Here is a 283,735-nt window from a genome sequence, read left to right on the forward strand (position 1 = left end):
ATTTACCTACAGGTACCCAAAGTTTAACTCGTTTCGTCAATGCTGATTTGTGTACACGTAAATCAACTACTAATCTCTCTCATCCAGTAATTACATAAGTAAAATGAATGTCAAATGTACAAACAACTATTACAATCTGTAAGAGAAAACCTTTTTTGTTCCAGAATCTTTAGCCAAATTTACATGACCTTCAAGATAAGCGGTATCCGGCTGGTTTGTACTGATATCTGATGTGAATCAAGCTATTATTCTTTCTCAGAACAGATGTTATTTGAGTCCCTCAATGAATTTATTATGGAAGAGCCACAAATGACTCAGTGCACAACCACCTCTGCCCCTTCCGGCCCTCAATCAGGTCACAGACAGTAATGAATCTACTGACTGATATAGTGATGCATCTACTGTGTACTGAGGCCCCGAGTCAGTACACTGCAGTGAATCTATTACATGCATTTAGCTTCGGTCTTATCGCAACGAAAACAAGACAAGCAAGGAATCCGAGTCCTACCATTCCTGATTCAGCAAGAGATCACTACATAGTTGCGGAGATGTTAATGAATTTTCCCTTGGAGAGATCATTGTTCCTCTTGCTGACACGTAATAAGAGATCAGCATTTCGGTTGCTTTGCCATGATCCATCTCAATGTGGAGAAGGGATTACGGCCGTCCACTCCATTAAGCTCCCTTTTGATGGGTTAATGAGTTTTCTAATCCAAAACATAGGAAAGGACAAAGAGGGTCTTCCAGTGTGTTGCGTAGTGTGTTGATGGCTGCTTCAGTAGCCATTTGGAATACTACCATTCGACCTAGTCATCCCAGTTTTGTCCATTGTTACCTCTTCGAAGTTCCCAATGCTTCGCCAGCCAGCAGGAATCAGAAATAGATAGCCCTTGAGGTAGATGGAGCTTCGTCTTTTCCTTTTAAATAAGCTACTTCTTCTCAACTTCATTTAATTTGCTTCCTATCAGTCACCGTTTCTGGGTTCTTCACACCTTCTTCAGTTCCAAATTCTCAGTAAATATGAAGCTGCTTCTTCCTGATCCGATGAAGACTCTCTTACTTACTGTGTTGTTGTTCATTCTCTCAGGTCACTGACTACACTCTCTCTTCTCTCTCTCTGCCCTTTTTTTTTTTTTTTTTTTTCTACTGCAGTTGGATGAAAACGAAACAGGTTATATTACTTCTTTTCTTGGTGCAGACTGTTACGACCCTTTGGATCCCAACGGGAATATCACAGTGACATGGGACATCCATGAATGGCGGACCGACGGCTATGTGGTAGGTATCTGTTGTTTTACTGATCCTCAGGAATGTTCATCTAATCTTTGTCAACTGTGAGGAATGATTTGATGTAGTGATGTTACAATCGGCTGTTAGATGATTACAGGCGAAGGTGACGATCCAAAACTTCTACCAGTACCGGCATGTCGAGAAACCGGGATGGATGCTGGGATGGAGGTGGAGTCGCAAAGAGGTGATCTGGTCCATGAGAGGCGCCATTGCCACCCAACAGGGGAATTGCTCCGATTTCAAGTTTCAGACCCCGCATTCATGCAAGGAGGACCCCGTCATCGTTGATCTAACGCCGGACGTGGGGCCGGAGAACCGGTCGGAGAGCTGCTGTCACGGAGGTTTGCTACAAGCTTGGGCCATTGATCCTACCGAGTCATTTTCGTCGTTTGAGATCGTCGTCGGAAACTTGGGGGACAATTCGACGATATATCCTCCGGCAAATCTCACATTGATGACGGCGCGACCTGGTTACACTTGTGCCCAGTTTGAAGATGTTCCACCGACGGTGACTCCGGTCGTCAATGGCATGAGACAGGAGCAAGTTTTCAGTAAGCCACTAAATCCCTGAGCTACCTCCTTTTAATGGCTTCCACACTAGAGTACTGCACGCGGGGCACCCTTGAAAGAGGGGAGCCACCCCCAACCCCTTCCTTCTTTGTCCACATAAGGCATCTGTCTATGGTAGCTCTCATCAAAGAAGAAAGGAGAGGAGGGGGGAGGGGGCACTCTTCTCCTTCCCTTTCCCCTGCTGGATGGAGGGGAAAACAAAAGAATGAGAAAGGCCCTCTCCCCCTTCTTTCTTGCTACAAAAAAAAAAAAAAAATGTTTTCCATCTCCTCCTCTTTTAGTCTATTTTAGTCTATGAATTCATGTGTATTAAGCAAATTTGAGTCTCATTTAGACTGAATTATGAATCCTTGTAGAAATATATTTCGAATGATCATTAATGCCTCATAGTTCCTAGAACTAGAAATTCTTACGAGGAAACATATAACTTTCCTAGTAAGATTTTCCAGCCAAGATGGGCACGAAAACCTTCTGGAAAACTTTTTTAATAAGTATTTAATAATTGATGCTATAATACTTTGCAATTTTTCATGACAATTTGTATTTGATATTTTTTATTAAAAATTTATTTGATAAGTATAATAATGTATGAGATTGATTATTAATTTTCATTTATTTTGCTTGTAAAAGGCACTAACTAGTCCATTTAATTTTCCTTAGAAATTTTAAAACTTTTTATGTAATTTCCTTGTAAGAAACTAATAGGATTTCATCTAAAGGTTTATTAGAAATATGTATACTAGAAAAAATATTTCTAACTTTTTCTGGGATATAAATTTCCAACTAAGGGCACTAACAGGGCCTTAGTGTTATGACTTCAGTGTTATTTTTCCAAATATTGAGAATCTCCTTCCTATCAAGATAATGAAAGTTTAATAGCCTATCTCACACTTGACATTAGACATGATCTTATAAACAAAATTCAAATGGCCAAAATGGACTTAGTGAGATTGATTTAAGCCAAATCTTTATAAAATATGACGTCAAATCGACTCAATGAACATAATAATTTTCTATCATTTTCGAGAAATTATAATTATACTTGCTATGGAAATCTTTCTTAAGCAATTTTCTAGTATGATATATAGAAGATCTCAACTTAAAGATTAGTTAGAAACCTATATTCCCTAATCTACCTGTCTTGATGGGATAAATATATATTTCTAGCCATGCACTAACATGGCTTTACAATTTGCAGGGACTTGGCAAGCTGCATGCACTTACTCAAGTTATGTTGCCAACAAGAATCCCATCTGTTGTGTTTCACTATCCACATTCTACAATAGCCATGTCACCCCATGCCCGCAGTGCAGTTGTGGCTGCAGACCCACGTCTGATCAAACCATGGAGATCTGTGTCAGGTATCTGTGCTTACTTCCTCCATTATCATGGACTGGTTCCATCTTTCCCAGTTGTGCTCATTCCAGTTCATTACTCTCAGCGATGATTATGCAATCTCATCATCTTCAAGTCTTGATCGTCGCCAACTGATCCGGTGCACCGATCATATGTGCCCAGTTCAAGTGCATTGGCACATCAAAGCCAACTACAGAGATCACTGGAGAGTTAAGTTAACCGTGTCTAACTATCATTATGGGGCCAATTACTCAGACTGGAGTGTGATGGTTCAGCATCCTGGTTTCAGCCAACGTATTTGGAGTTATAGCTTCAACCATTCAAAGTTGAACACTCTGGTCCATTCTGGTGAGTTCATAATGAACTAATTTGTTCAGATTGAGAGAAACCAATTTGAACTGTAAGGATTGTTGAATCAGGTAGAAGATTGGCAGGTGATGCAGCCCTTTTCTGGGGGTTGGAGTTCTACAACGATGATCTCTTAAATGCCATTGACAAGGATCCAGGTTCAGTCACTACAGAAATAATACTCAGCAAAGATCTGGATTCATTTACGTTAAGAAATGGTTGGGCATTCCCTCGGAAAATCTACTTCAATGGCGAAAACTGTGAAATGCCGCTGCCACAGGATTTCCCAGGACTCCCGAATGCTTGCGCTGGTAAAGCCAAAGGATACATGACTCTTGTTCTTCTTTTGTGTTTCAGCTTGAAGATGATACTCATACGGTAGAAAGACGAGACAAAGAGCATTTACATGAGTTCAAAATTTTGTGATTTCTGACTACTGATCGCATAGAAATGTCTGTAAATGAATGCAAGTCATCTCTTTTCCTTTTTAGTTGTAAAGATGCAACGGTTTGAAATGTCTGGTGCTGTTTTCACTGTGTAAAAGTGGTAGCTGAGAAAGAAAACTAGAAATGAGATAGCTTAAGGTCTTATGATGAAAATGTTTTCAAGGTTTTTCAATAGTCGCTAGGAAGATGGCCCTCCCAATACAGTTCAAGATGCTTGTTAGTACAAAGATAAAGCTTTTTGGTTCCCTCCCTGAAACAATGAGGAAGATGTATGATCAAAGGGTCACAACTGCAGCCCTAGCCAACTATATCCAAAATGACACCAAAGAAGAGGCAATATGTCCTGTGCACTATAAGAAATGGACTTATGCCAATGATTTTTTCACTCGCAAAAGTCCAAAATTAGTTGGGAGAAGTTCTCTCCATGAAAAATTCGATTCGCTAAAGCTTTCGAGTGGTAGAACTTGTGCCAACAAATTTAGAAATTCATTGGCATTGAGTATTTTATTAATGTTTACATAGTAATGTTGTTTTCCTAGCCAAAATTTAAATTTCGCTGGAAAAGCATAAAAAATATAATTTTAATTTTTTTGTTAAATGTGATATTTTCATATTCTATATAAATATAAAAATATAAAATTAAAATAATAAATTTAATTAAAAATAATATTATATATATAACAAGAAAAATATTTACAATAAAATCCCAAATGATTTTATAAGTTATACAAAAAATAAGAAAAAACTATTCATCATCTATGAGAGGATCTGGAGGAGGATGTCTTTGAGTTTGCATATGGTGTAAGAACAATTGCATCTTATCCTCGATGGCCTTCATCATATTTTCGTAGTCATTTAATAGATTATTCAGATGCTCTTCAGCATAATGCTCAAACTTAACAAGACACTCTGACTCCTCCTCCATATTGGCAATCAATTGAGATAAAGATGAATGAAACATCCTAAATACATGAGGTTAAACAAAATGTTGTCCCTTAATTACCCAAAACTAGCTTCACAAACTCTACACACAATGGCGCACTCATCAACCTGCGAACAAGCCTCTTGTGCCCCTCATACCAACCACTTCATCTCCTCTTGTGAAAATAAATATAAGACAAATATAATTATGTTTACTTAAAATAGAATGTACTATTTATAAGAAAAGTTATAATTGTGCTTACATATTATTGTTCAAATCCCTCAATCCACATGTACTTCAATCGATGAGTAAAACAAAAAATACTCTGTAATACAACAATTTGTACCTTACACATTCTAAAGGACACAACATGTAAATATATTACATTAGTAGTATAATATAAAGAAAATATGCTCCAAGTTATATACATATCATCTCCTATTTGATACACATAAAAGTCTTCAATCTCATAGTATGTCAAACCATTTGTTTGCTAACGTTTTCAACATTTACTTAGGAATGTCTCCCCTTGAAACACGTTCACACATAACCACTACTAGTCCTTGAGGGAAACCCCTCTATAAGGAATGGAAATGTCGTGGGGTAACCTCTACGCTCTCTATACTAGGCATGCATGGTAATCTAGTACTGTCAAACTGCAACATCTCATATAGAATATACGATAGCTCATGATGCCGATACACTGCATATCAGTATCAAACTTCTCCTTGAAAAAGGGAATAACACAACATTATCAACTTAACATTGTAAGCTAGTGAAAATAAAAGAAAAAATCTAATTGAGTAATTTGTAATATTTCCTCAATATAGGGATACTCAAAAGCCAACTGATCATTGGTATATGCCAGGAACTTGTCCACCTTCACCTCCATGTGATTCTTAAGGATATATCTCACTCAATGAGTGAAAAGTGGACTATAGGGTCCGTATGTCCTCCTAAGCGAATCTCTAAACTCTACTAGGATCTTCCTACCATGCTCTCTCATAATATCATCCACTCTAGAGCCCTTAGTTGGGCCATGATGCAAGGCTTGATATCAGACGAACCTGCATAGTATGTTTACAACATCAATAATGTTATTTAAAAAAAATAACACTAACGAATTTTGAAATAAATAATTTTATAGAAACTAATGTTGTTTATCATGGAAATTATTTAGATTTATTATCAATTAATAATATTATATATCTTCATCGCTTTCTTCCCCTTCTTTTTATTCTTTTGCCCCCTATTCTTCATCATACCTATCTTTTACCTCAACTTCATCTTCTTCCTTTATATCATTTTCCTTATCTTCATCCTCTACCACCTATACACTTATATGATCTAGAGGAATATTTGACATTATCTATGGCCCAACATCATCGTCCACTTGGATAACATTGAGATTAACATTTGACAACTGCAATTGGTATGCAGTTGTTCAATACAAAAAAAAATCTGGCACTGCTAACGAAATAAAGTGACATTGAATTTAATTTTACTAAAAAAAGACCTTTCCTAATGAATATTAAAATTCTCTAGGAGAGATAAAATTTCACCCAACGAATTACAATTTCGCTGGTAGAAATCACATTTTGTCTAAAGAATTCAAGAATATTGCCATGAGATCGAATAATACATCTTGTAAGTACTTTCTAATTTCATCTTGTAGATTTAGTTAACAAACACAATTTTGAATTTTTTAGTATTTATGTTACACAGAGAATACAAATAAGTTTTTTCCCAAAATGAGGGTACAAACTAACCTAGACCAACGTCATGAAGAAGAGTTTGTTATTTGATTTAAACAAAAGGTTAGTTGTGTTTGTCAAGTGTATATGGCTCTTGATTGTAGATTTTATTGCATGTTAATATTTATGATGTCATCTAATTTATCACATATTTAAATTCTAGTGGGCTTATAGCCAATTTATAATAAATAGTGACATCTGCCATCTTGGAATGGATCTTATATCAAGTAACAAGTACTCATTTTGTATTATTAATGGTATACACATCCACCCCGAGCAACTTGAGGCAAATCGAAGGACTCAAAAACAAAGATGTCGTTATAAAGGGGTATTATGAAGATAATTAACATGCCTATTATAGGGTTGTAATCAATATAATCGAAATATGGTGCTTGGGTAATAATTTCATTTATGTATTCAAGTACAAGTGGTTCGATATAAGCAATAGTAAGCAAGATATTAAGACGAATGATTGATTTACCATTGTTAATATCTCATGAACATGGTGCAATGATAACCCTTCTACTTTAGTGTTTCAAACTCAATAGGTTTATTACTTGAAAAACCAAAAAATGGTGGTTTGTGTTGCATAGTTCAGAATGTGGTTATGAGAAGTGTAATTTATGTGTTAGAGTAACAATTATCCACATGTTTTAAAATGACTGTCTATAAATAGGAGTTGTCAAATACTAGTCTCCATGTTATCCAAGTGACGATGCAGTTGGGCCCTTCAAATCACATACGTGTATAAGTGGTAGAAGATGAAGACAATTAAGAGAATGAAAACTAAAAAAGATGAGTTTAAGGTAGAAGATAAGTATGATAAAGAATTGGAAGAAGCAAAAGAAGAAAAAAAGAGGTTGAAGAAGAGGGAAGAAGGCAATGAAGAAATATAATGTAGTTAGATAATAATGAATCAAAACAATTTTTCCAAGGGAAATAAAGTTAGTTTCTATACAAATGTTTATTTTAAACATTGTTAGTGTTATATTTTTTTTTTCAAAAATAACATTATTCATGTTATTGACATACTATGTAGGTTGCATGTTCATATGATATCATGTTTCCTCGTCCCCGTAGGCTACCACCAATCTCACGCCTTGCATCATCCTAGGACGTGGATTAGATGGAGCCACCATCATAGGTGCATGGCAGTAAACTACTTGGAGGGACGATTGTGTCTTAGACACAGTGTATAAAAATCAATTATTATTTCTCCTTTTGTCAATATTTTATTTACATTGTGTACATAGATCCATCTATACCATCTCCTCCCACATCATCTCCATCCATATCCTTGTTAACGAGGTGAGCATGTAACCTCACCAAGTGCTCTAGAGTGGATGATGTTATGAGAAGGCTCGATGTGGATTATGGGATTTGAAGAATAACATGCAAGTACAATTATAACTTTAGTTGTCTTTAAAATAACATATTTTTATTTTAAACAAAAATAATTATAACTTTCTTATGTTATTCTTCACAAAAGGAGATGCAATAGTTGGTACAAGAGGCATAGGAGGTTGGTGAACAGGTTGATTAGTGTGCCATTGTGAATAACGTTCGTAGAGCTAGGTCTAGGTACGTTAAGGGGTTGGGTTTAGTTCAATTGCATGTACTCAAGATGGCTTAATCATCTTAGTCTCAATCAACTGCACATATGGAGGAGGGGCTACAACAGACTAAAGAGGCATTTACACAACTCAAAAGTAGTTGAGAGATGCACAATGTCGAATTTGATGTGTTTGAGCATCATTCTAATGAATCTTGAGGGTCGTGTTGAAGAGTGGTTGAATCATGTCGACTAGGGGTGGCTTCGAACCGAGCCGGCTCGAGTTCGGCTCGGTTCGATTCATTATCTATCAAACTCGAGCTGAGGTCGAGCACCGAAATCAGCTCGTTAAGATAAACGAGCCGAGCTCAATCGAAGCCAGGTTCGATTCATTGGCTCGCGAGCCGAGCTCGATCGAAGCTAGGTTTGGTTCATTGGCTCGCGAGGCGGCTCAAGGTGAGTCGGATTGGTATTGGGATCGCGAGCGAGCGGGGGCGAGAGCGAGGGGGGGGGGGGGATTTTTCCTCCCCTCGTCACCGTCGAGCCCCTCCCGTCGGCTGTTTTCGCCGCCTCTACCACCGTCGCAGCTGTTCGCCGGCCGTCTCTACCATCGTCGCAGCTGCTCGCCGGCCGCCTCTATGGCATTCTGTTTGATTTCTTCCTCTCCTCGCTGTCGCCTCTGTTTTCGTCGCCGCCGCTTCCGTCGCAGTCGTCATCCCTCTCCGGCGCAGTAACCCCCTTCCCTCCGCGTCATCTCGGCGGAAAACCAGAACCTAAGTTCAGGGGAGAAATATTCTCCCCCTTCCCATGCGTGAAGATGATCTCGCATGTTTTTTTAAACATCTTTCTAATTAAATTTTTTTATTAAAAATCATAAAATTTTCTAAGTAAGATTTTCGTACCAAGATGGGGTAGAAAATTGTATAAAATTTTTTTGAATAAGTATTTAACAGTTGATGCTGTAATACTTTTAGCATGAAGCAATTTTCATTACAATTTTGTGTTTAAGATTTTATTTAATTAAAAATTTATTGATAAGTATAATAATATATTAGATTGATTATTAATTTTTATTTATTTTCCTTAGTAATAAGATTTTATTTAAAGGTTTTTTTTGGAATACGTATCATAGGAAAAATATTTTTAGTTTTCCTAGAATATAAATTTTCATCTAGGGGCACTAAGGAGGCCATAATAAATTATGGCCAGATTAAAAAATTACAAAATATGCTAGACAACAATTGGAGTAAAAAAGATTAATATTGGTGTATTGTAATCTATTATTGAAATTCAATACTGAACATCCCCTATCATTAAATTTTTTTAAAATGTATGCATAATTTTATATATAATTTATTCAAAGCCACCCCTACGTGCAAGATCATAAACAAGGAAAAAAAAACTCTTTGTCCCTTCCTCATGGCTCTTAAAGAAATTGAAAAGATATTTTAGTAGAAATACATTTCTAGAGACTATTAGTGGTTTTTTCAATAAATGTTGAAAAGACATTTTTAGTAGAAATATAGGGACCATTAGTGCCTCATGTTTTTTCAAAATATTTTTTTAATTATAAATTCTTTTTGAAAAATCATATAATTTTCCAAGTAAGATTTTCTTGCCAAGATGGGTTAGAAAACCATATAGAAAAATTTTGAATAAGTATTTGATAGTTGATGATATAATACTTTGAGCATGAGGCAATTTTCATAGCAATTTTGTGTTTGACATTTTATGTGATTAAAAATTTATCGATAAGTATAATAACATATTAGATTAATTATTAATTTTTATTTATTTCCTTAGAAAAGGCAATAAGAGGTCCATTTAACTTTCCTAAGAAAAATTTAAAATATTTCTTGTAATTTTCTAATAAGTCTCTAATAGTAATAGGATTTTATTTAAAGGATTTATAGTTTTTATTTGGGTGATTGTAAATCGATAGTGATATTTCATTTAATTTTGTTGTGTTTGATTATTGTATGGAGTTTATTTATAATGTTATGCAGTGCATGGAGTGTTTAGACTATTTTATGGAGTGTATAAACAATTTCATGGAGTGTTTATGGAATGTATAGACAATTTTATGGAGTGTTTATGCAAGTATTATGTATATTGATTATGCCCAATTTTAAGTAGAGGTCATGCCGAAATTTATACAAGTATTATATATATAGATTATGCTCAATTTTAAGTAGAGGTTATGCCCAATCTTATATCACGTATTATATATATAGGTCATGCCCAATTTTATGTAAAATGTATGCATAATTTTATATACATTTTATTCGATATATATTTTTTGAAAAGTTTTAAATGTATGTTGAGGCTCGAGCTCGGCTCGAAGCTCGGCTCGAACTCGATAACAATTTTAGGCTCGAGGCGAGGTTCGGCTCGAAGCTCAGCTCAAAATATTTAAATCAAGCTCAGCTCGAACATAAGCAGGTTCGGGCTCGACTCGGCTCGATGCCACCCCTAATGTCGACGAGCAACTGAATAATCAACAAAATTAGTACATAAATAAGATGAAGGATAAAATGTATTGGTTATTTCAATAGATGCAGACTTAGAGTCATCCTTCTCTAGATCCTCTTGTAGATGGTGTATAATTTTTTTTATTTTGTATAATTTATAAATTTTATATAATTTTTTAAAAAATATATTTTAAAATTTTAATATAAAATTATTTTGGGACTCTATTGTATATTTTTTCTTATTATATACATTTTATTTTATAACTTATTCTTTATTTATTTATATTAAATAGGAAAAATATCAATTCTGACAAAAATTTAAAATTTTTAATTTCTTATGCTTTCCCAAGGAAACTCTTTTTTTTTACTTAAAAGGCTATAAACAATATTAACATTATTAAAATACCCATTGCTAGTGAATTTATAAATTCATTGGGAGAAAGTGACCTCTCTACAAACGAATTTACAAATTCGTTAGTAGAAGTTCTAGTAGCGTGTTAAATTTCTAGAGAAGAAAATAACTAATTAACTTAATGTATTAACCGAGTACAATCAATCTCTATTTATAGAAAAGAAATAAGTATAATCAAAATACAATCACACTACCCATGTCCCAATCATACCCAAAATATAACTCTTAAAGATAAGTCCTAAAATTATTAAGCAACTCTATCATAAATAGAAGACTAAAATAGCTAAAACTCCTTTAAACATAAACACCTTTGTTAGACATCCTCCCATAAGACTCTTGTTAGATTCTATTATATTAATTATTTCTCTGTGAGACTTCTTTCAGTGAGAGTCATGTAAGACTCTTCTGTACATGATCTTCTACAATTCTCCTTAACCTGGAGTTTTTAACTTTAACTTGTAAAGATAAATATAAATATTCTAGGTTTTTTATCTTATTTTTGGTGAAAATTTTTCTTCATAGATGTAAAATCTTCATCTTTTGTTCTCCCCTTTACTTTATTATTTTGGTCATATTAGGAGACACCCACAAGTGTAGGGGTGACATGGCTAGTAAATAAGGAAAATTTTTACACAGACAACTTAAAATTGTAATTATGCAAACTGGTGTATGTCCTCTTATGTATTTTTTTTCTATCATATAGCCCAAAGGGCATTGTAGTGATTGTAAATATTTTCCCACAAATATAGATACAACACCAAGGCATAGAGTAGAGCATTTAGTCCCCTTCTTCTTGGCTCAAATCCATCTTTATACCTCTCTCCCTTGGTTTCTTCTCCTTTCTTCTAAGAGCTAGAGTTCCTCTCTTTTCTCCTTCCCTTAAGATCTCTTGTGTTTATGTGATGGCCATAGAAATCAACATGATATCAGAGTAGGCAAATATCTTAGATGGAAAATGAGAAGAAGATGGAGAAGAAGAAGAAAATAAAAGAAAAAAGGGGAGTTTCTCATTTTCCCCTTTAGTCTTCTTTCCCAATTCTTATTTTTGATTGGAATTTTCACTCTTACCATACGTTAAATATATAAAAGTATGTACTATTGGAAAATATTTGAATCGAGTTCCAAATCAAAAATAATTTTTGCAATCAAATTTTCTAAAGAATGAAATTGACATCTGAAGCAGCAAAAAAGTTTCGAGTAGCAACAGAAAGCCTCAATTTTTTGAACGGTTTGTACCAACATGAATGAGAATTTATATAGGGAATTATATCTCAAAAGAAATCAATGTGAGTCTAATTTCTATCCTAATAAACCGTTTCTCAATCTGATATTACTAGAGAGAGATATTCACAAGTATCCTATTGCATGTGAAAATCTAAAATTAAGCCGAATTTTTTGCTTCACTTTTTAAGTTGCTAATGTTGGTTAATTTCCTACTTATTTTCAAAATCTAGTCAAGAATTTACCAAATTTAGTTTCTTTCCTTCATTAAATTTTTTTTATCTCACATCACATTAATTTCCTTAAGAGAAGTCTTTCCCCATATGAGTTTAGTTTCCTTTTCTGACTAAGTCTAAATATTTTGAATTAGAAAGTCTTGTTTGCTAGTTCTAAATTCTAAATATTAGTGTCCTAAATCTCCTTATTCCAAAAATGATCTTTTGAATATTTTCTTCACAAATTGGTCAAGTTGTGTTAAAAAGGTAATTGTCTTATGTGAGAAGTCTATTTTTAGAAAGTTTCCATTATTATGTTCCATCTCAAAGCTTTCTAATTGAGATTTTTTAAGTTTTCTTAATCATCCTGTTCATTGATGAATTGTTTTTTTACCTCCCTATTGAGTAAAACCTAGTCACTTTGCATCCATCTATTGGTCTAAAAGCATGTCCTTTTGTTTTGAAAGTATGAAGAGTTGCATTGTGCACCTCCTTCCTATTGAAGTATGACAGTTGCTATTTTTTATTCACACCCTTAATTCTTCAAAGTACTTTCTTCAATTTTTTTTTTAAATTACTTTAAAGCAATGCCTATAGACCCACTACATAAAAAACATAGGAGTGTGCGCAATATCCAGCTTGAGTCAAGTTTTTTTATTTTTCACCCAAGAAGTGTTTTTTATTTGAGCTACCCTTAAAAAGTGAGTAGTTTATTTGTTGTGCCCTAAGTGGGGCTATTTTTCCATCTTTGAAATTGAGCGGAATGTATTTCAGATTATGACTATTTTAACTAGTGAATGGATCTTTTTCGTATGACTAGGAGTGATTTTTCTTCTCTCACCATTATGTTGTGCAAGTTGGGTCTCTTGGTAAAGAACAAAGAGATCCCCAACTTGAGAGGGTGAAGTAAAAGAAGAAATACAAAACAATGGTAATCCACAATAAAGAATTCTACGTGCTATGATAATAATATTTTATGTGACTAGAATATCCAAGTAGGGGGGGGGGGGGAGCAGTGTAGGGGTAGGGACTAGATGAGAACAAGATGAAGATTGCAAGCAATATGTGAACAAGAAAAAAATGAGTCATAACAAGGCAATCAAAATTTATTTTTCAAACACATAAGTTTTCTGACCAAGATTATTTGCAAGTGAAGTTACAAACACCAACTTGAGGGGGAGTGTTACGAGACACCCACGTGTGTAGGGGTGGTGGCTAGTAAATAAGGAGAACTTTCATAAAGATGACATAGACTTGTAATTATGCAAGTTGGTGTATTTCCTCTTATATTTTTTTCCTTTTGAACTATTTAGCACTAAGGGCTTTGTGGTCATTGTAAACACATTCCCACAACTATATATATAACATCAAGGTATGGGGTAGAGCATTCAAGCATTTTCTTCTTGTCTCAAATTCATCTTTACACCTCTCTCTCTTTTCCTCTTCTTTATCTCGCTTGGTTTCATCTTTCCTCTCTTCCAAGAGCTAGAGTTCATCTCTGCTCTCCTTCCTTTGATATCTCTTGTGTTTAAGTGTTGGCCTTAGAATCAATAGGTCATATAAAATAAAGTACCTCTTTCTTTGCACTTCTTCCTCTACTTCTCCCCTCAAGTTAGGGATAAAAGGGACACGAAGACCCAACTTGAAAAAAAAAAATATAGGAGGAGAAAATCACTCCTAATCGTATGAAAAAAAAACTCCATACACAGTCAAAATGGTCATACTTGGAAAAAACTTTACCCAATTTTAAAGGCAAAAAAGGGCCTAATTTTATGCATGGAAAAAAGAGTTTACTTGTAATTTAAGGGTAGTTAAAACAAAAATCACCTCTTGGGTAAAGAATAAAATACTTGATTCAAGCTAGATGTTGGCACACTCGTATATTTTTTAGGTAGTGGGTCTAGGCACTGCTCTGAAGATATGAAAAGTTGATAACTTGAAGAAATACTAGAGGAAAACAATAATAGTAGCACATCATAATTCGAACGGAAGGAAACGATAACACAATACTCTACTTCTAAAGCTAACTCTTGAAACTTTGGATAGAAAGAGGCGACAATACTATACTTCAAACTGAGTTTCTAAAGAAAATACTAAGGACTTCCTTACAAAATTTATAATGAGCTGACCTACTTTTTAAAATAAAAAAACAAGGGAGACTCTAATAGTACAATTGTAAAATTAACAAAAAGTTGGACAAAGTATGACCTCAAAGGAATTTTTGGAGATGACGATGCAGAGAATACATAACCAATGCAAAAAAAGAAGCCAATACTAAAGTGGAGATGAGCCTCATGCCAAGGCAAAATAATACTGATTAGGAGAGATAAACAATGTCAATTTACAAACCCTACTTTGATAACGTGTTGAATTTATGGAGAAGAAAATAATTTACTAAATTATTAATTGAATATAATGAGCCTCTATTTATAATAGAGGAAATAAGTAGAATCAAATTATAATTAAACCAACCATGTCCTAGTTACAACTAATGTTTAACTCCTAAAGATAAGTCCTACACCAATTAAACAACAGTAACATAAATAGAAGACAAAATAACTTAAAATTTCTCTAAACATAAACACTTCAATGAGACTTCCTTCCATGAGACTCATATTAGTTTCTATTATATTAATTATTACTCGATGAGACTTCCTTCTATATACACTCTTCAATACAACGAACACATGCAAGCGAGTTCTACCATGAGAACTTCTATAAACAAATTTTGGACTTTTCGCCAACGAAAACTTTGCTAGAGGTAGTCCATTTTCTTGTAATGGGATGTTGAGAGTACATGTTAATGATCAAGGTGTATCCTTTGTGGATTGTAGTTTTTTATCATGCTGATTCAAGAGTGGAATTACTACTATTAGAGACATATTTCTAGCGCCCGATTATCATCTACCAAGTGCCTTCATAGGCCTATATTCAGTACGTGTATTACACATAGGCTACTGATACCTCTAATAGATACAAAATGGATGATTTATCACCTAAGGGTGATTCAAAAGTAAGTGGTGATAAGTTTTTATTTTTATTTTTATTACATATACCTAGTTTTAATTGTTTTATTTTTACTATATGAAAGCTAGGACCTATTTGACATTTCATCACAAATGTACTTTAATGTGTAACAATTGGGTTACATATATATGGGATACAAACATACCGTGAGTTGTGCTTGTCAATTATGTTATAAAGTCTACTACTCTCGAGTTATGTTAGAAGTTCTGACATATATTGACATCCATAAGCACATGGTGAGTCACATAATGCAGGACCTAGATGACAAGGTGGCCGACAACATACTCTTCAAATGTCAACTGGACCTTCTAAGGATGTGCCCTAGACAACACATGAGGCAGATACACCACATCTAAATTTAACTTTGTCATCAAGTGATTTAATTACTCTATTTGTTGTTAAGGTGTCACAACAGTCACGTGAAGTAGATCATTTGGTTAATGAGTTATATTAGTCAACATATAATATCTCTCAACCTTGTCACTTAGATACCTATATGTCCACAAAGAACTTGTTGAGTGAATGATTATATGATGCACCATTTTCATGTCCATCATTTCCGTCATCTCCATCATTTTCACGACTCGTATACAAACACTTGTAGTTTTTTATTCTTACTTCATTTGAAGGCTGAATGGTTGAATTTATATGTCTATCATAGTGTATTTTAATACATAAAGTTAATGGAATGATTCTTATTGGGTGTACATAAATCTCATTTGATCTTTAGAGGTGGAGTACTAAATAGCATTTGATCTTTCATGATTCTTGATATCATTACATAAAATTCCTTTATTGTCTCTTATGTGATTTAGGAGTATACATGATATTAAAACAGGTATATAGGTATTAAGCTAGGAACTTACAAATATTCTTCGTTGGCAATATGATCTTAGTGGACAAGGATTGAGCACGTGAAAAATAAAAGATGCAAAGTTTGCTAATAAAGTGCTCATAAATTGATTAATTTTTCATGCAAAGAGGAAGTTGATACTCATAGAATTGCCAAAAAAATCAATATTAACAAAACCAACTTCAAAGCGTTACTCATGAAATTGACTTCCAGATCGATATTTATGGTACCGACTTTAAATTTAATACTCCGAAAGCCGACTTTCATGTAGGTATTCTAAAAACCAGCCTTAAAGTTGGTATCCAAAAATTGACTGTAACATAAGTACATTTTTTTTTGGCTTCTTCCACTAAAATTCTTCCTTTATACATTTAAGCAGTAAAGCGATATATGTAGCATTGATATATGTACAAAAAAAAAAAAAAAACTAAAAAAACAATGTGCAATCTGCGATGCCATCGCTTTGTTGCTGAGGTAGTTGTTGATCGATGATGTGTTTCATTAACATGTTAGTTTCATGAACATTTTTGTTGCTCCATTAGTCAATGAATTTAAAAATGGTTAATTGTAAAATATGATTATTTTATAATTATATTAATAAATATTTTTAAAAAAGAAAGACAAGTTGTGTATTTGTTGCCCTCCCTCTGTCCTTATGTCATAAGGAAGGGAAGATGAACAAGGTTGGGGGGAGGGGGGGAGGCCCCCTTCTCATTCTTTTTTACATTTATATTTATATTTATTATTATTATTATTATTATTATTATTATTGCCATTTTAGAATTTTATTTCAGCTATTGGAGAATTAAATTAAAATTCTACACTAAATAAAAAATGGGTTTCTAAAAAATAGCTATTTTCAGAACTAATTATAGACAAAGTACTCTTGGGTCACTCTTGATATGAAATTTCAATTCTAGAGCAATACAAGTATTTTAAGGTATTTATGTACGAATAATGTAAAATGTAAGGGTAAAAATGTAACTAATGAAAGAAACTTTGTAGCGAGTGTGCGTGATAGATATCCCTAGGATGGGGCCGATGGGCGATGTTCAGACATCCACATCAACGGAGTCTGCGTGGTACGCCTATTAAAGTCCAATTTGCCGCGTTTCCCTGCGACAGCGGGACAGCGGGACTGCGGGAGAGCGGAAGAGTCGAAACTCCCCAGCTCTCAACTTGTCTGTGTTCTTCTTCCTGTCTCTCTGATAACTAGCAGCAGAAAAGCACAGTAGTCTATTCGATCTTATATCTGCTGTTATTCTCTTCTCCTTTTCGTTTTTCTTCTTTTCCTCTCGAAAAACCCTAAATCCGCAGGTAGTAGTAGAAGGTTAACTCGTCTTTTGAGAAAATGAGTCCTATTCAGAACTTCGAGCAGCACGCGAGGCGTCTTGTCGCTCCTGACCTATGTAATATTCTATTTCTCTGCAATTTTTGTGTTTTTACTGTTTCTGAATTTTTTCTGATATGTTCTAGCCATTTTGGCGTGTTATCAGCCATGCAGGACAGGCTTCAATTGGCAATGGAAGTTAGGGACAGCCTCGAGATTGCTCACACTTCCGAGTACCTCAATTTCCTGAAATGCTATTTCCGAGCGTTCTCCTTGATTTTAACTCAAATGACGACTCCGCAGCTATCGGACACCAAAGAGCACAAGCTTCGTAACCTTGTTGTTGAGATTTTGAATCGTCTTCCTCATAGTGAAGTTCTTCGTCCCTTTGTTCAGGACCTTCTCAAAGTCGCAATGCAAGTGCTTACCCTTGATAATGAAGAAAACGGTCTGATTTGTATTCGTATAATCTTCGACCTGTTGAGAAACTTCCGCCCCAGTCTTGAGAACGAGGTCCAACCGTTTCTGGACTTCGTCTGCAAGATATATCGGAATTTTAGAGCGACTGTCGCTTACTTTTTCGATGATGCATCCGGTGGAGCTGGGGGTGGAGGGGAGGATATCAAGCCGCTGGACAGTTCCGGTCTTGGCCCTGGCCCTGGTCTGGGTGTTGGCCCAGGGATGGCGGGGGCTTCCAGCAAGAGTTGTGCGCAGCTTAATCCTAGTACTCGATCGTTTAAGATAGTGACAGAGAGTCCGTTGGTGGTGATGTTTTTGTTTCAATTATACAGTCGTCTTGTACAGACAAATATTCCTCAATTATTGCCGCTTATGGTGGCCGCCATCTCAGTGCCTGGGCCTGAAAAGGTCCTTCCTCACGCCAAGAATCACTTCATCGAGTTGAAGGGTGCTCAGGTTAAGGTATGCATTTAATGACGATTGTAAATTTTAATCCTATTCGTTGTGGTACCAAAACTGAAACAAGTGGTATAAATTATAAAGTCACAGCGTACATAGAAGTGCGGTCTAAGCTTGGTCTTTTGCCATTTAAAGTATTGTCATCTGTTGATCCCTCTCGGACACCATTTTCTTCCTGTAATGTCTGTTCATCTTCTGCAGACAGTTTCGTTTTTAACTTATCTTCTAAAAAGTTTTGCTGACCATATACGGCCCCATGAAGTAAGCATATGTAAAAGCATTGTCAACTTGCTGGTTACTTGCCCTGATTCCGTGTCCATACGCAAGGTGAGAAATTCAACTCATTAAACTTTATTAGTGTTTAGTTTTTCTTTCTTTTGCGCTAGAATGTTATTTTTGTGGCTGCAGGAATTGTTGATAGCATTGAAGCATGTTCTTGGGACGGATTTCAAGCGGGGTTTATTTCCATTGATAGACACATTGCTGGAGGAGAGGTACTGTAGATCTTTAATTTATTAGGTCTTCCCTCCAACACCCTAGAAAAGTGGGATTTATTTTCATTAATCGTCAGACTGCTGGAGGAAAGGAACTGTATATCTTTAATTTATTAGGTCTTCCCTCCATCAACACCCTATAACACAGGGAATGTGGGAATTCGACTCACTTTCCTTTCATGAATCTTCTTTTGTGCTATTGAATGACGATATTGAGGTGGGTAATTCCACCTTTAATGCCAAATGTGAAAGAAAGTAACTTCTCATTAAATTGGAGTTCGCTTTCAATAGGAATGCTCCGAATATGACGGTATGACGTTATTATCAGATGCTAGAATTATTTTTGACTATTTCTGGCCTAGGTGTTTGACTTTCGCTGTGCTTGTGCACTAATTGTACTGGTTAAAGTATTGGATTTCGAAAATAAATGAAATGGGATATTTATTTATTTATTTTTTTTTGTTACTCTTTTCCCCCTTTGACCTATAAGTGGAAAATGTAGACCGGGAGAATAGCAAATGATACCCAGTTGCATCAATATTTGTACGGAAAAACATCTATTTCTTTTGAAGACAATATTCACTTGTAAAAGTTGTGATATTTATATTTTATAATCCATGTAAGGGTAGTTTGGTCATTTTGGGGTATTCTTGTAACTTTGCTGAACTTTTGACTTAAGTGATTTTTAATAGAAAGGGGACTTGAGTTTTTGCCCTATCAAGTGCAGCTTCACACACTCTTCTCTTCTCCTTTTATTTCTATTTTCTTCTTTTTCTCTTATAGTCCACCTTTTTAAAATGGTATGATAGCAGTAAGATCTTGCCGCAGAGCCTTCCAGGTGTTCTTCATTCTCTTTGAGTTTTTCACCTATTCTAGGAAAGGGGATCTTTAGGATTTTGTCTGATTGAAGTTAATGGTAAGGTTGTTTCTTCTCCGTGTGACCTAACCTTAGGGTTGATGGTTTGTACTGCTTATTGGAGTAGTTCTATGTGAAGTTTTTGTCCCTAGAGGGTTGTACTATTGGCATTGTCCTGAGTATTGCCTGTGCAGGTCACCAAACCTGTGCTTACTACTTATGTCACCTATTTGGAAGGTAATGCCATCCTTCTCTTGACAAATCTTGGGTGTTTTGATTGAATTTGGATCTGCTGCTTATCACATTGAATAGTTGTACTTCCTTGGCTGATAAATTGGCGAAGTTCGGAACCTCCCAGCAATCTCTCATTGTTTGGGAAGGCTTCCCCCCTGTAATCTTGCTCTTCTGAGCTTTTGATTTAATAAACTTCTGCATCATTTAAAAAAAAATTGAATAGTTGTTCTTAGGTTGAACTCTTACATTGCCCTAATTGATCTGGTGTGGGGCCCACACTACTTGCATAGACCTTGTTTTGGGGGTTTGATATCTTTTTGATCGAATGGTTATGTTTTATATAGTTGGCTCTAGTGAAATGTTTACACCAACTAGAGAGAGGAAATTCAGATGGGAAGGATATTCTTGCAATCACTACTGACAATTTGAATGGCTAGAATTACTTAAGTTGGTCAAAATCCCTTTGGATCTATTTGAAAGCCAAGACAAAGACTAAATACCTAAGAGATGATCTTTTTGTTCCAGTAACTAATGATTGGGAAGCAGAACACAACTAGGTAATGATAGGCTACTCAATAGCGTGCAATTCAAACTTAGAAGTTAGATTGAGAATTGTGAACAATTAAGGAGATTTGAATTTCCCTTGAATCAATGTATGCCTGGGAGAGTAACTTGTCAAGTATTTATGAGTTATATGCCAAGTTTTTTAGTCTAAAAAAGGGTGACAGAAAAGTCATTCAGTGAATTGCAAAGTGTACTACAAGAGATTAGCATATATCCCTTTACCACTGATTAGAAAGAGCTTTGAAAGCAGCAAGGACATGTTTACTTGACCAAATTTTTAAATGGTATGGGATCTGAATATGATGCAGTTTGAGCTTCATAATGTGCCTTCACTTCCAAATGCTGTGTCGAATTTGCTATGGCATCTTGGTAGTAAAGAAACAACAAATGTTAAGGCTATTACCCTTAATATTCAGCATGCATGGGCATGGTGGAGGGGGTAGGGGCAATAGAGGACGAAAACGAGATAGTTCAGGGCATGGTGGAGGCCAAGGTGAAGGTAGAGGTGAAAGAAGGTGAGTACATTGTGGATGTACTAACCACTTTTTTAGATAAATGTTGGGAGAAGTTTGGTCAACCTGCATGGCAAATTCTAGTGTTCTTGAAAATAGTGAGACCTCTACAACTTGTGTAGTTGACATTATGCATGGTGCTCTAGATGAAATTCAATAATTAAATTTCTCTTCTCCAAACTTTCTCCTTCTTATTCTCTCTCTTTAACCTTTCTTCTTCTTACTTTTTACACCCTTTCTCCGAAAAGATGCTGCATTCAAAGGAGGAAGAAGAAGTGCTACACAGGCTTGAAATCAAGACCCTATTTCCTTGATACTATGTGAAGTAATGAGAAATAGAAGAGTGAGAAAAGAGAAGAAGAAAGTGGTTGAAAGAGAGCGTTGGAGAGAGCTCTCGTTAGGGTAAAAAATTAACCTCTTCCTTCTCATTAACTTAAGTGATTTTGAGAGACAACTACATATTTACCCCTCTTACACATAACTCCTTATAACTTCTTCCCTCCAAATAGCATAAAATCTGGACTATAATGCACTTTAACATCCTCAACATAACAATGCTCTCACCAAAGATTAAAGACAATGTAAAATAACCAAACTACCCCTTACAACACTACATTTAATAGAAACTGTAAATGACCTTTACATGTGTAATGTTAATTAAGCAATGGATATAGGTGGTCAACAAACTCATCCTTGTTATTGAAATAACAGGTATAATTTTCATTTTTGTTTCCCCTTTGTTGAGCTAAGCAATGTTGAATCCTAAATTTTGTCGCACTAGAATGAAATGTTTAGGCTTTGGGCCTTGGTCATAGCCAAGTAAGAAGGTATATTGGGTGGTGACTTTAAATGACAAGGAAAAACTTCTCTTGTAGACCTTATGGTGTTTCCCTGCTAAAGCCCACCTCAAATTGGCTGGGCCTTTCGCTCATGATCACATGGGGAGTTTCTAGTGTGAGGTCTTGGGTTCAAGTCTCACCAAGGAAAGGAGAAGGAGATAAAAAAGTACACCTCAAATTTAGATTTCAAGATAGATGGTTATGAGCACTAAAAGTTGAAGATTAAACTGAAATTTCAGTGTCTTTCATGATTCTAAATTGTTTTTATTTTTTATTTTTTGACTTACAAATATTTCTTAAATATTGGGGAAAAAGTTAACTTTTAAAATTTTGTACAGTTACAAGAAAGGGGTATTTTACTATAAAAACGTTCGAACACAACACATACTTCAGATTTCTCCTATAGAAGATATACCCAACTACATTGATTGTAATCATCTATAAAAGAAACAAACTATTAAAACCAAAAATACTAAGCACTAGGCAAGGTTCCTAAACATCAAAATGAACAATATCAAACAAACAACTGCTTCGAGGTTGACTTGAAGGGAAGGATGTTCGGCAATGCTTGTCCAACTAACACGAGTCACATCGGAAGGATAGACTTGATGGAAATGCAGGAAAATAATTGAATCAACTTTGAAGGAGACAAATGACCTAAGTTTAGAGGAGAAACCGTAATGTGTAATGCTTGTGGAGAGTTTTGTGAATCGCCCTCCACATAGTATAGTCCTCCTCTCTTCTGCGCCGAACCAATCATCCTCCTTGTCTTAAGATCCTGAAAAACACAGTGTATAGGATAAAAGGTTACAAAACAAGTCATGGATTTAGTGAGTTGACTTGCTAACAACAAGTTGAGAGGAAATTTAGGGACAAACAGAATTGATTGTGGTGACATAAAAGTCAATGGGGTTAATGTACCCATTCCTCGTACTGGGGAAATGGATCCGTCAACTAAGGTGACTTGTTTAATTGAAGTGGACTCCTTACTGTTATTCTGTCATTAATTTTTTTTTTTATCTGATCAATCCAGCATCAATTAATATGAGTAATACCAAAATATGTTCAAATTGTTTTTTATGCAAACGTTTTATAATCAACTTATTCTATTTGTGTTTGTACTTGGAATGGTTATTTAAGAGCTCATCCGATGCAGTTCTTGATGGAATGGTGTTTATCACTCTTCTCATGTACGCTCTAAGTGCTCTTTTTCATAAATGGTCATACTGACAGAGATATTATTTACACATTCATCAGGACCTGTTTGCTAGGTATACATGTGCTCTATTATGATACACTGGTTTGGATAAACTGGACAGTTTGTGTTTTACCCTTGTTCGAAGTGAGGAATTGTGTCCGAGAGTTAGGCTATGGTATTTTATTCTGATATTTGCCATTTACCCTCATCTGCTATGTTTAGCACTGGGGGGGGGGTGGCATACTTGTAATAGAGATTAGCAGATCAATGATAAATAACAAGGCAGTGGGTTGAGTTCTGCATCTTGATGACCTCTGCCTGCCTTTCTTCTCTTGTTTTCTAAGGGCCCACCAGTTCACTATGTAGCATATGATCACCTTGTGCTCGTTTCTTTGTTTGCACTTTATTGAAGAGGCAATGATTGAGATTGAGGGGTTGGGATGCCTATTGGTTACATATGATGTCTTTGACTCGACCGAGTCCAATGCGTGGGTACATGTAAAGGATCTTGAGTGGCCTAATGTTTACCATTTTTTTTGTCTCCTAACATTTCCTAGAGTACATATTGTTATACTTTATCAACTGTATGGTAATCTTTCTTTGCTTTTCTGGTGGATTTGAACATGTTCGAATACTAGTTGAGGTCATACAATTCCATGGATTAATGTCAGGAAGTGAAGAAAACAAAGTTGTTTTTTCTTCTTTCTCGGTTTTTCTTTTTTGTAGCACAGGAAACAACTTTGTTCTCAAGTAATAAGTTTACTGACATCCCTTTCCAATGTCCATTAAACTGTGATTTTTTCATGTTTCTCAGGGTTCTGGTGGGAACTGGCCGCGCATGTTTTGATTCATTGAGACCATTGGCTTACAGCCTTCTTGCAGAGATTGTTCATCATGTTCGAGGGGACCTTTCCCTCTCACAGGTTTTTATTCCATTTCACTTTTGGGGACATTTTGTGGCATTTTCAGCTATCTCTCATTTGATATTTCTCTCCAATTTAGATTTTTTTATGAATGGGTTGATGGTATGAGAATCGTCTTTGTCATGAGATATACTAGAAGCTTTCTTCATTTGTATATTTTGTTACTTTAATGTTCTTTTGCTTGATTTAAGAATATTTTTTCTCTGAGATATTGTTAGGGTTAAGTTGATTCTAACATCTTTTTGCTTGCTGCAGTTGTCTAGGATTATTTATTTGTTCTCAAGAAACATGCATGATTCATCACTTTGTCTGAGCATCCACACTACTTGTGCTCGCCTCATGTTGAATCTGGTTTGGAACATATCCTCTGTTGCTCCAGAGAGTGCTAAAAACCTTTTAGTACTTCTGTTGGCGTTTAATGTTTTTGTTTCCCCTTAAGTATGTCCTATATCTTATACTTGATTATTTTTCTTTCTCCTTAGGTGGAGCCTATTTTTGAGAAAGGTGTTGATCAAGAAGCTATGGATGAAGCAAGGATTTTACTGGTATTGGTCTTACGTGACTAATTTTGTGTTTTATTTTGGTCATGATTTTCTGATCAACTATGCTAGTACTTGGGCTGCTATATGTTGTTTGTTTACTGCTTGGTCATGATTTTGGTCATGAAGCATTGCTGCTTTATTTCTTTCATATGTTAATATTGAGTCAGATGTTGTTCTTTATGGTTTTCGGTAGGGAAGGATTTTGGATGCCTTTGTTGGGAAGTTTGGAACCTTCAAGCGTACCATTCCTCAGGTACCTTCTCAATCAGAATTTTTATTTGCAACTATGAGATTTATTCTATATCATAAATAGTCCTAATGAGCCATACTATCATAAATATTCTTAATGAGGGATTGGAATAAATTTTATGCTTACAGTCATCTAATGCGCTTGTATTTAGGTACTTGGTGTGGTTTTGGTTAAATGTTATCCTTCAAATGTATCTTGTCACTGTTTCTCATTCTGTCACGAAATCCAATAGGGAAAAACTATTTCTCTTTCTCTTCATAATAAAAAAATAATAATAAATAATAAAAAACATTTACCTCCTAAATAGATGGGAAAATGTCTAAAAGGGCTGCTTTACAAATTTGTATAACAGGAAACCAATTCTGATTGGAGAGATAAAAGGTTGTATAGGTAACTACCTCATTGTTTCTCATATGATGCTTGAAACAGATTTTAAAAAGAGTACTGTCACTTGGCTATAACTTGTTTTATAATTGTTTATCTTTGTAGTTTGTTTTTCAACTGTGACAAGCTTTATTGTTCTAGGGATCAAACGATGACAAATTTAATAAAATAGGAAGATACCAAAAAATATGGACTATTAATTCTGATTGTAATCCTTAGCATATTCTGTTTTTCCTTGTTCAGCCTCTTTGGGGGTTGCCATGTGGCCTTCTTGGCTGCTCCTTGTATGCTGGTTTTTTGTTTCTATATAAAATTGCACATTCTCAAAAAAAAGAAAAAGAAAATGTAATGTAGGTTTAAACTGCAAAACTGTACATGGCAACTAGCATTAATGGTGGAATTATGTTGAGAATTGGTTTGCTATTGTGCTTCCAGATAGATTTTTGGGCTTGATTTTCTGAAAAAATGATATTTGCAAATACAATTTTTTCACTTTTTCCTCTGCTAAAAATCTAATTTTTAAAGTGAATTTTGGCACCAAAGTACTGAAGCACATTCACTTGTTTGATAGAAGTTCATTGTATCCAAGTGGTATACATTTTTAACGCTGTTGCTATTGTTGCTGCATGCAAAATAGCTACTGGAAGAAGGAGAGGATGGAAAAGATCGTTCTACACTTCGAGCTAAACTTGAGCTACCTGTCCAGGTTCTGCAATAAGCTTAAGTGCTTAAGTAATTTGTTGGTTTTTCTCTTTTTCCATTTTGAAGTTAAAAGTGTGTGCTGTATATACATTTCATAAAGTTTTTAACTTGTACATGCTTGTGGATACAAGTGGGAAGGGAGAGCTAGTGGTTGGAGAGAATTGGCATGATTTGAGGCACTTAATATAAGTATTAAGCATAATATTATATTCTAACATCGTAATGTAAGCCTTTTTTGCATGAAAAGTCATAATCTGAGTCATTCATGAATGAGTATTACCCTTTGTAGGTCCACCAAATGGATGGACAGGAAAGCTTAAAAACGTCTATCCTTTGATGTGGGTCTCTTTTAGAAAGTTTTGACTGCTGTCAACATCAGATAAATCATAATATATATTTATTGTCATCCATATATACACAAGCTATTTGTGGGTTCGGTTTTGTTCCATGTTAATCATTAAAAACATGAAAAGAGTGTCATTTGTAGTGTTCTGAACTTGCAAATTTTATTGCAGGCAGTTCTCAATTTGCAGGTTCCAGTAGAGCACTCCAAGGAAGTCAATGATTGTAAACATCTGATTAAGACTTTGGTCATGGGTAATTCATAATTCCATTAGTTCTTAATTGTTCCACATTTATGCATTGAATTTTTCGTTACGTTTGGAGCATTTATAATTGGACGTTAAGAATGCCGAATTTCTCCTTCAAGTTGTGGCCCATGTTGTTCGACCAGGTTTGTTACGTCTTTTATGTTTAAAGGGGTGTTGGCTTCTAATCTTTATGAGATTGATGGCACTTTTTTTTTTGTTGAAAATCAGTGATGTTGTTGTCTTAAATAAGTTAACGTCTTGTTTTGGTGTCTTCCTTTTTTTTTTAATGTAGATCATGGAGTATAAATTGGATTTTAAGTAATGATGCAAAGTTGCCTTGCGTGTGAACTCTTCTCTGAATGGCAAGGAGAACTGAAAAGATTTATGGGCATGACAGCTTTTTACGCCTAAACATATTTGTCAACTTTCTAGTAAACATACCATCATCCTTCTGAAAGTTATAATGTCTCTGTTGTGATCTGTGCATGGACTCCTCGTCTTGGCTGGTTGCATGAGTCTGTGAAGTGTATTTCTGAGGGAATAGTCCAACATCTGTTTGGAATTTCAAGATCTCAACCTTATTGGTTGAATAAATGCCTCTTACTTTCTGGTAGTCCTTTTGGAGAACTAGTCCCAACTTCAGCTTGGTACCTAAAAATGTGTATGTTCTCTGTGGGTCCTATGTATGATGTCCATGTCTTGCATAGGTCATATGTTTAGGCTTGGACATGGGCTTTGTTGGTGAGTAGAAGTCTGTTACCTTGCATGAATAAATGCCTCTTACTTTCTGGTAATCCTTTTGGAGGAATAGTCCCAACTTCAGCTTGGTACCTAAATATGTGTATGTTCTCTGTGGGTCCTATGTATGACGTCCATGTCTTGCATTGGTCATATGTTTGGGGCTTTGTTGGTGAATGCAAGTCTGTGACCTTGCAAGTGCCTCATGTCTGAATCTGGATGTCTAGGTGTGTGAATCTTGTTGATGAAACAGTTTCATATTGGCTTGTGCTTGGTAGATCCTTAGTTTTCTAATTATTTTGAATGTCAAGCAAGCTCATCTAAAACTGTCATCTTAGTTCACCTCGCCATGTTACATGTCTTATCTGTAGCTTACAACTAGCTCTTGTCTTCTGCGCATGTGAGATGACGGTATAGAACTGTTTTTTCTGCAGGAATGAAGACAATAATCTGGAGCATTACTCATGCGCATTTACCACGAGCACAGGTCCCACAATCTTCTAGTTCAGCACTTACACAGATGCAAGTGTCACCTTCTCCTTCTCATGGGCCACTTCCTCTGGTTCAGGTTTCACCTTCATCACATGGGGCCCATCCACAAGTTCCTGTTAATACATCATCTAATGCACAATCTCCACAAGTATTCAAAGGAATGCGAGAGGATGAGGTACCATTCATTTGTGTGGATGTAATTTTTGTTGTTGTAATGGTGAACTTCTCAGCTTGGTTCATTTTCTGTTAGGTGCGGAAAGCCTCTGGCATCCTTAAAAGTGGAGTTCACTGCTTGGCACTTTTTAAAGAAAAAGATGAAGAGAGGGAAATGCTGCACCTTTTCTCTCAGATTCTTGCCATAATGGAGCCTCGAGATCTTATGGACATGTTCTCCATGTGTATGCCAGAACTCTTTGAGTGCATGATTAATAACACTCAGTTGCTTCATATATTCTCTACACTTCTCCAGTCTCCTAAGGTACTTCGGCCTTTTGCTGATGTGTTGGTCAATTTCTTGGTCGGCAGCAAGCTTGATCTCTTGAAGAATCCAGATACCCCAGCAGCCAAGCTTGTGTTGCAGCTTTTCCGGTTCTTATTTGTAGCAGTTGCCAAGGCACCCGCAGATTGTGAACGAATTTTGCAGCCTCATGTGCCTGTTATCATGGAAATTTGTATGAAAAATGCTACTGAACTTGAGAAACCACTTGGGTATATGCAGCTTCTTCGTACCATGTTCCGATCTCTTAATGGGGGTAAATTTGAAATTCTCTTGCGGGATTTGATCCCAACATTGCAGCCTTGTCTTAATATGTTATTGGCTATGGTAGAGGGGCCAACTGGTGAAGATATGCGGGACCTTGTTCTTGAACTTTGCCTGACCTTACCTGCTCGCCTAAGCTCTTTGCTACCTCACCTGCCTCGCCTTATGAAACCTTTGGTTTTGGCCCTGAAGGGAAGTGATGACCTTGTGAGCTTGGGTTTAAGGACCCTTGAATTTTGGATTGACAGTCTGAATCCTGATTTCTTGGAACCTAGTATGGCAAATGTTATGTCAGAGGTGATTTTGGCTTTGTGGTCTCACCTGAGGCCAGCTCCTTATACTTGGGGTGGAAGAGCTTTGCAGTTGCTAGGTAAGTTGGGTGGTCGAAATAGAAGGTTTCTCAAGGAGCCTCTTGCACTTGAGTGCAAAGAAAACCCTGAACATGGGCTCCGTTTGATTCTTACTTTTGAGCCATCAACTCCGTTTTTGGTACCACTGGATCGTTCTATTCATCTTGCTGTAGCTGCCGTTAGGCATAACAATGGCAGCATGGACCCCTTCTACAGAAAGCAGGCTCTAAAATTTCTACGAGTCTGTTTATCATCTCTTCTAAATTTGCGAGGAAATGTAACAGGTGATGGTGTGTCACCTGGTCTTTTAGGCAGTTTGTTGGTTTCTTCTGTGGATCCTTCCAGACGTCGGACAGAGTCATCTGATATGAAGGTTGGTTTGGAGCTTTTTTCTCCATTATCTTCATCATTGTCTTTTATACTTGTTGTAATTAATTTTGGGTTTGATTAATGCATTTAGTATTGTCAGGTTGACTTGGGAGTAAAGACAAAGACTCAACTCATGGCTGAGAAATCTGTTTTCAAAGTCCTATTGATGACCATAATTGCTGCTAATGCAGAACCGGATTTCCAGGACCCGAATGATGAATTTGTTGTCAATGTCTGTCGTCATTTTGCAATGATTTTCCATGTAGATTACTCTTCTGGCAATCCGTCCACTGCAAGTGTATCTCAGGTTGGATCCATGCTTGCATCGGCCAATACTGTCAGCTCCAGACCTAGAACTAATACATGTTCTAATCTGAAGGAATTGGATCCGCTGATATTTCTAGACGCATTGGTGGATGTGCTTGCTGATGAAAACCGTTTTCATGCCAAAGCTGCGCACAATGCTTTAAATATGTTTGCTGAAGCGCTTCTGTTCCTCGCTCGTGCAAAACACACTGGTACTCTAACATCAAGAAGTGGTCCCAATACTCCAATGATGGTTTCTAGTCCATCCATCAATCCTGTCTATTCACCACCACCTGGAGTTCGAATCCCTATATTTGAACAGCTTTTGCCTCGTCTTCTTCATTGCTGCTATGGAAGTACATGGCAGGCTCAAATGGGGGGTGTCATGGGACTTAGTGCATTGGTTGGTAAGGTCACTGTGGAAACATTATGCATTTTTCAGGTCAGAATTGTTCGTGGATTAATTTATGTTCTGAAGAGGCTCCCCTTGCATGCAAATAAAGAACAAGAAGAAACAAATCAAGTGCTTACTCAAGTCCTTCGTGTTGTTAATAACGTTGATGAAGCAAATAGTGAACCACGCAGGCAAAGCTTTCAGGGAGTGGTGGATTTTCTTGCGTCAGAGTTGTTCAATCCCAATGCTTCCATCATTGTCAGAAAAAATGTTCAGTCCTGTCTAGCACTTTTGGCTAGTAGGACTGGGAGTGAGGTTTCTGAGTTGCTTGAGCCTTTGTATCAGCCTTTGCTTCAACCGCTTATTATGAGACCGCTTAGGGCCAAAAATGTTGAACAACAGGTAAGATTTCCATTTATGTGTCTGTATGCATGTTGATTAGAATTTTCAGTGTTTTCAGTGCTGGAAACTTTTTCCTTGGAAAGAAAATCTGAAAGTTGTCAAATAGTGGCACAAATGGGTGTGTATCACTTGCAACACCATTTTGCTGGTCAATGTAGTGATTTACTGTTCATTGCAAGCTCAGGTTCTCTGTCAATGATTACAGGACATTTTTAGCCCTCTTTCTCTCTCTCTCTCTCTCTCTCTCATTTTCTGACTGAGATGCCTGTGGGTTATTTCATTAGTATTTTATACGTGATGCAAGAACTTAAAAATATATAGCTGAGTATATCAGACTTTTTGAGCAGACCCTTTATTATATGATAAATTGGATATAATAATCATGTTGTGTCATATTCAGGTTGGGACTGTGACAGCCTTGAACTACTGTTTGGCTTTGCGACCACCTCTTCTTAGGCTAACACAAGAGTTAGTTAATTTCTTGCAAGAGGCACTTCAGATTGCTGAGGCTGATGAGACTGTGTGGGTCGTGAAGTTTATGAATCCCAAAGTGGCCACGACTCTTAATAAGCTTCGGACTGCCTGTATTGAATTACTCTGTACAGCAATGGCTTGGCAAGATTTGAAAACACCAAATCATTCTGAACTTCGTGCAAAGATAATATCTATGTTTTTCAAATCTTTGACTTGTCGAACTCCTGAAATTGTTGCAGTTGCAAAGGAGGGACTCCGACAGGTTTGAAATTATTACTTCTTCTGGTTTCTGTGGTTTCTTTGTCAAGTTATTGTTCTTTTCATGCTTATGCTTCAGAGGCAGTTGGATGAACTTGATAATAACTGTTTTCAGGTTATACAGCAACAGAGGTTGCCCAAGGATCTTCTTCAGACCAGTTTGAGACCTATTTTAGTCAATTTGGCTCATACTAAAAGCCTCACCATGCCTCTTCTCCAAGGTCTAGCTCGGTTGCTTGAACTTCTCTCCAACTGGTTTAATGTTACCCTGGGGACAAAGTTATTGGAACACCTCAAGAAATGGTTAGAGCCTGAAAAGCTTGCACAATGCCAAAAGTCTTGGAAGCCTGGTGAAGAGCCAAAAATTGCCGCTGGTACATTGGTTTATTTGCTTCTTTTGGCTGTTGATATTTTCTCAAAATTATGTATTCATTCAAGTATTTTCTCCTGTGCAGCCATTATTGAACTTTTCCATTTGCTTCCTCCAGCAGCTGGGAGGTTTTTAGATGATCTTGTGACACTAACGATGGATTTGGAGGGGGCTCTACCCTCAGGACAGTTTTATAGTGAAATTAACAGCCCTTATCGTCTTCCATTAACAAAGTTCTTGAATAAGTATGCAGCTGATGCAGTAGACTATTTTCTGGCTCGGTTGAACCAACCTAGATATTTCAGGCGGTAAGCTTACACTAATGTTGATTCCTTGTTAGAGAATGCATTTATAATCTTATTTTCTGGTTTAATCCAGTCAAAGTGAGTTTTCTTTGATTAAGAGCAATTTTTTTGTTCTAAGATTATTTTTAGATCCATATAAATAAAGGGAGCAAACAGATTAAAATTTTTGACAACCTTCTTACTCTTTCTTTCCATCTTTCTTGGTCCATTTTTCCTCTTTATTCTCTTTCTTTTTCTTCTTAGTCTTTTTTTTTAATCTACTTTTCTCTCTTTTAGTGACGAAGGAATATATCTTTGTTTCAGGTTTATGTACATAATTTGCTCTGATGCTGGTCAACCCTTGAGAGATGAACTTGCAAAATCACCTCAAAAGATACTCTCTAGTGCTTTCCCCCAATTCTCTTCCCATTCAGAAGGGCCTGTAAACCCACCTGTTCCTTCTTCAATGGGTGATGAAGGGGCTGCAGCAGCTCGAACTGACAATTTGCATGGGACAGCTTCTAGTAATTCCAGCACACACTCAGATGCATATTTCCAGGGCCTTGCGCTTATTTCTAGACTGGTTAAATTGATACCTGATTGGCTGCAGCAGAACCGTGTTGTCTTTGATACATTGGTAATGGTTTGGAAATTACCAGCAAGACTTGCTCGATTACAAAATGAACAGGAGTTGAGCTTGGTGCAGGTAAGTTTCACTTGCTTATGGGGGCTTCACTAGATTAGCCTACTGCTTACATTTTTTCTGTAGGTGACAAAATGTGAAAGACTAGGATGGATGAATCATTCTTCTATCATGTAGGAAGATCTTTTGGCATCTCATATCGTGACCTGTAAATTAAGACAGGTTTTTTATTTTAAATTGGATTTGATGTTTTTATTTTCTCAAAGCGCAACAATTTTAGGGTCTTGGATTGGGTGTTTTATCTACAATAGAGGAAGAAGAAAGGACTGGTTGGTTATTTACAGAGTAGTACAGAGGAGAGGATGAAATCTGAAAGAGAGGAGAAGGTAGAAAGGATGGAGAGATAAAGGGATTTTGAGTATAACCTCTACTGCTCAATTCCTAATCTTTATAATGAGTTAAAATTACACAATGACTAGAAAGCCCTTCAATAAATTAAATTGACGAACAGTTAGAAATAAAAGTATACAGCAACAAAACATAAAAGAAACAACACGTGTAAAATTAAGTAAGTCATGTCTTGAACAGAAAGGAATAAAAGCAGTTGATGGTTCATCTTCCTAATACCTTTTGATACAATAGTGTTGGTAGAGGTATGGGTCAAACACCTAGTGTTTGAGTAAACCAATGTTTGCTTCTCTATTTGGGCAATTGTGTGGTATGCTTGAAACATTGCTTTCATTTCTTTATGGGATATTATTACTTTTATATTTATTTCTCTTCTGCTTTTATGTTGGTAATCTCAACTATGAAAATGCAGGTAAAAGAAAGCAAATGGCTGGTCAAATGCTTCCTGAACTACTTAAGGCATGATAAATCTGAAGTCAGTGTTCTGTTTGATATGTTATCTATTTTCTTGGTCCACACTCGTATTGATTATACTTTCTTGAAGGAGTTTTATATCATTGAGGTATATTGAACTCCTTAAAACCTTTTTTCTTTGCCGATTCTTGTTTTGCTTTGTTTCATGATATTTCTTAAAAAAATTTCTTAGAGCAGTGCCTCTATTCTCTTGTTTGTTTGGTGGTATCTCCATCTTTCTATTTCAGGTTGCTGAAGGTTATGCTCCGGATATGAAGAAAACCCTTCTTATCCATTTTCTGCATCTTTTTCAAACAAAACAATTAGGACATGAACACCTGGTTGTTGCCATGCAAATGCTTATCCTTCCTATGCTAGCGCATGCTTTTCAGAATGCGCAAAGTTGGGAGGTGGTTGATCAAAGTATCGTAAAAACAATTGTGGACAAGCTTCTTGATCCTCCAGAAGAGGTGGTTCCTCTCCTTATTACTTCCTTTCATGTTTTTGTATTTATTTTTGGTAACTACTGCTTTCCATGTTTGCAAGTCAGTGAGTTGCATCACTTCATGAAAAAAATTGGTTGAATGAAAACCTGATATAGTTCTTTGTTTTTTAGGTTAGTGCAGAATATGATGAGCCTTTGAGGATCGAACTCCTGCAACTCGCTACTCTTCTTCTTAAATATTTACAGAATGACCTTGTTCACCACCGTAAGGAGCTTATAAAATTTGGTTGGAACCATCTCAAACGTGAAGATAGTGCTAGTAAACAGTGGGCATTTGTCAATGTTTGCCACTTTCTAGAGGCCTATCAAGCTCCTGAAAAAATTATACTTCAGGTATGCAGTCCCACAGTTTGCTTAGCTGGTTACGTTTTAAGCGTTTTTTTTTTTTTGTGTGGGGGATTAAATTCTTCATTTAGGTGCCATGCTTTTAAGTACTTTGTGAAAATGTGCTACAACTTTATTTTGTGCTTGCAGGTTTTTGTTGCTCTTCTGAGGACTTGCCAACCAGAAAATAAGATGCTGGTCAAACAGGCTCTTGATATATTAATGCCTGCACTACCACGGAGATTGCCTGTTGGAGACTTCCGTATGCCTATTTGGATACGTTACACCAAAAAGATTCTTGTTGAAGAGGGGCACTCAGTGCCTAATTTGATTCACATTTTTCAGCTTATTGTTAGGCATTCAGATCTTTTTTATAGTTGCAGGGCCCAGTTTGTTCCTCAAATGGTTAATTCTCTCAGTCGCTTAGGATTGCCTTTCAATACCACTGCAGAAAATAGGCGTCTTGCCATTGAACTTGCAGGCCTTGTGGTTGCTTGGGAGAGGCAAAGGCAGAATGAAATGAAAGTGGTCCCACCTGATAATGAGACTGGCCATAATCAGAGTGGTGATGGGCCTACCACAAGCTCTGCTGGTGGAGTTGATTCAAAGCGTCTACAAGATAGTTCTGCATTCTCTGAGGATCTAACTAAGCGGGTGAAAATGGAGCCTGGTCTCCAATCCCTTTGTGTCATGTCTCCTGGTGGGGCCTCAATTCCCAATATTGAAACTCCTGGATCAGTTGGACAACCACCTGATGAAGAGTACAAACCCAATGCTGCTATGGAGGAAATGATTATAAATTTTCTAATCAGAGTGAGGATCCTTACTTCTTTATCCTGGAATCATGCTGATTTAGATTTCTTTATTTTCCACTGATGACTTTTTTATTGTCAAAACTCAGGTTGCTCTGGTTTTAGAGCCAAAGGATAAAGAAGCCACCTCAATGTACAAGCAAGCATTGGAGTTACTATCTCAAGCTTTAGAGGCGTGGCCTAATGCCAATGTCAAGTTCAACTATTTGGAGAAATTGCTTAGCAGTCTTCAGCCTTCTCAATCAAAAGATCCTGCAACAGCTCTTGCGCAGGGTCTAGATGTCATGAACAAGGTCTTGGAGAAACAGCCACATTTATTTATACGGAACAACATTAGTCAGATTTCTCAAGTAAGTCCTTTCCCCTTCCTCAAAAAAATAGGTGACCTTCTCTAAAAAGCATATATACTCATTTGATTGAAATTGGCTGTTGACAGATACTCGAGCCCTGCTTCAACAGTAAAATATTGGATGCTGGGAAGTCACTTTGCTCATTATTAAAGATGGTTTTCACTGCTTATCCCTTAGAAGCTGCTAATACCCCCCAAGATGTGAAGATGCTATATCAGAGAGTTGAGGACCTAATACAGAAGCACTTGGCAGCAGTAACTGCACATCAGATATCACTTGAAGTTAGCTCTGCTAATTCGATGATCGGCTTTGCAGTCTTTATGGTGAAGACTTTAACTGAGGTGCAAAAGAACTTCATTGATCCTTTTATTCCTTCTCTGGTTCGTGTCCTTCAACGCCTCTCTCGGGATATGGGATCATCTGTCAGTTCTCAGATCAGACAAGTATGTCCTTGCTAATTCTCACTCATTGTTCTTTCACATCAAATTACACTCTTCATGACAGAAAATTTTAAACAGTAAAACCAGTACCAGTACCAGTACCAGTACTTTTTTTTTTTTTGAAAGGAGTACCAGTGCTTGTTGCTAAGGAGCACCAAATATATGCTTCTTTTTACCAGTAATGAAACTTAACACAATGAAAGGCCATAATCATAAATTATACTCCCTCTCTTGATGTTTAGGTATCCCACAATTCTGTTAAAGCACAAACTCAGACTCAGTGTTCATGACTTTTCTTCTTTCAGATATATATTTTTTTTTTTTTTGACTTTTCTTCTTTCAGATATTCTTTATGTATGGAATTATTTTGTAGTATCCTCACGTCTACATCTTGTAAAAACAACTAAAAGGCACAGATTGTAGTTCAGGGAAATCAGGGAGTTGACCTCATTAATTAATGAGAAAGAAGATAGCTACAGTGGAAATTTTCTGAGTCAGGGGAATTGATAGGCTTTGGTTGGACTGTGAACTGAGCCTCAATTCTTTACTTGCAGTTATTTTTTTTGCTTGTTTTGGCATTCTTTTTATTTTATCTTTGAAAAAGATGTATTAATAAAACAGGAGAAATTACAAAATTTGGGGGAGCATGTCCCTTACAACCAGTGATTGTAGGGTAGCTCCCTGCCTGGCAAGCACATCTGCCGCCGAATTTGCGGGTCTCGGAATGTGAGTCCAAATACAAGAAACAATTGAGGTAATTTCTAAATTTTTCCTAAAAGTATCCCAATGCCTCCACTGAGGAGAGGATGCGTTCTCACACCAGCCTATCACCACTTTTGAGACACCTTCAATATGAAGGGCCCCCTTGCATTTATCTTTGAAGACGCGAAGTCCGGAGAGGTGACCATGTAACTCAGCAGACGTAGAGTCAGATATACCAAGAGGGCCGGCATAAGTGAAGAGCTGATTACTAGAATGGTCTGAAATAACTCCTCTGAAACTAGAAATCCTAGGATTACTGAGAGGTGAGCCATCAAAATTTAATTTGAGATAACCAGGATTAGGAGGAGTCCATTCTTGCATGACCAGAAGCTTTTTCCCAATGTGCATCATAGCCAAGTTTTTCCAGTTTTCACCAATGGAGGAGCCCAGATAGGAAGATAATGCTTTCTTTGTTAAAAGCCAAGTTGATATATGACCTACCACTCGGTCCGCAACCTGGTCTGAAGATTCACTTTTTGTATCAAATCGTCTTCTATTGCGCTCATTCCAAAGCCCTCACGGTATGAAATTGGCACAGGCAGAGGGCATTAGCTTTCCAAGGCTCAGCAGAGAGGTACCAATGAGAAATTTACTGAACGAGAGTAGATCAGCCGCCATGCAGAATAGTAACCCAAACTTTCCAAGAATGCTGTGTTTTGGCTTTCTTTATTATTCTCAATAGAGTACTCATTTATTCGTTTTTGGTTGGAAACTTTTATTTGAAATTTGACTTGCATTTTTATATTTAATTTAATTTAATTTAATTTAATTTATATTTTGAGAAACTGACTTGCCATTGGATACCAATTCTCATATTCAGGGTCAGAGATCAGATCCAGATTCTGCAGTCAGCTCTTCACGTGCAGTGACTGACATTGGATTGGTAACGTCAAATTTGAAATCTGTTTTAAAGCTTATCAGTGAGAGGGTCATGCTTATTCCTGAATGCAAACGCATTCTGGGCCAAATTCTCCATGGACTGCTTTCTGAGAAGAGTACAGATCCAAGTGTGCTTTTATGCATCCTTGATGTAGTAAAGAGTTGGATTGAGGATGACTTTAGGCAAAATGCCTCAGGTGCATCAACTGTCATACTTAATCAGAAGGAGATAATTTCATATCTTCAGAAGCTCTCTCAGGTTGACAGGCAAAACTTCTCATTGAGTACTCTGGAAGAATGGGATGCAAAGTATCTTCAGCTTCTTTTTGGTATCTGTGCTGACTCAAGCAAGTATGTGGCCCTTTTCTTTCAATTATACTTTGTCCAATCTGATTCATCATCAGCTGTCCCAAGAAAATATTAATGTTGTTATATGTTCATTGCTCATCATTGTACTCACGCCTGATGGACTATTATATCTGAGCACTCAAATGTGTTTATCGTATGCTATTGTGAGTGGAGTCCACTATCAAAGGACTGGCCACTGAAAATGTTGCTTGCTGGATTATTCCCACTTTGAGATCAATTATAATAGAGCTTGTGACCAAATCCGTTAGCTTCATGCAAATACTTATAATTTTAGGCCATAGCATGCATTCAGTGGAGCCTTGCTGTGGTAGCTGTGGTTGCCAGCAGAAGTGGGAACTGTCGAAATATCATTATGACTTTGTGCTGTTAGGCTTTGCTATCATAATTATTTCTCACATTAATACTTTGTCTTTCTCATAGATATCCTCCATCAATACGACAAGAGGTGTTCCAGAAGGTAGAAAGGCAATTCATGCTTGGCCTAAGAGCAAAAGATCCTGAAATTAGACAGAAGTTTTTCTCATTGTATCATGAATCGCTGGGAAAGACTTTGTTTGCGAGGCTTCAGTATATCATTCAAATTCAGGACTGGGAAGCGCTCAGTGATGTCTTCTGGTTGAAACAAGGACTTGATCTTCTTTTGGCTATCTTGGTTGAGAATGAACCCATTACTCTGGCTCCAAATTCTGCACGAGTTCCACCACTTATGGCATCAGGATCTCTTCCTGAGTTTCCTGGGTTGCAGCAGCTGCAGCAGCAACAATCTTCTGATGGACCAGAAGATTTACAAGGGACCCCTCTAACTTTTGAGATGCTTGTCTCTAAACATGCACAGTTCTTAAATGAGATGAGCAAGCTTCAGGTTAGTATCTCTGAGTTGCTACTGAGTTTTTATCTCCTCCTGATGGTTATGGTTGCTTTAGCAACAACCTAGTTCAAGGAACTTTATGGGTGAGAATATTGGAACTGTTAATGTTATACAGAAGGTCTCTATTTTATCTTTTTGCTGGTCATCATATCATCTTGAAGGTGACTGGCAGCTTTACCTCAGATTATGGAGGCATCTGTTCTTCTGTTGAACACTGTTTTACCTTATAGTTTTTTGGTTCTTTCTAAATTGATGTTTGCCCTACTATAAGGGAAACAATTTTCCATGATTTTGGAAATGACAAATGAGGTTTTGTTGGAAAAAAATCTAACAGAGTCCCGAAGCTTGTAGGTAAAATTGCAGTAACAATTACCAAGCATGTTGGTAAAGCTGCATGTCAATATAAGATTTTATTCTTTTAAATTAATGATTTCAGCTGTAGATGAGAATACTGCTTTACTTTGCCCTATACCTATTAACCACATACTCCTTCAGAGTGCTTCCTAATAACTTGTAGCGTTCCACTGTGAATCTTGCACTGTTTCTCTTTTGTTGTCAGCCAGTATCTGTTTTTGCCATCCTAAGAAATATTATGCTTCCCTTGGGTCTGATTTTCCTAGATCTGCATAGTGTACTTCTGTTGCTTTGGAGAAGAAGGGGATAATCATGAGTCATCTGTTTATGATCATCCTCTTTCTCCTTGTCCTCTTTTAACTGTGAAGCTCTTGGTTAGTTGACTGAAGGGGTCACTTCTTTTTTTTTTTTTTTTTTTGCTCATATAATAATGTCAGCTACTAAAGAAAAGAATTACAAAAGAAAACAAAATTATCCTGTCTGGACAAATGTCATTTTGCATCACTGGAAAACTTAGACAGTGGCTTCATTAGGACACATAACAAGGAGTTCTCATTTGGTTTTCAGGGGTATGAAGCCTTTTGACTGTTGCAAATAATGCTGCAAATTGCACACTTATAAAAAATACGATTTTTTAAAAGGCTTTACACTGGAATGGTGCCATCTTTCATGTCTCATTTGTTGCAATTATTTCTAATGTTCTTTCACTTTAGTGGATAAAAGATGTTGTCTTTTTCTCTGTAGGTGGCTGATCTAGTGGTTCCTCTGAGGGAGTTGGCTCATATAGATGCTAATGTTGCATATCACATGTGGGTCTTAGTTTTTCCCATTGTCTGGGTCACTTTACAGAAGGAAGAACAGATAGCTCTTGCTAAGCCAATGATAGCACTCCTATCAGAAGATTATCATAAGAAACAGCAGGCAAGTAGGCCAAACGTTGTGCAAGCCCTCCTGGAAGGCCTGCATTTGAGCCATCCCCAACCTCGTATGCCTAGTGAGCTTATCAAGTATATTGGAAAGACCTATAATGCATGGCATATTGCCCTTGCTTTACTAGAGAGTCATGTTATGTTGTTTGTGAATGAGACGAAGTGTTCTGAGTCGTTGGCGGAGCTTTATCGTCTGCTTAATGAAGAGGACATGAGGTGTGGTTTGTGGAAGAAAAGATCAATTACTGCAGAGACACGGGCAGGGCTATCATTGGTTCAACATGGTTACTGGCAGCGAGCTCAGAGCCTCTTTTATCAGGCAATGATTAAGGCAACTCAAGGTACTTACAATAACACCGTCCCAAAAGCTGAAATGTGTCTGTGGGAGGAACAGTGGTTATATTGTGCAAATCAACTTAGTCAGTGGGATGTCTTGGTAGATTTTGGAAAAAGTGTTGAAAATTATGAGATACTACTTGATTGTCTTTGGAAGATACCTGATTGGGCTTATATGAAAGAGCATGTTGTCCCCAAGGCGCAGGTAGAGGAGACACCAAAGCTTCGGCTAGTACAGGCCTTTTTTGCTCTTCATGACAGGAATACCAATGGAGTTGCTGATGCTGAAAATATAGTGGGGAAAGGTGTTGAACTTGCTCTAGAGCAGTGGTGGCAATTACCCGAACTGTCTGTACAATCCCGATCACCTCTTCTGCAGCAATTTCAACAGCTAGTTGAAGTCCAGGAATCAGCAAGGGTTCTGGTGGATATTGTTAATGGAAACAAACAACATTCTGGGAACTCTGTTGGAGTTCATGGCAGTGGCTATATGGATCTCAAAGACATCCTGGAAACATGGAGACTTAGAGTCCCCAATGAGTGGGATAATATGTCTGTTTGGTATGATTTGTTACAGTGGAGAAATGAAATGTATAATGCTGTGATCGAGGCTTTCAAGGACTTTGGTTCCACAAATCCACAACTTCATCACCTTGGGATTCGTGACAAGGCATGGAACGTGAACAAGCTGGCCCACATTGCTCGAAAGCAAGGACTTTATGATGTTTGTGTCACTATACTTGAGAAAATGTATGGTCACTCAACCATGGAAGTGCAGGTAATTGATTGACTTTTGTTTGGGACATGATACATATGATTACAAGTTAATACTATTGTTTCAGCTGGAAAACATATCTTGAACCTTTAAACTATATCTTAAGAGTGTTTTTCACTTCTATTCCAGTACCAGAAACATGAAATGTATTGACTCTTCAAAATTTTTCCTGTTTTTGGGAATGTGTAGTAGGGGTCAGCTGGATCCAACTACAACAACATTAGTCAGGGTTACATGATATTTGACCAAAGAGTTGAGATTGCTGGGCTTGCTCAGCAGGTCAATCCGTGACTTAAACTTATTTGTTTACTGACCTGGAGTAGGAAGAAATCATTCCTGTAAAATCTTCACCCCTTATCATGGTCTCCATCATAACTGGAGCTTTGTCAAAATCAATTTAAACTCTCATGACCTGTGAAACAGTGCTATCTGTAATGGGTACAGCCACCATCTAGATTTTTCTATTTTCTTCTCTTCCAGATAGAAATTTGATAGAGATCTTTGATGCAGTTTGGTGTTGTTGACTCCAGAGCTGAGCATTTTCTCATGCTATATGTTTCAATGCATTAAATGTTTATACTGACAAACTAAAGGATCAAGATGGGTCTGCTTACATTCTTCACAACAAAATCTACATGTCTATGTTTCTCTTTGCAACAAGAGCTTAATAAATTGATTCCGTTTGTGGTAACATTGACAAGTAGGGTATTTCAGTGCTTGCTTTTGTCTTCATGCAGGAAGCGTTTGTGAAGATAAGAGAACAGGCAAAGGCTTATCTTGAAATGAAAGGAGAGGTAACCAGTGGTCTTAATTTGATCAACAGCACTAATCTGGACTATTTTTCTGTTAAGCACAAAGCGGAAATCTTTCGGCTCAAAGGAGATTTTCTGCTAAAGCTCAATGACTGCGAAAATGCTAATATTGCATATTCTAATGCCATAAACCTTTTTAAGCAATTGCCAAAAGGATGGATAAGCTGGGGGAATTATTGTGACCTGGTACATTCCCTACTGATTAATTTGTTCAACTGACTTGTGTCTTTTGTCTTATTATTGGTTGATATCATGAACCTTTTTCTCAGGTCTATAAAGAAACACATGACGAAATATGGTTGGAATATGCTGTGAGTTGTTTTCTTCAAGGCATCAAATTTGGTGTGTCCAATTCTAGAAGCCATTTAGCTCGAGTTCTCTACCTTTTGAGTTTTGACACACCAAGTGAACCCGTTGGAAGAGCATTTGATAAGTATGTGGACCAGATACCTCATTGGGTTTGGCTTTCTTGGATACCACAATTGCTACTTTCCTTGCAAAGAACAGAGGCACCTCATGCCAAACTTGTTCTGTTAAAGATTGCTGCCGTTTTTCCACAGGTAACAATCACTAGTATAGGTTGTTTAGTACAAGTAACCTTTTCTAGGATTGAATGATTTGCATTTGTCGTCCAAATTATCTTATGCTTGTGTATGACATGGTGAGCATTCTGTCCTTTTTTGGCCTAACCATCACTCAAATCATCAATTATTATTATTATTATTTTTTTTGAGAAAGAGCACAATTTAATTGCTTAGCTGACTTTTTTTTTTTGAGGAGGGGGCCTCCCTCTAATTTCTTATTCAAGAGACTCCCCTTCTTGATGTTTGTTCTGTTATTCATCAACCATATTGCTACTAGAGAAAAATTAAGAGTTACAGTGGGGTTGCCCTCTGATGCATATGATTGTTTGGTGGCTTGAGAGGTTTGCGATCTGCCTTATGGTGTTTTTTAACATGACAATTCCAATCCATTCCTGCAGGCCCTTTACTACTGGCTGCGGACATATTTACTGGAACGAAGAGATGTTGCTACTAAGTCTGAACTTGGAAGGAATCTAGTAATGGCCCAGCAACGGATGCAACAACAAAATATATCAGGTGCTTCAAGTAGTGGGCTTGGTATACCTGATTCAAATGCCAGGAGCGCCAATCATGGTGGCAGTACACTGCCATCTGAATCTCAAGTGCATCAGGGACCTCAAGGTGGTGTTGGTGGGTCTCATGATGGTGGAAACTCTCAAGGACAAGAGGCTGATAGGTCAATGGCTATAGATGGTAGCAATATGAGTGCTAGCAATGAGCAACCTCTTCAAGGTTCTTCAGCCATTGGTGAAAGCGGGTCAGCCCCATTACGGCGGACTGGTGGTACTGGTTTGGTAGCTTCTGCTGCAAGTGCATTCGAGTCTTCAAAGGATATAATGGAGACACTGAGAAGCAAACACACAAATTTGGCTAGTGAACTTGAGGTGAGTATTATGATAACTGGTTCTTTAGCCTGGACAAATATTCATCTAATTATTTCTTGTAACGTGTCCATTCCTTTTTCATAGGTTTTACTTACAGAAATTGGCCAAAGATTTGTTACTCTGCCAGAGGAGAGACTTCTGGCTGTAGTGAATGCTCTGCTTCATCGGTGTTACAAGTATCCAACTGCCACTACAGCCGAGGTTCCCCAGTCTCTGAAGAAAGAGCTGGCTGGTGTTTGTAGAGCTTGTTTTTCACCTGATGCTGTCAACAAGCATGTCGATTTTGTGAGAGAATATAAGCAAGATTTTGAACATGACCTGGACCCAGAAAGTGCAACCACTTTTCCTGGGACTCTTTCTGAACTGACGGAGCGATTGAAGCACTGGAAGAATGTCCTTCAAAGTAATGTTGAAGACAGATTTCCTGCAGTTTTAAAATTGGAAGAAGAAAGTAGGGTGCTACGAGATTTTCATGCTGTAGATGTGGAGGTTCCAGGGCAATATTTTATAGATCAGGTCAGGCTGGATAGAATATAATTTAATTTCTTAATGTATGGTTAATATAGGTAAAAAGAATAATAAACCTGTTCTCTTGTTTGCATTCAAGATCATCCAGTTACTGCATGTTTGCAATATGAATGATATGGGATTGTTAAAAAACCTACAGTTATGAATGCTTACAATTTTGACTGTGCAAATCACTGTTTGTATAACGCTTTCACTTGTATTTCTTCTCAGGAAGTTCCTCCTGATCACACGTTGAAGTTAGACAGGATTGGGGCTGATATTCCGATTGTGCGAAGGCATGGTAGTAGTTATCGTAGAATCACCCTCATTGGTTCTGATGGATCTCAACGCCATTTCATTGTTCAAACTTCATTAACTCCTAATGCTAGAAGTGACGAGCGTATTCTTCAGCTATTTCGCGTGATGAACAGGATTTTTGATAAACATAAGGAGTCCAGACGCCGCAATTTAAGTATACACACACCCATAATCATCCCTGTCTGGTCACAGGTGAGGATTTCTGTTGTTGCTTAGATAATTCACTTTTCGTTGATTCAAAAGATGATCATGTTGTGGATTCGTCTTCGGCTTTGTGGCAATGGGTTTTCAGTGTGAGGTCTTGGGTTCCAAGTCTCGCCTGATATAGTGTTCAACATTTAACAAAAGAAGATGATCACTTTAGATGAACTCCAGTAATTATTCAGTGTGGTATTTTTGGAAGAACTTTTTAACTCTTTGTTGGATAATTACTTTATTGTGGTTTTAAAAATGGTTGATTGTCTAGGTCCGGTTGGTGGAAGATGACTTGATGTATAGCACTTTTCTTGAAGTTTATGAAATCAACTGTGCAAGACACAATCGAGAAGCAGATCTTCCAATCACCCATTTCAAGGAACAACTAAATCAAGCAATCTCTGGTCAGATTTCACCTGAAGCAATAGTTGATCTTCGTCTGCAAGCTTATACCGAAATAACAAAAACCATTGTTAGTGACAACATTTTCTCCCAGTATATGTACAAGACTCTTCCAAGTGGCAACCATCTATGGGCATTTAAAAAACAGTTTGCCATCCAGCTAGCCCTTTCTAGCTTTATGTCATATATGCTACAAATTGGAGGAAGAACTCCTAATAAGATTCTATTTGCCAAAAACACCGGCAAAATATTCCAACTTGATTTCCATCCAGGTAATGTATGATTTGGTCGTAACTTAGATGTGGTTTTCTTGGTGCTTGTAGCTTATGTTTCTTATTATTTTGCAGCATATGATGCAAATGGGATGATCGAGTTTAATGAACCTGTGCCTTTCCGATTGACAAGAAATATGCAGGGTTTCTTTTCCCACTTTGGAGTGGAAGGTCTTATTGTGTCGGCTATGTGTGCTGCTGCACAGTCTGTAGTTTCCCCAAAAGTCAGTCTGTCTCTCTCTTCTCTCTGTCTGTCTCTGTCTCTCTCTCTCTCTCTGCTTGCATGTGTGTGTATTTCTTATGCGATGTCTTGATATTTTTTCAGCAAAGTCAGCACATATGGTATCAGTTGGCTATGTTTTTCCGTGATGAGCTGTTATCGTGGTCATGGAGAAGGCCACTAGGAATGCCTTCAGCACCAGTTCCATCAGGTGCTATCAATCCCTTGGATTTTGAGCAGAAGGTGACTACCAACGTGGACCATGTTATTGCACGAATCAAAAGCATTGCTCCTCAGTTCTTGTCTGAAGAGGTACTCCACTTGCCAACACCTGCACTTTTTGCTACTTTTTTATCTCTCACTGCGATTTGTGGAAGGTTGCCTCCAACGCTTTATAGATGGACTATTTTAGTTTAACGAGACCTCTGCTTCCCAGAAATTATTGTTTTCTAACGGTTGAACCTTGCGTTTCAGGAGGAGAATCCCACTGACCCACCTCATTCAGTTCAGAGGGGTGTGACTGATTTAGTGGACTCAGCTTTATCTCCCAGGAACTTATGTATGATGGATCCCACTTGGCATCCGTGGTTCTGATTCGGTTACCTGCGATCTTTTAACCTCAGCTAATGTTGCAGGAAGCATTTCATGCATACCTTAAAAATTGTTTTGTACATATCCTTGTGAATTATGTATATAGTAGCCTAAATGTGGCAGCATCTTCATCTCTGATTAAAAAGGTCTTAAGCTTATCTTCTTTTCATTCTTTTTCTGTCATTTTTTCCATACTGCTGTATGTGTCCATTGTGATTTTTTTTTCCTGATCAGTAACAGAAAAACCTTGCCCTCATGTATTTATTCTCAATATGCCTTCTCTTCAGTATCATAAAGGGCTATTGTGTTTTCTTCGTCTAGGAAATGATTCTTGCAACTAGTGTCTTCCTTTTTCTGGAAGAGTGAAACAGAGATCTTATTAAGTGGGGAATTTGCAAAACTACAACCCTGTCAAACCGATGGAGCAGCCTCGGAACTAACAAAAAGGCAGAAAGAAATACAACGAAGAAAAAGCAGACAAAACAGAACTAAGAAAAAGAAGACAACAAAGCTAAGGTCTGATTAGAAGACCATGGAAAACAGTCAAATTTCTGTTTTGTTGACTAAACCCAATCAGCCCCATTGCCTTGGACTTGCACTCCTCCATTGAGGACAGTCTCGTCACCTTCCCCTCGCCTCCTCTGGCGAAACTTGATATCAAATCCGATGGTGGAAGGTCTCTCATGCAGAAACAACAACAGCATAGCACGTATGCCACACCTGGTCCTCAAGGCGATCCCGACGACGGTTGGCAAAACGGTGGTCAGTCGAACCTCAAAAAGAAGATCCGGTTGGCCTCGATCGGCCAAAATCCTGCGTTCGAGTTGCGATATGGGAAGACGACTACAACAATAAGAAAGACCCACGATCGATCCGGTGACGTTGTTCGTATCCTCTCCAAGTCGAGGGCGAAGCGATCCTTTGTAACAATACCAATCATTGCCGCTAAAATCGTTCCTCCATTTGCTCAACAAGGTTCTAGGCAAATCTGGACGCAACAACGGCCGCACTCTGTGGACTGACAATTTCTCTTATCACCTCTTCACACCCTCCCGGCCAACAGAACTAGCCGCCTCTCCAACGCTGTAATGGCTACCGACCTCCTTGTTCTTCCGAGTCCCATATATCACAATGGCTTGCCAACCGACTTCTACTCACGGAAGCGCCGACTATCTTCCATATCATCGGTCTCCACTGGTTAATTTGTTAACCGTTTTATTCTGAGAAATGGTTTTCTCATAATCGTGGTTTCAACTTCTGACAGTTGCAACTCCCTCGGTAACATGAAGCCATGAACAACCTTGATGGGAGGTTGGCTTTAGATGGTTGTTTCGGTCCCCTGTCTCGTCACTCAAGCCCCTTCAGTTGAGCCATCGTTGAGAGTGTTCAGAGATCGGAAGCGTCGAACAAAGAAGCGAGAAAATGAATCTGAAGCATATGGAAGGAGATATGATTTTGCTTCCGTTTAAATTATATGATAAATTTCATGTTATTAGAAATTCATATTTAAGCTTACAGTTGGTATTAGAGCAGACCTCTAATCCAGCATTTCGGTTCCATTTGAGCTTAAGTTTAAAAGCTCTGTTTTCGGTCTCTGTTTTTTAAAAACAAATTATGTGCTCACTGCTTGCGGGAGCCGGGGCTCTGGCATTGGCGACAACTAACGTCGAGCATGACGCCGACGCCGGTGACCATTCCACATGGTTTGCTAGCGTCGACAACTTACAGAACGCCGACAGAGCCTGTCGTTGTACGCTCTCTGTGAGCTCATCGCGGCGACAATTCGCGGCTCTTTGGCATGGCCGTAACATGTCGTATCCGGCGCCGGCAATATTTCCGACAGGTTTGCCAGTGTCGACAACTTTAAGGAACACCGGCAAACCTTTGTCTCTGCGGACAATTGGAGGTTGAAGACGACCTCCAGCACGCATATATGAAATTAAATTCATAAGGTATTTATGTAAATACCATCGAGTTGGCTTAGGGTGAGTCTTTTGCGACTCAGGTCCGGGTGACAGGGCGTAAAAAAAAAAAAAAAAAAAAAACACGGGTCGTCTCGGACAAGTTTAGTTGGCTCGCCGTTCTAGGACCAAGCCGACTCGGTACTTATAATTGATTTTGCGCCAGCGGGATTCGAATCCGCGCACTGGCAAAATCAATTGTGCCAGTGACCATTAGGCCACTGGCTGTCGTCTGTTATGCATATTGGAATTTATAGGTTTATTTCCTGTTACAGTTTTTATGCATTTTTTGGCATATATTTAAATGCATGAAATTAAAGTTATGCATAATATTATAGTTTTTGATTATGCATATCTTATGAGAATATTTTGTGCATAATGATAACACGTTAGTGTAAGTTAAAATTATGCAATTCATGCTATTCTCATATATTTATGTGATTTAATGTCTATTGATCCATATAATTTTTATTAATTAGAGAGTAGCCACATCTTTAACTTAATAAAAATTATATATTATGATTAGGATCACATAAAGAATATTAGACATTAATTGTAACTAATTTTGCTTGATATAATAAATTTATCCCACAAGAATTTTTATTATATTTGAGTTTATTAGTTAGGATAAAATATCAAGTTATTCATAATTTACCCATAGGGATTATTAATTCATAAATAATTTGATAGTTTTATCATAAAGAAAAGTATATATTAATTACAATTAATTATACTTGATATAATAAATTTTATCCCACATGAATTTTTATTATATTTGAGTATATTAATTAGGATAAAATATCAAATTATTCATAATTTACCCACAGGAATTATGAGTTCATAAATAATTTGATAGTTTTATCATCAAGTTTAATCATAAAGAATATTGAATCTGCTTGAATTAAAAAACATTTAGCCCACAAGCAATGTTTTTTATGACAATTGATTTGATTTTTAAGCATGATTTACATTGGTAAAACATGATATTTTATTCAGGCCTCAGTTTTAACATCAACATGTAATTTGTAATTTTATGCAGTTGTACCACCTGCACGTTTCTTTGATATTCGTTGTGATATCCCTGATCTTAAGGGAGATAACTATAAGGTCTGGAAAGAGAGAATATTTCTTCAATTAGGGCGGATGGACATAGATTATGTTATTAGGATAGACGAACCACCAGTAATTATAGATACCAACACTGCAGCTGAAATTACACTTTATGAACGATGGGAGCGATCTAATCGCCTCAGTGTAATGTTCATTAAAAGTAAAATTGTTGCTGGTCTTCGTGGTTCTGTTGAGCAATATGAAAGTGTCCAAGACTTGCTGAAAGCCATTGATGCTCAATTTGTCACTTCAGATAAGGCATTAGCAAACACCCTAATCATGAAGTTCTCATCCCTAAAGCACACCAGTATGAGAGGTGTGTGTGAGCACATCATGCAAATGAGGGATATTGCGGCTCAATTAAAAAATCTCGAGGTTGATATGTCAGAATCTTTCATGGTGCATTACATCCTGAATTCCCTTCCGCACCAATATAGACCCTTCAAAATCTCGTACAACACACATAAAGATAAATGGTCAGTTAATGAACTTTTGACCATGTGTGTTCAAGAGGAAGGGAGACTGGTGATTGGACAAGGAGAAAATGTCATGCTGGCAACACATGGAAAGGGCAAGTATCAAGCCAAACAAAAAGGGAAGGGTAAAATACCCCCCCAAGCTGGTATTAAGAAAGATTCCAAGTGTTTCTTTTGTAAAAAGAAGGGACACATGAAGAAGGAATGCGCAAAGTTTCAGAAATGACTTGCTGACAAAGGTACACCAACCTCATTTGTTTGTTATGAATCTAATATGGTTAATGTTAATAATTACGCTTGGTGGATTGATTCTGGATCAACAATCCATATCTCGAATTCCTTGTAGGGTTTGCAAAACCTAAGGAAACCAGTGGGAAGTGAGCATCACGTTTTCTCAGGAGACCAGATGAGCTCACATGTGGAAGCTATATGAACTAGCTATTTAAATTTAAGTAGTGGCTTTGTTTAAAAATTAAAAAAGACCTTTTATGTTCTAAGTTTCTAGTACACTTTGAAATCAAGTTTCTCCAGAAACTTGATTTCAACTTGTACCTTATGGATATTTTTTTAACTTTTCAGACTCATCTTTCAGTTTATATTATAAGTCTGATTGTGTTGGGAATGGTACATTATCTGATGGTCTTTTTAGCATTAATTTACAAAACAATGCCACTTACGGTTCAATGCATGTTCACACTGGTAATAAAAGAGGTGTTATTAATGAGGATTCCTCTACATTATGGCACCGGAGATTAGGTCATATCTCCATAGATAGAATTAAAAGATTAGTGAATGAAGGGGTACTTAATACTTTGGATTTTACTAATTTTGAGACTTGTGCAAACTGCGTTAAGGGAAAGCAGACTAATAAGTCAAAGAAATGTACTAATAGGAGTTTAACCATATTAGAGATCATACACACTAATATATGTAGTCCAGACATGGACTCACATGGTCAGAAACACTTCATCTCTTTTATAGATGATTCCTCACGATACGTGTATCTCTACATGCTTTATAACAAGAATGAAGCATTAGATGCCTTTAAGATCTTTAAGGCTGAAGTAGAGACACAATGCGGTAAACAAATTAAGATCGTGAGATCAGATAGAGGTGGAGAATACTATGGTAGATACACATAAAATGGACAAGCACCTGGGCCATTTGTAAAGTTTCTTCATGAACATGGGATTTTTGCCCAATATACCATGCCTGGTTTTCCGAACCCAAATGGTGTAGCAGAAAGAGGAAACCAAACATTATTAGGCATGGTGCGTAGTATGCTTAGCAACTCCAACCTTCCTGGATCCTTGTGGCCTGAAGCACTTAAGACGGCAGTGTATATATTAAACCGAGTTCCAACCAAGGTTGTTCCAAAAACACCATTTGAATTATGGAAAGGTTGGAAACCGAGTTTACGACATATGCGTGTTTGGGGATGCCCGTCTGAAGTGAGAATTTATAATCTACAAGAGAAAAAGTTGGACCCAAGGACCATTAGTAGGTATTTCATTGGATATGCTGAAAGGTTTAAAGGTTACAGATTTTATTGTCCATCTCACAACACTAGGATTGTGGAATCAAGAAATGCAAAATTTCTTGAAAATGACTTGATCAATGGGAGGAATCCAACTCAGAACATAGTTTTTGAGAAGGATCATTCAGAATTTCAACCTTCCACCTCAAGTGATAGATTGACTATTGTTCACAACACCCCTCAAGTACAAACTGGAGTTGAACAACCAATCATTGAAGTTCCACAAAATGTTGACAACATTTCAGTAGATCAGGTACTTCAAGAGTTGCCAAGCACTTTTGAACAACTAGTTGAACCATATACTTCTCAGGAAAATGATGGTTCAACATTGTTAAGAAATAGTCCCACATGGATTAGTGGATACAAAGATCTTGAGTTTATTTGTTGGGAAAAAAATATCCTAAGTGGCTAGTCATTTTAGGATAAGGCCTTGGACCCAATTTAGCATGGTATCAGAGCAAGGTTGGTCCTATTTCCACGAGCCACAAATGGCAACGTGGGGGGGGGGGGGGGGGGGGGGGTGTTGAGAATTTAATATCGACCGGGCCGATCCCTCTTATATTCATGTTGCGCCTTCACTAATGCCTCGAGGTTTTAGCGCAACTAATTTCAATATGGTATCAGAGTGAGTCACTCAGTATGTGGGCCTCCACCTAAATTATCCACTTGTAGAGCCACAAACGAGAGCGCCTACACGTGAGGGGGAGTGTTAAGAAATAGTCCCACATGGATTAGTGGACACAATGATCTTGAGTTTATTTGTTGGGAAAAAGATTTCCTAAGTGGCTAGTCATTTTAGGATAAGGCCTTGGACCCAATTTAACAAACATTAAGAAGATCTACTTGACTCAGGAGATCAGCAATTCCTGATGATTATATTGTATATCTGCAAGAATCTGACATTGGAACCGCAAATGATCCCATGTATTTTTTAGAAGCCATGATTTGCAAAGAATCGGAATTATGGTACAATGCCATGAAGGAAGACATGAATTCTATGAAGAATAATGGAGTCTGGGATCTTGTTGAGTTGCCTAGTGGATTTAAAGTCATTGGACGTAAATGGGTCTTTAAAACAAAGAAAGACTCATTAGGCAACATTGAGCGATACAAGGAAAAACTCGTTGCTAAGGGATTCACTCAGAAAGAAGGAATCGATTACAAGGAAACTTTTTCTCCTGTATCTAAGAAAATTTCCTTGCGCATTATTTTGGCATTAGTAGCCCATTTTGACTTGAGTTGCAACAAAAAGATGTGAAAACGGTATTTCTCAATGGAGATTTAGAGGAGGAGGTTTACATGAAACAACCTGAAGGATTCCCCTCTAGTGATGGTGATCAATTGGTTTGCAAGCTAAAAAAGTCAATATATGGATTAAAACAAGCATCCTACCAATGGTATTTGAAATTTTATAATGTAATTTATTCATTCGGGTTTGTAGAAAACATTATGGATCAATGTATATACTAGAAGATCAGTGGGAGTAAAATTTGTTTTCTTGTTTTATATGTGGATGACATTTTGCTAGCAACCAATGATAAGGGTTTTCTACATGAGGTGAAACAATTTCGATATGAAAGATATGGGTGAGGCATCTTATGTCATTGGCATTAAGATTCATAGAGACAGATTTCAAGGTATCTTAGGTCTATCTCAGGAAACCTGTATTAATACAGTGTTAGAGAGATTTTAGATGAAGAGTTGTTCACCAAGTATAGCTCCCATTGTGAAGGGTGATAGGTTCAATTTGAACCAATGCCCGAAGAAGACCTTGATAGGGAACAAATGAAGGACATTCCATATGCTTATGCTGTCGGAAGCCTAATATATGTTCAAGTCTGCACAAGCTCTGATATTGCATTTGTTGTTAGAATGTTGGGGCGATATCAGAGTAATCTCGGGTTAGAGCACTGGAGAGCTGCAAAGAAAGTAATGAGGTACCTTCAAGGAACCAAAGACTACATGCTGATGTATAGGCGGACGGACAATCTAGAAGTCATTGGTTACTCATCTTTATGTGCACTTTAATTTTGAGAAAATTCATCTGTGTTGGACCAAGAGTAAACATAGGGTTTATTCATAAAGTATAAGAAATAAATACACAGTAATACATGGAAGATAATACTCATCATTAGAGGACCTATCGCCATGATTCATGTATTTATTACTTAAATTCAGATTATCGATGGGTTTAAGATTATATTAGAAGTTTGGACCAAGTGGGAGAATGTTAACCGTTTTATTATGAGAAACGATTTTCTCATAATCATGGTATCAATTTCTGGCAATTACAACTCCCTCGATAACACAAAGCCATGAACAACCTTGATGGGAGGATGGCTTCAGATAATTGTTTCGGTCCCCTGTCTCGTCACTCAAGCCCCTTCAGTTGAGTCATCGCCGAGTGTGTTCAGAGATCGAAAGCGCCGAACAGAGAACAGAGAGAAGGAATTTGAAGCATATGGAAGGAGGTATGATTTTGCTTCCATTTAAATTATATGATGAATTTCATGTTGTTAAAAATTTATGTTTAGGCTTACATAGGGGGGGGGGGGGGGGGGGGGGGGGACTCAGAACATGATCTTCATGTGCATTACTTAGTTCATGTCCTGAAGTCGTTAGGGAGCGCCAAACCTCATGTCATGCATATGATCATCCATGACTCAGGAGTTCATGTCCCAGGAGTAAACGACGAAAAGTGCTTTCCGCCCGATTTTGAGAATCATGTACATGACACTATCACAAGGCTCTCTCTCGGGGCTCTCTCTGCTGCACACCCTCTCTACCATTTCATTCCCGCAACCCTCTCTCGTTCTCTGCTCCCTCTCTCGTCTCCACCGTCCCTCTTCTGTCTCCCTCTCTACGGTGTCCATCTCGCTGCGAATGTCCTTTCGGCATCCTTCTTTCCATCTCGGACTCGCTCTCCCTCCGAACTTCCCGCTCGATTTTGACAGTTGGGCTTCGATTTTTTAATTTCTACTTCGATTCAGCATCGATTTCCCCATTCGGCTTTGATTTCAGCCATCGGCTTCGATTTAACAGCCATCCTCCCTCTCCTCTCCCTCTCGACCTCCATCGCAAAGCATGGGAGGTCAAGCATCTGTTGCAGAGCTTCTCGACCTCCCTCTCTTCTCCCTCTCGGCGTACCGTCGGAGCACCGCCTCTATCGGCGTTGCCCGTTGTCGTTGCCGTCACCGTTGCCCGTTGGCTCGCCGCTGAGGAAGATGACGATGATTTAATTTTTCCTAAGTTAGGAAAAATTAAACTATCATCATAAAAATCATTAATTTTTAAATTTTATTTTTAAATTATTTATTTTTATTTTTAAATTATTTTTATTTATTTATTTAATAGTCATAATTAAAATATTTTTAAAATAAATATTTGATAAATTATTTTGGCATAATTAACTGATTGCTATAGTTAATTAAACCAATGGTTTTAAATATTGTGATATTATATTATTAATTAATAATATATAAAATATATTATGTACAAATATATAGTGTGTTAAAGTTATGATTAGATCAATTTTTTCTCTTAAATTATTCAGTTTTAGGTTAAAGTATATCATATGTTATTAATAAATTAATAACTCAACGTATTACTTTTGTTTTTGTTATTTATAACGTTATTTATTTATTATTTGTAATTAATCATGTACGTATTTCATTGGCTCATGTAATTACCATATTAATGTATAATAAAATATCTAATTTAATTAATAAATATATTAATATATTGAATTATATATTAAATAACTTATTCGTATAGTAATAATGGTTGTTTTTCTTAATTTGGGGTTTAAGGATTATGTTATAATTAAGTGTGCTGTAAAGGTTTAGTGATTCTCTTGTTTTTTATGTTTTTTTCGTATTAGGACACTAACACCGGAAACTGTTTTCCTCGTCAACACTAACACCAAGTGTAAAGATGATCTTCATGTTGGACGTAATGTACATGATCTTCATGTTGGATGTGAACTTGAAATGGATACCTGCCGGGGGCATTCCTGTTGAGCTTCGTATTGGGGCATCGCCGATTGAAATGGATACCTGCCGGGGGCATTCCTGTTGAGCTTCGTATTGGGGCATCGCCGACATATATGGCGACCTTCTTCGGATCGACGGCTGCTATGACTCGCTAAAGGATCTATACCACGCGAAGTTTTTTATTCGACCAATGCTAAGTCCGAACATTTGTATGATTGTATGAAAGCCTCTATATGCGTTTTAAATAAAATGTTAAAATTAAAAAAAATATATTATCCTTTGATCATGTGTTAGACTGCTTTTGAGTGTGTTAGCCGGATGAGCGGGTGACAAATCTGGAAATAGATTGAAGAGTCTAGTCCAATCTCTGACCTTTTAGGCGTTTAAGACCGGCACACGGAATGGAAGATTGCAGAATTCGCGAGGCCCGCACTCTGATTCTCCATTGGCAGCTTAAACATCTTCTCTCTCTTCCCGTCTCTTCGTCTCGCACTCTCTCGTTTGATCGAGTCACCACATCAACTTCGACTGGCGTGCTTCTCATCTGCGGTTGATCGAACCTTGTTTATTATCGACCAGAGAGAGACGAGTCCTGAGATTGAAGAGAGATAGAGGATTGAAAGCCATGGCACCGCACGGCTTCGAAGTTGTGGAGGGGGCCATGGTTACTTTGCAGGAGAACAAGCCGATTTCGACGATAGTTATCATTATAGGTACTTTTGCTTTTCATCTCTGTCGTGTTGCTTTTTTTTTTTTTTGGTTATTTTGTTAATGGGCAAATCTGTTTTTGTTTTTTATGGGGCTTTGTTGATTGCAGCCATGCAAACTGAGGCGCTTCCCCTGATTAATAAGTTTCATCTGTCCGAGGACATCCTTTCGTGAGTCATTCTTTCTCCTTAGTGGTGTTTTTATCTATAAGTGGCGGTGGTGGTCGTCCTCGTCGTTGTTATTGATGTTGTCATCATCATCATCATCATCCTCATTTTGCGTTTCATATAATCCATACGATACTTCCTCTTCAGACTGAAATTACAATTCACTAAAAAGTTACCACTTCGCTTTTCAGCAATCAGTTACTTTGTCTGGAATGGTGCTGTTATCATCTAGTCCATATATGTCTGAAAGGAGAGACTTGGCGTCTCCCCAGACAGGGACGGGAACAGCCTTCAGGCTTACCTGTTACCACACACGGTTAAGGTTACCCACCTCACGGTGGATCTTACCAAAAATTTCATTTAAAAAAAAAAAATATATATATATATATATGCTCTCGCAGGGGATTGTACTTTTTTTTTTGTTGATTGTTGGTGTGAGACTTAAACCCAAAGTCTCACAGTAGAATGCCCCCCACATGACCATTGAGCCAAAGGCCCAAGTCACCTTTTTTTTAAAAAAAACCATTGAAAACTAGAAGTCTTGTTTTTGGTAATTATTCTCCTCCTTATGATTTTTTTCATATAATTTGAGAGAAGATGTGAGTAGATTTCGTCATTAGAAGATTTGTGAGTAGATTTTGACATTTCAATCTCTAGATAAAGAAGTTTCTAAAAGTAAGCTCATAACATCTTAAAGTAGAAGGAATTTTCTTGTAAACTGCAGTTTTGTTATATTACCACGTATATAGGATATGGCTCACCTTTTCTTCCTGATCTGGCTAGGCTTTTTGCTAGGTGATTATTTCATATGAATGGTGGGTAAAAACTCTATAGATGTATGTGCTCCACATCTTAATATCTTAAGCTAGTTGTCTGAAGTGAGAGTTGTGTGTGGGAAAATAATCCCACATTGGTTCTGGCTTCAAGAGATCCTTTGTTTAATAGTTGGAAAGAGGCCTTCTAATTTTTGGCTAGTCACTTTGGGAGTAAACAGTCTTGTAATTTTGCTAAGCATCATTGTTTTTGTTTACGTGGGAGGTAATGAATCTGGGGCTAGAATTTTAAGAACCAATGTGGGATTATATTCCTGCATGGAAATGGGTTTCATATTTCTGCATGAAAATTTGTAGTACTCACCAAATTATGGGTAAATATAGTGAATTTTAAGTACTATTTAGATGTTATTAACTAAATACTGTATAGTTTTAAGTTGTTTATGCAGAAAGTAGCAACCTATTGATTAACAAAAAAAACATGTAGTTTTAAGGTGTTTATGCAACTCTTTACTTGGTTAAATGAGCTATTGAACTACTAAATTTCTAGTGAATTGGAGCTATATGTGTACATAGTATTTCAACTCTTTACTTGGTTAAACGTGCTACTGAACTACTAAATTTCTAGTGAATTGGAGCTACATGTGTAGATGGTATTTCATCTGTTTTGACTATGACCTGTTTTGCTTCTTATTTTGGGTGCAAATCTGATAAGGCCCTCTGTTTGGGTTTATTGCAGGTTTCCTAAAGGGGTTCCATGGGTCAGATATCATGGTATGTACAAAGATCTACAGATTAATATTATCTGGCCAGGAAAAGATGCAGTTTTAGGTGAGTTCTTGAGCAAACTGCTGGTTTTATTAGGATGGAGATAATTCAGTTTTTTCCTCTGGTTCTTTGCTTGTGATTGTAAATCATTCTGCTCGACAATATTAATTTTTAGTTTTTTTCTATCAAGAACTCCAAAATTTTGTTAGACACCTGTTATTGACATGTAATGTTTGTCAACAGATTTATTCACAAAAGAGATAAGACAAAAGAGGAAAAGAAGGCTGACCTGAGTTCAGTCAACAGCACCCAACCTTTTCATTTTTTAAAAAGTAATGACTTATGATATTGAAAAGGTTACTGCCCACATTACATTACACCAATCATAGTTTATGTTATCATTTGAAAACAAAAATTTATGAGGATTGGGCCTTTGGCTTAATGATCACATAGGAGGGTTTCTCATGTGAGGTCTTGGTCAAGTCCCACCAAGGGCTATGGGATATAATATATGCTTGTAATCAATATTGAAAAGGTTACCGTCTACATTGCATTACACCAATCATAGTACATTTTATCATTTGTAAACAAAAATTTAAGAGGATTGGGCCTTTGGCTTAACGGTCACATAGGAGGATTTCTCGTGTGAGGTCTTGGTCAAGTCCCACCAAGGGCTATGGGGTATAATATGTGCTTGTAATCAATATTCGGAAAAAGGAAATAAAATTGAGGGAAAGTATGTATATTCAATAAAATAGAGAAAAATATACAACCTACTGGGGAAGGCCGACCTCCACAACAAGGTATTGGAGGGAAGATCACCGTTTAGTGTGTAAGTTGCCAAATGATTGGCAGATCTAGGGGTGTGAGTCCATATACAATTTAGATTACAAATTTCGAAATAAATGTCTCAATATCTCCAAGGAGGGTGAATTCCTTTTGCACACCAATCGATGACAACCTTTGAGTCCCCTTCAATGATGAGGGGCCCATCGAGGTGATCTTGGAAGACTATGAGTCCTTGAAGTAGTCCGTTGAGTTTTGCAGTAGTAGAATCAGAGATCCCCAGAGGTCCTGCAAAAGTGTAGAGAAGATGATTTTTATCTTCATGAATAACTCCTCTAAATCCAACTGGACTTGGGCAGCCAAAGGCACTACCACCAAAGTTCAACTTGTAGTGGCCCGGAGGTGGGGGGCCCAAATCTTCATTGTTGGGGGGTGGGGGGAAACAGTCATTTTGGCGATCGGCCTCCAATTACTTCTAAAGTCAGAATTACTGAGATAGGTAAATTCCTTCCCGGTCAATAGCCATGCAGAGACCTGTCCAATAATATTGTTGACAATTACCTCGATGGGGGAGGATTTGAATTGAAATTTACGATTGTTTTTTTCTTTCTAGAGGGTGTAAGGAATGTGGCCCGCACAACAGGAGATTAGCAATTTTCCAAAATTTGGGAGACAGGTGTTTGTGATGGAGAGGATCTTGAAGGTAAATTTTGGGGCACACGGTAATTAATTCTGATTTTGTTTAGAAGGTTGGACCAGACTGTTTGTGCATAATGGTAGTTTCTGGATTAGTTTGACAGAATGGGTAGGAAGGATCTTGAACGGGGGTGCCTCGTTTGATAAGGGAATTGAATGTGAGTATCTTACCTCCGCAAGCACACCAGATAAAGAATTTCGCGTGAGATGGGGCAAGCAAGGACCAGGCAATTGCCGTAGGGTGATGAGGTTGGGAGGGGTTGGGACTGTGAAGAAGGTTGTAGGCAGAGATCATAGTAAATGTTCCTTTTGGGCATAGGGAACGTATGAGGGTATTCGATATGTGCTCACGGATTTTGACTTTGGAAAGGCAAGAGAGAAGATTTGAAGCTAGAAGAGCTTCTGAGTCTGTGAAGGCTCTTCGGAGGTTAAGATTCCAATTGCTATGTTCAGACCATAAGTCCGAAATAGGAGCCTTTTTTTCTCTGGACTTGGGTAGCATTTGATTGACTTGTTGAAAGCAGGGAGCAATAACGAGATTTTCCTCCAAACAGGCAACATGCGGTACCGATAGACCCCTTCAGTCCACCAACCGTTCGATTTATTTGCTTTGGCAGCAATGATTGCCCTCCAAATCAAATTGAAGATATGTTGAATCTCCAAATCCATTTCAGAAGGTAAATAGAGTTGGTAGTTGCAATATCCCAGATTCCGAGACTGCCAAGGTGTAAGGGCTGACATAGATCATCCCAATTAACTAAGTGATATTTTTTTCTCCATTAGGACCACCCCACAAATCTTTTTTTGAGGCTTTCTAGCCCCTTTTTATTTACTACAAGCTAGTGGAATAGAGAGAGAAAGTAACTTGAAATTCCATGAAGGCACGATTTGATGAGAGTGAGCCTACCCGCCTTTGAGAGAAATTTTCTCCTCCAGGTCGCCAAGCGCCCTTCCATACGCTCAATAATTGGATGCCAATTGTTTTTGGACAACAAGTTAGGAGTCAGAGGTAGACCCAAATAAGTGCTTGGAGGATTTGTAGTTTTACTGCCCAAATAATTGGCCATTGAGAGCAGGAAATGGTTGGCCACATTGAAACCAGAGATGGAAGATTTTGTCCAGCTCACCTTTTGAACTAATGAGAGTTCAAACAGATTCAGAAGTGCTTTTATGTGGACGATTAGGTCCATTGTACCGATGCCAAAAAGGACAGTGTCATCAGCATATTGCAGGAGGGTGATGTCTTGCTCAGGATCAGAGGAGATTGTTATGCAGAACAACAATAAAGACTGGTAATCACACGGCACAAAATTTACGTGGTTCGGCAAATTGCCTACGTCCACGGGAGCTGCAGAGGATTTCATTTCAAATCAGAGGAATCACAATACAATAGAGAGGCTTATTTGTTACAGCAGCAGCATCGTCCCACTGTCTCTCACAGCAACGACTCCCAGCTGCCTCTACCAACAGCACCTATAACGCCTCCCTGCTGCATCTACCAGCAACATCTGAGACGGCTCCCTGCTGCCTCTACTAGTAACACCTAAGACGGCTCCCTGCTGCCTTTGCCAGCTGCACCTGAGACGGCTCCCTGCTGCCTCTGTCAGCAGCACCGGGCACGCCTCCCTGCTGCCTCTATCAGCAGCACCTCAGACGACTCCCTACTGCCTCTATCAGTAGCACCTGAGACGACTCCCTACTGCCTCTGCCAGCAGCACCTGAGACGGCTCCCTACTGCCTCTATCAGCAGCACCGGGCACGCCTCCCTGCTGCCTCTATCAGTAGCACCTGAGACGGCTCCCTGTTGCCTCTGCCAGCAGCACCTGAGACGGCTCCTTGCTGCCTCTGTCAGCAGCACCTGAGACACCGGGCACGCCTCCCTGCTGCCTCTATCAGCAGCACCTGAGACGGCTCCCTACTGCCTCTGTCAGCCGCACCTGAGACCGCTCCCTGCTGCCTCTGTCAGCAGCACCTGAGACTGCTCCCTGCTGCCTCTGTCAGCAGCATCGGGCATGCCTCCCTGCTGCCTCTATCAGCAACACCTGAGACGGCTCCCTACTGCCTCTGTCAACAGCACGGGCACGCCTCCCTGCTGCCTCTATCAGCAGCACCTGAGACGGCTCCCTGCTACCTCTGTCAGCAGCATCTGAGACGACTCCCTGCTGCCTCTGCTAGCAGCACCTGAGACGGCTCCCTGCTGCCTCTGTCAGCAGCACCTGAGACGCCTCCCTGCTGCCTCTATCAGCGGCACCTGAGACGGCTCCCTGCTGCCTCTGTCAGCAGCACCGGGCAGGCCTCCTTGCTGCCTCTGTCAGCAGTACCGGGCACGCCTCCCTGCTGCCTCTATCAGCAGCACCTGAGACGGCTCTCTGTCCCAGTGACAGTGCCGAAACCCAAGTCAGTCTCTTCCGCCGACAGCGCCGAAGACCCGAGCCAGTCTCTTCCGGCCACAGCGCCTTGGAATGCCTCCCTGTTCCGGCGACAGTGCCGAAACCCGCAACGGTGAGAAAGCTCCTCTATCTCTGAGTCCCGAACTTTCTCCCACTGGCCGCACACACCGACACAGAGATCCGATGTCCCGAGAGCTTCTCTACAACATCAGTGTCGGCGCTCTCTCTGCAAGGTCAACCGAAGAGTCCCACTCTGCTGCGTCGACTGGAGAGACACTGCAGCGTCTCTGTTTCTTCTCAATAGAACAGCGTTGTCCAGAAGCACCGGGAACGGTGACGGCAACGGCGTCGTCCTTCTTGAACCCTCTCTTCCGAATCCCGAACGCCTCTCTCTTCCGGCACTGTTGCCGAATCTCAGAGCATCCTTCCGGCAACAACGCCGGGTCTCAGAGCTCCCTCTTTCGGCAACAGCGCCGAGTGGCAGTGCTCAGACGCCGAGTCCGAGCTCCTCTTCCGGCAAGTCCCGAGTCTTTGTTTCTCGACGACTCTTTGTTTCTACACTTGCCCTCTATCAGTCCCGAAGGGGGATATCAACATACAGGGAACTTAATTTTCCCTTGAGTGCAGCACACACTAACACAATGAGAATGGTCCTCCGGGTCCCTTGGGCCCACCTACTCAAACGGTGTGGACCAGTCTCCACAATGCTCAACAGAGATAGCACTAAGCCAACCAAAACCTTTAGCATAGCGAACCATTGACTCCAGGTATTCCACAATCAAGAGTAAAAAGGAAGGAGATGGGGGGGGGTCCCCTTGGCAGACTCCCCTTGAACCTTTGAAGTATTTGCAAGCTTTGCCATTTACAAGGAGTGAGTAGTATGAATTTGAAATACAACTTCTCCTCCAGGACCTCCAACAGGTGCCAAATCCCATTTGGTCAAATAGATGATCAAGGAGTTTCTAGTTGACCTAATCAAATGCCTTCTCAAAATCAAGTTTGATAACGATTCTCGAGAGGGTAGATTTCTTGAAGGAGTCTAGTAACTCATGGGCTGCCATTGCAGAATCAAGAATAGTTCGATCTTTGATGAAGGCACTTTGACAAGGGTTGATTATTTAAGGGAGGGTGGAGCAGAGGCGGTTAGCAAGAATGTGAGCAATGATTTTGTATCAGAGCAGGTTGGTCTCAAGTTCGAGTCCCGCTCCCCCTGTTTGTTTCGTCCCCACATAAGTGGGACTTTGTCTTTGGCCGTCCCCGTATAGGTGGGATTGTGCATTTGCATTTGTACACGGGTGTTCCCCGTGCGGGGAGTGTTGGAATGGGTCTGTCTTTAATATGCAAGTTGCGCCTTCGCTAACAGGTCGATCTTTTGGCGCAATGGTTAGTAACAGATTTTATAGCAGCTGGCAGTGAGGCTAATAGGCCTGAAATCTTGGGTTTGGGCTGAGTTTATTTTTTTTGGATTAATGCAATAAAGGATGCACCAATGGCTTTGTGAGTGATACCACACTGATGGAAATTATTTGCAAATGCATGGACATCATTTTGAAATCCCAGAATTTAATGTGAACTCCCCGTTGAAGCCGTCTGGTCTAGGAGCCCGGTCTTTGGGCATACCGAGTGCAGCAAGATCAATTTCTTCAACAGTGAAGGGGTACTCCAGGCGGTCAGCATCCTCGGAGGTGATATGACAGAAATGGAGTTGGTGAAGTACATGCCAGTTGAAAGACTCCTCCGAGTAGAGATCTGAAAAATACTTGACAAGAGTGTGAGAAATGGATAGACTATCTATAATCACCTGGTCTCTATAGGAGACAGAGGTGATACGGTTAGCTCTCTGTCTAGCTGATGCGATGGTATGGAAAAACTTAGTATTCCCATCCCCTTCGGTCAACCAGCGGAATTTGGACCGCTGTTTCTAATAAATTGTTTTGTTTTTCACAATAAAGTAAATAGATCATTATGTTTTGTTTTTCACAATAAAGTAAATAGATCATTATTTAAATGATTTTGAAGAGTAAGCTCAGGGCTAGAGAGAAACCTTTGCTCCTCAGTGAGATCTAGATCAAAGATTCGACGACGAACAAATTCTTTTCAGTGAGCAGCAGCAACAGCACGGCAGATGATGGACTGGTTGCGAACTTTGGATTTTAAGGCTTTCAACTTTATTGGAAAGGACCAGCCTGCGTTTGGGTGATGTGGCATTTCTTGCCAACAGGAGACGAGGTTGATAGCAAAATTTTCTTCACGAAGCCAAGAGTTTTCGAAATAAAATGGTGATCGACCCCAGGCCGGGGGGTGAGTGTTGATTTCGATTGGCCAATGGTCAAAATAGGTTCAGATGAGAACTTGACCCCAAGATGTTACCATAGAGCTGAAGCCATTTTGGGTTGGCGAGGAATCGATCAAGCTTGGACAAGATCGGGGTGGATTGATAGTTTGACCAGGTGTATTCTTTCCCGGATAAAGGAATCTCAGAAAGTTCAAGGCTACCGATGAGATCAGAAAAAGGCACTCATAGTGGGGGTTATTTTTCTGGACGAGGGGATTTTTCTGAGTATGGACGAATGACATTAAAATCTCTTGCAATGATCCAGGGTAAGTCCCAGAGTTGGATGAGAATGACATCATCCCAGAATTGAGAACGATCGTGATAATCGGTCGAACCGTAAATCCCAGCGAGGGCCCACTAGCATCCCAAAGACAGATCGCGGAAGCGAATCCCAATCAAAAAAGTGGTAGGGTTAATTTGTGTGGCTTTAACAAAGTTTGGGCTCCAAATAACGAGAATGCCTTCAAAGTGGCCAATCGCATCAACAATGGCCATTCAGAATCAGAAGTGAACCAAAGATATTGAATGATAGAGACATCATGAGATTGGAGTTTAGTTGCTTGCAAAATTACAATAGTAGGCTTTAACTCAAAAAGAACAGCTTTGACAACAGAGCGCTTCAAGCGCGAACCAATTCCCCTGATATTCCAAGCAAGCACGATCATATCAGGGGAAGGGGTGAATTTATCTTCTGGGTAGCACAAACACCCGCCATACTATTTGCAGAAGTCCCAGGTGAGCTCCTTCATCATCTCCCACTCATGCGGTGGGTGTTTATGGCCCTTTGGTTCCATGGCCTTGATGAAGTTCTGGGTGTGTTCGTTGTGAGACAGCTTCGGCCGACCAGGGACCACGTAGAATCTAGGAGGGGAAGGAATCCTTCCCCTTGCGCTTGTTCCGACGACGGGAATAAGTGTACTGGAAGGGGGTGGTAGAAGGATTGTTGGAAGACTCAGCATCAACCTTGTGATTGTATTTGGGCTTCATGATGGCAAGTGGGGTTGGGCAGAAAATAGGAGAGGGATGGTTATTTATAGTAGAGGACGAATGGGAAGTTTGAGTGGTAATAGAGTTATGCCACTCAATTAGGCACGATTGTTGGGATTGGTCTGATGGTTCGAGCCCACCCCAGATCTGGGGGTCCTCTATGGCGTGAATGTCATGGGGATTAGGAAGCACATGATCGCGCACCATATTATTTGCTCCACGAAGGAGTAAGGCAGTGGATGGGAGGTGTTCATTTCTTGAGGTGATGAGTGGCAGGCCGTGGGATTGCCGGATGTCCTCTTAGGTGTAAGTTTTTTGGGGAGGAGTGGAGCGGACGGCGCATTGTGTCAGGGAAGGACGCGGAGGGGGGATGGATGATCGAGATAGCTGGGTCAAAGAAGGTGAGTTGATGGAAGGTGAAAGGAGGGTATTCAAGGCAGAGCCACCTAGCAGTAGATCCAGGCGGTATGAGTCATGGGGATTAGTGGGATTGAAAAAGAAGGGGGCATTAGGATTTTTTGAGGTAGCAGGTGCGGCATTCGAGGTGAGTGATGTGGCAGGTGAGGCCGAGAGGGTGAGTTGACTAAAGAAGGAAGGTGAGGTGTTCGAGGCAGGAAGGCAGCCACGTGGCGGCAAATCCAGGTGGAGCTTGTCTTGGGAGTCGGGTGATTTGAGAGGGGATTTGGCAAAAGGAATTTTCAAGAATTTTCCAAACAGCAACGGAGACATATAAAGAAACCGAGAAATCTGCTGCTAATCAAGGAGAGATACCAGGATACAATTTGATAAGTTGGATACGAATTACCCGGGCCACCTTTTTTTTTTTTTTTCTTTTTTGAGAGAGAGAGAGAGGGGCGTGGTGCGATTCGAACTCGCGACCTGACGCACCTAATGTAAACAGAGTACCACTAGACCAAACGGCCTTAGGTAAAACGACGGTGAATGCATCAATACCTGGGCCACCTTTGATAAAGGAAAAAAGAAACTTCCCAAAAATAAATTAAACTGGAGTGGAAATCTTCCTGAATAATCTCATAGACAGAGACGGCTGTGCTGGAAATTTTCTGGAGCATGGTATCAATCCTGGAGCGGAAATTTTCTGGAAGCTCTACCAATTAACAACAGTGTGATGAAGATAGACTTCTTCCAACACAGACATGAAGAAACAGAGAACAATGGCAGAGAACTTCCGACAGCAGCAATGACAGCGATCCTAACTGAATAAACAGCAGCAGAAGAGCTATCCAGCAATGTCGGAGCAGAGATACCAATGATCACCAGATGATCAAGAAGTCTTAGTGCAAGAAACTTGATCGCCGATGCTATTAGTTGGCTTGTGCATAGATGATTGGTTGTTTGTAAGTCTGAACTGCTCTAGACTGAGCTTAGTCCCCTGGATGACATGCAGATGCTTGGTCGTGCTGGAAGGCCTCAAAATGATACACAATGTGGTCATGCTGGAGGCCTCAATATGGTCGTGCTGGAAGGCCTCAATATGTTCCCTCTAGATGAAGTAGGGGCAAAAAATCAGATTGAGAGCTCTCAATATAAAAAAACAGGAGAAGACACGGAGGCATGCACCCGATATAAAAAACTGGGAATTCTAAAAACCATAGCTACAAGTCATGACAATCAATGCTTTAATACCATTTCTGGATTCCATGGATTTAGCTCATGGAAAAAAGGAAAAACGGCATATTGGGAGAAAATAGGAGGAAGAAAAGGGTTATGGACTTGTGTCCTAATCTTTCCTCTGAAACTCAATTTATAGATTAATAATTCCACATTATTACAATTATGCCCCTAAAACTTAAACTAATTACATTAGTGTCATCTTTATTAGATGGCTCTTTATTTACCATCATGCCATCACTCGTAGGTCTGTGGGCCTTGAGCCCCTCTTCCAACACACTTGGACGTGTAGGCCTTCCTTGGTCGTGTGGGCTTGGGCCCATCTTCCAACAATATGAAAGTTCAGAAAAAAAAATATATATATATACCCATGAAATCATCATAAAACAAACCTATTGCTGAATAGCTTACTTAATTAACATATTGTTGACTAAATTCATTGTACTTAGAATCTCATTCCTAGATCAGCCAATTCCTTGGCTGATAAATTAGCTAAATTCGGAATCTCCCAGCAATCTCTCACTGTTTGGAAAGGCTCCCCCCCCCCCCCTGTAATCTTGCTCTTCTGAGCTTTTGATTTAATAAAATTCAACATCATTAAAAAAATTAACATATTGAAAGAAAAAAAGCATGTCTTTGGGGCACTAATGGAAGAAAGGAGCCTAGTAAATTACCTTATTCTAAGGCAAAAAAAAAAGTTTTTCCTCCTCTTCCTGGTTCTCTTGGGTTCGTTCGTGAAAAAAAAAGGAACAAAAATTTTATTTGATGTGAATTAACTGAGAAGACCAAGTTCAGCTGATTAAGGGTGTCCTCCCGGTTCTTCTTTGTCTACTGAAGCTGAAGGTTTATCCCTATTAACAACGAGGGAGGCGTGTCTGTTTTTGGAGGTTGAATGTTCCATCAGAGACTGATCACAGGAAATAAAATGATGGGAGGCTAATGTTAAATTGGATGTCAGAATTGACATTTCAAAAAAAATAAAATATTTAAAATAATAATAATAAAAAAATTCCTTGGTTGTCTGGTGTTGGGTAAGATATTCTTGTCAAATTCCTTTAAAATTTTTGTTTTCTATTGTGAGTGTCTTGATTCAGGCTGCTGTGAGCTGCGTTGAGTTATTTGCTGCTGTGTCCCTGCCTTCATCCTTCTCTGCCGCTGCCGCTTGGAGTCCACTTTTTGAACTCTGCAACTGTTGTTTGCTGCGAAAGTCTGTGTCATAAGGCAATCCAGACCAGTCTTCCTTCAGCCTTAGTCAAGGAGACTGATCTGACAAAGCTGGAGTGATTCTGGAACAGTGACGTCAAAATTGGAGATTCCATATGTTATGTGATTAATTTGGACAGAAATAACAAGAAAAATCAACCATAGATGTTCCATGCATGTATATCTGATTTGTTTCTGTTACTGGCATTCACAGACAAGTAGACAACTGTATGATTGGACTAGGAGTGTTTTTTCTGTAAAGCATGTTCTTTCATTTGTTTGGTAAAAAAAAATTTCCTTATCAAATATTTGAATCACCACTTCTTAAGCAGTTAGGTCAAGATAAATTGCTTTTGAACTTGCACTTAAGATCATGTTTGGTGGCATTTTTTGTTTCTTTTAAGCTAAAACATTTTTACTCATTAGGTTAACATAAAATTTCCTTTTAGTTTTATATGGAAGTCTATGCAGCTTTATTGTTATTTTGTTGCTTAGTTCAACTATCTCTGTTTCCAGGGGTTGATAGTGTTGGAACTATCTCGGCGTCTCTTGTCACCTATGCTTCTATTCTAGAATTAAAACCAGACCTTATCATAAATGCAGGAACTGCTGGTGGCTTTAAGGTGGCTTATTTTAACTGCTCTATGGGTCTTTCTGTTGTTCAGTGTTCTTTACATATAACCCTGTACAGATCTGATTTTCTTTCTGAATGTTGATTGGTTTCTTGAGTATTTTTCAGGCAAAAGGAGCATGTATTGGTGATGTGTTTGTGGCCTCAGGTGTTGCTTTTCATGATAGAAGAATACCTATCCCTGTAAGAGTTCTTTCTTCTTTCTTTTTCCTTTTCTGTTTTAATTTTTTTTAACATATGATAGAGCAGATGGAGGAGGAGAATTCATGTAGTCGCTGCAGTACAGTCAGGGTCTGGTTCTAAAGATTAATCTTTTTTATAACACTTGTTCTAAAGAATTTACTTTTTTTTATGACAGTGGTTTAAGAATAATGTTGATGGTTTTTTTAGTAACATTGACTTTATTAAGAAAGGGAATAAGTAAAAAATTATAAAAGTATGGGGATGCTGTGTAAACAAATAATTTTAGACATGTCACATGTCAAATTGTTTGTCTTTCTTGGCTACTGCATTCCAACTTTGATTGCAATTAGCTCCTCACTTAACCATCTCTCGTACTCTCTCACTTACTCTCACACACTCTTAATAGGACAATCAATCTATGAGTTGCAGAAACTCTATCTATATTATTACCAGCTAATCTTAGACTATCTATTGTCTTGCTGGAACTTGAGAATCATCCAGTGTTCAAGATCATATGGTTAACAAGAGAAGATTGACACTTTAAAGAAAAAAGGAAGGTTAAACATTTTGGTTTACCTGGATAGTTCATTGGTGCTGTGGAAAGGAATTTTTATATTCTTCAAGCTGTTTAATCTGTCATGAACTTTGTTGTTGACTTTTCATATTCCACTGCTTCTGCAGGTTTTTGATCAATATGGAATTTGTTCTCGGAAAACTTTCCCTACTCCTAACCTTTTGAAGGAACACAATCTGAAGGTGATTCCAAAATAGTTTTATCTTGTTCGTGCAATTTTTCACCCCTTGTTGTTTTTTTGTAATGTGCTACTATGCTTTTCTGCATACTTCATGACAACAACTGTGCCTATTATCATGAATCCTTAGGATGGTCTCCCCACATGACATCAAACTAGGCTGCAATAGAAATTTGTCACAAGATTCTACCAATTCTAGGCATTGAAAAGGTTAGCGACAGACTTTGGGAGGTAACATCAAGTCCAAGTTTTGAGAAGATGGCCCTCCATATCCTGAAGGCAAAGAGGCGATGAATTAAGATGTGGTCAACCATCACCTTGGATGAAATTTCGTTTCCCATAAATAAATAAATAAATAAAGTGTTCAACCAATTCATCACTAGAGGAGCAGAACTTCACACAACCCACAATCCAACAACATCCCACTAATTACTAATTGATCCGAAGTTAATACTTTTCCTCTAATGCAAACCATGCAAAATGGATGAACTTTGGGGAACGAAAACACTCCAAGCATGGGAGAATGTGGGACAGGTGGTTCGTATTGCTCTGCTGTAAGAGTTGATTATATAATGGGCATTTTGCTCCAAACTTTGATTGGCCTAAGCTCCTCTAACTTCATATAGCTTTTGATGGAAAACTTTGAGATAACCAAGAAGAAGCTATTATTTTTGTTTCATGTTCTAAACTTCTTTTCTTTTCTTTTCTTTTTTTTAAATTTTAAGAAAACACTTATTCATTAAAAGCCTGAATGCAAATGGAACAGTCAACTTGAGGGGTCCCTTACAATGAGAGATTGGTAGTTAACCCCTTCTTTAGAAAGAGAGTCAACTAAACTATTAACCAATCTTGTGACATGACTACAGGAACTAACATTGTCCACTAAGTCAATATTTCAAGGGGAGGAGGGTCCTTTTTCCTTTCACACCAACTAATAACCACCATTAATGTCAACATGAAGCAGGCCCTGAAATTGCTTTTTTTTAGTGTTGAGCACAAATGCACACAGCCTCTTTGCCCATGGTGAGACCTGAACTCGAGAACTCACACTCAAACTCCCTGTATATGACCATCAAACCAAAGGCACAAGCCACCCTTGTAATTTTGAGCCACTGAAAGGCTTCAATTCTGGAAGATAGGCACTGTATAGTGCATTTGAGAGCTATGGTTTCTCTTTGTACTTCAACAATTAATTTTAGCATTTTCGGAAGAGAAATTGAGTCCAAACTAATGTTGTGTGTCCTTACTGCAAAACAATGCCACTGAAAAAAGTAGAATTTCCAGTATTATTAAAGCTGTCTAAAAATTGTTTAGATAATATCATGGTAGGATTCAAGATGCATATGGAATATTAGTGATAAACACTTGAGATACATAAATTTAAATATGCAGCAAAGCTATTCCTAGGGTTTTCTATCTGAGTGATGTCCGTGGTACAGTAGGATCAAGCAAAAACCTGCTCCACAATGAAATGTGCTGCTTGCTTGATTGCAATCCTCTAAACATGTAAACATCTGAATTTGAATTTGGGAGTTCAGACATTAGGATAACTTTGGAATATGGGAGTCAAGACATTAGTTTAACTTTTGAATATGGGGTCGAGACATTAGTATAACTTTTGAATATGGAAGTTAAGACATTAGGATAACTCCTGCATACCAGAGTCGAGACATTAGAATAACCTTTGAATATCAGAGTCGAGACATTATTATAACTTTTGAATATTGGAGTGGAGACATCAGGATGAACTTTGAATATTGATGTTGAGACAACAGGATAAACTTTGAATGTCGATGTTGAGACAACGGGATAACTGTGTAAAAGTATTTTTGGAATGCAACCTAGTCAGGAAATTGACCTTGGAATTTCTATTGTCATTCTCTATGAGAATCTGTTTGTCATTGACACTAACCAAAGGATTGTTTTTTATCAAGTCATTTGATGTTTACCAACACCGTCAAGATAGCTCAGAGCACACAACTGCCGTTGTGCGGTTGAATTACATGCTCCATACTATATTTGTGTAACAAGAAAAAAAAAGTTTCAATTCTTTTTTTCAGAATATTTTTTCTTGATTTACCACTTAGCTGTCTCTCATTTTCTCAGTGCCAAGTTACCATTTACTTCTGAATTTTTATATTTATTCATACTGGAGTCAGTGCCTTTCCTGAGAATCTTTGTTTGTCTCTGTAACTGGCTCTTGACTTGTGCATAAACCTTTGCATTCATGCTACAGGTAGGGAATTTATCTACTGGCGATTCTTTGGATATGTCTCCGCATGATGAAGCATCCATTGTAGCAAATGATGCTGCAGTTAAAGATATGGAGGTGGGTGTGTAATATATGATTTACACATGAACTATCCACACATTTGAACTCTGTTTCCTCCACATCTTTTTCCTTAACAGCATCTATGTCTTTCAAAGTTCATTTGTATCTCTTTTTTGAGGTATCCTCCAGTTCAAAAAACTGAGATGGTTGCCAGAAGGATAAGTGCCTCCACTCATATAACTGAAAAAAAAGGAAACAGGCAAAAGGAATTCCCTGTACTTTTTATTTCTTATTAGCATCTTTGTCCTCAAAATTTCCTTTTTATTTCTTCTTTGAGATATCCTTCCGTTCACAGAACTCAGAATGGTAATCAACATACAGTGCCATTGTGTCAAATACTGCAAGGCTGCTACACTCATATGAGTATAAGAAATTATAAGGAAGAGGATTGAGGAGTGCCTCCTTTCCCTCCCTCAAAACACCCTACATGCAAGCTAACAAAACTTTGAATATGAACTATTCTTGTTTGTTTAATATTCTTTTTGTTTGACACAGGGAGCAGCTGTGGCATATGTGACAGAACTCTTGTCTGTACCAACAATCTTCGTAAAAGCTGTCACCGATATAGTTGATGGTGATAAACCAACTGCAGAGGAATTCTTACAGAATTTAGTGGCAGTAACTGCAGCTCTCGATGAGAAAGTTACTCAGGTTATCGATTTCATTAGTGGTAAGTGCCTCTCTGACCTTTAAGAGGGAGATCCAGGAACCTAGAGGTTGTATTATTTATTCCTTTTAAAGACCGAAAGGTGATCTCGACATTTTTGGTGTGAGAATAAGAACTTTTTATCTACAGCTCTGAAATTATATACCAATGTCGAGAAAAGTGTGTATTGAGATTAAAACCTGTGTGTGATGCATTATTTTCTTCTAGTAGTCTGTCTTTTGTTCTTTGTTTATGTTAAATCCTGCAAGAAGGAAGTTGGAGAAAAGAGCAAGTAGAAGAGAAGAAGAATACGAAGAGATGAGAGAAAGTCACGTTAGACTTATCACTTAAAAAAGAAGTAAATAACTTGAAACGTCTTAAAGGTGCAAAAGATACAAAAATGAAAGCTCCATCGTTCCATCAGCATGTTTGCTTGATCGATGGCACAGGCTTTATTTTGCTTTTCGCAGAAATTTGTCGGTTCCTTTCATTTCCTCCCGCCCAACACTCTTCGTTGCCATTTGCCGGTGAAGCCATAGGCGTTCGCTCGCCTCACCACCCATCCCCTCTTCCTCGCCTTCGTCATTCCTTCCCATTCTCTTGTTTTGTCACTCTATCCGTGCGGAAGTTATTAGAATGAGGAACATTCTCTTTCCACATTTTGGCCTCAATGCCGACTCCCTTGCCCCAGGCCGCTCTCAACCCGCAAGCCATGGCCTCCTTCAAGCAAGCGTAGGTTAGTCTGCACAACTAGAATATATGAAACCAGAGATGCTACTCTCCTCTGGATAATTTTTTTGGGTTTAGAGATGCTAGGTCATGGTTATTCATTCAGCTTCTATTTTTTTTTTGGAAAGAAACAATCCGCTTCGCTTAAATTTGCTCTCTATTTTGAGTGTTTTTTTTTTTTTTTTTAAATCTTCTCTTTCCGCTGGAAACCGTAGATGCAACTTCATCTATTCAATCTACTAGATTGGGTAAGGAATTTATCTCCTTGTGTGCGCTAATTTTATTCCTGGTATTTTTCTTTGCCAAATCGTGGTTGGACCTCTTCGAGTCGTTGTATTATGTTGTGGGAAACGTCAGGTGGGGATGTTGAGACTGCCGGTTGCGGAGGAGATAACAGAATCCGGTCACTGGGTGAAGCATTGGGTGTTCATCATTTATTTGTTTATATTGTGGAGATGCTTTCAATCAGAGATGCTTTTAATCAAATGAATAATTTTTGTGTTCAGACAGGACCAACGGTCTTCGGTTTATGAGGATTTGATTTTAATTTTCACTGTTTAATTTTTTCTATTTTGGCCTTGCTGCAGGCATGGTAGACATGATGAACTCATACCTTACGGTTTCCCAGCTAATAGCATTAGAGAGAAATGTCTTCTCGGTTAGTTACAAGCATGTTGTTGGTCGAAGGCGCGCAATACAACATTTTTTTTAAAATGATGATAATTTTATTTTAAAGAAAGGGAAAATACATAAAAGGAGGCATCCCATAACAACAAGATATTGAAGGCAAGGGGGTGTGGGGGAGGATGAGGTTCCTAAATGCGCTACTATCAAAATTCAGCTTATAATGACTGGTGGGAGGAGGCTCCCAAACAACAACTCGGCAGGGGATAGAGGGAACAGACATCTCAACAATAATCTTCTAGTTGGTACGGACCGGGGAACAAGAGAGGCAGGCGAATTCTTTTCGTGTGCGGATCCATGTAGAGATGAGTCTTGTGGCGGTGTAGGAGACCTTAGCAGTAGAGAGGAAAGTACAGTCAAACCGTCTGGAGTTCTTCTCCTTCCAAAGGCACCAAGGGACGAAAGCAATACAAGTAGCCAACAGAAGCTTGCCTAGATTGGGAAGGCGGGTCCCACAAGAGAAACGACACATGGTGCTTAGGTCAAGTGGGATGCAGAAGCTGAGACCCATATTGTCAATCATGTAAGTCCACACCTTCCAGGCGAAGCCACAGTGGAGTAGAAGATGACTCACAATTTCAGCCTCCGTCAGAGGATCGGGAGTGGTGTTGTCGCGCCTGATAAGGTTGTCTGTAGTGAGAATCTTGTTGCGGCAAACACTCCAGAGAAAAAACTTCACCTTGGGTAGGGCTAAGAGGCGCCAAACAAAAGCTATCGGGTAGAGGCGAGCAACCAAGTCCGGTAGACCGAGGAGATCGAGAATCGCCCGTTATCGTCAGGGAGCCAAATCATCAGGTCAGTCGTCTGAAGCGGACTATAACACTGCCAAAACTATCAATCAAGCCACAAACATAAATGGCTTTCTCATTAGTAAAGGCGCGTCTAAGGCAAAGATTCCATGAGTCATTCTCCCAAGCATCAGAAACAATTTAGTCACGATTGGTGGTGAGCTGAAGCAGAGGTGGATAAGACGAGGTAAGAGAGTCATCGCCTGACCACCAATCCATCCAGAAACACAGACTGGAGCCATCCCCAACAAAGAACCGAATGGCAGTGCGAAAAGTGGAAAACAAATGAAACATGACCTTTCAGATGGGGGAGAGATGACGACAGTTGCCATCAATGATCCATCTACCGAAGCTTGAAGGCAACTATTGGTTTCTATGAAGCGTCCAATACAACATTGACAGATTAAGTTAGAAGGTATGCCAAATAAAGGTTACATTTTGCCCCCTAATTGTCAAATTTCTAAATATTTTTATTTGATGGATTGAGCAAATAAACTGTATTCACCAACGTTTTCTTGTGATTAGTGTTTGCAGTAAAGGATTGTAATTAAATTTTTATTGAACTAGATGTGATGGGGTTGAAAATATTATACTCTGTTGCAAAATAATGGTTTCCCTGCGTTTATAGAGTCTGATTAGAAGTAAAATGGGTTGATTAATGTTATTTGTTGAGATGTGGATGTGTTTAACATGGGGCTGACTAATGAAGTTTGTTTCACAGCCATGAATAGCTCTGTCTGGAATAGAGACTGGAGCACTAATGCCTGCTGAGAAATCTAAAATTTTTCTGTGCATGTATTTCTCTGATTTTATAACATCTTCTGGGTGGGTTTATATCATGTTGGAAAATTAGAAATGCTGTCTAGAAATGAAATTTCTCTCTTGCCAATTGCGAGTTGCCACAATTTAGTGTGTCATGTCACGTCTTCTTTCATTCTTCCACTATTTTAACGCTTTAACTCAAATCTATTTATGTCATTAGACGTGAAAGCTCAACTACTCCACAGATAAGAGGGTCAAATCTTTCTCCTCTTTTCTTCCTCTTCCCCCCTTCATTATCTGTCATTAATGGCCTACGGTAGAGGAGGAGAGCCCTCCATCTTCGACGCCTTCACCCTCTCTCCTCTCCCCTACCCTGTCCTTCTTATACTTGCCATCGTCCTTTTCCCTCTCTCCCTCTCCTGGTCCCACTCCTACGAGGAAACCATCGAAAGCGCCGAAGAAGGCTTCAACTGGTTACTCATAGCCACCCCCATCCTCATCCTCCTCGCTGTCCACTGGTTCTCTACCTTCGATTCCTCCCGATTGTTCGGCTCTTCTGCCACCGATAGACGTACCCACCTGGAAGGCCCTCCGCCGTGGGGGGCCGCGCTGCTCATCATTCTACTGCTCGTCATGATCTCCTACCAGTCTACCTTCCATGATAAGTTCTTCTTAATATAGTTGGTCTTCTCTCTCAATCTGCTTCTGCGTTTGTATGATATCTCGTTTGGCTTTAATCTTACATGCTATGAGTTTAATGGGTTCTTCTTAGTTGTCTTGTCTTGTCATGTAGAAGAAGAAATCTGCGTCTGTTGTCTGTGTTCCTCTACTGTAAAAAGAAATAAGGATCCTTGACAATCCCCTCTCTCTGATAAATACAAAATAGCAAGTTTTTTTCTCAATCTGATCTGATCATTCTCGAGTACAGAGCGACGATCGATTAAGGTTTGGACTGAAAGTACTGAGCAAGCATTTTTTTTTTTATTTCTGTTTTTTATGGTGAATACTGGAGAATGGCCACCTGCAACTAGTCATTCTGAAATATCTTTAAAAAATCTAGAAAGATCAGTGCCAAATCTTTAATTTAGAATTACAAGAGAGAACCAACTTTTTGACGACTGCCTACGCGTTCTCATATTTTGTGAGCCACGTTTCGGAAACTGACCACAAAAGGCGGCCAACCTTATTCATTTGGGTCAAAATTACTTAACGACAAGCTTGCAACTCAAGTCTCCTCCAAAAGCTAGTTGGGTTTATCCGGATAGCATGCGAAATGGTTGAAATTATTATTTTGCATGTTTCGCACCAAATAGCATGCGAAATTATTATCTCAGTTATCCTTGTTTCGCATATTTTGCACTAAATAGTTTTTAGTATTCGATCAATTTATGTGTAAATGATATATATAAATAAAGTTATTTTATATATTATTTATTTACTATTTATTGAATGATAGAACGGGTAACTGGGTAAATAAAAGCATTAGTAACAAAAATATTTATTTTTTAAAAATTATAAAATATTTAAGCAATCTTATGGTGATATGCTTAAAAGCCTAAGAACAATGTCATTTTGATGTCTAATTAATTCATTAAAAGAAATAAGGGCCAGTTCAATTCGATTTAAACGATCCTTCCAGTCTAGTAACATTGATCATATCATTAATCCATCAATCAAATAAAAATTAGAACATGTAAAGCTAAAGGGTGAGAAATCAAGACACAGGCATATAGAAAAGAAATATTTTATCCATTTGATCTAAAAATTACAAAATTGGTGCATTTAACTAACCATCTTTTTAGACTGATGCAAAAAAAAAAACCGATTGTTCTTAGGATTTCTCACCCTTATGGGTCTGTTTGGAACCCTAGAAAAAAAAAGAAAATGAGAATTTTACTATCATTATTCCTAAAAATAGTTAATAAAAATGAGATAATGATCAAATTTTCATTTTTTCTTGTCTTTTCTTTTTCATTGGGTTCCAAATAAACCCTATGTGTTCCTGGGACCAACCCTAAGATTAATCTTAGAAACAAATAAAAAAAAAAATCAGATTTTAACAGGACTTGAAAGCAGTATCTTTTATGTTTCAATGTTGGTAATTTTCAATCATCTAATACTGATCCAGATATGCAAGATTGAGGGTAACAAGTTAATTAAACTTTCACTAATATGAATAATGGAATACATATATGGACAAAAATTACAGGGATCAATCCATATGCTGATGCTCACTTGTTTATTTGCCCATCTGCAACCTTGAAAATCTTGTTTTTGGTAAGGAGATCTAATTGAGGCTAAAAGCAAGGGATAACTACTAACTACGAAGCATGATAATTCAGAGGAAAACCCTTACCTTTCATGGTGTATTGGTTTAAAATTTTGCCAACCGAACAACTTCTATAGACACGGGCAACGCAACCACCAAGCTAAGTCTATTATTTCGATTCACAAGCTACGGCAGTGATTGTGATCCTTCTTCTATTTTCAGACTTTGCCTTCGAATTGGAAGTTGAATTTGTAATCATGCTGCAAATTCGCTAGGGTGCTCCTACATGGACCTTCTGCAATAAAATCATAACAAAAGCAAGATAAGGTTCACTAACACTTTATTAGATTATGTCCTTGTTATGTAGATAAGCTCACCTCCCAGTACAGTGTGAAGTAGCTGAAGATCATCTGGTGAGCATACATCAATTAAAGCATATAAACCCGGTCTCAGGGCTTCATCTATTTCTCTGTAATGCAGAAAATGTTTGAATGTATTTGAGCCTACTCAGAGAGAAAGAGAGAGAGAGGGAGAGAGAGGGAGAGAGAGAGAGAGAGAGACCTTTTGATGCCTGATTTAAGAGGGCCAAATCCAGCATAAACCCAAATGTAATTGGATAGAAAATGAAATGCATACTGGCCCAGGATGTTTTTCTGCTGCCGTACCTGACGAAAGAACAAAACAAGAAGGAGAATAAGTAATGCTCAGATATATTGTACAATAAAGCTAAAGTATTAATGGAAATAGTAAAGTATTAAAAAGGACATTATACATTCGCAGAGAAACATGAGACTTGTTAACAACTGAGAAATGTGAACAATATGGCCTGGTACTACAGGAGACCCCCACCCAGTAAAAAAGGCAATATCTACATTATTTTCAACAGAACACATATATTTATATGTCCACAAACCTCCTCATAGACCCTCCTCAGAAAGCTGGCGCATTTTGTAGCCTCCTGCATTTCCAAAAAAAGACATTTTTTTTGGCTCACTAAATCAGCACCCACCGTCTCCAAGCAGTAAAGGAGATGGCAAACTGAATCCTCAAGCAAAGCAATGCACCTTCCATACTCTCTGTACATTATCAAACTCTATGTTATTGTTTAGAAGACAGGCAGAGAGGAAAAGCTTGTATTACTACAAGAATAAGATTATGATGCATCACCAATATCATAAAACCCAGAATGGACCAAGCAGTAGAACAGCGCCAGAACATTAACGAAAAAGGATCCAATAGGACCCCTATTGATCCAGCTCTCGATTCCATTTTTTTTTAAATTCATTTGCTTTTTCTTTTTTTTTTTTGGTAGGTGAGTTCCACTTTTATTTGCAATTGCAGGATCATAATTTGGACCCTCTTCATAAAAAGGAGTGTCTACGCCTGATTACAATGATCTAGGCAGATCCATCTTTTTCTTTTTATTTTTCTTCAAATATGGAAACCTCACGCTGCTGAGATTTGAATCTATGACCTCATACAGGAACTTGCCTATGTGGCCATTGAGAATAAGCCCAATTCTTCAAAGAATTTAAATTTGATGCCTTTGCAAGATTAAAAAACAGAAAAAGAATTTTCTCCATACCAATAACCTACAAGGAACCAATAGAATGTGCAAGAAAAATGGGAAAGACAAATAAAAAAAACTTTCAGAAATAGCATTTGATTATGGTTAGTGAGAATAATTAAACATAGGTTAATGTTAGGAAAAATTATCTAATTATTAGTTGGAAAAAAGACCTTATAACTTTGGGATGGACATGGACCCAGGTTTAACATGGTACTGGACTAGGACATCTACTCTATTGGGCCTAGTTCGTGGTTTATTATATTGTCCACATTTCAAGTCTGTTGATTGTTTGTTTAGCCTATACAAGAGTAGGAGTGTGAGTGGGAATAGGCACATTGAGATTGGCCTAGACCCAACTTTAAAAGAACAAACTTGGCTTAAATTTTAATTTAATCGTAGAAAATAGAAATTACAAGGTGGTAGACTAGTCCCACATTGACTCAAGATTAGCAAAATCCTGTGCTTATCACTTGGAAAGTTGTCTTTTAACTGCTGCTATTCATTTTGGGATAGATTTGGACCCAACTTTAATATGATATCAAAGCAGAAGTTTGTTCTAGTACTCTTAGTTCATGGCCACTTTAGTTTGTATCCAATTTGGGTTGTTCGCATCTCATGCGCATTATTTGTATATAGTCCACACATGAGGCGGAGTGTTGAGAATAGTCTCACATAGATCTAGACCCAAAATAGCGTTCACGCATTGTCTATGCTTATTGCTTGGGAAGATGTCTCTCAACCTCGGCTAGTCATTTTAAGAAGCCTGGAACTAGGGGTGGCATCGAATCAAGCCAGTTCGCGAGCGGCTCGGTTCCGGCTTGGTTTGATTATGTTTATCTGGATCTCGAACTGGCATCGAATCGAGCCAATTCACGAGCGGTTCGGTTCCGGCTTGGTTTGATTCTGTTTATCTAGATCTCAAACTCAGTTCGAGATCCAGATCGGCTTGTTTAAGTAACGAGTCGAGCTCAAGTGAACCATGGTTCGGTTCAAAAGGTCGCAAGCCGGCTCGTTAACTTAATGAAGCCCGAGCGACTTCATTGGGTTTAGGGTTTAGGGTTTAGGGATTCTGCAACAACGACTTCGCGAACGAGTGGAAATGGCCCATTTTCAATTTCTTCCTTTAAAATTTATTCCTCTTCGATTTCTTGCTCTCCAATCCTCAAGAATTCAAAGACACAAACGGTGTGGTCCTTGCAAAACTCACGGAGTGGTGACTCATAAGAGAAGCAGGAGATGCGGAAGGAGGCGAAGCAAGGTTCCTCGGTACAAACAAAGGAAACCGAACCCTAGCAGACACTCTTACGAGACATGCTAAAACCTCTCGATCTATGCTGACACCGAGTTACACACATCCAACACCTTCACTCTGTCGTCCAAATAGGCCACGCGGGACTTCTCTGATCCGACCGGCTTCAAATCGGAAAGCAGAAAGCTTCCACCAACGTCTTGGGTGGTGATTTCGTCGATAGGTGGGGGAGTTTGGATGGAAAGAGTAAGCAAGAGACTCTCTAGCTTTGGTTTCTGAGCAGATTTGTAGCTGAACGAAGAAGAGAAGCTGACAAAGTGAGAAAAATTATTAAAGTTGCCAGGGACGACGGGGGTTTCATCTTCAATGATGGAAAAAGAAGAAGAAGATAATGATGGAATATAAAATATTTGAAATGCTATATGCTTAAATTATAGTATAAAATCTTATCAAATATAAAAAATCTATAATATGAATTAAATACAACCAAATTATTTTAAGTAAATATTTTAATAAATTATTCTCCTTTAGAATATAAAGAAAGACCCTCTACTTACGCACGTAGTCTTAAAACTTACAAAAATTACCCCTCACTTTATCGAATTATCAAGTAACCGTATAATAAGATATAAAATAACATTTACTCATATTATTTGACTTAATAATTCATATGAAAATAATCGAGTAAATACTTATGGGTAAAATGTTTTATGTAGAGTGTATAGATAATCTTATGCAGGGTTAATATACAAAGGTTATGCCCAATTTTATGTAAAATATATGCATAATTTTATATACAGTTTATTTGACATGTATTTTATGCAAAGTTTTAAATATATGTTGGAGTTCGAACTCGGCTCGAGCTCGAACTCGATTAAAATTATTGGGCTCGAATTGGATTACAATTTTAGGCTCGAGGTCGAATTCAAAATATTTAAATCAAACCCATCTCAAACATAAGTAGGTTCGGGCTCAGCTCGATTCAATGTCATCCCTACCTGGAACCAACTTTAACATGATATCAAAACATGTGCTCGTACATGGGCCTCCATCCAAAAAATTTCATGTGTGAGCCATAAAGAGGTCCCAAATGTGAGGCAGAGTGCTAGAAACAGTCCCACATGTCTAGAATTAAAAAAAAAAAACTTGTAATTATTACTTATAAAGATTTCAAAAAATTGCATATATTACTTGGGGAGATGTCTTCTAACTCGGTTATACTTTTTGGCGTGAACCTAGACCAAATGTTAACACAAGGCACAACAATCTGATGGACCCTAGAATATTGAACAGGATTAAGATTGGACCTGTTTATAGGAATCTAGGCTGTGGATCCATAGAGACCTAACAAACCCAAAAGACACCAGATTTGGTTTTCCAATGGGGAGGCTGTTATTATATGGACAGATATGGGTGATTGGCAAGCTTATCACTGGCCTATCTTAACAAAATATAATATGCACTCACAGAACCCAGCAAATTTAAAGTTCATTGTTTCAGTTAAATAGTTGACTATCCAGGTTAATTGGATTTTTCAACTTCAAAAATTACATTTGACTTTTTGATCTTTTGAATCATTAAAGTAGAATCTGCTGATCAAGAGATTCAACCCTCTTCAACCAATTTAAACAGGACTTAACCACTCTCTGATTAGAGAACTGGGTCAGGTGTCAAACATTCACACACAGTGAAGATTCTTAAATAGTAACATTAGATGTCATTTAGACCAGAGGTTATGTTTCTTAGCTTCCTTTTTTATGAAATATTATTAAGCTTCAGTTAGTTACAAACTACAATATGCACTTATATATTAGAACAACCTTCAGAACTTCGCAAGCAAGTAAAACACAACAAAGGGAGGCTTACCTTTTCCGATGCTTCATGGTAGTACACAATAATCTGCAGATTGCAGCATATAAGGCCACAGAGAATTGACGATCTACAGAACAAGATTGCAGAACTTCCAAATATCTTGCTTCTTCGTTAGGTGAGAAAATAATTGTGCTGGATGTCCCTCTTAGCTGAAGGAAATACTTAAATAGTGTTGTTGGTAAATGCAATAACTGGGATACATGGGCAGAATCCATTGAAAAAAGAGTATGTTTTCCAGCAATCTTTGTCAACACCTCAACACACATAAGAATCACAGAGCCAGGATCAGGATTGATCAAACTTGTAACATGGTTTAGCTTCCCCTCATAGAAGATGAGTGGACTCTGGAGATGCACAATAATGTTGATTAAAGCATTAATGAAGTTGTGAAGGTGTCTTTTGATGACACTTAAACACTTCCTTCCTACAAAACACCAGTAGTGTCAAAAGGTCAGAATAAAGGCTTCCTGAAACGTACAAGTAAACACAACACAAAAACGTAGTGCAAGAACCACAGTGATGATGTCTAGATGCATTCAGAAGATCAGCATCCAGTTTGCAGTTTGACCAATAAGAAAACAAACTTAGAACATAACTTATCTAAGTTCTAATAGCAGAGAAGATTTTTACTTTGAGAAACATCAATCAAGCTCTGGAAGTATTTCTGACAACACTCTAACACTTGCTTCTCTGAAGCAAAAGTAGAGAAGAAGACGGTACAAGCAAGCTTCCTGAAAGTTCTGAAGCAACAAAGTGACCAAGTTTCCAAGGTACACATGTCTATGTGGGTTCAGAAGAAGCAGTTTTGAAGAGAAGCCAGATAACTACCAATAGTAAAGGCAGAGACTGACAAATGCATTTTTACTTTTTTAGGTGAAGCTGGGAAGAAGACTCCTCTAGGCCGCTTTCTGACATATTTTTAATGAGATTGAAGACATTTGTAAACTTTAACTATTACTAGGTTGTCTTCAAAAAACAAAGAACTACTACTTCGTTGGGGCACAGCTGATTATTGGATAGAGATGGGATTGCCAGACAACACCTCACTGTCAACACTTCCCTGCCTATTTGATTGTTTTTGTACTTTTCTGTTTGATTTTGGTTCTCTTTGAGGATTACCCCATTGAATCTCTATCCTTTTTAGCTTGAACTTTTCTCCTTTGGCAATTTTCTTATATAAAATCTCCTTTTTTATTGTTAAAACAATAATAATAGTAATAAGGGTTATTGAAAAACGTAGAGTAAGGAGTCGTTTGGTCATTTTACATTGTCTGTAATCTTCGGTGAGACTATTGTCATGTTTAGGATGTTAAGACTTGTCTATGGTCCAGACTTTATGCTGTTTAGAGGTGTGGTAAGGAAGTTATGAGTTATGAGTAAGAGGGGTAAATATATAATTGTCTTGGAAAATCACTTTAGTTAATAAGGAAGAGGGGTCGATTTTCTTACCCTAATGAGAGCTCTAATCAACTCTCTCTTTCAGCCACTTTTTTCTCTCTTTCTTCTTCTCTTACTCTTCTATTTCTCATTTCTTCACATGGTATCAGAGTGATCGGGTCCTGGTTTCAAGCCCATCAAGCACTTCTTCTTCCTCCTTTGAATGCAACAACTTTTAGGAGAAAGGGGATTTCAGGATTTTTTACTGATTGAGAGTCAAGGTTTGATTCTTATTGTTTTTTTCTTGTACCATAACCCTAGGGTTGATGGATCTTGCTACCAGTTGAGCAGTTCTATGTCCAATTAGTGCCCCGAGAGGTTTTTTGGCTTGGGATTGCCCCATTTACAATGTGCGTAGACACTAATCTTGTGTCTGGTGTCTGCATCACCTTCAGGGAGGCTGAAGTCAGCCTGTCTCTTGCAAATTTTTAATAGTTTCTAGCTGAGCTTATCCTCGTTCAAGGTTTTATGCATGTTGCTAGCACATACATTAATTTCTAATCAAACTATAATACTCAAAGTGGACATAGACTGCGCAGGTATCAAGTTGTGGTGAAGCAATTTTATAGTTGTATTGTCTGTTATTTGCTCCTTATGACTGACTCTGGCGAGATAATCACTCCCAAAGGGAATTTCGAAGTTCTCTTATTACTACAGAAAGGTGGAGTGGGCAGAATTATCTCAATTGGTGTAGTCAGTATGTATCTACCTAAAGGCCAAACAGAAGTCAAAATTCATTAAATGACTCACCAGTCCCTATAACAGATCATTGGGAAACTGAGGATAGCCTAGGTCATGACCTGCTTATTCGATAGTATGGATTCAAAATTGAGGAATCAAACTTTGACTATGAGACAACTAAGGAAATGTGGATGTCCTTGGAAGCTTTATATGCACAGGAAAGCAATTTCTCTCGTGTGTATGAGTTATATGATAAATTTTTCAGCCTTAAGCATGTGAAAGAATGGTTATTGACTATTACATCGAGTTGCAAAGCATCCTAAGGAAATTAGTATCTTCCACCCGTTCACTGCAAATTAAAGAAACTTTGGAAACAATAGGGGCAGATACACATTACTAAACTTTTAGATGGATTGGGACCAGAATTTGATGCAATTCAGGCTCAATTACTAGCCTTAGATGCCATCCCATCACTCTCTAAAGCCTTTAACAAAGTTTTTTTTTTAATGGAAGAATAAGTTACATCCAAGGACAATAAAGAAGCTAGATGTGTTGATGTAGCTGCACTTAACACTCAAGGTCGATCAAAATCTATTAGAGGTCGTCGTGGAAGTGGCAAAGGCAAAGACCGTGGTGGCTCAAGTAGAAAACTAGGTCGAAGTGGTGGTAAAGCTGACAGTAAGTGTGTTGATTGTGGATGTACAAATCATTTTTTCCGATAAGTGGAAGAACAAGTTTAGTAAGGCTGCATGGGCTAATTCTTTGATTCATGACAAGACTAATTCCTCCACTAGTACTGCAGTAGCTATACTACCAGATGCTCCTCATGAATTGCAACAGCTTGTCCAGTGCATTGCTCAGTTGACTTCAGCTTCCTCCTCAGCATCTGTAGCCCAGCCTACACTTCCTACAACTCCCTTACTAGTTCAGGTACATCAACCTTACACATGCATCCTACGTCCTCCTCGGTTCTTGACTCAAGAGCTTCATCTCATATGTCAAGTATGTCATCCTTACTTACTGATATGAGTGAGTCTTATGTTGTTAAACATGTTACACTTGTTGATGGGTCAGTTTCTTCCATTCATGGAGTAGGTACTATTAATACCCCATTCATGTCATTTAAGTCTGTATTATTTGTTCCTAAGTTTTCGCTTAATTTGTTGTCAGTTAGTCAGCTTACAAAGTCTATGAATTGTTCAGTAACCTTTTCCATTGACCTTTTGTCCTACTTATTGTGTGTTTTGGGGTCTCACGACAAGGAAGATGATTAATTCTACACATGAGAGAGGAGGACAATATCACTTGGAAGGCTCACCACAACAATCTTAACCTGCCTTACATGCTACAAGTTCACCCTTCCAGTGACATTTACAATTAGGACATCCTTCTCAACAAACTTGGTCTAGCTATTTCTTGATTTTCCTTCAAGTTTGTCGTTTCAATGTGAGTTGTGTCAATTGGGAAAACAGCATGGGACTACAATTCCTTTGAGTCAAACATAAAGTAGTAGTTTGTTCGAAATAGTTCATTATGATGTATCTCCTACAAGAGAAATCACAAGTGTTTATGTATTTTATAAATTTTATAGTGAAATCAGAACCCAGATTGATGCATCTCTTCGTATCTTTCGTAGTGAAAATGGATTGGAATTTATGAATCGAAAGTTTTAGAATCATGGAATATTTCATCAGTCTTCGTGAGTTTTCACTCCATAACAAAATAGAGTAGTCAAGCATAAAAATTGTCATAATCTAGAAGTTGACCGTACAATACTTATTCAATTGGGAAAACAGCATGGGACTACAATTCCTTTGAGTCAAACATAAAGTAGTAGTTTGTTCGAAATAGTTCATTATGATGTATCTCCTACAAGAGAAATCACAAGTGTTTATGTATTTTATAAATTTTATAGTGAAATCAGAACCCAGATTGATGCATCTCTTCATATCTTTCGTAGTGAAAATGGATTGGAATTTATGAATCGAAAGTTTTAGAATCATGGAATATTTCATCAGTCTTCGTGAGTTTTCACTCCATAACAAAATAGAGTAGTCAAGCATAAAAATTGTCATAATCTAGAAGTTGACCGTACAATACTTATTCATATGCATGTTCCCAAGTCATATTGGGATGATACAATGCTTACTACTTATTTTCCTATAACAGGATTTCTTTGGTACTTGGAGGTAAAATTCATCTCCAAATATTGACTCCATTGGCTATTGGATTTCCTCTATCACCTCGTATTTTTAGGTGTGTCTGTTTTGCACGTGTTTGGTTCCAATTAATAAATTGTCCTTTTGCGCAATCAAGTGTATTTTTCTTGGGTATTATTGTACACAAAAGGGATACAATGTTTTTGTCCATCCACTTGAAAGACAAATTATCCACTGATGTGACATTTTTTTAGATGATCCTTTCTTCTCTACCTCTCCATCTTTCATAGATATAGGTATATTTGCTCCTTCTCCTGTGGAAGATGTTCCTGGTCCACCACCATCAACTACTACACAAAAGCCCTTATAAGTGTATCAACGATGGCAAACCACTCAGAAACAGGCCAAGCTCTCTCTCACCTGTTACAAAATCCTCTTTACATGACATAGGAACATGGAATTTATGTGATCCGCCTTTGGGTGCTATAGTTGTGGGATATCGTTGGGTACATTAAGAAGTATAGATCGAATCATTCTATTGAACAATATACTGCTCATTTAGTTGCTAAGGGGTATACTCAAACCTACAACATCAATGTTTTTGAGACATTCTCAAATGTTGCCAAATTGACTTTTGTTAGTATTATTGTGCCTATAACAGTTAACCAGGGATGACGCGCTTATTTCAATTAGACATTAAAAATGGCTTCTTCTATGGAGATTTAAAAGAAGAGGTTTATATGAAGCAACCTCCTAGGTATGTTGCTTGGGGGGGAGACTGGAAAGGTGTGCAAAGTTTGAGAAGTACAGCCAGGTAATAATGTCTTTTGGGATCTCTAGGAGCCATTGTGATCACTCTCTTTTTATTATGAAGCAATCGTGTGGAATTGTAGTATTACTTGCTTATGTTGATGATATCATCTTATCAAGGATTGATAAGAAAGGCACTGAGGAAGAAAAGGAGCACCTTGATAAACATTTCCATACCAAAGATCTACGTTTTTAAAAATACCTTCTTGAGATAGAAGTTGCTAGAAGCAAGGCAAAAGTTGTATTAACACAAAGGAAGTATGTTACTAATATGTTACAGGAGTATGGTTTGTTAGGTGCAAAGGCTATCAAAAGTTTGTTAGGAAGTTGATTTATACCACAATCACTCGTTCTAATATATCTTTTCTGCAAATGTGGCAAACCAATTCATGGAACATCTAAACAAGGTTCATTTGGAGGCTGCTCAAAGGATATTGAGGTATTTAATAGGGTTACCTTGAAAAGGCTGTTTTTGAACCTCACAATCATTTGAAGATGGAAGTTCTTCATACGCTACAATGCTCGCTCCAACTTGATAAGAATTCCACTATTGGTTATTTAGAAGAGCAAAAAACAGAATGTGGTGGCCCGTTCTAGTGCAAAAGATGAGTATAGAGCTATAACTCATAATTTAAGAGAGTTGATGTGGGCGAGGTCTATTCTTTAGGAGTTAAACTTGCAGGTTGCAGAGCCTATGACCACTTATTATGATAACCAGGCAATCTAGAGTTTCATGAAAGACCAAACATATAGAAATTGACTGCCATTTATTCGAGATGCAACAATGTAAAAAGAAGTTGTTACCCCCTATGTTCGGTCTAGTGATCAAATTGGTGATATTTTTACCAAAGCCTTGGGTAGACGTAAATTTGAAACATTTTGTAACAAATTGGGACTTCTAGGCAATATGTTTCAGTTTGAGGGGGAGTATTAAATGTAGTGTAAGGACGGTTTGGTCATTTTTGTCTGTAATCTTCAGTGAGAGTATTGTCATCTTTAGGATGTTAAGGTGTGTCTATGGTCCAGATTTTATACTTCTTTAAAGGTGTGGTTAGGAAGATATAAGGAGTTATCTGTAGGAGGGGTAAATATGTAATTGTCTCTCAAATCACTTTAAGTTGATAAGAAGGAAGAGGAGTCGATCTTTTACCCTAACGAGAGCTCTCTCCAACCCTCACTTTCAGCCACTTTCTTCTCCTTTTCTTCTTCTTCTCTTCTCTCACTCTTCTATTTCTCATTTCTTGACAAGTATAGAATTTCATGGTGAAGCACGTCATCAACGAGTTAGATGTTTGCTTTTTATCAAAACTTGAAAATGTATCACTAGGAAAGGATTAAAAAAGAACATAATAGAAGTTCAAGAGTAGAAGTACCTTTAGTAGATTCAAGAATCAAATCCAAGCAATCAATCCCACCTGCTACAGTAACAGAAACCATCCCGCCATCTACTGTTCCAGTATTTATATCATAATAAGCATTACAGCCTTCCTGAACCCCAACTAGAGCTCTTTCTAAAGCTTGTACAGCTGACAGAAAATGTAGCTCCAATGGCTTCCTGACATATGTTTTGAAAGACTTCCTTAACAATGTTTTAATATCATTCAAGCTGTACAGCTCATGATCATTAATGGGTCCAGTGTCATCAGATGGCCCTCCTTGAGGCTCAAGTGTCTTGGTACTAGATTCCATCTCATGAGAAGCTAATCTTGCCGCCTTGCCTTGTAATGCAATGCATTTTCCTATAGCCTTCAAATGAATATCTATCATCTTAGCGTACAGATTCCTTGACAGGACAGGGTCCATTGAAGGAAAACAACTCCCTAAAACTTCCAAATATTTGATAGCTCCATTTAAACAGATTAAAGAAGATGGGAGGGAATTCCCAACTGTTTCTGCGAACTCTGACATCATAAAACACAAAATTCTCAAAAGAAAAACTGTAGTAATTGCTGCTGGTGGGTCAATATTTTTAAGTGGTTTTGAAAGATTGCCAAAAGGTAGCATATACTTTAGCTGCAGGATAGCTGCTGATGTAATAAAAAACTGCTGGAGAGAAAATGCCATTTCAGGATTTTCACCTTTCAAAAAGCTTTGCAGCAAAGATCTCTTTAATTGTTTAAGGCGGCATACTTCAATCAAATTGGACCCTTTCTTAAAGCCTGAACTTTTACTAAAGTCATCTCCTGTAATTCCAGGTACCATGTCCACCTGTTGCACCTTTTTGAGACAATTAAACTCACCTTCAAAAAAACTAAGGCCAATAATCAAAGCCATCTCCAAGCTTATTTCACCAATAGGGGAATCACATGAATTTCCAGGTACTTCAATGTTATCTAGAAGCAGTATGTCTAAACAGTAACTCACAAAGTCCTCAAATACATCCATGTGCCGATTGAGCTCAAAAATAAAGGTTGGATTAGTTCTTAACATGCTTGCTTTTGCCAAGCAGCAATTCTCTTCTTTTAGAGCAGATACTTGGCCCCACAAAAATCCATGCACACAAGATATCATAGAAGATACCTGACTCCAACTGAGTTCGCCTTTCTGAACACTATTGTTCAAGAGTAGCCTTTTTGTTTCTTCCTTCAAAGTCTCAGCAGTAAGTTCAAGACATCTCCAGTTCTTAGAAAATTCATTACACTTAGCAACTTCGCCAACTTTAGATTGATCATCTTTCTCATCATCCTCTTGAGCAATTTGCCCTTTTATTTGGTACCTACATGCAACCCTTATTTGGGACTCACCCAACACGAAAAAAATTTGTGATGTGTGATCCATCAATGAGAAAATCATAGCATTAACAGGTCTAGCAAGATCTGCTTCAGGAAATGCACTTGACAGTGCGACCACTGCAAATACAGACTTGAAGAGCCACATAATGGGCAATGAATTATTAAATATTGCACATAAAAGAGAGGGCTTTCCTACTTCCAACTTTTCCTCGGCAGATTCCACTATGATATATCTTAAGGCCCACCGACAACAAACCAACAATTTGAAGAGCTCATTAAAATTGTCAATATCCATATGACCTTGATATTCCAGTATACGGGGGACCACATGTCTGAAAACACAAAAAAGTGAACTCAGTAGCCAAAAATCAAACTGTTAGAAATCACAGAGAATTATCTATGCTCTTCACCACAGAAGGCAATATACACAAATCTTAATTGGATGAGTTCGAGAAAAAATACCATGCGCACATAACAACTACACAGGAACTCTTGCCTAATCAGCACAATATATTAATAAATTGCCAAGGGAAAATATGCAGTGAAAAATCATTATTTCTTCGGGGACTAGCACCACACTGATAATAAATAAATAAAAAAGATTCCTGGAAATGAGAAAGAAGTGACATCATAACAGCAGCAGGTATAAAATCTAATGACAGGATGAAGGATTATCTATTAAAGCAGGCCTTCAAATAAATATAAAAATTTGCAATGAAAAAAACTCATTAACTGCCAGGTAGACAACTTTTCTTTTTAAATGTTTTGTTGAATTTTTGGGTCGAGCCCAATTCCATCCCATAGGAAGCTTATTGCTCTACATTATAACTCATCAAATTTTCATCTCATTTTCAATGTGGGAATTTTCTCACTCAACTTTCCCCTTCACGTCCAGGCTAACACATAACGAGCCTGAGACGTGGGCACAAACCCACTAATGGGACACATAAAGTCCTTCATGGAGCCCACAACACATGGACTCCTACCTTATGAAGGCCATAATACAAAAAATAATTTGGAGTGCACAAACTGAGATTTTTTTGTAACTAACGGCATTTTATCTTTTCTGTAATTTTTCACTTGAACCCCTAATAAAAAAGGGAGGAGTTTGTGTTTTTCTGACATGAACTCCAATGCAGCCAAGGCTGCTCCTTCTCCCCTTCTTCTTTCACTTTTTCTTCTCTTTTTCTTCTTCAAACCCCTTCTCGACATGTTCATTGTGGTATTTCACAATCCATAAGAGGTTCCTCATGAAACTGAAATATCTGTTTAAAGAACATGTAAGACCAGCTCAAAAAGGCATTTCTAACTTATCCGTTTCTTTCAAAGCATTGTATAATCTAGGTTTCTTTGCCTGTTTTCTTTTTTTCCCTGTAGTACATTGATGAAAAGTACACAAATAATATAAATCACACTTATAAAGCAGTTCACATTGAGAATCAGACAAAAACATAATAGGTTCTCCATGTGGGTTCCTTGCACATAATACAAAAAATGACTAGAGAAAACAATGAGTAGAAAAGGAGAATCAGACAAAAACATAATAGGTTCTCCATGTGGGTTCCTTGCACATAATACAAAAAATGACTAGAGAAAACAATGAGTAGAAAAGGAGAATACAGAACCACCTCTCGATATTGAGAATAAAAGTTGCCCAGTCCAAGAAATATTTTGAATTTGCATATCCTTTTGGCATCCAACATAAAAGGTAAAGAAGGCTATGACAAGCTTCAAGATCTACACAAAAACTTTCCTTGTGGCATCCAGTAGAGGACACATGAGGTAGATGAGAGTCCAGAGCCAATACCAAAGAGCCTTCACATACAGAAGATTGAGCACCTGTACCAACAAGTAATGCATTTTGAAGACCGGTTAAGGCCTCTGACCAATCAGGCAAGGAATTGACATCAATATCACTTGAAATTAGCGGCAGTAATGACTTCTTCAGGATATTGCATAGCCTTGATTTCAAATGCCTGCGCAGAAACTAAGACAAGAAATGGTATGAAAGTAAAAAATGAAAAAAGGGGGAGGAGAAAAGGATAGTCAGTGAGATAAAGAGTATTTCTTACTGCTTGTTCATATAGGATTGTGTCACTGAGAAGACTCAATGAAATGAAGTGCTGAGTGACATTTCCCAGGCATCCAGCTTTGTCCTTTTTAGTGTCACCGATGCACCTAAAGCTGCTTACAAGGGGCAAAGAATGATGAAATAAGATTGATAGAAATATCTTGACATCTCTCTTAGTCGCATGTGCACACCAAACATCAATATTTTGGCAAAGAAGCCACCAAATTGCAGTAGGCACTGCATCTACTGTCATGGAGGAAACACACAAATCCCAAGCATCATTTTCATGAGTAAGTGGAGCCTGCACACTATGACTGAGAGATTTCATCTTCCTTTGTTTAACAATTGTAGTTAGGCATCCAGTTATAAACTCTGTGAGTTCTACCGCCTCTTGCCTAGAACATACCAAAATTTTCTTCGACTTTTTGTGTTTCTTTTGTGAAAGATGTCCTCTGTCATCCCACTCTTGTAAGAACTCAAGAGCTTTTATCTTCTTGTTCAAATCCACAAGCCTCTGGATAGACATGGTATTCAATATATAAATCAAAGGTGTGCAAGTCAAATTTAAATCCTGCAGACAAAAATTCCTTATAGATTGAATTATGGCCAAAAGAGAAGCTGAAGGCTTAACTATCCAGGAAAAATAACCTTCATCTTCCCATAAAGATTCATCTATCCAATCATGTCCAGAGCAAGTTGTAAGCAAGTCCCCCATCTCTGCGGCAGCTTTTCTTGATGAACTGGGAGGCATGAGGCTGATTACTTGTCTGTATAAGCTTCTACATGACACATACAAACGGAAGAAAAGCACAAAACTCCATGAACTGCTTGTGCTTCGAAGCATATTTTGAACAGAAAAAACAGAGAAAATAAACTCATGAATGCCATCTGTGTGTTTTTGAACCAGACCACTCAAGCTAGGCTTGATAGCTGTAATAAGGTCTTTTACAGAGTTTCCAACAATGACACTGTTTCCAACAGTGACATTCGAAGAATCTAGCATTACAATATATAATTCAGATAAACATTTTCCAAGAAGTTCAGTCTTCATATTTAAATCATAGCTTGCTTCCCCAGATTCTTTATCAACAGCTTTTGAGTAACTTTGGTTAATCCATTCCACGGATTCTGTGACATCGGTTTTTAACAACCGAACAAAACCACCAACTTGCCCCTCTGGTATGGAATTCATGGCCTGAGAAATGGCTAGCCTGAACTCTTCTGAGCAAATTAATGTTGCTACTGAATTTAAAAATGCTTTGAAAGGCAGAAAAGGTGTAGAGCATACAAATCTTGAATGCCCCACTTCACAATTATCTGCCGGTAATCCAAACATCCTCACTGCTTTACACAATGCATAAATGGGATTGTCTACCTACATGAAAAACAGATATGTATAATTATTGATATGCATAAAAGAGAAAAAGGAGAGAGTACGGGAGGATGGCATAAAATAACTAATGATACATTGGCTTGATTTTTCACTGCAACTGTCTTGTTAAGGAAGTGAAGGAACTTGAACTGGGCAACTGAGTACTTGACAGAATAACTCAGCCAGGGAAGCGATTTCACTTCGCCAACTTACTTAACAAGAAAGCTTTGAGCAAATTTGCATCTGGTCCATATGGTGATCTTGTTACTTTTTAAGAAAAAAAAGAATATGATTTACAAAGATAACAACTGCTGATTTGTTTTATCAGTTTTATAGAAGTAAGCCAGTACCTCCCAACCTGACTAATCAAACTAAGGAGGCTTCTTCCAAACTATTCAAGCCCAAACCAGTCTGGGACCATTCACCCACACAAACAAATCTCACTCCCAGACAAACTAATATCAAGAGCAGAAAACATGTTCAACTATAGACAGGACTTTTTTACCAACAATACTCTCCTCATGTCAAGGCCTAAACTGATTTAATATGTATCAAACATAACCACATAGACATATGCACACGGGCCATAAAGAATTAACGCGAATGCCATATAGAGCCAAATTTGTGCTTAAGTTGGCTCTGATACTATGTTAATTGGTCAATTTCTCCCAAAATGACTAGTTGAATTTCAGAAGCCACTTCCCATTTAATAAGCATAGGACTTTTCAAGCCCAAATGAATATGAGAATATTCTTCCACATGCACAACAACAGCCCCAACTCTCAGACAACTGGCTTGACATGTAGACTACACGTACCACTATAGACTGGTGGAAATGTTTTTTACCCAAGTACAAGTTTGACGAACTCAATGAAGAAAAGGTACCCCACTAACCTGGCGAAGCTCACTGTAGACATGAATGACCTGGCAGCCAAGGTGAATAACCTCTTTAGCTAACAAGCAACCACACTGTGAGCTGGCAAGAGACTGATCAATAGCCTGATATGATAACATTAAAGTCCAGAGCCCTACCAAATCATTCTCAATGACCCTATGTTCAATTTCTGTGAAGTAGCTTAGAACCACAACAACCTCTTTAGCCATATGTAGGAGCTTCTGTGAACATCTTCCAACATTTTTCAATAAGGATGATGACATAAATACGCTTAATCTAGTGGAAAATAAAGTAACTGTATTGTAAACCTCTCTTAGGAAATTATAATGTGCACCTTCAGCTGTATCCTCTGTTCTTAAATACATCCTTTCCCTGGTAAAAGTGTCTAGTATCTTGTTAATAGATTGAAGTATAAACAAAGCATCTGACAGCATAATCTCATCTGGTTCAAAGTCGGAGCATTTTATCTTACAAAATTCCTTGATATCAAATAATAGTGGTTCCATAAACTGCACAAACACATTAAAAACCAACTTGCTCATATCTTCTTCAGATTTCCGTAAGGCATCTTCTGAACTCTTCTGGTCACTTGGAGAAGCCAAAGAATTTTCTTTTTGTTTCTTAACTTTATCAACAAACAAAAGAAGTAAATGTCCTATACTTCTCTTCTTTACAGGAGGAAGCTGTAGTAGTTTCTGAAATAGATACTTGTGGTAGCTCTTTATACCACCTGTTTTCAATCCTTTTGATCCCTCCTCTGATTCCATATATTTCTCTGAACTACGAATACCTAAAAATCCATCAATATGAGCTGGGTGAAACAAACCATTCGACAAAATGCTTTCAACTACCTTCAGCAGGCCAGTTGGTAGATTCGACAAAGAAAGTAGTACTAATGATGGTTCAAGAAGTCTGTCAACGCAGGGAGGGAAAATGTTTTTTGGGCTTGGATAGACCTTTAAATAATTTGCAAATGGTTCAAGAACTAAAGTGGAAAGACGCATGCAGCCTACGACATCGTGATCAGTGGAACAGTCGGTGAGCAATGTATAAAGAAGATCAAACACTGCTACGGACAATGAGGTCCATATATCAATGTTGGCATTGAAGGATCGACCATGTGAAGAGAAAAGCAAGGAAACAGAATCTGACACTGCGGACAATAGCTCCGGCAGCTTATTTGCGCCTAACAATGATCTCACGACACGAGTTACTGCTCGTAACAGATTAGCTGAAAAGCTTAAAGATGTCCCGAATTGAGAAGACTCTTGCAAGCAAAAATGAAAAATTTTCCAGCATCGGTGATCCAAACAAGTATCTTCTAAAAGCCCATCACGGCCTCCAACGTCTTTCAGGGCACTTCTCTCCGAAGAAATTAAAACGGACTGGACCCAACCGTGCAGATACGAAACTAAACGCGGCAGGGGCACTGCGTCTAGACTTTGCTGATCGATATCACGTGACGACGAGGTGAAATCATAAGCGAGCTCGATTTTCCTGGTGGTAAGTCAATATGCCCAACTTAACAACTGAATAGAGTGTTCAAAGTCGTTAAAGTAACACTGGGAGAGCTAGCGGTGCCTACCTTAGGAGATGAATTTCTTTGCTTTCCAGTGACAATATGAAGTCTAGGTTCTTCCACACATGACGACCCCGAGGCGTCCGTTTATCTTCCGAGACAACTTTCTCTTCCTGATCTTCCACTTCTTTATCTGCGTATCGCGTGCAAGGCATCTCGAGACGCATCTCGTTAGCATCTATGCAGATTTTTCGCTTCTTCTTCTTTCTGTAGGTATCGCCGGAAGCAGCTTCGACTAGTGCCATGTTTGCAGTTTGATTTCCCGGGTGAAGAGAATGGTTGCGGGAGCGTGTTGAAGTCTTGAAGAGAGAACGACGAGTAAAACGCGGCAGCTGCGTCCGGCTGCACGATTAGTAGTAGGGTTTTGAAGTTGAGGTTTAGTGATGAACGGTAAAATCCTCATTCCCCAGTAATAAAAAAGGACACAGTAATTCAGGAAAGAAATAAAAATAACTCAGAAAGTAAATATATACAATATTAGAACCTAATTATAAAGAATCAGGAATTTATTAGTATGCTCCGTGTAAAATACACGGGAAAATACTTTCTTGTGTAAGTGCCCAAAATAAAAAATGTAATGGAAACAAAAGAATGAGTTGTTTTTTTTTATATACTTAAGCAAATAATAAACCTAAACAAACGTGGTTACTTTTATAATAAGTAATTTAATATAATATTAAAATTTATTAACATAATAAATAATTAAATAGGATATGTTATTAATACACGAAGATAGATTGTAGTTTAGTCTAAATTAATGTAATAATTATGAGTTAAAATAATTAATTAATTAATTATAAAAATATATAATTTTATTATGTCTAGATATCTTAATTATCTCTCTTAAATTACTAATTTAATATAGCATTAATAGTAATGAATATAACAAATAATTAAATAGGATTATAATTAATAAATTAAGATAGATTGTATTTTATTCTAAATTAATATAATAATTACGAATTAAAATTAATACCGATCACATAGCAAAAATCCCTTGGGACCATTCATCCAATCCCATCAAGATTAGACCATCACTTTTTATTGTTGAAGGCCAAATCCACGCCATCGAATGACTCATTTTTAAAGATTTTCTCGTCATAGCTCTCAGTACCTCCAGTAGGGATCATGGGTATTTCCTTCTTTCTCCTTTATTTTTTATTTTATTTTATTTTTGTTTTTGTCTGTCTCTCTCATTCTCTCTCTCAGTTTCTTTGGGTCTCTTTCTTTGTACATTGCTTCTTCCTTTGCCTCGGAGTGGTCATGAACTCATGGGAGAGGAGCCAAGGGGCGAGCTCTTTCGTTTCTCCTGTTTATTGTCTGCATCTGGCTCTCTGTTGCATTATCGCGCTCACAGGGTACTACTTCCACGCTTGACGATGAAGTCATCATGCGAAAATTGGCAACGTTGATGAGTCTCTTGGGATGGTTGGCTTAATGTTGGGACACTTAGAGTTGAAAGAGAGTGAGAGACGAGAGGGATGAGGGTTGGAGAACAGAGAGGGTCAAGAGAGAGAAGGATGGAGGGAACATAGAGAGAGAGAGAGAGAGAGGAGGACGTAGATAGCGTCGAGTGAATGAATTGGGTTTAGGGTTAGAATTCCCTTTCACTCGGTTTACATTGAAGCGAGTGATAGTGAATGAATCATTTTCATATTGTGCATTGTAGGGTTTTTGAGTAATGTCTTATTTTCTATTTCATTTAATTCATCCACTTACATTCGTATTTATATACAAATAATTATAGTTAGATTATGAAGTTGGTGTTATAGAGGGTTTCTTCCTCTGTTTTTACGGATTTGGAAGACAACCCAACAGAGGAAGAAGTCCTCCTCTGGAGGATCTCACACCAACAGTCCCCCACAAGTTGGTGTGTACAGATATCTGATGCCCCACTTGCCAAGTGAGTTGTAGAAGTTCTTGTTATATACCACTTTGTAAGTATGTCTACCAACTGGTCTTCAAATTTAACAAATGAAAATCAAACTATTTGTTCAGTAGTTTGCCCCGATTGCGCATGACAGGTAATTCATAACCAACAAGCATAGCCATATCTTTAGAATTTTGAGGTTCGACAAGAGTACTTATCTCAATGATATTCTTAGGAGGTGGGTTGTCAGATACTGAGTGGAGGAGGGGTATTGCTTCATCAACTTCTGAAAATGTCTTCTCTGGATTCGGTTCCACAATGGTCGCTATATCAATGTCCTTGAATCAATCAAATGTCATCCAATTCAACTCTTCTTGGCTTGAGCCCTCTTAGGGTCTTTCAAAGCTTCATCAACACTTGCGAGCACATGGTGTGAGGAGATTTCATTTACAAACTTCTTGAGGGGTTCAAACAACTTTTTTGTAGACACATAATTGGAAATATGATATTTCAATATTTGTTCTTTCACTTCAAGGAAATATCTGTTGCTTGCAACTCTACCTGGATACCATCTAGCTCCCTCTTGAACCTATCCTTGGAACTTGCATAAAGCATCTTACTCTTCACCCTCGCAATGATTTTTTTTTTTTGCTTTTCTGGTAGTTCTCTTAGTCAAAGTCATAGACAGCATATCGGCACTCATCAGCTGGCAGGCTAGCAGTGAATTCTTCATAGCTTTGTGAGGGCTCCCCAAGCTTTTCAACGATGACCTGCTTAATCTTCTCCTCTATCTTATAGACAATGAATCGATAGGTCCTTTTTGCTTTAAACTCTAGAAACTTCAGCTTGCAATCGCCATTGACGCCATACCAGATGCGGCGTTAGCCTAATGCAAATCTAACATGCAACCTATCCTTCATCTATTAGAAGGACAAAAATGAGATCTAATCCATCACCATCGTTCCCACTTTGAGAAAACAAAGCAAAATCGGTCACTTATGAGACAAGAAAAACCAATAGAATGTTTCATATTCAAGGAACGTGACATCCATAGTTACATAAGTGCGCCAAGTAGTTGGACCGTAGCAACGGTACCTTTTTTCATGGATCGCATATCCAAAAAACAGACATTGAATGACACACAAATCAAGCTTTGAGCGCTAGTTTTTGTGGAGATTAAAGAACACAATGCAACAAAAAAATTGAGGGGGGAGCATCAACACTGAGGGTAATGAAACATAATTTGATAGGGCCTGTAGGGGAGTCTTAAACTCAAGATTTTTGGAAGTCATGCGGTTAATGAGGTGGACGACTGTAGTAGCAACATCAGGCCAATGATGGCTAGGCACTTGAGCCCCAAGTAAAAGACCTTGAACTGTTTAAAAAATGTGACAATTTGTTGTCTCTACAATACCATTTTGTTGAGAAGTTTGGGGGCATGAATTTTCATGAATCAGTCCATGGTGTTGGAAATAATCATGGAACTGATGATTCACACATTCTCCACCATTATCAAATTGAAGAATTCGATGTTTGCAGATAACTGAGTTTGGATCATCTTATGAAAGGATTGAAAGGTATGAAAGAGTTCATCCTTGTTGTTGGAAGATGGGCTCAAGCCCACGAGCTCAAGACAAGAAGCCCATACGTCAAAGGAGTGGCATATGTGTAAAATATGGTACTTTCCATAAATATGGCATAGAAGTGTAAATATGTGTTCTTTTGATGTCTTTTGTTTTATCAAGTTGTAGCCCTAAGGGCATTGTAAAACTATAAATAAAGGCATTGGCTAAGAGGTAGGGCATTGAAACACTCTTTTCTATTTCCACAAATTCGTCCAACCCTCATTTTTATTTTTGACACAACCCTCTTCTCCCTTAATCCAAACTCTCTCCTTCCATGCTCTTCTCTTCTCTCTTCTTCTTCTTCTTTCTTGTTGATCTAAAGTTCATTTCATGAGATCCTAAATTCTACATGGTATCAAAGCCAGGTTGGTCCCGAGTTCAAATCCCGCTCCCCCCCGAAGGCTGTGAATTTGGCCATCGAATTTCCACTGGTATTCCCTGTACGGGGGACTGTGAAACCGTATTTGTATCGCTCGGGCCAATCCTTGTATAAGGTCCTGTTGCGCCTCTCACTAATGCCTCGAGGTTTTAGCGCAACTGGTTTCAACACTTGTGTTTCAACACTTGTGTTTCAACAAGTAAAACCAAGTCATTCGTGTGTAATCATCAACAAATATGATAAACTAGTGGACACTAGACCTAACATCTTTGGGGAAAGGACCCCACACATCATAGTGAATTAAAGCGAAAGGATCATCACTCTTATTCATACTTAACGAATAATTGACCCAATGACTTTTAGCTAGAATGCAAGTCTCACAATTAAAATCCACAACTAACAAATTCTAACAAAAATCGGGAAACATATGTTTTAAATACCCAAATGAAGGATGACCTAACCGATGGTGCCACAACCAAATCTATTTCACTTTGAGGTTGCTCAGATGCCACATGTGATATGCACTGCCTACATTGAAATCTTCCATGTAATAGAGCCCCCTCCTCTTAGTACCACACCCAATGATCTCCTTGGTGAGAATATCCTGAATAAGATAAAATATAAGGTAAATAAGAACAACACAATTTAGGTCATCGGTAACTTTACTCACTGATAATAACTTGTGAGAAAGAGAGGGTACGATTAGGGTATTAGATAATGGTAGGGTTGTTGATTACATCACTGTTCCAACCCATGTTACAGAAGAGATAAACTCCATTAGCATTGCCAATGTTAGTTCGCCGAGGAGTAGAGTGTTGAGAAAAATCATTTGCATCAAATGTCATATGGTCTGTTACTCAGAGTCAAGTATCCATGCTATGCAATCAACCTTTCTAGTAGATCCAAGGACAACATTACTTGGGTTCGCATCTGTATGAGGAGGTTGAAGGATATCTTCATTCAAATACCCTAACTCGTCCTTGTCTTAATTCATCTACTTACATATGTATTTATATACAAATAATTACAAATAGATTCCGAAGCTGGTGTTACGGATATCACCATTCAAATACCCTAACTTGTCACGCCAACCTGCGTGCACTAACGCTTTTGGGTAAGTGACACTAACATGCCCAAATGCACACACACAACTTAAATAAAAATTAGTCATGCTCGCTCTTCTTCTCCACCCTACAATGATTGGGTGGACTATCAATGAATCAGGAAAAGAGGTGCTTACAGAATTTTAGAGATTAGATAGCAGAGAGCAATGATCGCATAGTGGGTGCTTAAAATCTAGAAAAGCGGAGAACAAACATGGCTGGTCAGTGTAGCAGAGAGAAGGAAACGAAACCAAGGACTGAGTAGTAGCAACTACTTATCTAGATTCAGAGAGCAGTCATAGTGATATGACAAAACCAAATGATCACTGATTATTGTGTTTTATTATAACAAAATTTTTGACTATCTCATAAGTCGATAAGATTTGCTTTACTTCAAATCCTTGCTTTGTATTTGTTGGGGTTTCTCCATCTGAAAATCTCTCCTTGTCATTTGAATATCTTTGGTTATATCAATTTGAATATCTCTAGTTTCATCCTAGTTGGGTTCACTCAGTATTTGTTGGTGTTTATCTCTGTTTTTCATGGTCTTGCTTGGGGGAGGGGGTGAGTCCTCACTTGTGTGGGTTGGACTTGGGTGGTGAGACATGGCCAAGAGACTGGCGAGTTGTCATTTCGCTCTCGTTGTTTTGGCCAATGAATGTGTTGTGGATATCCTGTCGATTAGCTTGTCTTTTTCTCCTTGTCTATAATTTTTTGGGTTTGGAAATGTAACCCTTTCCATTGACTCATGGCTAGTTCAAATTGCATAGTGCCTAGATTCTTTAATGAAGTACTTGGAAATGTCCGTTTTGGTCTTCTAGATATAATACTATGACCCTTAATGAAACACATCACATCCATTATCTTCCTAATATTTGTCTCATTATAACTAGTGGCTCACAAGAGAATCCCCACATCAGTGTGCTTGTCCAATTGCGTGGTCTTAATGTGTAGTGCTTAGACATTTATGTTATAAAATGTGATGACTATGTGAAGCATCATCTTCTCTTTGAATATAAATATCAAATTCTTTGTAATTACTGCATGAATTCATATTATCAGATGCGACACATTGCGGTGGGCCACCTTGCAAACCTTGAGCCCTAACCGGAACCGTCGTTCAAGCCAAGCCCCGACCACGTTTGTCCGCTTCCCCAATACGGAACCATCTCTCTCCGCCGGGTGCTAACCATCTCCATCCTCGGAATTTGTTTTCCTCCAAGCAAATCCCGACAAACGGGCGAAGTATAGTTCACGTGAATGTTACCAACCACTTGTGCGGCAGGTGACTCACTGACTTCCAGCGATGCTCTCGAGGCGGCACATCACCGGCAAATACCGGTCACGTGAACTACACAACCGGCTGAGGCTACGCTTGCCGTTGCGTTGCAAAAGACAGATGATAGCTCCACTTAACGCTAATCGCCACTCGACGGATTCCGCCATGCTTGCTACTCTCTTTGTCGACGCTCTCACGGGGATCTGCGCTGGTTATGCGCTTTTAAGTTTTAACCTTCGCAACGGATGTTAGGACGCTAGTGCGAGGATCTGGGCCTCTGTGGTGTACAGCTTTGCGACGCTCAAGCTCCTATCGTCTCATTGAAGGACGTGGTGACAATTAACGGTGAGAATTGTGATTTTCAATTCAATTTGATGGCATCGTGATTCTCATTCTTGTTTCTGTTGGAGTGTTTGATGTGTTTTCTTCTTCGTTGATTTTTTTTAATGAACTCGGAATATGCGAACTTTCTTTTGATCTTTGAACGCTGAATTGGTTATCAATTGTTGAGTTCACCTGTACTTCAGATTTTGTGAGTTGATAATCGTGATACTGTTGTTTTAGCTCTGACGGAAGATGTGCAGCTTGATGAAAATCTGTTGTTAGTATTGTGGTTTGTGGTATTTAGAAATCATGTACCTAATCCAGCGTCACGCTGATTTGACCTTCCTCTGGAATCAGGCCTTGATTTGTCTCACTTGACGTTGAAGCAATAGGCTTTCGAAATGAATACTGCGCATCTTTGGATGAGCCGCTTCTTTTTGTGCTCTGTTCATCTTGTTGCTGTAGTATGAGCACATGATTTTTTTTTTTCATGTAAATTAACTTTCTGATCCTGCCGGACTAATTTTGCTCGGTGAAGTGCAGATTGTAGAACTCTCGTGACTCTTAACAAATTCTTCAGGAGAGTGAAATGTCTACGCTAGTTGTAGATGCGTCTCAAGGTACAGGTGTACGGAATCTCGACACCTTGTGCACCTTTGCTGAGATTGAAGAATGTGATTTCTCCAAGCTACCTGAGAAGCCTAGAGTCTTGCACATAGAGCGTAATAGATCCTTTGATGAAAGATCTCTGACTGAGCTATCCACTGGTCTATCTCCTCGCCATTATTTCAGGAATATCGAAAATTTGAGAATAGGAGACCACCTCGAGTCTATGTACTCTCCTGGTAGAAGGTCTGGCTTTCATACTCCTAATGCACAACATGGATTTGAACCAAATCCAGCAGTAACTGAGGCATGGGAAGCTATACGCCGGTCATTGGTCAACTTCCGTGGCCAACCAGTAGGTACCATTGCTGCTTTGGATCATTCTCAAGAAGAACTTAATTACAATCAGGTATATCTATCCTTTATGTGATAGGCAATTATGTGCTTCTAGGTATTTGTTCTTGAACCACGGTGGATTGGAGAAGTTGCTGGTTATAAATGACTATACATATGTAAAATTATAATTTATGTAACTTCCTACAGTTTTGAACAACTTTTTTCTGGTACTTTTTTCAATTCCATTATGAATTTAAGTTCAACAGAGCTTTAGGATGTGTTCGTGTTATTAGGAAATCACAGGGAAAAAGTGCAAAGGGGAAAATTTCGTGCTGGTTTTAGCAGATGGGAAAATTTTCACCTAATTCCTCTTGTCCCACAAAAAAAATTTAAGGTGACTGGAAAATCAGTTTTCTATTGTTTCAATTGGAAAGGATGAGAAAACTAAATCAAGAAGGCAAAAACGCAAAAAAATCAGTTAATGGAATTTATTTTTAATAGGAAACTTTCCAATCGGAAAATTGGTCAAAGGAAAAATGATTTTCCATCCTTTTCTTTTCTTCTGATAGCACATACAGTCCATTAGTTTTGTCAGTTTGACTTATTTGATTTTTTCAGGTGTTTGTCAGAGACTTTGTACCAAGTGCATTAGCATTTTTGATGAATGGAGAGCCAGAAGTTGTCAAGAATTTTCTTTTAAAAACTCTTCGTCTTCAGTCCTGGGAGAAAACTATTGATAGATTCAAGCTAGGAGAAGGAGTCATGCCTGCAAGTTTTAAAGTACTTCATGATCCAGTGCGGAATTATGAAACACTAATTGCAGATTTTGGGGAGAGTGCAATTGGAAGAGTTGCTCCTGTTGATTCAGGATTTTGGTGGATCATCTTGCTTCGTGCTTACACAAAATCTACAGGGGACAGTTCTCTGGCAGAAATGCCAGAATGTCAGGGGGGTATGAGGCTTATTCTTACATTATGTCTCTCAGAAGGCTTTGACACATTTCCCACTCTGCTTTGTGCTGATGGATGCTGTATGATTGATCGTAGAATGGTGAGCTACTTTCACTTTAAATTTAGATAAATTTTCAATTTATGTGCATATGAAGGGATTTCCCATGTTGTCTGTTCCAGGGCACCAAAAGTGAGGAAAATTTTCTTTCAGTGAGCTAGGTCTGGAAAAACTTTCATTTTGGCAAGTCAGGATTCTTGTAGGTTATGCTTGGCATAGAATAATTGATTGTGATAAAAGTGTAAGTGCATGGATGAAAAGGCGTAAGAGTATGTTTTCATCTCATGATGTGTTTTCATTTCTTTTCCTCTTACTATATTATATATCTTTTATGGATTTCTTATGTATCACTGGTGCTGTTAAAATGGTGAAACCAGAATACACTTGCATTTCAGTCAAACATAATATGGTCAACATGCTCCTTGCTTTTAGAGTTCATTCTACATCAATTGATCTACAAACTTTATTTTTAACACGTCAAGAGTTGGTTGTTCTGAATTTCTTTGAATTCCTGAGGCAGGCAAAATTTGTTAAAATTTTAGCTTTTGTCAAACTTTTGAAGCTAGAACATGCACTATTCATAACCCTTGCTCTGAATATTTTTAAAGTTAGTTGCTACTATTTAGTTGGTAACTGTATTTAGTGTACCAATGCAGGGTGTGTATGGGTATCCAATTGAAATACAAGCTCTCTTTTTCATGGCTCTGAGATGTGCTCTGCTGCTACTTAAACAAGATGATGAAGGGAAGGAGTTTGTGGAACGCATCGTCAAACGGCTACATGCCTTGAGCTATCACATGAGAAGCTATTTTTGGCTTGACTTTCAGCAACTTAATGATATCTATCGGTATAAAACAGAGGAATACTCTCATACTGCAGTTAATAAATTCAATGTAATTCCTGATTCTCTTCCAGACTGGGTGTTTGACTTCATGCCAAACCGTGGTGGTTACTTCATTGGAAATGTTAGTCCTGCAAAGATGGATGTTCGCTGGTTTTGCTTGGGGAATTGTGTTGCTATATTATCATCTTTGGCTACCCCTGAGCAATCTGCAGCTATTATGGATCTCATAGAGGCACGCTGGCAGGAGCTTGTTGGAGAAATGCCACTAAAAATTTGCTATCCAGCTATTGAGAGCCATGACTGGCGGATTATTACTGGTTGTGATCCCAAAAATACTAGGTGGAGTTACCACAATGGTGGATCTTGGCCAGGTGTAAACAATACAAAATTCATTGATCATTTTTTTTATTTGAATATTTATCGTGAGAAGTACTAACTTAATTTTGTGTATACAGTGCTTCTCTGGCTGCTCACTGCTGCATGCATCAAGACTGGTCGGCCTCAGATAGCAAGGCGTGCTATTGAACTTGCAGAAAGTCGGTTGCCTAAAGATAGCTGGCCGGAATACTATGACGGAAAGCATGGGCGGTTCATAGGAAAACAGGCTCGGAAATTCCAAACCTGGTCTATTGCAGGGTACTTGGTAGCCAAGATGATGCTTGAGGACCCTTCTCATCTGGGGATGATCTCTCTTGAGGAGGACAAACAAATGAAACCACTCATTAAGAGATCAGCCTCTTGGACATGTTGAATTATCCTCTTGGACATCTACTCAGCCGTTGTTCCACAGTACTGATCAATCATAGTTTCTTACAGGGTGAAAACAGGAGAGTTTCCAGGTGCGTGTTTAGATAGGTGAGATCACCTTTAGCTGACCTCCAATGGTTAACCGAAAGTGAAGGTCTCTCACCAAAATGTTTACCAGTTCCAATATGTATTCTTCCCTGTTTCTTGTAAGCCTATATCTGCCCAGCCTTCATGATAGCAAAAAAAAGTCCCACACCATTCTACGGATATTATTTCTCCTAATCATAGTCGCAGTTTAATCAGTTTCCGATCACCCTGGTGCCTGAGCAAAGAGTCAGTTTTCTGCTGTTGGCTAGAGATTCAAACCCTGACACCCTCGTACTCCACGGGTCGTTGTTTGTTTTTGATGTCAGGTAGTTTTGACATTTCAGAACTGTATCTGTGAGGATTTTACCTTCCATTTTTGTTGTGTTACTGTCTCGTAGCATTGATCCCCGATGAACACTTGAATCTCATTGGAAGTTTCTAAGATCGCCAATGCATTTATGCAGGTGATCAGCGGCTAGCGAATCATATCCTCTTCCCATGCACCACACTACGCTGTTCGTATCTTTCAGTAGTGGATAGGTAGGGAAATCCTGGATGACCATGTCCACGTCGTCTATTAAAAATTGATAACATAATTACTGTTCTCGTTCGCCGTGCTCGCTTCATATTATTTATTAGCAGTTGATTATGATCCAGAAGGTCCAGAATACCATTTTCTCGTAATCCCGTCACCTTTACGTTTTGCTAGCTCGAGTGCAGTCATGAACGCATCGTTATGGGTCATTTTAATCTATCTATTATATAGTTACTATGGTAATACGGTCTACATTTTTTTCCACACCCCCCCCAACCCATTCATAGATGGACAATCAAAAGTGGGTAACCGTCCTTAGTTGGTGATGTTCTTTTCCTGTTTCCCCTTGCCTGAACTCTGAGAGATAATTTCGTACAGGGGAATGGCCTGGAGGCGCAGGTTAGTTTTCAATTGACATCCCCGTCTATTTTTCACGGATTATAAATTTGTTGATACTGTCTGTATTAACCGACAACTTCTTCGATTTGATCGTTGCTGAACTTTAATTTTTTGCACTTATCATTTAACCTTGAGTAAAGAAGGACGGGGCTTTTGAAGTCACCGATTATTTTAAGAGCTGAAGTGCGTTTACCAATTTGGCTAATTCAGTTTATATAACTTAGTTTCTTACGCCTTTTTTTTTCATATGTAAGAAAGTAGTGTGCCAAATGGTGTTAATGAGGCAGAGGGATTCTTAAATGTCTAAACACAGTAAAAGAAAAATCTGAAATGCTACCAAATCAGAGTGGTTGAGCTGACCGCCGAATTAATCTGCTTGCTTGACCATGTTACTAACCTCACCTGGGGGGCCTGCAAAGCGCGCTCTTGCTCCGAAAAGCCAAAGTCGTCCGCGAACCGTTACATGGATCCTCAGTGCGACTCTCCTAATTTCTAGCGCCTAACCATCTGAAACTAGCCAAGCACTTCTGCTCCTAATTCTTCTCTCAGCTGCACTTCCCGTCTACTCTCTCCGACCCACCACCGTCGGTTATCCGCCGCTGCCTCTACTAAGTGCAATGAGAGCACCCAAGAGGTTGATCAACGCCCTTGCCGGCTGGGTCCGGCGGCAGCCGCCTAAGGTTAAATCTTTCCTCGCCGTAGTCACCGGCATGATTGCGCTTGTGTTGCTCAGGCTTGTGGTTAGGGATCATGAAAATCTCTTTGCCGCCGCTGAGGCTTTGCATGCTATCGGAATTTCCGTTCTTATTTACAAGCTCACTAAGGAGAAGACTTGTGCCGGTAATTTTATTTATTTATCAGTCAATTTTTTTGTGATTTAAGGTTCCGATTATGGTAACCTCTGGGAGAAGAATTGTTGGAAAATGGGTTCTTTACCTGTTTTTTGTTCAATTTTTCATTATTATTTCTCTAAGGAAAGGATTTTTTATGGTAATTTTTTTTTTTTGTTATTTTCGTTTCAATTGTGGCAATCTCTGAGAGAAAAATAGTGAGCACGTGGGTTGCTTTAGATTTGTTTTGTTTTCCTTTATCATTAGGATTTGTAATGTTGCTTCATTAATTTTATTTCATGCGTTTCTTCACTTCATTTTGCAGTTAAAAAATTGTATTTGTAGTGATCATAAAGTGTTTCTTTTTTATGTAAAAAACGAGAGAATATATATTTTTTTTGTTTGTAATCTTATATTTTTGTTTTGGTTTAACCTGTTGTATACGTAAAAGTATACTACTGTTCCAATAAAATTTCTAGAAGAAAAATTAATGGTTTCTTCTGCTTTTAAACCGTTCAGTTTAGGAATCAACAAAACCATGAGTGACATGTTGTTCATAGGAAGTAGTTGAGTATTTTGTTGACACAATTCAGTAGACTTGTAAGAAATATCATGGCTGAGGAGATATCTAACATTCATATCCTAGAAAGGATTTAGTTTAGTGAAATTTATTTGGTGCGCTTTAAAGGTATGTTGAACTTCTGTCATAGGATTCCCTTGGTGGATTCGAGATCAAGTGGTGAGGTCAAATGGGGATATTCATTAGTGTCCTTTATGCAAATGAATGTATTGATTGGAAATCAATAAGCTATGACACTGGAACATATTCTTTCATTTCATTTATAAATGCTGTTTAAGTTGGTAAAGCTTGTGGCAATCTATTCTATTTTATCTTCTGCTTCCTATTTCCCAAGAAACTAATTTACTGTAATTACATACTAATCTAGTTCAGTCTAGGTTTCTTTTTTAAAGATTAAGGACCTTTATCAGGACATAGGTTGGAAAATATTTGTTTAGTGATGATTCACTACCATTATATTTTGCTTTGTTATTTGATATTTATCTTTTCGATGCAAAAGCCGTGGATTTTCATGTCTTTTTTATTTGGACTTTTGGCAGGACTTTCCCTCAAAACTCAGGAATTAACAGCTATTTTTTTAGCTGTTAGACTATACTGCAGTTTTGTCATGGAATATGACATCCACACGCTGCTTGACTCTGCAGCATTGATAACAACCTTGTGGGTTATTTATATGATACGCTTTAAGCTGAAGTTTAGCTACATGGAGGATAAGGACAACTTTGCTATATATTATGTGGTGGGTTCTTTATTGATCTCCTTGATCTTTTCCTTTGGTTGGTAATGCTAAAATTTCTTTTTCTATGAAAAGGAATGTTAGAAGATTCTGTCAAAAAAAAAATAAAAAAATTTATATAACTTATTTCTTACTTATTGTTCATGTATTTTTTTATGTTACTTTTGAAAAATCAATCCTAGTGAAAGGTGGCACATATTTTCTTTTCATTAATTGGTAGTAAAAGCTTTTCTTTTGCAAGTAATTGAAGCTCCACTGTGGTGAGTTGCATTCTGGTGAAAGATAGAGGACATGGCTGTGAAAATTTGTTCAATGGCATTGAAGTGCAAAATTATTAAATTTAGGATTTAGAGGTTTCCTTTGGTAAGTATTCTTTTTTGGGTTCCTGAGAGACAACTTTGAGTAGATGGCAGAAGTTCCTGTAAAATTTCCTTCTCTATAGGTTCATATATTGGAGTTTTTATCATTACAGGTGTTATGCTCCCTCATTTTGTTATGACTCATTCTGTTCATAATCCTCTTCCCTATTGGCCAAAAACCACCAAAATCTTATCCCTTTTGTCAATAGAATAAACAAGATGGGAAATGGCTTAGTTGAAACTATGAGCTGTAAGTGTTGAAGTAACGCAACCTATGCCCATCAGTCAGCTTCCTAGAATGCTGTTGCATGCACGGTCTGTAGGAATTGTAAGATTCAGCTGGAGCGGTTCTCATTTAAAAAAAAAAAAAAACCTTGAAATTCAATTAAATATTTCACTATTGAGCTTGATGTTAACTTTGTGGTTCCTAAGTAGATAAGGTTTAAAAATGGTATTTCAGTGTTGTGTTTCTGATCAGAACCTTCAATCTGTGTTGTCCCTATTCAATCAAAAGTTTTCCGCCTTTCCAAGTATTTTCTCTTTGATTTTTGGACTTGTATCATGATGTTCCAATTGCTGATGAATCACATAGATGTTGGTGGGCATGTTGCATATCCTTGTTTGGAAATTGTGAGGAAAGTTAATGATGAGTTGTGCAAATAAAAAGTGCATAAATATTTTACTGACGCTGTGAGGTTTCAAGGTTCACTAATTTGTATTGTATATAAAATAGTCGTCATGTTCTGTAGGATAAAATTCTAGATAAATGTTAATATGAGAGAAATGGCCACTGATAACTGTAAACTTTGGAAGTGTGATAAAAATTATAATTAGTCCTGGTACTGCTGCTGATTTGACATTAGATCCAAAAAATTTACTACCAAGAATAGCCACAAAAATAGTTTGACCACTATGGAAAGAAAGGTGCTTGAAATGAAATATATTGATGGATAGCAAAATTTCACTGCCATAATTATGGTAACTAAAAATTGTGTGGAGAGGGGTTGGCGTGATCAGAGACTCTTTGGGTAACATCCTCCCTGTTATTCAGCCCTTTTTGGTCAAGGCGAGGCAGCAGTGGTGGAGTTGAGGGTCCTCCTTTAGGGCCTTGGATTCTATGCAGGAGATTCTTAGTCCCCCCTAGTTGTGGAAGGGGGTTCAGTTGTTGTCATTAGTTGGGCTGATGGGAGGAAATGGCCCCTGGTAATTTCTTAATGTATTCCAATGTGATTGAAGACCTAATATAAAAACTTGAATGTATGCTGGCAGCATACCCCTAGAAGTGCAAACAGCATTGCGTCATCCCTCAATAGGCTGACATTAGCCCTAATTGTCTTTTTTTTTTGTGGTGAATTTTGATTTGAGTGCATATTCTGCATCATTGATAATTTGTGGTTGGCACAAATTGGTTTATTTGCTATAACCTTAATTTTCTGTAGTGTGGGGTCCACATGACCTAATTTTGGGGAATTAGAAGTGTTGTTGTAGTGCGTTTAGAGCTTGTTTGTAAACCCTAATTGAGTTCATTGGAGGTGTAGCGAAGGATTTAAATGGAGGATTTTGGGAAACAAGTGGTTGCCATTAGATACTCTGAAGGCTCAAACAGTAAAGATTTAGGTTCTATACAAATTACTTCCTTTAAGCTAAATGGGGCAAATTATGTGCACTGGTCTCATTAAGTTCTTATGTTCCTTAAGGCCAAATGGAAGGCAAGGTACATTAGAGATGATCTGTTTAGGGGTGGGCATCAGGTTGGGTGTCACGGGGAACCCAACCTGACCCGAAAACCTCAGGTTCGGGTTTCAAGTTTCACCCACGGATCAAGGACAGTGCAAGGAAAAAAACCTCTCGGATTTCGGATCGAGGATCCGTGAGGATGAGATGGAGATATAAAATAGGGTAGGGACAGGTCGGGTTTACGGGGATGGGGCGAGGATGAATTGGATTTAAATCGGTTTTACATGGACGGGGAGGGGATGGTGATCGGGGTGAAGTTGGGTTTGATATTTCGGGTTAGGGTTTTAGGGTAGGGTTTGACATATTCGTTTCGGGTTTTGGGGTCAGGAAACCTGACCCATGCTCACCCCCCCTAGATCTGCCTACTCCCACCTCTGAAGATTGGGAGGCAGAAGACAACCAAGTTATGACTTGGTTAGTTAATAATATGCAACCATAGTTCAATGATTAGATTTAGAGCTATGGAAGAGCTAAAGAGAGATGGAACACTTTGTCTTCAATTCTTTCCCAGGAAAGTAATTTATCTCGTATATATGAGCTTTGTGCCCGATTTTTTAGTTTGAAGAGGGGTGATGGTCAATGACGGACTACTTTACTAAGATGAAGGGTCACTTCAGGAAATAAACACCTTTTATTCCTTTACTATGAATGCTGAAGACATTCTTAAGAAGAAGAATCAAGTTCAAGTTGCTCATTTCCTTGATGGTCTGGATTCAAAGTATGATACAATAAGGATTCAATTATTAGCCAATGATGATGTGACTGCACTAAAACCATCATTCAACAGAGCTATACCTGTAGAAGGTGTAGTGGCAGGCAAGAATGAGAAAAAAATGCATGACCTTCTGATGCTATGTCTCTCAACCTTCAATCATCTTATAATAAGGTTGAGAACCGAGGTCATGGACGAGATTCCTCTACTCATGGCCTTGGCCATAGTGACTGAGGGGATAGGAAATGCATCCATTGTGAAAGGAACAATCATTTCTTCATTAAATGTTGGGAGAAATTTGAGAATCTAGCTTGGGCTAACTATATTGTGATTGGTTCCAAACCATCCTCCTATGTTGGTCCTCAGGAAGAGATTCAGCAACATCTCCTTCTTCGGTCCTCTCGGTATTGCGGTCTCCATGACGGCCGAGCTTCAAAGCCTTCTTAATGGGCTCTGTGTTTTTCGCGATCATTGCTCCAGGCCCATCATGATTGAGGGAGACTCCAAAGTGGTGATTGGTTGGTGTGAGAATCCCTTTGCGCCTCCATGGCGTCATTAGGATGCTTTTTTTGGAATTTTGGATATTGTCAATCTTTTTTATTGTTTTTGGTCTCTCATTCCGAGATCAGCAAATTTTGTGGCTGATGCTTTAGCCAAGCAAGGAGCCTCGTTGCAATGTCTTGTTGTTAGGAGTTAACTCCTCTTTGCTCTCTTAATAAAATCACAGTTCATAAAAAAAAAAAAAAAAACTTTAGAGACTAGGTCAGTTAACTACTACTACTATTGGTATTGCCTCTATTACCCTTGAGTTGGCTACCTCTACCTCAGCAAATGCCACAATGACTAGCACAGGTATGCCAACACTGCATGTCTCCCACTCTCCCTCCTGGAGCATTGATTCAAGAGCCTCTTCTCACATGTCAGATATGAAGTCCTTTTCTCAGTCTATTAATACCTTTCAATCATATTGTCAAGTCATTTTAGCAGATAGTTCGACCTCCCCAATTTAAGGGGAAGGCACTGTACACCTACTTTAGATATATCTTTGAATTCAGTTCTATTTGTTCCTAACTTTCCTATCAATTTACTTTCTATCAGTCATAATTAAATCACTCAATTGTTGAGTAACATTTTCTCCTACTTCTTGCTTGTTTCAAGACTTGAAGTCGAAGAGGACGATTGGTTTAGGGCATGAGAAGGACAAACTTTATTTCCTGCATGATGTCTCTACTTCACTGGCTATGACACTATCTACAAAGGAATCTCTATACATGTGGCACCTGCGACTGGGACATTGATTAGTAGCAAACTCTGCCAGTCCTTTCCATCCCTACCTGCTAATGCTTCAATTAATTGTGAGTCATGTCAACTTGGAAAACACCATAGATCTAGGTTCGTAGTTCGTACTAGTCGTAGTTCTCGTCTTTTTAAGGTGATTCATTCTGATGTATGGGGTCCCTATAGAGTCTCTAGACCACATAGTATTAAGTACTCTATGTCCTTCATCGATGACTTCAATCGGGTTACATGGTTGTATCTCTTACGAGAAAAATTTGAAGTCTTTAATGTATTGGAAAATTTCTTTAATGAAATAGCAAATCAGTGTGGTGCACTAGTCAATATTTTTTGTACTCATAATGGCCTTGAATTTCTTTTTATTTTTTTGAAAGAGAATGACTTTGAATTTCTTACTAGCCATTTGCATCTTTTTGCGCTTCACATGATTTGTTATTTCAGTCATCAAACTTCATGTGTGAACTTACCCCAGGAAAACAAGTTGCTGAGCGTAAAAATAGAAACCTACTTGACGTTTCTTGTACGCTATTGTTTCACATGAACGTTCCTAAATCATTTTGGGAAGATGCTGTATTAACCTCATGTTATTTGATTAATCACATGTCTTCATCAATCTTACAAGGACAAGTGCCTATGCATGTGTTAAAACCGAATTGTAAGTTATTTGATGTTACTCCTCGAGTCTTTGGGTCTACTTGTTTTGCCTATCTATTTGATTCATCGACTGATAAGTTGTCTCCTCAAGTTGTTAAATGTGTGTTTGTGGGTTACTCACGACATTATAAGGGATACAATGTTATGATCCTGATAAGATAAAGACATATGTTTCCTCTGATGTAATATTTTTGAGAATAGTTTGTATTTTGCATTCTCTACATACTTTCAATTTTCTTCAGAACTAAACTTGTCCCTATTGCTATTATGGATGCACCATCTGTAGGTACTACTCCACCAATTCAGGTATATACTCTACGGTCTTGTCAGTTATTACCTCCACTTGTGCCTCCTGACGTTCCAGTACATGAGCTCGCCTCTCCGGACCTGCCATCTTCTTCTTCGCCTATAGGTCTTACTTCATTTGATCTGGATCTTTCCTATTAGTCTTGGCAAAGGAAAAGGATCTTGTATGTCTCATCCTATTTCTCAGTTTGTGTGCTTGGTTTTTTGTCACCTTCATCCAGGTCCTTTGCTATGTCTTTGACTGTGTCTTCTAGCCTTCGTTCAGTGCTAGATGCTATGGCTTCGCCTCAGTGGAAAAGACAATGGATGAGGTGATGGATGCTTTGGTAACTAGAGGCACATGGAGTCTTTGTGACTCACCTTTTGGGGCGGCTATTGTGGGGTGCTGTTGGGTCTATACTGTTAAATACAAGGCATATGGGACTATTGAGAGGTATAAGGTTAGATTGGTAGCCAAAGGTTATACATAGACATACGGAGTGGATGTATTTGAGATTTTTGTCCCTGTTGCTCATCTCACTTCAGTTAGCATTTTTTTATCTCATTGGTCGTGAATCAAGGATGGCCCCTATTCGAGCTAGATGTTAAGAATGTTTTTTTCTTTATGGAGACTTCAAGGAATAAGTGTACATGGAGCCTTTGGGGTATGTTGCTCAGGGGGGGAGACACGGAAAGTTTGTAGGTTGAAGAAGGCCATTTATGGGCTTAAATAAAGCCCTAAAGCTTGGTTAGAAAAATTTAGCACTATGGTAATGAAATTTGGTTTTGTAGAAATGACTATGACCATTTTGTTTTTTGCTAAAAAGGAGGATTGATATTGTTATGTTAGTGGTTTATGTTGATGATATTATCCTATTTGGCACTGACTTGGAAGGAATTGAGGAGGTAAAAAATATTTGACCACTCACTTTCAAACCAAAGAAGTGGCCTGTAGTAAGAAATGAATTATTCTCTCTTAGAGGGAGTACATTGTGGATATGTTGCAGGAAGATGGCCTTTTGGGTGCTAAACCAGTAGATACTCCAATGGATGTGAATGCAGACCTTCATAATTCTCTTAGTCCTATACTCAAAGACAAGACTCAATATACACGCCTGGTAGGTAAATTGATATATGCTACAATAATTAGGCTTGATATTTCATTTTCATGGAGAGTAGTAAATCAATTTATGGAAAACCCAAGACTAGTACATTTGGAAGTTGCTTAGAGGATCTTAAAATATTTGAAAGGTGCTCCTGGTACTTTGCATACAATATACTTAGAATGAGAAAGTTAACATTATGAGATACTCTAATGCAAATTATGTTGGGTGTAAAATGGATAGCAATCTACCGCCGGTTACTGGTGTTTTGTTGGAGGTAACTTGGTTAGTTGGAAGTGCAAGAAACAAGTTGTAGTTGCCAGATCCAGTGTTGAGGCAGAGTATAGGGCAATGACTCACACAATCTATGAGCTTATGTGGGTAAAATCTATTCTAGTTGAATTAGATTTTCAATTTCAGAACTTATGACTACGACGTGTGACAATTAAAGCACTATATTCATAGCCAATAACCCAATCTTCCACTAAAGAATTAAGCATATAGAGGTCTATGACTTCATAAGAGATGCCGTTATGCAACGAAAAGTGGTCACTCCTTATTTTAAATCTTCAGAGCAGCTTGGGGATGATGTGTTCACTAAACCTCTTGGAAGGAGGGAGCATTTAACATTCCGTGACAATTAGGACTGTTTGACATCTCTTCAGTTTGAGGGAGAGTGTTGAAATTCGTTTTTTTTTTTTTTTCGTTTACAAAAAAAAAGAAAATTCGGGTAGACAGGCAATTTGACCATCACACATATGAGTTACAACAGTACCAATTCTTTAGATATCTTTTTATTTACCTGTGCCTTTAATCTCATTCAGTGATATACAATGTAAGAGATTTAGGCATTCTTGTACTTGAGGGCATTTTTGCCATTTCTATAAGTTCACTTAAGTGATGTAAAAGAGGATTAGGGTCGTGTTTAGAGCCCTAATCCAAGTGTAGTCGTCACCTGCTGCTTGCCCTTTTTGTCTCCTCTCTTCAGCCTTCTTCCTCTCTCCTATTTCTTCTTAATCTCATCTTTTTCCATTGAGTGGGAAAAAGTCATACATTGAAAATGAGAAGAAAATTTAATGAGTTACAAGGTTGAACAATAGGCCTCCTAAGTGGCTAGTCATTTTGGGATGGAACTGTGCTCGACCCAAAAATTCAACATTGTACCAGAGCAAGTTGTGTGTGTGGGTAAGATCCAGTTTGTGTTCCCCAGGTTATCTATGTGTTATATGCTCTATAATGTAGGAGCATGTGTATCCCATTAGAGGTTTGTGTCCAAGTCTTTGCCTTGTTATGTATAGGCATAGGTGTGTGAGAGAGTGTTTAGTGGTTAAAAGTCTCACATTGAAAAATGAGAAGAAAAGTTAATGAGTTATAAGGTCAAGCAATAAGTCTTCTAAGTGGCTAGTCATTTTGGGATGGAACTGGGCTCAACCCAAAAATCAAGGATTCCTTTCTTCAGTATTAGTTGACCTGTCGATAGGTATCGTACTTTTTCTTGCCTTAGTTTTCCCCTTTACCCTTTGTGATCTGTTTGAATAAGGTATCTTTGATGCAGGTTGTTTTCTTTAGTGTTTGCTGCAAACTGAGATAGTACTTTTTCTGCAATGAAACTGTCAGGTACGGGAAAATAACCATAAAAGCCATCTAAGATGATGTAACCTGAGTCCTACAGCATGTAATGCGTAAGCCTCTACATAGATTGATCTCAGGGAATGTGCATGTAAAAACCAGTTAATCTCGAGTCTGGCTTTTTTATTGAAAAGTTGATAGAAGAAGAAAAGACCTTTTCCACTTGTAAATTATGTTTGACTGACACATTGTCTGAACTTTTTCTTCTGAACTGGTAAAATGAGTTTGGCAAAATTCTCGTCTGACTTGGAGATGAATTAAAGCATGTTTTGAAACAACGGTTTCCTCTGTGAACTGTTCCGATTTATCTTAGAATTGTGTTTTAAGACATTTATGTGACTGATGAATGTGGTAATTAGCAACTTCTTTTGTGAATCCTTGAACTTCAAAGCCTGTATACACTTTGAGCTGATCAATCATAGGGTGAATGTGATATAGATATTTTTTTCTTCATGTTATCTGCTAAATGATGTTGGCATGGTCCAGATGTTACACGAGTGCAGCATAAATTGTTGCTTGTCTTCAAATCAATCTGTTGCCATATGCAGTGTTGTGTGGACGAAGAATTTTGTATAAAGTAGTAGTGGATGTGTTGAGTTTCAGCAGCTTTATTCAGAATCCACAATATGGGGAATATTGTTGTATTTGTTTCAGTCACATAAAAATTTATGGTGCATGAGAGTAAGAAAAATGATCTAGTGAGAGTTTCTGCAATGGGATGTTTCTGCTAATTGTTTTATTTTCTAATCATTTGTTCTGGGGTCTGTTGCTGATCTTCAGTATCTTGTTTTATTAATTGTCTGTTCAGCATCTATATGCCACACCTTTACTGTAATCTCTTGGCCTATGTTGAGACTGTCTGGTGTCTCTTTCCTAGATATATGATCTTAACCTTTTTACTGAAACCGTAAGCATTTTGTGTACTGCATACTGTTTTGTTCATGATCCAAGAATGAAATAAGAAATTAGTTGCACTGCATGTTCGATTTTGTTTTTGTTTTTATTTTTTTTCTTTTAAGTTTTTTAATGGATGTCCAATTATTTACTTATTGTAGATCTTTCTAGGGCAAAACATGTCTCAGGACTCTCCCCGAGGACATTATGTACACTATGGCCTCTAGTTAGTAAAAATTGGATGAAATGTTACAATTATCAGTAAGTTTATTTACCAAATTACCATTCACAAGAAAAAAAAAAAGTGTTACAACTTCTTAGACATGAAAATCCATGTATCTAACTTTGAAAAAATACAAATCCATGGTTTTGATTTTGGATCCTTCATTAAAAAATGGTTATACCTTTTATTTTTGTAATAGGAAAGTGTAATGAAGTCAGAACATTATTTAAGAAGTTTAAGTGCTACTTTGTTTCATTTTTTAATTTTGGTTTCAACATAATATCAATATCAAATACACTTTCTTTTTCCTGCATGGATTTCTTTGTGGGAACACTTTGTTTGCGGAGACTTGTTAACAACCATGATAACTTTTTGTTATTTTCTTTGACTACCATGATTATCTTGTCCACCTATTGTTAACAAGACACCATTTGGTTTCCCTAATGTTGGCGTCTGGTGTCTGTTGGTAGTGAGAAAAGAACATTTTGAGTTCAATCTTTAAGATGTGTCTGGTCTCTTTGGAGAGGAAAAGGAATTTCTTGAGTTGGGTCTGGTCTCTGTTCAGAGTGGAAAAGGAACTTCTTGAGTAGGGTCTTTATGTTTTATATGGCTTCTCTGGTTTAGGAAAGAGGTTTCATATGAATGGGAGCTGGGGCTCTGTAAACCCCTTGTGTAGGTGCTTCCATTTGGTTCTAAAGTATCCCTCACTGGGATGCAGTGCTGGACGAAGCTGCCCCTGATTTTTTTTGGGATACATGAAGATGGTTTAGCTATTTTTAGAAAAGAAATTAACTATCCTCTATTTTCCTGTTATGGCCCCCATATTTTTTTGGAATGCAAAGTAATGGTGGCCCCCTAATCTTTTGGATGTACAGTAGAAGATGAATTAGTTATTTTTAGGAAAACCCATACTTTTAAGAGGCAAACTCAACTTGAGATATTTAATTTTTTATTTTAATCTAGGTTTTATATTTTTGACGTTTGGCATAAAAACCATTGTTCATAACTTTGTTTGTACTATGGCACCCCCTACTAAAAGTTTGTGTATCTGACCCTTTTTTGGATGTTATGTCTTTCATGTTTATGAAATGATCTGTTGTTATTTCACATAGACTGTTCATTGTTTGCGCCATTTTCCATATGTTAATTTTAATTTTTTTATGCTCTCAATCCACTTGTTATTATAGTTGTATAACTAACCTTTTTCAAAATTTAGGTGGCACCGTGTGCAATACTGGCTTTTCTCATCCATCCATCTACATCACACCATATTTTTAACAGGATTTGCTGGGCATTTTGTGTTTATTTGGAAGCAGTTTCTGTATTACCACAGCTTCGAGTAATGCAAAACACGAAGGTTGGTCTTTGCCAAACCATAAACAGTTTGTGTTGAACCTTGCATAGCTCTCTCTCTCACTAGGTTAACATTTAATAAATTTTTTTTGTGTTTCCAGATTGTTGAACCATTCACGGCCCACTATGTGTTTGCATTAGGAGTGGCTAGATTCTTAAGCTGTGCTCATTGGGTCCTCCAGGTTTTATACCTTAATCTTCAGCTTGTCATACTTGTCAAATTTCTTACGAGGAAATGAGTTGTTGAGCAGTTAGCAAAGTTTTTGAAAAATTTAATAGGAATACCAAAAAGAGAGGTGAGTAAATTGTGCTTGTCTTCACTGATTTTGACAGGTCTATGATACTCGGGGCCGGTTGTTGACAGCTTTGGGCTATGGATTGTGGCCTCCAATGGTTCTTCTCTCTGAAATTGTTCAAACTTTCATCCTTGCTGATTTCTGCTACTACTATGTCAAGAGGTGAGCTCAAATTTTAAGGTCTCTGTTGGTGTGCTTTTGGGTTGCTTTATGGACCATAATTTTACTCTGTTTTCTTATGCTTCTATTACAGTGTCTTTGGTGGGCAGCTTGTGTTGCGTATTCCATCTGGAGTTGTGTGAATATCAACTTTTGTGCAGTGTAAAGTTTTACTGCAGCCACGAATTGCCCTAGGAAGTATGTGATTTTCAGCAATTTGCACTGCCCCTACAGATGTGGATCACATTGATGGTTATGAGGGTTTTTTATTTCTTCTTTTTGGGTGTCAAATGGGGAATTAGAGAAAAAGAAGAATGTTTCTTAGTCTCTGGTGAAGCTCTTCCTTATCTGTAGAATATTGCTCAAGTTCTTTCCTCATATATGGTGAAAATTTTGATTTTTAGTTTTTGGCAACTGAACTGGACCATATTTTTGGCAGCTGAACACCTACACCAGATGGGGGGAGGGCTTTTGTTCTTACCAAAAAGGCTAGGGCTGTCCCTCTTTTTCATTCTATTTTGGAGGAGTTCCTCACTCTCATATTGTCATTCTCCTTCCAGTAGAGAAAGAGGGAGTGAGTGAGACCCCCCACCCTGCTCTTTAGATATTATACCCTAACCCTAACCCTAACCCTAACCCTATATAGAGAAGGTCTAGTTTCCAATTTTTCTCACTCTTTCTATGAATTAATAAAAACCTTCTCATAGGGTTTGAAGAAAAAGTTGAGTACAATTTTGGTATTTGAAGATAAAAGTTGAGATGAAAATCATAATATGTTCAAGCACATCACACCTTACATATATAAATACAGCCTTTATTTACAGAAGCTCCCAAGCAAATTACATGAAATACTATTATTCCCCAAACCCCTTCCATGGTCCATCTTCTTCTAGGCTTATGCACAGTAAACAAAGGAAACGAGATAGAAGATGATGAGCTCAAGGGCACTTTGGCTTATTTCCGCGAGTGGTCAAGCTGGCATAGCAGGCGCACTGCTCCTGGTTGCCGTATGTCCCCGGCGGCACGCAGTTGCACTTGGCGCAGCACGTCCCGCAGGCCCTCTTGCACAGATTCGGCCTCGACGATAAACGGCACCTCGCCGCGCAGGCGGTCCCGCAGTCTGATCATAAACACCATCGGCGTCAGAAACCATCTCAAAATCATTCAAACATTTGATCCGCTATAGTAAGTTAAGAAAAGGAAAGGAGTCGTTTCATAATTTATTAGCTCTTGTGGAAGTTTTCTATTGATTTAAGGATTGTTGTTTAGTGATTGATTTGACCAGTTAATTAGCTCATTAGAGAACTGGGTCCCTGTCCAGAGAAAGCACTCAATACTCTTCTTTAATGGCGATCATGATCGAGACTTCATGATGTCCCATACAAGAGTCATGCATGATTGCATGAAAACGAGCTAGCTGTGTCAATTTTCCTCACAGGTTGAGCCATATCCATCTCTGGTAGAATGAAAGAGAAACAGGGAGCAGAGAGCAATCAGGAGCAGTTACAGAGAGGCGAAGAAGAGAGTCTTACTGATTTTCTGAGGGGGAGAGTCACCTGCATCATTCGTCGCCAACTGTAACATATATCACCATATCCGTTAGTGAATAAAAACTTCAAAATTAGCCGACTAAGATATCAAAAACAGAGGAAGCAAGCAGAAGAAACACAGGTTTAAGACGACGAAAAATTCAGGCGAATATAAGCCGGCGGTGGTGACAAAAACATGTATGTACCGTGTGTTCTTCTGACCCAAAACGAGCATCCACGAGATGAACAGCCAGGAGGAGAAACAACAGAACAGAAACAAGAAGAGCTTTAAAGAGAGCCATTAAACCAGAAGACGAAGCAGAAGAAAGACGAGACTAGTTTCTTGGCTAGAATAAGAGACCAGGTTCGAGAAAAGTAAACCGGGTGCAGATGAATTTATAGGGGAGAGAGGAAAGGAATAGCAAGGAGACGAAAAAGCTCGGTGGGTTCGAGGGTAGGTCGATTTTGGAACATTCGAGTATCTGAGGAAGGCTGAGAGAGAAAGGCAACGAGCCGACAAACAAGTTTCTTTCGCCACTTCATCTCTGGCCTCTCGGTCCGGCTTCCTTCCCTTCTATTCTACTTCTTTTACAGCGGTAGATGATCACGACTGACGTTTCTGACTCATTTAGTTGACCGTCATTCTTCAAAGCAGGTTCGTTTTCTCTGTAAGTTTTCTCAAAGTCGAAATTTCGAAACCCGGAGCTTCAGAAACCATTAAATCGATCTGAGTTTCGATATTCGAGAACAGAAATGCCCATGTCCCAATATTTACGGTTTTTTAATTACTCACGGTTTTGAGATAATCAGAGGCCAAAGACCAGTAACATCTACCTATGTCTCCATCCGTCTTCATGGCTTGAATATAAATTAATTCCAGGCTTCAGCAGTCAACTTCTGAGAGCTGATGGACATGGAGAAGCCGGGTGGAGAAGAGAGAATGCCGAACGCCCACACGTGGAAAGATAGAATAGTAATGGATGAGTCCATGATCGTCCTTGCTGTCTGGTGTCTGGTGACGAGAGGTTTGGTGATTCATTTCTCTCACTTTCACGACAGTCTTCCTCTTCAGTGTGGATTACAACTGGTTTCTCTCTGGAACTGTCTTTTTTTGGTCTGCTTCCATTATTATTCTCTACAAAGAATCGATGCTTCTGCTTTGTTTATCTTTATGCAGTTTGTCCTCTCTCAATCCAATGCAAAAATGGGACCCTTAAATTTTCTGGGGTTTATTTCTTCAAGATTATAGAAAAAAGCAAAAAATTAAAGCTAAAAAGTAACTTTAAAAATCAATTAAAACAAGTTTTGGAGTTCATAGGATGTTAAAGTGAACTCTTTATTGAATGTTATCCATTTAGAAGAGGATTAAGAAGGTGCTTGGTTCCTTTTGTTAAGAAATGATAAGGAAATTTGTACCAATCCTGAAAGTGGAGGCCATAATTGATTGCAGGCTTGCTTCTACATTTCTCCAACCTTTAATCCTTTGTTCCCACCATTTTCAGGATAGGACAGCCTCTGGGTCGTGGGCATTGCTTCAAGCCAACTTCTGTTAATCATTCAAAAGGTTCAGAGAGAGCCAGCGCAGGTGAATCCAAACAAACCTGATGTGGCTTAAGTATTATTAACCGAGGGGAGAAGAAAGAAAAAAATGGAAATGGGGAAGAAGAAGAAAAAGATTTTTTTTCATGTCTGTGTTGAAAGAGAAAGATGGTAGGCGACTCAATAGTGATTAAAATCAGTTTTGGCCCATTTTTTGTTAATCAATCTCTTACCCATTTCTAAATCTTGTAAAAATTGCAACTCGAACAAAAACCAAATCTACTTAAACACAAGATTTATACAGGTTCGCCTCAAAGTAAGACTACATCTTGCCTTTCGCCACAGTAGTAATCCATTATAAAAATAAAATAATTTACAAGAGAAATAGCACACACTAATATTTTTTCTCGAACCTCTCTCAGCCTCAATTGATGATCCTCCTCGATGATTGACCATAACAACAACGCTCCCAAATATAAAGAGAAAACTAGGGTAACCGTAATACAAATGTGAAATCCCCAAACTTAACACTAAATGCATCTTACCAGTCAAAATTTGTTGTTCTCTCTCATGATATATAATGTTAACTGGTTTCCATCCGAGTGAAGTAACAAAAATCAAAAACATCTTGAATAAACTGAACTACTCCGGGTAGGCTCACTCCCTTTAAACGACAGTCAAACTGCTTACAGGCAAGCTTTTCTTTGTATAGTAAGCTTAGTGCATCAAGCTTACTTGAACGAAACGATTTGAGAGGACAAGGTTGGAGGGGTAGGCATTCCAATTTGAGAACCAAAACAAGAGAAATCAAATCAAAGGCTATCTCAGTGAGAAGAGAGAGCAATAGGATATGTTTGGCCTTCACCAACCTCATCCAAAATGAGAAAGTATAGACACATCCAATCATTCTAACTCTATTGTCCTTTCTTTACATTAGGAAGAAAGAAAATTGACATTTTACTTGTATTTCATGAAAAAAGAGTTTTAACTAAGTTCAGCCAATCTTGGCTGCATTCAAATTTTTTGTCCTTTAAAAGTGTTATTTGCTTTAGTATATTAACAATAAAATCATTGTTTACATTTTATCATTAAAATAAAAAAAAAAAATCTAAAAACAATTCAAAGATGAATATGCATGAGACAAGGAAAAGACGTTGAATAAGAAGAAATTTATGTTTTAAGTCATTCAACTTAAATTTTAGGTATGAAATTAATATGGTGGAATTTCACTGGAGTCTCACAGAAGGAGGTCTCACAGAAGAGTCTCAATTAAAAGTATTTTAGTTATGTTAATCTTCTATTTACCTTCACTTTATTCTAAGATTTATCTTTTAGTATTTAACTTTGGGTGTAACTGAGATAAGGGTAGTTTAATTGTAATTGGATTCTACATGTTTCCTCTATTATAAATAGAAGCTCATTGTACTCAAATTACATTAAGTTAGTGAAATATTTCTCTTTTCTAGAAATTCAACATTGTAATAGAGTGGGTTCTATCAATTAACTCGGTCAACCCACGGAGATAATGTGAATTTTTTTTTTATCTATCATCTCTAGTAGTTTAGCTTCCTATTCTTTCTTTTTCTTTCTTTTTAGTCCCAATACTCGTTATTTCTTAGCATTTTCAGTTATATAGTAAAATTTTTATATTTAAAATTATATATTTATGAAAATATCTTTGAGTCTAATTTCTAACTCAAAAATAATCTTGGTGATCGGAATTTTCTACAAAGAAAAATCGATATTTGAAGCAGCAAAGGTCTTACTCCTAGATAGGTTCGAGCAACAATAGAAAGCTTTAATTATTGAGTCATTTTATATAATCAATAATGAGACTTTATATTCATATTTATATGTCAAAAGAAAGATTTGTAAGTCTATTTTCTACTCAATCAAACTAATTCTCAATCTGAGTTTTCTAGAGGGAGATATAAATTTCACAAACGTCAGTGGTCAAACTATCAGATTTCTACCCTATCAAATTATTTATCTCAAAAGAGATATAAGTTATGAAGAAATATTATATTTGAATGAAACTTATCTATGTCTAGTTTCAGAAGGAGAAACTATTGTGTCAATCTAATATATGTGTAAGGAGATATTCGTATTGGAGTTGACAACTATCAAGCTATAGAATAAAAAAACAAAGAGGTCATAACAAATTAAAGAACGGAGTTTTAAGTAAAAATAAGTATCAAATTACAGCTCCTTGAGTCGAGTTTCTTAAGCAACAAAATTTTATGATTCAGATCTATATTGTGGGAGATATTGATATCAGAAGTACTGGAGGTTAGTTCTATCAAAAATCTCTCATTTTTCCTATTTTCTCTCCTACTATATCTCCATGCATTGGTGTGAATTTAATTCATTTTCTCCTAGAATCCTAAGTTTTAGCCAAATTTCTCTTCTAATCAAAGAGTTTTGGTCAAAATTAATCACTCGATGATGTGCTCGTTCAACGTATGTAAGAATTTCTTGCTTTGATGTTGTTTTCAAGTTTTGTGTTTTTGTTACTTGGTTATGTATCTTACGCATCGTCAACTTCGAAAATTGTGGTCACCCCTAAAAAAAGTTATACTTGGTCAAATTTATTAAGTTCTACCGTTATAGTCTCCCCTAATTTTTTTTTAAAAGGTCATATTTTAGATTCATTTGGAAGTATGAGTGTTGCATAGTCGCCTCCTTCCGGTTAAAATTGTTTTCCTCTAGTATTTTTTCAATTTATCTTCTTGTGTATTCATCACTTCAGAGCAATGCCTAAATCCACTACCTAAAAAGTATAGGAGTGTGCCCAACATCCATATTGAGTCAAGTCTTTTATTCTTTACCCAAGAAGTAATTTTTATTTGAGTTACCCTTAAAAAGTGATTAGTCTCTTTGTTAAGCCTTAAAGTTGGGCCATTTTTTCCGCTTTTAAAATTGAGCACAATGTGTTTCAAACTATGATCGTTTTTACTGGTGTATGAAGTTTTGTCGTTAGGCCAATAGTGATTTTCTTCTCTCACATTGTGTTTTGTCCAAGCTGGGTCTCTATGTCCTTTTTAACCCCATCTGAGGAGAAGAAGTACAAGAAAGAGACAGTTTGTTCCACACGTTGTAGTAATTTTTATGTGACCAAGATATTTAAGAAAGGGGAAGAACAAATGAAGAAGATTTAACATTTATGATTAGTAAATGAAAATTGAAGACCAACAATCATTTTCATTACAAGTTGAAGTTATAAACTCCAACTTGAAGTGGAGTATTGAAAAACAGATATGGAAGAGTCTTACATGATTTTCACAGTAAGAAGTCTCATAGAGTCAGAAATTAATATGGTAGAGTCTTACAGGAGTCTCACATAAGGAGCTCTCACAAAAGATTCTTAGTTAAAGGTGTTTTAGTTATGTTAGTCTTTTATTTATTTTCAGTTGTTCAATTGTTCTAGAACTTATTTTAGTGTTTAACTTTGGGTATAATTGGGATAAAGGTAGTTTATTAGGAATTAAACGCCCTAATTCCAAACTAATGAGGGCAATAACAATAAAAGCAGAAGAAGGAAAAAAATAAGTATGAAAAAGCACAACAAGATTGATACAAGTTCGCTTCAAGGTGAGACTATGTCCTGTCTTTCGCTGCTGCAGTAATCCACTATGAAGATGAAATAGATTACAAGAGAAATCGCACACTTACAAGTGTTTCTCTCTGACCTTTCGGGCTACAACTCAAAATGCTCCTCGGATTAAGATGATCAAACCCTAATAACGTAGGGTGTTAATTAGGCTCCACAACTTAATATAGTTTAATTGTAATTGGATTATACTTGTTTCCTCTATTATAAATAGAAACTTATTGTACTCAAATTACATCAAGTTAGTGAAGTTTTTCCTTTTTCTAGAAATTCAACAACTTGAAGTCCAAGAAAAATATGAGTTCACCCATTAAACTCATTTCAACTCATTCTTCATTACACTAGAAAATTCTTGACATTAAGAGGGGTTTGTAGAACCAAATATGATATCATCCACATAAATTTGAAAGATAATCAAGTTTTGGTCATGGTTCTTTGTAAATAAAGTCTTATCTACGTTGCCTCTCTTATAACCATTCTTTTCATACTACCCTCCAAGAACATGCTTTAACCTATATAAAGCTTTGTGTTGTCTGTATACATGGTAAAACTTGCTCAAGTCTTCAAAACCTCCGGGTTGGTCAGCGTATACTTCTTCTTGAATGTACCCGTTTAAGAATGCGCTCTTTACATTTATTTGGTACAAGTTGAACTTCATGTGACAAACATAGACTAAGAGTATTTGAATCTAATCATGGCATGTACATAGGTTTCTTCGAAATCAATACCTTCTTCTTGGTTATATCCTTTAGCAACTAACCTAACTTTGTTTTTCACTACTTGATTTTCTTCATTTGCTTTGTTCCTAAAAACCCATTTTGTTCCTAACATTAAATTTAATTGAATCTGAAGAACAAATAAAACATCATGATGCTGAAGTGTAGGAGTAGCAGAGGAGGATCCCATCCCAAAGACCTTGGTTTGAGATCCATCTAGTATGGTATCAAATTTATCTGGTAAACACAAAGAAACATAAAGTCAAAGATTTTAATACCTATGAGATGCTCAGAGACCCCTGAGTTGATTATCCAAGATGAAGAGGAGGAAGTGGCAGAAATCACACCTGAGACAGTAGTAGCAACAACAATAGTGGAGGAGGAATTGGATGTGGGTACATCAAAGTTTTCAACCTCTACAATAGCTCAAAGTCATCATATGAGTTGTCTTGTTTCCTTTATGTGACTTAAATTTCTCTTCATTCTTTTCAGTATTATTAATTGAGGCCTGATTAGTAATAACCCAATTCGGCTTGCCAAGAATTTCCCAACAAGTATCAACCAGATGATTCAATCCTTCACAATAAATGCATAATCTGTTATCAATCCTCGAGGAGCTAAAACCAACTCTACCACCTCTCCCTCTACCTCCTTTAGAGTTCCTACTACAACCTCTTTTGGTTGAAGTTGTACCTCTATTACCAGAGTACATAGTTGAAAACATTTCAACCTGAGGAGTGGTAGAGTGGTCTGGGATCCGAAGTAATGTGACACTTATATCATCAAATGATGGAAGTATAGTGGGATTAAGGAGTTGTGATTTAACCACCTGAAGGTATGACTTAATATTAGCCAGACATATAGCCGCTACTAAGAACTCCGGTTGTTTTTCCTAAATCAAAATATAAATAGAATACGGCTGAGCAATTTTCTACTCTTGAATAAGTCCTCTAAATCGGGTTAAATACTCATGCAAATTTCCCCCTTGTTTAGTATTGGTCTGAAGGATATCATATAACTTTTGCAATATTTCGGTACTGGAATATAACTTGGCGCAAGTGTCCCAAATTTGCTTTATTGTCTCAACATGGACCACATTATATGACACGGACCACATTATATGACACATGCTCTTCGGTACTATTAATTAGCTAACTGATAACAAGAGTGTCATCCTTGAGCCACTTAGAATAAGAGGTATCTTCTTTGTCGACAGGTGGAGCTGGTCTAGTTAAGTGTCCTAAGAGGTCTCGAGTGATAAAGAACCTCTTAACTGATTGTGACCAACTTAAATAATTTGATAACCCTCTTAATGATATAGTAGTGATCTTAAGTAGATAACTTTTGCCCGCCATATAATCCCCATCCATCAAATAATTGTTAGGAATTAGACGCCCTAATTTTAAACTAACGAGAACAATAATAATAATCGTAGAAGAAGAAAAAAACAAGCACGAAAATACAACAAGATTTATACAAGTTCGCCACAAGGTGAAACTACATCCTGTCTTCCGCTGCTGTAGTAATTCACTATGAAGATGGAATAGTTTACAAGAGAAATCTCACATACTTACAAGTGTTTTTCTCTAATCCCTCTCTGGCCGCAACTCATGGTCCTTCTTCGATGATAAACCCTAATAGTGGTGCCTCAAATATAAGGAGAAAATTAGGGCAACCGTAATACAAGAGTGAAATCCCCAAATTGCTATTTGAAACAAGAGTCAATATATTGTGGACCTTTCGAGGGCTCCCCTTCCCCTTTCCAACCCCCACAACGACCTTACCATGAAGGTCGATCCGTGTACCGACTCAGCGTAAGGCGTTGATTAGGCTCCACAACTTAACAATAATAACTAGCCAATACTTATATGCACAATATCAACCAAAGGGATCAAATCGAGGCAAGATCAATCAATATAGATTAACTCAAGCTTAACTAATAAAGAACATCAATCATGTGTTTAATCAAGGGATAATTAGTCCACGTGCTAGCCCATATCAACCAACCAGATTTCAAACTTCCTTAATAAAGAAAGAATCTTTAAAATCAAATCAGAACTTTCAGAAGGAAATTTTCTAAAGCAGGAACCTTTCCTTCTATGCGCCAAGATAAATTTTGGAAACTTTCACAACCTTTTTACTTCATTTTTCCTCTTGAGCAATTTAGGTAACAAATCCTAGAGTTTAAATCAAATTATGAGTTCTTCAACGTGACAAAACAAGGTAGTTTCCTTTCTAAAAAAAATAAAATGTTTCCCTAAACAACATGAGTTCAAGGAGAAAAAACCAACAACAACTTTCAATCCTTTAGGAATTTCAATGCATGAAGACATGGCTATGATCATAAAATAGCATGATTACAATAGGTGAATATCACAGCTTGATCCAGAAACTGATTTCCCAAGGTTTCATAGCAGTATCACATAAAATTGCTTCTTTTATCAAAGCTTGCATAAATTTGAAAAACCGAAACAAGTAGTCCTATGTAAGATAGAATAAGCACTTGATTTTCATTCAATCTTAGATAAATCACCCTCAATTATAGTCCTTCTTTCTTAGACACAAACCGGTAATCACCTCAAAGGAAGAATTAAAGAAAAACTCATCTTTTCATGAGCACAAGATGTTCAACTTCGAACCTTGTTCATCCACAAGACTCCATCGAGAAGATTGATGAAGAACCATGATTAATCAGCAACTTAAGTTTAGGATCCTAAACCCATAGCTTTGATACCATGTTGGATTTAGGATCCCATGATGTTAAACAAAGAAGAACTAGATTAACTGAAGAAGAAGCCGAAGAGGAAGAGAGAAGAGAAGAGAGAAGAAGGAGAGAAGGAGGAGAAAAGAAAGTGGTTAACTAAGTGAGAGAGATAAAGAGAGAGGAAAGGAGGATTTACGGTTGTGAGTGACGTTTCTAAACCTCCCCATAATTATCTATTTATAATAGTAAAAAGTTAACTAATTACATGAATACCTTTACTCTAAGAAGGGTGAAAAGGGGGTAAGAAAATAAGATAATTTACATCAATACCACTATAAGTAGATTACTTCTTCCAACATGTATACCTATCAATATTGATTCCTTTTTTCCCTATTTCAATTACAAATTATTACTTTGAGAAATTAAACTTTCAAGCGATTCACAAGAGAAGTAATATTCCAACCTGGGAAACATTGACACAAAGATTCCATAATCACAATGTATGAGGAACTAGGACAGGTGGGCTAGGCAGGCTTATTCTTTGTCAAAGTAGAAGAGGGATGCGTAGGCTTCTTCTCCGTTGAGCAGGCTTCAAGGTCATGGGAGTGGCTTAGTCTAGCAGGAGAAAGAGGAAGGGACTGTGGGCAACTCGATTGCCTATGTGGATCGTTAGGTTGACTTTGATGAGCAGAAGGAGGAAGGAATTGAGGAAGGGAAAACAAAAGGCTTGTGTGAAGGAGGAAGAGAGGGAGGAAGAAGTGTTTCATCGTCGGGCGGCTCAGTCGGGCGGGTGAAAGAGGAATGAATAAAAATTGAAGGGAGGAAGAGAGAGAGGAAGGAGTGTTTCATCGCCGAGCGGCTCAGTTAGGCAGGTGAAAGAGGAGTGAATAAAAAATTGAAGGGAGGAGGAGAAGTTTGAGCGAAATTAAAACAACAATGTTGATGATGATCGCACGGTACATAACTTATTTTTGTAAAGTTTCACACATAAGGGTCTTTCGTACTGGATCACCCCTCTATATATATATATATATGTGTATCTCTGTGTGTGATTAGGAGAAGGATAAATATTAATAGGTTTTTCTTTTTGAGATATTATTATTGCATTATAGGTAGGATTTTGGGTTACCAGTAGATGTACTTTGGTGTTTGCAAATGATTAGCTGGGCTTAAGAATATTTTTGCAAAAACAACCTTTTGAGGTCCCATTATGCCCAATATTTTGAAAGTCAAATATTACATACTAAAAACCCTAAACAGGTCCTATCCTGCAAAATAACCCAAACTTGAGTCCCTTCTTTTAATACCTTAATTTAAAAGTAATCCAACGGCTAAAAAAAAACCCTAGATTAGTGGATGCCCGCTTCTCGAGACTCCATGCTCCAACGGTCATATGACCGTTAGAGCTCCTAAATCTTTTAAAACCCGATCCCTCCTTCAAAGCGAACGTCTCATTTCATTTCTCTCTGTCTCGCGTCCTCTGGCCGTCTGAAACTCAAGCCAAAAGTGGACCTGTCTTCCGCGAAGTGTCTGTACCTTCGGTTGATTGTTTTGTGAATTTGAAGCAATGGAGACTCCATCATCCATGAGAAGGGTCACAAGGTCTCAGACCAAGAACATATGCATTTCCAGTAAGTCGCATTTTCCTTTTCCCTCTATTGACGTTTTGAGAGTTTCTTGGATTTCTTAAGAAACTGAGGTGTTTCTTTTCTTATATTCTTCTTCTGATTTCAGAGGGAAAGAAGGATGAGGCCGAAATGGTTCTTCCGAGATCATCAAGAAAAGGAACGACCGATCGGTCTGCCCTGGTGGATATCACCAACGGTTCGCCAATTGTGGGTCTCGCCTTGGAGAACCTTGACACTCCTTCATCCGTTGACAAGAACTGCGCCCGACCAAAACAAACTCCAGGATCTGGAGAGGCTCTGCTTCGTGGGCAAGTTAAGACACTTCTGCAAAAGATTGAGGAAGGAACGGAGCTTATGAAGCAAAGGCCTTGTCCTTGTTTCCAAGGCCCAACGGACTCACCAGCTTTGGGACTTCTGGCCCCAACTCCGGCAAATACACCCCAAGCTGAGAATCTTTCCAATTCTGAAGAGTTCGATATCAAAGAAGACTCCATTATTACTGAGGTTAGATGTTTATCAACTTGGGAATCTTTTCTTGCTTTAATGCGACTCTGTTGTACTCTAAGCATGGGTAATTTGAATTTTTTTAGGTAAGTAATGACAATCTGAAGAAGGAAGGAGCCCTGGAATCTACGGAAAGTTCAATCACAAGGGCTCTGCTTTTTGAGTCGCCTGGAAAATCGGATGTTTCTGGGTCCTCTGTTTTCTCCTCCGAGATAACATATGAGATTAGTTCAAAGTCAATTGACGAAGACAACCCATCTGTTTGGTCTGTTCAATCCAATGCAAGTTCACACGAAGAGGAAGAAGAATATAGTGAAGTCTACAAACAAGAATATGAAGAAGAACAGGAACACTACGAGGGAGGAGAAATTGATGAACTGTGCGAAGGACTGAGCAGAATTTGCGTGGAGGGAAAGGGAATTCCGCCATTTGTGGGTCGACACACTCGGTTCGTTTACAACAGTGATGATGAGATTGAAGGAGAGGAGGTGGCTCCATCTGTTTCTCCAAGTGTTCTGCGCCTAAAGGGACTTCCAACCCCTGAGGGAAAACATCTGCGATTTAATGAAGAAGATGTCGAAGACCAGTAAGCGGTGATGGGTGTTTTGTTTTGTGTCGAGTAAAGTGTCTTTCCCTTGACACTATTTCCCTGAAATCACAGCATTTTTTTTATTTCTTTTGAGATTTATGGTAGACTGTATCTTGGCGAAGATTCATGAGATCTTTTGAATGTTCCAAAGTCCAATAAGATTTTCTACAAATTCTTTTGCTATTAGTGAGAAACTTTCTTCTCTCGCATTAATTTCGCCAAATTTCTGTACGCAATTTTCATTAATCTAATTGCAGGAATATGAATCTTTCTTCTGTTAGCATTTTTGGAATGTTAACACTCCCAATTTGAGCCTCTTATGTGAAAGATTCAGAGAATAGAGATCTGCAGAAACTGGCTTTAATTTCTACCGTAAGTAATTCGAAATAGATACATAGAACTAGCAAATAAACTTGATTAGAGAAATCATTATGACAATTTTTTGAAGTTCAGAGAATGGAAATCTGCAGAACTTTAATTTCTACCGTAGGTAATTCAAAACAAACACTAGAAAATAAGACTTGATTAGAGAAATCCAATGACAATTTTCGGAACTTCTCAGGCCACAAGGTTCCTTGCAAGAACTCCCTCGAAAGTAATTCCAGGACCAAAGGCCAATATCAGCCCCCACTCACAGTCCTCGTCCCTTTTCTTAGCATTCATCATCTCCTCGATCATGTAATCCAAGACGTAGACTATGGTGTTGCTACTGGCATTGCCGTAGTCCATCAATGCCCTCCTACTAGCATTCAACTTCTCCGGAAGCAGTTCCAGCTTCTTCTCCAACTTGTTCAAGATTGCTGGTCCTCCAGGATGCACAGCCCAGAACATCTTGTTGTACTCCTCGCTGTATCCAGCGTCTTTCATCAGTTTATGACAAAATGGCTGAATGTTGTCCTCGATGATCTGGGGAAGATCCCTCCCCAGCTTGAAGCTGATACCTTCTTCTGTCAGCCTCCCATCGATAGTCTTCTCTGTTTCAGGCAAGAAATGTTGAATTGCGGAGTGCAGTTCAAACAATGGAGTCTCCCCGGAGATGGGGTTGGTGCCAAGAATAATTGCTCCTGCCCCATCCCCAAAAAGTGCAGCGCCAACAAGATCGTAAGGTCGTTCTGGGCTTGGTGGCTTGAAACCAACTATTGTGGTCTCAGATGTGGCTAACAGAACGCGACTGCCGGGGTTGTTCTCTGCTATATCTTTGGCAACACGGAGAGCTGCTACGCCTCCAGAGCAGCCCATGAAGTAGAGCAGTACCCTTTGAGTTTCAGGATGGAGGCCGAGGCCTTTGGCGAGGTAGAGGTCACCACCTGGGAATCTAGCTTCACTGGAAGATACATAAACCAAGTGGGTTATGTCAGAAATGGGTCTGCCCCACTTTTTGATACATGCCTGTGAGGCTTCTACCGCCATTTCAGTTACAGCTTGGTTTGATATCTCCAGCCGCTGCTGGATTGTGGGTTGCCCTTCGGTAGCCAGCTCTGGGTACTTCTTTAGGATCTCCTCTGACATGACCACATATCTTGTCTTTACAGTCGTGGTCTTGCCTGATGATCCAGGTGAGAAAAAAAAAAAAAAAATCTGTCAGTAAATCATTCTGAACAGAAATTTCAGAGCAGATAAATCGTAACTAAAAGCAGTAGTGGGATTAATGTGAGACAGAGATACAGACAGAGTCGGGTGAGCTTCTGCTTGAGGTCAGGGTCGTCGCACTTGGTGCTCTTGAAGTAGCCATCGACAAGGAGCTCCTGCATGACAAGCTGGTGGGGGAACGCCTTGCCCAGGGCCATGATTGTTGCTTTACCGGGCGTGGCCTTCTTGGAGGAGCTAATCAGGTCCTGTGGCTTCACCATTTTTCTTAGACTTGCTGGAGCAGAGGAGAGAAGCGTGTGTGTGTGGCTCAGACTGCTGAATCAAGTTGCTGTTAAATACTGTAGCCTCAAGGAGAAGAAACTGAGCGCTCAAAGTTGGTCCAGGCATAGGAGTGAAATAGGTGAATAGTTATTATATTTGGATCAGAACCACTTTGATCAGTTTAGTTGACAGGTGCAGCACGGATGACTAGAGAGAAATTTTATGGTGAGGGATGGGATTCCCCAAGAACTGCTGAGACTGCAAGCACTTACTGATTGGAGGAATAACTCCAGCAACCCCATGGAAAGCCCCATTCCTCCAATCAAATATGCTCTTTAGAGTTCGTTGAAAATTTGGTTGCTTGTCATGGCCATGTTAGAATGCTCTTAGGAAAGAAAAGCAAACTGGTTGATGAGAACACTCAGGTCTCACCTGTAAAGCATGAGAGACCCAAAAAACTAAAAGGATTTTATGGTGAAATTTGGTTATACTTACCGTTCTAGGGTAGGTTGAAAATCAGGGTTACTCCAATTTTCAAACTTTAGAGGGTTCTACTAGTGTAAACTTAACATGGGTTATGGACCACACTCATGAAACCAATTAAGAAAAGGATTGAAATGTTACCATGGATTTTTATTTCTTTATCATATACAATTATACTGATTGGGCATTAAAATAGGTTCATAGAGAAAATATATAATTTATGAAAGAGTGGGTTATTTATTTTTTGTTTTTTTAATCAAATCTAAAGTTGTGATAAAGGGATGATGTCATGACCCTTCATTTTGCTTCAAATTTTTTGAGAGTTGTTGTAGGGGTACAAGCAATATGTCTTTGGTATCATTTAATGTCTCAAATTTTGGAAGTGTTGATATGATACATTATATTGAAAGTATTATATTTAATATCTTACATACCATTTTAACTTAAAATAGGTTGATAATGCTCAATGCATGGTATTTACTATCCAATACACTAGAGAATTTAAGAGCTCCAATATAAAAGGTGACAGTGTGACGTGCCCCCAGCCCCTGGAGAGAAAGTTAGTGCTCTAAATATTCTATATTTTTTTCTTGATGAACTCATCTTTGGTCGTCTTCCCTAGAAAATGCAAATTATATAACAAATTTCTCTTTACACTAACATGCTTTAAAAGACTTATCACTGTTGGAATGGGCCTGTCTTTAATATGCAAGTTGCGCCTTCGCTAATAGGTCGATCTTTTGGCGCAATGGTTAGTAACATGGTATCAGAGCAGGTTGGTCTCAAGTCCCGCTCTCCCCGTTTGTTCCGTCCCCGCATAGGTGGGACTTTGTCTTTGCCCGTCCCCGTATAGGTAGGATTGTGCATTTGCATTTGTACACGGGTGTTCCCCATGCGGGGGAGTGTTGAAATGGGTCTGTCTTTAATATGCAAGTTGCGCCTTTGCTAATAAGTCGATCTTTTGGCTCAATGGTTAGTAGCAATCACAAGGTAAAAGAGTTAGTGTTCTAAACAAGGTTACTTGATTATCCATTTCATTGTTTTACCCATTTATTTTAAAACTATATTAAACAATTTTTTTGCCAATTTAAAGATTTAATATCTTCTTACTCACAAATCATTTATTAAATGGAATGAATGTTTGTAATTTCATTATTTTGCCCATTTATTTTAAAACTATATGAAACATAATTTTTTGCCAATGTAAAGATTTAATATCTTCTTACTCACAAATCATTTATTAAATGGAATGAATGTTTGTAATTTGATACAAACAACATGAGTATGACCTAGATTTATCTAAGTTAGGTGCACCAGTTTTTAGTTTAACAGTCTATAGAATTTAGGATTCCATAGTGGAAAACTTTGATCTAGGTAGTGGAGAAAGAGAGGAGGAAGAAGGAGAAGAGAGGAATAAGAAACGGACAACTAGTTGAGAAAGAGAGAGAGAACTCGTGGGAAACAAAAGAATAGGTTAGAGGTGAGAGTGAGAAAGGGAGAGGCTTGATGTTCTACCCTATGCTTTAAGGCTCTTATTTATAGTTGTGGGATGATGTTTACAATGACTATAATGTCTTTAGGACTACATGCTTTAAGAAAGAAAAGACATAAGTGGACATACATCAACTAACATAATTACACCCTTATGTCATCTTTATAGAAGTCATCCTTATTTACCACTTTCCTACCCCTACACATGGGTGAGATCCTCCTTATTTACCAACCATGCCACCCCTTCATGTGGGTACCTTCTATGTCCCCAGTTTGGTGCTCATAATGGAAAAAACTTTCAAGCTAACTGATTTTGTGAGTATATCCGCAAGTTGGTTGTGAGATGAAACAAGTTTGAGACTTATAATGTATACTTGTAGCTTAACTCTGACAAAGTAACAATTAATTTCAATATGCTTAGTTCTCTCATGAAAAACTAGGTTGGAAGCAATGTGTATTGCAACTTGATTACCATAGTGAAGTTCCATCATGCCACATTTGTTAAATCCCATTTCTATTGGGAGGGATTTGATCCATAGAAGTTCGTTTACCGCATGTGCCACAATTCGATATTCTACCTCAACACTAAATCTTGCCACTACATTTTTTTTTACTTTTCCATTTCACAAGGTTGCCTCCAACTAGGGTACAATATCTTGAGGTGGATTTTCTATCATCCGGAGATTCAGCCCAATCTGCATTTGCTATGCTTTCAAGGTTGAGATGACCGTGGCACTATTATAAAAGCCCTTATCATGCAGCCTTGTTCAAGTATTTGAGGATTCTCTCTCGTGCAAGCCAATGAGAGATCTGAAGTTTGTGCATGTATTGGCTAACAACACTAACTGCAAATGAGATATTTGGTCTAGTCATTGTAAGATAAATCCGTTTTCTGACCAGCCTTTGGTACTTACCCATATCAACATCCTCACCAGAGCTTGCACTTAATTTTACACTTACATCCATCAGGGTGCCCATAGGATGACATCTCAACATTCCTATGTCTTTTAGCTAAGTAGATTACATACTTTCTTTGTGATAGGATAATGTCATGTTTGGACTAAAGGACTTCAATACTCAAGAAATACTTAAAGAGTCCCAAGTCCTTTCTCTTGAATTCATTGTATATCTTGTGTTTAATTTGACTTATATTGTCAGTATCACTTCCTGTTAGAATAATGTCATCCACGTATACAACAAGTAGCACCATACCCTTCGTAGTGTATTTGAAAAATACCAAATGGTCCACAAAACACATGGTGAATCCAAATCGAAGAATGATTTGACTGAAGTTGTCGAACCAAGCTCATTAAGATTGTTTTAACCCATATAAAGATATTTGTAAATGGCATCCCAACTCCCCCTCAATAACATAGTTAGGTGGTTGCTTCATATAAGTCTCCTCCTTAATATCCCCATTGAGAAAGGCATATTCACATCGAGCTGAAACACATAATAACGAGAGTTAGAAGTAAGAGATAATAAAAGGAGTACCAAGTTGAGCTTGGCGACAGGGAAGAAGGTTTCCTCATAGTCAACACCATAACACTAAGTGTAACCTTTTTCTATGAGGCAAACTTTAAGGCGGGCCATGGAACCATCCAGATTATGCTTAACAGTGAAGACCCACTTACATCCCGTTGATTGTTTCTCGGGTGTGAGGGGAACAACTTTTCAAGTCCAATTTTCATATAGGGCGACCATTTCTTCATCCATCGTTGTTTTCCATCTTGGATGTTGAAGGGCCTTCTAATAAGACTACAAAACAAAAGTAGATGATATGGAGGCAAGGAAGTGATGACAAAAAAATGGAGATGGGGTGAGAGGTAGATGGTCTTGTGCTAGACCTCGTCTCCTTCTGAAGACCAATTGGTTGAGTATCAAAGGGAGGACAAAAAATAAGAGGAGAAGAAGGAGAACTTACCTCTGAAGGACCTGGAGACTCCACATGTGTAGTATTAGCCAATGCTTTAGGGGGTTTTAAAAAATAAAAATATGGAATGGTGAAACAATATTTCACATCAACCAAATTTTAAAAAATATTTAAATTATAGTAGTTATAAAATTTATTATAAAATAAGACACTCGTAATCCTATATATGGAAGATATCCACCTAAGGAACTTAAAATAATGGATCAAATCCAGAATTATAGAAATTGACCTGATAAGCCATGTGATGGACTTGGTGGAACTCATGTCAATTAGATTTGTTAGTTAACTTTCAATAATGTCATCTAACAATAATTTTTAGAAATTTTTAAAAGGGAGCAGAGATTTGTCCCTCTTCTTAGTGTCTATCTGAATGACGGGAGTGGGTTCCTTCATCATCCTCAAGTCCAAGGAAAATAGAGAGAGGTTGTTGCTCCTCCTCTATTTCTTTCCTATTGTTGATGTGAGAGGAGTCTTTTCCCTTCTTGTGTTAGCCCAAGTGGATTCTCAAGAGGGGTGTGAATTGAGAATTTCAAATTAAAAGTTATGTAAGATGTGAAAATAAAGTTTCATGCAAATTTACAAATTCAATGAAAATAAGCATTTGCTCACCACAACACAAAGATAATTTTTGTTATCGATGCTCCCCTATTGGTATTCATTGCCCAAGAACCCTGACTTGGGAAATTCCACTATTTTAAAGCTCTAATAGCTAGAATTTAAAAAAAGAGATTCCAACTCTCTTTAAGTCATGTATAACTCAATCACAATCTCCCCAAGAGATTGGTGCTAGATTTTAGCTCTTGCTGGCCCTTTCTATCTAGATTGAATATGTTCTAGATGAAATTTTCACAAACATGAAAACAAAAAAAAGGAAAAGTTACACCCTTTACTTGGAGAGTTCCTTCTCCTTGAGAGATCCAAGTTTCTACTTCTTTAACAACACGATATGGAGTGAGGGAGCTTTTCTAGAATGTAATGGAAGGAAAAGAATGGAAAAAGTAAAGGATTTTGTAAGGTTGAGGCTCTCTCTTTCACTCTAGAGCTCTTTTGAGAAGTTTTGCAAGATTGAGAGTAAAAGCTCAAAATATTTGCCAATAAATGTTCATTAATTTCTCTATGTGTGATTTGGTGGGGTATTTATAACTTCCCAAAGCCAAACTAGTCATTTTTTCCATTTGCAAAAATCAATATATTGATTGATCGGTTACTATAAAATGATTGATCAATCAATCGATCATAACAATTGTTTTTGTGTTAGAATATGATTTATTGATCGATAGAATGATCAATCAATATATTATAGTTGGTCCTCAAAATTAAGTTGATCGATCATTGCAAGACGATGATCGATCAATCGGAATTCTCTCAGGCTATGTAAAGTAAATGATTTATGTCCCTAACTGGCAAGATTATGTATGATCGGTCAATCGTGAGGGATGATCAATCATGTGGGATGATCAATCATGCTTTATAGCATGATATGGCCATGTTCTAGATGATTGATCAATCGACTATGGTTGATCGATCATGTTTCATATTTTTTGTCTGCAAACTCCTTGATGATCGATCATGCTTCAAATTTTTTGTCTGCAAACTCCTTGATGATCGATCATGCTTCATATTTTTTGTCTGCAAACTCCTTGATGATCGATCATTAGCGGAGGTTGATCAATCTTTCCATGTACTTTAAAAGCATGGGAATGATTTTATGTAAGTGCTCTAACATGTTACAAGGGATATTTATGATGTTCCTAAACATGTTTACATGCAATGTATGACTTAAAGCTGCATACTCACCATTGTACTCAAAGAATGGAGTTCAAGAATTCTCTCTTACATTTGTAACTGAGTTTTAACACATGACTCACATTTGAACTTTAGTCTTCTCGTTGTCTTCTTCCTTGTGTGTGCTTCTTCAAGAGACGTCCTCCCATGATGTTTGAGGTATTGAGTAGGTTTGATCATTTTGGAGCTTTAGACCTTGAGATGCATTGACTCTTGAAGGTAAAGTATCTGAAATACTTGGTTTGCAAATTGTCAGATCTATTAAGTTTTGGGGCCTTAATTTGAGAGAGCTAGTCCTAGAATTGATCTCAATCAATTTGATATTGATAAACAAAAATTAAAATAATTACATAGAAAAATTCTTCACATTGTTTTATAGTTTGTATTGCTTTAATCTCCCAACTCTTATCAACCCTAAATTTAGCAGGATAGTGCCTACATAAGAAATAAATTTAGTCATGTTAAACAAAGTGAATACTTCTTATGCATGTAACATGCTTTGATGAATATAGAAGATAAAGCTCATCTTTACCTAATTATTGCTCCTCTACCCAACTTGAACAACTCAGTTTTTGTATTATTGTCTTGTGACTTAAGATCAACTCCAAACAAATGAAAGAGGAGAAGGTTATGGGTCATCCTTATGCTTGGTCTTCTCCCTTGATTCAAAGTCTTGGTGGAGTTGTTTGAAGGTCAAATTAATGGTATAAACTACTTGATAATATAAGACTAACCTATGATTAATAAAAATTAAAAAAAATAACTTTGAAAAGTCTCATAGAAAACCCCTTAAGAAACAACATTTTACCCATCATTTAGACATGGGTTTAGAAATTGTAAAACAAAAAGAAAAATAGAGAGAATAAAATTAGTCATAGCCAATCGTGTAGTTTATCTAAAATGGTGTAGGTGATGCTGGTTCAATTATGTAAGGGAGTATCTTCAATTAGGTTGAGGAGATAAGATCTCAATGATTGTATTTATACTTTCCATTATAAATTATATAAATAACACTCTTAATCAATGTAAAGATGTAGTTCAGTTCAACATCTCATATATCAGATATAGGGTCCACAGAGTGGTTGTCATCGAACCATGCGACTAAAGATAGGGTCTCAAACAATAAAATCATTTGGCTTTCACGGTACCGTCTCATAACTAAATCTTATTCGTCTTCCCTTTTGGTGTAGGAGATAAATCTCCGTGATTATATTTATTTTTATTTTAAATTATATAAATACCACTCTTAATCGATGCAAAAATGTGGCTTAGGGTTTAACATTTGATATATTTAAATCAGGACAAAATTTGCCATGGGTCTTACATATGGAATCTTATTCATTAAAATAAATACTTTTACTTAATTTTAACTCCATTCCATTTTCCTCTTTATTTAATCCCCTTCATTCCACTACATTCCTCCAAATCCCTTCCCATGGGCCCCACTTCAGATAACAGTACACTCGCGTCATCCCCTTCCCCTTCCGACCACCGAAACCGTTCCCGCTACCGGTACCGGGAACCCCGGGGGCGAACCCGACACACGACCGAATCATCCGATCCTCCGTTTTGTCGCTACGCGACATATCGTCTTAGCCCGCCTTAAAATGCCCCACCCCTATCCTGCTGGATGACCAAAATACCCCTAATTAATCTGTCACGCAGCAAACATGACCCCTGCCATGCCGAGGTACAGAGAGAGAATCAAAATCATCACGAAACGCACAAACTAACCGCCGATCCTCCCCCCATCCCCCCCAAACTCATCGCCGATCTTTTCCACCAAGAAGCGCTTCTCATGTGATTCTCATAATAAGGAATGTGAGAATAGTGGGAGCTGCCCTTTTGTGCGATCTTTCAGTGCCTTCGAGAGGACTGTCAAATACAAATACTTTATTTGTTCCTTTCCTGCGAAGAACTCAAAAATTCTTTTTAAAAAGGTACAAAAGCCATCAGAAAAAGGGGTCGTCGAGGATCAATATTATTTCTACGTCCATGCCAAACGTGTCAGGATTACGATCCTTGTGCGTGTTCGATTCGATGCTGTCCGTTGGATTGAGTCATCGAGTTTCCGTTATCGGGTCTGTAACTGTCGAGACGGACGGACGGTACTCGGCTTTCAGAAGTGAAAACAGATCTTAACCGTTGAAAGGGACGGGAACACAGTGTATGAGTTGGATGACACGTAGGAAGAATTTGTGGGTGATGTGGCGGCGTGGGGCATGACGTTAAAGGGAGGGCCTTTTTGGTGAGGAAATGCGGAGACAGAGAGAGAGAAGAAGACAGAGAAGCGTCTTGTGATGCATTTAAGCGCGGTTTTGAAGGGCGGAACCTTCAATATTTCCGTCTCTTGGAGTGATTTGGTCGAAAAGTTGGGGCCAGAGAGCTTCGAGATCGCATCTGGAGCTTCGTCTCTTCATGAGTATTGGGTTCAAGGTGGTTCTTCTCTTCTTGGTTGCGGAATTTTCAGATGCTCTGTGTCTCAAGATAGTGGAGAATTTTACGGATTTTCAGTGGGTTTTTTAATCTAAATGTGGGTTCATATTGGATTGCTTGATTGTTTCGCTGAAGGGGTGTGGATTGTTCTTGGTTTCGACGCAGATTCCTGAGGATTGGAAGATGTCTGTTTTGGTTTTTCTTCCTGGTTGTGAAATTTGATGAGTTTCTTTTTTAGTCTCGTGGAGGTGGAAGACGGTGTGCGTGGATTTTGTATCGGCGGGTTCAGTGGGATTTTTTCTGTCGCTGAGATCTATCTTGTTTTTATGGATTTCTATTTTTATTTTTATTTTTTTGTTCATGGGATTAAGCTTTTTCTTTTTCCTTTTCTCTGTTCTTCTTCCCGTGAGCTTTTCGCTTATCTATCTCTACTTTTATTTGGTGAAGAACCTGATTCCTCTGGGAAGTCCCGTCGAGGTTACCTTTTTTTTTTTTTTACCTTCTCTTTGGTGACTTTTTCTTATCTTTTCCAAGCTCAGAGTTTGGGGTCCCTGAAAAACAATATCCTTAACTGTATCCTTCGGGAGTTCGCACTGGGCAAAAATCGATACCAGAGATGTTGCTGGCGATGAAAATGGAGTTTCTTTTCTTTCTTCTGGTACCGAATCCCCCCCAATTTTCGCTTTTCTTTCCGCCTCTTTTATCAGCTAAACCTCCGGAAAAACCTCACATGCGATTCTCGCATTTACTCTCCCTTTCATTTCTCTTTATGCCTCTTTCTCGCATTTTCAGTGCTTTCAGTTAATCAAGGTGTAGGTGCAGTATCCCTTCAATTTTCTCACAGAGCTCTTAAGTCTGCTTGCAGCTGTTGGAAAGAAATAGGTTTTCTGAGGCGATATTCCCGGTTTTTAGTATTCCGAGGCGCGAGATCTTTTCACCCTTTACAACAGTCTGGTATTTTGTTTTTTGGCCTTTTCCTCTTTTTCTTCTGGAGGCCCGATGGAACAGTTTTTCCTCTTATCTGGACTATGGACTGCTTTGTTCAGTTCTTCCTCTGTTTGCTATCTTTCAAGGCCAATAGATCTCCTACGCGCTGTTCCGGATGCTATTTTCCCTGTTTCATCATCTGCAATGCGCTCAATGCTCTAGTTTGCTTTTTCTTGAGGTATCTGGATGGATTGAACTTTCTTTTCTGGTATCCCGTACTTGATCTTTGTTCTATCCTGACAAACTCGTTTTCCTAATATGCGTTTCGGCAAAAGCCGTTTTGGTGAATTTCACAGTTGGGTGGTGCTATTTCGTCATCCATTTCTGTAACATTTTCAATGCTCGTCCTCCCGAGGAGCCAGGATCGGTTACTTCTCGCCTACTCTTCCGGTCGTCATTCTTTATTATATGTTTTATTTTATTTTTTGGGAGGAGTTCCCTTTCTCTGCACAAATATTGTTGTTCAACACCCCCTTTCGCATCCTCACTTTCCTTGGCTTCATACTCTTCCCGTCTCTCTGTGTCGTGATTCTTTTCGCAGCACGGGAGGTCTTTTCTACTCTCCCCTTTTTGTCAGTTGTCAAGGTGAACTCTTTTTTTTTCTTCTGAATTTTCGGTTAATATTCGCATTGAATCTGCTTCGCCAAGCATTTTCTATTTCGATTTTGATCGCTTTCCTCAGGCACAGGTATTCTCCTCGATTTCTTTTATTCTTATTGGCTTTCTCTTTTGTTTACTGAATCAGGTCAGTAGATCATTTCTGTGAATCGATATCGATCGACTTCCGCCATTGGCGGTGTTCTCCATTGATGCGCGTTTTGTCAAAAATGGAAAAAGCTCGAGAGATTAGACGTAACGGGACCCGCTTTCCGCCTGGCAAGCGACTGCCGAAGGCCTCGTCTGGACACAAGCTCATGTCTGGTGCGCTGTTTGAATTTACCATATTACCCATGTTCATTTCCATTCAATTCACCGCAGAAACAAACAAATCGGTCGATTTGTCTGCGTCTGTTCAATTCTTCTGCCTGGGCTGGTTTGTGATGAGAGGGGAGGATAGTGTTCGCCTCGTTATCGTTTATCGATTAATCACTTGTTTTTTTCTCGCTTCTTTTGTGCAGCATTGAATGGCGGAGACGTGGATTTTTGCGAGAGACCGAAGAGAGAGAAGATCAGGGCTTCAAGCCTTCTGGGCAGAGCGACCTCCAGCAACGAAGATAACGGGATGGGTGGCGGCTCCGAAGGAGAAGAAGAGCTCCGTCCCCCACCTTCTAGCCGAAGAATTAAGTTCAACGGCAAAGTGGGTGATCCTGATTCCTTCCTCAACAGATTTTCTTTCCTTTTTCCTTTTCGGGGTCTCATTTTTTGGTTTTCCCTGGATTTCAGGCATTCGACGAATGCAATGCTGTCGATCCCGCTTCTGTTCCCCGGAAACTCCGTTCAGGTATAAAAAAGAAGAAACTGCATTTCCTAGCTTCTGTACTTGGAGGATTTCCATGCAACTTTCTGTGGTTTTTGCTCTAAAGCCAAAGAACTGAGAGAAGTATTGGCTGTTTTAGTATCTCAAGTTTGGAAGCGTTTTTGTTATTTCTTTTTTGCAGCTATGAGTAAGCGAAATCGTGAGTCCGTCTCCCCACCTTTGCCAGATGCAAAGAAGCATCACACATCCAACGGAGCTGACTGGTCTGTCATTAATGGTGCCAGAAAATCCAAACAAATCCTTGTGAGTTCGTAAAAAGTTATTGAATTGCTGTTCCTTCCTCCTTTTCCAGTTCATTTAATCAGTTTTCCTTTATGCAGAAGACAGGAAGCATGGATAAGTCTCCCAAACGAGTTCCCTCATCCTCAATTACTAAGGATGAGGAAGAAGTGGTTGAGGCTTTGTACGCTTTGGCCTGTATATCCGCTTGTGACAAACCAAGTAAAAGCAAAGGAGATCGTAAATCAACTATGGCCAAGCCGGCACCTCTTCCGGTTATTAGTGCAAGCTCGCTACCTCCACAAGAAGGTTCCTTAAATTTTCGTGTTGCTTCAAAAGAGGAAATTGAGGAAATTGAGAAACTTCCAGACTTAACTGGTGTAACAGTTGCAAGTAATCTTGCCTCTAGCAGAGACGAATCGCTTGATAATACAGTAAAGGTTGAATCAGAGACAGAACCCACTCCCACTCCCACTGCCACTGCCACTGCCTCTCTGGTAGAACAGCCCAATGCCTTGGAGCCTGAAAAACTAAATCTTGGTAGGAGTCATGGTGCACAGAATGATGTCGAGACAATTTCTCTGTTGCCTAAGAATGAATGCAAAGAAAATCCAAAAGTGAATGAATGTGTCAACTTCTTGAATCCTATGGGTGTTTCATCCAATTCATGTTCAGGAAACAGGTGAGTACTTGTTTGGTTTTTATCTTTTTGCTTTCATTGGCTTCTTTCTGTTTTTTGGCTCCTCCAGTGCAAGACTAAGCTGGGTAATCAGCTTAGAATAAGTTTTCTGATCAAGTAACATTTTTTTTTTTTTCAGATTGTGCAATCCACTGCCAGCTGAAGACCCTGCAATTAATAAAACCAGTAATAATGGGACATGGGCGGTAAAGCCTTTTGCCAAATTTCTGACAATCATTCTTGAACTTTTTTTTTTTCTCCTTTCAGTTGAGTAATGATGTAAGTAGTGTCTTACCTTGTGGCCTTTGGGGTTATTTTAGGCTATCTCTGCTTCAACAAATCAGTCAGAAGCTAAACCAGCAAAGAATTCAGCATTATGGCCAGATTCTGCAAATTATGCAAGCAGAGCTGTTTCATCTGGAAATGATGTTTTGATGGCAAAGGTCAGTTATTATGTATGCTTGCAAAAACTATTTACTTCCGTTTTTTTTTCTTCATATTTTTTTAAACACTGTTACTGGGTTTGCAGCTTCCCCAAGCCCTTGCTGATAAAAGACCGTCGTGGAAACGATGTGCAACTCATGTGTACATAAGCAGACTCATCCATGGCTATCAAGGGTCAGAGAAAAAGAACAAGTGGGCACTTCCACTTTCAACCAACGAATCAAAGCCAAATGATGGAGCAAAGCAAGTTGTTTCTGCATCTATAACTGAGTTGCCTAGCCTGAAAACCGGAACCTACGACATTGTTTCATCAGGCACAGATGTTTTGGCTGTAGAGAAGAATCTGCAAGACGGCAGAGTTCGTCAAGATAACAGGCTCCTTCAGGATCAGCAAGCATCTGCCACCTCAAGTAGCTATGGACTGCATAAGCAAGTAAATCATACTTCTCTGTGTGCAACAAGTGATATAGATGAACTTACCTGTCATCACGGACTACAAGCTTGTTAAAGAACACTGCTTGTCATCTCGTGCATTACTCACTAAAATCGTTTTTTGGTTTTCTTGACAGAGGTGTGATTTTCTGTCCTTGTTGCCTGGTTCTGGTTCTGGGTTGGAGCCCTCTGCAGCAAGTCAAGTTTCTTACTTACAGTCACTTATTCAACATCAACCTCATCATCCAGCTATGCCTTCCTCTCTCCCCCATACTCGTTATTCTTCACCTTATTCTGACCAGATAGCTGCAGCCGCAGCCAAAGCTCAGCAGGTAACTAACTCCCTGGGTCTTTTATTGATACTGGCTGCAGAAGTAGGTGTTTCTTTCATACCTGATGTTTCTTGTATGTTCAATTAATCATTCAAATGACTGATTGTTGATGATTATTTATGAATGGTGTTGCAGCTACCACAACATCTCCCCAACAATCCCTACAGCCCACATCTTGTTCGGTCAAGCACGGTCAGCAAGCAGCAGCAGCAGCAACAACAGCAGAACCAGTTGTGGGCAGCTCAATTGGCACAATACAGATCGTCCAACATTGCTTCCCCTGATCTCTCAAGATGGCCAAATGGGAGACAGGAGTCTTCCCCAGTAATTCCTCCGACCACCACATCGTCATCAATGATGGATGCTCTCGGAGGTATCAAGTACCTAACCACCAACCAGCAGCAGTTCTTTGCAAACATGCCCCCATCAAGAGCGGCCAGGCCGCTTCACACCGGTAGCTATGAGGATGGTGGTGTTGGGTTCCGGTCAGATGTTCCACCCCATTTGCAGTTACTCTGCAATGCCCAACACATTTAAAGCGGATGCATGGATGGACGGACTAACTTGGCGTAAATTGTTTTATTCTTTTGCAAGAAGGCACGGTTCAAAGAGGAATGGAGATTGGATCCGCTTTGGGTCTACCATGGACGAATGGGATAGCAATCCGAGAACAGGCGGCTCAGAGGATGTTCTGCTCCAAGGAGAAGACATAGGAGAGCTGAAAGCTCTAAAATACATGTATGCTTGCCCATTGGAAGAGAAGCAAAAGGATGATGCACTTTCGGCCTTCACCAGTTTTAGTGTATATGAATTATGACAAACAAACGATAAAAGATAGAAAAACTTCTCTGTCGATGATGATGATGATGATGATGATGGTTTTGAAGAGTGCAATTTCTTAGCAAAAAGTCTAAACATTTATGAAGGGCCTTGAATTGTATTCAAGGACGAGACATTGTTGACATGTTACTGTCAGAATACATGGCACTTCAGGTTAAGTCAGATCATTAGCATGCAAAAAGTTACTGCAGAAACTCTAGTCTTAATGCTGGCATGTGCAGACTAACCGATCTCACAGTTTCACTACGGCAGAAATCAGATCATTAATAGGCCAAAAGCTACTGCAGAAACTCTAGTTTTAATGCTGGCATGTGCAAATTAACAACTTCCACAATCAATAATGGAGTATATGATAGCCACCCATTTGTAAAGTGGTTGTTAGATTTTTCTCACTCTGTTAATATATATATCATTTTAAAAAACAAAAGGACAAAAAAGGTGACAAAATGAAGTGTCCATCAGCTAAATTTTATGTAATTATATGAAATGAAGTTAGTTGTAATTATAGCTTCTTTTTGTTTTCAATATTTTATAAGGGATGAGAAGAGATCCAGGAAGTTATTTTGAATGCCATGTTCATACTGACCTCAAAAGTTTGTGTTGAGTTTGAAAATGCATTACAAAATATTGCAAACTTGACTCCCCTTCCCACTTGTTTAATGAAATGATCATCAACAAATAAACTAAACGTGTTATCAAAAAGAAAAAAATTGAAGAGAAAGCAAAACTCAGAGGCAACAGGTTTATTCAATGATGAAAAGAAACATAAAAAACTCACAAACATATCCCCATTTGCAAGTTCTTGTTAAGTTGTGGAACCTAATTAACACCTTATGCTGTGTCGTGGATTGACCTTCACAGTAAGGTCGTCATGGGGTTGGAAGGGGAGCGGAGAGCCCCCGAAAGGTCCACGATATATTGATTGTTGTTTCATGAACAATAACTTGGGGATTTCACACTTATAATTCGATTGCCTTAATTTTCCATGTATATTTAGGGGCATCGTTGTTAAGGTTTTTATCATTCAGAGAAGGATCATCAGTTGCGGCCGAGAGAGGTTAGAGAAAAAAACTTGTAAGTGTGTGTTATTTCTTTTATAAACTATTTCGTCTTCATAGTGAATTATTGCAACGGCGGAAGTCAGAACCTAGTCTCACCTTGAAACGAACTTGTATAAATCTTATTGTATTTTCGTGTTTACTTTTTTCTCCTTTTGCGATTATTAATGCTCTCGCTAGTGTTGAACTAGGGCGTCTAATTCCTTTCCAGTTCCTACCTGAAAAATTATTCAAGAAAAAATGGTGTACTATTTTTACAACTTCAGAGGGAAAACAATAATGGGAAATCTACAAACAAGATTTATGCAGCATTGAAGCCAGTAAACTATAAAGTTACTAGAAAGTGAAGATAAGTAGTGTCTTGAATCAGATTTCCAATTAAACATAAAGTACTAGCTTGTTGTTTGGTGAAGTAACGGTTGTGAGGCACTCACTATTGGATTAGGGAGAAAAAAATAAACTATGTACATGTGTTTAAATGATAAACAATAGTTAAAGCAACAAATGCGACTCACATCCAACTGTTCAAGTAACTTGGCAACATTCTTTGATGGATCCAGAGTTCTCAATGTGATAAGCACAAAGGAGTTGAGCAACAAATCCTCTGTCAAACCTAATGTACTCCTACTAAATTAATGTTGATTTAGTCCTACATCTTTTAGTTCATGCGAAGTGAACTCAAAGCTCACAAATAAAACTACCCAGTGCAAATTGAGAAAACGTAAAATTAAAGAAGACAACAACAGACCTTTGGGTTCTGTCTTGCACTGGTTTAATTAAAGCTAGGTTGATTGAATTCCTCCCAGCAAAACAAAAAAAAAAGGCCTTCTCTTCTTGTCCGTGATTGAATTCCTCTAGTGCCATTGCAACACTCCTGTGAAATTCTGCTTCATTAATCTGATGGAAACCAAAGGATGAGATTGCATACCTGTTGCTGTAAGGTGGTTTGCCTGCTAAACTTCGAGGGTGTAGCCTCCTCCCAAAGCTGTCTTCTCTGTGTCCTCCCCTCTGGCCATCCCTCTCTTTTATTCCCTTTGCCTGTGCAGCCTTCAACTTACTGTCCTTGGGAGGGGCCCACTTCAGTGCGTCTGAAGGTCCCTTCCAAACCCCCCTTTACTGCTGTAATTCCCTTTTTGCCCTTTCTGCTGTATACTCGGGTTATCATTGGCCTAACGTTATGCCCCCCTTTGAGAGCCACCTTATCCTCAAGGTGAAAGGAAGGGAAATGGGAATGGGTAACAATATATGGTTCCCAGGTTGCTTCAAAGTTTGGCAGGTCTTGCCATTGGACCAATACCTCAAGAGGTCACCCCGGAAGTTGGTGAGTATTAAGGACATTGGCTGGCAGGACAAAGAGAGTGAGGTCATCGGTGAGGATGGTGGGGCAGTCGTAGTTTTCTTCAGCTGGCTGACATGGAAAACCGGATGGATTTTGGTGTAAGGCAGTAGATCTCACTCTAAGCGACTGCACCAATCCTTTCCAGCACTTGGTAGGGTCCATAAAAACGTGGAGCAAGCTTTTCATTAAGTTTGCTAGCCAGGAACTTGAGGCGATAGGTTGGAGCTTGAGGTTGACAAATTCCCTTTGGCAAAGACCCACAAATTAGAGTGGTTCAGAGTCCCTGCACTTACAATGGAGTGCAAAATTTTAAAAAATCAGTAAAAGGGAGATCAGAATAATATGAAAAATATGTGTTGAATTTTTGGAAAAGAAAAAAACTTTCATCTTTTGTGCTCCCCCTTTCTTGAATATTTTGGTCACATAAAAATTAACATAACATGTGGAACAAAATACCTCTTTCTTGTACTTCTCTCTCTCAAACTGGGGATAAAAAGGACAAGGAGACCCAGCTTGGACAAAACACAATATGGGAGAAGAAAATCACTCCTAGCCGTACAACAAAGCTCCATACACCAATCAAAATAGTCATAGTCTGAATCACACTCCGCTCAATTTTAAAGGCGGTAAACTAGCCCAACTTTAGGGTTTAAAAAAGTGATTACTCACTTTTTAAGGGTAGCTCAAACACAAATCACCTCTTGGGTGAAGAATAAAAAACTTTACTCAAGCTGGATGTTGGGCACACTCCTATACTTTTTAGGTAGTGGGTCCAGGCATTGCTCTAAAGTGATAAAAACACAAGATGATAAACTGAAAAAATACTCTAGGAAAACAACTTTAACCGAAAGGAGGCGACTATGCAACACTCATACTTCCAAAGTGACCTTCTTTTTTTTTTGGGGAAAACTAGGGGAGACTATAATGGTAGAACTTAATAAACTTGACCAAATATAACTTTTTTGGGATGAGCACAATTTTTCAGAGTTAACTATGCAGAAGATATACAACCAAGTAACAATAACACAAAACTTGAAAACAGCATCGATGCAAGATATTGCATATCTTGAATGAGCACATCATGGAGTGATTAAGTTAGACCAAAACTCTCTGATTAGAAGACAAATTTGGCTAAAAAATTCGGATTTTAGGAGAAAAAGGAAAATCAAATCACTTCAATGCCTGGAGAGTCAATAAGAGAAAAAATAAGGCGATTCCAAGACAATTATAAATTGGGGCTTGGGCAGCAGCAAACCACCTTGGTGACTGCTGCCCCACTGGGATGAAATTTTGGACCTTGCCAATGATCTTCACATCACTTCGAATCATGTTCCAAGATCGGTAAAGGCTGAAATAGATAAAAAGGCTAAAGAAGGTGTTACGATTAATACAGAGGAGCCTAAGTGGATGTGAAGGCTAGGCGCTCCGCATCTTGTTCCATTGTTTCCTTTGCTCTATTTTTTTTAGTTTAGTTGTGTTTTATGTTCGGCTGCTCTTTCAAACCTGCTGGGATAAACAATTGTACATTCCCCTCTCTATATACATAGTAACTCTAAAGATCTCTCCCATAAATATTTGATTCTAAATTAAGTAAGCTAACTAATAAAAAAAAGTTTGACTTGATTTGGACTTGTATTGACCATCATATGGCATATTCTTTGAAAACTGCCCAAACTGGGAAACTTTCTCATAAGCTCAATACAGTATTGCTGACATTCCTTATAAAAACAAAATTTTTGGTGAGATAAAAAATATTAACTTCCTAATTTTTATTCCAGTGACTAAGGGTGGCATCGAGCCTAACCGAGTCAAGCCCAAACCTGCCTATGTTCGAGCTGAGGTTGATTTAAATATTTCAAGCTCGAACCGAACCCAGCCTCGAGCCTAAAATTATCATCGAGCTCGAGCCCAATAATTTTAACCGAGTTTGAGCTCGACCTCTAACATACATTTAAAACTTTACAAAAAATATATGTCAAATAAACTGTATATAAAATTATGCATACATTTTACATAAAATTGGGCATGACCTCTACTTAAAATTGGGTATGACCTATATACATAATTCCTGCATAAAATTGGGCTTGTGCCAAGGGAGAGGTAGGCCTGGTTAGCTAATAATCCACATTGATTTGTTGCTAAAGTCTACGGAATAAATGACTCCAATCAGTAGATAAGAGTAGGCATGGCATCGAGTCGAGCCGAGCTTGAACCTGCATATGTTCAAGCTAGGCTTGATTTAAATATTTAGAACTCAAGCTCGAGCCGAGCCTAGCCTCAAGCCTAAAATTGTAATCGAACTCGAGCCCAAGAATTTTAATTGAGTTCGAGCTCCAACCTACTAAAATTGGGCATGACCTCTTATACATAAATCCTATATAAAATTGTCTATACACTCTGCATAAAATTGTTCATAAACACAACAAAATAGTATGCATAAACTTTATTTAATAATCAAACACAAAAATTTAAATGTAATATCGATATCAAATTTACAATCACCCAAACAAAAAAATATAATCCAGTATACATCTATGTCTTAAACACTTTCTTACATTAGGATGGGGTAAAGCTAGTTTATTGCTGGCTTGAAAAACCCATCAAGTCTTATTTTCCTATATGACTTAAATTTTGAGTATGCCTGTTTGTTATACTCAATTGCAGTATTTAGAGAGAGGTACCTTCATCATAACATCTAAAGCTCAGCATTACTTCTCACTTTTCTTTGTATCTCCTTGGTCAACTTTGGAACAATACACTCATGTAGTGAACAAGACATTTGTATCATAGTTAAAGAAATTATGATATTCTAGCCTGACGGTTTTCACATGCACATATTATCAAACAAGTGGTCAGCACTATAACAGATACATATATCGTTATGCAATCAACAAGGATTGCTCGTTTATTTGAGAAAAAAATCAGTGTAAAGCATAACTTACAGAAATAACAGAGCCTAATAAAAAAACAAGATTTTGTAAAAACAAGTTCTGAGAGAATGTAAAAGGGAACAAGATTTTTATTTCTATAAACGGGAACAAGATATTTGCCACTTGAAAAAAAAGATGAAAATCAAAGTAATCTGAGAGAAGGTTGTAACTCGAGGGCAAAGAAGAGATCAGAAAAATGTACGTCAATCAGTGATGCTTCCTCGGTGTGGAAAAACGGGAACAAAAGCGAATATGCTTTCTCGGGATGGAAAAACAGGAACAAAAACGGAATACAAGGTTTCCTCCTTACCGCCCCGGATTTGGTTTGACGCAGCTGGAACAAGCTCCCAAGCAGAACTTCCTACATCATTTAAAAAATAAAAGATGATGCTCCAGTAGGCGATTACAGGAAGAAAGAAAAAGAGACAACAAGGGAGAAGGGGGGAAAGTACCTGTAACCAGAGAAGGCACGCACGATCGTCCCACTGGCTCTGGCCTCTCGGCCCTTGTTTCGGCGTTCGCGAGCTGGAGAAGGGGGATCGTTCACGAACCGGAGAAGGGGGAGCATTAGCGAAAAAGAGGTAGGAGTTTTCGCCTTTCCTCCTTCAATCCCGACTAGAGAGGTTTCTCTTTCGGTCCCGTCCCATATCTTTACCCTAGGTTTAAATAAACAAGCCAGTTCGCGAGAACTGAGCCTCAGTTGGGTTCGGCTCGTTTACTTAAACGAGTCAGAAACCCAATCTCAAATTCGATTTGAGATCAGGTTTAGTCGAACCAAGCTCGAATTCCTCACGAACCGGCTCGGTTCGATGCCACCCCTACCCGCCTCCCGTCTCCCCAAATCCCGGGGCACTCGTTAAGTTAACGAGCCGGCTAGCGAGCTTTCGAACCAAACCATGGTTCGGTCGAGCTTGGCTCGTTAACTTAAACGAGCCTTATCCGGATCTCGAACTCGGTTCAAGAACCAGGTAACTCGAATTGAACTAAGCCGGAACCGAGATGAACTCGAGCCACTCACGAACTGGCTAGGTTCGATGCCACCCCTACCAGTGACCATGACTCACCTTAGGCATCTTGAATTCCCTCTTTCAGCTCCAATACCTGTGGATTGGGATTTTTGGCTTCTCTTGGGCTGAAACAGGCCTGCCAATCTTCTAAAAACCCTTTGTTGAAATTGTCCTTTTGGTTGAAATCTTCTAATCTTTTGACACATTAGGGTTTTGGCTTTTTTGAATCACTTTGTTCACATTGCATTGCCTTGATTTACACTGCATAAGTTCTCAACAGAAAAGAAAAATAATGTCATGAGACTCCACAATTAGCCAAAAGATCAGCTAATCAGTCCTTTTGCAATCGAGGGGTTTGTGGGTCCAAATAACTATCATGTAACTACAAATATCTAAGGTGGAAGGGTGTCATTTTGGTGTTAACGTAGTTATGTCTTTGTGCTACTTTCTTTTTCCGTCTATATGGTTCAGGGATGTCAGTGGGTAGTTTAAACTACTTAACTAACTTATTTTGTGTAAGGCTGAAATGAGGGGTAAATATGTTTTCTCAGCCATATTTTTCGGTGAATAGGATATAAGAGGGAGGAAGGTCATTTTTTACCTCAACCTCCTCTTTCTCTCTTGATGCGGCTTATAACTCACCTATTCCCCATTTCCTCTGTTTGTCTTCTATATTCACAAGTTTCATCTAATTCTAGAACAATAACAGAAAAAGCATTTGGAAAAAGAAACAACATTTGCCAGAAAGATGAAATAAAGATCTGCTTTTAACTTTCGAAAATATAAACAATTCAAATGAATAAGGCGTAAGCTTACCAGCATAAGTCACAAGGTTTAAAATTCTGGTTTTCCGAACTTCATGTCAGGAGAGAAGATGTAGACAAACACATATCCTTAATGGAGGAGGTTATCAGATCTCAGTAAAAAGATGTACTCGAACCTGAGTCTCAACAGGAGTGCTCATTTTAATCTCCTTAGAGAGGCTGCAAAGAAGCCCCATCTCCACTGGAGCTTCCATCTAAGAAGAGATAGGCTCTTACCTGGTGTTTCAATCTCAGAGACTCCTCAGACAGTTGTCGATGGTTCCATAACATAAGCTCCTCATCAGACATTCTCAAATAGCATAGAACAGTGGAAGGGGAAGGAGACAAAAAGGTGTTTTTTTTTTCATGTTTCCTTTGTTATAAACTTGGTTGCTCATGCCAAAGCCAATACTATAGTAATGAAAAATCCTCCACGTCAATTTCAGTAAAGGCCCTTAAAATTCCCATCATGTTCCAAAAATGATATTCTCCGTCCTATCAATTATGAGTTCTGAGCCATCAAATCAACTGGCATTCTTTCTCCATGTAGAGTATACTTGATGATGCTTATTATCTTTGCCAACGCCTCTGAATCCCTTCCTCATGCTACCAATAGTCATGACAAGAACAGGAGCCTGCCCTGAAATGGTGGAATCTTATCAAATCCCTCAAGATAATGTCCCTCCTTTCAGTCTTGGAGACGAACTTCATTATCGTGTGACAGTCATTGCAAATCCTTAAGTTCTTCATCACCCTTAAGGGAGCCAATTTCGGTAATGCAATCATTCCAAAAGCTACTGCCAACTTCTCGCTATGGTGGTTCACAAATGTCTTCTGTTCATCAGAATCATCAGAAGAGTTTGTAGAGATATAACCCATCTCCTTAATTTTCTCCAACATCTGCTCCAATTTGGTGTAAATAAGTTGGATGTCAGGGTGAGATCTATCACCTACCACAAAAGAATGGATACTTGTTCCAACATCAATCCAACTAAGACCTGGTTCCTTCTTTACTCGCCGCTCTTTCATCAAATCTCTCACACTGTTTGCATCTAAATTTTTACCAGCATCCATATACAAGTTGTAAAGTAGAACGTAAGATGCAGAAGCTTGTGGTTCAAGCTCAATTACTCGATTGGCAACACGTTGCCCCACACTTGTATCACCGTGGATTCTACAAGCGCCAAGAAGAGCACGCCACATCACAGGATCACTGCTAAAACTTGAGGTTGCAATGAATTGCTCAGCATCAACCAACCTGCCAGCACGACCAAGAAGATCAACAAGGCAAGCCAAATGCTTGACATTTGGGTCTATGCCATAGTCGTTTTTCATGCACTCCACAAGCCTGAATCCTTCATCTACCAGTCCAGAATGACTGCAAGCAGTAAGAAGCCCAAGGAATGTCACTTCATTTGGGACAACGTCGTGTGTTTCCATTTCTTTATAAAGACTCAAAGCTTCTGCTGCTTGGCCATGTTGAGCATGAGCACAGATCAAGGCAGACCATGACACCAAATCATGATTCTCCATCTCCTTGAAAGTCAGTTTGGCAGAATCAAAATCCCCCGACTTACAATACATCCAAATCTGTGAATTACCAACTATGGTAGAATGATAAAATCCAGCTTTGAGGGCATAACCTTGAAGTTGTTCCCCTGATCTTGAAGTTCCCAAATTTGCACAAGCACTCAATGCACTAGATACAGTAAAATGGTCTGGCTCCTTTCCTGTCCCAAGTAAGCCATAGAACAAACTTTGAGCTTCTTCATATTGCCCATTTCGAATGTATCCTGCAATCATGGATGTCCAGCAGACTATATCTTGTTTCGGGACAGAGGTAAAGCATCTCAATCCTTCCTCAATGGAACCCATCTTAGTGTACAAGTCAATTAGAGCACTTCCTATAAACTCATCAAGATGAAGGTTGTACTTAATTATTTGAGCATGAATTTGCTGCACATGTTCCAAAGCTTCAACAACATTACAAGCTCGCAGTATGCTTGAGAATGTATACTTGGTGGGCCTCATTCCTCTCCTCAGAATCTCAGAGAAAAGACTCAGAGCATCCTCTGCAAGTTTGTCAGAAACATTAGCGTTTGATCTGAAAAATCCAGCAATCATGGCATTAAATGCAACTAGATTATGATTAGGCATGAGTTTGAAAACTTCGATTGCATCTTTTAGCCTTCCAACTTTTGCGTACATGTCAAGAATGGCCCCACCTACAACAACATCCATGTCTAGCCCGACCTTAGTTACTAACCCATGGATTATCTTTCCAAAACTTTCTCCATCGTCAGAAATCGAACATCCCTTAAGAACACTACTTAAAGCATAAGTGTTCATATTCCATCCGTTTCGCTGCATCTGAATGAAAACCCGGAATGCTTCCTTAGTTAAACCAATTCGAACATATGCAGAAATCAAAGAATTCCATGAAACGCTATCTAAATCATCCAAGTTGTCAAACAGAAATCTTGCCTGATCAATCCTACCACACTTCGAGTACATATCAATCAATGAGTTTGCCACAAAATTTTGGAACCCAAAGCCGCCAACAACAATGAGTCCATGGATTATCTTACCAGTTTTCAGATCCCCAGATTGAGCACAGACACTTAATACACAAGCATAAGTGAATTTATCAAGCCTAACTTCAGTCCTCAAGGCAGCCAGAAACAAATTTAAAGCCATATCATAGTGACCTACTTGGGAATATCCAGAAATAACAGAGTTCCAAGAGACAACGTTCCTTTCATGCATTTTATCAAACAGGAGAGTAGCAGAATCCATATCTCCACATTTCCAATATAGATTTAGGAGATTGTTCAATAAAAAGAGAGACGATTTCAAAGAGGTAACAATCATGTGAGCATGAGTTAGCTTTCCCCCAATCAAAGATCCTTTTTTGGTGAATGATTGGATAAGACTTGTGTACTTGAGAGAATCTATCGAAGAACCTGGATAAAGCTTTAGCGGATTTTGAATTGCCACTGATGTAGTAAAACTTTTAGCGCAGTGGAAGAAGAAAAACTCTGAAAAGGCAACAAAACGTTTGCAACAACACCACTGCATTCCACCTCCTAACTACAATGTGAAGTAAGCACCTGCAACTATTGAACATAACATAATGATTATCACATGAACCAATGCAGCAAACAAAATGGCAAGAAAGTCCTGACGAGCCATTAAGACTAACAGCGGAAGAACCACAAACTACACAAACTGAACAGTAGAAGGGAATCAACAAAACATAAACCAAATGATAGCAGACATTGGGGACTCATGAATTGCAAGCATAAGCTGGCACTGCAACTTCAGGAACAACAGTTCTAGGGACAGAACTGCGACATCAAAACATGATGTATTGCATTCGAACATTGTTTCACATTAGCAGTAATGCATGTTTTTTCGACTGTCATTGTCCCAAGTCCATCAACCCGGTGAAAGATAGGAATGGTGTACCTTTATGTCTCGTGATATCTAAGAATGTATCCCCATGTTCAATAGAATGTTCACATTACTGCAAAAAGAACACTGGTCGAATCATTCAATGGGCATACTCTTGGCTAATGCTATTGAGGGGCATACGCCAAATTCATTTGGTGGCACCCCAGAATCGATATTTCCTCTTCAAATAGCTCCTCGGAGAGGAGGCTCAAAGACCGCGGCGGGTAGCGAACCATTTCCACTGAACCACGCAGCCAGAAAAGTTATTCCATTCGCACATTTTTCGATCAACAGAGAGCGTAGAGCCTCTGATCGTATCTACCAGAAGCAACCAATCTTGTGATGATGCGAGTGTCTTTTTTCCCATCAATAGGATCTAGACTTTGATATTTAATTGTGAAGTTTCTCAAAGTGTCTTGTTTTATTTTGATGGCACAAAACCAAGTAAACGACTTCATCTTAAATGTTGAGTGTGTGTTCTCATCTCAATAATCAATTTTGCCTTAATTGTAACTTTCTCTTTAGTCACCTAATAATTAAAATATTTTTTTAATTATAAAATTTAATAATAAAAGTTATTAAGGAAGGTCATTTTCTGATGTTTGGGCAGCACAGAATCATGAGAGAAAAGAAAATAATATGGAAACATATTTTCTCTCTCAGATAATCAAAAAAATTGGAGAAAAGAGAAAAGAAAAGAAATGGAAAATGAAGAGAAAAATTTATAGGGGTGATTTGGGATATTGGAAATTTCATACATCTCCTTTCTTCGTGGTGCCCTATATCCTCCTCAGTCGAGCTCCTATATCACCCCTAAATCAGAGTTTCTCGGATTCAACCCAAAACTCATGGACGAAATCTCTATGTTTCTTATAGGATGAATGCCTCCTAAAAAGATTTAATTAATTTTTGAAATCACCACGATCATAACCTAGATTATATTGAGTATTTATACATAAAATTAGTAATAGAAAATGACTATTTATGGCACTCGGTGATCTTGTCGTCTTCCTTCGGTTTCGATAATGTAAGCCTAGTCTGCAGGCTTCTATTACGACGGCATATCGTTCACACCCCCATTCCCTAAAAGTTGAGCATTGGATTAGAACAAACGTAAAGTTTGGAGTGAAAAAAATCAAAGAGAGGGTGTGGAATACTTTTGGCAAAAATATTAGCAACCTACAGGTGAGATGGTACATACTGCATGTGAAGTTTATCAACAACAACAAGTTCTCAAAGGAAATGATAATCTAATTGAACATGTTTGGCTCACTTGTGAGAAACTAGATTGAAACTCAAGAAGATTGCACTTTTGTTGTCACATAAGAGAATAGGTGATTGTGGAATAGGAACATGTAGATCGCAAAGGAGATACGTAAGCCAAATAAGTTCAACTGCAGTGTGCGCAAGAGTACGATACACAACTGGAACATGATACCGTTGGTTGCTTTTTAGCACTCCAAGAAATCAAATTGCCTCTAAGATAAATGGAGTAACCAGAGGTGGAGCAACGAGTGTCAGAACAACCAGCCCAGCAGCATCAAAGTAAATAACTAGAACACCAGGAGTAGCAGATGGGCGAAAGGTAAGGCCAAAGTGAATGGTGTCTTTGACATACCGAAAAATACGCTTAACAACAAGAAAATAATCTTCAGTGAGAACATGCAGGAATTGGCTAACATAGTTGACCACATGGGCTATGTCAGAGAGAGTAATGGTCATGTATTGAAGGGCGCTAACGAGAGACCTATAAAAAGTGGGATCCAAAAATAGAGACCCATCAACGGGCAGATGTTAGGAAATGAACATAGGCATAGGAATAGGTTTGTTATCAAGTAGTTGAACTCGAGTAAGAATATCACATGCATATTTGAGTTGATTGATAAATAGTCCATTGATAGTTGTCAAAGCTTCAAGGCCAAGAAAGTAATTGAGATGACCCAAATCTTTAGTGGCAAACTCAAAATTGAGCTTATGAATGAAGCTGGTGATAAGAGCGGAGTTGTTGCTAGTAATAATGATGTCATCAACAGAAAAGAGCAGATAAATAATGTTTGAGCGGTTATAAAAGACAAACAAAGAAGTGTTAGCACAACTACAAGAGAAACCAAGTTGAGTGGTAAAGGAGCTGAAGCTTTGGAACCAGCTAAGAGGCGCTTGCTTGAGACTAGAGAGCTTTCTGCAACTAACAAACGTGACGATGAAAACCAGGGTCAATGTAGCCAAGAGGTTGTTCTATATAAATATTTTCAGTGAGTGTACCATTGAGGAACACATTATTGACGTCAAGTTGGTGAAAAGGCTATTTGTTGGTCATGACAATAGAGAGCATAACTCGGAGAGTGGTAGCCTTTACTATAGGACTAGAGGTGTTAGTGTAGCCAAGACCAGGTACCTGAGTGTAGCCCTTGACAACGAGGTGTGCTTTGAGACGCTCAATAGATCCATTAGGCAGATATTTGGTTTGAAACACCCATTTGGAGCCCACAATGTTGGTGTTGGCAAGTTGAGAGACTAAAATCCAGGTCTGATTATTTTACAGAGCTTGAACTTCTTCGTCCATGGCAGCAAGGCAAGCAGGATTCTTAGCGGCAGATTTGAATCTTTTAGGCGCAATAGAGACAAGGAGAGTTAAGAGAAGTCCAGAGGATCCCACAACACCGAGGTTGGTCAGATGTCGTGGTTTGAAAATACTAGTTTTACCTCGTGTAAGCATAGGGTGAGAACCCAATAGTAGTGTAGAAGTAGGAGCAAGAGGAGTGATTCGTGTGTCGGTAGGTTCTGGACTGGAAGCCCGGTGTGGCGAGGAGGGACCTGCAAAAGAATCAATGGCCTACATGGATTCATTGATCGGATCAGTACAAATAGAACATGGGGTAAATCCGGATTGAGAAATGTGCGGAAAATGGTGTGAGGAGGAAGGAGGGGTTGTTATTTGGATAAGACTGGGTTCTAGAAAATTGGAAAAATGGAGAGAGGAAGGGGGTTTGAGCCTGATATGATTTTATGAAAGAAAAGTTGTGTTCATTAAATTGAGTATGGTGGGTGATATAGATCCGAGAGATGACGGAATCAAAGTAGCGAAACCCTTTATAAGAGGGACTATAACCCAAAAAAAATGCAAGAAATACTACGAGGTGAAAATTGAGTAGACATATAATCACGTAAGCAAGGATAAATACTACAACCAAAGGGATAAAAAATTTCATAATTTGGAAAGGAACCATATAAAAGTTCAAATAATGATTTACCTCCAAGAAGTGATGTGGGCAAATGGTTGATGATGCAAGCTGCAGTGTTGAAGGCTTCAACCCAGATGCGAGGAGAAAGATGGGAGTGAAAAAAGAAGTGTCAGGCTAGTCTCAATCACATAATGATATTTGCGTTTTGTACGTCCATTTTGGGTAAGTATATATGGACAAGAAAGTTGATAACGGATGCCAGAGGTACGAAGATGAGTTTGAAATCAAGAGCTAGTAAATTCACCTCCGCCATCACTTTGAATTTTTTTAATATGGGCTGAATATTGATTGTCCATAAGTTTTTGAAATCGTGTAAAAATATCATAAAAATTGAATTTGAATCTCAAAGGATAAAGTCAAGTAAAACGGGAAAAATCATCAATGAAGATAACATAATATGCAAATCTTAAATGGGATTTGATAGGTGAAGGACCCCATATGTTACAATGAATAAGATCTAACACATTAGACGACTTATGTTCATGATGTGGATAAGGCATACGATGATTTTTCACAAGTTGACATAAACTACATAATGATGGAGAGGGCAATTAAGAGGTTAAATATAAATGTCCTTGTTTATATAAAGAAGAAATAATAGAATGATTTACATGTCCAAGGCGAGCATGCCATAAATCATAGGAAACATGTAAAGATATATTCTTAAGAATAGAAAGAAGGGTTGCCACGTTCCAGCACATATAAGCATCCATCTCTCTTACCAGTTGGCACCACCATTCCTATGAGACAATTCTGGATAGTGAAAAAATTATTAGTAAATGTAAAGGTTAAAGGAAATTAGACGTTAATTTACTAATGGATAGTAAAATGAGGAACAACTAAAACATCTAACAATTGAGTATTGGGGGTAGGAGAGATAATACCAGTGTGTGAGATGGGTTATTGAACATATGAACAGAAGCCCTAGTGTCCAAGAATTAGTCAGAGGGTGCAGATCCATTGAGAGTGCACGATCTAGTGAAAGCTTCAACAAGATGGGCACGAGACTCACAAGACTCACTGCAGGTATAACATTGGTTGTAGCGATCAACATAGTTACCATCAAGATGGCTTATCTGGTAGTGAGGAGGGCTACACCCTAGACTAGAATGAGTGTGGCCTTGGGTGCGACAAGAGCGGTGGTGGCTCAACAGGTCCGAACCACGGGATGCTACTGTAAAAGCAGCAGTCGCAGCAGAAACATGGCTCTTGAGAGATTTATGGAAGAGCTCAAAGCTCTTGGCTCTAGAGATGAGGTTGGAGAAACGGGGAAGAGGTGTGAGGGCCATTTGGGTGACGGAGAGGGTGAAAAATTCAACATCGAGTCCACAGAGAAACCAGTGGAGTTTGTTGGTGTTGTTGACAAGTCTACCGATATGAAGATGATCGCAGAGACCCTTGAAAGCACGGATGTAAGCCACAACAGATTGATTGCCATGTTTTAGCTACTGGAGGTCGTCTTTGAGATGGATTTCTCAAGCCTTCGACCAATGATTGAAGGTATTTTCCAACACGAGCCAGACCTCACGTGCAGTGGAGAGGCCAACGGCTTCGGCAATTGCCTTTTCGATGAGAGAGGAAAGGAGGAGGTTGAGAAAACATTAATCCATTGCTCTCTATGCCAAATATTCGACAGTAGGTGTGGTAGAATCCGCAACGACAAACTGAGGTTGTGGTGCAAGGTTCCTTCCACATAGCCGAGGAGATTTTGATTTTCCAAAAGAGGACTAAGTTGACTTTTTAAGAGGAAGTAGGTTATGGAGGAGAGTTTAATGGTAATCATATGGATTAGGGTATGAAAGGGAAGAATTGTTAAGTTGTAGAGCCTAATTAATGCCTTATGCTGAGTTGGTCGCGGATCAACCTTCGCGGTAAGGTCGTCGTGGGGTTGGAAGGGGGGCGAGAAGCCCCCCTCCCGGGGGTGCAGGGGCGGAGCCCATATCCGATCCACGATATATTGATTGTTGTTTCATTAAGGACAATTTGGAAATTTTACTCTTGTAATGCGGTTGCCCTAGCTTTCTCTTTAAATTGGAAGGTGCCATTATTAGGGTTTTATGATCTTAATCCGAGGAACATCTGGAGTTACAGCCCAAGAGGTTAGAGAAAAACACATGTATATCCGTGTGGTTTCTCTTGTAAATTATTTAATTTTTATAATGGATTAATGCAACGGCGGAAGACAGGACGTAGTCTTACCTTGAGGCGAACCTATATAAATCTTATTTGTTTTCGTGCTTATTTTTCCTTTCTTACGTGATTATTATTATTGTTCTCGTTAGTTTGGAATTAGGGTATCTAATTCTTAATGAGAAGATGAGAAAATGATTCAACGGTCATTGAGGTTTAACTCGAGAGACCGACTACTTTACGTTTTTGATCTTCGAGATCATTGTCACGAAGGAGAGACGAGGTAGTTGGGTTGAAAACTTCGAAGAGAAGCAATTGTTTTTTAACTCTGTGAACCAAAAGCTTGTTGAACCAAGTTTGGCTCGATGTGAACCTGGTTTTTCCTTGCAAACCCAGTTTCCCTTGCGAACTAGGAGTTGAGCGTCACGACAAAAGTCTGACGATTCAGCTCGTCTCTCTCGTTTCCGTCTGGTTTCAGCTGGTGTCACGGCGAGTGTGACGATTCAGCTCGTCTCCGACCATTATTTGTTTAACAACTCCTCCTTTCTTCTTCCGTTGTGTTTCCTTCCTCACCAGAGATGGTTCGATTTCTTGGAACCGAGCGAAGCAGCCTTTTCGGAAGGAGGCGAACACGGTGGTGAGTATTTCTGCCTTTTCTCGAGCGGGCCAAGGAGGTAAACAGAGTCCCCGAGAGGATGTGCCGACGCCAAGGTCTGAGGCGCAGATGCACGTCGAAGGAGCGGGAAATTTAATCGATGGAGGGATCGACAGATATCTGATACCATGAAAATATTTAATTAAACTTTGAAATCACCACGATTATAACCAAGATTACATTGAGTATTTATATATATATAATTGGTAACAAAAAATGACTATTGCTAGCACTCGGTAATTTGGTCGTATGCAGGCTTGTGTGAAACAGAGAACCAAAAAAATAATAACAGAGATTGAACGAATGGTTTTCCGATGATTTATTCTTCTCCGTTTAGGAGGTATTTATAATACATTACAAGTTGATTTTAGGATCAATGTAGATCCTAAAATCAAGGAATAGAATCAAGAATATAATCACGGGATCGGAGGAAACAATCACGCTATACAGTTTCCTTCGATCTCGCTATACAGTTATACATTTCAACACTCCCCCTCAAGTTGGTGCATAGATATCAGTCAAACCCAACTTGTCAATTATACCATGAAATGCTTTCCCTGATACTGCCTTCGTGAGCATATCCGCCATTTGACTCGCAGATTGAATGAAGGGGAATTGTATAATCTTTGCATCGAGGTTCTCTTTGATGAAATGACGATCAACTTCAACATGTTTAGTGCGATCATGTTGAACTGGATTTTGTGCAATTGCGATAGCTGCCTTGTTATCACAGTGAAGACTCATAGGTTTGTCTTATTCAATCCCTAGGTCTCTCAGTATATTCCGTATCCATAACAACTCGCATACACCATGAGCCATACCTCAGCTTCAGCACTTGATCTTGATACTACCTTCTGTTTTTTGCTTCTCCAAGTGACAAGATTCCCTTCCACAAAAGTAAAGTAACCCGACGTGGATCTTCTGGTTGTCTGATCACCTGCCCAATCAGAGTCTGTATACCCTTCAATACTAGAGATACCATTTTTTGAGAATAACAAACCTTTTCCTGGAGCACTCTTTAAGTATCTCCAGATCCGATATACTGCTTCCATATGTTCTTCACTTGGTGCATGCATGAACTGGCTCACAACGCTTACTGCATATGCTACATCGGGCCTTGTGTGGGATAGGTAGATTAATCTTCCAACTAATCGTTGATAACGCCCTTTGTCTGCTGGAATTTGATCTGGAAGAATTCCGAGTTTATGATGCATTTCCATCGGCGTCTCTATTGGTTTACAGTCAAGCATTCCGGTTTCAGCTAGAAAATCCAACACATATTTTCGCTGTGAAAGGAAGACTCCATGTTTCGATCTTGCAACTTCAATCCCCAAAAAATATTTAAGTTGTCCGAGATCCTTCATTTCAAATTTAGTAGCTAAATACTCCTGTAAAGCTTGCATTTCACCTGGGTCATCTCCTATCACGACCATATCATCAACATATACAATTAATGCTGTTACCTTTCCTTCTATGTGTTTTATAAACAAAGTATGATCTGAGTTACTTTGTTTATAACCAAACTCCTTCATTGTAGTCGAGAATCTCCCAAACCATGCTCTAGGTGACTGTTTCAGCCCATACAATGACTTCTACAATTTACAAACTTTACCTTGAGACAAAGAACCACTTTTTACACCTGGTGGTAGTTCCATGTAGACTTCTTCTTCTAAGTCTCCATTGAGGAAGGCATTTTTAACGTCAAATTGTTGCAGAGGCCAGTCTCGATTTGCTGCTATAGATATAAGAATACGAATTGTATTGATCTTAGCTACTGGTGCAAAAGTATCCTGATAGTCTATTCCATACTTTTGCGTATATCCTTTTGCAACTAGCCGAGCTTTATATCTGTCAATGCTTCCATCCGGTTTGAGTTTCAATGTGAACACCCATCGACATCCAATTGTTTTTACTCCTTTAGGTTGGGGAACAAGTTCCCAAGTGGCATTTTTTTGTAGAGCCTCCATCTCTTCGTCCATCGCTTTTTTCCATTTTGGATCAGCTAATGCATCCTGCACATTACTAGGAATAGAAACCCTGGATAATTGATCAACAGTAAATGCATATGATTTAGTCAACCTATGGGAGGACACATAGTTATTGATTGAGTATTTGGTCTTTGCTTCAAGATCAGGTTCATACTATTTTTTTGGAACTCCCCTATTCAATCTTTGTGGATATCTAGAGGTTATGTTTTCTGTAGGAAGACATGTTTCAGTAGACTCATCAAACACAGGATTCGTATTTACCTGAGGAGGAACATTCTGGGTTGATTCTTCAGTTGTTGGTGCAGACGGGGGCAACCCTGGGGGTTCTTCAGGTGAAATTACTGAATCACAGTCTTGTTGCATATCTTGACACTTAAAAAATTCATTCACCGCTTCTAACTCAATAACTTCGGCACCTCTTTCAACATCTCCGTTAGCTTCATGTGGAACATTCTCTTCATTTGAACTCTCCCCTTGAAGAGATGTCCAAGAAACTCCCCCTGAATAATAAGGGACTGATTCATGGAATGAGACATCTAAAGTCACATGGAGCTTGTTGGTGTGTGGATCATAACACCGATATCCTTTTTGAAGATCAGAGTAGCCAACAAATACACATCGCTTGGCACATGGATCAAGTTTATTTCGCAAGATCTTTGGGATATGAACATAAGCGGTACACCCAAAAATTCGGGGTTCAAGATTTGGAAGATGGGGAATTGAAATCAGGGATTGCAGCTTATGTAGAGGAGTTTGAAAATCCAGTACTTTAGAAGGTGTTCGATTGATGAGGTAGGCAGCAGATGTGATAGCTTCACCCCAATAAAATCGAGGCATGTTCATGCCAAAGAGAGAGGCACGTACTACTTCCAAAAGTTGTCTATTCTTTCTTTCTGCCAATCCATTCTGTTGGGGAGTATAGGTGCAAGAAGTCTGGTGACGAATTCCATGAGTGGTCAAAAAAGTTTCGAAAGAAGCATTAACAAACTCAGTACCATTGTCAGATTGCAAAACACGAATCTGCTTTTGGTATTGAGTATGTATCATGGTATGGAATTTCTGAAATGCTAGACTCACATCACTTTTGTGGATAAGCAGAGATACCCAAGTCATTCTAGTGCATTCATCAATAAATGTCACAAAGTAACGAGCTCTAGAAATAGAGGGAATCTTGGCTGGACCCCAAACATCAGAATGAATAACCGCAAAAGGTTCGAAACTTTTATTCAAACTCGGGAAATAAGCAATACGGTGGCTTTTAGCCAATTCACATGTGTCACAATGAAAATGCACATCAGTCAAACCTGAAAAAAGTTGAGGTCGCAATTTCTTAAGATAACCAAAGGAAAGGTGGCCTAATCGTCGGTGCCATAACCATACAGTTGTTTGAGCATTATCTTCACTGCTAGCTTGATTTGTCTGACTGATTTTCGATCCCCCGTTTTCTGTCAACTCCAAATAGTAGAGTTTGCCCCGTCTAACACCATAACCAAGAATCTTCTGGGTTAGAATGTCCTGAAAGACACAAAATGAGGGCCAAAAAGTTACAGTACAAGCAAGAGTGGAAGTAATTTGGCTAACAGACAAAAGGTAATATTCAAGAGAGGGAACCACAAGGACAGTATCTAATGTCAGATTATTGGATAAGATAACAGATCTTTCCCCAGTAATAGGAGAGGTACTACCATTGGCTGTTGAAATAACAGATTGTGGAGAAGGTAGGATGGATTGTAACTGACTGGGATCCCTTGTCATGTGATCGGATGCACCTGTATCAATAATCCAAGGTCTATTCTTAGAATGTACAGAAAATACTAATGCATTATCGAGAATACCTGGATGAGCAACATTTGCAGTAGGTAGCTCCTGATTCTCTTCCATGGATGTCACCATAGCTTTCCCAGCAGTCTTGTTACGGGGATTTTTCGAGAAATCCCACCACTCCGGATAGCCAATAATCTCATAACACCGGTGTTGTGAATGTCCTTTTTTTTCCGCAGTGAATACATACACGATTGTTACCTTTGCCAGAGGATTGAGGGTTCCGACTGTTTGATGATCCTTGTCGGCTTTGGTTGACCAACATCGCCGAGTTCTCGGAGACTGGGCGATAGCTCCCCATTGTCTGTCTCTGTTGATATTCGCGTCTGACATAGGCATATGTACTTTCCAAATCAAGTTTGGGATCTTTTCGCAAAATTTCTCCACGAACTTGATCAAATTCGGAGTCAAGCCCACTGAGAAAAATATGAACCCGAAGCCTAGCCACTGCAGAGTGCAACTGGATTAGCCCTTCGACTGTTCCTTCCTGAGATATAGTTCTATGATCAATCTCTTGGAAAATAGCAACCAGTTCATTGTAGTATGTGGATAACGGTCTACCATTTTGTTTGGTAGAAAAAGATCTCTAGTTCAGCACAAATATACAAGTTTCATCGGACCCATCATAGAATATTTTTGATACTACTTCCCATATCTCCTTGGCAGTGGAGAGGCGAATAAATCGCTGCATGAGTAATGGACTCATGGAGTCAATAAGCCAACTTTTAACTCTTTGATTTTCAGTAATCCATGCTCCAAGATTAGCATCACCAGATGCTGGTTTTTTTGTTTCGCCGGTGAGGTATCCAGCTTTGTTGCGTGCGCCAATTCGCATCTCCATGAGTTGGGACCATAATGAATAATTGGTCTCATCGAGGATAATTCCAGTTGGAAACGCATAATTATCTTGGTGGACTATAATCTGTGGTGATGGGATAAGGTCGGTAGATGCGCCTGTAGAGGTGGCCATCGATCTGATTTTTTTTTTTTTTAATCCGGTCCGGTTCGGTTCAGTCCTGTCCGGTTCGATCTGGTTCGGTTCGGTACTATCTGGGCGGATTCAATTCTGGTCCGCTCCAGTGCTGGTCCGATCCGGTTCGATTTTAGACCGGTTCGGTCCGATTTGGTCGACCCGCCGGTCTGGGTCAACAGGAAAAATAAATCAACAGTACCTAAGTTTTTAAAAAAATACCGTCGTCTTCGGCAACGGCAGCGGAGCGTCAGCTTCGGTTCGGAAAAGGGTGGTGATGATGTCGTCGGCGATCGTCGGAACTCGTCGGCGACGTGATTCCCACTACGTAAAGCATTTCGTCTTCGGTAACGACAACCTTCGTCTTCGGCAACGGCTGTCTTCGTCGTCGGCAACGGCAACCTTCGTCTTCGGCAATGGCAGCGGAGCGTCGGCTTCAATCGTAACAGTGTGGTGGTGCCGTCGTCGGCGACGTTCTTTTGGCGTCGGGATAGCCGGAATATGGAGTTGCAGAAAAAAAAACAGAGTTCTGCAACTCCGACGGATTTTTTCTTCCTCCGGCTTCCTCCTTCGGCGATTACAGGAGCACTTAGCTCCGACTTTCTGCGACAGAAAAGAGAGGAAAAATCTCCTGCTCTGATACTATGTGAAACAGAGAACCGAAAAAATAATAACAGAGATTGAACGAATGGTTTTCCGACGATTTATTCTTCTCCGTTTAGGAGGTATTTATAATACATTACAAGTTGATTTTAGGATCAATTTAGATCCTAAAATCAAGGAATAGAATCAAGAATATAATCACGGGATCGGAGGAAACAATCACGCTATACAGTTTCCTCCGATCACGCTATACAGCTATACATTTCAACAGCTTGTGTTGTGGCGGCATATCGTTCACTCTCCCCTCTCGGGTTTCCGCAGCCACCACCTCCGTAGAAGGGTTCTTCTAAGCACGATAGTCCACACAATCTCATAGGAAGGATCCCAGTGCACCGGTGAATCCGGCCGACCTCATATGAGGAGGAAGAGCTCCCTCAGTCTCTCTCATTCTGCCGGACAGCAAATCCCAACTCCCAACATATTGTCTTTTGAGGCACGATGAAGAAGCTTCTCGGAGCATCCTTACCCTACCGGAAAAAATCTGGTATGGTCATTCAACGTTTTTATTCTGGTTGATATCTCCCTGAGCAATTTTTTTCTTATGATCGATACAGCTTAACTACCAAATATTTACGGCAAATCCATAACGCAAAACGAATAGCAGTAAATTCACAATTTCTATTCTAATTTGGATAACATATTTATTATGTAATTATATTTTTTATTTTTAATAAAATGAGTTGAAATTAAGTGATCTAATTTTGTTACCAATTAAGGAATGGGTCATGGATATGGGCCAATTGAGTAGATTCTATTGGGGGATTATGAGAACCCTATATAAGGAGACACAACATGGTTGTGGTCCTGAATATACTAAATCATACACAGGTTCCCTTCTCCCCATCCGGAAAAGAGATGAAGCTTTCATTAAGGAATAAAGCGATTTAGTAGAGGATATCGTTTTCAATCCTAATATTCTAGCATGTTGTAAATTATGGATTATAATTTACTATTAGGAATTCTAACACAATTGACTAGATAAAGCAAAGGGAATTTTACCAAAATACCGATTTAAAAAAACTTATTTATGAAAATACCGACGATTCCAACTTATTTGTAAAACTACCAAACTTTGACCGGTCCACTGTACATGTGGACATTCAAAAGCGACACGTAAGCTTTGATCGCTTACGTGTCGACACCTCATCGATACAGTAAGGTAGTTAAACACATGGGCTGCCACGTCATTATTTTACACGCATGTCATTTGACACGTCATTATCAATTTTTCGCTATTGCCCCGTCATCTCTCGCCACGTCAGCTCATTCCACGTAATCCCTTCGTTTTAATTTTTTCGTTATGTTTCTTCCTTGGCCTTTCTCCTCTCCTCTCGTCTCCTCTCGCCCTCGCTCCTGCTGCCGCCTCTCCCCTACTGCCGCAGCTCGGCCTCGGCTGCTCCCCTGCTGCCGCCGCTCGGCCACTACCGCTCCCCTGCTGCTGCCTCTCGGCCTCGGCCGCTCCTCTGCTATCGCCGCTAGACCATGGCCACTCCCCTGCTGCCGCTGCTAGGCCAAGACCGCTCTCCTGCTGCCGCCGCTCCGCCTCACCCTCGACGCCTCCCCTCTCTTGTTCTTCTTGTCCGTTCCCTCTATTCATCCTCTCGCCGCCCCCCTCTTGCCGCCCCTTCTCTCAGAACCGAAGCTCTACTCAACCTCCAAACCCGATTTAGGAGGGTGATTTTTTAGGGTTTTAGTTAATTGAATATAATTATTGTATTTAATTATAATGTTGATTTGAATTTAGGTGTTTAATTACTGTATTGATTATTTTGTGATTTACTATTTAATTTCTGATTTTATGTTAATGAAATTTCTGCTAAATTAAAATTATTGTAAAGTTTTGTAAAAATTTTAATTAAATAATATATTTTTTAATAATTTATTATTTTGTAAATAAGGTGATAAAAAGTATAAAAATAAATTATATTTTTAAACACTAGAATAACTTTTTTGTATATTTTTTTAATTTATAAATATTTTAAATGGATAATATATGAGTAAGACTTAAGAGTAATTTTTTTTATTTATAAATATTTTATATGGATAATATATGGGTAAGACTTAAAAGTAAAAAAGAAATTATTTATAAATATTTTAAATCCATAGTAAATGGGTAAGAGTTAGATTATTTTTATTTATAAATATTTAAAATTTTTAAATATTATTATTTTGTAGATAAGGTGATAAAAAGTATACAAATAAATTGTATTTTTAAACTATAAAATAACTTTTTTATATATTTTTTTAAAATTTTAAATATTTTAAATCTATAATATATGGGTAATACTTAAGAGTAAGATTTTTTCTATTATAAATATTTAAAATTTTTAATATTATTATTTTGTAAATAAGGTGATAAAAAGTATACAGATAAATTGTATTTTTAAACTCTAAAATAACTTTTTTGTAATTTTTTAATTTATAAATATTTTAAATCTAATTAATTTACTTATTTTATTTTATTTTTTAAAATATGAAGAAATAAAAAGTGTAACGATTTTTTTAATTAATAAATATTTTAATTGATATTAAATGGTGTTAAATAAGTAAGAGTTAATTTTTTAATTGTTTATTAATTTTTTTAATAATTTATTATTTTAAATATAAGGTAATAAAAAGTGTATTTAATTTTTTAAAAATTTATTCAAAATTTTATCAAGTAATGACATGGCATAATACGTGTCAACTATACTGACGTGGCAGTCCATGTGTTCAACACCATACTGCACCGATGAGGTGTCGACACGTAAGCAGTCAAAGCTTACCTGTCGCCTTTGAATGTCCACATGCACAGGTCAAAGTTCGGTAGTTTTGCAAATAAGTTGGAATCGTCGGTATTTTCATAAATAAATTTTTTTAAATCGGTATTTTGGTAAAATTCCCTAAAGCAAAAGCAAATTAAGATCAACTGATCATGCGGTGTTTTCAACCTTTACTAAGCCAGAATCTCTTCCGTTCCTTTCGCCTGAGCTACGATCTTGGCCTTATTAACGTCCGGAAGCTTCTGTTTCTGTTGCTCCTTTGCCGGCTTCTTCTGTCTAGCAAGCTCAAGATCCCGACTCATCTTCCTTCTGTACATCTCCGCGAATGTGATCGGCTCTTCAATGATAGGCTTTTCTCCCTCGGGGACCTTCAGAGGGTACACGGTCGCCTCCGGCGCCGGGTTTTGGAAGGTGGCGATCGACAGGCGGCTGTAGTTTGAGTTCACCACCGCCTGGTGGTCCGCGTTCTTGAACCTTCCGTTGCTAAGATACTGCAATTAATATCCATGAAACCGACATTAAATTACTGATGATCACACGTAAAAGGAAAGAGCGGAAGCCGTACGAGTGATCGGAAACCCACATGGCCATGGTCGCCGAGGTTGACGACGAATGCGCCTTCAACAGGCTGCACGGTGATCCAAGTCTTGCCGTCGTCGCGTGTGGCCTGGAGGCCGCCGACCTGGTCCTGGTGGAGGAGGGTGATGGTACCGGGGTCGGTGTGGCGTTTGAGGCCGAGAGTTAGATCAGGCTGGGGGCATTTAGGGTAGAAATTGATCACTACCTTCTGGTCCATGTCGACGCAGGCATTTGTTAGAGCTTTTTTCTCCAAGCCCAAGGCTTCCGACAACACTTCCAGCAGTTTACACGCCAGGTTCATCAGCTTCTCGCTGTATTCTTCAACGACTTCCTTCCATCCATCGGGTTTGTCCGGCCAGCGCGAATAGTCGCGGGCCTTAATGGGGTACGAGAAGTACGTCACAATTTCCCGCCAGTCTTGTACTGCTTCTCCCTGACAGCAGAACAGAAGACTTTCGCTAGTCAGCCATGGACGCGGATGATAGATCGATCTTGGGGTGTCACGAACAGGGCTAAGTACTATGTGAAACTGTTCATATTGTAATTATGTACAGTGAAGGCAGTGAGAAGAGCAGGACGTACCTGGAGGTGGCTGGAGACGATGAAGCCACCCTTCTTACCGCCGGACATGTCGAAGCGGAGCTTTTCCTCCGGCGGGAGGGCGAAGAATTCACGAGCGAGGTTTGTCATTCGGGAGATGAGGTCGAGATCGACGCCATGGTCGACGACTTGAAATATCCCCCAGTCTTCACAGGCTTCAACGATCTTCTGGCAGACGGCGGCACGGCCGTCCGGCGAGTTGATCTCCACCAGAGAAATCACAGGGATTTCGTCGCTGAACTCGTTATAGGCGACCTTGGGCCTCTCGTCCTCGTCTCTGATGAAGCTCGCCCGGAGCGTCTTCTCCTCGGTCAGCGTCGTACGAAAGGGCCTGGCCGAGTCCATTGCAGCTTATGCTTGGAGAGAGAGAGAGAGAGAGAGAGAGAGAGAGGGGTGCTGAGTGGTGAGCGTTGAGAAGGGCGTAAATGTGTTTATATCACGAGCAGGGAAGCTCTGTTTCGGTGGCAGATGCAACCACCATTCCCGGCAACAACCCCTGAATCAACGATAATCACTAGATGAAAAAGAGTTTTTAGCGATAATTGTAGAAGTTTTTTCTTCTTTTCAATGAATGTGAATTCCATCACTAACAAATAAAAATAATGACATTTAATGATGAACAACAATGCATAGAAATTTCTAAACACGTCATGGCCGGCAAGACAATTGCTCCTCCCTCCTCACCATCAAAAGAAGAACTAATAGAGGAGACAACTTTACTCCCTTTGAGAAGGAATAGATATTTCGATCAGACCTTTGAGAGCCCTTTCTAACGATCAGACCCGCGAGCCCTATCTGAGAGGGCACCAGAGTGGCGGCAGCCTTAGGGGTTGGCAATACGAAAATGGAGAGAGGGAGGATCAATTCCAGGAGAGACAAAGACGCTGAAAGTGATAAATACAGAAGACAATTGAAACAGATAATTAACTCTTGATGATACATTAATAAACAACCAGTCTATATAAATAGACTATTACACCATGGAAAAAAACTAAAATTAGACATGACATGTAAAAAACTTATTTAACTAAGTAAACTAAACCGTAACTCACTCCTAAAGACCAAGACAAACTAACTAATTTCCTCAACATTCCCTCCCTTAAACTAATGTTCCAAACATAACTTGCAGTTTAATAAGAGTCAAACTTTGAAGTGTCATTCTTCAAATTGAATCATTTGAAATGCAAACACCAAGTAGCTTTCTGAAATGCATGAAACTTGAGAGGCTTGGTTAGAATATTAACAATCTGGTCTTCACTTTTGCAGAAAATAAGATCAATAACTCCATCATTTGTGACATCCCTCAAGAAATGATACTTCACATCTATAAGTTTGCTTCGACTATGTAAAACTGGATTTCTTGAAAACTTTATTGTTGAACTGTTGTCACAATAAATCTGAGTAGATTTATCCTCCTTAAAATGCAACTCTTTAAGGATGGCGGAGAAATACCTATTCCCTTAGCATCACAGGGAAGAAGATGGTGTTGGTACCTCGTCAGGCAAGACTCACTCCTCCTCCGATAGCCGGTACTACTAACTTGCTTTCATTGTCTAGGTTTTTAGTAAAGCTTGAGCATGGAGACGTAGCGAAGGATCCTCCTCCTGGACTGTCGCCTGAGAAGGCCAAGCTGGCCATTCCCGCGCATCATTTGAGGACTTCTGATGTTTTTCATGTCCAACCTTTGCGTCCTTGTGTTCTGGGTTCCGCTGAAGCTATTATGAACTCGAGGGCGAGTTCTTTCCAACCCGAGGAGATTGATGCAGGCCGGAATATTTAATGTGGGTATATATTCAAATCCTTAATCAGATCTGGGGTAAGTAGTCGGATCCGTAATCGGATCTTTAATCGAAGTTGGATCCATATTCGAATCTTTGTATTGAACCCGGATTGGACCATAACTTTTAGGGTTAGGGTTTGTTTTATTTTGAGCTGCAGCCCGAGCTTGTCGGGGGCGTTGAGTTTGTTTAAAACGTTGTTCTGTGAACAGAGAAGGGGGTTGTTGAATATTGAAATTATAAATCGATTTAGAGAGGTTTTCTCTACGATTTCAGGGTGGATTTCTTGCGTTCCTCCCGTGATTCTCAGCATGATTTGCGTATAGGATAATCGCTATCCTGTCCTGCATCACATATGCAGTGAGCGTTGTAAGTCAGTTCATGCATGCACCAAGTAAAGAACATATGGAAGCAGTCTATCTAATCTTGAGATATTTAAAGAGTGCTCCAGGAAAATGATTGTTATTCTCAAAAAATAGTATATCTAATATTGAAGGATACACAAATTATGATTGGGCAAATGATCAGATAACCAGAAGATTCACGTCGGGTTACTTTACCTTTGTGGAAGGGAATCTTGTAACTTGGAAAAACAAAAAATAGAAGGTAGTATCAAGATCAAGTGTTGAAGCTGAATTTCGAGGTATGGCTCATGGTATATGCGAGTTGTTATGGATACGGAATATACTGAGGGACTTAAGGATTGAATACGACAGACCTATGAATCTCCACTGTGATAACAAGGCAGCCATCACAATTGCACAAAATCCGGTTCAACAGGATCGCACTAAATATATTGAAGTTGATCGTCATTTCATCAAGGAGAACCTCGATGCAAAGATTTTACAATTTCTCTTATTCAATTTGAGAGTCAGCTGGCTGATATTCTCACGAAGGCGGTATCAGGGAAGACATTTCTTGGTATAATGGACAAGTCGGACATGACCTATATCTATGCACCAACTTGAAGGGGAGTGTTTGCAAACCGTATTGAACTGTATAGCATGATTGAAGAAAACTATATAGTGTGATTGTTTCCTTGATCTTGTGATTGTATTCCTCGATTTTATGATTTTATTCCTTGATTTTAGGATCTAAATTGATCCTAAAATCGACTTGTAATGTATTATAAATAGCTTCCTAGACGGAGAATAATACATCATCGAAAATTATTCTTCGAAGTTTATGTTTTACAGTAAGTCTTTGAAGCATAAAAGCTACAAAAATCTTTAGACGATCATTTCCTTTTCAGCGTGCAGGAATCCCCATGGCTGATTTCGCCTCCTCTCCTTTACTAGAAACATAAACCTTGTTGTAAGGGAGGATGAAGTATCTACTTGGGAGGAGACTGGGAGTTATCATCGTGGTCATCGAAAGCCCTGTTCCCGACTTCCGTCTGGAATGGAGAGGAAAGGTTTCCTTGAGTGTCTTCGGTCCTTGGTCCCGATCCTCATTTAAGTAAACGAGCTGGTTCGTGAGCTCACGAACCGAACCTTGTTTGGGTTCGGCTTGTTTACATAAATGAGCCGAAAACCACATCTCGAATTCCATTCAAGATCGGGTTTTTTTAATCAAACCGAGTCGGAATCGAGCCGAGCTTGAGCTATTCACGAACTGGCTCGGTTCGATAGCACCCCTAGACTCATCGATCAAACTTAGGGTTGGGGTTGAGGTCGGCTTTCCTGAAACACCACCCGACCTCGAAACACAAGCCTAACTCCAAAACCTAAACCTGGCAAAAGAAACCTAAACATCAAACCCAGCCTCGACCTAATCACCATTCTTACTGCCCTGTTCCCACCCATCCCCGTAAACCAGATTTAAACCTGATCAATCCCCCGCCCTGTCCCCATAAAACCCAATTTAAACTTGACCCATCCTTGCCTTATCCCCATAAACCCAATTTAAACAAAACCCATCTCCACCTCCATAAACCCGATTTTAATCCGACCCATCTTCGCCTCATCCTCTTAAAACCAACCTATCCATGTAAATTCGACCCATCCCTACCCCGTTTTATATCCCGACTCATCTCAGGTTTGGGAAAATCCGTCCTAATATGAAACCCAATGATACCATATTATCTAAAAAATCTGCATCCACACCACACAATATAAATTAACTATTAAAGGTCCTCCCCCTCCCCCTTCCCCAAATAATAAGAAAAATAAAAACAAAAAATATTCAGGTTTACTGGGAGGGGAGAGGGGAGAGCGTCGTCGTTGGGTGGAGGGAATCACCACTTGGAGGAGAGGGGAGAGCGCCACGAGAAGAAGAGGAAACAAGACAAAATGAAGAGAAAAGACTGTGGTGTCGCCACATTGTTAGTCAAGGATGACATGGCAAGTTAATTGTCCAACGTGATAGTTTGATCGGTCAAAGTTGAGTATTTTTTAATTAAATTTGTATTTAGTTATCTCGCTAATTATTTTTTAAATTAGTTATTTAAAAAAAACTTTTTTAATCTAATCCCATTACTTGCCCTTAGAGATATCTGATGCATTGGCAAATCTTGCGGACCTACACAATCCTCTGTGTGAATAATTTGGAAAACAAGTTAACAGAGAGGGATTTGATGGAGGCCTCACATAGGTATTCAGAATAGGAACGACACAAAGTTCCCAGAGAAATGTGATGTTAGTCTTTATCCAAAAGAGGTTATTAAGTTCTGAACCAGTCTCAAAAGTAATTCAAGAGAGCGAGAGAGACTTCTCAATCCATTCCACTCCATCCTTGGCTAGCAACAGAACCAGAAGATAAAAACAGACAAGGAAAAGAAGAAAGCTATTCAGACAAAAATGAAGAAATTGGTGAAGGTTCTTCACTCATTTTCTTCTGGCTGCAACTTCATCTAACTCTTGTGTCATCACCCCCTTCTCCCTGTTCAAATCTCAACAATTGTTTGTCCATATTTGGCCCCTGGTTCCAGGTTTGCAGTGTTGTGGTTTCTTCTTACCAGCAATAGATTCAGGTTCTCAAGAAATTGTAAAGTGTTTTAATAAGCTTATCAATTCATTGCTGCTCGATCATTGCCAACCTTGGGTTCTCATCTCCGGAACAGTTCAAGACAAATACCAAGACATGCAATAGAAAATATTATTACTTCAGTCAAGTAATACAGATAATGTATCTATCTACAAGCCAGTATGTTACTCGTATAGACATAGAAATACAGACTCTTCAGGCCGATGAAAATCGATATAAGTACACTGGAATAGAGATTCCAGTTTGCAGTTGGAGCAAGAATACAACAAAGCACACGAAATGCTCGCGATCGTATCGCCCATATATAATAAAACACACATGGGAAAGGTGCTGCCATCTCATGAAATGGGAGTTGAGTTTTTCAGCTTTGGAACTTCAAACTTTGATGAAAATAATCTTGGGACCTCCAACTTGGAATCTGTATTACTTCTTCTCTTTGCACCTCTTGTATTCTCCTGTTCAGGAAACAAAAGAATGGACGTGTAAGTGATTCCAGCAGTCACTCGTATATTGTTGTTGTTTCCCTTCAGTATGCATGTGCATCTGCTTACAAGTTACACTCCACATCTTCTTCGTCTTCTTCTTCAATTACACACAACCTTCAGGCTTCATCTATTGAGACTTGAAGCCACACCCCCCTCCCACTCCCCCACCCCACCCACACAACCATTGAGCCAATGGCCCAATTCACATAATACCTTCTTCTTCTTTTTAAGGAAGAAACAATTTAAATTTGACAGGAGGAAAACAGCAGAAACGGGGAAAGAAATAAAAGCAGTACAAAACAGAAAGAGAATCGAAAAAGAAGAAAGAAAAACCGGAACTAGAGAGAGGATCGAAGAAGGGACAGAGAATAATCAATAGAAGAAAATGACAAGAACCTGTTACTGAAGAGGGAAAGTTGCTAGAGATTCAACAGGAGGAGAATTAACTTAAAAAGATGAAGTAACATCATACTTCAGTTTCATTTTTCGTACACTCATACAGAGAAAGTATATAGCCTTAGTATGCGCTAACCTTTCCTATAAAAGAATATTTTGACATCTTTGCTTGAGAACCCAAGGAAGCACAAACAAAATGTTTACAGAAATTTCGATATTTGATGATTGACATTTTCACAAAAATAATAATAACAACCATGCTGGTTACCCTTGAAACTATAAAATATTTGGAACAATGATTCAAAACTACTTCTTCCTTGGGTCTGTCTGCAAACAGCTTGAGGTCCCCCTTTTAAGTTTTGGAGATTTTCTTAAGGGAGACTGTATCTTTCCTAAATTGATTGGGCAGGATAACCTTCTTCCTAGACGTTTCAAGGGAGATGTGGTGTGGTGGCATCATGTAGATTGGCGGTAGCCTCAATCTAACAGACAAGAACTGAATGAAGTCCATAGAAAAATGTAGACCAGTTCGCACAATAACATTGACCCTTCATAAAACTGATCCAGACCCATATACTTTTACAGAGTTATGTACAGTATTTGGATTTTCTCCTCACATATGGTGCCAAAACTACAAATTCTTAGTTGGAGAAATGCAAGAGTGAAAAAAAAAAAAAAAAAGGGCAGAGGCTAATTACAGCAAGTCCCAAACAGAGATATACAGAAGGCTAATTACCTTATGCAACATTCGACGAGAACATATTAGCTAGTTAATCTTCCAAGGATTCAAATGACCAAGTGATTTATGTTAAGTAGGAAAAAGTCTCACATTGAGAAATATTAAGAAAAATGATTTGGCTATAAAGTAGGCCTACGAAGTGGCTAGTTATTTTGGAAGGGAACCATGCTCACTCATACAACAATGTGAAATAGATAGATGGAAGAAAAATTGGAGATCTAAACTTGCTCCAACAAATCACACAAAAATGCACTTTCAAATTCTAAATGACCAGTCTTCTGACTATATCTTTTGGAACTACCCCCACATTGATTGAAGCTCACCCCCAAATTGCCAAAAAATCTGTGAAAGGGAAATAAACACTTGCAATTCAAAAACATAAACAGAAAGGGAGATGTTTGTTTAGATTTTTCATGGATCATACTGCCTCTTTGACCTTATAAATAACTATCCACTTCTCTGTGAGTAAACCGTAGAACTCCCAGTTAACTGAAATTATCTCTTCCATACTATCCAGTGACATATGAACCATTCCCTTACTCCATCTAGTGCCCCCGGCTTTTACCCAACTTACCCAGGAGGGAGAAGGTAATGCAAAGACATAAATATGGGTAATAAGGTGTTCATCCCATAGGAAAGCTCTTATTTATGCATCCGAGTGCACCACCGTCCACTAGTAATACGTAAAACCAGAGCCTAGAAATCATTGTCACTGCATAGACTAGTGATTATATTTTCATGAATACTAGGAGAAATAATTTTAAAACAGATTTGGATAAGAAGAAGTGTATCAAACAAACCTTCAAAATCATAGTACTGGGACCCAGAAGCTTGGAAACGAGATAATTCCCTACTATATGGGAGACGCTCTTGTTTTTCTCCAAGGGATTCAGTTTTCAGGCCACCACAGCTTGAGTCTGATTGGGAGCATCTCACCATGGGTGTAACAGAAGAGCTTTTAGAATTTCTTGACAACCCCAGCTCCTTCACTACCTCTTTAGTGCGACTATGTACATCCTTCTCAAGCCTTGCAAGGTCACCTTTTACCAACTGCCTCATCCTTTTCTTTTGCTGATAACTCAGACTTCTTCACATCGATTAGTAGCTTTTCAATCTTCTCATTAGCTTGTTGAAGTTCTAAGGACTTTGTCTTCAGCAGATTACTGTAATCACTTTCCGTCTTCTTAAGTTGATTCCGGACAAATTTTCTTTCATTAAATAGTGCATTAACTTCAGACTTCTTCCGGGAAGTAAGTTTATCAACTGCACGCTTCAATCTTTTGATTTCTTCCTGAAAGTTCCTAGGGTGTCTCTCATCTTCGGCATCCACTCCTTTCGGTCCAACACTTTCTTTCATTTGTTCCTCTGATATAATCAACAGCCAAAGGCAGATATTGAGAAAATTAAGTTATAGTTGTCAAATAAGTTGCTGGAGAGAGCAGCAACTACCACCAACGAAGGCTGACGGAACAGCCAAGAACGAGAGAGAGGCCAAAAAACGGGAGAGATCCCTTTCGTTTTCTTTCTCTTCTCTATTTAAACATAGGATTAGGTTTAGGTTAAACAAAACAGCCCATGGGCTTAATTACAATCTAACCCATATAACTTATTAACCTATATACATGTAAATATCTAATCAACTAACATTAATATAAATTCCAAAATATGGTAACATCCCCCCTCATACCTTTGGCCCGATGATGTCCTTCCAGTCCTAAAAAATACGTGAGTTGTCTTAGATCTTTCATATAATAGGTCAAATGCAAAAGCCACTGAAGCTTAGTAATCAGGCCAGAGTCAGTGCCAGTAAGGATAATATCATCCACATAGACCAAGAGAAGGACTATACCCAATGCTGACTTGTAAAAGAATAGAGAAGAGTCATATTGGCTTTGTGTAAAGCGGTGGAGAAGAAGTGTACTGCAAAAGTTCTCAAACCAAGCCAGGGGAGCTTGCAGACATCCTGAGGAGAAGAACTCATACCAAAGGAAAGCTTCATGTAGATATCTTCTTGTAAATCACCATGCAAATGTATTCTTCACATCCATCTGATGCAGATGCCAGGACTGTGAAGCAGCAATAGCTAAAATAGTGTGAATCGTGGTCATCTTGGCAACTGGAGCAAATGTATCCTCATAATCAATCCCATATTTCTGCATGTTTCCCAGAGCTACGAGGCGAGCTTTGTACCCATCCAAATAACCATCTGATTGAAGCTTTATAGAGAAAACCCATTTACTCCCAAGAGGCTTAATAGTAGGGGGGCAAGTAACAACATCCCAAGTGTGATTCTCCTCAAGAGCTTGAAGTTCTGTTTACATTGCCTGTTGCCAACACTCATGTGTCATTGCCTGTTTGTAGCAAGAGGGAATCAAAATAAATGATAAAGTAGCCACAAGAGAGACAATGGAGGAGAAACCATACCTATCATGGGGGCGAGAAGTGCTAGTAGACCGGCAAAGAGTGATGGAAGCAGAACCAGGAGGAGGATCAGGAGTAGGCGTCAGGTCAGGATCATGAGGGGGCACAAATGAATTGGGATTGGGCTCATAAAAGCTAGGCAAAATAGATAAAGATGCAGATGGTAGCGCAACATGAAAGGGAAATAAATATTGATTTAAAAAAAACACGTTTCGAGAAACACATATACGACGAGCATGGGGATCATAACAAACATATCCTTTTTGCAACATTGCATAACCAAGAAAACCACACTTAATGGATTGGGCTGTAAGTTTATGTCGTTAATGAGTAGGTAGATGCACAAAACAAACACAACCTAATGTCCGAAGATCCGCATATGAAGGAGAACGACCAAATAACTTAAAAAATAGAGAAACATGATGCAACGTAGGAGAATGCAAGCGGTTGATTAAATGAACTGAAGTGGACAACGCTTCACAGCAAAAACGAGGAGGAACAAATGAATCAAGTAAAAGAATTCGTACCACATCAAGAAGATGGCGATTTTTCTTCTTCGCAACTCCATTTTGCTGCGGTGTTGAAGGACACGAACGCTGACAGATGATACCTTTGCTTTGAAGAAAATCCTGAAACTCATTAGACATGTATTCGCCGCCAGAATCAGAGTGCAATATCTTGATGCTGGCAGATAATTCTCAAGAAATGCAAGAAAGAGTTTAAATACAACAAAAACTTCAGACTTAGCCCGTAGGAAGTAGACCTAAGTAAAACGGCTAAAGTCATCGATAAAATTAAGAAAGTACTCATAAGCAATTCCCCAAACATCACTATGAATAATATCAAAATAGTGTGTGGCATGAGATCCATGATGAGGAAAAGGAAGAACTTTACTTTTGCCAAGTTTGCATGATGAACAATCAAATGAAAGATCAAGAGAAGAACATGTACGAAGTATATCAAAGTTTGGGTGGCCGAGACGTCTATACCACATCTTAGTTCCAGAACTAATAACATTACATGCAAAGGAAAGTAAAGGAGCACGAGAAATACTGGTAGAGAGAAAAACTTGAATGGGAAAGAGTCGTCCCACTCGCGATCATCTTCCCTGACGCTTGATCCTGCACAACATAACCAGATTGAGAGAACAGAACATTACATTTATCATCAACCAACTGACAAACAGAAATAAGATTTGTGGAGAGATCAGGGGACACAAAAACATCAACTAAGGTAGGAGAAAGATCACCAACAACACTGATAGGCAGAGAGCTGCCATCAAGTGTTAATTTTCAGATTTCCATCATACTTTCTGACATTACAAAGAGAAATAATAGTGTTGGTCATATGGTTAGAAGCTCCGAAGTCAACATACCATGGCCGAGTAGAAACTTTATTCTTACCTGAGAGCCCAAAAGTAGAAAGAGCATAAATGATCATCTGTTGTACCATTTTAGGAGTGAGTGTACTCGGACTTGTTGAGATTGTAGAAACAATATTTGGAGTAACTGACACAGCAAGAGGCAAGATAGTAGAACTAGAAGCACCTGTGGAGGCATGATAAACAGTGCCCTTCTTCCTTGTCGGGCGCATAGGACAAGCGGTGAGGAGATGACTTGTTTACTTGCAGTACCTACAAAACTTCTTAGTGCGATCCCGAGCAAAATGACCAAATTCTTTACAGTTGAAGTACTGGACAGACTTCGTGTCCCTACCCTAATTTCTCCACAGGAACAGGGGCATCAGTATTAGCCCGATGTTCCATTCCAGCTTGAGTGGCAATACGTTTTTCCTCCCTTAGAAGCTCACTCAAACAAGTATCTAGAGACAGTACAGGATGATGATTCATGAGATTGGAACGAGCAACGTCAAACTCTGAACGGAGCTTCATCAAGAATTGATCACTCTTGCTTGTCTCATGCACGACCTAAACAGGAGAGAATAGCAACTAGAACATTCTCATAAACAATATTGGCATAATCGGCCCAAAGGTTTATTAGAAACCTAGAATCGTATTTTCAATAGAGACGCTGCCCTGTGTGAAATTAGTCATCTCATACTCCAATTGAAACCTCCGAGCCGTGCTATTTTGCTTGTAAATCTTGTGGAGGTAATTTCACATATCAGCTGCATTTCTATAGGGCCGCAAATTAAGAACAAAGTGTGGCTCAACAGAGCCAAGTATCCAAGTCATTACTCGAGCATCCATGGTTGTCCACTTTGACAAAACTGCGGCCTCTCGAGGTATCGAATCACTTCCATCTATATGACCCCATAACTCTTTTCCTATAACAAATAAATGGAATTGAAATGCCCATATAGAGTAGTTCTTACCCCGTGAAACGAATAGGTAAAACATCTAACTTGTCAGATGACATGTTGAAATACAGAGAGCCATGCAGAGACACAACAATCAGAGGGCAAACCTTGCTGAAATGCAAGCCTTGAGGCACCAAACTTTCTGAAAAGAAATTAAAACCCCCTTTGCTAAAAACGCCAACTCAGAGTCCAAACTCAAAACTCCAACCATGATTTCTTTTTTTTTTCGGAATACTGGTACAGAAGCTTGGGTTGCTTGATTAACTCTGTTGGTCCGGGTTGAATAGGTGCGGGCCGACGCTTGATTAGATTTTCCTAACTTAGGAAAACTTTAATTTTTCAATAGTGCCGTCATCTGCCGATGAAACTCGTCTCCTTCTTCCCCGACAAAGGCACCAAACGACTCGAAATATTTTGTCGTCCTCTTCGCGCCAAACAGAAAACGTCTCCTTCTTCCTTAGCAACAATGCTAAACAACTCGGGATACCGTCGTCCCGCGACAACCAAGCAGTGCAACGACAACAGTTGTGGAAATCTTTCTTCTTTTAGCAGTGCAACGGAAACGAGAAAAAAAACTCAGAACCAAGCAGTGCAACGACAACTCAGAAGAAAAGCTCGAAACAAATCGTTAAACTCAAATAACACAGAGACTTGAAGAAGACCAAACAAAGCACAGACAAATTTTTTTTTTCTCCACGGCGCCAAAGGACTCCCGACAGAAAACAATCGTCCACGGCATAACCAAAAGACTATCGCTCACGACAGAGGAAGGAAGATTCTAGGAGAACTAGAAGACACTAGCTCTGATACCATGTCAAATAAGTTACTGGAGAGAACAACAACAACGACCACCAACGAAGGCTGACAAAACAACTAAGAACGAGAGAGAGGTTGAAAAAGGGGAGAGATCCCTTTCCTTTTATTTCTCTTCTCTATTTAAACATAGGATTAAGTTTAGGTTAAACAACACAGCTCGTGGGATACCACGACATCCATATCATCAAGAAACCACATCATCTTCCATATAGGATACCACGTCATCCTACCACATCATTGAATACCATGTAAGTTTACTTCTTTTTTTCATTTTCTTTTCATAATTAATTTAGGTTATTTTTTAATTAAATACATTTTAAAAACATTAATTTCTAGTTTTAAAAAATCTTGCATATTTCATTTCATTATCTCTACTTTAATATAATAAAAATAAAATTTTGATTTAATTTTAATTTTTAAATATAATTAATACCTTAATGTAATTATTTTACTTGAGATATTATTTGGTTTAATACAATATTTAGTAAAAAATAATTTTATTTTTAAAATTCTTATTTGTTGATAAATATTTTCTACCTTCTTTTTTAATAAACAAAATATAAAATTCGTATATTAATTAGTTAAAAAAATATTTTTACCTATTTAAAACCTTTTATTATAGGTTTAAAATATTTTTTAATTAAAAAATTATCTTATAGAGTTTAAAATCTAATTTATCTAATTTAAAAATGTTATATTTCCTTATATTTAAAAATATTTTAAAAAATAATTTCTTTTTTTAAAATCTTATTTAACGCGATCATTAAGGTGATTCGGAAACCAAACTTCTCCGTTCGTTGTTGAGGTTTTGGAGTTGGAAATGTTGCATCTGTTAGGGAAGGGTAATAGAGAAGGGTAGTCCTGTCGCGGTACTGGGACAAGACGCAGTTGCTGGCAAGAATGAGGGAGTCTTCTGTTGTCTTATAGAGAGTAGAAGAGGGTTTTCCTTATTCGAGAGACAGAGGGCAGCTCGTGCAAATTTGGACGGAGAGATTCAGAACTCAAACGAGAGGGAGGTTTCAGACTTCAGAGGAGAACCAAGCAATGATATTAATTTCGAAATGAGACGCTAACTAGCGAGACTCATCAACGATCGAATTTTGAAGAAGCTACCCAGTAGGCGCAGTACGAGTTTTTATTTTTTATTTTTTTTTCCTACTATAGCACTTAGGCCTGGCTCCTGTTCGATGGACGAGACGTACTACTGCCCCTCCGGGTAAAGAGAAAGAGAGACAAGGTGAGAGCACTTCCTCCACAGTTTATAGAATTTTTGGAAGCAGCGATGAAACAGAAGAGAGAAAGAGGAGATTATCAATTATAGATCATTTCAATTCTCTCTATTCTTCCATTGAAGAGGGAAGTTTGATGGAGTCGAAAGGGAGAAGAGCATTTAATAATCTACATCCTCTTATGACGGTTTTCGATTACGCGTAGTTTTTTGTAGTTTGTATAGTGTATCGTTATAAGGCGGAATCCACTTGTATAAAAAGAGGCAAGTAAGATATCGAATTTGGGGCTATCTGCACTGCCTTTTTCTTTCTATTTTATTGTCTCTGATTCTGTCGACCTTGTGTGATCAAATAGAAAATCTAAAGGTCGTCTATTGTTGTTATGCGCTTTCTTAGACTGGAACGAGCTTTTTTCCTGTAGAAATTAGCTTTCTTATTTGTTGAGTATGATTATATGATTAATTTGTTTGACCCCCAGGCCCCAGTCTCCCTACGAATCTCGACTCTCCGCATACATCTCTCTGAAACCCATTATCTTGAAAAAATCCATCAAGTCTTGCTTGCGTCACAAGACAGAAGGTGTAGGTTCTCTTTCGACAACCTTATAACCTCACGGACTGTTGACTCGATTACTGGTGACCGATCTTAATTGCGCTGAAGGTCTAATAGTACGTTTGTTTTTTTGTAAATTTTATAAGTATCTTTTTTCTCCTTCCGGCTAAGCTTTGTGTTGTTTCTGCGGGTTTCTTTCAGTTGCTTGTGGAGATGATGAACCATCTCACAAACATCTTTTCTGTACTCAAGAGGGATGCTGAGGACGACAAAGAACAAGCTGAATCAAGTGCTCCTGCTAAGGGGAGAAAGGATGGTTTCAATTCAGGTAATTGCTTTGCTCTGTTACAAACACAATTCAAGCTGATTGAGTTTGTAGGTGAATTAAGGACTGCTTGTACAGTCATAGGATATAATAGCAGAAAAATCGTTTTTCTGTTGTCCAATTTCCCCATTGAAATTTTTTCCTATTTGAAAAAAAAATGCACTTTGACCAGAATATTATTGTGTTTGTGCTACCATAGAAAACAACTGGAAAATTAATTATAGTGTTTGATTATAGTATAAACAAATATTTTTTTTAAATAATAAAAAATGAGGTAGAAGCAAGAGGCAAATGATATATAATGACTTTCATTTTTCTTGGTCTATTTTTCCCATGGTTTTCTATTGGAGCAATAGGAAACTTATTTTTTTATCTTCTTTAACATTTTGGTAAGAGGAATCGGCAAAAAGTTTTTCTATCCAGAAAAAATGGCACAAACACCAGAAAATTTTGGTCAAATGGAAAATATCTGCAAGTCATTTTTCCTAAGATTTCCTATGGTCACAAACACACCCTTACTCAATGAACCTTCACTTGGATGTAAAAAAAGGTCGAGTAGGATGTAAAAGAAACTTGTATGCATAAATTGATAACATTCACTAGGATGATCATTGTGATGCGTTAGCTTTAGAGTAAAAATCTTCTAAAGTGACTTCAGATTTTAAAAGTTGAAAAGGAGGTAAGTTTTGGTGATATTAAACATAAAAACAAGTATATAACATAACTTCCATGACTTTCTAAGAAATATCAAACTTAAAAAGGAAAGCATGTGACAACAATTCCAAGGCGTTGTAAGATATTGTATCAATATTGTTGCATTATACCTGATAGTTAATTAATTGTTTTATCCTCCCCCTTCTGGCGAGGGGTTGTTTATACATATGAACTAACACATCTCAGAATACATACTAGTAAAAGAGCCTCTGTTGAGGACATCTTTCAGTTAAATAGAGGAAAGGCCTGTGAACAGGACTTAATGATGGAAAACTCCAGAAGTTTTGTTGTAACTGGTCTTTGGGGTTTGGGTGTTCTTTTGATGCGGTGTTTGTTGGAGCCGCACAAAGTAAGACTTGACATCTGAAGAGTGTTCATACGAGGCCAAAGCTTAAGCTTGATGAAAGGTTTAGAAAGAAGGATAGTCTGAAACACATGTAACAAGTCGATGTAGAGTTGAGACAAGCTGTACAAAGCAATTGTGCTGTCCTTCATTGTTATTCATATCTTGGAAATGGAGCTATTTCATTTTTTAATTTTTATAAAAATTCAAGGAACACCTAATAATATGTATAAATGCTTACAAAATTATATAGGTACTTTATATTTGAAAAGAAGATTAAAACTATAGAAAGTTGAAAATTGGAATGAGGATTTCTTGAGAGCAATTTTAACACTCATTGAGATGATTGTTTACTTTATCATGGAACTGTTTCATTGCCCTAATATTGTCAAACCTTTTGATAAGATTCATAGACCTGATGTCATGTTGTTTTCTTCTTTCTTTGAAAAGTGGGAAATTTCATTAAAAGGAGAAAAAAGGTATAAAGACTAAGAGTTGGGAAAAACATTCACAACAAGCTATTAGAGAGTGACTTCCTGTGAGGATTTAGTGTTTTATTTAACTCAAAGGACACGTGTGTATTTACATGTAAGGGAGAGGGACTTTTTTGTCTTTGTGTAATGTAACCCATTTAAGACATAATAAAGCAGTCATGGGATGGACAGCTGAATCCCTAATGAAACTGTTTTCAGCCTGCGGCAATCCCTTCTTCCTCTCGTTATTCATGTCTCTCTTTTTATTTTATTTATTTTTCTCTCTTTCAAATACTTTAATTGAGTTTTAAAATGGAATGCAAGCAGTACGTCTGCCTTCTGGGCATAGTTTGCCTCTCATTTAGTTGGTATCCCATTTTTGTTGTTCATTTCTTAAGTCTGTTGCCCGTTTGTGTCGGCCTGAACATGAGGTGTGTTCATGGGAATAATCCCACATGGATTATGTAAAAATCAGATTTGGGTGAAGGAAGAGGAGAAAATTGAGAGAAAAAGGAGAAAGGAGAAGAAAAAAATTCTGAAGCCTGAAAGGGTTTGCTGGGAACTGTGCACCATCCCAGACTTCTTTAATAGGTGTTTTGTGTTTCAAATTAAAAAAATGCCCCTATACACTTAATAAACCTTAATCTTCTTATATTTCCCTAACTACACATCCTATATACATGAAAATTTAACCATTAATATAATTTAACATGCATAACAAAATTACATAAAGAAAATTAACTACTGAAATGGTAAAATGACCAAAATACCCTTGAAGGATAAAATAACCAAAATACCCCTGGATGTATTTTCTAACAGTGTAATATCTATAAAAGTCATGTGGTTGTTAATTGGAAATATGCTTCATAACTTTGGCTAGTCATTTTGGGATGGACCTAGACCCAACTTTGACATTTTCTTTTATTTTTTTTCTTCTTGTACTTATGCTGTTTTCAGGTAAATTTTTTCACTCACCATTAAAAAAATAAAGGGAAAAAAAGAAAAAAATAAAAGATTTGGTCCTAGAGTGGCCATAAAATGGTGAATACTTTTGTGGAATCCTCCAAGTGCTTAGAGCATGCATTGGATTAGAGGCAGTGTTGCTGCATGTGGGCAACTTGATCTATTAAACCTTTGATGTGCTGAAAATATTATGGAAACAGAAGCACTCTTTTATAGGTGGAACTGTCTTTGAGTTTTTACTTCATGGCTGAGGGTTTTTGGATAAATTTCTTCACTGGAGATTGTGTTCTGGACACTGTGGAAGATGGGCTACCAATGACAAGCGGTAAAATTGATCTAAGGATTCTTGTTTTTGATTTCTCTAATTCGCTATAATTGCTTTGGAGTTCATGCGTAAATCTGGATTTGCTGTTGCTTTGTAGTTGAGATTCCTGGATGGCTTAGTGTTTAATCAAAAAGCATTGTTATGTCCATGGATAAGTAAGAGAAGGTTCTCTTTTTACAGCGTAGCTCGAGGAGTTTTATGCATCTTGGAACTTAAAGATATCTGTGGTCTTGAGACTAACGTTCTGAAGAGCTTTCCACTGCAGAAAGTGTGGATCTGTTGATTGTTTAATTATCTATCTAAACCAAAAGGGAAACAGAGTCAATGAGAAAAACCAAAATGCAAAATTGCTCTGACATGATGATACCACAGAGTAGAAGAGGAAAGTAGTGGTAGCTGGGAAATAATAAATCTGATTCAGTAGATATTCAAGATTTGTTTCAAAAGCAAATCTTTCTCTTCATTGTTTACCGTTTCTAAACCGAAATATCTTGTATAAGTGCAAAAAAGTTTTCTACTATTTTTAATGTTCGGAAGTTGAATGAATAGGTGGCAGCCTAATCCTATACAAGATCCGCACTGAAATCTTCTAGCATACAAATGTGTTAATTGTAAAAAATCAATGTTGAATGGTTCTGTCCTGCTAGACAAGCTGTTCCTGAAGAAATTTGTTAATTCTTTGAATCTCAGGATTCTCTATGTGTTCGAGTTTCTAATGCACCATTTAAGACATGGTTGATTAAATTCGTTAATTCTTTGAATCTCAGGTTCCATTTAAGAGATGATTGCTTAAAATCTTTATTTCTTTTCATATCAGGTTCCATTTAAGAGATGGTTGCTTAAAATTGTTATTCCTTTCAACCTCTGATTAATCATACTGAAACTAATCAAATGTGTAAATACTATATGGCACGTGCATGTGCTGTTTTGACTGTTTTTTTGTCCATTCATCAATTGAAGAATATGTGGTTGAGCACAGTGGAGATGATGTCCTGAGACACCATTATCATTTAAGAGGGTGTTACATTTTAGGTGATGGCATAACGCTTAGGGTGTGAAAGCATGGAAAAGAAAAGTAGTTCATGAAATTTGGTAATTTTATTGTTTTATATGCAGCCATACATGAAGTATTCCATTAACCAAATAGGCCTGCTTGCTGTGCTTCTTTAGAGTGTATATTCATAGCTTATTAATTTTCCAATGGACTTGGTGTTTATTGAAATTGCAAATTTATTTGTCGAAATGCATTAACTTTGTTAGTTATATTGGAGAGGCACGTGGGCCTGATAGTTTGATGAAGCGCTGGTTGCGCAAATAATTATTTATTTTAACTGTTTATTGGAGTACAATATTGTAGTTCACTCACTTTTTAATTCATGTAACCTTGATGAGGCCCCTTTTTTTCTTAAATGTTATGGATGATACCATTTCCTTGTACAGATGAAAGCAGTAAGAAGGTTGAAGAGTCTGAGAAAAGATCAGGAAATGACAATGGAAAAGTTGAGACGCAAGTTCTGCGAGAAATGTCTAGAGACTTCAGGAATCCACTTGTGTGGATTGACTTGGAAATGACTGGTAAGAGCACAATAATTCCATGTAGCTTTTGTATCTCTTTGCATGCAATAACTGAAAAGAGTACTTTTCTTTCATTTTGTTCTCCAACATCTCTTCTGTTATATTGTTGCATTATATGTTTCTTTTTTCTTTTTGCCCATATTTTAACTGAGGTGCAGAAATACTGCATTTTATTTAATGGTAAGTTTAGCAGAAACTGGTTTCTGTTCTCATCTCACACCTACCTCCAATCATTTTCTTCTTGTGGTGTTTTATTAGTAATGGCAGCTTATTCATTTTCTTTTTATATTATATCCTCCTGTCTGAAAGTTTCCTCATGCTTTTGGCACCTTTAGTGGCGCTTGCTAAAAATTAAAGGACAAATTCCCTTAATAACAGTAATAATAATTGTAATACCCAAAACCAAAAATGCGAGAGGAGAGAGTGGTGACGCAAAAATGATGCGGCGATGCGAGAGGAAAGAGTGGCGATGCGAGAAATCATTTCGAACGAGCGACGACACAAGGGTGAGCGACTACGTGGCGTTGCGATCGTAAGGGCCGAGTGTGAATTCGATGAAGGAGAATCGAGTTTCGGAGAGAAAAATCAAGAAATCGTAAAAGATGGAGAAGAGAAGAGGATCGCCCCGAGTGCCGATCGTGGAAAGGGGATATATGACGAGCGTGCTCATGTCATCCGGTGGAAAAAACATGAAAAACAAGAACGAGATGGGTGTGGAGATCAGAGAGGCCCCGATGGCGACTCCCTTTCCACTCGACGAAGGGATGAGGAAGAAAGGGGGTTTTCTTACCTCTACGAAAATCGGCCTTCACCGACGCTCCATCCCATTGGCGGTGACGGAGATAGGGAGGATGATGTCGAAGAAGGCAGTTGAGACGATCTCTTAGATGGTTGGACGGTGATACAACGCAATAAGAAAGGTATGAGAAACCCCTCTTCGATGGTCACCCTCTCTTTCGGTGACTCGAAAATCTCTCTGCGGCAACTCCGGGAAAAGAGTGGTGTTTCGATTCGAATCACAATACGAAACGGATTGAAACGCTCTTTCATTTCGATTCCAGTGGCGGCGGAACCCGATTTCCTCCACTGTTTCAACTCCATCACCAACAATGAACCCTCCCCTCCTCGACAGAGTGAGTTCCAATCCAACTCCATGATCTACTCCCTTTCGGTTTTCAAGTACCATGGAGCCAGAGAATGTAAAATCACCCAAAGTAGAGGAAGCTTCATCGTGGTGTGGATGTCAACGCCACCACCTCCACTTCCACCTCCCTCCCCCAACCTTTCTCTCCCCACTCTCCAAAACAACACCATAAACCTACCACCAGATGCTCTCTTGGAGGGCCAAAAGTTTTTACAAGCAGCAGTGACAATGGATGAACTATCCCTGGGCTGGAGCAGTGACGATTTATGTCACTATGTCGAAGAAACACTCAATCTCAACTACCGTCCGACCACCTCCTATCTGGGACACTCGAAATGGCTGATCTCATTCCAATTGTAGACGAACATGGAAGCTACTCTTCATCTCTCGCCTTCCCATAAAATCAACTTCTCGACGATAATAGTTTGGCCTTCAGCCACTCCCGGGAGTCAATATGGCCAATGGATTTCCTTTCTTGGAATTCCGGTGGAGCTTTGGTCAGAAACGATCCTAAACCACCTTGCCAGAAAATTTGGAGAGCCGATCAAATGGGTGGAGGAAACTGCCAACTGTGCCAGACTTGACATCGCAAAAAGTGTTCGTAGCCCCTTCGTCGCCCCGGGCGGAAGATTTTTTCATAAAGCTACCGATTGGAAAAGTTTTCTTCTGGATTAAGGTGGTGATCGAAGAATTTTCCACGATGGACTCGTCGGAACTCCACCCCACAGAGGTAGGCCATTCTGCTCCCCCTCCTTGACACGACTGAGTCATCGCTTGGCCGAGTCGATCACACCATCCCATAAACCCAGATGCACCCAACCCAGCCTGGAATTTGTTGAATTTGAATGTGAATTTAAATCCGAATTCATATACAAATTCAAATTCAAATTCAAATCCGAATTCTTTTTCAAATTCGATTCCAAATCCAAACCAAATTTCAAACCTTCCACAAATACCTTTTTAGCTTTTTCTGACTCCTCGAAAAGCCAAATTGCCCTGCCCAATGCCTCTACCCTTTTGAGCGGTCACATCAATCCCCCCCCCCCCCCCCTTTTCCTCCTTCCGCACGCCACCTCTAATCTTTGCCTCGAAAATCCAAATCACCCCTTCTCCTTGCAACCTCAAACGCAATGCTTTCCCTCCCCCAACATGTTACCTTGACAGCCAACCTTCCCCTTCCCCCACGCGCCACCTCTAACCTTTACCTTGAAGCACCCACCCATCCCCTTCGAAATACAACCCTCCCTCCCCCCTCAGACCTCGACTACAGTGCTGGCTTCAACGTTGACAGCCAACCCCATCAATATCTCCACCTCAGCTAATGCCTTTCCCAACCAAACCTCGAAAATCATCCCCCTCCCCCTCATGCCTCACCACCAATCTGTGTGTGTGCCTATTGAGTTGTGTCTTGGTAACTCCACCTACAACATCCAGCCCTCGAGCATCTCAAACCCTGAAAATGATCTCGAGACCCCCACCCACCAGAAAAACTCCGATCTCTCACCACCACCAAATAATCATCAAACAAACTTCTTCACCCTTGCCTTCCAAAACCCCCTTTTTAGCTACCATGAGGACAACAATTCCGATGGTTTCAGCCCTTGCCCAGACATGATTTTCTTCGAACCATGGCGAAACCAACTACCCCTAGAATTGGCCATGGCTACACCAGCCTCTCAAAACACATGGAAAAAACAACGCCCAACCTCATCCCCAGGACACAAAAGCCACCTGAAATGTCTCCCCTACTCACTTTTCAAGATCTAGAGGCCACATCAGAACCTAAGCCCAACCCTAACACCATGCTCAACCTGGACCTTCCAACTCCTCCAGTTTTGGCTACCTATCAAAGAAGGAAAAAGAGTGGCCCCGCCCGTTACCAATCAGGGTCTGCTTCGGCCAGCAGAACATCCCCCCTGACCATTTAAACCCTCCTCTCCCTCCAACTGTGTAGGAGAAGGCAAGCGGTTGATTAAATGAACCGAAGTGGACAACGCTTCACACCAAAAACGAGGAGGAACAGATGAATCAAGTAAAAGAGTTCGTACCACATCAAGAAGATGACAATTTTTCCTCTCCGCAACTCCATTTTGTTGTCGTGTCGAAGGACACGAATGCTGAGAGATGATACCTTTGCTTTGAAGAAAATCCTGAAACTCATTAGACATGTATTCACCACTAGAATCAGAGCGCAATACCTTGATGCTGGCAGATAATTGAGTCTCAAGAAGCGCAAGAAAGCGTTTAAATACGACAAAAACTTCAGACTTAGCCCGTAGGAAGTAGACCCAAGTAAAACGGCTAAAGTCATCGATAAAAGTAACAAAGTACTTATAATGCGCATGAGAAACAACAAGAGCAATTCCCCAAACATCACTATGAATAATATCAAAACAGTGTGTGACATGAGATCCATGATGAGGAAAAGGGAAAATTTTACTTTTGCCAAGTTTGCATGATGAACAATCAAATGAAAGATCAAGAGAAGAACATGTTGTACTTTTTAATAAACTAAAATTAAACACGATACGAAGTACATCAAAGTTTGGGTGGCCGAGACATCTATGCTATATCTTAGTTCCAGAACTAACAACATTACACGCAAAGGAAAGTAAAGGAGCACGAGGAATACTGGTAGAGAGAAAAACTTGAATGGGAAAGAATTGTCCCTCTTTAGACCCCTTCACGATCATCTTCCCTGACGCTTGATCCTGCACAACACAACCAGATCGAGAGAACAAAACATTACAATTATCATCAACCAGCTGACCAACAGAAATAAGATTTGTGGAGAGATCAGGGGACACAAAAACATCAAGTAAGGTAGGAGAACGATCACCAACAACACTGATAGGCAGAGAGCTGCCATCAACAGTGTTAATTTTCAGATTTCCATCATACTTTCTGACATTGCAAAGAGAAATAGCAGTGTTGGTCATATGGATAGAAGCTCCAGAGTCAACATACCATGGCCGAGTAGAAATTCTTACCTGAGAGCCCAAAAGTAGAAAGGACAGAAATGATCATCTGTTGTACCAGTTTAGGAGTGAGTGTACTCGGACTTGTTGAGACTGTAGAGACAATATTCGGAGTAACCGGCACGGCAGGAGGCAAGTCAATAGAACTAGAAGCACCTGTGGAGGCATGATAAGCAGTGCCCTTCTTCCTTGCTGGGCGAATAGGACAAGCGGCGAGGAGATGACCCATTTGCTTGCAGTACCTACAAAACTTCTTAGTGCAATCCCAATCAAAACGACCAAATTCTTTACAATCGAAGCACTGGACAGACTTCATGTTCCTACCCTGATTTCTCCCTTGTGCGGCATATGCCACAGGAACAAGGACGTCAGTATTAGCCCGATGTTCCATGCCTGCCTGAGTGGCAATACGTTGTTCCTCCCTTAGAAGCTCACTCAAACAAGTATCCAGAGACGGTACAGGAAGACGATTCATTAGATTGGAATGGGGCAACGTCAAACTCTGAATGGAGCTTCATCAAGAATTGATCTCTCTTGCTTGTCTCATGCACGACCTGAACAATAGAGAAAGCAGCAACTGGAACATTTTCATAAACAATCTCAGCATAATCGGCCCAAAGGTTTAGAAACTCAGAATAGTATTCTTCAATAGAGAGGTTGCCCTGTGTGAAATTAGCCATCTCATACTCCAATTGAAACCATTGAGCCGTGCTATTTTCGTTGTAAATCTTGTTGAGGTAATTCCACGTATCAACTGCATTTCTATAGGGCTGCAAATTAAGAACAATGTGTGGCTCAACAGAGCCAAGTATCCAGGTCATTACCCGATCATCCATGGTTGTCCACTTTGACAAAGTTGTGGCCTCTCGAGGTGTTGGATCACTTCCATCTATATGACCCCATAGCTCTTTTCTCATAACAAATAAATGAAATTGAAATGCCCATGTAGAGTAGTTCTTACCCGTTAAACAAATAGGTAAAACATCTAACTTGTCAGATGACATGATGAAATACAGCAAGCCACGCAGAGACACAACAATCCGAGGGCAAACCTTGCTGAAATGCAAGCCTTGAGGCACCAAACTTTCTGAAAAGAAATTGAAACCCCCTTTGCTGAAAACGCCAACTCAGAGTCCAAACTCAGAACTCCAATCCTGAGTTTTTTTTTTTTTTCGGAATACTGGTGTGGAAGCTCAGGTTGCTTGATTAACTCGGCCGGTTCGGGTTGAACAGGCGTGGGCCGGCACTCGATTAGATTTTCCTAACTTAGGAAAACTCTAATTTTTCAACAGTGCCGTCGTCCGCCGATCAGAAGCTCGTCTCCTTCTTCCCCGGCAACAGCGCCAAACAACTCGGGACAACAGAGTCGTCAGGAAAACTTAATCTTTCAACAGTGCCATTTTCCTCTTCACGCCGAACAAAAAACGTCTCCTTCTTCCCCGATAACGGCGCTAAACAACTTGGGACAGCAAAGTCGTCTCGCGGCAACCAAGCAGTGCAACGGCAACTGTTGCGGAAATCTTTCTTCGTTTAGCAGTGCAACGGAAACGAGGAAAAACCTCGGAACCAAGCAGTGCAACAACAACTCAGAATAGATCGTTGAACTCAAATAACACAGAGACCTGAAGAAGACAGAGACCTGAAGAAGACCAGACAAAGCACAGACATAACTTTTTCTTCTCCACGACGCCGAAGGACTCTCAGTGGAAAACAATCGTCCACGACAGAACCAAAGACTATCACGGTAGAGGAAACGCTCACGACAGAGGAAGGAAGATTTTGGGAGAACCAGAAGACGCTAGCTCTAATACCATGTCAAATAAGTTGCTGGAGAGAGCAGTCACGACCACCAACGAAGGCTAACGGAACAACCAAGAACGAGAGAGAGGCTGAAAAATGGGAGAGCTCCCTTTCCTTTTCTTTCTCTTTTCTATTTAAACATAGGATTAGGTTTAGGTTAAACAAGACAGCCCATGGGCTTAATTACAATCTAACCCATATAGCTTATTAACTTATATACATGTGAATATCTAAACAACTAACATTAATATAAATTCCAAAATATGGTAACACTGAGATATTGGCAGCAGAGTTACAATCTGAATGAAGTCGGTGTGACGAGGAAACATGGCAAAACATGATGAATCTGACTCGTCTCTTGGGAGTGCTTTTCCATGGACAAAATCCAGGAAGGAAAGATGATGTGGGGGTTCAACAAATCAGTCCAAATAATCTTGATCTCTTGGAATGTTCGGGGAGTAGGGTCTTCACGGAAGTGAGCAATAATTTGTCGCTTCCTATCTCAATTCAAGCCTTCTATTGTGGTGCTCCAAGAAACAAAATGCCAAAGTCCGAATGATAGCCTCACTTGTGGCCTTTGGAACTGTTTCTCATTGCAATGGTCGGCCGTAAATTCGATCGGCCACTCTGGTGGAATCATGGTGCTATGGGATGGCTCCCTTTTCGATGCAATCAACACCAATCACGGAACTTACTCTATGGGGATTCATTTCCGTGATCATTGTTCTGGTTCTTAGTGGTGTCTCGCTAGAGTTTACAGTCCTAACCGCTATTGCGAGAGAAGGAATTTCTGGGAGGAGCTCTCTTACCACCAATTCTAGTGGCCTCTGCCATGGATTTTTGCAGGAGATTTCAATTGAATTCGTTTCTAGAACGAAAAGCAACCTCCAGCTACTCACATCTCATCTTCTATGAGGGGTTTTGTTGACTTCATCGGTAGTGGAGAGTTGGAAGAGATCACCCTCTTCGGAAAGACCTTCTCTTGGTCTAATGGGCAGCAACACCCTATCCTCTCGAAGATGGATCGTTTTCTTGCCGTTTCAAATTGGCTTCATCTTTATGATGATATATCCGGAAGAGTCCTCAATCGGGTAGGATATGATCACTGGCCCATCCTATTATCTGCCTCGTGTGGAAGATGGGTCCCCCCCCCCCCCCCCCCCCGCCTTTCAAATTCGAAAACACCCGTCTCTCGGATGCTGATTTTGATGTGCTATTGAAAAACTGGTGGTCTAGCTTGCTGGCTTGGGTTAGACCAGAGTGGTCTCTTCCGATAAAGCTCGAACTCCTTAAAATGATTCTTAAGGACTGGTCCTTCCGGCTTCGTCAAACAGCCGAGCTGGATTCATCAGAAGAGCAAAGGTATTTAACTCAATCTGAATTTTTCACTCGCCTTTCGCTTCAAACGGAGTTGCAAATTCTCCTATTTCAGGAAAGAATCAGCTGGAAGCAAAGAGCCCGTTTTAAATGGCTAACTAATGGAGATGCCAATCCTAAAATTTTCCACTCCCTTGCATCGACGAGGAAGAGATCCAACCGAAACCTCTTTATGCATCAATAACGAGGTAACGTCGGATAGGATCCAAATTACTAATGAGCTGCTCAGTTTTTTCACAAATATATACATTGATGATTATCTTAATCGACCCAAAGTCTAGCAGCTTCATTTTGCCCCCCCCCCCCCCCCCCCAACTCTGCTTTATCTCTTCTTGAAACTCCTTTCTCCCAGAAGGAAATTTAAAAGGCAGTGCTGGGCATGGCTTGTGACCAGTGAATTCTACCACCGTGCTTGGCCGATTATCAAGGGAGATATTTATAAGATGGTTGATGGATTTTTTAAGAATGACATCTCGTTTCGCAGCATGGGGGCCTCTTTTATCTCCCTGATCCCCAAGAAGAGAAATGTTGAGATCCCTGGTGACTTTTGTCCTATCAGTTTGATCTTGAGCACTTACAAGATTATTGCTAGACTCCTTGCAAACCGGCTCAAAACAATGCTCCCTCTTGTTATCAACCATCGTTAGAGTGCTTTCTTGAAGGGTAGAAACATTTTGGACTCCTCTATGGCGGCACATGAGTTGTTTGACCATTTTACCCGTTTGAAGGAACCAACGTTTACACTAAAGTTGGATGTAGAAAAGGCTTTGGATTGGGTAAACTGGGTCCTTTAGGACGACATCATGACCTGCATAGGCTTCGGAGATCGTTGGAGATATTGGATTAGCAGCTGCTTGTCCTCCGCAACGTATTCTCGAGTCTTGAATGGTACAACTTGCGGATGTTTTAATGGCTTGAGGGGATTGAGACAGGGAGATCCTCTCTCCCCTCTCCTCTTCAACATTGTGGCGGAATTCCTCTCTACTATGCTATTTTCGGCCAAAGAATGTGGGTGGCTACATCCAACCAGCAGCTCCTCGGCTTTCAATATCCCTGTCCTTCAATATGCGGATGACACTTTGATCTTCGGAGTAGGAACAATGGCCAACATCAGTAAAGTAAAGGCAGTTTTGGGACTTTTCGAAATCTGCTCAGGTCAGAAAGCAAATTGGGTTCAATCTCAACCCAAACTTCCTCTCAGAAATGGTGGAAGTACTTGGTTGCTCGATCTCATCCACCCCTTGTACTTACCTTGGTCTTCCTCTATTCACGGGTTGTATTTGCAAAGACCTCTGGACTGCAGTTATTGAAAAGATGGAATTGCAACTTGCATCCTGGAAGGGTCGGTTACTTAGCAAGGCAGGAAGGTTAACTCTTTTAAAATCATGCATTGCTAGCATCCCAAACCATTATTTATCCTTTCGGCCTTGCCCAACTTTTGTTTGTTAGCAACTAGATAAGATGAAGAAGTGTTTTCTATGAAGAAGTCTGCCTCCCAAAGAGCCTTGGAGGTCTCGGAATCCGGCTTACCAGAGACATGAACCGTGCCTTGCTTCTTAAATGGATTTGGAGACTCAACTCATCTGTTCCAAACCTCTGGAAAGATATCGTGCGATCAAAGCTCGGCATTACTTCGAATTGGTGGACCAAAGGGGGAAACAGAAGGCAATTATCTCCTATATGGAGATCTTTATATCTCCTTACTCCAATTTTGTCATCGGCAGTCCGATTCTATGTGGGTGATGGCCATCATATCAGATTCTGGGAAGACTGGTGGTTGGGTGATATGCCTCTTCAGAATTTTTTCCCTAGTCTCTTCAGAATTTCAAGATTAAGGAATATTACCATTGCTGAAGTCGCCAATAAGGATAGAACATTCAACCTCGTCGTGGTCTATTGGAACTTGAAGGTCTTGAAGCCTATCACCTTTTGGACACTTTACAGCCAGCCAGAATTCAAACTAACAAATCAGATAAATTAATCTGGTGGCCGGACAAAAGTGGCTCATTCTCAGTCTCCTCCGCTTACCTTGTTAATCGAGGAGAGATTACTCATGGTCCCAAGCATGCAGTGGAGTTCACAAGGCATCTCAGCGACTCCCCTAAATTAGAAATTTTAATGTGGAGTGCATGCTCCTACAAAATCCTCTCTACTGATAATCTCAGAATTCGTGGCCAGCTCGGGGTTGACCCCATTTGCCCTTTCTGCCATGCCAATGAAGAAACTGTTAGCCACCTACTTCTCTTGTGCCCTTTCTCTTGGGAGATTTGGACGTCAAATTATTAGCCGAATTGGGTTCCATATCTACTTCCCAGAGGACTTTCCTGCCGCCTATCGAATGCTTGCAGGGACCCCTGTCCCCGGTCTTGGAAAATTGATGATCTTTGCCTTCTCCGCATTCATCCCCTGGGGGCTTTGGCTAGAGCGCAATCAAAGGAGATTCAATGCCAAGTTCAGCACTCATGATAGAGTCATTGAAACCATCTTAGGCAATATTGCTACATGGCTCCACTTTCGAAAAGCCTTCACCCCCTTCTCAGGATCTTCCGTCAAAAATAATTGGAGATGTCTTTCCCAGCTCCACACTTCTTCGAAGCCCCCCGCCGCCTGCTTGTGTTCATAAGTTGAATTTTGATGGATCTTTTTTCAGTAACCCTGGTCTAGCGGGTTTTGGCGGCGTGATTCGTGACTCTCTTGGGAGCCAGATCGTCTCCTTCTCCGTGCCTCTCGGTATTGTGGGCTCCACGACGGCCGAGCTTCAAAGCCTACTTAATGGGCTCCGTGTTTTCTGTAATCATTGCTCCGGGCCCATCTTGATTGAGGGAGACTCCAAGGTGGCGATTGGTTGGTGTGAAAATTCCTCTGTGCCTCCGTGGCGCCATTGGGACACCTTTTTTGAAATTATGGATATTGTCAATCTATTTGACTGTTTTTGGTCTCTCATTCTGAGATCAAAAAATTTTGTAGCTGATGTTTTAGCCAAACAAGGAGCCTCTGTGCAATCTCTTGTTGTTAGGAGTTAGCTCCTCCTTTTTGTTCTCTTAATAAAATCACATTTCATAAAAAAAATCCCTTAATATGACTTACAATATCAGATTAGATTTGTAACTTTATTATGTACCACATCTCCATCTGTGTGACCTATGACATGATTATGTTGCAAATTCTTTAGCTGATCCTATTTTTTAGTCTTTTGTCATCAATGCAGACCGGTTGTCTCTTTGTTCAATAGAATGCATTCTAGATGCAGAATTGGAGCCAAGTTATTCCTCTTTATCTTTTTCTTGAACATGATAAGAAATAGATTACAATAGGAGAGAGAAGATAGTAAAAGGCTTCCGATAGGAAGGGATAGGTGCAAAACAAGAGGAGAATACAAGAAAAACTGAAAATGCATTTAGTCAATTAGTGAACTGCCTTTGATATAACCTTCATCTATTACTCATGTTAAGAATTGTTCCACTTTGGATCTAGGATAAGGAAACCTTTGTGCTTGTAACTTGGAAAATTGTTTCCTAACTTTGGCTAGTCGTGTTGGGGTGGACCTAGACCCAAATTTAACATGGTATCAGAGCGAGAACATGTATGTGGGCTTCCACCAAAAGTTGTCGGTATGTAGAAGCTATAAGGAAGTTCCACATGTGAGGGAGTGTGTTAAGAATAATCCCACATGGATCTAGGATAAGGAAAATTCTTTGCTTGTAGCTTGTGAAGTCTCCTACTTTGTCTAGTCATGTTAGGATGGACATAGACTCAACTTGAACATGGTATCAGAGTGGTAACTTGTATGAGGGCCTCCAAGCAAAGTTGTCCATATGTAGGAGCCATAAAGAGGTCCCATATGCGAGTGCATGGATCCAAGATATGGAAAATTTTATGCTTAATGTAATGTTGAGTCCAAGGCCTATCCCTAAATGACTAGCCAACTTAGAAAACCTCTTTTATAACTAATAAACTCAAGATCTTTGTACTCACTAATCCATGTGGGATTATTCCTTGACACTCTCCCTCACATGTAGGCCCTCTTTTGTGACCCTACAAGTGAATAATTTAGGTGTAGGCCCTCTTTTGTGGTTCTACAAGTGGATAATTTTAGGTGTAGGCCCTCTTTTGTGGCTCTACAAGTGGATAATTTAGGTGTAGGCCCTCTTTTGTGGCTCTACAAGTGAATAATTTTAGGTGTAGGCCCTCTTTTGTGGCTCTACAAGTAGATAGTTTAGGTGTAGACCTTCTTTTGTGGCTCTACAAGTGGATTATTTTAGGTGTAGACCCTCTTTTATGGCTCTACAAGTAGATAATTTTAGGTGTAGGCCCTCTTTTATGGCTCTACAAGTGGATAGTTTAGGGCATATGAGTACTTGCTCTGATACCATGTGAAGTTGGGTCCAAGGCCCATCCCAAAATGACTAGCCAACTTAGGAAATCACTTTTCCAACTAATAAACTCAAGATCTTTGTACTAATCCATTTGGGACTATTCCTTAACACTTAGAATCTGGGAAAATGCCTCTCAACTTTGTTTAGTCATGTTGGGATAGACTTAGACCTAATTTTAACTACTTAGGCTCCATATTTAGAAGAGGGGATGGTGGATGAAGCACATTACATAGATGCTAGGTGGTGGAAGCGTCTTTGTGTTATGCCATTAGTATATGCCTGGATAAGGTGAAGGCAAAAGTCACACATTTATTAGACAATCCATGCTTTGTAAAGTGGAGTGTTAAGTTGTGACAAGTTTCTGTATTCAAAAGATAAAGTTGGCAGTGTTGATAATGTCAAGGTAGATGTTGGCAAATTTAGAAATAAATGTATCAGATAACAGTTATAGTAGTAGCAAAAGAAGAGAATTTGAGAGAGTCATTTGAAATGGATTGTGCATGATCTTATGTTTTTCTTGTAGCAAGCTTGTTTAAAGAGATCTATTGATGTCATAGAGGAACTTTTAGAAAGAGAGGAAGGATGTAATTAAACAAAACTTATGGCCATTTCAAAAGAAGAAATAGAGCTAGCAATATGATGGAGCAAAATTGAGCATGACTAATTAAGCCACACAAATATGATCAAGACGAGGTGCTTCTGATGGTGATGATGTTTAAAACTCTCAATGGATTGAACATTTGAAGATGCTTAGTCTGTTTTTATAATTTTCAAAAAGCTTCTATACATAATTTAATAGTTTTAGTTTATCTTTGAAAAACCATCATTAACAGAATACTTGTGTCTAATGTAGGTCTGGATGTTGAAGTGGATCGTATATTGGAGATTGCTTGTATAGTAACAGATGGTAAATTGTTGAAGGTGGTGGAGGTGATATTCTTTTCCCCACACAGCTTTTGATTGTGAGATGAGCTGACTTCCTTGAAACTAAATTGAGGACTCATCTGCCAGGGTCCTGATTTGGTGATTCATCAAAGCAAAGAATGCCTGGACAATATGGGAGAATGGTGCCAAAACCATCATGCAGCTAGTGGTTTGTCCTTTATTGTTGTTTCTTTTTCATTACTTTTGTCTTACCTTGACGTTTGGTCTGAACAACAAGGGTCTGACCTATCTCACACCATAGGGTTGACAAAAAGGGTACTCCAGAGTACAGTCACTGAAAAAGAAGCTGAGAAAGAGGTGTGTTGAAATTTTCTGAGATACTCTTGCTTTTCATATTGTGATGCTTTGAAAAACAGAGATCTTACAAATGCTTTAGAAACTATGGAAAATTTTGTTTTTCTTGTGAAAGGAGGTTTACTGCACTTGTAGTTAGGATTCTTGTGATTTCATTATCTTTAAAAAAGCAAAATGATAGTCTTAGTGCTAGACAATCTACTGTAGATGGAAAGTAGAATTTACAATTTTTTCTTTTCTTAGAAACAAAAGTAAAGGAGTTACAGCTTCTCTCCACACCCACCCCCCCCCCCCCCCCCCCCCCCTACCGCAGCACCAATGTTAGATTCAGCCTCCGGCTACAGTAGCCAACAGCCAGATCCACCCAGTACTCCATCTGCTCCTTACTCCTTCAGCAACAGTTGTGAACATTAATGCAAGCTAACTGAAGAATTTTGTGTTCTTGATGTGTGAAGTTGGATTCAAGGTCCATCCCAAAATAACTAACATGTAGAAAACCTTTTTTCACAACTTATAAACCCAAGATCTTTGTACTCACTAATCCATGTGAGATTATTCTTTAACACTCCCCCTCACATGTAGGCCCTCTTTTGTGGCTCTACATGTGGACAATTTCGGTGGAGGCCTGCGTATGAGTACTTGCTCTGATTCCATGTGAAGTTGGATTCAAGGTCTATCCCAAGATAACTAGCCAAGTTAGCAAACCTTTTTTTTCCAACAAATAAGACCAAGATCTTTGTACTCATTAATCCATGTGGGATTATTCTTTAACATGATATCTATGTCCTGTAAATGAAAACTCAAGTCACAAAGTTTCACTAGATGCATTAGACCAAACAATTTGGATTTTTTTTCTCAAATCAAGAGAGCAAACCGATTTCTGTTCAGAATGACCCTAAACTGGTTCTAAAGTGACCCACAAATCAGTGTAAAAGTTGGGTCAATGTCTCAGCTTGAAGTTAGAGATATTTAGTTGGATGTCTTTCTTTACTTGAAGATCTGATGGGCCTCTACCAATATTACGGCTCTCATCCAAAATTACCTATGCGTTTGAAAAAACAATAAGGACTCATACATGAGGTTGAGTATTCAGTAGTACCACATTGGTTGAGATGTAGCAAGCAAGAGAACAACTTAGGTTGACCCTCTTTATTCTAAGCGTGAACATTTGAGTGAGATTTATTTCTTCCATCCTCTTCACCCAGATTTGACTAACAATTAGTCTTTCTACTGTTTTAGACCAGGAGTATGTTGGGGAAAATTCTTCTCTGTGTCTCTGCTATCTATATGCATGTAACATGTGTAAATGCTGATGCACTGATTAATATTGGATAGGTGCTTAAATTTTGATGTTTATATGGATTTTGAAGGTTATGGAATTTGTGAAGAAGTATATAGACACAGACCATAAGCCTCTTCTAGCAGGAAATTCAGTTTATGTGGACCTTCAATTTTTGAAGGTCAGCACAATCTGCTTTGGTCTTTCTTTTCCTTCTATATGTAAAATCAAATAGTGTAGGCCGAATGGTAATATTCTTTTCTGCACTTCATAGTAAACAGTTTGCTGTTGCTATGTTTTTTGCAGAAGTATATGCCAGACTTAGCAGATCTTTTCTCCCATGTGGTTGTTGATGTGAGCAGTGTGAAGGCCCTATGTATCCGCTGGTATCCTGCTGGTACGCAATTTTCTTTTATTTGTTTCACTAGTACATATTCTAAAATAGATTAAGCTTTTTGGCCCAAAGGCCAGGCTAGGGAGTTTCTTTATATTAGGTCTTGGGTTTAAATCTTGTGAGTGTTTGAATTATCTTGAGGGTTTTCATTAATGTTAAAAACAGTATATACTCTTATGTTGAATCAACACTTGCCTGCTGAGCCAGAACTCACTTTTAACTAAAGTTGTTATGCATCAGTACATACTCTATCCCCGTGTTATCAGACGCTGTACAAGCTGGAAATGTGTCAAAAATTGGTCGACTAGGACAGGTGACCTGGTCATGGTCGTGTGAGGGAATTCTTCCTATGCGACAAAGAGAGGAGGGTGGAAGTGTCCCCTCTGTTTGTGTCCTCTCTGGACAGTACCAAAAAAAGGGGAGGAGAGGCGTGACAGACCCCCTCGCCCTCTCCCGTTCTTCACTGGGAAGAATCCCCCTCCTTCCCTGGCATCCTCCATCTAAAGGTAGTGGGAGCCCGGGTCTCCTCTCTTCCTTTTGCTGAAGGTGGAAGAGTCCTCACCCTTTCCTCCACATTGTGAAAGTTCTGCTTGGTGTCAGCAAATGAGGGGGGGGGGTTGCTCACCCTTCCTTCATGAAGAATGGTGGGAGAGGGGGTGTTTCCCTGTCTCTCTCCTTCCATTTGCTGATGGGGAAGGGGCAAATGGCCGCATCTCCCCCCCCCCCCCCCCCTCGAAACGACAAATAGAACAAGGAAGAAGAATGCCCATGTCTTTTTTTTTTAATTTTTTAAAAGAATGACATTTAGTGACATCAGCACCTTTAGGACCCTGTCACCTTCTGGTGACTGGTCTGTGTTTAATATCTTTTCTCATTCCCTTGTTGTCAACTGTACTTGCTCATGGTTGATTCGATTTCAAAATTTCAAGAGGCGATTGCTATTATCTTAATCATTGAAATAATATTTCATTTTTTGTCCTAAGACACTTTTGAGTAGTATAGGATCCACTCATTAGGTATTGAACATATTGGGGTATGATATGTTCTAGATTTTGATTTTCTGAATGTGGCAACCATTGCCTCATGTCAATTTAGAGTTCTTCTTTTTCTTTTTCTTTTTGGTGGTGACCGGGTTAACTTTGTCAAGAATGATTTTAGTAAACCTTCCTGAAGAATGTTGTGTGGACTAATATTCTAGGTTGATGCTTTGAGAATTTGCTCATCATTGAGAGTATAATGTTTCCTGTGTTTTTGCTGTTCAAGCAATATTGAACTTTACAAAGTGTAATTGCATTTTGGTTTCATCCTGAACTTTTGTTATTTTGTGTTTCCGTCGATTCTTGTTGTTGAGTGACGAGAGTATAAGGGGCCAGTCTTGTAATTTGTCACTGTTATGGGTGTCTTTATTATATGCAATTAGTCAAGGGTAGTTTAGTCAGATGACTTAAAGCCTTTTTTATTTTCCTCATGTGTAGATGGGATTTTATGTCCCTGGATTTGTACTTAAGCATGTGAGGGGTCAATTTCTGCCCTGATCAATTGTAATCAAATTAACATAGGTTACTATCCTGCTTCTCTCTTCAACATCTATCTTCTTCCAGCAATAATCACTTGATTCTACTAGGTATCAGCACATATACGATCAAATCAGGTGTGATCTTTATTGATTTCTCTTCCTCTTTCTTCTATTCACTCTTCCTTCTCTCTCTTTACTCCATGACGTTGTGGAACTGCGTGAACAGTACTTGTTAGCCCTCTCCTCTCTCTCTCTCTCTCTCTCTCTCTCTCTCTCTCTCTCTCTTTCTAAATCTTTTCAAAACTTGAATTTTTGTTTTGTGCTATTGCCTTAGGATAATGGCTTAGGCGACTGCCTACATATCAGAAAGTGTTATATTGCGCTTGCCGATTCTCTTTATGAATATTAAGTGCTCTTAAGAGGATTTTCTACTCTAAAGCTGTCTCCTTTTAATCTGTAACTGCCTTCGTCAGCCATATTGGTGACTGATGTGCTGTTATATCAAGAAATCCAGTGTTATAATGTGGTATTTGGTTGTTTGAGGATTTTGTGCCTGTCCGCCCTTGTGGTGTATGTCAATGCCTGTAGTTCTTTCTCTGGTTTTTGAGGAATACTGTTTTTGAACATCTAGCAGGTACTATGGTTGATTCAAGTAATATGAAACTTCAAAAAAGTGATGAGAAGGACAAAAACATTATCCAAATTACTTCTGTTAAGTTGAATAACACGAATTATGTAGATTGGGTGCAGGTTGCTCCAGTCTTGGCTCAAAAAAAAAAAAAAAAAAGATTAAGTTTATGACTGATGACCCTCCTGCAACTTTAAACAGAAGATTGGGAAACTGATTGCTTCACTGCAATGGCTTGGTTGTTGAACAGTATGGAAGCATATCTTATTAATCTGGTTGTCTACAATGCAACCGCTAGGGGAATATGGACTACATTGCTGAAAAAGTTCTAAAAAATGGGAACATGTCGATGATATATGATTTGTATATCAAGGTTGTCACTATGCAACAAGGTGAGAAATCTTTAACAGAGTTTATTGGTGATATAGATAGTGTGTGGGACAGTGGCAGGAACTCTTGATGTATCATCCATTGGTAATGGATAAGAAGATCTTAGAGCAGCAATCTTTAGAAGTTAGAGTAGCCAAACCAGCTTATGATGCTGTTATGTCTCAGATTCTGGCCAGCTCCACTTTGCTGTCTTTTGAAGAACCATTGTGGCTGTCACTGGAGAACCACTAAAAGGATATCAATCTTCAGCTTTTCATAGCATTTTTCAGTGCAACGATCGCAATGGTAGAGGCTGAGTGTTGGAGACCTTAGTTCCAGAGGACTTACCCACTGATGTCGAGCTGGTGAACACTGTCCACTCTGGACTTCGAGGGTCTAGAATCCTCCCTTTAGATGTTTTCCTGCCTTCCCCCTGCCAGCTCCCCTTCTTTTATTCCTTATTCCGGTAACTCACTGTCCTTAAGGGACAGCCTTGCTGCTGCCAGGTGGAGGTGCTGTGCTGGATGCTTGGGTGCTCCGTTCCCCCCTTTTGGCCTGATTCGTCTTTCCTTTTCTGCTGTATATACTTAGGATTGGGGGTCTATCACTGAGGAGGTGGCCAGAGAGCAAGTTGTGGAGGAGAGGTTAAGAGTTTTCCTCTTGTACCTATTGTAGTTGCACTGACCATACATCTGAAAAGTGTTGCGATAAAATTGGTAAACCAGGGTGGGTTAATCAAGTCACTCAAGAAGTTAGTGCATCATCTCAGCCTACTCCTCAAGTAGATATTTCCTCCATCTATAAAGATGATATTCACAAATTATTCTAGCAATTTATACCTTCAAATGTTCTAGATGGTCTGTCTCCTTTATCTTTGTTACACCTATCATTGATTCTAATCCCTTTGATTTCATGGACATCCATGCCTTTCAACCTGGTCTAGATAAATTGTCTCCTCGAGCAGTGAAGTATGCATTTCTTGGGTATGCATAGTTTCAAAAAGGATGTGTTATGATCCTCCCCAAAAGAGAGCTGATTTTACATTCATTGAGCCTTGTCATATTTTTTAAAGTCTCTTGCTGATCTCATACCTCCTCCATGTTCCATTCCTTTGCCCATTCTAGTTGAGTCTATGACCTGCCCTACACAAGGTGGTGCTGAAGTTCCTACCGAACCACTAGAGGTGTAGAGAAGAGGAAAATCTAAGTACCACACTAGCACCAGTGATATAGGTTAATACAGATCATGTGTCGTCTCCTGATGTTCCTCACCCTCATCCTGTTAAGTTGTGGAGCCTAATCAATGCACTATACTGAGTCGGTACGCGGATCGAGCTTCGCCGTGGAGGTTGGAAGGGGGGCGGGGAGCCCCCCCTCCCGGTTGTGTGAGGGTGGAGCCCCTTCTAGATCCATGATATATTGATTGTTGTTTTGTTAAGGGTAGTTTGGGGATTTCACTCTTGTAAAGTGGTTGCCCTAGTTTTCTCTTTATATTGGGGGCGCCTCTATTAGGGTTTTATCATCACGGAGAAGACCTTGAATTGCAGCCTGAGAGAGGTTAGAGAAAAACACTTGTAAGGGTGTGCTGTTTCTATTGTAAACTATTTCATCTTTATAGTAGAATACTGCAACGGCGGAAAACTGGACGTAGTCTCACCTTGAGGCGAACCTGTATAAATCTTGTTTGTTCTCGTGCTTGCTTCTTCCTTTCTTCTGCGATTATTATTATTGCTCTTGTTAATTTGAAATTAGAGCGTCTAATTCCTAACACATCCAACTCCTCTAAAAATCCTCCATAGGTTCATTCTTAGATTTAGATCTTCCCATTGCACATAAAAAGTGTGTTCGGTGTTGTACTCATTTCAAAATTAGATTTTTCGATAACTTGTCTTCTAGCTTTCATAATTTTTTCTAGCTTTGTTATCACTCATTTGTTGTTCCTAACACACATGATGAAGCTAGAGGTGACAATAAGCGGGTGTGTGCCATGGAAGACGAGATGGAGGCTAGGGGTGGCATCGAATCGAGTCGAGCCCAAACCTGCCTATGTTCGAGCCGGGCTTGATTTAAATATTTTGAACTCGAGATCGAGCCAAGCCTAGTCTCGAGCCTAAAATTGTAATCGAGCTCGAGCCCAATAATTTTAACCGAGTTCGAGCTCGAGCCGTGTTCAAGCTCCAACCTACATTTAAAATTTTGCATAAAATACATGTCACATAAATCTTATATAAAATTATCTTTACACTCCGCATAAAATTATCCATAAAGCTGCATAATTATGCATAAACTTTATTCAATAATCAAACACAAAAACATCATTGAAATATCAATATCAATTTGCAATTACCCAAATAAAAACTATACTTCCAGTATAAATTTATAAACTCTAGCTCTTTCTCTTCGTATTAAGGAAACAATATATGAAGTCCCCTTCGCATGAGCAAAATCTCCACCTATGACAAAAAAAAAAGAATAAAACTTATTATTGTCTGATAAAAAAATACTCTTCCCCTACTAATTACAATGTAGTGAAAAATATTAAAATTACCCAAGATGAGAAAAAGATGAAAATTAAAGTAACAGGTAGCATTATCTCCACAATCTTCTTCTTAGGCTGTAATCATAAAACAAAATTTTAATAAATAAAACTGAAAAATATACTAAAAAATATCATAATAAATAATTATTCAAAAGTAGTTCACCTTTTGATTTTTCTTGACACCGTGAAGAGCCCGAACCCAATCACTGCTACAAATCAAAGCTTGAACTGTATTTGGTACCAAAGAAGAATGATATGGGTCTATTACTCTACCACCAGCACTAAAGGTAGACTCCGAAGCTATTGTGGATATCGGAGTTATAAGGATGTCTGCTGCCATCTTAGAGAATATATCCTAAATTTCATATTATTCACTTTCAACCATTCTAAAACATCAAAATCATATTGTGAAGTTTTCTCACAAATATACACACCTTCAAGATAATTTTCCAATTCTGACCTTGGTGAATTCACTATTTCCACTTGTTTCACATAAGCCATTAACTTTGACCAACCTGAACTTTATGAAGAATGTGATCTACGACTTGTGGAAACACCCATAGAGCTAATACTTGAAGCAATCCCTTCATTACTAATCTCCACATTATATATGGATACATATTCATCATAAATCTCATATAAGGTATGTCGAACTAAGTTTATATTCATCGTAGCTTCCTTCTCAGAATATATCTCTGGAAAACACATTTCGATCAACCTTAATTTGACCCTTGGACCCAAAACTGAGGAAGCAACAACCATCAAAAAATTGCATTCACCCCAGTACTTCTCAAATTTTTCTTTCATTCTACGAACCATTGTCCTAATGAAAACATTTTCATTTGTAGAATGAAAATTCAGAACTTCTTTTACCCTATATACCTCACTAAGGTACAAATTAGAAGTAGGGTAGTTACTCCTAGAAATTACATTAGTGACTACATTAAAAATTTCTAGAATCCCACACACCATTTCAACCTTTTCCCATTCATCAAGACTTAGCAAACAATCATAAGTTGGTTCTCTATCTTGAAATCTAGGGAATGCATCTTTGAATTTTAATTTAGAAGACAACATGTCATAAGTGGAGTTCCAACGAGTTGGACAATCAATAACCAACCTCTTTTCACTTAGTTGTAGTTGCTATACAATTTCAGAAAAAGTGCGCGAAGTCTAGCCTCAGACAGATGTATGAATTTGACACTCTCATGCACATTCTCATTGATATCCTTAATCTGAACATGACCATCTTGGACTAATAAATTCAGAATATAAGCACAACAACACACATGAAATAACTTCCCACCACAAACCAATTTCTTTTTTATTGAAAAATCTTCTTTCAAAACACTCGGACAAACATCATTATATGCAACATTATCAATTGAGATACTAAATACTTTATTTTTATTTCCCAATCTTTCAAACACTTGTAAATAGCATCTGCCATGTCAACACCTCGACGAAGAGGAGGAACATGCACAAAACTCAAGACTCGTGTTTGTAGCTTCCAATTATTGTCAATAAAATGCCCATTAATAACTATGTATTCAATCTTTTGATTTTGGAACTTCCAAAGATTCGTGGTAAGACTAATCTTGTCAATCTCTTTTAATAAAATTTTGAATTTCTTTTTCTCTGCCTCATACACCTTTATACACTCCTTAATGGTCTTACGGGATATTTTTTCATAATTCACATTTGCCATCTTCATTAAAAACATTAAATCCCTCTTCTACCATCATGAATGGATGCTCGTGCATAAGAATCCAATGAGCAATAAGTACTCTCATTTTAGCTTGATCATATTTGCCTCCAAAATCCATAAAAGGAAGTCCAGATAGACTCTGATCAACATTAGACCCCACTGGTTGAAAGTTTATGTTTTTTTTTTCTCATTGCCACTTTTCTACTAGGACAACGTTTCAAATGTCGACTCATATGTGTGGTCACTCCACTACTAATAACACTCAAATTGGTTTTACAATGAACACGTTGAGCCTTTTTTGTACCATCTATAAGTGAGACTTCTTTGAATTCCAACCACACGTGAGATTTTTTTGTCTTTTTGAACTATGGATAGAGTCACCTGCTTCCTCATTTAGGGTACCTTCATCTAGGCTCATTTTTGTTACATTAGTAGTTCTAGAGGGATATGACTCTGGTGGAGTTGAGTCACTATCTATGGCCACAGTAGAACTAGTGTTAATTACTGATGTCAATTGAGCAGGAGGTGTTGACATTCTTACTTCTACAAAAAAAAAAAAAAAAAAAAAAAATACAAAATAAAAACATAAAGAAAAAAAAAAGCAATCCAAACAACAAAGATAAATCCAAACAACATTAGTAGTTCCTTGCAAACTGGGTTTAAGCCCCAATTGAATCGGATAGATACAAAAAAACTGATCAGTACAAGCACACCCTAGAATTAAAATTACTAACAACCATACTCTCAAGAGCAAGTACACCCAAGAAATGCACTTTGGGAATAACTAGTTTATAGCCTTGTCGTCTTCAAGTGAATTTCTTTACCAGTATAAGTAAAACTACTAAAAACTAAAACAGGAAACTATTCCCATCTCAGTATCAAACAATAGAAACAACAACAGCCACGAGATTACACTAACAGTAGATTCATGCATGTGTGCATGTGATGTTGTGATTATACAAGTACAGAAAACCCAACTGAAACGACAAAAAGGAAGTGTTCGGTGGTCCTGTTGGAGGTACAGTTTGTTCGGAAGTCGCATCCGTGGAGAGATGACTTTGAGTTCATGTAATTGTGTAAGAACTAGGTTTTGAAATACCTAAAATTGAACAACCAGCAAAACAAATTAAATTGGTCGGAATCCTCGGATCCACAAGTTAGGTCAAACTGATAAATTTTTAAGGGACCTACCAAGAATTAAAGACAAATATTTCAGTCTAACATTCATACCAAATAGTTAAAACGCTCAACAAAATTATGGAAAAATAGAAAAATCAATAGAACAGGAAGAGCTGAAAAACAGAAAAAATCAACAGTATGGTGAGAGCCATTACCTCCGAGAAATGAGTAGGAAGAAGCTCCTGAAACAGCATGATGCGTTCATCCATAGCAGTTTTAATGCGAGATCGAAGATAAATAATGGAATACAGTAGATAAAAATGAAAAAAAAATCATTGATATGTCGGCGACGAAAAAAAAAAACCAGAAGATAAAGAATAAAAGAACTTAACTCTGTTCTCTCAAAAAAAAAAAAAAAGAACTTACCTCTGGTCCATCACTTCCATTGACGAGGAAGAAGTTCGAAGGAAGAAATCGAAGAGGAAGTAGATCGGAGAGGAAGAAATCGAAGAGGAAGAACAAAGAATAAGAAGACGAAATTGAATAAAAAACCAAAACTTACCTAAAGGACCAAATTGCAATCGATTTCCTTTTGATCTTCTCCCCCCCCCCCCCCCCCCCCCCCCCCCCCCCAAATCCCCATTTTCGCTCAATCGTGAACTGCGGCCACCTGCCAAATCCCGACTTTTCCTATTCTTTGGTTTTCGAAGAATGAAGGATGAAGACTCAGGCCCTCGTTAAGTTAACGAGCTGGCTCGCAAGTTTTCAAATCGAACCATGGTTCGGTCAAGCTCGGCTCGTTAACTTAAACGAGCCTGATCTAGATCTCGAACTCAAGATAAACTAAGCCGGAACCGAGCCGCTCGTGAACCGGCTCGGTTCGATGCCACCCCTGATGGAGGCACTTCAAGCTTGAGGTACATGGGAATTATGTCAGGCTCCACTTGGTTTACATCATGTTGGGTGCAGATCATTATTTACCATAAAGTATAATGTTGATGGCAACATTGAGAGATATAAAGCCAAGTTGGTGACCAAATGTTATATCCAAACCTATGGAGTTGACTACTTTAGCACATTCTCACATGTGGTTAGGATGAGCTCTATTCGGATTTTGATATCTATTACAACTAATCAAAGCTAGACTTTGTATCAATTAGACACAATTTTTTTTTTATTGTGATCTTTAGAAGAAGTATATGTGGAGTAACCTCCGGGGTTTGTTAGTCAGGAAGAGGACTAGAAAGTATGTTGATTGAAGATTACTATTTATGGTGTCAAACATAGTCCACGAGCTTGGTTTCAAAAGTTAGTGACAAAGTGATTGGATTTGGTTTTATGAGGAGTTATTCTGATTATTTTGTCTTTGTGTGCAGGAAGCAGTCTGGGATTATGGATCTTGATTGTTTATGTGGGTGATATCGTTTTTCCAGGGAGTGACACAACTGGAATGGAAGAAACCAAAGTCTATTTAAAACAGCATTTTCAGACTAAATATTCGTGCAAGTTGAAATATTTTATTAGGGTTTAAAGTAGCTCACAATAAAGAAGCTATTGTATTTGTGAAGTTGGGTCCAAGGCCCATCTCAAAAGGACTAGCCAACTTAGAAAACCTCTTTTCCAACTAATAAATTCAAGATCTTTGTACTCACTAATCCATGTGGGACTATTCCTTAACACTCCCCCTCACGTGTAGGCCCTCTTTTGTCTCTCTACAAGTGGATAATTTAGGTGTAGACCCTCTTTTGTGGCTTTACAAGTGGATAATTTTAGGTGTAGGCGTCTCTGTGGCTCTACAATTGGATAGTTTATGTGTAGGTCCACATATGAGTACTTGCTCTGATTCCATGTAAAGTTGGGTCTAAGGCCCATCCCAAAATGACTAGCCAACTTAGGAAACCTCTTTCCCAACTAATAAATTCAAGATCTTTGTACTTACTAACCCATGTGGGACTATTCCTTAACAGTATTACAGAAAGAAAATACATTACTAATTTGTTGACATAGACAAGGTTGTTCGGAGCAAGACCGGCTGAAATCCCAATGGATATTAGTCTAGACCTAACATGATGAAGCCCAAAGCTGAAAGATAAAACAAAGTATAGCCTATTGGTTGGCGAGTTGCAATATGCTATTATAAATTGTCTAGATATAGGTTATGTAGTGGGAATTACCAACCAATTTATGGAGGAACGCAAGGAAGTCCATCCTGGAAAAGGCTTGAGTCTTCGTCCTCATAGGCAATTGGACATGGATAGCTATTTTGATGGCCATTATGCTGATTCTGAAATGGATAGTGTTAATTTTCAGGACTCCGTAGATTACATCTTGGGTGAAGAAGAGAAGGAAGAAGAGAGAAGAATGCACATGTTGGGTAGAAAAGAGAAGAAAGAATAGGTCCATAACCCTCTTCCTTTAGCTATATTTATAGATGCTAAAAGTACCGATATTACAATTATACCCTTCACCCCAATAAGAGTGAAGAAGAGACAAAAACATAAACAAATTACATCAATGACACTCCAACATATTCATATCTTCCAACACTCCCCCTCAAGTTGGGAGGTAATAACAGTGATCCCAGCTTGAAACAGATAACATAGATGTAGTAATAATCTCCTTCATCACGGTGTCCCAAGGATAAGTAAGAAACCGGGCACAAACTTTCAAATGGTAGAAATGAGATAAAACATAAATCGAAACCAACCTCAAAGAATTTTGAACAAATATAGTGATAATAATCACTAAAGTGGGCAATGCCTGTCATTCACGAAACAACGATAAAAACCCAAGGGTACCAAATAAAAAGTCCCAATGGACTTAAAAACACCCATAGATATAAAAAGGACCAACCCAAGCAACACACCGAAGGGTTGGCCATAGGGGGTAAATGAGAGTCAAATAAAGGACAGTAGGAGAAAGGTTGCCAAATAATAAAAAGGGTAATGGGTAATGAAAAGGAAGATAAGATGAAGAAGCCGGGTTATCATGTGCTTTATTTTCCTAAGTAATTCTAATTCTTCATCATATGAACCAATGTTGACAATAGTCAGCAAATAATGAACCCAAGGCAAACAACCGAGGAGTTCTTCTTCAATAATAATGTCTCAATCAAAGAGACACAATAGTAGTTGCGGGAATGAGCCAATGCCCAAATAACATGTACTAAATATGTAGTTAATTAGCAGCGGATAACCGGTAAATAATGAAGGTCCCTAAGAGTAATAAGGACACATGAAATAATCCGCAGAGAGTCCATCCTTGAATAAGGAAGTTGTGCACCAAGTAATAAGCTTAGAATAATCCATGGTAATAATCTAGGGTAATAATCAAGCCGAAGTCAAGCCGATGGCAGATAGCAGCTTTGACAGTGAGTGAGTGAGTGAGTCAAGCCGAGTTAATTACCATAGGATCCTAAGTTAAGCTGAGTCACAAAAAAAATGAGTCACGTCGAGTCCAGAGACCGAATCAAGGGACCAAGTCAAGATTTTGAGTGAAGTTGACTTAGGAGACCAATCTGGCTCTACCAGAAATTGAAGCTCGGAATAATGGGCTCAAACTTGGAAGTCCAAGTTAATCGGTAGATTGTGATTTTTCCCATAAGATGGTCCCCCCTTCACCTCTCTCTCTCAGCTTCCCTCCTGTCTCGGCAGTGGAGAAAGAGAAAAGGAGAGAATATACGACGAGGAGGCTCCGAAGAGCCGTGGAGGGAGTACAAGGTAGCCTGAAAACAAGCGCAACGATTATTTGAACCGGCTTGAGCTGGGTTATCGTTGACTCACTGGAAGGAAGACAGAGACAGCTACGAGCAGCAGCAAGGATTATGGGATTGCAGCAAATCTTCCCACATGGTATGCCATCGTATTCTGGGACACTTCCAGCAGCAAATATTCACTCCAGCGAAGGAGACGAGCCAAAAACTTCTGAAAACAGCAACGCAGAAGAAAGAAGGGAGCCAGATTTTCGGATTAAGCTTGTGAGATCAATTACGAGTTGGCTCGGGATAATAAGATAATCAACGGGAAAAAACATCGCCAACGAGACAAGTGCTGTAATCGGGACACCAGGAGGCAATTATACCATAGGTGGCAATAATAACAGAGGGTACCAGTCTGAGATTGCTGAAGAACGCATGCACAGTGTTGGAAGATAGGTTCAAGCCCACACGTCCAAGTGTGTGAAAGATGGCTCAAACCCATAGACCAAGGAGAAAGCCCACAGGCCACAAAGTGGTGGCATGATGGTAAATAAAGAGTCGTCTCATAAAGATGGCACTGATGTAATTAATTTATGATTTTATGTCTCATATTCACCCTAAACAATTGGACACGGATGGCTATTCTAATGCCAGTTATGCTGATTCTAAAATGGATAGAAGGTCTACAAAGGCATATTGTACATTTGTAGGAAGAAACTTGGTGACATGAAAAAACAATTGTGGTGGTTCGCTCAAATGCTGAAGTAGAGTATAAGGAAATAGACTTGCTGCCTGGGAATTAATATGGATTAGAGATCTTATGGCTGAATTCGGATTTGTCACTTCTAAGCCCATGGAAATATTTGTTGACAATAAAATAACTATTTTTATTGCTAGCAATCTGTTTTTTTGTGAAAGTATTAAGCATATAGAGGTGGACTGTCACTTTATCAAAGATGTGGTGCTATTTGGCCGAATTTTTACACCTTATGTTAGATATTCAAGAGCAACTGGGAGATATTTTCACCAAGCTCGTATCTTGAACAGAATTTACCATCTTACGTAGTGAGCGAGACTTCCTAGACATATATGTCCTAGCTTGAGGAGTGTTGAGTGACGTGAATATAAGGGGCAACTTGTAATATCTGTCACTATTATGGTCATCTTTATTATATGCAATTAGTCAAGGGTAGTTTGCCAGAGCACTCGAAGCCTTTTTATTTTCCTCATATGTAGATAGGATTTTATGTGTTTTAGTCCTTGACTAGTACATATAAGAATGAGAGAGGTCGATTTCTGCCCTAATTAATCATAGTCAAATTGATTCAGGTTACTGTCCTGCTTGTCTCTTCAACATCTATGATCTTCTAGCATTATTAATCGCTTGATTCTACACTCGTGAACCCCTTGATTTCCATTATTGGCATGGTACAAGTATGGTGGACTTCAATCTGTGATTTAGTATGTCTTTTTCTCCCCTGTCAATACACTTGCAGATTCCTGCCTGAAAAAACACGCAATTTATGGGAGCAAAATCTTTTTAAGTTTTTGTTTTGTAGACATAGTTGTAAATTAGGATGTTATGCATATATGTTATGGGTCACTTACACTGATAAAAGTATTCTTCTTTCTATTAGATCGTAAAAGAGCTCCTCAGAAGTCAAACAAGCACAGAGCCATGGATGACATCAAAGAAAGCATAATGGAACTAAAATACTTCAAGCAGACCATCTTCAAAGCTACAAAATGAGGACAATGACTTCTGATTGCAGTTTCTGTTCTTGGGTACCCTCGACTACCCATATTGGTGCCCGGAAAATGGTAACCATCAATACTTCCCTCGTTCGCTATATCCCTCTTCATATAATATTAAAAGGATCGTATACATGACACATTTGTCTATTCCAGTATGAGATATGCAGTTATGGTAAGAGTTCTGATCATTCAAACCCCCCATGGACATTCGAATATGGTCACCATGTGGGAAGCTTATGCATTAAATTATATTCTTTTTTCTGATTCGTTTGGCTGCCGATTACATGTTTCTGTTTCCAATCATGGAGAAAACATTGGAGAAGTCCAAAATTTTAGCCCCATAATTGGAGGGAGACGTGGGGAGAATATTTATATGGAGATGTGTTTGTGTCCTTTCTGACCCCAGACGCCCTTCAAAACAGAATGTGCTTCCCTTTAGCCACTAGATGACATTTGAGGAGATTAGTATCGGCGGTGACCATGTGGTGAGCTGCTGACCTTCAGAAGAGAGAGGAACAGAGAGAAAAGGAATGAATTCAACAGTGTAAATTGTCACAGACAAGAGTGAAGAAGATAAAGAGGTCCATTCACCATCCCACTCTCTACTGCTTCCTTTCCAAAACCCATCTCTGCATAAACATGTCTATCGTGGATTTCTTACTTTTTTAAGCTCTTAAAGTTCGATTCCATACTTGTTTGTCGCACTTTCAACGTTATCTGTCTACCTTTCTCAAATATAAGTACGAAAAGGGTGGAGAAACACAAACTGCAACTGCAAAGCTTATCGAACACACAGTAGTGGGGAGCATTCTTCCCTGTCTCCAATCAATTTTTTTATGTTTTATACCGTTCAGAGAAAAACATTAAAGGCGATCGGACTTCCATAAACCCAAATACTTGATGTTCCTCTTGTCTTCTCTTTACAGTACATGATAATGCTTCGAATCATACTATAAAAGCTTGACGGTGATGGTCTGACAGGGCCCGGTTAGCCAACCGAGATTATGGGTATCGAGACCCATCTGCCAATGATTGGTTCCTAAGGCGAAGTTTTGAGAAATATTAGTGCTCACTTTAGAGAGACATAAAGCTCAAAAAGTGTTTGGTTTCATTTAAATATTATCGATTCTGTGATTTTTTCTTTTGAGTGTTGCTTGTTGTCCATGATTTGGGAGCTTAATCACTAATTAGAGGAGAGCAGTTGTACCAGGGGAGAGTAATTAGAAGCATTTTGGCGTTGCCATTGAGGAGGAAGAAGACTGGAAGAGCATTTGAGCTGCAAAAGGGAACCATGATCGATGAAGGTGCGATTACCGAACACAGGTTAAAAAGTAGCGTTTCTTCGTGCTGGTTTGGATTTAGGGAAGAAAACAAATAAGAATAAAAATATTTTCATCGAAATTGGGTTTTTACCAAGATTCTCAGGCAGATTATCATCCTCAAAGACCGGGAAGATATCTTAGAAAAACCATAGGAAGACTTACTATTCAAACTTAGGTTTTCACACTTCATTATAACAAAGATTTTTTTTAGGTTTGAGAGAGGAATTATTCAAAAAAAAAAAAAAATCTCCTCTGAAAAGAAGAACATTTATTCTCTCATGGATGATCAACTCTACTAAAGAGTTATTATCGCTATAGTCTTTGTCGTAAACTTTATAAATATTTCATTCTTCATCAATGAAAAACACGGTAAAATATATATATATTTTTTATTTCTTTTACATGGTATCAAAGCTCTCGATCAGATTGTCAAAGGTTTAGGGTCCAGAAGACTGATTTAACACTTCACTGAAACTTATCGATCTTACGTACACAGATCTTATTTAAGGATCAATTATCGATCACAACCTCAGCTTAGAAGGTTTTTTTTTTTTTTTCCATCTTTTCAACAGATCTCAACCTACCATGGAGCACGTGAAGAGTATCTAATCCTGTATATCGAATAAGCCACATGAGCGTGCGATCCTCAAAATCCTGCTTCTATTTTTCTTGCAGTTAAATTATTGCGATTTGCGATGCTTAAAGAAATGATTTTCTCTTTCTTTGAGGTCATATTTTGCATTACAGAGATGAAGCTTTCTTTGAAGCATCCAGAGTAGATCCATTTTCGCATCAATTTCTATGAGAATACGGCTCTCTCTCTCTCTAAAATCTTTGATCCCAAAAGAAGATCTCTCGCAGATCGGTTTCTTTTGTTTTTGTCCCTCTTAATAATAGATCATATCTGCCCCCCCCCGTCCTCTATCATTGATCATGAACATGGGCCCTCATATGTGATTCTGATTTTTCTTCGATTTCGATTCAGGTACTAAATTTATGCAAACGGCCATTGATAAGGTCGATTGAGATCTCAAAACTCAAAGTGAGTAGTTCTCATTCTCGCTCCTTTTTTAACTATCAATTCCAGTTCTTTATTGCATTTTTCATACTTAATGGAAAGTTAATAGATCAACTAAACGAATATAAGATTATGGTAATCTAATCTACCATGTACAGTTACATGTTCTTGAATTTTGCATCCAAGTTATGATTCAAGTGATAATCATCTCCTTACTGTCCTCATATCAACTAATTAATCCATTTCTCTGAATTGAAAGCAAGTAAAATGGAAAATAACCACATGAGATTGGATTAAACTTCACTTGACAGAGGTTAATAAATACAAAACACCCACCACCAGACAGGTAGGTTACATAGATGACACTTCTGAGGCACCTAATATGTGTCAGTGATACAAGTACATGCAGGTTTTTTTTTTTTTTTACTTTTTTAATTTACACACTGATTGTGCGACAAGGTTGGGTAATGGCTTGGTTCCTGGACAGCCCCAGAAGTTTTCTCTCCTTGTAAGCAGGATCCTCAAACAGTAGCACTTTGTCCATGTCTTTGACTCCCTCCATATGTAGATAATCACTGTCTTCTCTCTCTTTGCCTCTGTACAGGAGTCTCTGCTCTCTTGGTTCCAGACCGGTGACCAGGGATAAAATCATCTTCAATTCGCCTGCAAGATTGAACAATTTGTTATTTGACAAAGATTACCCAGACACAGGAGATCTGTAGAGTGGCTTTTATCTTCATTGGGAATAGACTGGAGTACCATTTTCAGACACTGCTGCTTGAGCTAAAGGGTGTCCATGGGTAGAGATGTTTGTTAATTTTTTATCCCAAAAACTGAGAGAAATTAAGGGCGAAAAGAAGAAGAGGAAGCTTCAAACATTGCTGCATGTCAGCAATAGTTTTTTTTTTTCTGTTTTTTTATCAGAAGAGCTCAGAGAAAGGAAGAGAAGAAGAAGGGGATTAAACTCCTGACACTGCTGCCCGTCACCACTCTATGGTTCTGAAACAGCCATCGGTAAAGTATGAAAAGGGAATCTTGAAATCAAAGACGAGAGTCTTACCAAATGTAGAAGTTGCTTCAATGGAGATATCATGCCAGCGTGAACCAGTGAAGACCCTGACTGTAATCATCTCCCCCTCACTACTCCCATTCTCCCTCTTCTGAACAAGCATCCCCCCTGGCCGGAGCTCCCACTTGATATCACCAGCAGCTGCAGCACCAGCACCAGCAGCAGCAAGCTTAGAGCTGGAAGCAGAGCTGCTCTTGCCAAACCTCTTAGACCTCAACTTGATCATCTTTGTCCTCTCAACTCCCCCAACTTGACTTTCTGTGCAAGAGGGGTGTAGCAGGTGGAGTAGATATAGAAGCTGGTGAAGAGGTTAGAGAGAGGGTAAAGACATGCATCCGGACAAAATGGAAGTATTAAAAGACAAGCCGCCTGAGGTGAAAGAGAAGATGATTTATTTTTCTTTTTTATTAATATTATTTTTTAGCTAACATAAGGGTCCCCCACAAAGGGACAAAAGTGCTTTCCAGTCTCTGCAACATAAGAAAATGGAAAATGGGAGAAGAGCTTATCAGAGGCGGAGAGGGACGCACATGGGGCTGGCAACACGCTTGCTTGATGTGCAGGACAACTTAAAAAGGATTGTCATCTGTGGTCGGTCCAGGATTTGATTAATCACTTGTGCTGTTTCTTTCTTTGATTTCTTTTTTTAAATTTTTTTAATGGGGGTTTATGTTCTTATGCTTTTAACGATCATTTTAATCTAGTCCAATGCAGGAGAGAATGAAGGCCTGGAAATGGAAAATGTGGATTTTGATGGAATTTCTTAACATGTTTGCTCATTGGCTCTGAAGTGTTTGGCAGCTGCTGGCTGTTAATTTATGTTAGGTAGTTTGTTAGTGTTTATCTTATCTTTCTTATTCTCCTCTTCCCATGTGGGTGACTAAGCTCTTTCTTGTTCTTCTTCTTCTCATCTCTCTCTCTCTCTCTCTCTCTCACTACTGAAAATGCACATGCATGGTCTAGTTAGAGTTTGCTCATCGTTTGACAACTCTAATTTTATAAAGTTTCTTACCAAACATTCTACAGAACAAGCTTAGGTTTCTATTCTGATGTGTCAGTGTGAATTTATGATACATTAAACAGGTAACTGCAAGCTTGGCATTGTCAATTGCCTCTTCAGAGAAGTAAATTTCGAATGAAGGGGTATATCTTACACCATTCTTGCTATAGAAATGTCATTGAAACTACAAAGATGAAAGAGAAAAATATGTTTAAATGTGATTTTATGTGTGAAGAGAATTCAAAAGAGTGGAAATTCTACTAAGAAATTAAATGTGCCTTTGGAGATATGTATAGAGTTTCTATCATTGGGTTATGATATTTTAAGGGGTAGGTTTAATTCAGCAAAACAGCATCCATACTCTTCTATTCTAAGGCATATATAGATGTAACATTCTGCCTAGCCTGACTAGCTAGCTCTATGCCCTGTGTAGAAAAACCTGGTCAGTTTGGGAAATGGGAACCCCCTTCCTTTCAAAATTTATCCTTAGTAAGTTTGAGAGAGAGTGTTATTTTTCACTGTTATCTATTGAATTGAATTCACAATTCGAACTAATACTGGTGTACCAAGAGCACATTAATGCAATTGCAATTAAATCCTGTCATAGAGTATGACAAATCATAAATACAACGTAACAAATGGTTTTATTGTTTTTATTCCACTTGATAACTTTGTAAATGCAAAGAAATTACATCTAGTTTTTATTAGAGATTAGCAAAGAAATTCAACCTCAGATGTTAGTAATTTTTGTGATATTATTAATGAGTTGGGAAATATTGATAACGCATGAGTTGATCAGAAGTCCCTGTCAATCGTATAAATAAAAACTTAAGGTCACATAGGTGGGGTTGTCAACGCGTTGAATATTATCTTAATTTAAACCTAGTCAGAATCAATAAAAGTGTCCGGTTTTATTTAAATAATAATAAATTAATTGGGTTCTTTTAAGATTGCAGTGGAAACCCAATAAACACCATTTATGTCTTCGTTTATTTTATCACCAACACTGTTTCAGGATACGTTCAATTGCAACAATAAGAGCAAAAGTGACGATGATAGTCTAGTTGTAAGTGCAGAGAAGCCCTCTGTTTACGCTACGCACTTGTTGGAGCCAAGTCTTAGTATTTGAGTCCTATAGTATTGTTTTTTTTTAAAAAAATTTGATTAGGTTTTCAACTCCTTACCATCACTTCTCCTGTGTTCAACTCCTTATCCTCGCTTCGGTTTTCTTCAATCACTCGTAGCCACTTGGAGAAAACAAGTCTCACTTTCGTACCCACCTTCCACGCAAGAATAAAATAGCCAAATATTTCTAATGAAACAGTGTTCAACAAGACAAGTGAAAATGCCAGGACTAATAAAATAGCCAAAATTTTCTCATGAACCAGTGTTCAACAAGACAACTGAAAACGCCAGGAGTAGGGACACTAGTGCAGCAAATAATTTTCCTTTCTATAAATGATCAAATGTAGAAGAATAAATTACTATAAACGAACAAAGAAACAAAGTGGAAGAAAATTTTGGGGACACCCCCCTAGAGATTAAAAACTGAAGGGAAAAAAATTAATAATCGAAAAAAAAAAAAAAAAAAGTTCTAACCTCAAGGTTAAGAGAATACCGGAATCACCTATAATACTTTGCACCCATTCCACTCATTTTCAAACCCACGGGTTGAACAATGTAGATAATGGGCCACGAGGTTAGGGTTATTTATCTACACCTTTCCATCAATCTCGCTGGACTCTGTTCCATGCTTCTGACCTTTGTCGCTTGAGATAGAATAACTCCTCCGTTCTTTACCTCCAGGCTTGGAGGAGGCATTTCCATACCAGATCATGCCCATCACTGCCAAAACCATGCCAAGAACTACTTGTAAATTGAGACCTTCTTTACCAAAGAAGAAGAACCCCATAATTAGGACAAGAATCGTCTTCATGTGTCCAAGAACCTGGAAGGACACAGCTGTGAATCTGCTAATGCAGATGAATTGGCTGAGGTTTGTACCAACTGCTATTGTGCATGACAATATGATGAAGAACTGCACAACAAAGAGAAGAGCAGTAAAGATAACTACACACAGACAGCAGCACATAGACATGTAGATATTTCAACAAGTAAATACAACTATGAATATTCAAATATATAAGCATAATAACAGCTTGCAAGTGATGCACTGACATATTTACAAGCAACAAATTTCTCATCCACTGCAAATAAAAACTTCCACCATATGCTGAAGGCCCAAAATAAAATAACTTGTTTTGTAGAGGGAGAAAATATAAAAAAAAAAAAAAAAAAACATGGTCACAGATTGTTGCCCCTATTTTGCTTTTTTTTTTTTTTTTATTGATTCCATGTGGCAGACATTCATCAGTTACAGTAGCAATTAACATTTTCTGGAGCAGCTAGGTACTCACCACTGACACTGCATTGTAGTCAAACATGTCAACCCTTTTACTAGTCAACCTGTAGTCGAGAAAGGGCCCCAGTACCAACAGTGTAGCAGCCTGAGCAGGTGCAGTGTGGCCCAGGAGATTGAATGAACCGAGTGAATATTTTCGTTGCAGAAAATGAACATACTGGAACCATCAAGGGAGGAAAAAACAGGGCATAAATGTTAGACACTAAGTCATAGATGATTGGTGAAGAACATAAAATTCTTACATCTACATACAGTAACTTACATATTGTTGGAGTGAAGTGCTCCAAACAGCAATAAAAGCTGCAACAAAACCTTTTGAATTCACGCTCACATCAGTAATAGTGCATACAGCAACACCAAGGAGAACCACTCCAATACTGAGTTTGGTGTCTCTAGAGTATCGGATCTTGTCCAAGACAACTTCCAGGAGACAGGACACAGGGATCATACTCAGCTTGGCAATCTGACAACAGGTGTGAGCAGTTCTTGTTCAGTAAAATGCAAGCATTTCCATGATCCATAAGAAAAGGATAAATATCTACTTGCTAACCTGATAGAATCCAACTGAATTCCACATGAGGCTCACATTCATACCAACAATCGAAAAGTTTGCAAAGAGAACAAATTTCAGAAGTTCAGGAAATGGAAGATGGGAAGCCTGGATGTAACCTAGCCACCTCAGAATTACAGTCATCAACGTTGTCATTGCAAAATGCATGCCCGTCAATGTAGTTGCTGCAGCAAACAATTGAATAAACTAACACAATATTAGTACATTAGAAAGAAATTTGTTTATAAACATAAAGTAGTCAAATTTAATCAAATACTACAAACAATAATGTTTGTGTATGAAAAAGAAAAAAGAAATAGAGCTCATGAATAATTAATGGGAAAAGCAACTAGAATGAGGAACTCTTATCTTTGCTCAAGCAATCTCATTCCGTTCAAAACAAAACCAGCAGATATGGAATCAGTTTTACACAGAATCAACAAATACCATTTCTACTGAGATACTACTGATTTAACTATTTTTTCTATGTTATGTCCAGCAGCCATTCCTAACCATGTCGGAAAGAACATAAAGAAACGTAACATCTTTCCGCACATGAGGTGACTTCATACATTCAACACTGCCCTAGGCTTGCCATAGCTATTACCAATGGTATAAAAAAATCAAAATTGAACAACAAATGGCAGAACAGCTCCGACCAAATTAGCTAGTTCATAATATTTAAAGAGTTTATATGAAAAGAGTAGAAAAGCCGCATTCATGTTAGACCATCTAAAGAACAAGATACTATATTGTTTCATCTGATAGTACCTTCAATATAGATAATGTAATAACAGCAAATGGACTGAAACCATCCCTTAGAGCTTCTAGTATTCGATTCAAAAGTAATCACAACTGGTAATTAAAAAATGTGAAGAAGCATGTCACACTGATCCTTTAATTGATTAGCAATAAAAAGTTATGTTACACCAATCCTTGATTTATTACCAAGTTAAAAGAAACGAAGTGCAATTATAACAACCATAATATTTCAATAGACATATACTACAAAGAGTCAACTCCACCCCCAGTTTTCAGTTCAAGAACATGACTTAAACACACAAAAGACAAGTCAAGAAGAAGAATATTTTGAATAGCTGAAAAGAATTTTGAATTTCTCTCAATATTGTTCTTCAGCCTTCTGAATAGATAACAGAACAACAAGAACGAGACCAAAAAGGAAAATGAAGAGTTGAAGAGCTATTACAACAACCATATTGTTTGACATACACATATACTACAATGCGACAACTCCTACCCCAGTATTCACTTCAAAAACATGCAAAAGACAAGGCAAAAACACACATTTACAGCTAAGGTTGTAGATTTTAATCACAAAATCCAGAATGTCTACAGTCATACATAATGCCGTAGTCAAGAATCAGGTTTTCATGTCTAGGATTACCAATACCACAAAAGAGATATGCTAAAAAAATTCGAGGATACCAATAAACCAAGTACGGTGAGCCACAAGTTCAAATTTCTCAGGCAGAGAAAAATGTGAAAGAAAAAAAGACAATTGTATGGTATGTCTAGGGACATGAATACTAGCCTTCAAAATTTGACAAATGGATGCCGCAAACTGCACTAAAAAGTTTCCACATGATAGTGTGAATACCACACTTCATGAAATATATCCCTATCAAAGATTAATCTACCAACAGAAAGCTAACAACAAGATAAAAAAACATTTACAAGCAGGAATTTTGAGCTCACCAAAACTGAATCCATAAGTAGCCATCAAGGCCTTATTAACTAGGATGATCCCAACTGAAGTAACAACATTGAACATCCATGATGCCACATCTAAAGCTGCTTTCCTGTCAGCCTTGCTTGCAGGAGCCATATTGTTTTACTCTATTAGGCTCAAGTCAGGTATCTCACAATCTTGTAACTTCCATCACGCCACCTCTTGCAACTATCTGAAACAAGAACAGAACTTCTGAGGAGTTTAATCTTGCCAACTTTCAAAACAGATCAAATCATAAAAAATTCAAGACAAGGTCTTATTGAGTAACTCTCTCTCTCTCTCTCTCTCTCACACACACACACACACACACACACACACATATACACACACATGTTGCAAAACTTCGATAAACCTGACGGCAGCAGAAGAGTTTTCCTGTAGACACAGAGCTCATGTTTGGGACTGCCAGAGATCAAGCAACTCTAGCCACCCCCCACCCACACACACACACACACACACAAGTTGAAAAAATTAAGTAAAAACTGAAGGCAGCAGAGAAGAGCTTTCCTGTAGACACAAAGCTCATGTTTGGGACTGCCAGAGATCAAGCATCTAGATGATACGATACAGAACAAAAATACATGCCCCTCCATTAAAAAGGGCTCAAAATCCATTAATAGTATTGTCTATGAAAAGTTATATGTAGAAAGTAAACTCTTCGATTTTTCTGGATATCATTCAGTTGAATGCAATAAGGTAAACATAATCTTCGTCAGAATATCATTTCATATGAACTTGTCAAAAAATCATGCGTTAAGTAAAAGTCTAGTTGCCAATAAGAATGGCTAGCTGCTTCATCCCTTCGGAGAACCATGTGATTCAACCTAATTGGGCATAAAGTAACAACATAAAGATGCAAATATGGAGTGAATTTCCTGTATTAAAGGTCATCCAGATGTTTGAAATATGAAAAAGTTTTACAAAATAAACTCAGAAGCAAATGAATAGCACAGAAACTACACACTTAAAGTAATTACTTTGTCATATTCCAGAGAATACCAAACGAGGATAAGGATACAATCAAGATACCTTGAATTCCAAAGAAAATGGCCTCTCCTACGTACAATGAAGAAGCTGGTGAGTGGTCATTTCCTGTTTGTTGGTCTTTCAGGGCCAACCATCATCTCCATTCCTTTCATTGCAAAAACTACGCGAAAACAGATAATGTTTGATAAGACCAAAGGGAATAACGACCGAAGGAACGTGAGACCTACTGTAAGTATAAAAAATTGACCTACTGAAGCCAGATTACTAGAATTCAGTTAGGAGAGCTACTAGATTAACTAAAACATGCCACGAAATTTCAGAAAAAATTAAGAAAATTTATGGACAATATGCCGAAGAAACATCTTAAATTGCAGAAGGTACACTTTTATCATGTAACCTAAGAAAATTTCTATAAATAACCAAAAAAAATAAAAGAATACTCAAAAACTGCAGGCGTCTCCACAACAGCTGAAAACTTATGTCACAGTAAAAAATTAACCAGAGGATTTGAAATTTTCAGAAAAGATCCAAGAGTCGTGACTGAATCTACTCTTAAGATCCGTCCTCACGGTAATATTTTTAGTAGAGATCCAACTGTCACATCTGAATTTACAGTAAAAATCCATCCGCCATCACTGTCATAAACAGCGGCGGCACCAACACAGGACCTCTCGAACAAATCCTCGACAGATCCTAGATCCAGCGCAGCTGCCATACCCCAAACAAACTCCACCGCAGTGAAAATTCAGCGCAAATTCTCAAATGCAACAAAGTAAAAAAACAAACATTCAAACCGATCACAATTCTCTGAAATTCAGCCGCAATCCCCAAACCGCAGCGCGAAATCCAACAGAGTCGAAATGAAGAGAAAGCGAAGGAAGGACTGACCTCCAGGTCCTCGTCATTGCGATCTCAGCATTTGGAGCACATCGAAAACGCCTAGGGTTTCGTGGAAGGGCGGTTTGGATGATGCGAGATCCGAGGCAGTAAAAAGCCCTTGGCAGAGAGATCTGAGTATCAGAGACGAGGGGAAGAGAGAGACACGGAGGAGATGGATCGGATCAATTATCAACCCTGCTTTTATAGTCTCAGTTAATTCCGGGGCACGTGCGTTGCCGCGAAAATTTTACAATTTTCGGTCTTACACAAGGAAACGATTTTCTGCACGAAAGTGAAATTAACAATAAATCCCATCAAAGGCAGGTTAAAGGGAATTCAATTCCGTGCATGCTGTGACTCATCAAATTCTTGTGTGCATAACTATTTTCATAAAAAATGGAGCATGATGAATGCATGCTTAGACACTAGAGAGTAAAATAGGCAGAATGAACTCTCTCCAATGTGGTCTCTTTTTCAAAAAAATTGAAATTCTTGCTTTATTGTTTTTGTCATCCTTATTTGGGTTCATATGATGCATATTGAGTGGAGTCATTAGGAATAGTCATTCAATACTTAGCCTAAGTGGAGTCATTAGGAATAATAGTCATTCATCTAAAAAAATGGCACAAATGCTGAAATTTTCTGTCAATAGAAAATTCTATCTATATTGGTCATGTTCTTGTTTTCTAAAAAAAAAAACTAGAGATAAATTTTAGGGATATTTAAGAAAATACCAAACTTTGAAGAATATTTGCAAGAATATCGAATTTTGAAGGTTGAAATCCACATGGCATCTATCAACTGCCATGTCAACGAAACAAGTCCATGTGGTGTTACATCATTTTTTGTTTAAAATTCAAAAAAAAAATTCTTTTCCTCTTTCCTCTTCCTATTCTCTTCACATCATTAGAAAAATATTTTTAAATAATTAATATATAAATTATATATTTTTATTATAATAAATAGAAGATAATAAAACGTGTACCAACAAATAAGATTTTTCAAACCTAAAATTAACTTTAAAAAATATTTTTAAAATTATAAAAGAACTTGAATCAATAATGAATCGTAAATGGGAGAGAAAAAAATCGTGCTGATGTGGCTTGTCGCTTTAAGGTGAACATGCTGACATGGTAGTTTATATGGCCGGTGATGTGATGTGGTCTAAGCTCTTTTTGGACCATGAAATTTTAGATGTTTTTAAAATTAAGTTTGTAAGTTGGTTATTTTCATAAATATTTTATTTAAAATAAAGTTATTTTAATAAAACTCCCAATTTTAAAATACTCTCGTCCTAGAAGGTTATTATGCAACAACGCAAAAGTCCCGGTTCGAGCAACAAAAAAAAATCACCCTGAATTTGTTCTTGGGTCATTTACCAAATTACCCATTTTTAAAAACTTATTTCTGTAAATGACATCGCTTTGAACTTATTTTGAAAAATACCCAAATTTGACTGATCCACTATACATGTGTACAATCAAAGGTGACACGTAAGCTTTGACTGATTACGTGTCACCACATCATCGACACTGTGTGAGTAGATAGAAACATCGATCTCCATGTTACCATTCTGACACATCATCTGCCAGGTAAGATGCCATATCATTATCTATTAACACTCTTCTTGCCATGTCATATTTCGCCATGTAAGCCCTCATCGCTTCTTATTTTTTTTGTTCTATCTCTCCCCACTCGATCTTTCTCCTCTCCTCTCCTCTCGCCCTCTCACCGTGCCAACTACCGCCGCTCGCCCTCGCTCTTGCCCTGAACCTCAACGCCCCCCTCTCAACTGCCCTCTATTCCTCTCAACCCAAACTTCGTCTCAGCCACATCTCTCACTCTTCTTCTATGTTCCCCTTTGTTCTTCCTCTCGCAGCCCATTTTTCAAAATCGAAGCCTATCATTTCATCTCCTCGTCGCCTCCTCTCTCAAAACGAACCCTATAATTTCCTCTCAACACCCCCTCTCTTAATACCCTATCATTTCATTCTCTCGCCACCCCTTCTCTCCAAACCGAAGCCCTACTCACCCTCCAAACCCAAATTTGAATTTCAGAAGCCGATTTAGCATGGTGATTTTTTAGGGCTTTGTTAATTGAATCTAATTACTGTGTTTAATTATAATATTGATTTCAATTTAGGTGTTTAATTAATGTATTGATCTTTTTGTGATTTACTGTTTAATTTCTGATTTTATGTTAATGACATTTCTGTCAATTGCAGATATTTTAAAATTATTGTAAAGGTCCATTGAAACTTAATTGAATTTCCCTCCCCGTATTTATTAATTTTCTGTGTTTTAGTTTATGGATTCCTATGCCATTGAATGTTTTATTTTCTGAAGTTGCTAGCTTAATTTTAGTTTAATTTAGTATAATTTTCTGATTTATGAAGTTGCAATTTACTCTTTGAGATAAGATTTGCAGGATTTTTAGTTGCTAGTAGTTGTTAAATTAATTTGAAGTGTCATGGAATGATCACGCCATGTGATGAGAAAATATTGTTAAATATTTTGTAGTCGTTCTTAGTGGAAGTTGTGGTTAGTGCTTATTTGGTAAAACTAACTGGATTCCAGGTATATTTCGTTTATGTTGTTTTATTATGTTGTTCTTGCAGATAGGGCCAGGAAGTTGGGTAATGCATGGTTATATAGTGATTTTGCTTCATCTCATATTAGAAATTGTCAGGACCTTTTCTTATGTTCTTTATTTGGCTTCTATTTTCAACTGAGTGACACTTCTATGGATTTTGAAATCTGTTATGTGCATAGTATATTTCTAACTATTATTTTTATTATTATGTTAAGGGTTTAGGGTTATTAAGTAATTTTTATTAATTAATATTGTAATATTGTTTTTATTATTATGTTATTATTATTTTAAAAAAATGATGTTGAATCGTTATTATTATTATTGCTAGTATTATTATTCTTTGATTGTTGAACCTTGTACACTTGTGGAACCCTTGATCCCACCCCTGTCCCCTATGCCTTTTAAGTCCAACCCATTTTTTTCTGTTATTAGTGATAAAAGAAAGATTATGGTATACTTAATATAATGTGGAAGAGTTTATTATACTATGATTGGATATGTTTCCTTAAAGAACTTTTGTTTTGTTAATTTTATGTGTCGTAGATCAAGTTGCTTTTGAAACTGAGGCCAACATTTCCCCGCATATCATTTAGAAGAAAAGGTTGTTTAATGACTTGTTAACGGCCAAGGGTAAACTTTTTCTTAAAACCGTTTCACTTATTATTCTGTTTATTCATTTTTTTATATGCATCTTTTGTCCCTATATATGGCAGATTGTTAGATGTCATGCTTGAAAATTTGATGGAACTTTTCAGGCAATATTAAGGTTTTTTGTCGTGCAGGACCCTTGTTTGAAGATGAGGGCACGCCTGTGGTTGAGTTTCCTGATGGATTCACCATTCGTGTAAAGATTGGTGATGATTCTATCACTCCTCAAAAGCAAGGTTTTGAGTTTGATTGAGTCTACAGGCCTCATGTTGGACAAGGTGATTGTGGTGCCTTCATCATGCTTTGGTTGGATTTATGAGAAAGTTTAAGTTTTTGTTCCTTATGAATGTTGGCAGAATATAAGCTCACTATTTCCAGATATTTATCATTTTCTTAGAGTAAGTTTTCTACATCTGGATTTTCTATATTGCAGGGGAGCTTTTCAACAATGTTTAGCCTTTTGTACAATCAACATTGGATGGATATAATGTTTCTGTATTTGCATATGAACAATCACATTCTGGAAAGACACACACCATGGTCTCTCTCTTACTACCTAGTATTTTTTGTACATTACATGAATCACATTTCTTTTCGTGGTTTTGGGTTGAAAGTAGTTTTTCTTACAATATACGAAAGATCTATAGTTAAGCTAGATATCTATTATTTTGTCTCTCAACTTGCTATAGTTTCATTTTCTTTCTTCACGAAGGCTCTATCCATGACCGAGGATTATATATATTGAGTTTTGAGAAGTTATTTGATTTGTCAAACTCAGATAGCACTTCCACTTCGCGATTTTATTTTTATATCACTGCATTTGATCTCTACTACGAACAAGTTTGATCACTTATATCTGTCTCTTTGCCAATATCATTTCTTCTGTATTTTTTGTTTTATTTCAACATATAAAGTACTTAGTTAAATGCATTAAGGTTTGATTTTCCTCTTTTCATGTAGGTTCAAGATTTGATCTTCCCATGGGAATAATCAATCAAAAGGTCAGATGGGTCTTCTAGATTCGTTTGTGGAACCTGTCCATGACAGCGGCTAGCCAATACTACCCAACAGACCGATTTGTTAGGTGCGGAAAACTACCGCCTACAAGAGTGGACGAAACCACTCTGACACCTACCCCGCCCATTCTTGACCGCCTCTCATGGAATTCGAACGCGGGATGTGGCGTGTCCAGCTCTGATACCATGACAGCGACTAGCCAATACAACCCAACAGATTGATCTGTTGGGTGCGGAAAGCTACCGTCTACAAGAGTGGATAGAACCACTCTGACACCCACCCCGCCCATTTTTTACCGCCTCTAACGGGATTCGAACGCGGGACGTGGCGTGCCTAGCTCTGATACCATGACAATGACTAGCCAATACAACCCAACAGATTGATTTGTTAGGTGCGAAAAGCTATCGCCTACAAGAGTGGACAGAACCACTCTGACAATCCAGCAGGTAAGAGTTTGGCAGAAGACCTTTTCAATCAATTTGAAAATGACTCACTTGACCTCCTAGGCCGACAAAAGACAAGAGCAGCCCTTGGGTCATCGGAGCAGTTCAAGCGAAAACTGGATGTAGATAATGATCTGGAGATGGATTCTGATGGGCGTTTAGTAAATCGTGATGATGTTAGACCTAAGCAGCAAGAGAACACCAATTCAAGTCATGATACAGAAACTAGAAGCCAGACCAGTAATTATAGTTATTTGACTACAAAGTCTTTGTCGGAAGGAATGAAGAGGCAAAAAACATGAATTTTTATATTCTTTGACTTTTTTATGTAAAAATATATGACTTCCTTTTACTTCCATCCTTACTTATTATTGTAAATATAAGGTAATGAAATGTGTACTGATAAATTTGATTTTTAAACACTAAAATATTTTTTTTTAATTAATAAATTTGTTTTAATTAATCAATATTTTAAATCGATAATAAAAAGTATTAAATGGGTAAGAGTAAGATTTTAAATTAATTAATATACTAAATTTTTGTTATATTATTTTAAATATAAGTAACAAAATGTGTATTGAGAAATTTGATTTTTAAACTCTAAATTAAAATATTTTAATATTTTTTTAATTAAAAATATTTTAAATCGATAATAAAATGTGTTAAATAAGTAAGAGTAAGAATTTTAATTAATTATTATATTTATTTTATTTTTAATTATTTTAAATATAAGGTAATAAAAAGTGTATCGATAAATTTGAAAAAAATCTACTAATAAATTTGATTTTTAAACTCAAAACTAAAAATTTTAATTTTTTTAATTAAAAAATATTTTAAATCGATAATAAAAAGGTGTTAAATAGGTAAGAGTAAGATTTTTTAGTAATTTATTATTTTAAATATAAGGTAATAAAAAGTGTACAGATACATTTATTTTTTAAACTCTAAAATATAATTTTCATATTTTTTAAGTTAATAAATATTTTAAATCTATAAAAAAAAGGTGTTGTAAGATTTTTAATTAATTAATATATTTTTAAATAATTTATTATTTTATAAATAAGGTGATAAAAAGTGTACAGATAAATTGTATTTTTAAACTCTAAAATAACTTTTTTGTATAATTTTTTAATTTATAAATATTATAAATAAATAATAAATGTGTAGAAGTAAGATTTTTTCAATTTTAAAATATTTTAAATCGATAATAAATGGATAAGAGTAAGATTTTTTCTATTTATAAATATTTTAAATTTATAAAAAAATTTAATTGATAATATGTTAGTAAGATTCTTAATTAAGTAGTATACTTATTTAATTTTTTATTTTTGAAAATATAAAATAATAAAAAGTGTAACGATAAATTTTATTTTTAAACTATAATATAGAATTTTCATATATTTTTAATAGGTAAATGGTGTTAAATGGTTTTACATAGGTAAGAGTTAATTTTTTTGATTATTTTTTTATAATTTATTATTTTAAATATAATGTAGTATAAAGTTTATTCATAAATTTGATTTTTAAAATTAAAAAAATTATTTAATTTTTTTTCTTTGAATGACATGACATCTTATTTGTCTATTGATTGGTTGAAATTGTGATCACTGTGTCTATCTACTCACACAGTACTAATAACATTGCGACACATAATCAATTAAAGCTAATGTGTCACATTTGACCGTACACATGTATAGTAGACCGGTCAAAGTTGAATATTTTTCAAAATAAATTCAAAGTGACGATATTTATGAAAATAAATTTTTTAAAATGGATAATTGGTAAAAAGCCTTTTGTTCTTCCGCATGCAGCTGGCTGCAGATACCCTCATCGTCTTCTACGTGGCACCTGCACACCATCCACCTGTTTCCGATCCATGCAATGACTGACCTCCCCCAGCCTTCTTCACCTCCTCCCCAACTGATCACCTTAATGAAACCATTTTCCCTCTCCAGAACCTCCGATCATGGCGTTTCTCTTCTTCCACACCCCTCGAACCTCTCAACCCCCCAAACCCATCTCCAAAAGCTTCACCAAACGCCTCCCTGCCTGCAACATGAGAACCCACTTCTCACACCCAAGCCAGGCTACTCATCTTTCTGAAGATTATAAGCGCTCTTGGAGAGAGGAGTTCAAAAGAATCACATCGCCTTCTGGGTCTGAACCACCGCACCACGAAGAGCTTACAGACGACGCTTTTCAGAAACTCATCGACAGGAGAGGTGTCGACAATGTAAGGATGCTTATAGTTGATGCCATCCAGACTGCCAGAGCTGGACACCCAGGTATGGCTCTTGGCATGGCTGAAGTTGGCTACGTTCTTTACAGGCACGTTTTGAGATATAATCCAAAGAACCCCAAGTGGTTCAATAGGGATCGCTTCGTTTTGAGCGCCGGCCATGGGTGTCTGCTTCAGTATGTGTGTATGCATCTGGCAGGCTTCGACTCTGTTCAGGTTCGTATTTTCAGACAGTTTCTTTCCTTCTGAAACCTATTATTCTCAACTGAAACTTTGTTCAGAAACTCAAAGCTTTGTAAATGTTAGATGTTGAACTAAACCATACCTTTACAATTGAGTAAGGGTGGATAACCGAAGGGATTATTCTTATCCCTTATCAGTAAACACTAGAAATATTGACTGGCATTTGAGTCTGGTTGGGTCTAATATATTGAGATTTCTGCTACTTCATCTGTTCAGAGCTGTAGTTGTTGAGGGTGTTCTGTGCTTAGAATCAATTACTAGAATTTTGATACAGATTGAGGACTTAAAGCGACTGTGCAAAATAGGGAGTCGGACCCCGGGGCACCCAGAGAATGTAGTGACATCAGGGGGGGTGGAGGCCACAACTGGTATGATATTTGAAAGAATCTGTTAATTTGTTTACATTGTATCATGTCCACACTGGAAAATTTCAGTTCAATGTAACAGGGCCACTGGGGCAAGGCTTTGCAAATGCTGTTGGTTTTGCCTTGGCAGAAGTGCATTTGGCTTCAAGATTTAATAAGCCTGATGTCATTGTTGTCGATCACAGAACGTAAGTTGAACCGAATGAGACTCGATGTATCAATTTTTATATTCTAATCCATCTCTGTGCTGAGACTGCAAAGAATAAAACAAGTTCATGGATGATCAGACTGCTAGCTCCATTCCAATCACAGATGCTACAGGTTGAGATTTGCTGAAACAAAAAACATATAGAGCTTATATAAGAATAGAATAGGCTATGTGAATGGGTCCTGGTTAGGAGACCAAGCACAACCTCCTGTTCCGACGAATGGCCAGTGAAATTTCTAAGATTCAAAGGCGTAAGAAAACAAAAAGAAAAGGTAATCATATGGAGTAAGCAGGAATACCCTAACCCCTATCCATCAATCAGAATGGTTAAGCCGGTTTGCCCCTGAAATGAAGTTGAATTGCTGTAGAGAGAACTCATTATCCATGAATAAACTAGGCATGATTACATAAATTTTTATCCCTTAATTTTCATAATCTTACATGATTTACTGTTGAAGTGAGAAGTCTCTCTGACTGTGGCTGATCCTCCTTAGGTATTGCATTATGGGTGATGGTTGTGCAATGGAAGGAATATCCTATGAAGCTGCTTCATTAGCAGCACATTGGAAACTCAATAAACTTGTTCTAATTTATGATGATAACCACAACACTATCGATGGAAATACCAAAATAACAGTATCAGAAGATATTTCTGCCAGTTTCAAGGCCCTTGGCTGGAATGTACTATCTGTTGATGACATACATGACAGCATGGGGTCGTTCAAGGAGGCACTAAGATCAGCTGTCAATGAGAAAGAAAGACCGACATTCATTAAGGTGGTTTCACTCAATAGTTGCAGTTAGTAATTATTTGGGAGTGCAGAGGCTGATTTCTGTTATCAGGTGAGAAGCATGATCGGAAAGTTGTCCAAGAAAGAAGGAACTTCTAAAGCTCATCATGGTACTTTTGATGAGGATGATGTGAAGATGATGAGATCTAAAGTGAAATGGGAGGATCGAGACCCATTTCATGTGATTCCTATGATTCACAGGTATGCTTCAGATGTTTTAGAAAAAAAAAACAGGTTTGCGTCACTGGTGATAAATGCCACAAAGCAGCTAACCTTTTCAAATTATAATGTGGCTCATTCATATCACCATCTCATTGTGGGTGCTTTAGCAGTTCAATCTCCTGGCAAACATTCATCTACTTACTAGCTATACCACTTTGTTATGTCTAAAATTTGCAGGGAAATGCAGGTCCAAGCTGAATGTGGTGAAGTTTCAGAGAAGGAATGGAGCTCTGCCTTATGCTCTTACCAGAGCAATTATCCTCGAGAAGCAAAAGAGTTCCAAAACCTCCTTAAAGGTGGCTTGCCTCCAGGCTGGGAAAATTCTCTTCCGGTAATGAGCTCAATATATTTCTTCTATCTAGAGTACTCATTTAAGAACACTAACTATCGGCATCTACTTAAATCAGCAATGGTCTAAGTCAGATCCAATTGATGCAACTCGTGGATACTCAGAAACATGTTTGAATTCTCTGGCCAAAGCCCTTCCTGGACTGATTGGTGGAAGTGCAGATCTTGCCTCTTCAAACAAAGTCTATCTGCAAAACTATGATGACTTCCAACAACCCGAGTCTCCTTGGGGTCGTAACATAAGATTTGGTGTCCGAGAACATTCGATGGCAGGAATTTCAAACGGAATTGCTCTGCACGGAAGTGGTCTAATACCATTTGCTGCGACATTTCTCACCTTCTCCGACTACATGAAAAATTCAATGCGATTGTCAGCTCTAAGCCATGCTGGGGTGATCTATATACTAACGCATCACTCCATCGGTCTAGGAGAGGATGGACCGACTCATCAGCCTGTGGAGCACCTAGCTGGCCTGCGAGCCATACCTCGTATGCTCGTCTTCCGACCAGCGGACGGCAATGAGACGGCGGGTGCATACAAGGTTGCAATCCAGAATAGAAGTTCACCTAGTGTGATTGTTCTGTCCCGGCAAAAGGTGGAAGCCAATTTGGAAGGCACTTCAATGGATGCAGTTGAGAGAGGTGGTTACATATTGAGTGACAACTCCGGCGAGGAATTACCAGAACTTATACTGATTGGAACAGGTTCAGAATTGTGTTTGTGTGAGGGAAGTGCAGAGCAGCTGAGGGGTGAAGGAAGGAGAATAAGGGTGGTCTCACTTGTGTGTTGGAGGCTTTTTGATGGCCAGTCGAGAGAATACAAGGAATCCGTCTTGCCCGCGGAGGCAACTAGGCGGCTGAGCGTGGAAACTGGTTCACCACTTGGGTGGAGGGAGTACGTGGGAAAGGAAGGAGTTGTACATGGAGTGGAGGATTTTGGTGTCAGTGGAGCATATTTGGATACTTACAAGAAGTTTGGTTACACAGTCGGAAATATAACAAGGATAGCCAGATCGGTCCTTTGCAATCACAATTAGGATGCTGTTTAGCCATCCTCAACTCTGTCACTTGCTATAGTTTCTTCAATTGATGAGCATGCCATTGGATTTAATTACTTCTAAGATGTTCTATCTGCCACTGTTGTGAGCTTGTGATACTCATTGAAATCAAACTCAAAAACTTAAATGTCCAATCTGGACATTATAATTCGAGCAGATTAGAGGTTAGTTTGTAGTCCCTCTGGTTTTAGAGGCCTAATACTTTTCAATATAGACATCACTATGCGTTCAAGTGTTACTTTCTCTCAAAAGGCAGCATTCATTGGTGCCTTTTCCACAGTTCATGCTAGTCTAATCACTTGTTTGATGTGCATCAACCTACTTTCTTCAAGAGAAGGGACAACAACCGAAGCATCGTCTTCTCTCCAGAAAAGACTTAAAGCCAACAAAGCTATTCAAGCGTAGTCATAATGTCACCAACATGTAATCCTATCACCAAACAATCAAGGTGCAACTCACTTCTTGAACTCAACTCTAGTGTCTGCCATGATCAAACATTTTGAGAAGTACGACGAACCTTTCATCTCCCTCAAAGAGTAAAAACTCTTGAGGAGTATATCTCTAAATTTTACCAGGTGAGGAAGGAATAGATTTTAGCTAGAGATATCCAAATTGCCCAATTCATGAACAAGCTAGAATTCCTTGTAGCTAAAATAGGATAACCCTCTCATGGGATAGTCAAGTACCAAGTTCCCACAAGTACTTGGGTAAATCCGCTTTCTAACCGGCATGAGATATCTGAAGGATTCCAACTAACTGAAGGCAGGTCCATTGCCATGGAAGCTCTCAGTGAAATCATCACCAATGTTGCTTAAAAGAGTCGTCTTGTTGATGGGGGACAAGTACCTCAAGCCTACATAAGGCCTTGCAATCAACATATCTAAGCATTCAAGATGTCACTTGGGTATCAACAACTAACAATTTTGTAGTTCAAAGGTAATTGAAATCTCAAGCAGCACAACGCCCACTTCAATGAAACTTGCAATAATGATGAAACCAACAAAGGACTTTCTTGTGAAGAAGTTTGGATGTTGTTTGAAAGGAAATGCATTTGGTTGGTTCATAGCCACAACTTAAAAGAAAGAATAGGACAACAACTAATCCTATCAATGAAATGAAACAAAATTAATGTAAATTCCTTCAAAATGAATAAAAATATGACTACTAAAGGTATAGAAACCTGAGACACCATAGACCACTTCTGTGGCTGAAATTTTATAAAATTGCACTCCTGTCTCTCACACGTTCGAATCCCTGTGAGTTCGTTTATATTTGGTTTGGTGCGGGGACTTTGCATTTGGCACGGTGGGTGTAAGTGTGGGTCCTTGGTCCCACTTAATCGGTTAACCTTTTCGGGTCGCATTGGCTAGCTGTCTTACGGTCATAACACAGATCACTAACATATTCCAACACTCCTCCGCAAACCAAACCCCAGGTTTAAACCTAGGACAAATTCCAAATACAAATGCAAATACAAAGTCCCCGCGCCAAACATGCCAACGTGCGGGGATTCGAAGGCGGGACGTGCGAATCCTGCACTGATACCATGTACCTAACCATTGCGCCAAAAGATCGACCTATTAGCAAAGGCGCAACTTGCATATTAAAGACATACCCATTCCAACAACAAGTTGATGGGGATGTAAAGAAAGAAATTATATAATAATTTTATTATAAAATTTTACTAAATTTGTAAATCTACCGTTAATTTTCTAAAATTTAAAAAGGAAATCTTGATTATTTTAATTTCTTAAATCAAGGAAATTCCAATCCTTCTATGAAGGATTCGAATTTTCACTCTTCAGCCTATAGGGTTTTCTTTTTTTTTCTTCTTCTTCTCGGTCCTTTCTTCTCCTACCAAGTGTTACAGAGATAATAATTTAATACCTGTTAACGTTTTGAGGGGACAGCCACCAAAGGAAGAGCCTTTTGGAGAGTAATTCCAATCCTTTCTCTCATATCCAAATCAGTCGCCCCCATCCCAGCTGGAAGTTCCCAAGCGAAGGAGTGGATAAGAGAAGCCAACACCAAGTGCACCATCCTAAACGCAAGTGGCAATCCCGGGCAGATCCGCCGGCCGGCGCCGAACGGGATTAGCTCCAAATGTTGCCCTCTGTAATCCACTTTCGACTCCAGAAATCTCTCTGGTTTGAAACAAGTCGGATCCGGCCAAGTTTCTTCTTCCCTTCCTATAGCCCATACGTTAATCATCACATTGGTGTGTTTGGGTATGGTGTAGTTGAAGACCTTCCCGTCGGATACTGCTCTGCGAAGGAGGACGGGAGCTGGTGGGTGCAGCCTCAGAGTCTCTTTTACGATGGCCTGCAGATATGGTAATCGAGGTATATCTGATTCTTCCACCTCATTTCCTCCACCCACCATTTCGTCGAGCTCTGATCTCAGTCGCGCCATGACTTCCGGGTTCCGAAACAGCTCGGCCATGGCCCATTCTACAGTATTTGAACTCGTATCACTTCCGGCTGTAAATAAATCCTGGTGGGAGGAAAAATTAGTGAACATAGTGAAATTTTTTTTATCATGAAAGTGAGTGGATATACTCATATAAAGCTTCAAAAAGTACCACAAATAGAGATTTTATTTCGATATGGCTGAGGCCAGCGCCATTGATCTCCTTCTGGTCCAGAAGAGCATCGAGGAAATCGTTTCTACGTCGATATCCAGAAATTGCTCGAGATACTTCACGGTCTTCCATCTGTTTCTCAAAAATTTCGTGTAATTTTTTCATGTAAGATCCCATCTTGCGTCTAATTCCTTGTGGATCGAAGGGTCGAAGAATTGGAAAATAGTCGACGATGTTGGGTTTTCCAGCTTCTGCCGAGATTGCTCCTACTAAATCTTTGAACTCCTGTGCAGTTTGTGAATCGAAGTTAACCATATCAACGGAGAAGAGAGTGTTGGAGATGAGATTAAGATTAGTGACAAACGCAACTTTCCCGATGTCGACCCCCTTTCCCGACAAAGCGCTGTCGTTGACGTGTGCAAGCATCTCCTCCACTTTCCGGCGACGGAGTCCTTGGCTGGCTTCGAGTCGCTGAGAAGAGAATATGCACGTATTGCAGAGAGTACGTAGTCTTCTCCATATGGGACCCGGATGCAACCACAGCACGGATGCACCCTCGTGGCCCAGTGCACGGGCGGCGTCAACGACGCTCCGGCCAGCAAATGACTGGTCGTTCTTCTGCAGGACCTCTTTAGCCACGCCTGCAGAGGAAACCACGACAGTGGTAACTTGGCCAAGCCGCAGAGTCATGACGGGGCCATATGTTGCTGCAAGTTCAGCAAGCGACCTGTGAGGGTCGTTCCTGAGTTTGAAGAGGCTGCCGACGAGTGGTATTGGAAAGGGACCGGGCGGAAGCTCTCCTGACAGAGAACTGGAATTGTTCAGCAGTTTTCGCAGGATCCAGAAAACCAAAAATGAAAAGAAGAGTATGGCGAAGGACTCCATTAGACTCGGAAAGCAGATTTCCCTAGTTGGTGAAATATGAAAATCCCTGGAGGAGCAGAAGCAGACAACTCTTTGGTAATCTCATCCAATTTCCGACGAGGGTGATAGAGATTCATGTCAACCCTGCGGATCAGTTTCATTAATACAAGGTCGAGTGGCTGGATCTTTTTGGATGAAATCATTTTTTTGTGAAAGGACGACGGCCACATATCTGTGGCAGCATACCGTGGTTCAAGTTCAAACACTTGTTCAAGGTAATTAATTAATTTTTTTTATTATAATATATTTAAGTAGAATATATACGTAAATAGATAATTAATCAAAATAAACATGATTATTATACTAATAAGTAATTTAATATAAAATTAAAATATATTAATACATTAAATAAAATATTATATTAACAAATCTTTACAATTTAATATAAATTAATACAATAATTACTTATGACAATTAACTAAACACTAATTAATCATAAAATATAGATGAATAAAAATAAAAAAATAACATAAATAAAATAATTAAACAAAAATAATTGATCAAATACTTACTTTAATAGTATTTTAACTACCACTAATAAGTCAATAATTTAGTAAAGTAATAAAAAATAAATATAATAAATATATAATTTTATTAATAACACAAGATAAAATTTTAAGTAATATTAATTAATAATATATTTCCATAAAATTAAAAATTATTAATTTATTTAATTATAAAATAAAAAAATTAAATAAAAATAATTGATCAAGGGCTTACTTTAACAATTATTTAATTAAAAATAAATAAATAAATTATTTTATTAATAACTGAAGATAGATTTTTACCTAGTATTAATAAATAATATATTTCCAAAAATTTAAAATAATTAATTTAATTAATTATAAAAATAGAATAATTAAACAAAAATAGTTACTTTAACAATATTTTAATTTATCACTAATTTAATACAGTAATAAAAAATGAATATGCATTATGAAGCCTGTTCATGAATTTTGCTGTTATTCGTAGTAACACAAAAATAACTCTCAGATTTTGAGAAAGCTATCACGTATTACAGAGGTAGCCATCCTTACCAAACATGCAAAAGCCTCTCTAAATCTCAGGAAAGTCCTCCATGACCCTCCTACTGAAAAAGAACTTGAAAATGGGACGTTTTATAACGTGTCTTCAGATTGATCTTTGACCATTTTCTTGCATTTCTTGGATTTTTTCTTCCTGCCGGTCGCCTGTTCACTGGAATGCTTCCTTTTGATCCGCCTTTCTTCGTCTTCAACCTCTAAGCCGCCTATAACTTGATCCTCAACTTCTGCATCTGGCTCACAAGTGAACGAAAGTACAATTTTCTAATCATTTGCAAAGAGAAATTAAACAGAGCAAGTAGACGTTGAATATATACTAACCTTCACCGGTGAAATTTCCATCGATCACAACACTTGTAAGATGTTGCTTTAGGAAAACCTGTATCCAACAGTTCTAATAAATATATATACAGGCCCAAATCAACCAACAAAAGGATTATATAAATATATATGAAAAGAATTGACCATAACTCATCAGCATATGACCTTAAAAACAAGTAAAATATGTCCTAGTACTAACAAAGGACAGTAACTGAGTACAGATATTCTTCTTAGAGTTCATCACCTAAAAAACTTGTTACATTTTCTTAGAGAAGTCCCCCATTGGAAGTTATCAGCAAGTGATCCCCAGTTGGGAGACTCTACCTAAAGTATACATGAGAAAAATGAAGTTGTTTGTACAGCTGCACCATTGCTGTTAGACATGCTTCAGCAGGTGCCAGCATCATGTAATAGTTGAATATTCACAACCAAAGTTGAAAAAAGTAGTCCAGATCAAGATGGTGTAATAACATATCCAGTATGCAAGATAAGATCAATGATCAAACAGCATTACAAGCACTTTTTATGTCAACAATAACAATGAATAATAAATCTCAAATGATCTGCTTCCTCAATCCACTTTGTTACCACTCATTAACGAAGAAGAAGACCGTGTCAGATTAATGAAATGGCATCTCAAGGAGGTTTAACAACAAAGAAGGTAGTCTGTATTAAAAGCTCCTTCAATTGTTCACAGATATGAGAGAGAGAGAGAGAGAGAGATGCATGATCCTTAAAAGTAGGGAAATTCAATAACAAAAGGTAGAAGAACATACCGCAGACAATGGTTTTCTTGTCTTTGTATCCCAGAAACGCAAATAGGCATCAAGGCCTGAAATAGATTGACTCATCAGTTCAAACATATAAAAAGAAAAAAACATGCCTTCAACATAACCAGGATGCAGCTGGTCATTATCAGAACCATGTGTCCGTAAAGCAATTCTTGACTGCCAGATAACAAATAGATCAAGGGAACTCCAGAGAGAAGTACTTCAACCGATCAGTTATAGGCAGAACCACTAAAAAATACAATGAACTCTTATTATATGTACACCAACAACAAATGGGTCAAATTTACAAGTGCATCTAAGCATAATGTCTGTAATAGGAACAATATATTTCTTACTTCCATATTTAAGTACCCATATAAAAGGGCATAACCTAGTTAAGCACATGCAAAAATCTGGTGATCATATTGCTTTCACCTTCTTTATTTATTCAACATCATTGCATGTTGTAGATTTTTCAGAGGTCCTGGATTGTGTGACACTCTTTATAAGTGACATGTATGACAGACATAACGTATAAATTATAACAGTCAAAACTCACCACATGATGCAATCAACGGGTATTCAGGATGCCTAGCTATTGATCGAATGCTTCCACAACATTTACCCACAAAGCAACCCAACAACTTTCCTGCAATATTGAAACATGTCAGGACCAAGTTGTTATAAACTCTGAAGCTTAAAGAAGTTCAACGTTAAATTACAAGAGATAAACCTAGAGGAAAAATTGATCAGTAATTAGAAGGGAAAACTGAGTATTCGGTCTAAAAAGCACATATTCATGAGAAAAGTTAAAACACCTGTACGCATGTCAAATGAAGCAAGGTCACCACATGCTGTTCCAACATAAACTGTGTATCCATCTAAATCTGCAGTGACTGCCCTAATTGGTGACTCTCTAAAATCTAAAGAAATAACAGGTCTTCTCTGTGCTGCAATATCATATAGGCGAACCTGTGAAATGACACATTACATTTAACAAGTTCAGAAATAGATGTATGCACATTTTCTTAAACAAAGTAAGCATCATAGACTAATATACTTGTATCATATGGTCCATTGATATTTTTTCTTTTTTCTTGAAGATTTAGTCCATTTATAAAAAAAAATGGTAATTCTCAAATAAAGCCCAAACTATTACCTTTTTACTGTTAAGGCCAACAGTTTGCAGCCGTTTAAAACATGGCCAAATTTCAAATACAGTCAACAGAACCCCAACAACAACAGTTTCTTGGGAATGTAGGCATCCTGTAATTCTTATTTTTTAAATTTTCAAAAACTGACCATTTGCTTAAATAAAGGGGCAGTGCCCACGTTTCACCCCCTTCTCCGATGATATCCACGTGCAGGCACAGAAGGGGGAGGGGCACCCTCAATAGTCAATTCCCTCCCATGCAGGGAGACTTCAAGGCATAGAGCTCTCCATGTGCAGACTTGGTAGTGGGGCAGATTAGAAGTGGATTCTCTGAACCCAACTCTGCACTGTTCCAATAGGGTATGAGATGCAAAATTTCCCTGCTTTATTGGAAAAGAGCGAAACCCATCCTTGACCCTGACACCCCACCCTGTGCAATCATGGTAGATAAAGATCATACAAAAAATGGTAGTCGATTTATATCTTTCTCTGCCTCTAATAAGAAATAGTCATATATTAAGATTTTTAAATCTTTGACAGTACAAGAATAGTAGCAATCCTGATGCTTAAGAGGCACACAGTAAAAGCCCAAGAATAAATTTTCATAATCAAAATGGGACAGAAAAAATAATCACGCGAATACATACTGTAGTTCTTGGATAGAGAACTTTTGATTTTTTTTTTTCGTTTAGAACTTTAACGTTCATCAGTCGTCATTATTAATTAAGAGGCAAATGCTATAAGAGAATTAGGGTTCTCGGTTCAACCCTGAATTTCCTCAACAGACAGTTGATCTAATTGAGAAGGATAAGCAAGCTCTGGAGTAGAAGATGGGGTTGGAATGGAAAAGAAAAGTCATTCCTTGAATATTGGATGGCAGTGTCGCTTCTGCATGAAGGGCTATCAAAAAGCAACACATGAGAAAGCAGTGAGACGAGAAGAGAGGATATGAGAATGGCAGATTGTGCCCTAACTAAAATTACGGAGTAAGATCAACAAGATGGAGAAAAAAATCTCTCTCCACATTTTTTTATTTGATGTTTATAGTCCTGGATATTTTCTTATTATTTATTGAACATCAAGATTAGAAGCTACACTTCTCACAGTGGAAAAGGTCAACAGAAACCCATCTTCAGCCTGCTGCTGTACCACCAGGTTAATTAGTTCCCTCCCTTACTGCCTTATACAGGACAGACAGAGACAGGTAGTCCATCTAACCTGCCATGATACCATCACTAATGGTCCTCAAGCAAGGGAAGAGCAGGCTGCCATCCTACCCCTCTCACATTTCTCTAGCCCCATCCATACACTCAAAACAAAATTATAAAAATTAAAAAAAAAAGTTTTTTTTCTAGGCAGATAGAACCGAAGAGAGCCCACTCCCCTTGTTCTTGTCCGGTATTGCACATGAATAGAAAGAGGGCTGGGAGAGGCTTCTCTCTCTGCACCTAGGCTAGCAGAAGTAGAAGATGGGACCTTCCCCTTGCCTTATCTTGCAGGGAGAGAAGAGGAGGGAAATTAGCCCTCCCCCTTTCCATGCAACTAGAGGATGGCCTACCTCTCCAGTATATATATTTATTAAATAAATATTACACAAGGTAAACAATCATTCATATATTTCCAATTTTTTAGTTAGTTGCAAACTATATAGCAAGGCCATATTCTCCACTAAATTTAAAATTAGGGCACAGGACACGTTTAAGGCCAATGAAAGAGAGAAAAAAAAAAAAAAGGTGAGTCACCTGATGATTCTTGGTACCCGCCAAAATCTTACGATGATCATCTTTACTGAGGAATGTGCCCGCAGTAAACCAAGTTGGGGTAAATATTCCAAGGCTGTTACGAGGAGGCTTCAGGAATAACCAGACAATAATGAAGCCAAGGTTAAGATACACAGTTATATAATGCAAGCAAATAGAAGATTTTCTGAATTAAATAACAAATTTGAACCGCTGAGATGCTCACAATTTTTGACATCCAGATCTTACTGCAGTTGGCTAAATCCCACACATTGACTTCAACTCCCTTCCTAAGAGATGAAACAGCAAGGTTAGCCAATCAAAACATAAAAGCATATTACCTAACCAGCTGAAGGATAAGTTAGGTAGGGTGAAACAGAGTTTCATGCCAAAACAGTGACCCTCATATAGACCCAAACAATTTTTATTTCTTGTTGCCTACAAAGAAGAAAGAACCTTACCCTCCAAATAAGGCATACTTTTCACTACTGTCAACTGAAGAACATGCAATTTTACCACCAGCACATGCATTCCAACTGGCAGATGCATCTCCTGTTTGAGTGGACCTTAAGCTTGCATTTCCCTTCACAGTGCATGTAAGAAATTTACTTGAACTGAAATACAATAACCAACTTGAGTGAGATTCTAAAACGTACAGCAACATGCCGACACTCTTTATATGGGTTAAAAATAGCCAATAAAAACCTAGCGATGAGAAGAAGATAATACATCTTGATCTTTTTTACCAGTACAAGAAGCCTTAAGAAAATATAAATGAGTACTTCTAAAAGTTTAGGTTGAATTATTTTTTATAAATAGAGCACTCACAATGCCTTAATATCAAATAATGATGTAATGACAATCATGATATATCTGAGGAGAGCCTCAACTGATATCAAGACTCAGAAGCTCACAAACTTCTTCCCTCTACCAGATGACACATACAAGTGTGGCTGGGGGTCTGACACCTCTTGGAAGTGTGATGCCTCAGGCTTGTTCACTGTGGCATCCCAGTACTCTCACTTGTGTGGCTGAGCTCTAAAAGTTAGTACTAACTAGTGAGCAGCTGCACAAAAGTGGGAGAATAGTTGAAGATCAAAATTATAAGGTCTTATTTGGACTACCCTGAATTTGTGAGCTATCTCTTTCTTGATTGCTCTTTGGATGGACAGCTTTGGGGTGACTTCAGTATTAAAATAATCTTCATTTTTTTCCTCCCCCAATCTCTACTGGTGCTTCTCTCACATTCAGATCCTTGAGGAAATATTGAGAAGATTTTTTGTAATCTCACTTTTGCGGCCAGTAATTTGGAACTTATGGAAGGAGTACAATTGGAGAACTTTTGAACATTAACAAAGATCTTTCAAATGAACCATTCTAAAAATCATGCATTGTATCCTATTCTAAACTAGTAAACATCAGCAGACTTCTCACCTTTCTAGCTCTGTCATGTGGAGAAATTGGAGGCCAATCATCAACATTGGGCTTTAGTGTGAGGTCTTGGGTTCAAGGCACTCCGGGGGAGGTGGTGTAGTGTGCATTTTATCATTTTTTATTTTTTATTTTTTATTTTTGAGTGTAATCAGCATTTGAAAAAAAAAATCATCAAGATTGCTCCCCGGTGTATTGTGAACCTGATTCTTTAGGTGCCTCCACCAAACAGATTGGTTGAAACTAAATTTCAATCATAGTTCAAGAGGCAATCCCAGACTGCCCAAGGGGGCGAGGGGTCTCGGTCATTCAGGATCCTAAGGGGTACATTCACATGTCATTTCTGCTCCCCTTGGTGTGTGATTTCGCTGAGTTGGTGTTTAGGGCCCTTCTTTAGAGCCCCCAGCTAATTTGTGACAGCCTTCCCCCTCCCCCATAGGTGAAGGAGACTCAATGTTGGCATTGTTCGGAACTCAGGATAAAAGCCTCTCCCTAGAAGATTCTTGATGTGCTTCAATGAGATTTGAGTATACTCTTATAATTAGATGGTTGCACAGCCCTAGAAGCACAAATCATACAACTAAAACTGTTGCAAGGGAAGGAGTCTCCCGTCACCACCTCTCTTTCAGGCATCCTTACTATTGAGACATCATTTTATGTTTATTTTTTACTGATTTTCCATCTATTACTTGTCCTTTGTACATTTCCTCTGTTTTAAACTTACTAAATGAATTCTTATTCTCAACGCTCTTCCCAAAAATTCCCCAAAATTTAAAATCATTCAGACATTATCGAGTACATCTTTTACCTTTTTTGTGAACAGGCAAAAGATTTAAGCATATAATATTACCTGTCCCCCTTAAACAGATGCAATCCAACAATAAGGTCATCATCTGAAGCATGACCAGATGGACCAGCTTCAGAAACTCTGACTTCAACTTGAACATCTCCATTCAAAGGATTTAGTATTTCAACCTACGATCCATCAGCCACATCAGATACTTCATGGACAGACTCAACTGGGTCCTTCCTGTCTTCCAGAAACAAAAGAATGACAAAACCCATGAAGTTTCCTTTCTCCAAGGAGAAACTTACCAGCCCATTCTTCCGTCCAACAGCGACCAACTGCACAAATATATCAAGGTATGAGGTACACAACAAACAGAACAAAGAATTCAACAGAATATGTAAGACTCATTTCTAAAGTTATTAGGAGCAGTACACAAAATACTTTCACATGGTTTTTCAAATGGAAGTAGCTTTATTCTCTGCTTCATACCATTGTCCATTGGCAAGTATATTTGGTACCATTGTGATCATCCAAATCAAAATAAAATGGGGAATTACATTTACCAATTAGATATAATTAAATTAGTTACATATGTATTTTAGACGCTTATGATTACAAAGTACGTAACATTTTTGGTTCATTTTTTAAATATTTACTAAATTGTCATTCATTTAAAAAAAATTGTGAAATTAACATCCTCATTCAGGATCTTAAGTCACATTTTGCAAGGAATTACAGTATTGCCCGCCACCACAACTTTTAGGATATGGGCCACGACACACTTGCCTTTATAACTTAGGGATAACCACTGTATGGTCCAGAACAAACTGATCTTATAGTCCTAGATAAATTTGAAAAAGATAATGGGCTGGTCATATGACAACCAATCAGCACCATTTTCTAAATATCTTGGAATTGCTATTACTTAATTCAACAAAATGAATCCAAAGAAAACAAAATATATTATGGATACCGGTTTGGTTTTATTGTCAGCAAGGGAGGCAACTAGAGCACATCGAGATGGATCAGGATCGCCCCATCTATCAACCACTGCAGGAATTCCTTGCTTCCCACGAGCTTCAATAACTGATACACAAAATAGCAATCACTTATTGCAAAAACAATAGAGTATTAAAAAAGTTTAACACCTGAACTTTTTAGGAACTGAAAAAATTCGGCTCATTCACTCATTTTACCTTTAACAAGACCAAGCACATCAAATGTCAACGCTCTAAGGGGAGGACAACCAGGAGACTCCACTGCACTCATGCGCGGCATCTTACTGCAATCCAACAATCAGAATTAATAAACATCATATGGTGAGCATAAGAAATACCCTTGAAGAAAACCTACAAACTAGAGCCTGCTTCATTTGAGAGTATATATTTTTTGTTGCACGCATAAATGAGAAGACGATTACCTTCATTTTTAGAAGTATCATTTGTAAAGAACACTATCACACTCTGAACACTTTTTACTCCAGAAGGTGATTCAGACAAAAGAAAATGTCTTTGAAAGAATAGAAAGAGCACTATAAAATCCAAAGACAAAATGAGTGTAGCCTAAATACTAACATAACGACGGTCAAATTTCTTGGCTTCTCTATGGATCAATTTGTACTTTTCAAAGAAAAAGTGTGCGCACAACAAATTGATAAAAACAACTGATAAATTGTTTCTATAAAAGATAAAGAATGATAACTGCATCGAAACTTTAATTAAACATATCGGTAATAAAAATAAAAATAAAAATAACCTCTGGCACGAAAGACGGGATGGGAAGGGGCTCTTTCTGTAACAGAAAAAAAGGGTCGCCAACCGTGCGCCCTTCCGTCCACCTTCCCATTAACAGAGAGGCGAAGGGGGGTGTTGCCCCACCTCACCACCACCCCTTTCTGGGACGGTAATGGGGCAGGGGCGAAAGCCAAAAAGAGCCGACAAAGTACTCTCCGGCGTCGTACGGATGTTAAAAATGAAAAAGGGAAAGAATCGTACCTCGAGAGAGTGAAGGAGGTAGCCGAGCGAATAGAGGTTGAGGGATGTGAATGGAGACGTCAAGGGTGATGACAAGAGTAGGGCTCCCGATGAGTACGTAGGCAGTAAACGGACAATATCCATACTCAAACTACTGCATAAGCCATAAGACACAATCCGGTATCGGAAATCAAAAAAATATAAAATTACCTGAATTTGAATATCCGAATCCAAATCCGAAATTGATAATAACGCAATAAGCCTCCACTAAAAAAAAAAAAAAAAAGCGCCTACCTTTACCCTTCCAATAGGATTCTAAGATTAATCCATGGATGAGTTCAGAGAAATTGTCGACTGACTGACGAAGATGATTCGGTGTGTGGGTGGGTGGGGAAGAATTATATATATTTCGTTAGTAGAATTATTTCTCAGAAAAAAATTTGCTCCAAAAATACATTTTTTCCAGCCAATTAGCTAACTCGGTGTGTGGGTGTGTGGGTGAGTCAGGAGCCAGAACGAGGCACCGAGTTGACTTTCTGAAACGCTGCCACGTGTAAGGTGAAGATTGAATATTACAATTTCTGACAGGGTAGGATTTAGCTGACCTACTCGCCTGAAAAAGCGCAGAGCGCTTCTCCTCTCCGCACCCGTGCAGCTCCGCCGAGTTGGTCTGTGCCGTTCTTTCTTCTACTAGGAAAATGTCTCTCCAGGCGGAGGAGGATTCAGTGAAGGAAGAAAGAGGAGAAATCGACGACGGAGACTTGGACGACAAGATGGTTCTTTCTCTCATGAAGGGAAAAAAGAAAGCTCAAAACGGTCCCTTGGTTCGCTGCGAAATGGTTAAAATGAAGGAAGAGAAAGGTAAGGGCGATGATGGCGACGACTTTGGAGAGGAAGAAAAGCCTCTTAGTAGGAAACTTTTGGAAACGGAAGGGAGAAATAAAGTGAAAAAGGAAGAACCAGAGGACGAGGGAGATGGGGATGATGATGTAGATAGGAAGCCTCTAAGTGCAAAAGCTTCCAAGGGAGTGGTGTCTAAGAGTAAACGGCAAGCACCTAAAAAGAAGGAAGACGAGGATGATGAAGAAGAGAACATGCCGCTTCCTGGGAAGGCCGCTAGAAAGGATGAAAAGGTTTTTCATCCCCTTCTCTTACTTTTTTGTTCTACCGGTTCTTTTTTTTTTTTTTTTTTTTTTTTGTGCGGGAGCTTGATTTTGGTACTGTATGCGGGGTCCAACATTGCTAAACGAAGCTTTGATGGTGATCGTTGTGGTTTTGTGTGAAGGAGAAGAAGAAGACTAGTAAGAGATTGAAAGAAGAGAAAGCTGAGACGAACAGGGGTGACAAAAACAATAAAAGCAAGAAGGTGAGGAAGGCTTATGATTTACCGGGGCAGAAGCACGACCCGCCGGAGGAAGTATGAACTATATTTTACTTTCACTTTTTAAAGTTTATCACTGGACTTTCTTCAGCATCACAGTATTTTTTTTTTTTTTTTTTTTTTTTGACGAGGTCTTTTTTGTTTTTGTTTTATAGAGAGACCCATTGAGAATTTTCTATGAAACGTTGTACATGCAGTTCCCCAGCAGTGACATGGCTGCAACCTGGTGAGAGATTTTAACATTTTTTTTGTTTGCAACTTGTTTCTTTCCCTCCAATGTTTTCGTTTTGTTGTTGGGGTTTAAGGAAACCTTCGCCCCCATTCCTGTCCTCTTTTCTGGAGGGGGCGGTGATAGGATTATACAAATCAAATTATAGCTAGAGAGCAAAATTAAATACACAAATTTAACGTGGTTCACCCAAATCGGGCTATGTCCACAGCTGCTGATGATAATTCTTTATAGGGAATATCGTTCAATGTTTACAATTTCCTATCCATACAATCCATACATTAATCTACCACTGCATATAAATAAATACAGATCTGTAAAAGAAGGAACAATGTAACCTGTATGAAGACCTGAGACTCGCTGACGCCCAAATAGCACCGGTCAGAAACAACACGAAACAAACAGCACACAGTCAGTAATAAAACAAACCAGTCAACGCCTCTGCGGAAGCGTTTCTTCTTCCTCTCCTTCGCTTTCTCCCTCTACACTGAGGATACAACGCCCTTCTTCCTTCTCTGGTCTCTCTCACTCTACACTGAGGATAGAGATGCCCAACGAGAGGAATCACGCAATGCCGGAGCAGCACAACGCCGGTAAGCAGAGAGCTCTATTTCTGCAGCAATGTCTCGGCGAGAAAGGAAGTGATTGTTCACTGTATCTGTCGTACAAACTTGAAGCACGAAGCTTTCTCACTCTCTCTGACAGACAAGCCTTCAAAGAGATTCAACGGAAAAAAAAATCCGAACGTTTTTGTTTCTCTGGTTTTCTTTTTCTCTCACACTGTCGAAAATCACACACGGCCATACAAAATCATCGGGAGGAGGGAAAATAAAAACTAAGGTAAGAATTTAATGAGGTTGAGTGTTCCACACTCCAACCTCATAAAGAAACAAAAAAATTTCCTATATGTCTCTTGACTTTTCAAACTTGGGATTCCCTAACAGGAGGCGTAGCCTTCCTCCTTATTCCTCTGGCCGAAAGGAAGCTCTCCTCCTGGTAAATGGACCAATGGGGGAAAAAAAAATGAAAACAAAGTGAGAAGAGAAAGAAAGGGAGAAGAGTTTTTTTTTTTTTTTTTTTTTTTTTTTTTTGGGCAAAATGAAAAGGGAGAAAAACAGAGAGGTTCCTGGAGAGTATGGATCGTCTCTGAGAGCACTATTCAAGAATGGGTTGTCAGAGGAAGGGAGAGATTCTAGGCATGCTTTATTGAAAGTCAGGCAGGTGGACGTCTGAAGTAAGACATTTTGACATCTCACTTTTGCTCTGGGGACTTTGGTTGAATTATAAGACAACTTGTCGCGTTATGATTTTAAGGTCCACATAGAAGTTTCATTTCACTGAAGCCTGATTCATTAGAATCTGCTGCAAGTCTGCCGACTTTAAGAGTCCAGTAAAAAAAAAATTCGATATCACTACCATCCTATGTTTTTCTCTGCTCTTGTACACATTTTTCTCCTTTCCCTTTTCTTGTGGTCCATTTAAGGAAATCTTTATGGTTTTGGGATAGCTGTGTTTTCTAATATTACTTAATGGGAAGAAATAGGATTTTCTTGTAGCGTCAAAAGGAATCTAATGTTTCAATACTATCAAAAAATGGATTCTCCTTTTTAAGGCCTGATGCTGTAGATGTTGATGAAAGTATCAGAGGGTTGCAGTTCTCTTGCCAATAATTTTCCAAAGTAGTGCAGTCAGTAGGAAAGAACTTACATCGGCTAATTAACCCTTGTGCTCTGTCATGGCTTTAAAAATGGAAGAAGGAGAACTGGTTGGTTGCAATGTGGGTGGATGCCATTTAGTTATTATGACAAATGCACATCTACTTGTCAAATATTTTTTCATTGATGCAGTTTGTGACTAGAGGTGTGAAAGGTGGTTTGCAGGTTTTGATGTTTATTTGCTCAATTGGCAGTATCATGTAAACATGATTAATCAAGTCCAGATAACAAAACAAGGAGGTGACTGTTTGTATACTCGATCTTATTGATATGTCAAGTGCTTGTATGTCTTTTATAAGAGCTAAGAAGCCATGAAACATTTTTTGGGTGGTTAGGAATGGTAGATTATCCCCGATGCCTCATCAATGCTGATTAAATTGGCTAATATTCAATCAGAAAGTGTCAAAATTTTACAATTATAATAAGTTACTGAATTCTTGCTTAAAAAGGTGCCATAACTATAGGAGTTAATCTTCTGGAATCTGATAGAAATAATTTAATCATATTCATCTTATGTGAGTTGAAGTCTTTCTTTATATTAATAGATAGGGAACACGGAGCATGTTTATCATGTCAATGACCTGGTAGGTGAAGTTTGTTTTAGAGGAATGAGGGGCTGTTTGTTAACATGATTTAAAGAGTATCAATTTGAAGACTTGGTGTAGTGTGAAGGTACTGGAGTTTGCCTTTTCTTGATGATTTTTAGCCGATTAATCTGGAGCTTAGGAAGTACAGTAATTTCATGATTGGGATAGCTTGGTACTTTAGAGTCATCTCTGTTGAAAGAAGGGGGCTTAGGTGTTCAACTCTGAAATAAGGTATATAGTATGCTGAGCTTGAAGTAGTTGTATGAACTTAGGTTTTTCGAAGCTTGCAAGTTTAAATGCCCAATCTGTTTCCAGTCTGTCATATTTGTTGAGAAATATTCTGAAAGCTCAACAGCAGACAAGAATGGCCTGCAACAAATCCCTGCCCCACCTCAGTAATCCCTGCCTTGCCCTCTCTGTCTTGGCCCCATCCTCGTGTCAAAATTCCCTGAATGCCCTGCTTCATTTTATTTTATGAATAAAGAGTCCATTTGACCAAAGTTTATATTATTTTATTAGCTGAAGCCAATGTTATAAAACCCTTCCTGGTTCAATCAGGGTCAACCATTGGTTGGATCGGTATGATGTCATAATGACATCATTTCAATAAAAATTTTAAAAACTCAGGTCAGGGAAGTGAATCCGCCCATTTGTCAGAGACCAATCTTGAGAAGAAAACAAATGAATGCACAGAGCTGAAGGTTTTTCTTGAACATAGTAGATGTATGAAATTTAAGTGTCAGTTTTTCATTTTTTTATTTTTTATATTCTGACCATTTGTTTGACAGATTTGTAGCTAACTGGTATCTCAATTAACTATGGGAAATAAGTTTTATTGGTTTGTGAAGCATTATGATTGAGGAAAAAAGAGGATAAATCAAACTGGAAGAGAGGAACAATGATGAAATCAAAATGACAGTAAATTTGCAGATGCTAACAAGTTCATGATTTGAGAGTTTGACTTGACATACATACTGTTTCCTTCATCACATCTTGAGTTTTTCATATTCCAGTATGATTTTTATCCAGATTTCTGTGACGGAAATTGTCATGCTGCCACGTGCATGTATGTTTTTATATATTGAGTTTCTCGTTGCAGAAGAGAAGTGTTCTTGATTCCTTAGTGCCTTTAGAGCTTGATTGGAAGTCGGTGCAAATATCTTATCTGTGAAGACCCGTTTGTAGTGGGACGAAATCATTAAGTCCACACGTTTACTTGTGAGCTTTGTTTTATGGTAAATCAGGGGACAAGTTGTTGTCGTTTCTTTCTTCCTGATGGTGCTCGGAAACTTCTCTGTAACTAAAAGCGAGAGTGAACTGACAGCCACTTGGACGTTTGTAGCCCCTTTTTATGAACTCTAAAATTGCACATTTGGTAACTGATTAATATTTTGTTGGATGACAGGATGATGGAATGGGGTCTACTACCCAAAGAGGAAGCTAAAAAAGTTCACGAGAGGAAACAGAGGAAGGGCCAGCAGCAGAAGACCAGCGTGTCGGTGACAGTCAAGAAGGCATCAAAGTCTTCTCCTCTGTCAAAGACGGTCGTGGTAACCCAAACTGTGACAAAGTCTTCAAAGGGGAGAGGCTGGACGGATGTTACCAGTTCAGACGACGAAGAGGATGATGATTTCAGCAAGCCCAAGAGACGAAATAATAAAAGAAAGACTGCCGCTTCCGGTTAATACCCAGCAGTACACAACCTGCCCCTCTCCTCTCAAGGTTCCGCGTCTTGGGTTGAGCGGGTCAAAGATATGTTTACACGTCTGGTTCTGGCTCTGGTCCATGATGTGAACTCCTATCTTCTGCTCATCATTTCTTTAATGGAATTTGGTGAGTTTGGGGAGATTTTTCTGGTTAAGATTATGATCAATGGCGAAGAAAAGGAAGATGCCCAGAAACTTGGATCTGCAGGCAGGATTCTCTGTCCTTTTCACCCTTCAATGAGATATTTTAGTTCGAGAAGAATGTCGCATTCAGAGCACAGCATATTCGTACGCTGCCATGGCGGAAATCTTATTTAAAAAAGTCCGAAAAAGACTCGTAAAGGTCAAAAACGAGTTCCTTATCTCCTCCTCGCCTTGGATCCGTCATGATCTGTCTCAGGGTCTCGGCTCTCCCGTGTTTCTTATGGCACAAGAAGTCGAGAAAGAAATTTGGAAGTGTAGGACTCGCGTCGTACGTCTGGTCATGGTACGCGCCCTTTGGCGGTAGGTCCCACTGATCAAGAGATAGATTATGTCGTCGAGTCCACATAGATGCGTCATATTGTATCATCGGCGCATTGTAGGGACTCGGCTAGAGTGCGATTCTAACGTGCGCAAGTACAAGCTGAGAGGTTACGACCCGGTCAACCTTTCCCAGTCAGAGCTTGAGATTAAATTTATTAAAAATGGTAAAAAGACGAAAGTGTGTAAATTTCATCTGCCATCGTGAACGTTGATCTTCTTGGTGATTCAGCCGTTGGATACCCTGTAATTGAGGTGGCCAGTAGACGGAAAATCCGAAGAGGGGTATTTTGGGAATAAAAATATATTGAATAGGTTGATTACCGTTTAGCTGGCTTACTGATGATATAATATAGTGTGTTTATGGGAGTTGACTTGTTAGGGAGAATTGATAAGGATTAAGGGTAATTATATTTGTATCAGAGTTTTCTGTGTCGTAGTTTGATTGGGATGATGAAGTGGGAGAGAGGGAGAGGGAGAGGGAGAGGGGGAGGTGAGAGAAAGAGAGCGGAGTGCCATGCCAGCCCCCCCTCTCTCTCTTCGTCCCTCGTTCAAAAAAGTCACTCCTTTGACTACTCTTTCTTCCTCCTCGCTGCCCCGGCATTTCCTCTCTTCTTCCTCCGAATAAATGCTTAAAAACTTCTCCTGCATTTCGCTTTTTTAAATGGTGTGCTCTTCTTGGAACCGGAATCTCGCCTTCCCCAATCATGGGTGCCTGCCTTTCCTCCACCAAGGTTAGCGGTTCTTCCAGCAGTAGCAAGGGGGGCAAATCTTCCGCAGCCGCGGCTGCGGCGGCTGGGGGGCAGAACAAGAAGAAGAGTGATGAGGAGAACGAGGATCAGAGCAAGAACGTGCAGCAGCAGCACAAGGGGAAGAACCAGACCAAGCGGACTGGGGGCGTCGTGCCTTGGGGCAAGAGGACGGACTTTGGGTATGCGAAAGATTTTGATAAAAATTACAGCCTTGGGAAATTGTTGGGGCACGGCCAGTTTGGTTACACGTTTGTGGCAACCGACAGGACCACGGGTGAGCGTGTTGCGGTGAAGAGGATCGAGAAGAATAAGGTGATTCATTTTCCGGATTTTGTGAATTCTGTGGCTTTTTGTCTGCGTTGGGTTTTGATTCCATAGCGTTAATTTATGCTTTTTTGGGTTTTAAATTTCTTTTAAAAAAAACTAATCACGATTTGGACAATCTGTTCGATCGTCCATGCCAGGAAAAAAATAAGAAAAGGGAGAAGAATCTATTCGATTTGTAGTTTTCTCTCTTTGTAATCTTTCTGTTCTATGGAATTTGGCTTGTAATTCGTGATCAACTCTGCATTGACGCACTGTTCATCTCGCATTTTGTACTATTTTTCTTCACTTGCTTTTAACATTACTTTCCATCTGAACCACAAACCGCTTAGTTTCTTCATTTTGTTTTTCTCATGATTGCTGGTTCTTTGTGTTTCGTGTTCCTAGCATCTATTTCTGTTTCTTCAGTATCTGTCGTTGATGTTTTCAATGGTCTTGATTATTTTAGTGCTCTTTAATTATTCCTTCATCGGGATGTCTTTGTGCTTTTCTATCTCTATCCTCGCAACTGTATTGTCATTCTCTGCAAGGTTGTAATCTTTTTCTTTTTACGGATTTTCTTTCATCGTTCGATTTAATTTAGGTACCTATTTTTTATTTACGTGTCGAATACGAGAACTGAGTAGACTGTACCTGGTGAGAGCTAATTTAGAGGTTTTTAAATATAATGGCAATATCGAAGCTCCATTGTCATTTAACTTGGTGGATGTTAAGTAAGTTGAAAGCTTTTTTTCTTGTTTTCGATTCTGCATTTTTCCTTGATTTTTTAATTCGTCATCGTCATCTAGGTCTAGAATTGTGCTGCTCATATTCATGATTATTGATACTGTAAACTTAGACATCTTTGTTGTTTGTATGGGGTGAGGATGTTTTTTGTGAAGTAGTACGTCTCTTATGCATATACTAAACATAATTGGATGGCATTCCTCATAATTCCATGTTAATTTTGTTTAGAAAAAGCTTATCGTCAAGTTCACTTTTGTTGAGTATGAAACAAAAACAATCTTTCTATACAATTCAAAGTTTACCATCAGTCTCACCAAGCTTAATGCTTTTAACCACCAGTACTAGAGGACAGCACAGACCCATCGTAACAGTAATGAAATAAACCATCAGTGTAAGGCCTACAGAGCCTTTTTTTTGCAAAATGTTGGCCTGAAATTCATGTGTAAAAGAGATTAAGATTAGAAGGCAATATCTGATTTCCAATCTGGTTTTGCTTATACAAATTGTTCAGGCGATATACTAAATGTCCTCTTGGTTGTTCTCTACAGTTTGTGTCTGCCTTCTCACATTGCAGACTACTTTTAGACCTGCAAGCAGAGCCCATCCTAAAATGTAACTGGCCACATGAAGTGTTTCACTTGAAAACTTTGGCTATTGTACAGAGCATCCAGTATTGAAGATTCTAATTTCAGCTTAAGTTATGGTTATCTACATAAAAAAATTGGATGAAGCTGAAATGGAATTGAGAACAATATTTTCTTAGCAGAGAAAAATGCATCTACTTTACTCAATGAATATGGTAATTTGATTTATTTTCATGTTGTTTTAGTAAAGTTGATACATATAAGTGCCTTAGTGCCTATATCTGTTGATGCTTTGATAGACCATCCATGATGTTCTTGTGAATTTTGATTTAAATCTTCTTATTTTTCTTTATTCTTGTGAATAATTGTTTTTGATATCTCATAATGGCAGATGATCCTTTCAATCGCTGCTGAGGATGTCAAGCGAGAAGTCAAGATACTTCAAGCCCTGACAGGCCATGAAAATGTGGTTCAATTCTATGATGTCTTTGAAGATGATTCTTATGTATATATAGTTATGGAGTAAGTTGTATCTTTTGAGACTTCTATGATTCCAAATGCCTTATTCTCTTATCATTCTACAATCATTTAGGAATTGGGATTCTTTATAATGAAAATTGGGTTATTTATAGGTTACTTTATGTAAATTACCAACTATGGTATCAGATCAAGTACTGTGATTGGAAGATACCTGATTGTTCCTTTAATAGTTGCAGTACATCCCTTCTCTTCCATATGCTTTATTTTCTAATAGGTGTAACAGCAGTCAAATAATCCCACAAGGGAAAGAAAATGCCGTATCCAAAAAAAAAAAAAAGTAAAAAAACATTTTGAGTAGGATTGGTTACACATTATATCATGGTCATCAATGAAAGATATCCTTACTTCTTTTGGTCCTAATCTTTTGTCAAAGTGTCTTACTCATGTTGCAAATTGGTATTTTCTTTCTTTGTCAGGTTATGTGAAGGTGGTGAGCTATTGGACCGTATACTTGCCAAGTAAGATTGCTCAAATATTCTTCATGTTCTTATCATTACTTTGATTTTCATCCTCATTTGTGATATTAAAAATTTCTCATCATTGAAGAGACAAAAAGCACATTTAAAGTTGTAAGTGGATGATGATGTATTAATGGCCGGTTGTGAAAGGTTATTTTGGAGGTTTAAGTATAAATCTTGTCAATTGGTTTAACCATCACACACACAAAAAAAAAACACTTTTTTAAACAGAAAACATCTATCATCCTTTTAGTTGTGTATTGAATTACCACTTGAGGAAAGAGCTTGTGAACTTGCCTAAGGCTTGAACTACATGGACATTTGTATGGAACAAATTTGAATCTAGATCACAGAGTGTTTTGATCGTGGTTTGCTACTGTTGAAACATGAAGATTTTTGTTGGCGATCCCAGTGTTATGCCTTCACTGTGGAGTGTCAACCATTTGGTTTCTACCTGAAGTCCAAATTGTAAGGTCAGAATCATCCAAGTGATCATATTTTTGCACCATTACTCATTTGCAGCCAGAACCTTGGGTTTGTGAGTCGGAGATGCCTCACACAGGACATGTATGCATCAACCTTATTTTAGTTGTCTACTCAAGATGCTTTTTTTTCTCTGTTGGTGGTCTATAGTTTAATTCTTCATATTTATTGGCACACATTAATTATGTTAATTTCTGAGGTTTACCCCTGTTTGCTTCTCAAAAAGGAAAGCTTTATCCTTGTTTTCTTTTATTTGTATATTCAGGAAGGATAGTCGTTATACTGAGAAAGATGCTGCAATAGTTGTTCGACAAATGCTGAGAGTTGCAGCTCAGTGTCACTTACATGGTCTTGTGCATCGTGACATGAAACCTGAGGTATCTCTACGACATTCTTATTGGCATAGCTCAAGAAAATGGTAGCTTTTTTTAAAATGATTTTTGATATTTTGTCTTGCAGAATTTTCTCTTTAAATCAAACAAAGAGGATTCCTCTCTTAAGGCCACTGATTTTGGTCTTTCAGATTTCATTAAACCAGGTTGGCATATCGTTTTTTTTTTTTTTCATTTTAATTCTGTTAGTCTTTTTCTTTTCAATTTTTTGTGCAATGTGATTCTCATACATAATTATAATAATTAACACAGGAAGGAAATTCTCAGATATAGTGGGTAGTGCATATTATGTTGCACCAGAAGTACTCAAACGCAAGTCTGGACCTGAATCAGATGTTTGGAGTATTGGTGTGATCACATATATTTTGCTTTGTGGGAAACGTCCATTTTGGGATAAAACTGAAGATGGAATCTTCAAGGAGGTCTGGACACTGCTGTTTCAATTTTAAAATAAAAAATTTGATGTTTCTCTCTTATTCCAAAAAAAGCAAGGGGAAATTGTAGTTTACTTATTTTTATGGTAATATGCATGATCAGATTTTGTGAGTTCCTGAGGGTTGTTGCCTCTGTTAAGCCAACGTTGACTGCTGACCTGCCCTAAAAAAACATGTGGTCAATTATCAGTCTTTGTAGTTGAATTTATATTCATATATTTAAAGTAGATGATTTTAGGGTTGTGAAATTCAAGTTGTTTTGTATTCAAAAAGATAAAATTTATTTTTTGTTCATGTACATGTTAAAATAGGAAGAGTCTGACGACATGCATTCATATATTCTGTTTGTAGGTACTGAGAAACAAACCTGATTTCCGCCGTAAGCCATGGCCAAATATAAGTAATGGTGCTAAAGATTTTGTTAATAAGTTGCTGGTGAAGGATCCTCGTGCAAGACTGACTGCTGCTCAAGCTCTGTGTATGTAAACTGTTTGGCTCTCTGACCTGTTACTTACCTTGGTTTCTTTTTTTTGCTTCCATGTAATAGCATCAATCAGGTGTTCATTGTTTTATTATTTCATTAGAAGTTTTAAAGTGTTTTAGTTAAGAAAGTTCATGTTGAACTTCTGAATGTTTGCTTTATTGGACTTATATTGTTCTCTTTTCCCTTTTTATCTGATTATATGCGTCTTTGCAGCACATCCATGGGTGAGAGAAGGGGGAAATGCATCAGAAATTCCTTTGGACATATCTGTTCTTTCTAACATGCGCCAATTTGTGAAGTACAGCCGGTTGAAGCAGTTTGCATTAAGGGTAAAAAATTCAGCATATTTGTTATCAATATTCTTGAAATTAGCAAGTGATGTTTCTAGTACCATGGTGGGTTTTAATTGGAGTTTTTTCTTGGTTAATAAAGGCTTTGGCAAGTACACTAAATGATGAGGAGCTAGCAGATCTTCGTGACCAATTTGATGCAATTGATGTGGACAGAAACGGTGCAATTAGTCTTGATGAAATGAGACATGTATGTCTTTTATCCAGCTCTTCATACTCATTATAGAACTCTTCGCTCTTTTTGCCAGAGAAAACCTGATTTATGGATATATATTTTATTCTCCCATTATGCTTTTTGTGTTAATCATTCATTTGATAATAAATGTTCCAATCTTGAAACTTGCATATATTAGTTTTGTTCAGGTGTTATTGTTTTGCATGCACCTGCCAGAGGGTATCTGTCCTACATTTTCCCTCTTTTTATAACTTGTCAAATACATTATTCTTTTAATGATCGGTCGTGTTTTTGTTTGTGCTCCTTTATGTCAAGCAGAAGTAGATGTGGACTTTGGTGTTTGTAAGGTCATTTTCCTAGTTATGTTGTCATTTTCTGCCATAGTGAAAGATGTTTGTCAACAATTGTGTTTTAATGCTTTCAATGAATTGGATGCCATTGTGTACTTTGTTGGCCTTTGACCTCCTTTTTATTTTTTGTTTGTTTCTTTGATTTAGATAATATTTTGTTGCATATTCTATTTTTTACTTTTTATGGATGTACATAAGAGCGCTTCCCTTCTGCTCCTCGCAACAAAAAAAGTTTATTTTTATCTAAGTTGGTGAAATTTAATTCACAAAGATTTGGCATGAGCAGAAGTGATACATGCATCTGTGGGGCCCAAGTTGCTCCTCAATGGTCCCACAAATGATGTCTATTGTGCTTTTGGTCATAAAGGAAGCTTCCGCATGAATTAAGGTCTTCTTAAGTTTGTTCTCTCTAGCACCAAGAAGGCTACTACTTGAATCTTCTCTTTCTGATTCTGCTGCATGTTTACTGATTATTAAACTTTCACATGCAATGTATACAAATTAGCCCAGATTGGTCTCTGAGGTCCTGCGTTCACTGTTCTTGAAATCATTTTGGCCTTATAATGCCTATCATGTTAGTCAACATGATGCATCCTTTAAAGTGACAATTTCTGTTCAATGGTAGAATGTTTGCAAGTGGTTGAGCATGAGCTAATCTACTCCTTACAAAACGAAATATTTTCTTACCTAAAATTATCAGTGTCACTAATAGGTAGGAAATCCTGTGCTGAATGTTGATTATTAATCCAAGCTATATACAATACCCCTGATGAGACTTGAACACTAAATCCATGTGGTCATTTGAGCAAAAGGTCAAAGGTCCTATATCTTGAGCTTTTGTCACACGTACATCTGACTGGCCCTCTCAATAATAGATGAGGAAGGGAGGTTGTGTCAGGAAGATTGACTTCTGGATAAACCTTTTGATGTCTCATAGCAATAATCTTTTACTTTGAGTAGGCTAGATACAATATACGCTTTAGCCATACCATTTGATGAGAGAATATGCTGGTAATCCATTGTTTAGACTTACATGTATCTTGTAGTAGGATAGAATTACTAGGTTACTTCTATTTTGCAAAAAATTTCTTCAATTCTGCTTCCTTTTCTTGCTTATTTGAATGAATACATATTGGGTTTCGTTTTCTCTTCCTTTATCACAATTGTGCTTGTTCCTATCTAGGCTCTTGCAAAAGATCTTCCGTGGAGATTGAAGGGACCACGTGTATTGGAGATCCTCCAAGCGGTGTGTCACTCTGTCCTGAACTTAACTATTGTCTTATTTACTTTCTCATGTTTTATTGCACTTAATTTACTCCCTTTTGACAATCTGGAATACAAAACCTCAAATAATTTTAACAAAAAAGAGAAATGAATTTTGAGTTGCATTTTTATTCAATTACTTCTCTTCTCCTTTATGTTTGCAAGAACGCACTTCATGTTGTTCATTTATATGATCAATCTTGAGAAAACACGCCTCCTAGATCAATAACGTATAACACCCACCCTCTCTGTAGGAAGCAACTATCCATCTAGTGCCCGCATAACCTTTTTGGGGTTGACATGGTGGTTTGCTTTTTTGGGCATTATGGTTCTGATCCCACTTTTGCTCATGTATCTTAATGCAGATGGACAGCAACACGGATGGGCTTGTGGACTTCACTGAATTTGTTGCAGCAACTTTGCATGTGCATCAGTTGGAGGAGCATGACTCTAACAAGTGGCAGCAGGTCTCTCAAGCTGCCTTTGAGAAGTTTGATGTGGACAAAGATGGATTCATCACATCTGAGGAACTTAGGATGGTATTCTTGGATCCGACTGTGTACCTGTTTTTTTTTTTAGACTGCTTTCCTTTTTAATGTATCTTTAGTTGTTCTGGAGGGACTGATTTTGTTGAGATGTTGGTTTTGCCTTTTGCAGCATACTGGTCTGAGGGGCTCTATTGATCCACTTTTGGAAGAGGCTGACATTGACAAAGATGGGAAAATAAGCTTGTCAGAATTTCGTAGACTTTTAAGAACGGCGAGCTTGAGCTCACGTAATGTACCTAGTCCCTCTGGCACACGAAATTCTCGCAAATTGTAGGTTGTACAGTGAAAGAACAACAGAAAGGAAAGAACTGAATGGGAAAGATTGCTATAGAAGATGTTGTTTGTAATTCGTAAAATGGATTGTATTTGGTTGTCTGCCTAGATTTTGTTCAAGTGATGTTAGGCTGTCATGGAAAAGCCATTTTTTTTGTCAATGGGAAATTCCCTTGGGTTGTGAGGCCGATTCGCATCTAAAAGTACACAGCATCAAGAACCAAACCATCCATGTCATTGTACATCCTTTGCTTTGAGCTTCTGGAATCTTTTTACAGGCAGAATCGTTCTTGTATGGTTTTAGATATTCTGTGAAGTGTTCATATTTTGTTTCGGTGCCATCTAGTCAATGTTCTATATTTTATTTATTGGTTGAATTGTAGCTTACAGAAGCTTCTGTAGTGTAACAAAAGAGGGAAGAGAGTTTAATTGTGAGGTTCAGTCCAAACTCAAGACTATTGCACATTCCTTTTGTATTGATTGGTATTTATACAAGGAATAGGGGTGAAAGTGCTGGATCAGCCATCAATTCCTATCTCGTCTGAGGCTGTGCATAACTAAGGTCGAGGTTAGGTTTTTGCAAACCTAACCCTGGCCCTAGAAAAACAGAAGGAATGGGAAAACCAACTTCATGTCTGCCACATACCCTTTTCTCTCTACCCTATCCCCTCCCTGACTCACCTTGTCTTTGTATCCCTGCCCATCCCACTGTGTCCTTTTGACCCATCCTTGTAATTCCAATCATCCATGTAGGTCCATATACAAGGGAGACAAGTAGTTCATGCTAGAAAGCACACCAAAAAATTTGTTGCCACTCAAATGATTTCTTGGGATGGAAAGAAATCAAATTCCTTGACATTTGAATCATTCCCCAAGTTGTTCCCCCAATACCTTTAGTCAATACTTATATTGACCAAATTATTGAATCCATGGATGGTGATGTACTTTTCAATTTCAGAACCAATTCACACCCCCAATAATGAGTATCTTTACCACCTTCTTCTCGATGCTTTGATGTTGGTTCCACATCTCGAAAAACAAAAGCAGACATACCCTATTATGCTACTCGAGATGATATTTATGTGGAAAGAATCCGACTTTCTAGTAACCAAATTCCTTATGGAATTTACCATAGAAAATAAGAAGAAAAAACGTCTCCAACCTCGAGCGAAATCGCTCATTTCACTATTTAAATATGAATAGTTCAGAATTTATTATTAATAGAAAGGTAATAATTGCTGAATTTTTGCATCCAAACAATGCTAAATTCAAAGCATGGTTCTTACAGAAATATTCCTTCCCAAAAAGGAAGAACCTGCTTCTCAATTTTATAATTATCTTGAAAAATAGAAAATTATTTTGTCTTTTGTATATTGGTATCGAGAAATGCATTCCAAATTCAAAGAAAAACAAGAGATCAACACTCTTGGCACAATTAAAGTCTGGGATCTTCAGTCAGGCCAAGATGTGCAATCCACAAATCCTTTTCCTAAACCTTTGAAATTAGAATCATTTGGTTCTATGGGTAAAGGTACTACCCTAGAGGTTGTGGCCTATATACAACCTAAATCTCCCCCTAATGCAATTAGTCAAATTTAGGAACAAAATAATTTTACCAATTTAACCTTATAGACAATAGGTCAACATCTCAATCGAATTGAATAATGTATCTAAACCATCTGTGAAGGTGTCACCTTCAACAATTTCTCCTTTAAAGAATAATGATATTATTCCCCCAATTAAACCACCTCCTGTTGTTAAACGAGTTGTTAGATAGATTGAAAATTATGTCTCAATATGTTAGAAGTTCAATCTACCTCCCTGTCAGAAGTTGAAGAAACCTCCATTCCTTCCTACTCGGTCATTGAACTTGCAAACATCAATTATGAGGTAACATAGCTTGAAGAGTCATTCCAACAACTTGTGCATAAACTTGCATTATAAAAGTTGGACTATGACAACAAATCCCAAAGACAATGGGACAATAGGCAAAAAACCTATTATCATCCGCCAAAACCTTATGACCTTTATGAAGAAAATTTATATATTGATAAAAAATATTATGATGGTAAAAGTATCTATGAATGGAACATAGATGGTCTATTTGAATGTTGTTGGAAAATGGGTCCAAGCTTACACGACCAAGGAAGGTCCATATATCTAAGCGTGTTGGAAGATGGGTCGAGCCCATAAGACTAAGGAAGACCCACACATCTAGGGGTGGCTTCGAACTGAGCAGGCTCGAGTTTGGCTCAGCTCGGTGCCAACTCAGTTCGATTCGGTATCTCTAGAGCTCTAGCTGAGCTCAATATCCGAAATCGGCTCGTTTGAGTTAAAGAGCCGAGCTCAACCGAATCAAGGTTTGACTCGAAAGTTCGTGAGCCGACTCGTTAGCGAGCGAGTCACGGGATAGGGATCGGGAGCGGGGGGGGGGAGGTGGACGTCGAGCCCCTCCCATCTACCGCTCTGGCCGCTACATCCCCTTCCCTCTAATTTCTTCCTCTTCCTCTAATTTCTTCGCCTCCTCTGTTTTCGTCGCCGACGACAGGTCCTCGCCAGCGTCGCGCCTTCACTCTGTGTCGTCTCGGTCGAAAACCAAAGTACAGAGATACCTAAGTTTGGAGAAAATAATTTCTCCCACCCCTACGTGAAGTCGATTTCGCACGTGTGAGATCATAAACCAATGAAACCCCGTGCTAGACGATTTTGCAAGTGTGAAAGTCACACGTGCGAGATTATAAACAAGAAAAAAAAATGTTTTGTCCCTTCCTCGTGGCTCTTGAATAAATTGAAAAGACATTTTAGTAGAAATACGTTTCTAGAGACTATTAGTGGTTTTTTCAATAAATGTTGAAAAAATATTTTTAGTAGAAATATAGGAACTATTAGTGCCTCATGTTTTTTGGAAACATTTTTTTAATTAGAAATTTTATTAAAAAATTATATAATTTTCTAAGTAAGATTTTCTTGCCAAGATGGGCTAGAAAACCATATAGAAAAATTTTGAATAAGTATTTGACAGTTGATGCTATAATACTTTTAGCATGAGGCAATTTTCTTAGCAATTTTTTGTTTGACATTTTATTTGATTAATTTTTTATCGATAAGTATAGTAATATAATAGATTGATTATTATTTTTTATTTATTTCCCTATAAGTCGCAATAAGATGTCCATTTAACTTTCCAAATAAAATTTTAAAATATTTATTCTAATTTTCTAGTAAATCTCTAATAGTAATAAGATTTTATTGGAAATGTGTATCCTAGAAAAACATTTATAGTTTTTCCTAGAATATAAATTTTCAATTAGGTCACTAAGGAGGTCATAGTAAATTTATGACCAAATTCAAAAATTACAAAATAAGCTAGATAACATTTGGGGTAAAAAAAATAATATTGGTGGGTTCTAATCTATTATCGAGATTCAATCCCGAACGTCCCCTATCGTTCTTTTTTTTAAAATGTATGCATAATTTTATAGATAATTTATTTGACATATATTTTATTTCACTCGTCAAGAGCTCGAGCTCGAATTGAGCTCGACATGATTTTGTTCGGCCTACTTCCGTCTGTCTATCCTGATGCTTCCGTATTGTTCTGTTACCTCGCCGTCTTCCATCAATCTCACTACTGAATCAGAAGCTAGATTCCAACAATTCTTCTCCCGATGCCCGTTATTACTCCGCTCTCCGATTGCTGTTGTGTTACTGTCCGTTCCGAGTTGACGAAGATCGCAGACTGAGCTGGTTCTTCGCTATCTTCCTTCCAGCGAGTACCCAGCAGGCTTCAATCGTCACTTACTGATTGCTCTAATCGCTGGTTTTTGGACGATCGTTAATACTCTGTTGTTGGATTGGCTTATTGCTTTTAATCCAAGCATTACGCTGTCTCTGGTAACTCGAGCCAATCTATTTTTCGGAAAATTATCCGAGATTGTCTCTTCCAGCCTTACTGCTCTCGAGTCTTCAATCTTGCACTTTGCTAGCATCGTTGATTCTCTTTCAGCCAATTGGTTTATTTTCAGAAGTTTGTTCTATCTGCTGGCATCTTCCTTATTCTTGTTGCTGTCTTGGTTTGAGTCTTCGCAGGCTCTCATCTTCTTCCTCGATGATTGTTTGTTTCATCGATAATCAAGCGTCTCTACCAATGTTTTATTTCTGGGCGTGCACATTTGGTTCAGCACTGCTGTGCTGTCCGATTTCCATCCCAAGCAAATCTCTTTGTGTAGCTGTCTCTGCTATTCCATTCCGTTCGTTGCTGCTTCTCCGGGATTTTGCTGCTGTTTTGTCTGAAACTACTCTGGTCGTCTCTTACAGTTGCTCTGCTACAGAAACAGGAGGAAATATTTCTATATGATTTTCAATCCTGAGTTGTTGACTGACTGCTCTTTGGATGTTTATTTTTGGCTTTCATGGAAATTTATTCCTGAGTTGCCGTGGCTCAACCCAGTGAACCAGCGTCCTGAGCTGCTAAGCTCTTCTTTTCGAGTAAACTCGGATCAGGTTGACTCAGACTAAGTCAGCCTGACTTGGTCCACTGCTCCCTATCTCTAGTATACTAGTCTAGGTCCCGAGTTCTATACCGATTCCTCCCGCGACTCGGTTATATTGTTCTGATACCTGACTCGGCTCGATTCGACTCGGTCGCTTGCCTTAGTCTGACTCAGTCCCTTGGCTTCGGCTTGATTATTATCTTAGATTTTTGGCAGTTTATTACTTGGTTCCAATTTATTACTTGGTGCACAACTTCCTTATTTAAAGATGGACTCACTGTAGATTATTTCATGCGTCCTTATTACTCTTAAGACTTTCATTATTTGGGCATTGGTCCATTTCCTTTGTTATTGTGTCTCTTTTATTGAAACATTATTATTGAAAAAGAACTCCTTGGTTGCTCGCCTTGGGTTCATTATTTGCTGACGGTTGTCGGCATTAGTTCATAAGTTGGAGATTTGAGTTACTTAGGAAAATAAAACACATGGTGACTATACCTTATCTTCCTCATTACCCATTACCCTTTATTATTTGACAGGCTTTCTCCTACTGTCCTTTTATTTGACTCTCGCTTACCCCGTTGGCCAACCCTTTTGGAGTGTTGCTTTGGTTGATCATTTTATTTATATGGGTGTTTTTCTAAATCCTTTAAGACTTTTTATTGGTACCCTTAGGTTTCTTCTCGGCATCTTGTGAATGACTTGCATTATCCAATTTAGTGATTATTATCACTATATTTATTCGAAATCATTTGAGGTTAGTTTCAACTTATCACCCATTTTTACCCTTTGAGAGTCTATACTCAGTGTTGTACTTAACCTTGGGACACCGTGATAGAAGATCTTATTACTACATTTATGTTATTTGTTTCAAGTTGGGATCACTGCCATTACCTCTGTGTTTGAGGGCGAGTGTTGGAAGATATGATGTAATTAAGGTGTTATTGATGTAATTAGTCTATGTTTCTTGTCTCTTTCTCACTCTTATTAGGGTGAAGGGCATAATTATATTATTGTACTTTTATCAGTTATAAATAGAATTTATGGGGGAGGGTTTGGATACAATCCATAACCTCATTTTTTCTCACTTTTCTCCCCAACATATGTTTTTCTTCTTCCTCCGTGGTGTAATCCATGAAGTCCTAAAAATCAACAAGACACGATAAAATATTAATAGAATTACAACAACAAGAGAACGATAATTCTTTTCTCCAATCTATTACTTGTGTCCTTAATAAAAAAAAATGGCACATTCAAATCCACTTAGTAATTAATGAAGACTATGCGCTTCATGATTTACTAGCATTAGTTGATAGTGGCACAAACCTTAATAGCATTCAAGAAGGGTTAATTTCAACCCAATATTTTGAAAAAAATTAGGAATCTCTCCCATATCAACAATACCTCTATATTCTTCCCCTTTGAATCCAATCTACAAACTAGATTCTTTTTTCCAAAAAGAAAGGTAAATTAATTATTTAAAAGAAGAAATTGGTTATTTGACTATTGAACAAAGGATAGAAACCCCTGAAATCAAAGATTAGATAATTATGATTCAACAACAATTTACTTCAGAAAATTGCAATGAAATTCTTACTGCTTTTTGGAATAGAAAGAAACATATTGTTTCTTTACCTTATATTGATAAAGAATATTTCTAAAAAAGGTCGCCCGAACCTAATGAAAAAGGAATATTTAAATCTCTGCAAATAAGAAATTACAACCTTGTTAGAAAAAGGATTAATAAAAAAAAAAACCTATTCTCCATTAAAATCTTCAAAATTGTTATTAAAAGAAATGGTCTTGTAATTTCAGCCCCAAAAATGAAATTAGGGACATAATATTCATCAATGAAAAAATACTCCTATCAATAGATCGATTGACTTTGAATCTAAATTCTCTGATGAAATTAAGATAAGGTATCCATTCTATTATGGGTATACAAATGGTAGGCCAAATTAGATTAGGTCGAACAAGGTCTAGCACCCTCATATAGAGGTACTTACATGCATTCTCTCTTAACCTTAGTCCAATATTTATAAAAACGGCCTGGGTAATGACCTGACAAGGTGATATAGTCAAATTTGAACCTGTATCCATTGAGTTCAACTACCAATTGATCCAATAATTATAGCATTTACGTTTTTCAACTTTGAGGAAAACACAAAAAAATAGTGTGGCACAGACCCATAGCTAGCCTAAAATGATAAGTGGGAAGCTCCTACTATGCCAAAAAAAAAAAAAAAAACATAAATCAGGGAATTACATGTTTGTGACTTTATAAATAATCTTCAAAGCACTTTGAAGGGTTTGCATTTTTACAGCAGCTACCAAGACCAATATTTTGAGAATTTTCAATCCCAATATTACCCTGCCTATGCTCAGTTGAGTATGTCAAGTTCATAATTTTCCTCCTTTTCTTGCCATTTATAACAACATGAAATGGTGCCTTATATAGGCCCTGGCAGCAACATGGCCAAAGGGGTTATTGTCCTGAAATGAATAGCCTGCCTTTGATGAGAGACCAAGAGAGGAAACAACAGCTGAAAGAAGCAGTAAAGTGCCATCTATTTTAGTGTCATGCCCAAATTCATGGTGAAACTTGAAAGACCATATTCAAATATTACTGCAAAATATTTATTATCACTAGAATTTTGGGAGGTACATGAGCAATCACATTCTCCTAAATATGGTGAAAAAAGGGCTCTTCAGCTTTAAAGTCACATAATAGTACATCTGATTATGTATTTCTGAGCTTCTTTCATGGGAGAAAAGACAAAACCCCATCAACAACATCACAGTTTGTGATCTATTTTTAAACAAATTCACCCATCATTCAACCTTCTTTGCACAATAAACATCTAAAATTATTAAGCCGCCACCTTTTTGGAAGTCACTGAATTGACGATGACTGCAAATTCTGGACCCTGTAAGACAACACCAAAATTCATAATTCATAAATCAATCAGAATTCAGGTTGGTCAAGAAAAAAGAACAGAACATGAGGAGAATAGGAAAAATTTAGAAACCAGGGTTTCGGACCCTGGGATCGAGACCCAACCTGGATTCGTCAGAATCCAGTTGTTGGCTCAACCTCTGGAATCTGCAGGAATCGGGGTGGGTCCGAACGGACTCACTCAAAACAAAAGGGGTAAGTCCAATACCCCACCCGACCTATGAACTTTGACCACAAGGTTTTGTAAAGAAATTTGACCCGAGAAGATCCTTTTGAAGAAATTTGTCTTGGCAAGAAATTTAACAGGTGTTAAAAGATATCCATGTTAAGACATCCGAAACTAAATCTCCTTTATCAAAGATATAAAGAAAGATGCCGAGTTAAAGCCATCAAGTTGTTTTGCAAGCTCAGAAAACACGTAGAATGGCCTAGGATGACTAAGGGTATAACTTCAGAAAGCAACGGAGTTCACATTTCTTCAACCTAGTTTGGAGCAGAGAAGAGTTGAAAGAATCAAGAGATTGGTCAATACAAATAAACATTGTTTCTGTCAACCTTATAAATATGCTGAGAAAGAAGCCTCCCTATACCTTCGAGGTACTGACTGCATCTTCCATCTTTTAAGGTTGGACTTTTCAGCCAGAATATTTATATGGTATTAGAGTGGGTTCCTGGGGCTTCCACAGGTCATAGGGCCTCCGCCCAAATTATCCACATGCTCAGAGCTATAATAAGGCCCCACACAAGATGGGGAGTCCTAAGAAGACCCTGAATCAGTTAAGAGTGATCTACAACCTAGTATAAGGTCTTTGGTTAGATTTCTCAACTCTGAGTTTGATCTTTTAAGTTGGGTGTGTTTCTTCATAGAAATACCACTGTTAAGTACTAGGTACCTTTAGTGAAGCACCACCAACAAGGAATCCATCAATATCTTCTTGTTTTGCGAGCTCAGCACAATTGCTACCATTTACAGAACCTGAAATAGAGAACTTTAAATCAAATAATAGAACATCACAAAAGAAGCAGTTAACCCATTGCCATTATATATCTTTCACACAAAGATCAAAAGATTCTGATCACTAAACATGCGAAGGCTCACCAAATATATATAGAGAATTAAAGTTGTCAAAGAAAAGGAATGATATGATGAAAGGAAAAGAAAAAACAAATGAACTAATGAAATCCCATGATAAAAGAACCAAACGAAAATGACTAAAGACAACAAATAATTACAAATAAATGATACTATTTTAAGTTAGAGTGTGTATCCAAGGCTGCCAATAATGTCAGGTCTTCACAAGAAGGAAGAAAACAAAAAAAGAGTAAGAAATGGAGAACTTAGGATCACAAAAGTATATTGACATGAAGATAAATATGTAGACCAGCTACATCCTTCTCCAATAATTTTTTTTTTTAAAAAAAAAGACCAACTACATGATATACAACTACCAAAAGAAAGATCCCAAAGAGGACATCTAGAGACCGACCAGAAATAAAGGAAGACCAAAAGTAACATGGACAGAACTCAAGACGGAAGATGAAAGTGGCTCAGCTATGAATTGAAGGGGGCTCTTTTAGCCTACCCAAACATTATGGGAAGAAAACTCTGGCATGGAGATGAAATGACGATAGTCATTGTTACTACCACATTAAATTAAGTACCTCCATAGATTATACGAGTTTTTGATGCAACTTCTTCTGAGACATTCTTTTTGAGCCAATCACGAACCGCCACATGCACTTCTTGGGCTTGCTGTGGAGTGGCCACTTTACCTGTGCCAATGGCCCAAACAGGCTCATATGCAAGGACAATGTCATCCCAGCTTGGGACATTATCTGCAGACCAACATAACTCAAGCAATTAAACCAGCCATTCCAAACTTGCTTCAATCTTCACTTTCAGAGACTACCAATATTTTAGTGATTCGATCAAGAATTGTGAATACAAAAGGGTACTTCACCTGCAAAAGCTTTCATTTGTTGGAAACAAACATCAAAAGTTTTTCCTGCTTCTCTCTCTTCCAGTTTTTCTCCTATACAAGCAATCACCTTTAGATTCTGGCTCAAGGCATATGCAGCTTTCTTCCCAATGAACTGAACATGACCAAGTGTGGTGTTAAACTACAACTAGTAATTCAATATGACTGATTTGCCCTAAATTAATAATCATAATTCACTATATAACTCTGGCCTAAAAGTACCTGATCATCTTCTCCAATTACATGCCTTCTTTCAGAATGCCCAAGAATGACCCACTTGCAGCCAACATCTTTAAGTTGCTCCACACTACATACAGGAAGGACAAGAAAATATGAGCATGACATGATTATTTTAGATTGAAAGTAATGCTTGTGAAGATAATGGTGCTGGATGGCCAAGCCTTTCCTTGAGAATCAACAAATATATATATATAGAGAGAGAGAAATTAAACCAATAGAAAATGGGACCTGAACTAATACACTACAAAGATAAAAAATCTGATCAAATCTTTTTATTGTAAGTCCACATTAAGTGCATGAATGGAAATGTGCAATTCAGAGCTGGATTTAGTATTCCCGTTACGAGTCTCCAGCTGGACATCTAGGTAGCATTAGCCTCAGCAGAGCCCTGAACAAGGGAGGCCAAAGGCTTGTCCAGAAAGCTGTACTCAGCATTTCATATGTTATACAGCCAAGAGAACCTTCAAATTCCTCAGTTAAATTTTACCAGCATGGAGCCGATATTTGGAGCTAGATTGCTACAAATTTATTGCCATCCCAAGGACAAATTTTTCTTCCTTCTGTAACCAAGAACCATTTCACAGTCTTCTTGAGCAGCTATGCCACATGAGACCTTATTGGAAAGTCAATATCATACCCAGCAAACGAATGTCTGTTGCTGAACAATTAAGATTGTTTGATCAGGCAGTCTCCAAAGCAGTAAAGGTATCTGTAGGCAGGTTACGTAGAGTAAAACCAGACAGCTGAAGATGAAGATGGTTACTTTAAAATGTGGCACAGCATGCTTTTTTCGATTGGGGAGCTAGCAGTCAAAAACCGGGTTGGGAAACTCAATCAGCTAGCACCGGCTAGTTTCCAAATCTTGATTTAGAATTCCTTTACAAAGTCTCAGTTTTCATATCAATAAAATAAATGTAGAATGTCCAGTTGAACATGAATATTACATACATAATAGAGAAAAAATGAGAAGGAAACAGAACAGTTTAAATAAAAAGGGAGAAAATTTACATTTTCATAAAATAACAAAAAATGTTCAAATTGCATTTTCAACTATTAGCTGGAAGACAGACCTGATCTCTCCAGTGAAAGCTCCACCCTTTCCGACCCAAGAATTTTGAGCAGATATCTCAATCCGATCAGTTAACGAGTTCTTCACCAGATCTATGTATAAAAACGGAGGTGCTACAACCACATCTTTACCAAGATCAAACAACATAAAAGAATAAATCAATAACTGTGAAGATAACCAACACTCAAATAACAAGTCATTGTAATCCTATATTCATCGAACAAATGTGAACCAAGAAAAAGGAAAGGCCAAACCTAGCAAGTTAGGAAAGACCAACAAGGCTTATATATACAAAAAGTGCAAATTCAACTTAATCTAGGGAAACTTGAGCGAGTTACTTGGTCTAAACAACATAAAGACACAACTCAACAGCAGAGAAAGTTCCGGATGAACAAGCATTTAACACATCACTCTATGTATTTAAAGTTCACATTTTCTTGACCCACTTTAAATTTTACCTGTCAATCCCAAGATTTATTTTGAACACAACTACCTCATTTGTTTCAAATTGTTAAGGAAAATTTAAACCTTTTATCAGTAGATTCCTCTCTCGGACAAAAAAAATTGTTTTTTATAGTCCTTATCAAGTTAAATACATTGTAGTTAACTCTAAAGTTGATTAACACATTGGTAGTGTCAAAATATATTAAAGAAAACCAGAAAGAAAAGGTGCAAGTTCTCTTTCAAACTCTGATTAAGCAGGTTAGCACACATGGAAAATATTATTTTCTCTTTAAACACCCAGCAAAAGATGCTTAGTGCATGATTTCTTCTTTAAAATCTTTATTTGAGAACATTCACTCTTTTGTTTTAGGTAAATGAAATTGTCACCAAGAGAAAGGATATATGAAATTTCAGAGAATGGCAAAAATCTTAAAGCCCATATAAGACAAATTCAATCCATGTCCAACAAGGTGTTACCCACTACTATGTGCTGTAAAGAAACCCCATTCCTAGCTAGGGGTGTAAACGGTATATAAATGGAATGGCATAAGCTATTCAACATAACATTTCATTTATAAATGACCTATTACCAGTATATAGAATAATTTATTCCAGATATCGTTTAATCACCAATTTATCGAGCAGTTGAACAGGTAATTGGGTAGAATAATCAGAATAAAACAAAGAATGAGTTAAAATTTTATAAAACCCTAAAAAGTGTAATAAAAATAGATAATCATATACACAGAACCTAAGAACAATATCATTCAACAGAAAATGTTTAAAAGAATATTACAAAAATCTTAGAAAAAGGCACTTTAATCATGTTTTATCTCAAACTTAGATTCACTCAAATAAAAAATGTATCAAATCATTTAGCCTGTGTTTGGAACACAGAAAGTGGAGAGAAAAGAAAAGAAAAGAAAAAAGGTTTATTTTCTTTTGTTTGGATGCCCATGGAAAATGAGAGAAAAAATGGAAGAAAAATGTAGTTTCTCTTGTTTGGATACATGTAGAAAATGAAAAAGAAAAGAAAATTAGTAATATTTTAAATTTTTTATGATTAAAATTTTCTCTCCAGTTTCTATTTCTTTTCTTTTCTCTCCAATCCCATCATTTTGTGAGAAAAATTTTATTAACTTAATTTTCTCTCTTATTTTCTTTTCTTTTAATGTTTCTCTGTTGCCAAACAACAGAAAATACCTTTCTCTCCCCTTATGTGGGCTCCAAACAGGCCCTTAGATTCACTCAAATAGAAATGCTAACATAGATTTACTCAAACAAAAAACATACCAAATTAATTAGATTCACTCAAATAAAAATCTACCAAATTACACTTATATATAATCAGGTAATTGTTTAACCGAGTACAGAATAACACTTATCTGTTTCTATTCCATTTAATAAATGGTAAACAGGTAATCGGTTAACCGGGTACAGAATAACCCTTATCTGTTTCTATTTCATTTAATAAATGGTAAACAGGTATCGGTTAACCGAGTACAGAATAACCCTTAGCTGTTTCTATTCCATTTAATAAATGGTAAACAGGTAATCGGGTAAAATTACACCAATGCCTAATTGGGCAAGAATTTTTAATTTATTTTCATTCCATTTAATAAACGATAAACGGAAAAAGGATAAGCAGGTAAAGTTTACTCCCTTATTCCTAGCTACAGAAAAATCACATTTAAATTAAAAAAATGTTTAAATATCAAGTGATTGTGAGGATAATGAAAATGTATCTATTGGCTTAGAGATACACCACTTAAAAAAATTGGAAAACATTTCAATAAACAACAAAGAAAGAAAGAAAATAAAAGAATGGAATCAATAGTTTAATCTTCTTTTCTTTTCGTGAGTGATCTTACCAACATCAGATTCAAGCTTTGCACTGTTCAGATCAGCAACAAGCTTGCTTATAGACTCTTTTGTTCCATTCTGTTGCAAATAAAATTATAAAACAGAAACAATGTCAAATGCATGAAACTGCAAACAAAGATGAAGGACACAGATATGAGAAGCACCAGTAAACAAGAATATAAAAATACTAATAAATTACTGATGCAAAAAGAAATAAACAATCTAAGACATCTCTAGTGACCTCTTTATTTCATGGACCCACGTTCCTAGATCGATGAACTCTGCAGCAGACAAGTTGGTAAAAGATGGACCTCCCCTCACTCATCTCATGATATTTTGCTGTTCCTTTTGTATTTTATGTTTTTCTTTGTTTGCTGTCACTGTTTTATTTTAACGTGACGCCCCGGCTCGTGGGGGACTCCTCCTCCCCCTCAGTAGTTCCCTTTGCTTCTTAATCAATCACTTTAAATAAAAAAAAGAAGCAAAGGAAAATATGATGAAAAATTACCAACGATTCAGTAAGCAAGTTTGTCATAGAACCAGTCATGACTTTCTGTATAATGTTCCCTACAAGGATACTCCTTTTGTCAAAAAAAGAAGTCCAAAAAGCTCTTTAAAGTGTTGCTCGATGTATGAATGAAATCTAGAAGAAGACTTTCATCTCTTTATTATCAGATTTATAATTTATCGTAACTCTACCCATTAATTAAACAACTGGTCCCAAACCTAGGTAACAGAGGAAACTTTGTCAGGATAGCTAAAGGCTTAAACTTTACAAAACTTAAAGCATGACCCAGTTCCCAATCTTGTAGCAGCATGATGATATGTTGTTTGTTCTACATATTTCTAATCAGAGTAACAATTTGGCAAGGCGAAGACCATGAAGATACAAATTATTTACAAGGCTGTTTTTCATATAGGAAAAAGTGATAATGGACCTAAGTCCACATTAGTTAGAAACAACATTTAACACTGTTAAGGAATAGTCCCACATGGATTAGTGAGTACAAAGATCTTGAGTTTATCAGTTGGGAAAGAGGTTTCCTAAGTTGGTTAGTCATTTTGGGATGGGCCTTGGACCCAACTTTACATGGTATCAGAGCGGGTACTCATAAGTGGGCCTACACCTAAATAATCCACTTGTAGAGCCACAAAAAATGACCTATACCTAAACTATCTACTTGTAGAGCTACAAAAGAGGGCCTACACCTAAATTATCCACTTGTAGAACCACAAAAGAGGGCCTACTAAAATTACCCACTTGTAGAGCCACAAAAAATGGCCTACACCTAAATTATCCACTTGTAGAGCCACGAAAGAGGGCCTACACGTGAGGGGGTGTGTTAAGGAATAATCCCACATGGATTAGTAAGTACAAAGATCTTGAGTTTATTAGTTAGGAAGGAGGTTTCCTAAGTTGGCTAGTCATTTTGGGATAGGCCTTGGACCCAACTTTACAAACACATTTGTAATAAATAGCTTAAAACTTTATTTCCTCTTACTCTACATATATTTTTCATCCTGTGTATCTGTAACACCATTTAACAATCACATTTGAATTAAATAGCTTAAAATTTTATTTCTTCTTATTCAACATATATTTTTTATCGTGTGTATCATTGATTAATGTTTAATTTACATGTTTTTCTATTTATTCTAATTCTACTGATATAATGAAGACAGTGGCATTATTGTAAATATAATAATATAAATGGTATTTTTGAAAATAGTTTCTTTTCCCAATAACAAAAAGTTGGGTGCAGCTAAAATTGGTTGAGTTTGAGCCCAGAATCTTGGAACAGATATCAAGCAAAATGAGGAAATCAAGCACCAAGTAAAAAAAAAAAAAAAAAACAGAACATTTAAAATTGGTAATGTAAAAATAGAAATTGCATAGGGAAACGGACAAATGCATAATTAACATATTGTGACTACAATGCGAACAGTTAAAAATGTTGCAATAAATTACCATGAGCAAAATGAAAGGATCATCACCAAATATACACATAATAGAAACGATTGAGGAAAAGTGAACTTACACACTTCCAGTTACCTCCCACGAAAAACTGCAATAACAGAGAAATGACATGATCAGAATAGAGGGGTCAAGGGAAAAAAACTGACCATGTATATGGCAACTAGAAAATTAAAGAAAAAAAAATCAGACAACACTAATAACTTTTTCATGATCGTCCAACATGTTTTCCTGACAGATAATAACATTATATACCTTAAAAATTAGGCCTAGTAGCATGTTTAATTTATCTTTTCCCAGATAGGA

The 283,735-nt window shown here is 38.3% G+C and overlaps 21 protein-coding genes, 2 long non-coding RNA genes and 1 other non-coding gene across 34 annotated transcripts in view; 14 read left to right on the forward strand and 10 right to left on the reverse strand.

Moving 5' to 3' along the window:
• The first annotated feature begins 1,044 nt into the window (after positions 1-1,044).
• Positions 1,045-3,990, forward strand: LOC137943493 (COBRA-like protein 2). The gene is made up of 6 exons (XM_068788994.1): positions 1,045-1,087; positions 1,199-1,278; positions 1,388-1,841; positions 3,059-3,221; positions 3,302-3,564; positions 3,651-3,990. The coding sequence occupies exons 1-6, from the start codon at positions 1,045-1,047 to the stop codon at positions 3,944-3,946; spliced, it is 1,299 nt and encodes a 432-aa protein (XP_068645095.1). The 3' UTR covers positions 3,947-3,990.
• A 13,586-nt stretch (positions 3,991-17,576) lies between these two features.
• LOC137944776 (uncharacterized) lies at positions 17,577-46,218 on the forward strand. 5 transcript variants are annotated; one of them, XM_068790522.1, is made up of 36 exons: positions 17,577-17,846; positions 17,934-18,688; positions 18,887-19,012; positions 19,094-19,179; positions 24,197-24,305; positions 24,561-24,656; positions 24,788-24,850; positions 25,041-25,100; positions 26,119-26,187; positions 26,699-26,780; positions 27,946-27,998; positions 28,080-28,178; positions 28,254-29,486; positions 29,574-30,584; positions 30,985-31,320; positions 31,432-31,690; positions 31,772-31,994; positions 32,295-32,676; positions 33,434-33,583; positions 33,723-33,944; positions 34,091-34,312; positions 34,454-35,116; positions 35,205-35,465; positions 35,552-35,908; positions 37,488-37,897; positions 38,336-38,777; positions 39,882-41,180; positions 41,915-42,175; positions 42,259-42,549; positions 42,972-43,457; positions 43,542-43,973; positions 44,196-44,474; positions 44,749-45,151; positions 45,227-45,375; positions 45,477-45,683; positions 45,846-46,218. In XM_068790522.1, the coding sequence occupies exons 1-36, from the start codon at positions 17,789-17,791 to the stop codon at positions 45,963-45,965; spliced, it is 11,754 nt and encodes a 3,917-aa protein (XP_068646623.1). In that variant the 5' UTR covers positions 17,577-17,788; the 3' UTR covers positions 45,966-46,218. The 5 variants fall into 5 exon arrangements, with proteins under 5 accessions (XP_068646623.1, XP_068646624.1, XP_068646621.1 ...); XM_068790523.1 differs by having other exon boundaries at positions 29,583-30,584; XM_068790520.1 differs by having other exon boundaries at positions 27,946-28,178.
• Positions 46,219-55,098: 8,880 nt separating this feature from the next.
• On the forward strand, positions 55,099-72,254 carry LOC137944264 (5'-methylthioadenosine/S-adenosylhomocysteine nucleosidase-like). The gene is made up of 8 exons (XM_068789894.1): positions 55,099-55,751; positions 55,856-55,916; positions 57,426-57,517; positions 68,000-68,106; positions 68,223-68,297; positions 68,979-69,053; positions 71,286-71,378; positions 71,877-72,254. Exons 1-8 carry the CDS (start codon positions 55,664-55,666, stop codon positions 72,072-72,074), a joined length of 789 nt encoding a protein of 262 aa, XP_068645995.1. The 5' UTR covers positions 55,099-55,663; the 3' UTR covers positions 72,075-72,254.
• Positions 56,150-56,272, forward strand: LOC137945073 (U6atac minor spliceosomal RNA). Its single transcript, XR_011110893.1, has one exon. It is a non-coding gene; the product is annotated as a U6atac minor spliceosomal RNA (small nuclear RNA).
• Positions 72,255-72,477: 223 nt separating the features above from the next.
• LOC137943485 (uncharacterized) lies at positions 72,478-73,309 on the forward strand. Its single transcript, XR_011110753.1, has 2 exons — positions 72,478-72,763; positions 73,114-73,309. It is a non-coding gene; the product is annotated as an uncharacterized lncRNA (long non-coding RNA).
• Positions 73,310-77,061: 3,752 nt separating this feature from the next.
• LOC137944778 (uncharacterized) lies at positions 77,062-96,005 on the reverse strand. Of its 3 annotated transcripts, none has more exons than XR_011110853.1 (11): positions 95,693-96,005; positions 94,107-95,604; positions 91,842-93,215; positions 91,398-91,756; positions 88,411-90,101; positions 81,945-82,374; positions 78,173-78,335; positions 77,821-77,924; positions 77,637-77,728; positions 77,347-77,554; positions 77,062-77,241 (listed from the first exon to the last, which is right to left on the reverse strand). XR_011110853.1 is itself a non-coding variant. In XM_068790527.1 (10 exons), exons 1-10 carry the CDS (start codon positions 95,929-95,931, stop codon positions 77,478-77,480), a joined length of 6,027 nt encoding a protein of 2,008 aa, XP_068646628.1. In that variant the 5' UTR covers positions 95,932-96,005; the 3' UTR covers positions 77,062-77,477. The 3 variants fall into 3 exon arrangements, 1 of the variants encoding a protein (XP_068646628.1); XR_011110852.1 differs by having other exon boundaries at positions 77,062-77,248; XM_068790527.1 differs by having other exon boundaries at positions 77,062-77,554.
• Positions 96,006-102,083: 6,078 nt separating this feature from the next.
• Positions 102,084-106,384, forward strand: LOC137944781 (probable alkaline/neutral invertase B). Its single transcript, XM_068790531.1, has 5 exons — positions 102,084-102,287; positions 102,810-103,281; positions 103,827-104,258; positions 104,873-105,431; positions 105,516-106,384. The coding sequence occupies exons 2-5, from the start codon at positions 102,856-102,858 to the stop codon at positions 105,809-105,811; spliced, it is 1,713 nt and encodes a 570-aa protein (XP_068646632.1). The 5' UTR covers positions 102,084-102,287; positions 102,810-102,855; the 3' UTR covers positions 105,812-106,384.
• An 855-nt stretch (positions 106,385-107,239) lies between these two features.
• On the forward strand, positions 107,240-120,077 carry LOC137944783 (uncharacterized). The gene is made up of 6 exons (XM_068790532.1): positions 107,240-107,668; positions 108,778-108,977; positions 119,083-119,223; positions 119,321-119,401; positions 119,553-119,677; positions 119,769-120,077. Exons 1-6 carry the CDS (start codon positions 107,446-107,448, stop codon positions 119,815-119,817), a joined length of 819 nt encoding a protein of 272 aa, XP_068646633.1. The 5' UTR covers positions 107,240-107,445; the 3' UTR covers positions 119,818-120,077.
• A 351-nt stretch (positions 120,078-120,428) lies between these two features.
• Positions 120,429-121,585, reverse strand: LOC137944306 (snakin-2-like). The gene is made up of 3 exons (XM_068789954.1): positions 121,410-121,585; positions 121,207-121,249; positions 120,429-120,794 (listed from the first exon to the last, which is right to left on the reverse strand). Exons 1-3 carry the CDS (start codon positions 121,503-121,505, stop codon positions 120,613-120,615), a joined length of 321 nt encoding a protein of 106 aa, XP_068646055.1. The 5' UTR covers positions 121,506-121,585; the 3' UTR covers positions 120,429-120,612.
• Positions 121,586-131,237: 9,652 nt separating this feature from the next.
• On the forward strand, positions 131,238-132,679 carry LOC137944204 (uncharacterized). The gene is made up of 3 exons (XM_068789783.1): positions 131,238-131,403; positions 131,507-131,904; positions 131,991-132,679. The coding sequence occupies exons 1-3, from the start codon at positions 131,340-131,342 to the stop codon at positions 132,492-132,494; spliced, it is 966 nt and encodes a 321-aa protein (XP_068645884.1). The 5' UTR covers positions 131,238-131,339; the 3' UTR covers positions 132,495-132,679.
• Positions 132,680-132,956: 277 nt separating this feature from the next.
• LOC137944786 (type III polyketide synthase B-like) lies at positions 132,957-134,037 on the reverse strand. Its single transcript, XM_068790538.1, has one exon. It carries the CDS (start codon positions 134,000-134,002, stop codon positions 133,052-133,054), a length of 951 nt encoding a protein of 316 aa, XP_068646639.1. The 5' UTR covers positions 134,003-134,037; the 3' UTR covers positions 132,957-133,051.
• Positions 134,038-142,334: 8,297 nt separating this feature from the next.
• On the forward strand, positions 142,335-148,050 carry LOC137944785 (uncharacterized). Of its 4 annotated transcripts, none has more exons than XM_068790534.1 (11): positions 142,335-142,472; positions 144,205-144,380; positions 144,578-144,756; positions 144,843-144,900; positions 145,058-145,179; positions 145,257-145,837; positions 145,974-146,040; positions 146,155-146,277; positions 146,364-146,711; positions 146,848-147,042; positions 147,178-148,050. In XM_068790534.1, exons 2-11 carry the CDS (start codon positions 144,269-144,271, stop codon positions 147,577-147,579), a joined length of 2,187 nt encoding a protein of 728 aa, XP_068646635.1. In that variant the 5' UTR covers positions 142,335-142,472; positions 144,205-144,268; the 3' UTR covers positions 147,580-148,050. The 4 variants fall into 4 exon arrangements, with proteins under 4 accessions (XP_068646635.1, XP_068646638.1, XP_068646634.1 ...); XM_068790537.1 differs by lacking the exon at positions 142,335-142,472 and adding an exon at positions 143,136-143,637; XM_068790533.1 differs by lacking the exon at positions 142,335-142,472 and adding an exon at positions 143,484-143,637 and having other exon boundaries at positions 145,260-145,837.
• Positions 148,051-149,454: 1,404 nt separating this feature from the next.
• On the reverse strand, positions 149,455-158,097 carry LOC137943783 (pentatricopeptide repeat-containing protein At3g13880). The gene is made up of 2 exons (XM_068789216.1): positions 155,033-158,097; positions 149,455-150,562 (listed from the first exon to the last, which is right to left on the reverse strand). The coding sequence occupies exon 1, from the start codon at positions 158,095-158,097 to the stop codon at positions 155,626-155,628; it is 2,472 nt and encodes an 823-aa protein (XP_068645317.1). The 3' UTR covers positions 149,455-150,562; positions 155,033-155,625.
• A 14,472-nt stretch (positions 158,098-172,569) lies between these two features.
• LOC137943945 (naringenin,2-oxoglutarate 3-dioxygenase-like) lies at positions 172,570-174,270 on the reverse strand. The gene is made up of 3 exons (XM_068789390.1): positions 173,865-174,270; positions 173,287-173,715; positions 172,570-173,194 (listed from the first exon to the last, which is right to left on the reverse strand). Exons 1-3 carry the CDS (start codon positions 174,225-174,227, stop codon positions 172,877-172,879), a joined length of 1,110 nt encoding a protein of 369 aa, XP_068645491.1. The 5' UTR covers positions 174,228-174,270; the 3' UTR covers positions 172,570-172,876.
• Positions 174,271-186,625: 12,355 nt separating this feature from the next.
• LOC137944124 (oligoribonuclease-like) lies at positions 186,626-220,503 on the forward strand. The gene is made up of 10 exons (XM_068789659.1): positions 186,626-187,058; positions 187,529-187,710; positions 187,804-187,930; positions 192,186-192,320; positions 204,849-204,925; positions 205,007-205,088; positions 205,182-205,237; positions 206,605-206,694; positions 206,820-206,910; positions 220,120-220,503. Exons 3-10 carry the CDS (start codon positions 187,816-187,818, stop codon positions 220,230-220,232), a joined length of 759 nt encoding a protein of 252 aa, XP_068645760.1. The 5' UTR covers positions 186,626-187,058; positions 187,529-187,710; positions 187,804-187,815; the 3' UTR covers positions 220,233-220,503.
• A 1,620-nt stretch (positions 220,504-222,123) lies between these two features.
• On the forward strand, positions 222,124-224,277 carry LOC137944295 (uncharacterized). Its single transcript, XR_011110804.1, has 2 exons — positions 222,124-222,601; positions 223,182-224,277. It is a non-coding gene; the product is annotated as an uncharacterized lncRNA (long non-coding RNA).
• Positions 222,862-223,872, reverse strand: LOC137944294 (BAG family molecular chaperone regulator 2-like). The gene is made up of 2 exons (XM_068789938.1): positions 223,638-223,872; positions 222,862-223,240 (listed from the first exon to the last, which is right to left on the reverse strand). The coding sequence occupies exons 1-2, from the start codon at positions 223,870-223,872 to the stop codon at positions 223,014-223,016; spliced, it is 462 nt and encodes a 153-aa protein (XP_068646039.1). The 3' UTR covers positions 222,862-223,013.
• A 1,800-nt stretch (positions 224,278-226,077) lies between the features above and the next one.
• LOC137943951 (UDP-rhamnose/UDP-galactose transporter 6-like) lies at positions 226,078-231,392 on the reverse strand. The gene is made up of 7 exons (XM_068789401.1): positions 231,244-231,392; positions 230,398-230,515; positions 229,335-229,540; positions 227,619-227,803; positions 227,331-227,531; positions 227,064-227,225; positions 226,078-226,684 (listed from the first exon to the last, which is right to left on the reverse strand). Exons 3-7 carry the CDS (start codon positions 229,462-229,464, stop codon positions 226,361-226,363), a joined length of 1,002 nt encoding a protein of 333 aa, XP_068645502.1. The 5' UTR covers positions 229,465-229,540; positions 230,398-230,515; positions 231,244-231,392; the 3' UTR covers positions 226,078-226,360.
• Positions 231,393-237,901: 6,509 nt separating this feature from the next.
• Positions 237,902-241,388, forward strand: LOC137943784 (transketolase, chloroplastic-like). The gene is made up of 7 exons (XM_068789217.1): positions 237,902-238,390; positions 238,692-238,785; positions 238,865-238,970; positions 239,485-239,767; positions 239,834-239,982; positions 240,181-240,334; positions 240,411-241,388. The coding sequence occupies exons 1-7, from the start codon at positions 237,902-237,904 to the stop codon at positions 241,386-241,388; spliced, it is 2,253 nt and encodes a 750-aa protein (XP_068645318.1).
• Positions 238,954-244,875, reverse strand: LOC137943785 (geraniol 8-hydroxylase-like). Its single transcript, XM_068789218.1, has 3 exons — positions 243,991-244,875; positions 243,297-243,902; positions 238,954-239,035 (listed from the first exon to the last, which is right to left on the reverse strand). Exons 1-2 carry the CDS (start codon positions 244,873-244,875, stop codon positions 243,300-243,302), a joined length of 1,488 nt encoding a protein of 495 aa, XP_068645319.1. The 3' UTR covers positions 238,954-239,035; positions 243,297-243,299.
• Positions 244,876-245,828: 953 nt separating this feature from the next.
• LOC137944220 (uncharacterized) lies at positions 245,829-254,501 on the reverse strand. 2 transcript variants are annotated; one of them, XM_068789820.1, is made up of 14 exons: positions 254,429-254,501; positions 254,156-254,288; positions 253,358-253,443; positions 253,135-253,247; positions 252,467-252,496; positions 252,222-252,346; positions 250,402-250,554; positions 250,167-250,230; positions 249,944-250,051; positions 247,867-248,020; positions 247,608-247,697; positions 247,055-247,110; positions 246,279-246,336; positions 245,829-246,190 (listed from the first exon to the last, which is right to left on the reverse strand). In XM_068789820.1, exons 3-14 carry the CDS (start codon positions 253,437-253,439, stop codon positions 246,033-246,035), a joined length of 1,191 nt encoding a protein of 396 aa, XP_068645921.1. In that variant the 5' UTR covers positions 253,440-253,443; positions 254,156-254,288; positions 254,429-254,501; the 3' UTR covers positions 245,829-246,032. The 2 variants fall into 2 exon arrangements, with proteins under 2 accessions (XP_068645921.1, XP_068645922.1); XM_068789821.1 differs by lacking the exons at positions 254,156-254,288; positions 254,429-254,501 and adding an exon at positions 253,917-254,014.
• A 273-nt stretch (positions 254,502-254,774) lies between these two features.
• On the forward strand, positions 254,775-259,971 carry LOC137944227 (uncharacterized). Its single transcript, XM_068789830.1, has 4 exons — positions 254,775-255,267; positions 255,420-255,551; positions 255,671-255,741; positions 259,452-259,971. The coding sequence occupies exons 1-4, from the start codon at positions 254,833-254,835 to the stop codon at positions 259,729-259,731; spliced, it is 918 nt and encodes a 305-aa protein (XP_068645931.1). The 5' UTR covers positions 254,775-254,832; the 3' UTR covers positions 259,732-259,971.
• A 757-nt stretch (positions 259,972-260,728) lies between these two features.
• On the forward strand, positions 260,729-268,749 carry LOC137944794 (calcium-dependent protein kinase 18-like). Its single transcript, XM_068790544.1, has 12 exons — positions 260,729-261,338; positions 263,052-263,182; positions 263,617-263,658; positions 264,407-264,518; positions 264,601-264,679; positions 264,786-264,955; positions 265,319-265,445; positions 265,665-265,780; positions 265,884-265,991; positions 267,510-267,572; positions 267,955-268,128; positions 268,247-268,749. Exons 1-12 carry the CDS (start codon positions 260,982-260,984, stop codon positions 268,409-268,411), a joined length of 1,644 nt encoding a protein of 547 aa, XP_068646645.1. The 5' UTR covers positions 260,729-260,981; the 3' UTR covers positions 268,412-268,749.
• Positions 268,750-275,524: 6,775 nt separating this feature from the next.
• LOC137943952 (triosephosphate isomerase, chloroplastic-like) overlaps positions 275,525-283,735 on the reverse strand; it is a 9,359-nt gene continuing 1,148 nt past the window's right edge. The window contains exons 2-9 of the mRNA XM_068789402.1: positions 283,494-283,520; positions 281,463-281,532; positions 279,149-279,272; positions 278,061-278,145; positions 277,821-277,953; positions 277,522-277,695; positions 276,753-276,835; positions 275,525-275,830 (exon numbers count right to left, since the gene is read on the reverse strand). Coding sequence (XP_068645503.1) covers positions 275,774-275,830; positions 276,753-276,835; positions 277,522-277,695; positions 277,821-277,953; positions 278,061-278,145; positions 279,149-279,272; positions 281,463-281,532; positions 283,494-283,520 — 753 coding nt within the window. The 3' untranslated portion in view covers positions 275,525-275,773. The remainder of the gene's footprint in view (positions 275,831-276,752; positions 276,836-277,521; positions 277,696-277,820; positions 277,954-278,060; positions 278,146-279,148; positions 279,273-281,462; positions 281,533-283,493; positions 283,521-283,735) is intronic.

Source organism: Aristolochia californica, unplaced genomic scaffold (assembly GCF_029961685.1).
Source record: "Aristolochia californica isolate CCGP_79_NKW_82.1479 unplaced genomic scaffold, dmAriCali1.0.hap1 SCAF_11, whole genome shotgun sequence".
In the NCBI taxonomy this organism is placed as follows: Eukaryota; Viridiplantae; Streptophyta; class Magnoliopsida; order Piperales; family Aristolochiaceae; genus Aristolochia; species Aristolochia californica.

Excerpts from the sequence above, each read along its gene's own strand:
- LOC137943493 (XM_068788994.1), top strand. The coding sequence starts at position 1,045 with ATGAAGACTCTCTTACTTACTGTGTTGTTGTTCATTCTCTCAG. Across the intron at positions 3,222-3,301 it reads ACCATGGAGATCTGTGTCAG|CGATGATTATGCAATCTCAT; the intron begins GTATCTGTGCTT and ends CATTACTCTCAG. Across the intron at positions 3,565-3,650 it reads GAACACTCTGGTCCATTCTG|GTGATGCAGCCCTTTTCTGG; the intron begins GTGAGTTCATAA and ends GAAGATTGGCAG.
- LOC137944776 (XM_068790520.1), top strand. The coding sequence starts at position 17,789 with ATGAGTCCTATTCAGAACTTCGAGCAGCACGCGAGGCGTCTTGTCGCT. Across the intron at positions 25,101-26,118 it reads TCAAGCGTACCATTCCTCAG|CTACTGGAAGAAGGAGAGGA; the intron begins GTACCTTCTCAA and ends CATGCAAAATAG. Across the intron at positions 43,974-44,195 it reads GGCAATATTTTATAGATCAG|GAAGTTCCTCCTGATCACAC; the intron begins GTCAGGCTGGAT and ends ATTTCTTCTCAG.
- LOC137944264 (XM_068789894.1), top strand. The coding sequence starts at position 55,664 with ATGGCACCGCACGGCTTCGAAGTTGTGGAGGGGGCCATGGTTACTTTG. Across the intron at positions 68,107-68,222 it reads GAACTGCTGGTGGCTTTAAG|GCAAAAGGAGCATGTATTGG; the intron begins GTGGCTTATTTT and ends AGTATTTTTCAG. Across the intron at positions 68,298-68,978 it reads ATAGAAGAATACCTATCCCT|GTTTTTGATCAATATGGAAT; the intron begins GTAAGAGTTCTT and ends CTGCTTCTGCAG.
- LOC137944778 (XM_068790527.1), bottom strand. The coding sequence starts at position 95,931 with ATGGCACTAGTCGAAGCTGCTTCCGGCGATACCTACAGAAAGAAGAAG. Across the intron at positions 78,336-81,944 it reads ACCATGAAGCATCGGAAAAG|AGAGTATGGAAGGTGCATTG; the intron begins GTAAGCCTCCCT and ends GATAATGTACAG. Across the intron at positions 77,925-78,172 it reads TGAGGAGGGTCTATGAGGAG|GTACGGCAGCAGAAAAACAT; the intron begins GTTTGTGGACAT and ends TTCTTTCGTCAG.
- LOC137944781 (XM_068790531.1), top strand. The coding sequence starts at position 102,856 with ATGTCTACGCTAGTTGTAGATGCGTCTCAAGGTACAGGTGTACGGAAT. Across the intron at positions 103,282-103,826 it reads AAGAACTTAATTACAATCAG|GTGTTTGTCAGAGACTTTGT; the intron begins GTATATCTATCC and ends TGATTTTTTCAG. Across the intron at positions 104,259-104,872 it reads GTATGATTGATCGTAGAATG|GGTGTGTATGGGTATCCAAT; the intron begins GTGAGCTACTTT and ends GTACCAATGCAG.
- LOC137944783 (XM_068790532.1), top strand. The coding sequence starts at position 107,446 with ATGAGAGCACCCAAGAGGTTGATCAACGCCCTTGCCGGCTGGGTCCGG. Across the intron at positions 108,978-119,082 it reads ACTTTGCTATATATTATGTG|GTGGCACCGTGTGCAATACT; the intron begins GTGGGTTCTTTA and ends TTCAAAATTTAG. Across the intron at positions 119,402-119,552 it reads GTGCTCATTGGGTCCTCCAG|GTCTATGATACTCGGGGCCG; the intron begins GTTTTATACCTT and ends TGATTTTGACAG.
- LOC137944306 (XM_068789954.1), bottom strand. The coding sequence starts at position 121,505 with ATGGCTCTCTTTAAAGCTCTTCTTGTTTCTGTTCTGTTGTTTCTCCTC. Across the intron at positions 121,250-121,409 it reads TTGGGTCAGAAGAACACACG|TTGGCGACGAATGATGCAGG; the intron begins GTACATACATGT and ends TATATGTTACAG. Across the intron at positions 120,795-121,206 it reads CTCTCCCCCTCAGAAAATCA|ACTGCGGGACCGCCTGCGCG; the intron begins GTAAGACTCTCT and ends GTTTATGATCAG.
- LOC137944204 (XM_068789783.1), top strand. The coding sequence starts at position 131,340 with ATGGAGACTCCATCATCCATGAGAAGGGTCACAAGGTCTCAGACCAAG. Across the intron at positions 131,404-131,506 it reads CAAGAACATATGCATTTCCA|AGGGAAAGAAGGATGAGGCC; the intron begins GTAAGTCGCATT and ends TTCTGATTTCAG. Across the intron at positions 131,905-131,990 it reads AAGACTCCATTATTACTGAG|GTAAGTAATGACAATCTGAA; the intron begins GTTAGATGTTTA and ends GAATTTTTTTAG.
- LOC137944786 (XM_068790538.1), bottom strand. The coding sequence starts at position 134,002 with ATGTCAGAGGAGATCCTAAAGAAGTACCCAGAGCTGGCTACCGAAGGG.
- LOC137944785 (XM_068790537.1), top strand. The coding sequence starts at position 143,501 with ATGGACTGCTTTGTTCAGTTCTTCCTCTGTTTGCTATCTTTCAAGGCC. Across the intron at positions 144,757-144,842 it reads GAATTAAGTTCAACGGCAAA|GCATTCGACGAATGCAATGC; the intron begins GTGGGTGATCCT and ends CCTGGATTTCAG. Across the intron at positions 147,043-147,177 it reads CCGCAGCCAAAGCTCAGCAG|CTACCACAACATCTCCCCAA; the intron begins GTAACTAACTCC and ends ATGGTGTTGCAG.
- LOC137943783 (XM_068789216.1), bottom strand. The coding sequence starts at position 158,097 with ATGCAGTGGTGTTGTTGCAAACGTTTTGTTGCCTTTTCAGAGTTTTTC.
- LOC137943945 (XM_068789390.1), bottom strand. The coding sequence starts at position 174,227 with ATGGACTCGGCCAGGCCCTTTCGTACGACGCTGACCGAGGAGAAGACG. Across the intron at positions 173,716-173,864 it reads TCGTCTCCAGCCACCTCCAG|GGAGAAGCAGTACAAGACTG; the intron begins GTACGTCCTGCT and ends TTCTGCTGTCAG. Across the intron at positions 173,195-173,286 it reads ACCTCGGCGACCATGGCCAT|TATCTTAGCAACGGAAGGTT; the intron begins GTGGGTTTCCGA and ends TATTAATTGCAG.
- LOC137944124 (XM_068789659.1), top strand. The coding sequence starts at position 187,816 with ATGATGAACCATCTCACAAACATCTTTTCTGTACTCAAGAGGGATGCT. Across the intron at positions 204,926-205,006 it reads AATTGTTGAAGGTGGTGGAG|GGTCCTGATTTGGTGATTCA; the intron begins GTGATATTCTTT and ends CTCATCTGCCAG. Across the intron at positions 206,911-220,119 it reads TATCCGCTGGTATCCTGCTG|ATCGTAAAAGAGCTCCTCAG; the intron begins GTACGCAATTTT and ends TCTTTCTATTAG.
- LOC137944294 (XM_068789938.1), bottom strand. The coding sequence starts at position 223,872 with ATGATCAAGTTGAGGTCTAAGAGGTTTGGCAAGAGCAGCTCTGCTTCC. Across the intron at positions 223,241-223,637 it reads TGAAGCAACTTCTACATTTG|GCGAATTGAAGATGATTTTA; the intron begins GTAAGACTCTCG and ends TCAATCTTGCAG.
- LOC137943951 (XM_068789401.1), bottom strand. The coding sequence starts at position 229,464 with ATGGCTCCTGCAAGCAAGGCTGACAGGAAAGCAGCTTTAGATGTGGCA. Across the intron at positions 227,532-227,618 it reads ATTCAGTTGGATTCTATCAG|ATTGCCAAGCTGAGTATGAT; the intron begins GTTAGCAAGTAG and ends ACCTGTTGTCAG. Across the intron at positions 226,685-227,063 it reads ACTACAATGCAGTGTCAGTG|TTCTTCATCATATTGTCATG; the intron begins GTGAGTACCTAG and ends TTTGTTGTGCAG.
- LOC137943784 (XM_068789217.1), top strand. The coding sequence starts at position 237,902 with ATGGCGTTTCTCTTCTTCCACACCCCTCGAACCTCTCAACCCCCCAAA. Across the intron at positions 238,971-239,484 it reads ATTGTTGTCGATCACAGAAC|GTATTGCATTATGGGTGATG; the intron begins GTAAGTTGAACC and ends GATCCTCCTTAG. Across the intron at positions 239,983-240,180 it reads GTGATTCCTATGATTCACAG|GGAAATGCAGGTCCAAGCTG; the intron begins GTATGCTTCAGA and ends TAAAATTTGCAG.
- LOC137943785 (XM_068789218.1), bottom strand. The coding sequence starts at position 244,875 with ATGGAGTCCTTCGCCATACTCTTCTTTTCATTTTTGGTTTTCTGGATC. Across the intron at positions 243,903-243,990 it reads AAATAAAATCTCTATTTGTG|GATTTATTTACAGCCGGAAG; the intron begins GTACTTTTTGAA and ends TCCTCCCACCAG.
- LOC137944220 (XM_068789820.1), bottom strand. The coding sequence starts at position 253,439 with ATGCCGCGCATGAGTGCAGTGGAGTCTCCTGGTTGTCCTCCCCTTAGA. Across the intron at positions 253,248-253,357 it reads TGTGCTTGGTCTTGTTAAAG|TTATTGAAGCTCGTGGGAAG; the intron begins GTAAAATGAGTG and ends TTTGTGTATCAG. Across the intron at positions 250,231-250,401 it reads AAGTATGCCTTATTTGGAGG|GAAGGGAGTTGAAGTCAATG; the intron begins GTAAGGTTCTTT and ends TTCATCTCTTAG.
- LOC137944227 (XM_068789830.1), top strand. The coding sequence starts at position 254,833 with ATGTCTCTCCAGGCGGAGGAGGATTCAGTGAAGGAAGAAAGAGGAGAA. Across the intron at positions 255,268-255,419 it reads CCGCTAGAAAGGATGAAAAG|GAGAAGAAGAAGACTAGTAA; the intron begins GTTTTTCATCCC and ends TTTTGTGTGAAG. Across the intron at positions 255,552-255,670 it reads AGCACGACCCGCCGGAGGAA|AGAGACCCATTGAGAATTTT; the intron begins GTATGAACTATA and ends TTTGTTTTATAG.
- LOC137944794 (XM_068790544.1), top strand. The coding sequence starts at position 260,982 with ATGGGTGCCTGCCTTTCCTCCACCAAGGTTAGCGGTTCTTCCAGCAGT. Across the intron at positions 264,956-265,318 it reads AAGATGGAATCTTCAAGGAG|GTACTGAGAAACAAACCTGA; the intron begins GTCTGGACACTG and ends TTCTGTTTGTAG. Across the intron at positions 265,446-265,664 it reads GACTGCTGCTCAAGCTCTGT|CACATCCATGGGTGAGAGAA; the intron begins GTATGTAAACTG and ends GCGTCTTTGCAG.